This window comes from Megalobrama amblycephala, linkage group LG14 (genome assembly GCF_018812025.1).
Source record: "Megalobrama amblycephala isolate DHTTF-2021 linkage group LG14, ASM1881202v1, whole genome shotgun sequence".
NCBI lineage: Eukaryota > Metazoa > Chordata > Actinopteri > Cypriniformes > Xenocyprididae > Megalobrama > Megalobrama amblycephala.
This window is the reverse complement of record NC_063057.1, coordinates 15,332,987-15,621,344: the sequence shown is the minus strand read 5'-3', so window position 1 is coordinate 15,621,344 and position 288,358 is coordinate 15,332,987. Positions and strand designations below refer to the sequence as shown.

The window sequence follows — 288,358 nt, the reverse complement described above, 5'->3', positions numbered from 1 at the left end:
ATAAAATTCTATACTGTTTTGCCTAAAAAAATAAAATAAAGAAAGATAAATAAAACACTAGAAAGTCAATCATTTTAAATGCTACAAGTGAATTTCGGCATCACAACATTATAATTTATAGTATGAAAAATGAATATTCATTTAAAATTTGCTAAACATTTACATTTGCCAGTGTTATTAAATTACTAGTGTTTTAAAGATTAACTTTAAGTGAATGTTCGATAATGCAAACTATGTCTTAATAAAAAAAATAGTGGAAATGAACATGTACTATTAAATGTCTATTATCAGTTCATAATTTATGGTTGATCATTTGTGCAGTTAAGAGTTTTACATAAAAGCAATAATTATCATATCGACCAAAAACCAATACGGTACAGATATTTTATGCTTTACGCATTTTAATTCAGATTAAATTAACCTGTATGTATGTATGTACTGTATATCCTGTGAACACATTTTGAATGTTGAAAGCCATAATTGTCGTGTCCGTGTTTGTGTACTAGCATTAAGGAGTAGGACAGATGTTGGATTAAGGCCATTTCAGGCTGCCCCAACAAACGGCAACTTCAACGCTTGTTGGGTTTCATTGGATCAACGTGTTAATCCTGTTGGTGTTTGCTGAATCAGTGTGAACATGACAGTCATGTTTCCCAACAGCCAACTCTGAAATATTGTCAACCAAACTTAAGATGATGAGAACAAATGAGACCAGGATGAATGTATCGCAATCTTACTGCAGTGTGCTGTGGCTGAGCGCTGGAACTCGCATTAAACAATGAAGCTTCGGAGAGAGGGAGAGAGAGAGAGAAAGAGAGAGGGAGGGGAAACAGATATGGGAGAGTGAGGCGGAGAAAGCGGAGAGTGAGTTAAGGACGTTCAGTCTCCCGTCTCACACTGCTTCACGAGCCGAGGAAACGGTCACCTGCGCTGCACTCCCGTTACGGCACGCGAACGCAGCGGCTCCTCGCTGGATGGGAGCAGGGTATCCATAGTAACAGGCGGAGAGCGTGAATGAGGAGCAAGAGAAGGCAGGAGGAGAAAGGGGTGACGTGTTCAGAAAGAGATCGTTGTTGCTGGAGTACAAACCTCTGCGGTTTGATAGCGTGAGAAGACTGGAGAAGAAAGAGTGATAAATCTGCCGCCACACAAATATGCATGTTCGTATGTGCTCTGAGGTGATGCATCACAGCGCTTTATAAGAGAGCCAGAGAGTTGATACAGCTTGTCAAGGCAGGTCAGGACACTCGCAAGGGCTCTTGGATGTTTGGGGACGGAGGACTTGACTGTGCGAATGAGCGCCGAAACTCTGGGTAAGTCACTGGAGCAAGAGTGAAGCAGAAGGTGGATTATAAGGGATTGCGCTGCCTCTAGTTGTTTTTTAGATTAATGCACTGTTAAAGCTTTTGTTCTACACTCGCTGCAGCACCAGCCAATGTTTCCTGCATTTTCACCTGCTTTTATTGCTAAAACATTCGCTTTTTCTTTCATATGTCAGTGAGTGACCTGTCATCCCAAGCTACTTTGCACCGTACTGTAGTTTCTTTATTACTTTGGTGATTTTACCCATCACACTCGATTATACGCTGCTCAGTTTACAGTGTATGATGTTCCTGTGTTCACATGCAGTGGTGAATGCCTAGTTTGAGTCTGTGTATGTGACATTTAAAATAGTTTTTGATGGAGTATTGCATGTCATACCGCAGGACGTCAGTTTCCCAGGATATTTTTTTTAATAATTATCATGCATGCAGCTTTATGATCTCATATTAATTAAGCTACATTAAATATTTGTACGCTCAAAACTTTAATTGTCACACCAAAGAAAATTTTAAATTAGTCAAGAAGAAAAATTATTTAAAAGATAGTGATGCGCAATATATCGGTACCTTATTGGTTATCGGCCAAAATTAGATTTTTTTTTTTTTGGTCATTTCCCCTATTTTTACATTTAGATTACTTTTGCTGTCATCTAACATTCAATTAAAGTTCATCTTTAGACTAATAATTTAAAAAGACTATTAAATAATCTTTAGTAAATCTCAAAATGAATATCCATTTTATATCTATCTATCTATCTATCTATCTATTTATCTATATGTGTGTGTGTGTGTGTGTGTGTGTGTGTGTATATATATATATATATATATAATATTTTATTTATATTTTAAAACATTTAATTGTAACAACAAAGAAAATTTTAAAATAGTCAAGAAAAAAAATGTTAAAAAATAGAGATCTGCAATATATCGGTACCATATCGGTTATATTCATTTTTCATATTGTAAATTTTAGTTTTCAATGTTTTTATTTATATATATATATATATATATATAATTATTATATATTATTTTAGTGATTTTATTAATATATTTTATTTTAGAAATAATATTATATATATATATATATATATATATATATATATATATATATATATATATATATATATATAATATTATTTTAGTGATTTTACTAATATATTTTATTTTAGAAATAATATTTTATATATATATATATATATATATATATATATATATATATATATATATATATATAATTATTATATATTATTTTAGTGATTTTATTAATATATTTTATTTTAGAAATAATATTTTTTATTTTATATTTGTTATTTATTTGAAACATTTTATATATTTATATTTATATAGTTCTATATACATAATATCGTGCATTCATAAAAAATGATGAAAAACAGAAATGCTTACCTTACGGGGCTTAAAATATACACTTTCTGTCATACATTTATATAATTTTGCCCTAAAGTCAGACAGAATGCCTCAACTACCCATGTAAATTCCTTCATTGTTGTGTGCGTGTATACACTTGCCTCCTGGACTTTCTGAAGCCGAAGCGTTAACCTCATGGCCCACGTAATCTGTAGATGGCACAGCAGCAAGGATGACTGTGCCTTGGGATGAAAGGGCAGGCAGACGTCTCCTTTAGGTTGCATTAATGCAGTTCTGCAGTTAGCACTGAAAGAGTCACGAAGGATCAGAACAGAACAGCAGTGAGGCGGTGTTGCATAATGAAAGTAGGACCTGCTGTGCTATGGATCAGCCCTGGTGTATTAAACGTAATCTCACAGCTACGCCATCCACATGTGGATGGGGCTTGAGGTGTAAGCTTCCTCATAACACAAATAAAGCTGCCAGTAAGCTTTGAGGGTGCTCCAAAATGTTCTCACAGAGCTTTTCTTTCCTTTTAACTTTGCTGGAGGCTAGATTTTTGGAATTTTTTTTGGGTGGTTTATTTACCGGGGTGGGGCTTTTATGTAGTTCACTACAGTTCCAGATGGTTTTCCCATCAGAGGAATGAAAGAGGAAGTTGTTCGCAGATGCTCTATTTTCACACACCTTAACATTAACGAGTCTGAAGGTACAGCACTGCAGTGTGGACTGAAAATGCACACTTATGGATTCAGGTAAACTGTAGACTACTTTAACTGGATAATTTTACACTAGCTACAACTGATGATTGAATATAAACCAAGTTACTCACAATAGCAATTGCTCGACTGGCGTATTTGACTTGAAATTTGCCATCTTTGCTCATTTTTGATGGATTTTCAAGCCAATCACCTGAGCTGCACATTATGACATCATGATTTGAGCTGATTGGCTGAATCCCCCACAAGAACATACACTGTCCCAAGACTTTTACTTTTACTACTGTCCTGTGTTTTGACGTCAAAGCCAAAATATGGAAAGAAAACAGTTAATTTTAATGCTTTTTGTACATACTGATTAGCAGTTTCACTTCAAGTGTAAAGTTCAGAGCTTATATTCTTTGCTAAACGTCAATTTTTGCCTGTTTGTGAGTGTGTGTGTGTTTGTATACTCAAAGCAGCCTATATAGCATTTATCTTTTGATCAATTATTCAGCATGGCTTCAGTCTTATCCAGCCACATAGCAAGTTGTTTCACTGTCTTAAAGCATTCCATTGATTTTTGTTGAATCTGAAGGATCAAATCTGGAGTTTAGAAGGAAGAGCACACAGTTCTTCCTTAAATTAATAGATCAAACACCAAGCTACTTCCCAGAATCTTCTTCTCTGGACAGTCCAAGTTGTCCAAGTTTTTTGTGCAGTGGATTAAATCTAATATTACTTTATTTGGAATTCATTTTTAATTGATAAGAGAATTTGAAGTCAACTTGAAATCACTCCGAAACGTCCCATGCGGCTTTGAAGGAATGTTTTACACATGCTGTAGTTGACTGCAGCGTCTGCACAGATCAGAGCCATCATCACTACAGTCATATCAGACCTGACATCAGTCAGCTGAGCGTAAATCTCCTCCTGCCTTCTCAGCTAGTGATTTTACAGCACGTTAACAGGATACAATAGTCACGTCTGACATGCAGTATTCTTTTCCTTGTCACAGACATTGGCATTTTGAGCCACTCAAGAATGAGAACTTGTGCAAAAAGGGTTTCCTCTTACATAAAAGCGATATCTATCGTTCCGTGTAGGGTGCAGGCGTCATGCGAGGACACTTCCGGGCCCTCTGCTGGTTTATCCTGTGGTGTTTTGAAGCTTGGATCCAATCAGCGGCCTGGTGCTGTGCAGGATGTGACAGGGCTGCCGGTCTAATGCTGTTGATCTGCCTGCTGTTGGTCCTTATGTCGCTGTCGACAGCGGCGAGCGTAGACTAAAACTAGATTCTTAACACCACAAGCAAGCCTGTTTCAGATGATCACTTTATGAGATTAATTTGGAACGGATTTGATGTACTGTGTGTTGCGTGATTGCTTTACTGATTTGATTTATATTGGATTAGGGCGTTGCATTTCTTATTCATTTATGTGGAAATGGCCTATTGGCCTATTTAGTACAGATAGGTCATGATGGTTGTCCAAAAATATATATTAAATGTATTTACAGTACCGTTCAAATGTTTGGGGTCAGGTTTTTGGGAAAGAAATTAACACTTTCATTCAGCAAGGATGCATTGAATTGATCAAAAGAGGCATTTATAATATTGCTAAAGATTAAATTTTTTTAAAACATGCTACACTTTTGAGTTTTCTGTTCATCAAAGAATCAAATAAATGTTTCTTGCGCACCAAATCAGCATATTAGAATGATTTCTGAGGGATCATGTGACACTGAAGACTGGAGTAAAGATGCTGAAAATTCATCACAGGAATAAATTATATTTTAAAATACATCAAAATAAATATGGTTATTTTAATTATAATAATATTTCACAATATTACTGTTTTTATTGTCACTTTGATCAAATAAATGGTGCCTTGGTGAGCATTTATTTGATCAAAAACACAGTAACCACACATTTTTGAATGGTAGTGCATTATACATACATACATGTATATATAAGTCTTTTGAATGTCATGCTAAGCTAGAAGTCTTCCAGAAAAGTCTTTTTTAAAGAATCGACACTAAAACCATTTGCTTTTAACACAAGAATGTGTCTTATGTAAGAAATGTATCTGATCGGGTCAACCTATTTGTTTCCTGATTAGCTGACTAGTTACTCAAGCCACCCACCAACTAGTCATTTTTGACAACATGTATTTTTGCACGGCTTTACTATTAAGTAAAATCACATTGTTCTCACAAATGTTCCGTACTGCTTGTTTTTTCTGCATGTTCCTCAGTTTTATTCTTGGTCTGGCATGTCTGAGGGTTCGTGTGCAAGAATGAGTAGGAGTGTGTGAGAGAGAGTGAGAATGCGTGTAGAAAGTGAGAGAGAAACGAGAGAAACTGTCATGACGTCTTTTTTTTCTTCTCGTCTTTGTGTTGGAGGCTGACTTTTTCTCTTGATTCCTTTTGATCCCTGCATAGAGCAGGATTCACACCACTGCATTTCCTTATTATCATTGGTAAAGGCAGAAATGTGACACGTCACCTCATTGGCTCATCACGTCCTCACTCACAATCAAACCTCACAGCATTGGTCCGGCGCACTGCTGTATATCCTTTACGTTGCCTCAGAGGCCTGCTGGATTTTTACGCATAGCACCAGCACTCGCTCCATAGTTGCTAGGTAACTGGCAGGCTCTGGTTCCTTTCCAGTTGTCCCCTGGTTGGGAGGCGCTGGTTATAAATGGATCTGAGACGGATAACGGTGAGTTGCCGTGACGATGGTGGCCTCGGGCTCGTTTGAATCATACCTGCAGTGGTTGGTACTGGATTTGGCTCCTGAGGAGGCTAGTTACGACTGGACACCAAGCGGCATCAGCGACTTCCACTGGACCAACGTCCTTCAGTGGTCTGAAAACTGTCAATGCTAGTGATGAAAAACGAACAAATTAGCGCTGTTCCAAGCAAATCCGTGTAGACCGCTAAAGTAGCCCCAGAACGCTGGAGATCAGGAAGATTTGTGGACACATTGTACACACACGTACACTAGACCTCATTACGTTCACTGTGTGGGTTGTGCTGGCTAGTAATCCTGGCAATAAAAACCTGTTATGTCTGCTGTGATTGGCTCTCTACATTCAGTCTGCTGTAGCAAGGCAGACACGCCACATGGTATTTCGCATTTCAAGGGAAAGATTTTATGCCATGTGAAAAAATATTGAGGTACTGAGAGAGATTGAGATGGAAGGGTGACATCAAGCAGAAGAAACCAAAGTGCTCACGGCTGGTTCTCGTGGGCTTAAAGGTCGTTCGACCAATCATGTGAGCTTTACAGCTCATTAGCCAATCAATGTGCTTCGCATGTTGCCCATCAGTGAGAGAAAGACAATGGAAGAAATAGAGATGGTAGCGATGTGAAAAACAACTTATTTTGATAATTGACTAGTAGTGGGTTGTTTGAATGATTAGTCGACCAGTCGTTCTTAAAAGGTTAGAAAAGCAATGTAATTACCACATTCAAGGTTCAGAAAAAGTAAAAACATTGTAAAATTGTCAACGTGACTGCAGTGGTTCAACCTTAATGTTATAAAGTGATGAGAATACTTTTTGTGTGCAAAAACAAAACAAAAATAACGACTTTGTTCAACAAGACCTGTCATTCTCCTACGCTGTTTACGTTCGGCGCTTCCAAATTCTACGTCAGAACGTCGACTCAGTATTGGCTGACGCTGTACACATGAGCAGCACGACTCATGCATGTGCTGCTGACGCAGGAGCCGGCCAATAATGAGCCGACGTTCTGATGTAGAACCTGGAAGCGCTGAATGTAAACGGTGTAGGAACGACATGAGGGTGAGTAATGACAGAAATTTCATTTTTGGGTGAACTAAACCTTTAAGGAAGTAAGGAACAGAATGAAACCGAATGTAGCAGTTACGTTTTAAAAAGTAAACATTGGTTTATCCTGCAACCTAGTCTCACATAGACTGACGGCAGAAGGTCAGGACTCTATCGCAGCTTTCATTGGCCAAGGACTGCCCAAGACAATGTCTGACTGACATGTAAAGCAACCAATCAATCGCGTCATGTTTAGGGGCTTGACCAGCGTGCATCTAAGAAATTATTAATTCAACAATATTGTGCAAGTTTACCGCAACAGTGGCACCGCAAATTTTATATACTTTTCGAAATCCTGCATTTAGTTGATCCTGATATGCGCTCATTGTCACAGTTGTTAACATGACACTTTTCCTCTTCCATGAGGATGTTTGGCGTCATGATGGCTTTGTTTCCAGGTGGACCGTTAAAGAACGTGACACGCATATCTCCAGGAAATCCTGTAGAATTCAACCAATCAGATGATGACTTTGAAACTCCTGAAGTGTTTCCCATTTACTGTGCCATATCAAAGAATATACACTAACAAGAAGCGACAGTCAATAGAACGTTCCATTGCAACACTGGCGCCCAGTGCATTTACTTGCGCCCAGTGCATTTCCTTGCATTCCAGTGCATTTCCTTGCATTTCCGCCATTTTGGGGTGAAAGCGAGTCGTCAGTCCACTAGTTTCTATGGCAATATCAGCTGCTTTGTTAAAAAAAAAAAAAAAAAAACATACATTAAAGCTGAAATCCAACCTGAATGATGACAACACAGAATAAAATACAATCACTAGTGATCATCAAATCCTTTTTACAGTTTATTTTACACACTTTGTGTCTTCCACTTTTTTCACAAAACCTTTGCTTTCTAGAAACCCAGTCAGTTTGGGTTAAAATTATTTAAAAGGCTTATAAACACTGAATTAATACCAACATATGAAATTAAATTAAGGACATGCATCAGAAAAATTGGGAATGTTGGACAATAAATATATGAATATAACAGCTTGATTTTGCAGTGTTGTCTAATGTCTAATGTATGCGATACCGGACACAGCAATGCATCATGTATTATAAGACTGTTATGTTTGTAGCGTGATCCGTTAAAACATACAATGTAGCCTATTTCAATTCAGACCTAGATATTATTACTATTACTCCACTAGGTCTGAAATGTGTTGTTCGCTTTAAACATGATGATCTTAAATTTATTAATTATTAATTTACTATTAATACATTTATGTGTAAAGTTGCATAAAATGGAAATATTCAATAAAGTAGGCTAACTACCTCAAATGGTTGAATGGTTGGATTCCACAACTGGTAAAATAAAACATATATAAGACAATACAACATTTACTGTGGGAGCCATGCAATTTAATGGTGACTTAATTTAAAAAACTGTTCTATTGCGCTTCTGATTTGGCTGTGAAATTCGCAGATTTTGGCTGCGTAAGATGTGAAGGATTCAATGCTCCAGTTAGTATTTTCATGACGTCTGAGGCTGCGACTACCTGCACCCTAACCTTAACCAATGATATTGGCTGCAGGGTGGGATTTGCACTGAACTGGTTTGGAGGGACAAATCATGCAGTTCACACAGTCTTAGAAATACTCATGTTAGCAGTTAGCATGTTAAATCCCTCTGAGAGAAATTGTCTTCCTCCTTATAGCAGTGATGCTTAAAATATTAAAACTAAAACAAACAAACAAACAAAAAAAGGGAAAAATAAACTAGTCGACATCACTGGTTGTGTTTGGTATTGGTTGTGAATACACTGTAGCATGTCAGCATGCTAAAACCTTCTCAGAGAAGTTGCGTCTCTTAATTTATCCTCATTAAAGCAGTGCCTATAAAAGCATTACAACTAAAAAACAAAAAAATTGTGAAAAAAAATAAATCGACTAGTTAGTTGGTGATCTTGATTGTGAATACACGTTAGCATGTTAGCCATTAGCATGATAAAACCTTCAAGTTGCATCTCTTAATTCATCCTTTTTAAAGCAGTGATGCTAAAAATATTAAAACTAAAACAAACAATAGGGAAAAAAGAAACTAATCAACTAGTCAGATGGTGATCTTGGTTACTGGCAAGATTGTTGGGAAGTGGAGTGTTGGATTGTGGGATGGAGGTGGAAAACTGAGTGAGGGACAAATAAAAGAGGGACTTTGTGTTTCCCAGTTCATTAAAATCCAATGCACGAATGCTGCTGTAAGCACAAACAGTACTGTATTCACATCCTCCCCATCAGACAGGCCTCTGCGCCTCAGCTCCCTCAATTAGGAGGAACTGCTCATCCATACCACAACTCATTCTGAGCTCTATTACTTATGTCTGCTGGAGCCTCAAGCATGAGATCATAGAGAGTTATGTGGCTGTGGAGTATTGCTTTGGCCTGACCTGACCTTTAAAGAAGAGCTTGATCTTTATAGAGACATTTTACGTATGGAGTTTTAACCTTTCGCTTTGCAGTCTTCAAACGGCATTTGCAGCTAATAGTACCCATATGAAGTACCCAATGGTCAACAAGACCATTGTAAGGCGATTATAAGGCAGGACTTGATTGGATCCATCAAGAATTGATTGGATTGTGATAAGTGGACATTATTTTTGAAAATGTCCCCACTTTTTTGAAGAAGCTCAGAAGTTTATCTTTGAGAGCATCTTGACATACAGAATCCCAATTGTAGTGGTTAAACAAAGTAATTATTTGCTGTTATTGCATTTACATTCATGTCATTAAATTACTTTGTTAACAATTTTAGAAAGGCTTTTGGTAGTATAAAACTATGCAACACCTATTTTGATATTTACTTTCTTTACCCTGCTGGAAACCACACTCTAAAAAATGCTGGGTTAAAAACAACCCAAGTTGGGTTGAAAATGGACAAACCCAGCGATTGGGTCGTTTTAACCCAGCGGTTGGGTTAAATGTTTGCCCAACCTGCTGGGTAGTTTTATTTAAACCAACTATTGTTTAAAAATTGCTATATGGCTAACTTAAAATGAACCCAAAATAGTTGGGAAATTAAAAACCAGATGCAATTAGAGGCAACAATAATAGACAAAAGGTGAATGTTTATTAATAAGCTTTAATATTTTATTAATATAAATGTAATAGTTTAATAGTTTATTAATATAAATTTATTAATAAGCAATTTAATAAATGTTTATTGTTTCATAATTATTCATTGAACATTAATAAATGTTCATTTCCAACATACTTTGGGTTAATTTTAATTAAGCAGTAATTTTTAAACAATAGTTGAGTTAAATAAAACTACCCAGCACGTTGGGCAAACATTTAACCCTACCGCTGGGTTAAAACAACCCGATTGCTGGGTTTGTCCATTTTCAACCCAACTTGGGTTGTTTTTAACCCAGCATTTTTTAGAGTGCATTCTTAGCTGATTTGTAGGTCTTACCTTGTTTAAGCTGGGTTTAGTTAGTTTAAGATGGTCTTCCAGCCTGGCCAGCTGGTCTTCTGTTCTGATCTACTGAAAAATGTCCAAAACCAGCTCTCAAACCAGCCTGACTTTAGGTGAGCAAAACAGCTTAGGCCAGTTTAAGATGTGTTTTTCGTTAGGGTGGTCTCTGACCGAGTCAACGTCAGTCAAAAAGGAAAATCATTTGGAGGTGAAATAATTTTTTAATGATTTTATTTTAACACTGCAGTGTTATCTCCAATCCCCTCTTTCCCATTGGTTGCTGTTAAGCTAGTTGTGGAAATGAGAAATGTTTGGGGAAAATCAGCTGCTGAATGTCGTACATACTGTATACTATAGTTGTCGCTGCATATTAAACTGGTATAGAAGAAACTGTGTGTGTGTATCAGCCCCTTTAACATGTTTCAGACTCACAAGTTTGTGTGCGTCTGGCGTGGAGATTACACTCCTGTCACTGGACCGCAGAGGTTAATCCCTCTTCAGCCTTGCTTCCTGCTCACTTTCTCTAATCTAATGGGATTAACTGTCATTTTACATCCAACACTGCAGCAATTACTCCCACAGAAAGGAAGAGACCACACAAGACTCCATTATGCATGAAACAGATGAATGTTTTAACAGTACTTCAGTTATTGTGTAAAAATGTCAATGGTCTCTCTGGTGTGTGTTGCTCTCTTTTTACAGAGCGGCCAAATCTTTCACACACTCCCTGATTTTCTTTGTCCAGTGAATGCACAAAGAGGATCTGCCTGATTAGGTGTTAAACAGGCCTAACTGGCTGACAGATAAACACTCTAATTTGGCTGCATTCATTTGTCGCAAATTAAGATTTTGGATTTGAAAGGTCGGCAGTGTGCTGTGGGACAACGGCAGTTGCACTCCTGCAGTCCTGGAAAGCAATCGGGTGATTCTCAGTCAGAGTTTACACACTAACAAGTTCCATTCTTTCTGCTTTAGTGTCTCTATCACAGCAGAATCACATGGTGGGTCTGGAATTGAATAGCCTGCTGCCTGAGTAGGACCTACATTTTTGCGACTGTTAAAAAGTATGTTCTGTATAGTAGGAATATGGATAGTATGAATGAAATTCGGACGTACTACATCCGCCGTGTTTAAACTGTCATGTGACCTACCAGCATCAGTTGGCCTCATGGGAATGTAAAGTGTCCATCTATTGCGAAATCCAGAATCTTTGCTGAAGTAGTAGGTCATCCAGGTACTTTTCGCCTACTGTTTTTCAAATACTGTGTTTTCTGTTGGTGTACTGCTTTTCGCGTAAGGAAGTATTCGATTTCTGACACAGTGACAGTTTTTACTCAGAGTAATTTATTCGTAGAGTACATTATAGACCATAGACTTGTAAATATAGTGCTTCAACTTTTAAGTTAAATTTAGTTAACTTAAAGGTGCCCTAGAACTTCTTTTTATATTAAGATGTAATATAAGTCTAAGGTGTCCCCTGAATGTGTCTGTGAAGTTTCAGCTCAAAATACCCCATAGATTTTTTTTAATTCATTTTTTTAACTGCCCGTTTTAGCGCATCATTAACTATGCACCGATATATAGGTTGCGGCCCCTTTAATTCTCGTGCTCCCCCTCCCCCGGAGCTCGCGCTTGCCTTGAACAGCATAAACACAGTTTACACAGCTAATATAACCCTCAAAATAGATCTTTACAAGATGTTCGTCATGCATGCTGCTTGCATACATCGGATCATGTAAGTATAGTATTTATTTGGATGTATTACATTTGATTCTGAATGAGTTTGATGGTGCTGCGTGGCTAAAGCTAACATTACACACTGTTGGAGAGATTTATAAAGAATGAAGTTGTGTTTATGAATTATACAGAGTGCAAGTGTTTAAAAATGAAAATAGCGACGGCTCTCTTGTCTCTGTGAATACAGTAATAAACGATGGTAACTTTAACCACATTTAACAGTACATTAGCAACATGCTAACGAAACATTTAGAAAGACAATTTACAAATATCACTAAAAATATCATGTTATCATGGATCATATCAGTTATTATTGCTCCATCTGCCATTTTTCACTATTGTTCTTGCTTGCTTACCTAGTCTGTTGATTCTGCTGTGCACAGATCCAGACGTTAATACTGGCTGCCCTTGTGTAATGCCTTGAACATGAGCTGGCATATGCAAATATTGGGGGCGTACATATTAATGATCCCGACTGTTACGTAACAGTCGGTGTTATGTTGAGATTTGCCTGTTCTTCGGAGGTCTTTTAAATAAATGAGATTTATATAAGAAGGAGGAAACGATGGAGTTTGAAACTCAGTGTATGTCTTTTCCATGTACTGAACTCTTGTTATTCAACTATGCCAAGATAAATTCAATATTTTATTCTAGGGCACCTTTAAAGTATAAAAAAAGCAAAATATTTAGATTTTATTTCTTTTTAGCTTTATTTCAGTTTCTAAAAACTATTTAACAGGTTGGCGCCGATAGCCTAGTGGTTAGTGCGCCGACATATGGCGCAAATGCGTTCACAGCGACCCGAGTTCGATTCTCGTCTTGAGGTCCTTTGCTGATCGTGCCCCCCTCTCTCTGCCCCGTTCTTTCCTGTCTGCTCTCTACTGTCCTCTCCAAATAAAGGCACAAAAAGCCCATAAATATAACTTAAAAAATGTTTTAAAAAATTAACAGACCTCTTTGTCGTCTATCGTTTGTGTTTGTATAGGGTAAACGTCAAGCTAAAGGATTACCTTTGAATTCAATCACTGTTTAAACAAATTTGTTTTGCTCATGTTTATTGAAGGCACCTCATTATTACTTTGAGGTTCATACACTTAAAAACTGCTACTGGAAAAGTCGAAAGAGAACCGTCACAATGTCCTTTTCCATAGTAAAAGGGCCAATATTATCCCAGAAATTATTCACAGATACATGAAAATCTACCAAAAATGCCATCAAGGCACTTTTAGCATACTATTTTCAGTGCACTACGAATCCTGATCTTATATATAGTACAGTTAGTATGTAAATTAGGTTGCAGCTCTCAGTAGCTTTAAGATACAGGACTGCAGTCAGCATACTGTACCCGGCGGTGCGGTTATGTTCACGAGCAGTCGCAGTGATTAAAACACATGGCTGCTTCTCTTTATCACCCCTGCTGCATGTGTAATGCGAAGCTTATGCATATCATCTGAGCGCCTCTCGTGTGATAGAGCCGTTTGCGCTGTCGTCCAGTTTGTACAGTATTCCTCTATGCCACGTTGCATCTCCACTGCAGCCTGCTCTACACATTTGCATTTAAATTAAATTCAATCTCCTCTGCTTTTTACTGTCATGCAGTAAGGCAGCATTGAACCTTACACACTCTGCATACTCTCTTTGTTCATTTCCTCCTGTTTTCTCTCCTTTTGTTTGTCCGTTTCCTGCTGCAATGGCATGCGTGCGAGAATATAAATAGCTTATATTAACTTCTGCGTATCTGTGGTCTGTGCCTCGGATTCAGAGATCTACTGATGCATATACTGGCTACAAAAATGGCATGAACATTCTTAAGATTGCAAGCTTTGATCTGATTGGCTGACTTTACTGCAGAAGATTACAAGGGCTGCTAAATATTGCTTGCAAGGAACTTTTAAAGGTCCTGTTTTTCAGGGTTTTTTGAAGCTTTGATTGTGTTTATAGTGTGCAATATAACATGTGTTCATGTTTCGCGTGTAAAAAAACACAGTATTTTTCACATAATTTACTTATCTGTATACCGCTGTTTCCACTGTCATAAACACGGGCTGATGACTTCCTTGTTCTATGAAGTCCCTCCTTCAGAAATACGTAACGAGTTCTGATAGTGCCAGCGGTTCCTGTGTTGTGATTCGACAGCAGCTTAGCGCTCCTTGCCCGGAAAGGTCACGCCTCTTACCATAACGTGGAGATGCACGCGCTCAGTGTTATCGTAAACATGTCTTTAATTTTACCCTATCAATTTGAGCCGGAATCAGACCCGGTGATTGGACTGCGGGATGAAAATAACAGCGTTTCGACGACATGGCGACAAACACACTCTACAAACGCAACTCTTGTGTATTCCTGTGGGCGGAGGTTAGTCAAAAAACTGTTTTAGTGACGTCATTAAAGAAGGAAGTAGAGGGATGTAGTCCAAACTGGCCGTTCGATGTAGGCGACTTCTGTTAAATAAAATATCTCGCTTGGCATTGAACTTTGAGCTTTAAAATTTTACAGATTTTATTTTTACTCTTACAACAACATTACACACTAACTAAAGTTTGAAACATGGGATCACGAAGAACGGGACCTTTAAAGTCAAAATGCTGGCAAGGTTCATGCGATCAAAGGTCTATACAAACTTTTGTAGACACTACTATGTCATCATTTGAATAATTTTAAAATAAATAATTATTTGTTATGGTCGATATTAAAATTCTGTACCATTTTGTTTAAATACATAAATTAATAAATGCATATAGCCTATAAATACTAAAATTAAATGCTAGAAGTCATTTTAGGCAGAACATAATATTATGAAATAACCGATATGGTACTGCTTATATTGTGCATTTGTAGGTTTAAGGTATTTCGAATTAAATACATGTGTTTATTAAATGGTTTTGAAATATGTATGTAATAAAAGGTATGTATTATGTATGTACTTTTATATCTCTATATTGCCCAGCACTATTCAACAAGAACTGAGCAGGAATATTTCTTGGCCAGAATAACATGCAAAGTGGACCAGACTTTGTGTCAGTAGTCAAAAACACAAGTCTGAAAACTTCAGACAGGCAAAGCTGTGTTCTTTTGTGTTTGTGCACTTTATTTCTCATGTGAATGCTCCAGGCACGTTGAAATCACATTTTGTGTGGTTTAAACTCCCAAAATGGCAAATTATCTCAGACAGACTGTCTAATTTCAGAGAGCACATTTCCTGTTGTAGTCCTGAAGGGTTTTCTGTCCAGTTCCAGTCTCTGTTGCCCTAACCACCTGTAATCTGGCCAGCGTGGGCCTGAGGGAGACTGGCTGCTGGCTGCCTCAGATTGGCTTGTTTGTGCCATCTCCAGAGGGTTTAAACAGGGTTAATGAGCCTCTGGTGCCCACAGTCCTAAACCTCCTTACACAAATGGATTTTAGACATGAGAGGCTTTGAAGAGAAACACAGAATCCTTAACACAGAGTGTAAAAAAAAAACATTTGTGTGTGTATATATATATATATATATATATATATATAAATGATATATTACTCATGTGGAATGTAACTTTCTCAAAAGATGTCTGAATTTTGAGTAATTTTTTTTTTTTTTTTTTTTTTTTTTTTGTGAATCATTCAAAAACACAAGTCGGCATGAATTCATTCAATTGATTCATTTTGCAAATAAGTATGGAAAACTAGTGTCAGGATTATTTTCTCATTGGTGAACACATGTAGGAGCCCTGCTCCTTCATAATACAGGTCATCTCACTGACGATTCCGGACACTGTGTTGTAATTGAAAACCGTGATTTGTGCTGAAAGGAAATATTCTCCCATTAATTCAATTTTCTAGGGTAAAATAGTGGCAATCATTATAAATGAAGCTAGAGAAGAGTGTTGCTATAGGGACAGAAATGAGGCAGCCAATGAGAAGCCACCATGTGTGTTGCGACTAAAGCGGGTTCTTTACATGGATTTGATGCTTCTGTGTAACCTGGTTTACACTAATAGCTCAAATGAGTGACAGAATAGGCTTTATGTATGCTCATTAATTGGGTGGAGTAATTCCCTGTTCGTCGAGGTTGTCGTATTTATGTGTGTGTGTTTGTGTTGAGAGAGAAAGAAATAGGGCAGTTTGCAAAACAAAGAGTCTTAGAGACATTATTGATCTGTTTGTGTGTGTGTGTGTGTGTTCTTTAAGTTTCATCAGAATGACCAGGGTTTTTAAGTGACCATCTTTTACTATTATTACACCCCTGATGCACCCCAGACAATAATACAAAAGCTCTTGTGTACAAACACATAAAATAGTTCTAGTTGCATAAAATAGGCAGGAAGAGAACATTAAAAGCCAGCATAATTTATTTGCACATGCTGTCTGTGTAATTTTACACCCAATTCACTGAAGAAATCAAGGCACTGTTTGTATTGAACAAAATATAATTACTTTATTGAAATATGGCACAGGGCTGTTTTAGAGGATTTAGCATATGGGTAAAGTCAGCAAGAATTGCCATTCACGATTTATGAGTTAACATTATACAATACTCTGCGTGGTCTAATTGACATCAACCGGAAATTAAATTTTCTGGGCAAGTTACATTTTTATTAAAGTTTATGAAAACATTGTTTATTCATTAATTAACTTATTTATGAATGAATGAAAACCATGGACGGATGAAATAAACCAGGAAGTTTTATTAACAAGCAAGTCCATTTTGATTTCACGTTGGCTTGAAACTTGATTGCGGCAGTAATAGTGACACAGCTGTAGTGAATTTGTGAAAGTGCAGAGGACTAAATGCACAGAACTCATTTTTCTTTCTTTCTCTCTCTCTATTTTAGGTTCTTAAGATTAATTTGATCGGTCACAGGAAAAGAATACTCGCATCACTTGGAGATCGACTGCACGAAGACCCTCCGCAGAAACCACCACGGGCCATCTCTCTAAGGGTAAGTAGATAAATTAAACGTTCATCCTAAATGTCACCCATAAAAAACGTATGTTGTATTTGATGTGTGCGTGTATATGTGTATGCGTTATTTTTTTTATCCTGTTCCTCAAAACGTTTATAGAGAGAGATGTTTTTAAGACAACAGAAAATGTCATTTTCTGTTCGATTTGCTCTTATTCAGAGAGCGATGGCATTCTTATGGCCTGAGCCGCTCCAGGGATTTAACTTGATCTTCCAGGCTGGATCAGACAGCTGCTCTCAAACACAGCTAGGCGTCCTCAGCCTCTTTTCCAGGACCCAAATCAATACAAAAGCCAGTTCAGAGCAATAGAAATCAGAGTTCCTTTCGGCCACAGCTTATATTTTTTCTTAATCTAAGGACGAGGGTTGTCTGATGCAGAAACAGTGGGTCATATGACTAAAAAATGAATTCAAAAACAGGCGCACAGCCAGACCTCAATTGAGAAAATCCCTAGAGAAAGCTATCTGTTAGCATTCCCATTCATCTCATTGCAGTTTCTGCACTAACCACCCTACTAACCACCAAAAAACATTTTTCTGTCGCCCTCCCGCAGGAGCCCACCGGGAACCACACTCCCCCTCAGCTGTCCCCGTCTCTGAGTCAGGCCTACCCCAACGCCGGCTCTCTGGACGTCCAGCATCTCATCATGCAGGCCGACGCCCGACGCAGACGCAACGACAACTACTTCGAGGACGTGCCGCGCTCCAAACTAGAAAGACAGATGGCACAAGTCAGTATGGTGAGTTAGTGCACTTGCGTCAAGTGCACTACTCCCCTCTGCGTGTGTTGGTGTGATCAATTGTGCTTTGTGCACCTTTATGTCTGGATAGAATCTCAATAAATCAGTGCCAAGCGTGTGTGTGTTTGCGAATGTGAACGTGTTGTGGCTGAGATCTCTCATTGTGAGCTTATCTGTGATGTGTGTGCCTGTGTGTTTTGCAGTGATTGTGAATAGAATGAGTTATTGCAGCGAACGTAATGACAAAAGGTTACGAAAAGCCCTTCCTCTTTTAGCCTTTATCAGTTTTTTCCTGCCCTGTGGCTCCATATATCTTCACAGAGGGAGAGAGAGAGAAAAAGAAAAAGATCGAAAGAGCGATAAAAAGGCTTTAGACCAAATGATTAGCAAGTATTCAGCCAGAAATCTATGACTATCTAAGATGTGCTCGGTTAAAGGATTAGTTCATTTTCAAATAAAATTTTCCTGATAATTTACTCACCCCCATGTCATCCAAGATGTTCATGTCTTTCTTTCTTCAGTTGAAAAGAAATGAAGGTTTTTGATGGAAACATTCCAGGATTATTCTCCTTATAGTGGACTTCAATGGCCTTCAGATGGTTGAAGGTCAAAATTGCAGTTTCAGTGCAGCTTCAAGGGCTTTAAACGATACCAGACGAGGAATAAGGGTCTCATCTAGCGAAATTATCAGTCATTTTCGGAAAAAAATGTAAATGTACGTGCTTTATATAAACAAATGATCGCCTTCCAAGTGGTTCCGCCAAAACCGGAACTTACAGGCGCTGCATTCGTTCTGTAAATTGAATAGGGAAGGCGTAGGACATACAGCGTAAGCTTTGGAAGGCGATCATTTGTTTATATAAAGCATATACATTTAATTTTTTTTTTTTTTTTTTGAAAAGCTAGATAAGACCCTTATTCCTCATCTGGTATCATTTAAAGCCGTTTGAAGCTCCACTGAAACTGTAATTTTGACCTTCAACCTTTTCAACCTATAAGGAGAATAATCCTGGAATGTTTTCATCAAAAACCTTCATTTTTTTTTTGTCTGAAGAAAGAAAGACATGAACATCTTGAATGACATGGAGGTGAGTAAATTATCAGGAAAATTTTTTTTGAAAGTGAACTAATCCTTTAAGTGAGATATATATATATATATATATATATATATATATATATATATATATATATATATATATATATATATATATATATATATATATATATATATATATATATATCACTTAAAGGATAAGGATTTCACTATTTTTCACACATTCACACACATATATATATATATATATATATATATATATATATATATATATATATATATATATATATGTGTGTGAATGTGTGATGGTAACCTAAATGCTGGACCTTGATATAATTATATTTTTTCAACTTCCTATTTTTCAGCAAGGGGAATGGTGCGAGCCAATCACGTTACGGCCTCCGAACGAGGCGACATCATCTACGCCGGTGCAGTACTGGCAGCACCATCCTGAGAAGCTTATATTCCAGTCATGTGACTACGAAGCATATGTAAGTGTGGGTGTTAAAAGTGATAAATGATGAATGTTTCTCAGATTTTCTTGCAAAAACCCTACAAAAACCAAAAAAACACTTGAAATGTGAGTGTACGAAGAATTTAGATTGGACGCGGCCTTGGCGGGCTGCTGTAAACCATCAGAAAACGCAAGAGAAAAGCGAACGTGAAAGCTATCTACGAGTCCTTTAGTTATTCAGTGGTGAATAATGGTGTTTTAACCTTCAATCAATACAGCTTTTTTCAGCTCTCTCTGAGCCCGAGCATCTCTAGTATTAGCTTACATAAACCCACTCTGTTTCCTAGCAACAGCCATCTAAATTTGATTGGCTTATTCTCCAGTGCCAAAAAATACTGATGGAGTTTATGAACAGAATCCATGCGTGTAAGTGTGACTGAACCACAGAGGCCAAAGGTCATGAGTTTATTCCCAGTGTTGAACTGTGAAGGAATCTTTGGATCAATGCTTATCCGACTAGTAGTAAAATATTTAAAAAAAACACAAAAACAAAAAAAAAAACCAGAACTACATCTAAACTGATATTAGACTTAAACAATGGTGGTCCTGACTCGCATGGTGCCTAAAATTAAGTCCGTAATGAGATGCTTCCCTAACAAACATGAAACATGAAAAACTGCATAATTATTATTCTGTACTTAATATTGATGTTATATTACTGTATATATTTCTACCTGGCAAATAAAATAAAAAATATATTAAAATAAAAGTAATTCAAATAAAATATTTCAATACAATTAAATATTAAAATAAAATGAAATAATGATTTAAAGGTGCCCTAGATTCAAAAATTGAATTTACCTTGGCATAGTTAAATATCAAGAGTTCAGTACATGGAAAAGACATACAGTGAGTCACAAACTCCATTGTTTCCTCCTTCTTACATAAATCTCATTTGTTTTAAAGACCTCCGAAGAACAGGCGAATCTCAACATAACACCGACTTTTACATAACAGTCGAGATCATTAATATGTACGCCCCCAATATTTGCATATGCCAGCCCATGATCGAGGCCTTAGACAAGGGCAGCCAGTATTAACGTCTGGATCTGTGCACAGCTGAATCAACAGACAAGGTAAGCAAGCAAGGAAAGTAGCAAAAAATGGCAGATGGAGCAATAATAACTGACATTATCCATGATAACATGATATTTTTAGTGATATTTGTGAATTGTCTTTCTAAATGTTTCATTAGCATGTTGCTAATGTACTGTTAAATGTGGTTAAAGTTACCATCGTTTCTTACTGTATTCACGGAGACAAGAGCCATCGCTATTTTCATTTTTAAACACTTGCAGTCTGTATAATTCATAAACACAACTTCATTCTTTATAAATCTCTCCAACAGTGTAGCATTACCCGTTAGCCACAGAGCACAGCCTCAAATTCATTCAGAATCAATGTAAACATCAAAATAAACACTGTACTTACGCGATTAGACATGCTGCATGACGAACACTTTGTAAAGATCAATTTTGAGGGTTATATTAGGTGTTTGAACTTTTTTTATGTTGTTTAAGGCAAGCGCGAGCTCCGTGGGCGTAGAGCACGAGATTTAAAGGGCCACACACCCTGAATAGGCTCATTTCTAATTATGCCCCAAAATAGGCAGTTAAAAAAATGAATTCAAAAAAATCTATGGGGTATTTTGAGCTGAAACTTCACAGACACATTCAGGGGACACCTTAGACTTATATTACATCTTTTAAAAAAAAAGTTCTAGGGCACCTTTAAAAGTATATAAAATATTACAACAAAATATTAAAATAAAATGTAATAATGAAGAATTACAAATACAGAGGAATATAAAATTATAAATTAAACTATGAATACAAAAAGTGATTGATTAATATCATATAGCTGTGATTAATGTGAATGTAAAGTAATGATCTAGAGTGGATTTGTAAATAAGGTGCATTTTATTTTTTGATTGAAAATGAGTAGTACAGGCAAGTAGAGGCTCTGACAGTAGCATCCGCCTGTCTTGCCTGTCAACATTACCGTCTTATTTAGTCTTAAGATGACTGGGTTTTACATTAACTGAATGCTTTACAAAACGCTGTCACACATCCTGATGGTAGATGCCAGATTGCTTTCATGTGAAACACAGCCCGCTGGCTCTCAAGGTTGTCCTTGTCTGATACCCAGCAGTGCAGCGTAACACTTCACCAGATCACAGCACAACTAAGCTCTCTTCCTACACACTTCATTGTACACGGCTACATTTCCTTTCAGTTATTGATTTATTTGACAGTTGTACTCACGGTGTCATACCATCTGTGCATATCTACTGTTAGGAAAGAAAACCTTGGGAATATGGTAAAAAAAAAATTAAAGAATAATCTGAATACTCAGGTGGTCTTATCAAGACCTGTTTCTTTTTAAATATTTAAAATATATTAAATATTCAAGTGTTCTATTAGTATACTTCCTTTAAACTAAAAATAAGAAAGTATACTTTCAGTCTACTTTTTATGTATTTCTCAGAAATATACTTAAAATTGCACTTAAAGCTGCAGTCCGTGATTTTTCCTCTTTGTCGCCATCTCTGTTTGAAACCTGCAATTGCAGTCATATGTGGAATAGATATCTGTACGTGAATTTCCAGTGGAAATCCACCATGTCGCTCTTATTATAAAACATTATTACAAGCTTACCTTTGTGAATCGAGACAAGATAATTAGATGGTTTTGAACACTGGCTGGTTATGTACTTGCTCAAAAATTGATCTTGGATCATTTTTAACCAAAAAAAGTTACGGACTGCAGCTTTAAGTATGCTTGACTTGTACTTACATAAAAGTCTAAGTATATTTGGCCTATACTTGTACTCAATCTTTTGATCGAGATATACTTAAAAGTATAATTAAATATTCAAAGTATACTTGGCTTGTAGTTGTGTTTAATCTTTTGATTGCATAGCCAATACATTTTTTTTACATAGTTTTACATACAGTCTTATAAACTTACATTGTTTGAAAAGATTGATTTATAAAGAATTTGAATCTGAATTTTCTACTGGTAGTGTACAAGTAAATCTACTTGACTCTTTCCCCTCCATTGACTGAATATTTCTAGCTATCCATGTTTTCACTGTTATACGGAATTACACATCTTCTTGTACAAAATTTCTGGATCAAAACACAGGAGAAGAAGCAGCTGAAACACGTGATAGACGATTGCTCACGCAAATGTAAAATAACACGATCATCAAACATTAAACAGCATATAAATCGCAGCTGCCTAATGATACTGGATGAAATGAGGAACCCAGGAAGAGGAAACGACTGTGAAGCTCTGAGGGTGTTGATGGACTCGATCTACTCCATCTGTGTTCTGAATCTGATCCAGATGTAGTCTTTGACAAAAAGTTTTTGTTTAAAATGTTGCCTTTCTTTATGAAACTTAGCCACATTCAAGTGTTGATAAAAAAAAAGAAATGATGCATGAAGCTATAATAAAATGTTTTTTAAATTAAAGTACAGTTAAAGGTAAATTTCAAGTATAAAAAATAATACCTAAATTGTAACATAGTAGTGTACTAAAAGTGCAAAAATAATATATAAATAATAAACTATAAGTATGATGTTCTCTTAAAGGTGCCCTAGAACTTTTTTTTAAAAGATGTAATATAAGTCTAAGGTGTCCCCTGAATGTGTCTGTGAAGTTTCAGCTCAAAATACCCCATAGATTTTTTTTTAATTCATTTTTTTAACTGCCTATTTTGAGGCATAATTAGAAATGCGCCAATTCAGGGTGTGTGGCCCTTTAAATCTCGTGCTCCACGCCCCAAGAGCTCGCGCTTGCCTTAAACAACATAAAAAAAGTTCACACAGCTAATATAACCCTCAAAATGGATCTTTACAAAGTGTTCGTCATGCAGCATGTCTAATCGCGCAAGTACAGTGTTTATTTTGATGTTTACATTGATTCTGAATGAGTTTGAGGCTGTGCTCTGTGGCTAACGGCTAATGCTACACTGTTGGAGAGATTTATAAAGAATGAAGTTGTGTTTATGCATTATACAGACTGCAAGTGTTTAATAATGAAAATAACGACAGTCTTGTCTCCGTGAATACAGTAAGAAACGATGGTAACTAACCTCATTTAACAGTACATTAGCAACATGCTAACGAAACATTTAGAAAGACAATTCACAAATATCACTAAAAATATCATGTTATCATGAATCATGTCAGTTATTATCGCTCCATCTGCCATTTTTCGCTGTTGTTCTTGCTTGCTTACCTAGTCTGATGATTCAGCTGTGCAGATCCAGACGTGTAATCCCTTTCATAATGTTGGGAACATGGGCTGGCATATGCAAATATTGCGTACATATTAATGATCCCGACTGTTACGTAACAGTCGGTGTTATGTTGAGATTCGCCTGTTCTTCAGAGGTCTTTTAAACAAATGAGATTTATATAAGAAGGAGGAAACAATGGAGTATGAGACTCACTGTATGTCATTTCCATGTACTGAACTCTTGTTATTCAACTATGCCAAGGTAAATTCAAATTTTGAATCTAGGGCACCTTTAAAGAAAACTTACAAGTGTACTTGCAGTATAAAACTACTAAACTAGTAGTTTACTGAGATTACACTTCAATGTACTTTCATAAACTAAAAATATACTACTAGTATTAAAATAGTAAACTATTAGTATACTTGTAAGTTCACTTGTATGCAGTACAAATGAGAAACATAGATGTAGTTGTGCACCTACTATTACATTTATAGTACACTTAAATGTATACTCATATATACTAAAAGTGGGCCAATTTAGTCTCAAGCAGAATTGAAATAGTACACTTACCTCTTGGTGTAAATGACATTACAACATTTATTTCCATCAAGGGGTGCATCAAATTTTGGTCAAGATCTTGTTTAATTATTATTATGTATTATGTTAAACATATGTTTAATTATTTTTACTTTTGTATTTTTATCTACTTTTTTAAATTATAACATTCATAAAAATGAACGTGTTTCTCAATTTCTGCAGTATCTGGGGTCTATGTTGGTGAAGGAGTTGCGCGGCACAGAGTCTACGCATGATGCCTGTGCAAAAATGAGGGTAAGAGTTGTGTCACCATGGCAGCCACTAAACAATCTGTCCAGTCATGTTCTTGCTGCCCTCAGGTCACTATGACACACAGTCATTGAGAAAACATGTAATTCTCTGAGGACTACAAAAGCACACGGTGTACTTGGGATTTAAACACACCCAAGACTCTCATAACCATGCAGCTTTAATTCCCACAATGTACTGTATGAATGCATTAACATCACTTTAAAATAAAATACCTTCTCTTACCTCAACGGCCCCCGGGCCACCGGTCTCACGAGATTGTTTAACGCGGCAGGACAGTTCGCCCGCTCTGTTTTTGTATGCATGTAAAACACCATCTGTTCTCCACCTCTCTCCTTTCTGCACCCCGCTGCACATTTCGATGAGGCCGAGAGAGTTTGAGACCTGCCGCCCCTTGCTTCTTCACAAACACATTAATACATTCAGAAGGTGTAAATTTAGGCCCTCCGTCTCTCGCTCTTTGTTTTAAGCAGAATATTTTGACAGGTACAGAGCGGTAGAGAGCCGCTGATGCACAGGAAATCACTGACACTGAGAGCGAAAGAGGAAATGAGGTCCAGATTAATATATATTCCACTATGACAGCTGATATGACAGCGTAGGAATATATGAAAATGAATTCTGATTCTCTGCATTTCATCACCATCATCCTCAGCTGCATGTGGTTTATGCCCCTGCAGCCTGAGGTGGTGTCCCACAACCTGGTCTGGTTTGCTGGTTTTATAGAGGTTTTGGGGCACTTGAAAGCTTGCCTCCTGCTGGCTGACCAGCTTGACAGACTGGGAGACCAGTTAAACCAGCTAAAACCTTTTTTTTTTGTCAGCACTACATATCATCATCAACTTTCAAACCCAAGAAGGCCACGTTTTAAACAGTGCACAATGTTATTTTGGCCCTTTTTTATTTGTCTCTTGAGATGGCACACTATCTGGGTTATTGCAGGCGACTGAAGGGCATTATGTGTAAATAATTTAGCGCGTGTTTGAGTTTGTATTAAGCAGATCTCAGTCAGTGGGGTCTCATGAATGTTTATGTTGGAGACTGTAAGACTGTCTGCTGATCTCTCCTCCTCTCATCCTCTTCGTAAGAAGTCTACAGAACAGATGAAGAAGATTCCCACCATAGTACTGTCTGTCTCCTATAAGGGCGTCAAGTTTATCGATGCCACTAACAAGGTAATCATCCGTCGTTACCTGTATTATATCTCAATTTACACATAGATTATAATTGTAACTTTCATCTCCCTTGATGAGGGCTGTCATATAATTGAATAATCAGTCACAATAAATTGCATGTCATTAAAGAAATTAAGAACGTTACGTTATTCCGACAAAGCGTTGAATAGATATTACAAATAGTGCCATTCTAAGCCAATTTATTGGCTGTTTTTGAATCATGATCACACTAAATGAGCACATTAAATTGATAGTCCTGGTAGAAATGTAGAATAGAAAGATGTTGTTATTAAACAAAGATACATTTAAATCTAAATTCTTTTCCTCTTATTTCTCTCCCTTTTTCCGACGTGTAGAACATCATAGCTGAGCATGAGATCAGGAATATCTCGTGTGCCGCGCAGGACCCTGAAGATCTGTCCACATTTGCGTACATCACCAAGGACCTGAAATCCAGCCATCATTACTGCCACGTGTTTACAGCTTTCGATGTGGTTAGTAGCATATAATAAATAAAGCCATGTCTGATAAAGCATAATGTAAAAAAAAATTGTCCAAAATAAGAGGCAAAACAGAGAAAGTAATGTTGTCAAAAGTACTGACCGCGGTACTGAAATTTTAAAAATGTGACGCTTTGAGCACTGTTGAGCGGATTTGTAAAACCTCTGATTGGCTATTAATCGCGATTAATCGTTAGCAAAATAAAAGTCTGTTTACGTAATATATGTGCGTGGTCTGTGTATAATAATTATGTGTATATATAAATACACACACATACATGTATACATTTAAGAAATATATGCATGTTTAAATAAATATATATATTTATATATATTTTATAGTACATGTAAGTATAAATATTTTATATATAAATCTAACATTTTTCTTAAATATATACATGTATGTGTCTGTATTTATATATACATAACTATTATAAACAGAACACGCACATATATTACGTAAACAAAGACTTTTATTTTGCAAACGATTAATCACGATTAATCGTTGCACATCCCTATTTCAAACGCTCTTGTGCATTGATCATTGTAGCCAATCACAGACAAATCTGATGAGCGTTTGAACACAGAGGCCAATCAGGTGTTTACGAAGTCCGCTCAACAGTGCTCAAAGAGTCACTTTTTTTAAAAATGTAAGTACTGACTTCAAAATCAGTACTTTTGGCAACACTAATAGAAAGTTGCCTATAGTTCATTTGTAATGTTGATTATTTAAATGTATATTATTTTTTATATTTGACCTTTTTCAAAGAGTCAATGTCTAGTGTTATGTTTTGAACTATTTTCTAAAATGAGATTGGTCTAACAAGTTTTCAAGTCTTCATCAAAACTCAAATGTCACATTTTATAGCATTTGTGCAATCATTTTAAATACAAACTATACTTTTTTGTTAGATTTAATGGCTATGGTGGGGTTTTTTTTTAAAGAAATTTTAAGTTTAGTAAGCTGATGTCTTCTGTGTTACCGTCTGTCACAGCAACACCACAGAGCTGTTTGTGCGTCAGCTAGTCTCAACACATGAATAATTTATAACATGCTTAAAGCATGTTTTTAATCATTTAAAAATCACTAAGCTCTGAAATTATGGAAGTAAAGTGGTAAAATGCTGCCAAATGTAGTAGCACTAAATTGAACTCAAATCTTGGAGGATTTTTCCACATTTTCTCTGCTGATTTGTAACAGCGTAGATCCACACAAGTGTGATTTGCAAGTGGATTTTTGATTCTCTCATCATCATTGCACATCTGTATTTTTTTTAAAACAGAATCTGGCCTATGAGATTATCCTGACGTTGGGCCAGGCGTTTGAGGTGGCGTATCAGTTGGCCTTGCAGGCCAGAAAGAGCGGCCACGGTTCATCCACTCTGCCCGAGAGCTTCGACAGCAAACCCTCCAAACCTGTCCCTAAACCTCGCGTCAACATACGCAAGTCTGTGAGTGACTTTGCCCTTTCAGCACTAACACACACACACACACACACACACACTCACCTGCGCTTCTAACACAGCAGTCTGTCTCACCTCATCCATCTGTACATATGTACGCCTACACTTCTGCCTGCACATCTCAAGTTGAGTGATGCATCATGGGAAACATAGCTGCTAGAATGTTTTAATTTGCAGTATTATTTTAAAACTGACGTTGATCGGCTGTGTCAAAATCATTCAAATATGCTGATTTTGTGATCTAGAAACAGTTCTTATTGTTATTATCAATGTTGAAAACAGTTGTGCTGCTTAATATTTTTGTGGAAACTTATATATATTGTTTTAGGATTCTTTGATGAATAGAAAGTTCAAAACTGAACAGCATTTATTTCATATAGAAATATTTTGTAATTGACTGACCCCAAACTTTTGAACAGTAGTGTATATTTACATGATACCAAAACATTTGTGTTTATCATATATTCTTTTGTATTATCGCTATGATATATTCTTTACATTCAAATTTTAGCTACATCATGATCTGTAGCGATCAACAAGATCTACAAGATAATCTGTAGTAACTGTAATTTAAATTTCTGTTTTTTAAGCCTAACTTTGCATTTCTATTTTGTTTTGGAGGGCTTTTCAAAAGACCAAGCCAAGAGCAATGAACGGTTTTCGTGTCAATATTGTTATTTGATTAATATATCGTTGTTAACGATTTGATATTTATGCCATCTAAAGAGTAAAGCCCTCTGGTGAATGAAAATAGAAACATTTAGAATCCAGTCTGGCCCACAACATAAAATGAGATTGATAATTAAAAACAGAACAGACGAACATGAACTTATTAGCCATTTATTGATTTCGATTTTTGCACGATTGTCTGTTTAGGAGCATGTGTGAATTTCTAAAACCAGTATTGAGAAATGTGTGTTTGGCGGTATTGAAAAACATTTACTTCCTCTCAGTAAAAGTTTGTTTGTACGCACGCCAGCGCGTGTGTGTGTCGCAGCCTGTCCTGAGGGACGGAGAGGTGAGTGTTTGATCTGTAAACGGCACACTCCATCTCCTCTCCCTTCAGTGCGTTTAAGGATGAAAGAGATTGATGAGGGCTGTTTGCACAGAGCTCCAGCAAGTCGCTTCCTCCGGGGCAGCCTTCCTCTCCATCTGCCCTCGTCCCAGTGCCCCTAGAGCGGGCACGGTGCCTCTCTCTCCCCCCCTGCCACCAACAGGGATATTACCACTCTCTGGAAGAGGCCCAGAATAGGTGGGAGCTCGTCATAAAAATAAAACACACCCTGCCTGTTGGAGTTGGATTACTCGCAGGACAGAAACGATGGATGCCTGGTTGAAAATAAACAGTTGCATTTGGTGTCCAGCCTGCAGAAATAACCCTCTTTTAATGAGGAGCCTCACTTCTCAATATGTTTTATAGGCCAGATTACTGTCCACATGAAATGTGATATTACAGTATAAATACTGGGCCAAATTTACTACTTTAAATTGAGCTGTGGTGTAGCAGATACCAGGCATGCTCTGAGAGATATGGTGCTCAAATGGACTTTGTAGATTCGAATTCGGCTCGCAACATTTTATGATCCTGTTCTTCTCTCTTGCACCCTGTTCTTGTTCAAACAAGTTTTTGCTAACGAATATCTATGATAGCAGTAATTATTTTTTTTTGGCCTTTTTGAAAGATATTTTAAGATATCTTCCTTCTTAATTGCTTTGAGTTAAGACAGGTCAAGCATGCATTTTAGTCTGGGACTAAGCTTTTAAAAGCCTTGTCTTTGAAACCGGGCAAAAATATACAAAATGTATCACATTTTTGCACCCATCCAGATCACATGATCTTTTTTTCTTTTTTTTAATAACGTCCACATCTGGACAATATATACTCCAAGCTTAGTAACACAAACAAACTACAAAGATCCCAATTCTGTACATGAAATCACAGGCGTCCTGTGTTAATAGCTCAACTAATCCCATCTGAATAGTGCTTCTGTGATATTTTACATAAGAATGGGTTTATGAATGATTAGTACACATTTGTTCGGCTCGTTTTTCGTGAATAAGGCCCATTTTGTGTGTGTGTGTGTGTGTGTCTGTGTGTGTATGTTCGCGCTGTTACCCTGAACACTAACAGCATCCTCTGTGGCTGTGTGTGGTGTACTCGGATATTGATTTTCCCTTGTGTAGGAGAAATTGTTCATTATGTTGCGGTACCTCTTCTCCATATGGACACGATACGCTGTGTTGCTCCATTAGAACGGAATCCTTCTCTCTTCTGTTCATTCTGTTCTGTTCATCTCCATGTGTCCACTCCTTCGGTCGGTTGAATGTACGGCATATGGGTGATACTGCAATTAAGGGTATTTTTGACTGCTTGAAAAATGAAACCTCTTCAGACTTCAAAAAGTAGTTAGCTACACTACAAACTAACTACTAACTAAAAAGAGCTAAGATATTTTTAAATATACAGATATGCAATCAAATTGAAAAACCTAATTTGGTGGTGACAGCATTAAACTTGAACAGATAAATTTACACTAAATACAAAAAAAAAAAGTATAAAACTGAGTCATGTACAACTGAGTATAATTCAGAAAAGACAGTGAACAATAGCTGTATTTATTTATTTATTTATTTATTTATTCAAAACAGATGAACTGCTGGTTCTTAAGGTAGTCCAGTGTAAAGGTCTGGGTAAAGGACAAGCCCAAAATAGTCTGATACTTGAAAATGTTAAATTTCAACACACTTATAAATCTGGAAAAGTAAGTAAAGAGAAACGATAAATACATTCAAATTAAAGCTGCTCTGATCTGTCATTTAAATGTAGAATGATTGTTTTCTTTAAGTCATCTTAGAGGGAAGAAAAAGTTCCTCTAATTAAAGAATCAACCATATGTCCGTGTGTGTTTGTGTGCGTGCGCGCTTTAACCTTCCCAAGCTTTGACCTCTGTGACCTCTTTCTTCCGGCTCTAGGTCATATCCCCCCCTAGCCGCTGGTCCTTGGGGCATATTTTCACCCCGCACCGTCCTCCTCTTCATCCTTCTCCTCTTCCTCCTACCTCACGACTCCTCCATCATCCACACAAACTTCAATTTCAGGTCTTCTTACGTTTTCCTTTCCTTGATTTCTTTTTTTTCCCCTTTTTTCCTTTTTATTTGTAGGGCTGTCAATGACTTAATTTATTTGTGTTATTTAATTAATCACACTAAATTAATATTAAATTGATAGCCCTATTTTTTTATTTGTTTGTTTTGTCATTTTTATAAAAGGAAAATTCCAGGCAACCCTGTACATTGAGAGTAAATCAGTTTCATATGCGATTGAATTTCACAAGAGGCGACTAAAAGTCTTTTAAGCCAATGGCTAATAAATTGTATGATTTCAGTCATCTGTAATTAAGTTAGAGGCAAAAAAATAAGTTTAGCGCAGATCTTATTTCATTGCTTGCTGAGTTTATGCACCATCGCCCTCTGTCGCTGTCTCTCACAAATGTGCACTCAACGACACATGAGCCCATGCAGGGCTCCCGTTCGGACCAGTGCTGTGTCGTCACGAATGTTTATCATTTGCATGCGTTTTCAGTTTTGCCAATTTAAACATTCAAGCGCAGGAAGACGCAATAGATAATTAGCGTGCCAAGAAAGCCGCGTCTGACAGCACACAAATACTGAATTGAGTATTGTGTGTTCCACTTGAACGGACAATTTCACACAAAATTATGTCAAAATGGTGAGTATCCTAGTAAACATATTTGTTTATGTCTTAATTGAATGCAAACAGTTGAGAAATTAAATGCATATGTAACAGTATATTGGATCTGAGCATTAATCTTAAAGTGACAGCAGCCTAATATTCCTATTGCTGCCTTTGTTTGATAAAATATAAGCCAATATTTTATTCACAATAGAACATAGATAACATAACAAATGTTTAAACTTTACAATTTTATGCACAAAATGAGCTCATTTCAAATTTGATGCCTGCTACAGGTCTCAAAATAGTTGGGATGGGGGCATGTAGCATCTTCTCTTCTTTTCAAAACAGTCTGAAGACGTCTGGGCATCGAGGTTATGAGTTTCTGGAGTTTTGGTGTTGGAATTTGGTCCCATTCTTGCCTGATATAGGTTTCCAGCTGCTGAAGTGATCATGGTCATCTTTGACGTATTTTTCGTTTAATGATGCGCCAAATGTTCTCTATAGGTGAAAGATCTGGACTGCATGCAGTCCAATTCAGCACCCGGGCTCTTCTACGACGAAGCCATGCTGTTGTAATAGCTGCAGGATGTGGTTTTACATTGTCCTGCTGAAATAGATGTCGTCTGGGCATATGTTGCTCTAAAACCTTTATATACCTTTCAGCATTCACACGACGGACCATGTTCACAAACGGCTTCCTTTTTGCATGATAGAGCTTTAGTTGGCATCTGCAGATGGCACAGTGGATTGCGTTTACCGACAGTGGTTTCTGGAAGTATTCCTGGGCCCATTTAGTAATGTCATTGACACAGTCATGCCAATGAGTGATGCAGTGTCATCTGAAGGCCCGAAGACCAATAAAGGTCTTCGGCCTTGTCCCTTACGCAAAGAGATTTCTCCAGTTTCTCTGAATCTTTTGACGATGTTATGCACTTTAAGTGATTTGCAAAGCCTTTGCAGTTTGACGTTGAGGAACATTGTTTTTAAAGCATTCCACAATCTTTTTACGCACTCTTTCACAGATCGCCCATCTTTACTTCTGAGAGACTCTGCCTCTGTAAGACATCCCTTTTATAGCTAATCATGTTACAGACCTGATATCAATTAACTTAATTAGTTGCTAGATGTTCTCCCAGCTGAATCTTTTCAAAATTTCTTGCTTTTTTTAGCCATTTGTTGCCCCCGTGCCAACTTTTTTGAGACCTGTAGCAGGCATCAAATTTGAAATGGGCTCATTTAGTGGATAAAGTTGTAAAATTTCTCAGTTTAAACATTTGTTACGTTATCTATGTTCTATTGTGAATAAAATATTGGCTCACGTGATTTGAAAGTCTTTTCGTTTTCATTTTATTCAAATTTAAAAAACGTCCCAACTTTTCCGGAATTTGGGTTGTATTTGTGCTATTGCATGAAGTTTGATTATTTGACCATATTTTATTACAGACTTTTTACTTGACATTAAATATTTATATTTATAGTATATTTATAGCTTAGTTATAGTTATGTCGATTTTTTTTTTTCATTTGCATTGTTCTTGCAATCAATGCAAAAAGTCTGGCGAGTAAAGTAAAAAGTTTGCTAGCCAATGGCGACTTGAGCTTCATTGTGTCTGTAGAGGGTTGCCAGGTTAAAGAAAGTTGCAGAAAATAATTTTAACATCCTTAAAACAACAATGAAAAAATTTTTGATCATTATTACACTTAAAATGGAAGTCTATGGGGCAACAGCTATAGTATAAACTTGCCCCACAGTAAATGCATAATTTTTTGTTTGTGTGTTTCTTTTGTTTTAACCAACTGCAATGAGAGAAATTATTTTCTGTGGTAATTGACACCATGTCACAGATTCTGGTTATCTCTCTAACCCAGGAATATTCCTTTAACTGATTTCATTTTATTATTTAACTTTGTTTTGTTCATTCAGTTTGCTCTGTTTGTTTGATTCATCTCTTCTTCATCCGAATCCTCCTTTCCTGAGTCCTCTGTCTGTCCATCCAGAACATCAGCTGACTAAACAAGGATAGAAATATTTCAGCATCTCTTATCCAAGACACCAACTCACCGTTCTCTGAGAGTGTTATCAAACCATTAAGCTCCTTTTCAGGTCGATGCCTCATACTAGAGGTTTATTGCGTAAGATTAGTGACTGTTTCTTTTTTTAAAGCATTTAAGTGTGAAGAAGAATGAAGTTGCCGTGGGTGTGTGCGTGTGCGTTCGTGTGTGTTTGAGAGCAGTCAGAGGTAGCCAGAAAAAGCGAGGATTATGTTATTTAATATTCATGCGGCCGCATATGGAACAACCCGATAAAGAACTCAAGACAAGCCAACAGCAGACGTAAACGACTCCGCGTTTGTGCGCGTTCGTTCCTGTAGAGATTCACGTTTCTGAGCCATGTATAGCTCAGCTTTATGTGGAGCAAGGCTGAGCTGCCGTGGCAACAAGGAACAGTGTTTTGATTGGTTGATAAAGATGTACTAGTTGTAGGGTAGTTTTGACCACAGCAGATCTGCAAGATGGATTTTATGTCACTGATATTTAATATAACAGATGAATTGGTTTGATGTTACAGGTTTAAAAATAAGAATTATGTAATGTGGAGTTAATTCACTGTTTTTGTGTTGGTGTGACAGTCAGATTGTCATGTGGTTAACCACATCACCTCTCTTTCTCTCTGTCTCTCTCTCTGTGGTTTAAGAGGCGGTCACACTAGACTTAAGCATGCAAATTACTTCATATTCTATATATGAGAAACAGAATATGATTTCATACACCTGGTTTTCATAAATAAATAATAAAATTAGCAATAATAAAAATAATTGTTACTATTATTATTATTACTACTACTACTAATATAATGATAATAATAAAATTATTATAAAATAACAAAATATATAAAAAAAGTATAATATTGTTAATACATCATCATCGTCTTTATTGTTATTGTAAATATATAATTATTATGAATAATATAAGTAACACTTTTAACTCAACATTAGTTTGTGTTAGCATTCATTAACTAGCGACACTACGTTTTAAACATTTTTAATGTATGTAATTTCTATGTTTTTGTATAAATTTAATATAGTTGATATATTATGAATGAAGATGAATGAAAAAATAGTATTTATATTTACCCTTAAACGGGGACATCTTTCACCACCCTTTATGTTTTAAAAGTTAGACATCAACCTACTTGGTATTCCTCAATCTATTCATTGTAAACAATATAACAATAAAAAAATATATAAAAGAATGTCTGTTTTTTAATTTTTTGTAAAAAAGTATATGGGTAAGTTTACCTTTATTCCCGTCTGATGACGTGAAGTTTCACTCATAATTGCCGCAGGCATAAAACAAAAAATATCACAAGGATCATCAGCAAAACTTGAAATGTCTCAGTGATTTACTGAGTGTCACAGTCACTTGACGGTCGATCTAGTGGAGAAGCTGTCAGCGACCAAAATATTGATTTTGAAGACACTGAAAACAATAGTCTTGAGAATATGTTTGAGATCACGACTAGAGCCAGATGCTGGGGAAAATGATGGTAAAAAAAGCATCTGCTTAAATGCCATAATGTAAAAAAAAATGCTTTAATTTGCTCCTTATTGTTATTGTTATTAAAATGTCGGGAGAGTTAAATATTATCGCAGCAGGTAGAGATCCATCCATGTTAGATATAGATCCGGGTCGCTAAAGACCCGAAAATGTAATAATGGTTGGCGAGACATTTATGCATATAAGGGGTAATAAACATTAACCTACGTTAATTAATGATTGTTGTTAGTTTAACTGATGTTAAGCCATTGAACATTGTTGTAACATGTTACAACACTATTATTCTTTTAAATTCTTTGCGATAATTGACCAAATGAGAGTTTCGTCCATGTTTGATTTTTAGTCAAGATGGTCAATTTGTGACATTTATATCCTGTTTTAACGTTTTCTATCCTGTTTTGAGTGAAAAGAAGCAAAACCTCCTTTCCCTTAGGTCTTCAAAACTGTAGTAGGCAAAGAAAGACAAATCGATACGCGAGATCTAGCGTGACCGCCCTTAGCCCCGAAATTACTGGCACCTACTGACCTGCTGTCTCTTTCTCCTGTGTGCATCTCAGATGGAACAGCCCTCAATGGATCAAAAGGGCCACGCCAACGTCCCTTGGATAGTCGAGCCAGGACAGGAAGCCAAAAGAGGAGCCAACACCAAGTATGAGACCACTATTTTCTAATATACACCCAAAATACTGTCCACTCCTGTGTGTGTGCCTTACAGAGAGCGCCCTCTAGAGGCCCCCCACGGAGCCACGGGCCCAGTGACCTGTGACAAGCCCGCGTCTCTCCGCCCGGCCAAGCCCGCCCGTTTACCGTGGCTTCTGCATGATGACGCTGCCGCTGTCTATTCTCTCCTTCGATCTATTGCCCCGCTCTTTCTCTCTCTCTCTTATCTCTTGATCTCTCTCGCCCCCCCTCACCTCTCTGGCCGCAGCACGATAAGGGAAGGTCCCGCTCAGGCCTCAGGGCCGCCACGCTGCCGATCCTCCTCCAAAACACACAAAAAAGTGTTGCAAGCGGTTGTTTTTCATTCAATTTTTCCCCATCTCCTCTCTTTTGATTTGTCCTTCCCTCCGTTCCTCGCTATTCTTTCCTCGGCTTCTCCGGGAAGCGCCTCTTCAGCCTTTCCCCACTCCCCCCTCGACTGCTTGAATGACAACTTAAAACCGTAATGCTGCTACAAGCCTTATAAACACAAATGTTGTTTTTAGAGTCGGAATTTGCTTTCTTTCTTTCTTTCTTTCCTTCCTTCCTTCCTTCTTACTAGACAGCATAGGGTTAGCGAGGCGAACGCTCACGGGAGGGAAACCGAGAGTTTTTTGTGAGGTGAGGCATCCGAAACGGCTGGCATAGAAGCGGAGATTGGACTTCACCCAAAGGACATTTTGCTTGTGTTGTTTGTTTCGTCTCGTAGCGAAGTTTTCATTTTTAGTACCAGCGCTTATCGGAGAGAAAAAAAAAAGTAATTTAAATTCCCTTATTTAGGGGAGATTTTTTTGTTTTTTTTCTTAAACAGCACAAGAGTTAAGAGCTTGTTTTAGTCAGTCAAAACGTAAAGCTAATTTGTGGATGCAGAAATTTGTCAGATAGCATTTAAAGGCTTATTTTACGACGAGACGCGCAAAAAAAATGTCTCTCAAATCGCGTGTTTTCCTTCCTTTCCAAATTTTTTTCCCCGTTGTGTTTTCTTTCTTTCTTTCTTTCCCTTTTTTGGTGTTGCCTATGAATGAAAACCTGAGAAAACCGAGCCAGTCCTGAGACATGCAGTGTAGTTGATGGAAAGCATGCAGTCCATGTGAACTGGAGAAGGGGGGGCTTTTTTTGATGGACACTTTGGATAAGTGATGTGATTTCATTCACAGGGCAATGGCGGACGCCCATGTCTATTACAGTGGAATTCAGAGAATGTAGCCTGCCCCTAACATGGACCCTCAGTCTCACATGCATTGCAAATAAGGACCGCAAATACGGAACCTAAAAGCGTCACCGGAGCCTCTCGTAACGCATGTGTAAGGATTCGCACGAGGACTTTTTCGACTGGGACTTGCCGTACGCGTACAAGAACTGCCGACGTGGACCCGTGGCCTTTTAACGAAACACTCGCATGCACGCGCACACACACACACACTGCATAAAAAAAAACAACAACAATAGGAGGAGACTGTGGAATTTGAATGTACACTTTTCAAGAGGCAGCGATTTGAGTTGCGTTCCAACGGACGGTGGCCGTCACGGAACTTTGTCGCGGGAAGGCGAGTCACCGCGGAGACGGTCTCGCTAAGGCGACTCGGTCACACTACATTGACTTTTCACTAAATATCTAGTCCAAAATACCATGGCATGTCTGGACTGGGATAAAAACGGACTTTTACATGAATTGCTGTATTTTTCTTTTCTGTTTTCTTTATTTCTTTCTTTCTCTCTTTATTTTGTTTGTTTGTGGTTAATGATTTAAAAATATGAATATGCACAATGTGAATGGACTCATTGCACTGGACAACCATGAAATGGATGCGTCTCGTGCCAAAATCACTACAGAATGGTTGTTAACTTCATTGGCGGCGCCATGCAGATTATTATTGATATATACTGTTTAATAGAGAACTATATTACCATTACTGTAATATTTACAATTATTATAATTATTCTTATTGTGCAATTCTTGTCTGATGTTGTCTTAACGTTACATTATTTTTATATGACGCGTCAAGCTTGAATACGCAGCCATCTGAAAAAAAAAAAAAAAAATATTGTAGTACTACAGAGAAACCGAATGTGTGGATGGCTCCACTTGCATTTCAGATGAAAATATAAAAACAGATCTTATTTTCACTCATTGTCAATGTAGAATTTTGCCACAGTTCTGTAAATAAATATTTTGTTGACTCATTGTTCATATATGTTATTAAAAAACAACAAAAAATGTATAAAGAATGACAGAATAAAAAAAAAATAAAAAATCCAATAAATGACATTGGTAAACAAGGTACACAATTTTGCAGACAGGTCAAAGTGCAACACATAATTTAAGGTATGAGCAACCGGTGGATTTGTGACATCATTGCGGACTAACATGTGTAGATAGGCTTGGGCTTCCAGCACACAGATTTTGTAAGATTGGTCTTTATTTATATTCTTGCAAAGCACACGGAATAAATCCAGATTGTAGAACCATTGTCCTTTCTGTGGCCTCTGTTCTTTTCTTTCTTTTCTTTCTTTCTTTTTCGTGTTTTCATCTATAGGGTGGTGCACGGACCTGGTCGACTAATTGGCCACTGGTTCCCTCGAGAGTTCTCAATGGGGTATTATAATGTGATTTTCAGATTTATGAATGAAATAAAGCTTGTGGCAATCATAACTTATGATATTTTTATGTTTTATTCTACAATGTAAACTGCACACACTCACCCCAAACTGCCTTATCTAGTTACTTATTAGACACATACATTTTCAAAAATAAACTGCTTCAAAATTCACGCTTTCAGTACGGTTGTGTGTACAGTAATTTACATTGTAAAACAAAACGGCAAAGTATCATCAAGTTATATTTACCACAGACAGGCTTTATTTTACTCATAAATTCAAAAACCAACTTGGAAATTCTCCAGTGGTGTTTTAGTCTTCTGGGTTTTGACAACATCCACACTCTTTTGTCTGTTCTTGTTGAATTTTTGTTGAATTAATGAATTATCTCTTGCATCAATGTACCACCTACTCATCAATATTCTGTACCCATCTATCATTCTACCTGTTTTGTCTGTCTGTCTGTCGCTTTATCTATATGTAATTATTGTTTGTATTAGGCCTATTTATTTGTGTGTACTTATCAGTGGCCTCTGGGAAACCGCCACCAATTACAATTCAGTAAAGACAGGGAGCGTGTTAAAAGATGTGTTTCGATAAGGACTTGAGTGTGAATTTCAGGACAATATCTCCCTCAGGCTGGGTGGCATACGGTTCACTTCTTGTGCACTCTGTTTCCATGGAGCTCGTATCTTTCTCCACATAGCACGTAACACTACTTGGTTACGCTGCAGTAACAGATGTGGAGAAACCACACAGCCAATTGACTCGGAAGAACCGACACAACAACGGACAGTTGTACTACTCAAATCATAGAGACCGAAAAGCCGATTGTTACCTTGATAGATTCCTTAGTTGTCTGAACTTTATAGTTTGTATAAACTTTAAATAAACAATTGAGAAGTTCATACAGCTTTTCTGTGAGAAGTAGGCCTACATCTAACAGACATTTATAGGCTCGATTTCACCTGCAGTGGGTTTTATTCCCCAATCTGTAAAGCGTTTACTGCATCTTTCTGTCAGAGCCTTATAAATCAGATGCCATTTCAAGAGCCGTTTACATCAGAGAGATATACGTTCGTCAAGCGAGACGAGCCGACCGACGTAACATTTTATCAAATATCCTTCACTTTCCATTTCATCACGTAATTCTCACAACAAAGATAGAACGAGAGAGATAATGGGATAACTGTAGTCTCGCGTCCCAGATGGTGCGTATCCCGAAGCCTTTGACTAAATTAAGCGTCAGGGGATAACCATTTATGTAATTATCTTACAGATCAATTAATTAACACTTACAGAATGTGCCAAATAGATTTCTGCAGCGATATCAAAATAAAGTAGGCTTTATGATCGTTCAACTAGTTCAGTCACGTCGATATAAAAAGAACAAAGAGAGATGCGAGAGCCCAGAGTATGTGAGAACTGGGCCAGAGCCTTAGGAACACACAAAATCAAACTGTAGGGAGCAAAAACAGCCCTCACCTAGCATTTATCAGCTCTGACGAAAAGAACAAACTGTGCTTACCTAACACTGTGAGCAAATATTGAAGATTAAGATTCCAAAGTAAAGCTAGCCTATATCGACAACCGAATATGTGTCTATAATAGGTATTTCTTAAAATAGGCTTGTGTGCTTACGACCATTTCATTGAGCATTTTATCATTTTGCCTAAAGCGTATCAATAACATTCTTTATTTATGTCCTGTGTCGAAGAAGCACACGAAGCAACATTTGCAGGCCATTTTACTTTAGTAATGTTGAAGTAGATAATCAGAGATGATGATGATGTGGGTTCCCTCTGGGATTTCTGCTGGGCTTTTAGTAATGTTATGTGTTGTGTTTCCATGTAAAATCAGGTCTGTGGTTAATATTAGTTTTGTTAATCAAAACGATTAGACAAAAGGTGCATTCACGCCATGTCGCAATTGCCTTTACAAGTCTGAACAGTAAAAAGCCTTCATGTTGTTGTAGAATTTGCAATTGCAGTGTGTAAACTCATAATTTTCCGAGAGCTACGACTTGTACCACGTGGCCGCCGTGCCACTTGACCACTGCCGATTTAAGGTGCGGTCGACATGAAGCGGCGCCGCGCAGACCGATCGGTGTACGACATCAAAGTAGGGCCGAAAGTAACGATTACTTTTTCCAATCAATCTACCGATTATTTTTCTATTAATCTAATGATTATCCCCCCTGTATAACTGTAACTTATCTATGTATTAACTTTTACGTCAGGATGTTATTTACCGTAAAAGATAATGCAATGTAGGCACAATTAGTTTCAATGGCATCCACCATCCGCTGTATAAAGCTGTATATAAAAGCTCCTAGATCACTTATTTTCCACAGCTCATGTCTGGTGTTTTTTGTCTGCTGAAATTTGTCTGAAGGGTATTTTGCAGTGTTTCGTCAGGAGAACAATCCCAAAACACATATAGAATGTCTTTCCCTAACAGCCAGCGTTTGTACGATAATTTAGACCTCTGTACGATCAATAATGAAAAAAATCCCATTATGTACGATAATTTCAGAATTTTGTGACACTTCAAATGATGGTCGTAATAATCGGCTTATACTTTTTTACTTTTGATCTAGCTGTGGATTCTCTACATCATGATTGTAAGGAGAATGTGAAAGTCTTTAGGCACGTCTTCTCGACCAATCATCGTGAAGAACGACTCTCACGAACACAGGTTAAAGTTCCTGCTGCAGCGCTTTTAGGTCAGTTGTAAGGTACACTGTAAAAAAAATCAAAAGTTGAGAAAACGTAAAAGTTTAAGGCAACAAACTTCAGCAGATTTTTGAGTTTTCTCAACTTTTTGTTGTATAAACTGAATACAACAAGAAAATCTGCTGAAGTTTGTCAGAACGCTGTATGAACGCAGCCGTATTAAGGCCAGTAAATCCGACTAACAACAGCGGTATTCTAGTGCTGAGTATAACTTAGCTGTAGTGGAGCCTTGAGATGTTTTCTCTCTTTTCAGACGCTCCTGCACTGAAGTTGTGCTGCTATGGTAGGTCTGTGTCATTTTGGTTTTACAGAGCGATTTTCAGTATGGCCGGCAGCGGCCATCATTTGGAAATTAAATAACGCAATGAATCGACGCATTTTTCTCAAATCGACCAATTTACTTACTCGACGTAATCATGCAGCCCTACATCAAAGTACCGCGAGAGAGATTAGAAAGCACACGGAGCTTTATGGTAATTACAACATGGTGTGAATGCCTCAAAAAATCAAACATGAATTTTTAAAAGTATCTGTCTTTTTTAATGTAAGTTTCTAGTTAGACAATTACATTGTGTAGTCAGCGGCTTGAAAATATGCCCGTGTGTGCATTTTATTTTTTCCCCTGCAGAATCGGCAACAAATCACTCAAAATACTACCAGGAATGTGTATTAAAAAAGGGAAATTTGATTTCATTATATTATTAAATTTGATTTGTTTGATTTCACGTTGACTTTATCACACAGGTAGGCTTCTGCGCAAAGAAGGTAGGTCTATGTAAAAAAAAAACATGATAAAGATGCAAGAGTGAAATTTGAAGATAAGGAAAGAAGTAGTCATCCCATAAAAGGCTACGACGAAGTCATGTCGATCAGTCTTGAGTTTTGTATCATTTGAATGTATTTTCTGTCTGTTATGCTGCAACTCTGTTAAACATGCCCGAAGAAGCTATAATGAAGGATGTGGGCTACCCCAGAAATCTTGGGTGTGTTTCCACTTAGCTTTTAGGGGGCTTTGACACCGGGCACCGAATCTGGGTGCGATTGTTTCCTGCGCCCCCCTGCATCGTTGGTCTGGTTTCACGCTCAGGCCCCAAATGGTACCTTAAACCCTCGCAATCTTCCCCGAGTGCACACTTTCTTGACGTATAGCCCCTCGCATCGATGGGCGCACTCGGGACATGAAGTGTGTCATTGGGGACAGAGCCTCACTTGATTTAACTGAACCCCGGCACACTTGCGTACACAAACTAATGTGATCACAAATGTGCTGTTTTAGACACTTGTTGTTGTATATTTTGAACCCGATCCCACACTGACGTGCGCTGTAAGTTCAGATGCGTCGATAACTGTTATTTTTGTGGGGTCGAACTCATCAGGTACCCCTGCCCGCCGGCGTCGGAGGTGAGACGAAAGGGCATTTTTGGGAGGACGCCCAGCATCCTAAAGCCAGCTGCCATGGCAACGCTGGCCACGAGCCCATTAAGGGCTTCACCTCCTCTGCGGTCCACGACAGGAGAGGCGAGAGAGAAATTACACCTGCCGAAGAGCCACATTCATCCGTCAACGAGGCCAGTTGCGATTTGAGAGAGAGAGCAGACCTAAAAGGGAAGAAGGAAACGTTCCTAAACGGCACGCAAATTGTTCGAATCAGCATAAGAACGACACATATTTCGGCCAAGTCCTGAAACGTATCCGCCAGACCGCATCGCATCGACCACGCGGTTTAAGACGAATGCGGTCATCCAGCGTCAAAAAAAAGAGTTGAAAAAAAGTTGGCGGTGTGTATGGAAAATCATTCAGAAATGTGGACAGCAAGGTTTCCATTGAATACATTTTAATTGTGTTGTGTTATTAAAGAAAGACTTTGAATATAGTGCCAGAATTGCATGGGGAGCATTTTTATCTTCTCAGTAAACCAGGTCTGGGCAACTCTGGGCCTTGAAATTCACTTTCCTGCAGAGCTAATCAAGGTCATCAGGATTACAGGCTTTTGAGTTTGATTTAGTCGGCCAGGCCCGCCGTAAAGCTTTCTCCATGACAAGGTGAGTAATCCATGACAAGTTTTGGGTGAAGGATTCCTTTAACAACAAAGGCAACGTGTATTTCTTCCACAAATTACGTTTGCTCGCACAGCTTCAGGGGCAGGATCGTGTCCAATGCTCCGCAGGCATGGCTTTGGCATCCGCCGTCTTGTTCTTTCAGGGGTTTTTTTTCATACGCACACAGTTGGCCCCGTTCCACCTGACCTGACAAGAGCGAGCAATAAAGTAGCCTCCGACACCGAGAGCAGCTGACAGGAACTCGGGCCAAGGTTCAGGTAGCCGAGGCAGGGGGACGCACACATGAGTCAGAGATGAGCAAAGCCTCATAGAAACGGTGCTGTAGAGCAGGGGTGTCCGATCCTGCTCCCGGGGGGCCAATGCCCTGCAGAGTTTAGGTCAAAGTTGCCTCAACACACCCGGCTGGAAGTTTGCGGTATGCCTAGATAGGCCCTGTCCCAAACGGCACACTTCATGTCCACTTTTGGTCTTGTGGACTTACAATGGCTGCAGCGTGCGTGTGTCTGTTAAGTCCACAAGACTGTAGGGTGTCCCATTTGTCGTTTAAGCTTAAAGAAGGGTGCTCGTGAGCGCCCCCTTTTTGGTTGTTTTGCGCCCTCAACGTGCACTTCTGCTGAGCCCGCAAGACCGCGAGCGACGCAGAGGACTTTACCCGACAGTCAAAGCGGCACAATGTCATGAAAGTGCGGACTCAGAGGAAGACCGTGAGGGTTTAGGGTGCCGTTTGGGACAGGGCCATACTAAAGTCTAAACCTTAATTACTTGGTTCAGGTGTGTTTGGTTGGGGTTGGAGCTAAACTCTGCAGGACAGTTGCCCACCAAAAGCAGGATTGAATTCAAGTGTAGATTTTGTGCAGGCGTGCATATGTTGTGGTGACCAGGTTGTCAGGCCAAAAAAGAACGGTCCCACTTCATATTAAGTGGCCTTAACTACTATGGACTTACATCCAAAAATAAGTCCAATGTATTGTGTTTGTATTCAATTGCAAAACACTATTGCTGCAAAATATAAGTACAATGGGAAAATATGTATGTACACAATAAGTGCATTGTATGAATTGATTAATTTAAATGTTAACTACTATGTACTAAGGCCACTTGATATAAAGTGTGACCAAAAGAACAGTGAAGTGAGTCAAATAAAAAAAGAACTGATTAACATGATTTAAAATGGTTTGAAGTGTGAGTAGTTGAGAAACACAAGAGAAGTGATGTGTACACGAATGACCAATATACTGTATCATGGGAATGGAAGAGATCACCTGCCCTTTTCCAAACATCAGTTTTTGTGTGAAGGACAAAAAAGCAAAGGAAAAGGTAGACTTGCAGGATGTTGTGATGGGTTATATAATGGTTTGCAAAGTGTTTTCACTTGACCTCCAGCTGCATTTCACCAGAACATAAGAGCTGAGAATGTAATAAGAGGAAAATGTAGTTCATGCTGCAGAAGATGTGGTTTGGGTGATATAATGTGTGATCAATTTGAAAACCTGTCAGAGGCCCATGGGAAATTAAGTGCAGGGAGATGTACCTTCCTGCACAGTTAACTTAATGATCAACTTTTTCTTATGAGTTGTTTGAGGGTTGGCTCCAAGGTAGATGTCCAGGAACATGATTGAGCACCCGTTTTCACGCAATGAAGGATAGCGTCCGATTGAGAACGTAGCTGTCCGAGTACAGCAGACCATCACTCAGCGATCAAGGGCCTGCCTGACCTTCACATCACAAAAGGCTCCATGAGCAAATAAGTGTACAGTGGGGGCGAGTGGAGTAATGCTTTTAAAAGATTGGAACTTTTTCCAATTTTTCATAGGGCAACACATTAAGTACTAGACCACACCTCAATGGCGAAACGCAAGTCGCGGCACAGTAAGAGATGCGTGGAAGATCAAGGATAAAAGCAGCAGCATGAGCGCAACTGGATGGAAGATGCATGACTGGGCAACTGACCAGATGGAAGCTAGAAGCAGGAGTAGTGTGGCTTTGATGTAATAAGGTATGGTGAGTAAATGAAAAGCAGTGTGTAGAGCATTGTTTGGATTGTTTTCATGGTCGTTTGGGGGGGAAGAAAAAAATAAAAAATAAAAAATAAAAATAATCAAAAAGGATTTACTAAGTATTTATACTTAGGGCAACCCCTTCCTTCCTTCCTTCCTTCCTCCTTTTTAACAAATATAATATATAAGTATTAAAGGGCTAGTTGTCCCAAAAGGGCCAAATGTAGGATCGGCTGAGCCTTAAGTTTGAAATGTGCCATTTTGTTTGTTGAACACAAAAGGAAGATATTTTCAACAATCTTCAACTGCTTTTAGGGCACAATTGAACATTCTTCAAAATATCTTCCTTTTGTGTTCAACAAACAAAATGCCACATTTCAAACTTAAGGCTCAGCCAATCCTACATTTGGCACTTTTGGGACAACCAGCCCTTTAACTGGCCTTAAACCTCTTACCACTCTTCCAAACCTTGCCCAATATATCCTACCCACTACACATTTTGGACATCTCCAGGCACACCTCATTCAGGTCAGCAGCTCACCCGTACAAGCTGCAACACATAAATTGGGTGTCCAAAGACAGGTACTCAAAATGTATAGTGCTTGGGATACAGGGAGCAACAATTGGAAGCACTGTACCACTTACCCCTTGTGCTGTGTTCCAGGTCAAAAATGCCCAACCTTTTCAATTGCGCCAAACTCTTAACAAATATTGGATTACACATTTTCAATTTGCACAGCTTTCAAAATGATTGCTCATAGGCCTCCTTGATCTGACCTTACACATGTTTTGTTTAGCATAATGCTCATGTGCATAAGCTCAGGTCAATGCCACCTACGATCAGTCACTTCCAAAAGCTGTCCTAATTGAAAAAATCTCCACGTTTCTTCCAATATTTCCCACAATATAGCACAAAACATTTAAGAAATTCTCTAAACTGCCCATTCTTGACCAGGAACACACATATCAGGCTCATTCCAGATGCATCAGCGCTGCGGACCGATCAGAGTATGACAAAGTACCGCAAGACCGTTTGGAGAGCATACAACTCGTGCTTTTCAATCGCTCTCACGGTACATTGGTGTCCTACGCCAATCGGTCTGCGCGGCCCCAATGCACCTGGCACAAGCCTAAACTCACCTGGCTTCGCTTTCTCACACGCCACAACACAATCTGTTTGAGCTGGAGCAGGAATTGGACTCACACCAAATACAATCCTGGACCAAATCACTTCTTCAACAGCCTCCTCTCACCTCAAAACACTAACATCCTTCTAACTCTCAAACTATTGCTTCGGCTCAGACTGTACAAATGCGCCACGCGGCTCTGCTTGACAATGACATTTGGACATGACACTGTGCTGTCTGTTCTCATCAGCCAGCTGCCAACAGGAAGTGTCAGAAACAGACGGAGCGTGACCGCTGCTGTGTCAGCACTGCCATGCATTAGTGTCCTCTTCCCTCTCGCTCTCAAAAGCATGCATTCAAGAACCATCAACCTTTTTCTCTTCAACACGTCACCCTCAACTCCAGGTACATCTACTTTTATGCACAGGGGGGGAACAAAAACAAAAAACAAAAACACACCACAATACATATTTCACATCAATCATATCAGGATCAATAACAGACAAGACTGCCTTGGTGTTCATTCAATTTATATTCACATTAAGATATAAGCACCAAAATCAAAATTACACATTCACCCTTTGGTAATCCAGTGGTGCATTAATTAACCTGCATTCAGTTACAGCACCTCATTTTGGATCATTACACATTTTCACTTGTAAGCACCATAAGCAATTACATTTTTTAACATTGTCCAGGAAAAAAAAAAAAAAAAAAAAATGTGATTCCTCATTGCATTTCAAGATTTACTGAAAAACCTACACAAACTTTGCTACATCACACACAAGTGAGCCCCTCCAGATACATTGAATATAAAGTCTGTACTCATTAGCTTACCTCAAATGCCTCATTTCATTGGTGAGCCACTTTATAGCCCTTACATGTAACGCCGCTGCCGCAAGTCAAACCTGAGCCTTCCAAACTAGCAAAAAATACTTAATGCAGACAAAAATGTGCTTTTCACATTTTTACACACATTAAGGCATCGGTTCAAAGACATGGGCACAGGAAATCCCACACTGGGCTGCACACACTATTAAAGTCAAAAATAAAGGCTTGTTATAGTTCACAGTACTTGGGCTTCAATGCAGATTGTCATAGTAAAGGACAGATTGTCTTCCAAAAAACATTATAAAACACCAGCAAAATCTTCAAATGTTACAACTCACTTTGATCAAGTCTTACCCTTACCTACAATTGTACAGAAAAAATTGTAAAAAAAAAAAAAAAAAAATTAAAAAAAATTTTTTTTTTTTTAAAACATCTATATTCCTCCTCCCTCCACTTTCTTTAAAACATAAAGGATTCCAATGCTGTCCACAGTCAAAAAGGTGGTGAAATCAGGCGACACGTGAATCTTCTTCAGATTGGCTCCCATCGTGTAGAATGTCTGCAGGGCCTCTCCTGTCTCAACGCTCCACCACTGCAACAAAAATACAAATAAGCAAAATCCCCTGGGGTGAAAGTCTGTCATAAGAAAGTTACAGCTTTTTACCAACAGCACAACATTGAACACAGAGAACCCCCGTTCCCTACAGCTATGCTCAAACACACTGTTCTGGTCAAAAAGCAGCAAAGGACTAGTTATATGAATGTTAACAACTGCTAAATGACTGAATACCGTAAGGTTACGGTGCCTAAACGGCACCATTGTCACTTGGGCGCGCTGACAAAATGAGGCCACCGTGCAGCTACTGGCCAAACCGTCAGCGACAATGACAACAGATGCCTCCAACCGCAGTGCTTGTTTTACACTCTCTCTTTGTGCAGATGTGCAAACGCAACACCCTCGACAGACTCGTTAATCGTGCCGCCCTTGTGAATTAATGGCTCTCGTTTGCATTTAACAGGCTCGTTCTACACAACTTACGGCTTTGTGTTCAAATCTCACCACCAAGATAGTTTTCTGCCCAGTGTACCAGACCTGAAGTGGCCAGAGAGGGACGTGATTGCCACGTGCAGGTACGGGATATTGCTCAAGTCGCATTTCTTTTTCCCTCCCCCCAATATAGACTGTGCCCCATCTCTTATTATTTAGTTTGAGACCATAAAGGTTCAGACAAAAGGGTGAGACACACACACACACACACACACACACACACACTTTTAAAACCCCAGTCATTCGTTTGTGCACACAGATGGTACTGGACACAATTGAATTATTTGCTATGAGATCACGGTTTGCCGCACAGGAGGCTTCTAGACACGGCCCGTTCATTACTTCAAACCTGATGTTTGGAACACACATTTCTAGTCCTCATTGGGTGGATTTTTTCCTCATCAGCCAACAAAAGCCTACAAATTCAGGATTATGAGCTCTTTCACAGACAACATGCTAAGAATTGCCATTACACAACCCACAGGAAAAACAAAAAAACAAAAACAACACACACACACACCACCAGTAAAGGAACCTGCTTCAATTATTCACCAGGCCAAGGCCAAGTCTTGTACTATTTCCTGCCTCTTTTTTGCATTTTTCATTCAGAGAGCTGCATTATTTCTCACACGGTATATAGCGTACTACAGTCTACAGACACAGACCTGACCTTGTTCCGCTCCATCTACTCTACTCATCTCCAAATGCATGATTGTGCACCTTAAATGCAAGCCAGATGGAACAAAAAAAAAAAAAAAAAAAAAAAAAAAAATTCTAACAAAAGCCACAGTGTCCCCTAGTTGATGTGCAGCATAATTATTTACATGTAGCACACTGGGCAGATTCAACAACTTTCTTTCAAAAGATCTGCAAAGGAGGGGATGTCCCATCCATGTGGTGCTAGCTTGACTTGTGGTTGGTTCAAGGAGAGTGTATTGCATGAAGAAAAAAAAAAGAAAAAAAAAAAGACTTATGATTGAAATAAGTCGTGAACTGCAAATCTCCTCCTGAGAAATGACATTTCCACACATACAAGCTGACAGAGACAGCTGAGGTCTGAAGATCAGGGGTCGGGAGTCATCCTCTGACCCCAGAGGTGCTGTGAAGTTGAGTGACGTGCCCAAGGGCATAGAAAAAGTGGCTACAGCAGCCATCTTACTACTTGGTCTACAACCCAGAACACGCAAGGGAGGAGACTGGGCTATCAAGACCATCTGCGTTGGCCGGACGACAGCTGCATTTCAGTCATCCCAAAAAAAAAAAAAAAAAAACAAAAAAACAAAAAAAAAAACACCAAAGACATTTATTTTACCATAAAGTTAAACATTTCCAGGATTTTCAGACCCAGGGAACAGATTGGACCGTGAATTACTTATTTCTATACTGCACTTCTGCTTGGATTCTCATTTGCAAGTAACTAATAAAATAAAAACTTACAATATTGCCATAATCATTCCTTCTACCAAACACCATATGGGAATCTGCATCCCTTTTTTACTGCAAAAATCAAGAAGAAAATCATCCAATATTTGTTTATCATGCTTCTCTAGCTTCCAGTAAAAGAGATTAGAAAACAATTACACCATATACAGTATCTTTAAGGGGCCAGTTCACCCAAAAATGACATTTCTGTCATTACTCACTCACCCTTATGTCATTCCTCACCCATAAGTCCTTTGTTCATCTTTGTTCAAATTAAGATATTTAAAGAGGCTCCAAAAGGTTTTTTATCCTCAATTAAAAGCAACAAAATTACATCATTCAAGGTCCACAATCAAAGTGAAAACGCAGTGTCACAAAGTGACGAGAATACATTTTGTGGGAAAAAAAATTTAAATAAATAACTTTATTCAACAAATTCATATACTAAGCCAAACCCAATACTGAGCCAGCATTTGGACGTACAACCTGGAAGCATTGCAGTGGAAATAGCCTATGAGAATGACAGGGGAGAGACAAACATTCAAGTCATATTGTTTTGTTTTTGCACACAAAAAGTATTCATAATATTAAAGGTGCCCCAGATTGTTTTTTTTACAAGATGTAATATAAGTCTAAGGTGTCCCCTGAATGGGGTATTTTGAGCTGAAACTTCACAGACACATAGATTTAAAAAAAAAAAAAAAAAAAAAAAATTTAGCTGCCTATTTTGGGGCATCTAACTATGCACTGATTTTTTCAGCACGGCCCCTTTAAGAGATGCGCTCTATCTGCCACATGAGCGCTCGACTATATTACAGTGTATTTACAAAGTTCACACAGCTAATATAACCCTCAAATGGATCTTTACAAGATGTTCGTCATGCATGCTGTATGCATGCTTTGAATTATGTGAGTAAAATATTAATTTAGATGGTTACGTTTGATTATGTGTGAGTTTGAGGCTATGCTCTGTGGCTAAAGCTAACATTACACACTGTTGGAGAGATTTATAAAGAATGAAGTTGTGTTTATGCATTATACAGACTGCACGTGTTTAAAAATGAAAATAGCGACGACTCTTGTCTCCGTGAATACAGTAATAAACGATGGTAACTTTAACCACATTTAACAGTATATTAGCAACATGCTAATGAAACATTTAGAAAGACAATTTACAAATATCACTAAAAATATCATGATATCATGGATCATGTCAGTTATTATTGCTCCATCTGCCATTTTTCACTGTTGTTCTTGCTTGCTTACCTTGTCTGTGCACAGATCCAGCCATTAATACTGCCTTTCCTTGTCTAATGCGTCGAATGGGCTGGCATTATGCAAATATAGGAGTCATACATATTAATGATCCCGACTGTTACGTAACAGTCGGTGTTATGTTCAGATCCGAGTGTTTTCCGGAAGTCTTTTAAACAAATGAGATTTACATAAGGAGGAAACAATGGGGTTTGAAACTCAATGTATCCCTGTGTCTCAATCAGCTCCCTAGTTCAGTAGTCAGGGCACTGACCAGGGAGTCGGCCATTTTAAGGGCTGTCTCAATCGCAGAATCCTTCCAGGGCACTGAAACGTTCGCTCCCTGAAAAGTCCCACAATGCACCGTGAAAACCAGGGAGCATGGATGCTCACTATGCTCCCTTAACGGAAGTTCTGAAGCGCGAAACTTGAATCACGTGAGCCAACTCACTACACATAACGATACGCGATAGATGTTTTTAAAAATACAAACCGTTATTTTATTATATTTCAGCATAAACATACATCGCTAGACAGGTAATGAACAATCTAGTTAACATTTATAATTTATTCACGGCTGAAATGTTGCACGTATATGTAACAAGCACATAATTAATCATAATGTACTTTAAATAACATTACAAGTAATGTCAGAAAATATCAGCTTTGTTGTTCATAAATACCAGTAGTGATGTTGTACAATGAGGACCTTGTCACGTCACCGGAAATAGAGTCATAAGTGTCCCAATGTGTAGTGAACCAGCATCTTTTACTGTCCTTATCAGTGCCCGAATTCGTGTACACGATATACTGATTCACGAGCTCGGGAGCTAGGGAACTGATTGAGACACACACTATGTCTTTTCCATGTACTGAACTCTTGTTATTCAACTATGCCGAGGTAAATTCAAATTCTGATTCTAGGGTACCTTTAAGGTTGAACCACTGTAGTCACGCCAACTATTTTAACCATGTTTTTACTACTTTTCTGGACCTTGAATGATGGTGAAATGTCACCGACATGGTGAAATTACATTTTTTGGTGAATTAACCCTTTAACTATACTTACACATCAGAAGCAGGAAACAACCAACCAACAAGAGGGGAGCCCGCCTCAGTTCAAAGCCAAATTATTCATTCAAGACCTCAAACGCTAAAATATTGATGCAGACGCAATGCCTTTTTTTTCTTTCCTACTATCTCATTCTCTGTTACTCTGTGTCTTTTTAGTCCCCTCTCATTTTATTGTGTGCGGGGAGGAATCCTCGACTGGTGTCCGCACACCGCAGCGTGACAAAAATGGGGTGTACGCTGTGCTGTCGGCCCTCCGTAGCATCTTCCCTGCGTCAACTTGCTTTGACAGATCGTCTGCCAGGAGTCAGGAAAAAATCTGAGTCACGGCACTAGCGCGCGTCCGCCTGCCCGAAGCTAAACGTTCAGATCGCTTTCAACCAGATAAAGTCAAAGTCCTTATGACCAATGAAAAACATAACTTGTGTCATTTCAAATATAAAGATGTCTGTAAAGATGACAGAGAAACCACTCAGTGAAAAAACATTTTTGCTCAACTTTTAAACCGTTAATGGAGGTGCTGTGACGGAACAAATTTGTAAAAGGTACATTTGCTCTCAAGGTTGTCGTCTCAATGGCCAATGTCTGACAAAAAGCCATCTCTCTCAAAGTCAGACGTCTCCCCCTCTGGACAAAACTGAAATGCAGGACATCACTCAAGTACACTAGGACATGGGTGTGTGACGACATTTTAATAGCGAGTTAACGTCTAGGTAAGTAGATTACATTTTTGGTTGAACAGTCCGTTTAAGCATATCACTTAAAATTAAAATTTTGCTCTGTTCCTGACACAAACCTATCTCATGGTTTCAAAGGGTTTGGAATATAGTTTACAAATCGCAATTATACAGAATAGATGCATAACTGAACTGTTCAAATAAACTGGTATGTTTTATGAAATAGTTGGGCAAAGCAGCTATTTCCGTCATCACACCAAACGCACAAAAGAGAAGTGTAGAAAGCAGAGCAATAGCAGGTGTTGCAATCTGTGTCAAGCTCTCCTACACTACAAGTGCTTGTTCTGCCACTGGCAAACACTGAAGCAAATAGATCGAGTAAATTCTCTCGGAAACTATTACATAAGCATTTGCTTGAAGCTGGGGCTGAGGTTGTGGTCTCATTTTAACAATAAAAAAACAAAACAAAAAAGGAGTAACTTTATTTTGGATTTAAGAGGCCAAACAGATGATTTCATAAATTTCTCATTGCAAAGTGCAAATGCTAATACTAATACTAAAATTAAAAAAATAAAAAATAAAATAAATAGAGTTCACCCAAAAGAAAAAAAAAAAAAAAAAAAAAAGGAAAATTCTCTCAGTTACTCACCCTCATGTCGTTCCATACCCGTAACATCCTCAGAACACAAATTAAGATATTTGGATGAAATCCAAGAGGTATCTGACTTCTCCACAGACAGTAATTTAACCACCACTTTCAAAGTCCAGAAAAGTACTAAAGACTTTCACTTAACTTTCAAATTGAAATTTCCTGATAATTTACTCACCCCCATGTCATCCAAGATGTCCATGTCCTTCTTTCTTCAGCTGAAAAGAAATTAAGGTTTTTGATGAAAACATTACAGGATTTCTCTCCATATACTGAACTTCAGTGGACTCCAAACGGTTGAAGGTCAAAATTACAGTTTCAGTGCAGCTTCAAAGGGCTTTAAACGATACCAGACAAGGAATAATGGTCTTATCTAGCGAAACCACTCATTTTCTTAAAAAAAATAAATAAATAAATAAATAAATAAAATGTTTTAACCATAAATGCTCATCTTGAACTAGCTCTCTTCTCTATTTGAATTCCAGCAGTGTAGACGCTGCTAAGTGTATTACTGCCCTCAACAGGTTAAAGTTTGAACTAAATTGTCATTTAATATGCTAGTGCAAGTATATAACAATTAGTTCAAACTTTGACCTGTGGAGGGCAGTAATACACTTAGCAGCGTCTACACTGTCGGAATTCTAATAGAGAAGAAGAGAGCTAGTTCAAGATGAGCATTTGTGGTTAAAACATGTCTTTTTTTTTTTTTTTTTTTTTTTTAGAAAATGTGATGGTTTCTCTAGACAAGACCCTTATTCCTTGTCTGGCATCATGTGGAGCTCTTTGAAGCTGCATTGAAACTGTAATTTTGACCTTCAAAAAAAATCCTGGAATGTTTATCAAAAACCTTCTTTTTTCAGTCGAAAAGAAATTAAAAAAGACATTAAAGGGATAGTTCACCCAAAAATGAAAATTTGATGTTTATCTGCTTACCCCCAGCGCATCCAAGGTGTAGGTGACTTTGTTTCCTCAGAATACAAATGATGATTTTTAACTCCAACCGTTGCCATCTGTCAGTCAAATAATGCTAGTGGATGGGAACTTCTAATATAAGAGTAAATAAAACTTGCATAGACAAATCCAAATTAAACCCTGCGGCTTGTGATGACACATTGATGTCCTAAGACACGAAACGATCGGTTTGTGCTATAAACCGAACAGTATTTATATAATTTTTTAAACTCTAATACACCACTATGTCCAACTGCATTCATCACTCGATTCGTTTGGTCTGATCGCGCTCTGACAGTGGCAGTGATGTCTCGCGCATATACTTCAATGAGAGCGAGACATCACTGCCGCTGTCAGAGCGCGATCAGACCTTACTAGCGAGTGCTGCACGCGGTTGGACATAGTGGTGTATTAGAGTTAAAAAAAATGATATAAATACTGTTCGGTTTATCGCACAAACCGATCGTTTCGTGTCTTAGGACATCAATGTGTCGTCACAAGCCGCAGGGTTTAATTTGGATTTGTCTATGCAAGTTTTATTTACTCTTATAGTAGAAGTTCCCATCCACTAGCATTATTTGACTGACAGACGGCAACGGTTGGAATTAAAAATCATCATTTGTGTTCTACTGAAGAAACAAAGTCACCTACACCTTGGATGCGCTGGGGGTAAGCAGATAAACATCAAATTTTAATTTTTGGGTGAACTATCCCTTTAACATCTTGGATGACATGGGGGCGTGTAAATAAGGAAATTTTAATTTGAAAGTGAACTAATCCTTTAAAATAGTCCATATCACTGATGTGGTTCAACCTTAATTTTAATGACGCGACAAGAATACTTTGTGCGCAAAATCAGAAGTAACCTGTCTTCCGTGTCATTCTCTTATGCTTCCAGCTTTTAAAAGGAGATGATATTGTTGAATAAAGTTATTTTTGCACATAAAAGTATTCTCGTCGCTTCATAACATTAAGGTTGAACCACTGCAGTCACGATTATTTTAACCATGTCTTTAGTACCTTTCTGGACCTTGAAAGTGGTGAATAAATAGCTGTCTATGAAGGATTTAAAAAAAAAAAAAACGTGTTCCGAAGATGAAGGAAGGACTTACAGGTTTGGAGCGACATGGGGGTGAGTAATTAAAGGTGCTCTAAGCGATGTCACGCGTTTTTAGGCCAAAACATCATCACATACAGCAAACATCTCACTATCCGCTAGCTGCCTCTGTAGTCGCCACAAGCTCCAAAAACGGCAACAAAAACAAACTGGTGCAGCCTGGACCACGAATCATAATAAAAACACTCCAGCCAATAACCAACAAGAATGATTTTAAATGCGCGTTCATGACGGTTTCAGGAAGCACAGAGGGGAGGGGGAGGAGGAGGAGGAGGAGGGAGGGTCTAGCTAGCCTCTGTTTTGTTTGACAACACTTCGAACGTCAATAGGAAGTTACTCCGCTCAGGATCGCTTAGAGAACCTTTAATGACATTATTTTCAATTTTGGGTGAACTAACCTTTTAATGATAATTAACAAACACCCGGCAACTCTTTGCATCAGTGCCAAATCCATTTTCCCTCAGTTTCTTCTTTCAGTCACCGTCTAATGACGGGTGTGAACAACAGTCCTGACAGCAAGACGAGAACAAGTCCATCTCCCTGTCTCTGTGGCACATCCAGACCCAACGGCCCCAAGTGTTGCTACTGCTGAAAAACAAATAGCTTTTCTCACCTTTGTTCAACAGTAGAAACAGACGAAGGAAATAAAGTCTCTTATTTGCAGGTGAATGCTGTTGTGGGACTCGAAGCAATAAACTGCTGTGATATAAGCGTTCTGTCTGGTAGAGGTGAAGGTCTGGATGCCCTAGAGCTGATGTGTGTGAATTACTAGGAGTCTCCAAACAGCAGCCAAATCCTCCAGAGAACAAACACTATATATGTGTGTGTGAGAAAGAGAGAGGGGGAGTGTGATTTAATGCGTTTGAGCCTCTTCCTTAGTAAAGGTGTAATATCCTGGCTGACCTCCTCATCCGTTTGTCCCATCCTCCAGGAAATATTTGTCTCATGCAAAGGAACACTGTCACTCACACACCCGCAGCTACAATAACCATTCGTCCTTTATGAGTGAAAGCTAAATGAAAAGAGGCCTTTATAAATCACTCAAACACACAAACATTACCTCTCAGAGTGAAGGGCAAAATGAGTTATCCAGACTCATACATGCATAAAGAATGATGCTACGAGTCATCCGACAATCTGTCGGCTAGATTTTTAAAAAGGTGACATACAGATAAAGATAGACTGATGCACTACAGATATATCTTGATGAATGAGACCGAAAACAAGACAAGTAGAAAAAGACAGACGCCCTGCTGGTTTGTCCTTTGTGGATAAGTGGGTTGGACTGGAGACAGGACATGTCCTGTCTCAATGAGGACAGACAAGGGACAGATTACATGTTTAACAATTCATGATGCGTTTGGTTTCAGTTAGGGGCGTAACAATATACTGTTACTGATAACGGTGATATTTAAATGAAACTAATATTGTTTTAATACTACCCATGCAATAATGTATTGTTTATTTTTATTATTCTTTTAAATGCTAATACTGTGCATCTTTCACTTTGGCTGGATGCAACCAATGAGATTTATGGCTTGTGGTCAGAGAGGAGTTGAAAATGGACACGTGGAGTCGGACTCCTTCCTGTAGTGACGCTTGTGGTGTTTGCATACTTTATTGGAGATGAAGCACAATAGATGCAATATTTGTCAAAAACACAGCAGAAACCCCTTTTCATTAACTACATTATTCTTGTACATACAGGCGCTGTATTAAGCAGTATAACATTTCAACCTACCATTTAAAAACCAATAAAACAGGGTCTTTAAAAAAAAAGAAAAAAAAAAAAAATGTATTTTGAAATTCTGATATTGTGACAGCCCAAGTTTCAATCACTTTCAATACTTTGTTGAATAAAGTTATTTTTGCGCACAATTTATATCAACTGCATAGGAGTCTGACAGGGAAGAGGAAAAAATTGTTGAATAAAGTCATTTGTTTTTGCGCACAAAAAGTATTCTCGTCGCTTCATAACATTAAGGTTAAACCGCTGTAGTTAGGGCTGGGCGATATATCGCATGCGATTGTCACACGCATTTCGTCAGTAAAGCCGGTTCCCCGATTGCCGCTAAATCGCCATCACCTGCTTTCAAATGGAGCGGCATTTAATAGCCAGAGCCGTAGATCACCTACAAGCGACGCAATATCGCGTTCATTATCGCAGATGAATCGCCTTCGATAATGAACGTGATATTGCTGGCAGTTTTGCTGGACTGCATCAGTGAAAATACACTATCATTTGACATGAAAAACCAACATTTGACACCTCACTCACTTATTGTCCATCTCTAAATGAACCACCATAACCATACTTAACCCTCTATGCATTTTACCCACTGCAAAAAGAAATAACTGCCTGCTTCCATCCAAAACAAAGTCAGTTGTTCATGTACTCGGATGGTCTGAACTGAAAAACATGTCAAAAGAACAAGCGTCGCTGACGGCCCGATACGAATACAAACATGTCACAGACAAACTACCGAAGGCAACCACCAAAAGACAGATGAGGCTGAGAGGCAGATCACCTCAAAGCAAATGCAGAGAGCTGCCATGCTGAACAAGCTCGGGCATGGCCATGTCTACAAGACTCTTCCTGCTGTCTGAATGGCCAGCTAATCTTGGAGTTTAACAGAGCAAACAAGGCTTGGCTTGATGTCACCACATATCTTATTTCTGTCAGAGTAAATTCAAATCCAGCCTGCAATGTCATTCTCACTACTATTGTTTGAAATATTTTATTTATTTATTTATTTATTTATTTTTAGGGCTTTCGGGCACATTTTATTTACACAATTGGTGAACTTGCACCACTGCGTGAGCACCACAACTCAACGTGATAACTGCTAGGCCGTGGCACAGATCTTAATTTTGCCATATCTGAAATAAACCCAGGGATCTGTTACAGTAAACAAGTAGGCTAAAACTACCATAAGCGAACCATTCCAATGAAAAACTGACTTCACACAACATCTGCTCTGATATTACCAGATCCTGCAGGCGACGTAAATTCTGGAATCAGAACTAGTGCATTTCCAGCAGGAAGCGCAGCGTGACGCGTCACGCCACATCTCGCACACCTCCTTCCTTTGTGTGGTCGTAACAGATTTACAGCAGGTTTGGTTCGGTCTGAAGACGACGTTTGGCTGGGGATGTGGAACCGACGCATGCGATGATTAATTTATCATTTGATATTACAGACGGCGGGATCCTGAGCGAGAGGACAGCCGGTGATCAATCAGAGCTTATTATCGGGTCTCCGACGGACCCGCTCACGCGCTCAAGCGGAGGGTCAGGAGCGCGGGGGCAGCCTGATGCAGACGCATTTGATAAACTGACAGATTGATGTGTGATGAAGCGTCATTACGCCAGTGACACTTACACAATGTACAGACGGCTCTGAGTATATTAATAAAGTCGCAGTGTGTGATGGATAATGGGTGACATCGTTGATGGAAGTTAGTCTCGCTCGGTTCCTGACGTGATAATGTGCCTCTGTGACATGAGCGATTGGACGAGTGTCTGCCTGATAATACAGATGAAATGGTGATGTCACAAAAACAAGCAGCAGGGCAGTCGAGTATTACTTTTGCTCTAATAATAATGTCTGAAATAAAGGGTTAGTTCACACAAAAATGTTATTTCTATCATTAATTTCATGCTGTTCCAGACCTTTGTTCATCTTCGGAACACAAATTGTTGAATAAAGATATTTTTGCACACAAAAATATTCCTGTCGCTTCATAACATCAAGGTTGAACCACTGTAGTCACATGGACTATTTTAACAATGTTTTTACTAACTTTCTGTGCTTTGAAATTGGTTATGACATTGCTGCGTATAGGGAGGTCGGAAAACTCAGATTTCATCAAAAATATCATAATTTGTGTTCCGAAGATGAACAAAGGTTTTACGGGTTTGGAACGACATGAGGGTGAGTACTTAATGACAGAAATTTCATTTTTGGTTGAAATAACCCTTTAAGGCCGATTCCAAGATTTAATTCAACATGGCAGATTCAAATGTTCACCTCAAATTCACAAGAGGCATTTCTTTTAGGAAGCAGGCAACACTGGTTATGTGGTTTCACTGAACAATCAATTATGAACCACTTCTTTTCATATGAGAAACTATATCTTAACCCCACTAATCAATAAAAGTTCTGAACCCTGAATTGTTTGCTTGTAAATGGCGATTTCATCTACATAACGCGTGTACCTTGATGTATCCGCCAATAGAGACGAGTACTCTGTTATCTGGGGAGAAGTGCAGGTCGGTCACCCATCCGCCGTGGAAAGAGTCCATTGAGTCCTTAGTGTCCCGGGAACAGATCTTCAGGAGGGCTCCATCCAGCATGCTCCACAGCTTAAAGAGACACAAAACAATAAAACATTGATGTTACACAAAAGAAAAGAATGATCAAGCATGATATTACACTGCACAATATAAAGTAGACCCACAAAGGGTTTATTTATAATGCATCCTTGTTTCTTGTATGAATTGGATTAGAAAAATCACATGAGAAACTAAAACATGCCAAATGCAAATACATCCATTCTAAAGCCTGATTTACAGATATTACACTATGATGTGCACGTTTTGCACTTGGTGTTTCTCAGTGGCAGTAAACACTATTAAATAATAGAGACGTGAGCTTTGAAAAACAGCACCACGGGCCATGAATTATAACATCACAGCATTTCTCGCTCTCCCCGTTTTTGGTTTTCTCTCACTTTCCCCATTTTCCTCGCTCTCTGCGAGCAGCATCTTTAATTGATGAGGTAGAACTTTCCTTTACACTTCTGAGCACTGGGGCCCGTCTCCCAGCAAGAGAAATTCAAAAGAGACAGACAGTTTGGCAGACATGACAAGCAGGGGATGCTGAGTTTTGAGAATTGTGCCAATCAAAAAGTATTTGTCCGTATGTCGTTTATCTTAATATCTGTATTAATTCAAACATCTCCATTTGCTCTCAACGTAGCCATAATGTCCACAATTTTAGTTTCAAAATTCACCATAATTGATAATCTTTGCCATAAAAGTTTCTTTACAACCATATTTGGGTGATTCTTCAATTAGAGAAACACTTCTGTCCCTTATGAACGCACCTGTGTTATTACCTTCTCACCAAGCATGTTTATTTTTATGATAAAAATGAGAAGTGACGGGGAGCACAGCTATCAGGAACACAGACTGATACGGTACTTTGAAGATCAGAGATACTGCATCTTTAATTTGAAGACTTTTTACAAAAAGATCCGAGTTGCTTTACTAGGCATCTATTGCTTTTTAGAAATTCTTGAAAACTTTAACTCCATGATCAGATCTTTATTCCCTTTTTAACCCTTAAATGCATGACTGTTTCGCCAATCATTATTACATATTCGGGTCTTTATCGACCCGGATCAATATCTAACATGGAAGGATCTCTACCTGTCGTGATAATATAAAACTCCTCTGATATTAGAGTAACAATTACAGAAGAATAAAATAAAGCATATTTTGTTAACTTTTGGAGCTTGAAAGGGCTCCATTTGAGCAGATGTTTATTGCCATCACTGTCCTCGTCAGAGCTCATTTCCCAGTAAATTCAGCAAATAATGGGCTAGTTTTATGTTTGAGGTCACAAATATGAGCCCATTCGCGATCTCAAACGTATTCTCAAAACTATATAATTTTCAACATCTTCAAAGTCAATATTTTGATTGCTAACAGCTTCACCAGATCCATCCAGTAACAGTTACAGTCATATGATTGCGTTCAGTACTTGCTCTGCAGTAAATCGCTGAGCCATTTCATGTTTTTCTTATTATTTCGTTTTCTGTCTGAATGAGTCGTCACTTCAGCATTGTGTATCAGACATTGCCACCTTGTGGAATAAAGGTGAACTGCACTTATTCCGTCATCTAAGATTCAATTATTGTTGTGCAGGAAAAAAAAAAAAAAAAAAAAAAAAAAATTATATATATATATATATATATATATATATATATATATATATATATATATATATATATATATATATATATATATATATATATATATACACACATACACACCTCGGGTAGTTTGCGACCCTATACATTTTTTACGAAAAATGAATACAAAAATAGGCTTTCTTTTATAATTTTATGATTTTTCTCTTGTTATATTCTTTATAATGAATTAATTGAGGAATACCAAGAAGGTTGATGTCTAACTTTAAAAAATGAACGAGGAGGAGGGTAGTGAATGGCGTCCCGGGTCACTAAAGACCCGAGGTATGCATTTAAGGGTTAACATAGATGGATCACAGTTTGAAGAAGTTTAACATGTTATTCACCCTTATTTCTCCGTTGTCATCGCCAGTTGCAAGTCGCTTGTTGTCCCAAGAAAACCGGCAGCTACGGACGCAGTCCTTGTGTCCCTTCAGCAAAAACGTCATCTCCCATGAGACGCTGCTCCACACCTTAGGTAACAAAAATCAGCAGGTATAAGCCATTTTACTGCATAAACTGAACAGGAGCAAAACTGAACACCATCTGCTACAGAGCCATTTTGAAGAGATCCAAATCTCATTGAGTGATCTCTTTGTGAAAAGGTTAACAAATCTAATAATATATGCAATGGGAATGCGACAAGGGTGAGCAAATATCAATTTTCATTTTTGGCTAAACTGCTGCTTGAAATATTTGTTTTCCCAGCTCTAATTTTAGTCAGAGTTAGTCATTGAGGCAGGTCCATTTGGCATGACTGATTTCTGATCAGCACTCCATATTCACAATGCCATCCTCTCTGATCGTTGTGAAGTTCTGGCAGACAGACGTGAACATGGCGTCGCATTAGAAAGCTCTTCTGGTAGAGGCGTGTCACACAGATTGAGAGAACTTGATCTCATCACGCTCTCAGGCGAGCAGGCTGAACTCTGATCTCCGATACCACAAACAGAGGACGCTATGAGTATCGGTGAGCCTTTGTACCTCACTCACGCAGAGTTAATTAGCCAGTATTTGGCCGTAAATGGCATCATTAATGCAAGCACCCTGGGCTCAGTAGAGATATTCCAGATAGCACACTCCTTACACCGTACCAAAACAGACTCGCACCTAGAGTAAACAAACTAGCGGTGTAACAGGAGCAGGTGTTCGCACAGTCAGAGTCCAGGAACTAGACACAGAGGCAGACTAAGCTCTGTGACTTTAATGTAAAAAATATCTTGTCCTGTGATATTGATCTGATGTATGAATTTGTGCCCCGTTTCGCTGACCTTAGCAGTCCTATTGGCCGAGGCTGTGGCAAAGAGCCGTCCGTCAGAAGACACGTCACATGACAGGACAGCACCCTTATGACACACAAGGTCTTGCAGCATCTGCCCTCTGTCCAAATCCCAGACCTGCAACAGAAAGAAACAAACTACTTTTGCTGAAAATGCCAAGAGATACTGTCCATGAATGTGATACACTTTGGTGACCCATGATTTTATTTAAACCATTAAAACGAACTATAAAGGAACAGAAATTTGAAAAGCTCATAATTTATTTTGACCTCCTAACATTAGCAATCAAGGTTTAGCATCTTTTCATGGAACAGTTGCTGAAAAAAAGGCATCATCATTTAAAAGTCTCCATGAAATCAATTGACAATTCTTATTTTTCATGGAATACCATTTATTATAAAAGGATTAATCAGTGTACATTATATTTTTAAAATTCTAATTCTATATTTTTAAAACTGAAGAGAAAAGATGATCACAACTTCCGTTTAAATGCATGCTTTAAGCGTCTCAGATCCAATTTTGTACCCCATTTGAGAAAAGTGGCAGGAAGTTGTGGACCATGTAAACAATCTTTACCACAGAAGCCCTGACTACAACTGGGGTGAACTGTAAAAGCATTTAACCACATGCATCACCTAATTATGGTTGACTGCTTTCAGTCCACAATTTGGGCTTGATAACCATGGTTTGTACTAAAAGCGACAGACAATAGAAAAGAGCTAAATGTGGTCTTCACGTCATCCTTCACACTCTGCATGTGCTTAAGATGCTTTCATTGGCAATTTAGAAGAAGAGAGAACAGACTGCAGAACAGAAGTTAGAGGTTGTGATTACCTTAACGGTGCCATCAAACGACCACGAGAATAGATGAGGTGGGGAAGAGGAGTTCAAAAGGTGAAACTTCCTGATTGGCTCAGTATGACCCTCCAGCACCAGACACTCGCCTGTCCTCCACTTCCACACCTGAAGACAGGCAAACGTTCATCCTCTCAAATGTTAAGCATTGCAATTGAATGGTCTTTTGAAAGGGTTTGCAAAGAATCTAGTATTTGTTAAACTCATCCTACTACAAAATGTCCTAATGGTCTTAAAGGTCCCGTTTTTCGTGTTTTTTTTGAAGCTTTGATTGTGTTTATAGTGTGCAATATAACATGTGTTCATGTTTCGCGTGTAAAAAATATTTTATATTTTTCACATAATTTACTTCTGTATACCGCTGTTTCCACTGTCATAAAAACGGGCTGATGACTTCCTTGTTCTATGAAGTCCCTCCTTCAGAAATACGTAACGAGTTCTGATTGTGCCAGCGGTTCCTGTGTTGTGATTCGACAGCAGCTTAGCGAACCTTGCCCGGAAAGGTCACGGCTCTTACCATAACGTGGAGATGCACGCGCTCAGTGTTATTGTAAACATGTCTTTAATTTTACCCTATCAATTTGAGCCGGAATCAGACCCGGTGATTGGACTGCGGGATGAAAATAACAGCGTTTCGACGACATGGCGACAAACAAACTCTACAAACGCAACTCTTGTGTATTCCTGTGGGCGGAGGTTAGTCAAAAAACTGTTTTAGTGACGTCATTAAAGGAGGAAGTAGTGGGATGTAGTCCAAACTGGCCGTTCGATGTAGGCGACTTCTGTTAAATAAAATATCTCGCTTGGCATTGAACTTTGAGCTTTAAAATTTTACAGATTTTATTTATACTCGAACAACAACATTACACACTAACTAAAGTTTGAAACATGGGATCACGAAGAACGGGACCTTTAATGGTTGTCACTATCCGTTCCTACAGAATTTTAATGGGCGTGCAGCTGTTCACAACCATCAATTACTAAAAAGTCTTCCTCACACTTCCTCTGCTTGTCATCAACGCAATGAATCAGTGAGCCCTGTAATGACCCATCGCATAAAACTTCTCAAACTAACAGAACAGCTGCAGCAGAAGTTCGTGAGCATGTGGCGTAATTACTAAATTGCACCTGCGAATCAGACTTGTCATTCAACTGTCCTCACAGCCAAAAAAATAAGGGTTATACAAAAAAAAAAAAAAAAAAAAAAAAAAAAAAAAAAAAAACTTCACTCAAGTGTTTGAAATAATATAAAGTATATATATATTTATTTTTAATTTATTTTTTCCCCCTCTGATCTCAATTATACAAAACAGCTGCAAGTGAATTACCCGAACAGTAGCATCTTCTGAGGATGTGATGAGGGTTTCGCTGTCATCAGTGAACTGACAGTGGTGAACAGTCCTAGTGTGACCTGAGAGCTTCACCGTTTTTCCAGATGCAACCTCAAACACCTTCAGAGAATGTAAAAAAAAATGCAAAACAAATTAAATTAGTGCAGAATAAACTAAGTTGCAATAGTTTCTGATAACTTGTTTGTGTACAATTATGAATTCAGTTGTTTAATAACTACATCTAATACACCTGAAATTGAGAAAACGTAAAAAAGGTGATAGAAATGTTCAGAAAAATGAAGATATACACTTGGGGAGCGAACTTATGACAACATTACACAAAGAGCTAAATGGGACAGGAAAAAAAAAAAAAAATCCTTAAAAAGGACTTTTTTTTTTGTTAATGGAATGTTAAGGAACACATTATGTAAACGACTACAGAGTTGCACTCTGCATTGACCTCAAGATAACATTTAAACATTAAACACTAATGACAAATACAGTTATAATATTAAACTTTGGCAGTTAATACATCAATATTCCTCCATGTAAATGTGATTAAAGCAGTTTATAAGAGCACACTTGAAGGTGGGTCAGTTCACCCTTCTCTGTCAGGCATTCAAGAAGACTGACTATCGGCCCTCTCTGCTGCATCTAAAACTTCAAAACGCAAACTTAAAGCTGCCTGAGGCTATGGGAATGTGTGCTGTGTTTTTGGAAAGAAAATAAGAGGTATTTGTGCTTTCAGGCTGGTGTTCTGGTCTTGTCACAAAAAAAAAAAAAATAATCTAACCCTTTAAGAGCAGCTTAATATTTTTGTTAGAAACTTCAATATTCAGGATTTTTCTCATTGTCAATGAACAGTCCATAATACATTCACATACACTTCCACTCACCATACCTGCACTGTACCTGTCTCTAGCCCTAGTGCCAGCACAAAATCACGCTGTAAGTTCAGCAGCTGCAAGGTTCTCCATCCAACGTTCTTCAGAAACTGTCTAACTTTGACTCTTCCTGTCTGCGCACATACACAAACACAGTCCTCATCTCTCTAGTACAACTCAATTTTTCTGTGATTTCATTGATGCCACACTCTCCTTGGGGGGGAAAAAAAACCATGCATGAAATGCACCATTACAGACTAACTGCATTCACAACACTACAACTGCTTTAGTTCTGCACATCCATCTGGCGCCCTCTGGTGTTTCAAAATGGTACCAGCATTACTGCAGGTGAAGCAAAGCCTTGCATTTAGAAGCTGCAATTCAAACTTCATAAAATGTTAATCAATTTTTCTAAACATTTCAGTTCAAAAATTAGATCAAAAATCTAGATCAAAATTAGAATGACCACAAAAATAACCTCAGTTTAAATATATACAAATAAATTGGATGAGTTTAAATAAAATAAATAATAAAAAAAAAAGAAGCTTTTGTAATTTGCATGTGGTAAACATTATGTCACAGCTGCTGTCAACAGATTCATTTGTATTGAACCTTGAACACTAAAGGTTTCTCCACCGTCCCAAACATATCAGTAACATCCACTGTACAAAACAGGAGGACAACGCTCGCCTCCAGCATGACAACATTCAGTAGAGAAAGAAGGGAAGGGTTTGGGAAAGGAAGGGCGAGAGATTAGAGGGCTGAGTGCAGTTCTCAGTAAATCTCATTGCCGGAGGTGAGTCAAAACACCCACAAGCATCCTGAAGGCTATTTTTACCCAGAGTGCTTTGCATGCCCAAAGACTTGTATTCAAAATGATTATAACATTAGGATGAGACGGCTCAAGATGACAATACCCCACAGGTGAGCTGCAGTACCTGTACAGTTCCATCCTCAGTTCCCAGGGAGACAAAAGCAGCATTTCTGCTGATACAAGTACAGCGAATTCTGGACGGCAACTCTTCACTCTCATATAGAGTAGCGCCTTTGGATCCAGTCTGTACCTGGAGATTCACAATGAAACATGACATGTCTTATAAAAAGCTCATTTAAAAAAAAAAAAAAAAAAAAAATCACAATCTAGGTGGACAGTACCTGTAATCGGTTTCTGCTGTCGGGCGCCACTATTGTAACATCACTATGGGAGAAGATAACATCAGTGTCCCTCTTCAGAGCCACAGCAGAGGAGGTGTGAACCTGATCCGTCTCCCACAGCTAGACAAACGTTAACACTTGTTGTGATAACAGGTCAATACTGTTCAAAGAATGACTGCAAAAATTGTGACTGAGAGGGACCAAAGCTAGCTTACTCTGATAGTCTGATCATCAGAAGAGGACAGCAGCAGTGAGCCGTCAGGTGAAAACTGGACACAATGAACCCAGCTCAGGTGACCGTTGCATTCGGCTTTCTTTTTACTGGTCTCAAGATTCCATAGCTTTAAAAAAAAAAGAAGAAAAAAAAAAAAAAAAAAAAAAAAAAAAAACCCTATTAAGCTGAACTGTTGTCATCGTTGATAAACGTTTGTCTGAGAAAGGTCTAATGAAATGTATTGGCTGCTGAAAATTAAGTTTTGCATCACAGGATTAAGTTATATTATAGATTACTTAGATTAAGTATATTATATTATATTATATTATATTATATATACACACACGTGTGTGTGTGTGTGTGTGTGTGTGTGTGTGTGTGTGTGTGTGTGTGTGTGTGTGTGTGTGTGTGTGTGTGTGTGTGTGTGTGTGTGTGTGTGTGTGTGTGTGTGTGTGTGTGTGTGTGTGTGTGTGTGTGTGTGTGTGTGTGTGTGTGTGTGTGTGTGTGTGTGTGTGTGTGTGTGTGTGTGTGTGTGTGTGTGTGTGTGTGTGTGTGTGTGTGTGTGTGTGTGTGTGTGTGTGTGTGTGTGTGTGTGTGTGTGTGTGTGTGTGTGTGTGTGTGTGTGTGTATATATATATATATATATATATATATATATATATATATATATATATATATATATATATATATATATATATATATATATATATATATATATATATATATATATATATATATATATATATATATATATATAAAAATTGGGGGGGGCGGGGTGGAGTTACAATTTAAAATAACATTTCACAATATTACCGTTTTTACTGCATTTTTGATTTGACCATAAGAGACCCAAATGTTTGAACCATGTACTATAAAGAAAAACAGTAACATTTTACAATAAGGTTCATTAGTTGTATTATTACATTATCTGTATTATTGACTAAAGATGATAATTGCAAACTTGGTGACCATAAGAGACCCAAACGTTTGAACCATGTACTATAAAGAAAACGGTAACATTTTACAATAAGGTTCATTAGTTAAACATTAATGTATTAACTAACATGAACTAACCATGAGCAATACATTTGTTACTGTATTTAACTAATGTTAATGAAGATTAGTAATGAAACCACAGTTGTTCATTGTTCATAGTACATTAATGCTAACAAGATTTTAATAATGTATTAGTAAATGTTAAAGTTAACATTAAGATTAATAAGCGCTGTATAAGTGCAGTTCATTATTAGTTCATGTTAACTAATGAACCTTATTGTAAAGTGTTACCAACAATACATTTAAATTGCTTCCCTCAGACACAGAAGCTAAAACACAGCATGACATTTAGGAGTAACAGCATATTTAAGTGATTATATAAGTGATTTACAAGCAAACAAACATTTTGATCTGTTGGTCACACAAACCTTACGAGTTATAAGGCAATATGCTTTGAAAGGACATGTATTGTGAAAAGCGCTATACAAATGTAAAATATGTTTGGAAGTGCTGGGTATACACTAATAAAGGAATGATCTGCACATTTTAACGCTGTGGTGTGGCGTACCTCTACAGCGTAATGAGAGAGCGCGACAGCCAGCAGGCTGCTGTTGGGACACGCGTGGCAATACTGAACTGTGCTCAGACGACTCGTCTTCATTTCCAGCAGCATGTCTGATGTCTGTACGTCAAACACCTACATGCATACAATACAAACAACATACAGTTAAAACAAAAACCATGAGCACAGAAGCAGAAACAATCACCCACAGTATGTTAATCTAATCTGTTCATGCTTTACCTTTAATTTGTGCATTAAAGTACATTATCATAGGATTTTTCCTATGACCATTTTTATTCGTTTGTGGGATTGGTCTGAATCAGACTTCAAAATAAATAAATAAAATGAAAATAAAGCTGTTACAGGCAGCAAATCAAAAATATTGAGTGGCAGTGCCAACTCATTTCACAACACCACTCGCAAAATCACTTACAAACACAGCGTTCCTGGCAGCACAAATGATCCGTGAGCTGTCAGCTGACCAAGTGCTGCATTTCACAATGGCTTTTATTTCATCGTCACTCTCTGGGAAAAAACTATTGACATCAATTGATTTCCACTCGTTCGCGGATGACACCTCAAACAGCTGCCAGATACAAAAGACAAAGTGCATAAGAGGTCATCTGTATTATTGACTAAAGATGATCCACCAGTTTGAGCCTAATAAAAGGTGAATTTAAATATATACAAGAAAAAAAACATCTAGTCTTGTTTTTATTTCCAGTAAAGTACATTTTTAATATAAAAGTTGTTAAAAAAAAATATATATACATATGTAAAAGGTTAAAAAAAATTAAATGCACAATTAAAATATACATTATGATACGCACATGCACATACTACAACAAGTAAATAAGCAAATAAACAATCAAGTAATCAAATAACAGCAATAAAAACAACTAGGCATCAGGCAAAACAGTTTTGAAATGGCCTTACCTTCAAGGTGCCGTCACTGGATGAAGTGGCGAGGTAGACGTCGTCAGGGGAGAAGCAGCAGTGATTGACGGGTTCCATGTGTCCAAACATAGTGTTTTGAGATGTCTGCTTGTTGGGGTTCCATAGCTGCAGCAAAGATGGACACGGAAAGAGTAAGAGGCAGGACACATGGATTCAGGAAGAAAGGGATAATGTATGCTTTGTGTAGGTGTCTTGATCACTCTGCCAGGGTTTATTGAACAGGACAGCCAATATAAGAGAACATATTTAGTCTTGTTTAACACATCTTCTGTTACATTCTCTAAATCTCATTTCAGGGTGTTTCTTTCACTCTTCAAGCAGAGATATTCCACGAAATGCCCCTTTTGTGTTCACGCCTCCACTGGGGGGGTGCTCTCATTACGTTTTTGACACCTGTGCGCTCACTGTTTTCACACCCTCAAATGAATACAGCTAAACTGCAGACTCCTGCTGTCACACTCCTACAGATTTCCCACAATTCTCTGAAAATTTCACAAGCTGTAAAGATTACACGGCTGCCCCGTTCCCCTCCTCTGCTGTTCCGAGTGAGCATCCTACCAGCTGTCATTCTCATTACTCATGTTCACCAAATCTGCCTCTAAATGTGGAAAGAGGAAATGGAGGGTGCGAAAAAAAGATTTAATAATCAAACGCTTTGGAGCACCACTACCACACACCTGTTTCGCCTGCTACGCACCAGTGACTTTTTGAGTACCTCAAAAAGACTCATGAACTCATGAGTAATCAGTCAGAATCATTGCTGAAGTGGAGTCATTGGAGTGGTTACTGAATTAACTCTGAACCAATCATGTCAGAAAGATTAGTGTTAGAAGTGCTTATGGTTTATTAGGATAATTACTGACTGAATATTCATACAATGAACCTCAAGAGGTTCACGTTCACAAATTTAGTAATAAATGAGAAAGTTAATTTAAAATACTAGTAAAAGAAATTCTAAAAATCAAAAAAAAAAAAATTATGTAAACAAAGTAAATTAATCTACATAATTTTTTAATTGAATTATTATTGTAGTCAACTTCTAAACTACTAAAAATTCAAAAAACTAAATTAAAAACAGAAGTCAAAAACTCTTAAAAACATCTGACCTTGGTGTTGGTGAATTTGTCATTTGAGCAGGTGGCCAGCAGGACACGTCGGCCTGTGTTGGTGAACTGGCAGTGGTTTATCTGTTCCTCGTGTTCCTCCGCAAACACTTTCATAAGAATACCTCGCTCAACATTCCACAACTACAACACACAAAACACTTCTCATTTTCCTGACTCATTTTTGAACAATGTTCACCCAGCATTTTGTATTATAAACAGCATGCAGGTTTGGAACAACATGAAGTTGAATATTAAAAGAATTATATTCCAGAGCAGAGCAAACTGTTGCCCTACAAAAAGATATTGACCTATAAATAAAATTGGCACAAAGACAGACACACAGACCTTAACCTTCCTGTCACTAGAGCAGGTTGCTATGTAACGGTCATCGGGGGAGAAGGCGCAGCACAGAATATCTTCGTCATGAGCCTGAAGCTCCAGAAGTTTCTCTCCAGAGGTTGTTTTAAACACCTAACGAAGACAAATATAGTAGGCAAATATTTTCCAGACACATAAACCTGCAGTGTCAGGACACAAATGGATATTTACCCGCAACATCTTGCTGGCCCCGCAAGAGGCAATTTTACTCCCATCTTTGGAAAAGCAGGCATAGTAGACAGACCCCTGGTGAGGATGCATGACCAGCCGGGACAAACTGTCCTGACTATTTTTGTTCCTTAAGAGTCAAATCACTTTCAATCAAAATCTCATTTACTACACGAAAGTCACTGTATGAGGCAGTGAAATATAGGGATACATACACCCAATCCAGATAGAGCTGCCCTCTGCTGGCCCTTTTCTGCGCTTGCATCAAGGCCTGCCTGTAAACCTCGGAGCACGCGGGCTGAGAGAGAGCCAACTGTATGACATCAGGAAACGGTCTCTGCTCCAGCTGATGTCCATTCAGAGAGAGGAACTCCTGAAACTGCAGTCTCACCTCACTATTCTGTGGGGAAACATTACATGTATCATTTATCAAACCGACCAGGAGGAAGCACGTTATTGTGGATAAGATAATGAAAGTAATTTTATGCGATTGAAATGTTCTATTGCTTTCATACAGTTTTGCCAGTTTAAACAAAACTAAGAGCATAAAGAGCTTTTTTTTCCCCCCCACACAGGCCTTTTTAATCAGTCCCTCCAGAAAAACGCGATTATGCGATCGCCTGATTTAATGCATAATCAGCCAAAGTCCGCATATTTATGCGGGGGTCGCATTTTTTCAAATACGCCGCACTTTCGCCGCATAAATTGCCGATTTCAGCAAGCAAAATATATGCGGGGCTAGCATGATTTCATAATCCCTGTATTTTCGTTGCAAAAAAGTCACATATATCTTAGCAGAAAGTTGAAAAATGTTGCGTTTACATCACACAAGTAAAGCGCCATTATTTTTCCCCCTATTGCCATGGGAACCTTATGAAGTGACGTAATTACGCGACGTAAACATCATCTGCAAACCCCGCGGTGAAACCATGATGAAGCAGACAAATTCTCATTTGCAAACAAAAATAAGTGCAAAAGACCGCGCGAACTTGTTTGACTCAATGTTTTGTAAGTTTGAGCCATGTGTTAATTAAAGGGATAGTTCACCCAAAAATGAAAATTTGATGTTTATCTGCTTACCCCCAGCGCATCCAAGATGTAGGTGTCTTTGTTTCTTCAGTAGAACACAAATGATGATTTTTAACTCCAACCGTTGCCGTCTGTCAGTCAAATAATGCTAGTGGATGGGAACTTCTACAATAAGAGTAAATAAAACTTGCTTAGACAAATCCAAATTAAACCCTGCAGCTTGTGACGACACATTGATGTCCTAAGACAAGAAACGATCGGTTTGTGTGAGAAACCGAACAGTATTTGTATCATTTTTTACCTCTAATACACCACTATGTCCAACGGCATTCATCACTCGATTCGTTTGGTCTGATCGCGCTCTGACAACGGCAGTGATGTCTCGCTCTCATTGAAGCATATGCGCGAGACATCACATGGACATAGTGGTGTATTAGAGGTAAAAAATGATATAAATACTGTTCGGTTTCGTGTCTTAGGACATCAATGTGTCATCACGAGCCGCAGGGTTTAATTTGGATTTGTCTGTTGTGTTTTATTTACTCTTATAGTCCAAGTTCCCGCTGACTTGCATTATGACTTGCATTATACCACTGACAGACGGCAGCGGTTGCAGTTAAAAATCATAATTTGTGTTCTACTGAAGAAACAGACACCTACATCTTGGATGCGCTGGGGGTAAGCAGATAAACATCAAATTTTCATTTTTGGGTGAACTATCCCTTTAAGGTCTGAAATAAAGCAGAATGAGAACTTAAATATTCTGTGATTTAGTATGCTTATTATAGGAAGTAATAAGAAATGACTCTTTACATTAAGGTAGTAGCCTAGTGAGAACAATGAGTTGGGGGAAATCACCTTTTTTTCTCTTTTTTAATCAAGCCGCAGTTTTTGCAAGTTCCCGCAATTTCATCGCATAAAATTGCAAAAATATCCCGCATATTCCATCGCATTTGTTAAGAAAACGTGCCGCAAAGTCAAGGATTTTTGCCCGCAACAATCACAAAAAAAATCCGCGTTTTTCTGGAAGGACTGTTTTAAACATAAATCATTGTTTTCTGTGGCAATTTTTCCAATTAAATGCAAACCATTTCTGAACGGGATGTACAATTGAGGAACATCAATACAAATCTAACTAAAACTGTATAAATACCTCTGTATCTAGTATTTCACCATATTCTACATAGTCGTTGATAAGATGGGCAGATCCCATAATCTGAGCTTTTTCTTTGACCCAGTCCAAGGAAAACATCAGTGAATAAAGCTCCTAAAAAAGAAAGGAGAATTTCATGTTCATAACGAAAGAGTAATCATAAGAAGATCCTACATAAATTCCAGAGGAGTGTAACTGTTAGTGTAGGTCATACTGTAGCATTACCTTAGACAGTCCCGCTTTAGCCATGTGGTATGGGAGGAAGTGGTACCAATACAAACATTCTTTATCTCCAGAGCTGGGTGGGCTTTTATTGTAGAACTGCTGGTATTGACGGACCATCTTTTTATGTAGTTCCTACAGAAAAAATTACTTCAGACGGTTCTTTGGTGGTCTCTCTTTTAAAAAAATAAATAAAATGTAACGTAACTCACAGCCATTTGATCACGATTCAGTTCAGTGAGAAAGTCCAGCTGCAGATCGTGAAGGTAATAGAGATACGGTCGCTGGTTACAGTCCCGAAACAGCAGGGATTTATTCACAAATTCCTGTAGGACATCCTCCACCTCCTCCAACTCAAGACCCCACAGCACCGAGAGAACCTGCATTACAGCAAAATAAACTTTGAAATAATTTATTCTAATGCGGTCATATTTTTTTGTATGATAACCATAAATTATGAATCAAAATAAATGACACCGAGACATGAGATTGTGTGTCAGACCTTAGCAGGCACTTTGATGTCTTTCTGCATGATGCTCAGGTCTCTGTATAGATCTCTGTGTTCAGGCTCCAGAACTTGCAGGCTGGCATCCATGGCCTGGTCCAGAGCTTCATAGTCGTAGGACGATGACTTACGGATCCGCTTGAATTGCTTCTTCTGCAGCTGCCGAAGGTAGTAGCTCCAGCGTTCAGGGAACTCCCTCAACAGAGCTCCAATTAGAGAAACCACCAAAGGAGAACCTAACGGAAGGAGAAACATTTACAACGGTCAGGTGTTATTAAAAGGAGATGATTTACAAAGTCATTAAATTTGTAACCTTAATCTAGACAAAAATGATTTCAGAACAAGATCTCGTGATGTGAACATGACATAGTGTTCATAAGGTTAGGTAGAGGACAACGAACAGGTGAGAAATGCTGTTCTTGGGAACTGTCACCTTTCATAACGTTTCAGTTTTGCATAAAAAGGGCGAGTCGTACCTTTACATTCGCTCACAATGCTGCGGGCCTGTTCTGGAAGTGCATGTGGCTTCCCATTTACATACAAAGCAAGAATTTCCAAGGCTTTCTCCTCCTCTAGGCCGCTTTCAACAGGCACTTCTAACCTTGTACCTTCACAAATACAAAGCACATAGAAACCGGATGAACCCTTACTTTTTTAAATGAAATTAGAACGTTAAATGAATTGCGCAAGATAACAGCAACAATAGAGACAAAAGAACATATCTCTCATAACCTCAGCTGAAAATAGCTTATCTCCAAGACCAGCTGCTCTCCATTATCAGAGTCTTACGTAACTTCATTTAGTGCAGGATTTGCCTTGAATTTAATTCGAAACTCAGTCGCAAGCAGGCACGAGATCCAACTAGTCACTAACTAAACTAGACTTTTTAGAAATAACTACTCACTGTGCTAATGCAATGCAAACTGGACACACTAAAATTAACTACTCACCGCTTACGGAGTCAGCCAGACCTCGGTTGCGCGTGGTCAGAAGAACTCGGCACTGAATATCAAAGGACCTGAGTGCATAGCTGTCCCAGACATCGTCCAGAATCAGCAGGGACCTGATGGATGTACATAAGAGGAAGCAGCTGATAACAAGGGAAATGCAGCAGTTTTTAAATATCACAATTGTTTTTTTGTTTTGGAGGGTTATAATAAAAAATACATTAGGGCCGACCACAAATAAAGATTCTGGTCTACTAGCAGTCGTTCATTTTAAGCAATTAGTCGACTAATTTATTAATAAACCATATAAATCATAAAGAGCCTTTAATGCCTACACAGTCTAATCAGCGTTCAAGCGCACACACAAAGCTTGCAACGGTCCACTGGCAGAAGTAATGATTATGAATGTGTCAGGGAAAAACAGCAGGGAGACTGCTTTAACATTTTAATAATTGATTGATAAAGTAGTGTTTTCTGTATTTTCAGCTGCAGTGATGAAGTTGACAATGCCGACTCGTCATCTCCGCACTATATTTTTCATGTCTGTGCAAACCTGACATTTCAAAAGTTTTCATTGAGTTTTCGTTCTTTTTTCAGCATGCTTAAGTTCAAAGAGAGACGGCAGAAAGTGCACCCGGTTTGCTTTCATTATTTTACAAAAGTACAACATTTTGTTATTGTGAGTGCACACATAAAAGTAGACCCTTCACAGATTCAAGGTCTGTATAATCAAAAATGTGTATAATCACTTCCTGTGGAATTTTTTCCCCTCCAACTAAGAGACTGATAAAATTTTGGTCGACTAAGCCTCTTCTTGTGGGCAGCACTAGACCACATCCTTCCAGAACTCACCTGGGGAACCTGCGGAGTATTAGGAACCGCAGGCGCTCTTTGGCCTCCTCCACAGAGCAGGGTGGCCGCTGGCTGGCTTCTGAACTTTGACCCTGCTCCAAACGGAAACATAGAGACTGCATCCTTACCAGCAGGTCTGACCGCTCACATTGGCCAACAGAAAGCCAGTGAACACCACCTGGAAAACACTCTGAAGAAGAGAGAGAAAAAAAATACATACAGTAATATGGGCATGTTTAGCCTAGTGGGCTTTTAGAAAATAAACTTAATACATACTTTAACTCTGAATAGTGTGTCCCTATAGTCACTTATTTTCAAACAAACACTGCTTTTTTACTTGATCATTTGACAACACTAAAACACTAACCCTTAATGAGGGCATGGTCCCGAACAGCCTCAGCAGCCATCACAGACTTCCCTGAACCCGCCATGCCAAACACTATAACCCACCCCGGTGTATTCTGCAGCTTGTACAGCATCTGCCGGATCAGGTTCAGCAGAGCGGGTCGGCTCACGAACACCACGGGTCTCTGAGGCACCCCACCTTCGCTCAGAATTGCCTGGACTAGAATAAAAGCAAACAAAAACTATAGTATCTCATACTTGCCTACTTCAAAAGACAAGTTCATACACGTCCAAGTGGTTACCAGAAGGAGACACTCCATCAGCAAAGCTCCTCTCTCCCTCAGGGCTGAGCAGAGGCAGGTCACTATGAAGGAGGTTGGCTAGATCTCCGTAACTCTCTCTGATCAGTGCGTTGTAGAAGGAGATGTATGCCCTGTTGTCTTTCCTCAACAGCACCTCGAGCAGGGCTGCGGCCTGCTCTCTTCTAGTGGCCTGGAGAAGCAGAAATAGGGAAACTTGACTTGAATTCTTTTTTTATAGAAGTAAAACAGAGCATTTTGAACAACAGACCTTGCTGAGCACCATCGCTTCTTCATCATTGCTCAAGACGCCATCGCTGATCATGTGGTCCATCAAGTAGGAGGCTTTGATGTCCTGCTCCAGAGTGCCTTTGGAGCGCAGCAGACAGCTGCGAGCACGTTCCTCCATCTCCACATAAGCTGCGGTGCTCTTCTGAGGAACACTGCAGTTCAACAGGGCAGGATGTGTCAAACTAAGTGGGAGAGAGCATACAAATTAGGCATTTTATTTACTCAAAAGAGGCCATATTACAGACAATCAGAACATGATCTTTTATCCGTTTAGTAACCATGGCGATTTCTGTTAGAATCTTTAAGTTATCGTATTTCAGATCCTAATTTAAGAAGGCCTTTTCACACCAAGGATGAAAACTCGAACTACAAAATAGGGAAGTCAACACCACAATTACATTCACCGGCCACTTTATTAGGTACACCTTGCTAGTACCGGGTTGGACCCACTTTTGTCTTCAGAAGTACATTAACTCATCATGGCATAGATTCAACAAGGTGCTGGAAACATTCCACAGAGATTTTGGTCCATATTGACATGAGAGCATCACATAGTTGCTGCAGATCTGTCAGCTGCACATCCATGATGCAAATCTCTCGTTTCCCTACATCCAATAAGTGCTCTATTGTATTGAGATTTGGTGACTGTGGAGGGCATTTGAGTATAGTGAACTCATTGCCATGTTCAAGAAACCAGTTTGAGATTATTTGAGCTTGGCACATTATCTTGCTGGAAGTAGCCATCAGAAGATTGGGACGCTGTGGTCATAAGGAATGGATATGGTCAGCAACTATACTCAATACGGTGCCATTTAAACAATGCTCAATTGCTACTAAGGGGCCCAAAGTGTGCCAAGAAAATCTCCCCCACACCATTACACCAACACCAGCCTGAACCATGGATACAAGGCAAAATGGAGCCATGCTTTCATGTTGTTTGTGCCAAAATCTTCTATTGTGCAATTTTGGTGAGCCCGTGCGAAATGCAGCCTCAGTTCCCTGTTCTTAGCTGACAAGAGTGAGTGGCATACCATGTGGTCCTCGGCTGCTGTAGCCCATCTGCTTCACGGTACAACGTGTGCATTACTGCATTTAGAGATGCTCTTCCAAACACCTCAGTTGTAATGAGTTATTTGAGTGACTGTTGCCTTTCTATCAACTCGAACCAGGCATCAACCTCATGGACCTCTGGCATCAACAAGGCATTGTCACCCACAGATTTGCCCCTCACTGGATATTTTCTTTTTTCTGGTCATTTTCTGTAAACCCTAGAGAAGGTTGTGCGTGAAAATCCCAGCAGATCAGCGGTTTCTAAAACACTGAATCCAGCCTGTTTGGCACCAACAACCATGCCACGCTCACTTAAATCACCTTTCTTCCCGAATCTGATGCTCAGTTTGAAATTCAGCAGATTGTCTTGACCATGTCTACATTGAGTTGATGCCATGCGATTGGCCGATTGGATATTTGCATTAACAGGCTGTTAAACAGGTTTACCTAATTAATTGGCCAGTGAGTATATAACCATAATACACAATATCAAGGAACAATACTTTCAGAAGAAAGTGGCAGAATACAAACAAGGCATTGAGGCATTTAGGCATTGATGTGGAATATTAAATTTATCAATATAGTTATCTTTATAGTTATATAGTTCCTAGTGTGAACAGGCCTTTAGAATGGGAGGTAGAAAGTCATATATCCACTCAGGTCCATTTGGAAATGGACATTTAGGGAAAAAAACTGCTGCTCCCAATAGATTTTTAAACTCTAAGGCAAATAGTTCCAATCCTGGCACATCAAATTACATAAAATCCACTAATAAATAATAACAGCTGAATTATATCACTGCACAGCACTGTTCAAATAAGCCAGGAACTGTTTCCTATCAAAGGATGCCAAAGGATGAACTTTCTTAATGTATTAATAATAATAATAATAATAATAATAATAATAACAACAACAACATATTAAGTGGCTGTTATCATTTAAGTGTATTAAATCGTAACAGCTGAAACTGGTAAGTCGCCACTTCTGGTCAATTAAGCCAAGCACTATTTCTGCTAGCGGAAGAATGGCACAAGGATAAGTTTGCTTAATAATAATAACCTTAATAAATAGCTGTTAATATACTTAAATAGTAACAGCAAGTAAAACTAACGTTTATTAACAAATTAACCTTAATATTTTTTATTGCTTTATATAAAACATGGGACTTATGATCATGCTGTATGGTAATGGCAACAAATGCTACGCTTCAAAGTGTCTAACAACCGCCTTTAAACCATAAACTCAGTCAAGTGGGCAAACCTTTTTTACCTGGTCGTGCATGACAGGCCTTATCAAACTTATGAATCAGACAACAGTTCAAAATATAACCAACAACATGAGCAGCATATGTTAAACAAGTACACTAAACCAAAACTAAGACTTCGTTAACATAACGAGACAAAATAAAAATAAACACTGTTAGGTAGCACTTACTGTCATGTCACTGAATAAAAAGCAAAAACTGTCAGTCTCACACTATACAAATAATAAATGTTGTGAATAATTCATGCCAACAAAGGCACGCGAGAAAACATTAGTTCAGAACCTGTATTGAGAACCTACTAGGACGCTCAGTACGAATTAAATGTGTTCGACATGTTTAATTTATAGACTCAGGTGTGGCTCATCAGCCCCTAGTAGTGACTATTAACTGACTTCCGATCAGTTAGTTAAGACAGGGAGAGAAAATCTAAATTAATTTTAAAAGACATGCATATACTTACATATATTGTGCCTCGCGAAGAATTATGGTGACATGAGGGAATATTTCCTGCTAGACTGGGACCAGTGACGTTCAGTGAGACATTCCAAAGAAAACCAGTTTAAAAAACATTCCAATTTTCCTCCCCTAAAAATGTGCGCTTCCTGCTTTTTGACACAAACAACTTCCCCGGTGCGCCTTGACCAATAGCGAAACGATATGAAGTCACGTGTCCCACTGAGGTAATGCAGAGCTTGATATGACTGTAACTAGGCAGACAAACACAAGGCAGTCACTTGAGAATTAACATTGAACATTGTTTTTTTTTTTTTTTTTTTTTTCAGAAAAAAAGGAGTTTATTTTTGCTTGGGATTTCATAGTTTAGTCTTTCAAATCGACTATAAGAATGTTTTTATTTTTAATATCCATTTATTAATTTTTATCATTCCTTGTACATTAGAATGTCCTTAAATTGCATCGTTTTTTTAATTGGTAATTGTTAATATTGATTATTCTTTTGTTTTTATTTATTCAAATTTTATTCAAGTTCTTGATAGACTAAATCGATCCATTGTTTTAAGATACTACACATGCATGTGATGTCTGAAAATTTTGAAATTCTAAACATATTTTGTCTGCATTACAAAACACAATATTACTTTCTTATTTTATACAGAATTGGCTATATGAGTTTTGCTGGTGGTGGTCAACCAAAATAATAGGTGGCAATCCCATGTGGGGTTCTCAAGGACATCAAGTTTTCAACAAGTGTAAAATGTATTTCCATAATATCCACAGGAGAAGGATCAGAGCTAAAAGACTTACAGATGTTGAACTTTGTGCAGCAGCCCATATCATTAATCATTATTAGCAATGAAATATGCAAGTCTACTCCAATACAGTGTCAATAAAAAAAATAATCTAGAAATAAAGTAGTCATATAGCAGCTTATTAGCCAAGCCTCTTTAGTCAAAGTGCTCCTCAAATATCAAAGTCAGTTCATTGCCTTGTCAGTGTTTTGAATTTACTGAAACAACATAAAAACACTGAAGGCAGTGCTGAATGATGATCAAAAGACTGACTTTACTTCAGTGACCTCAAAATGTTCTGCTTAATGAAGTGAAACACTCAAGAATTTGTTAGAAAATGTAGTTTCAATATGTTAAATGAGGTTTTGGTTATGTGGGAATCTCTCTCTCTCTCATTATGTATACTTTTAATATTGGTCTATTTGTGATTTTATGTATTATTTTATGTTACAATATACACAGTTATGTAATATACACTCAATTAAACAGTCAGTTTATGTATTTGAATTGCATATAAAATTTAGATTACACAGTTTTAACATGCACAAACTAATGCACTTAATGTGATGCATATTTGTCAGTCATACACAAATGAAACATGTATATCAAACAGGTAAAATTTGTGCACTCAACAAATCATGGCATAGTTTATTATTAAATATATTTACATTTATTTAATAATCATATTTTCAAAATGCGTTAGAATCAGCATATATCTGTTCATTGTAAAAAAAAAAAAAAAATTATATATATATATTATTCAATTAAAAAGCATGAATATGGCAATACACAATTAGTAAAATGTATGTGACTGACACTCTTTGTATTTATTGATGAAAAATTACTGTGCATTTAAAACACATTCGGTTTTAGTATTACAGAAATATTACCTGGTTCATGTATGCATAACTGACAAATATACATCACATTAAGTTTATTTGTTTATGTAAAACTGTGTAATCCAAATGGATGAAAATTTATATGCAATTCAAATACATAAATCTTTCATTTAGGCCTAAATATTGTTTGAGTATGAATGTATAAGTTTACATATTGCAGATGATGAGGCTGTTTTTTTTCTTTCGTTTTTTTTGCACTTCTTTCCCGTAAATGTAAAAAAAAAAAAAAAAAAAAAAAAAAAAAAAATTAAAAGTACAAATAGTCTCTCGCTAATCTACATGTATAATAGGCTAATATACAGAATTTAGAAAATTATGTTTAAAGTCATTTGATCTATGACTTTAAACACACCTCATTCACTTTTCATGTCAAATACCTTTTTTTTTTTTTTTCCTTATGGGCATTATGGGAAGAATACAGTCATCACTGACCTCAAGAGCACAATTGCAGAAAAAAAAATGTGGCAAGTGTTTGTTCATCGCGTAATTTAATGTATGACTGAATGCTTGACGTGCGTGAACAGGTAGTCGCGTTGGAGTCTTGACCAATTTGTGCCATAGCGCACCGCGCCGTGTGCGTCAGCGCTGCACATTTGCAGGAGTCAAACGCCCTAAACATAACAAATTAAATAGTCAGGTACTAAAGTAGGATGAAATTAACAATGGCTGATAACCTTAATTGCAGCAGCGGTAACTGCTCCAGTGCGCACGAGGCGTTCGGTTTATCCGATGGACACTTTGCGCTCGTGAAGGCTGCAGTTCTGGGGTCCATTTTCGTGCTGGCAACATTTAGCAATTTATTCCTCCTCCATGCCCTCTGGAAAAGACGGAAAAGACACACTCGAACTCAGCTGTTTCTTCTCCACCTGTGCCTGGCTGACCTGGTTGTCGCTTTCTTCCAAGTCCTGCCTCAGTTATCCATGGAGATTACGCACCGGTTCAAAGGCTCCGATCTGGTGTGCAGATCAGTTAAGTATCTTCAAGTGGTCGGGATGTTTGCGTCCACGTATATGATCGTGGCCATGACCATAGACCGCTATCACGCGGTCTGCAAACCCATGGTGTCGTTCCTCAGGGGGTCTTTCCGCAGGTATGTTGCCATAAGCGCCGCCTGGCTCATCTCACTGGCGTTCAGCGCTCCGCAGATGTTCATCTTCTCTCTCCAAGAAGTTGAGAAGAACGTTTTCGACTGCTGGGCGACATTTATTGAGCCCTGGGGAGGCAAAATATACATAACGTGGATCACTTTATCAGTGTTTGTTCTGCCAGCCTTAATCTTGATGTATTGTCAGATAAAGATATGCGCAGGGATCTATTTCAACATGAAGAGGAAAGCCTTGCAGGGCAGCACAGGTGATGGGCGCTCTAGCACTAAAGGGATATCAAACGCAATGCTGAAGACTGTCAAAATGACTTTTATTATCATCCTGGTGTACACCCTCTGCTGGAGCCCATTCTTCGTGGTCCAGCTCTGGTCAGCTTGGAGTCCAAGCAGTGCACCCACGCAAGGTAAGTCAAAGCTGTCCAAAAGTCTGAGACTCTTCTATTTTGCATTTTCATGACCTAATACAACATTTTCGATACAAATGTTATTATTCGCAAAACAATGAGTGTAAAGTTGTCAATGGAAGAACATCTGACCGTCTGTAGAGTTCATATGATTAATGAATTATGTGACCTGATGCACTCTAAAAAACAACCCAAGTTGGGTTGAAAATGGAAAAAAACCCATCAACTGAGTTGTTTTAAACCAGCGGTTGGGTTAAATGTTGCTCAACTCGTATATGACCATCTTCTTTAAGACGAACATAATCGGAGATATATTTAAAAATATCCTTAGTCCTCCAAGGATTATAATGGTTATGCTGCCCAGATTTTTAAGGCAAAAAATGCATCCATCCATAAAAAAATGACTCCATACGACTCCAGGGGGTTAATAAAGGCCTTCTGAAGCGAATCGATGCGTTTGTGTAAGACAACTATCCTTATTTAAAACTTATTTAAGTAAAATAACACGCTTCCAGCGCGACAGCCATATGCATTTGTCGTGCGTCCAAAAACCGTTAAAGGGTTAGTTCACCCAAAAATGAAAATTATGTCATTTATTACTCACCCTCATGTTGTTCTAAGGTACTAAAGACACATTTAAAACAGTTCATGTAAGTACAGTGGTTCAACCTTAATATTATAAAGTGACGAGAATATTTTTTGTGCGCCAAAAAAAACTAAATAATGACTTTTCCACAATACCTAATGACGGCCGATTTCAAAACACTGCTTAGAAGCTTTACAAATCTTTTGTTTCAAACCAGTGGTTCGGATCGTGTAAACGAAGCCTCGTTTACTGAAATCACATGACTTTGGCGCTCCGAACCACTGATTCAAAACAAAAGATTCGTAAAGCTTCGGAAGCAGTGTTTTGAAATTGCCCATCACTAGATATTGTTGAAAAGTCATTATTTTGTTTTGTTTTTTGGCGCACAAAAAATATTCTCATCGCTTTATAATATTAAGGTAGAGCCACTGAACTCACATGAACTGTTTTAAAAACGTCTTTAGTAGCTTTCTGAATCTTGAGTGGTTCGGTGATATTACTGGCAATAGAGGCCTCATTGAGCCATCGGATTTCATCAAAAATATCTTAATTTGTGTTCCGAAAATGAACGAAGGTCTTACTGGTGTGGAATGACATGAGTAATAAATGACATTATTTTCATTTTTGGATGAACTAACTAACTAACTAACTAACTTCCGCGACAGAGTACACAAGGATATATACAAAATGTATTTCACAATATACTGGAATGTAACCACATGGTTACCATGATGTGACTAAAGGACCATGAACCATCATATATGTGCATATGATTACTCACAACCATTTTCTGTTATGGTAAATATCTATTTCCCCACAGCTGCAGACCTATAAGATTGGCATTAGTAAAATCATTCATTAGCTCACAAAGAAAGGACCTGATCAGATTAAACCGCACTATGTTTTGGTTGCCTGGTAGACACCAGATGGTGCACACAAGCAATATTTTTCCACAGAAAAAGTTCCAAGTTGGAACACTTCCTATATTGGTGCAATTTGTTATTTTTGTGCTTGATTCTTTATTAACAGTCTCATGTCTGTTCTACAGGGCCAGTGTTTGTCACTATCATGCTCCTCGCCAGTCTTAACAGCTGCACAAACCCATGGATCTACCTGTACTACAGCTAGAACCTCACAGGCAACAACTTCTTGCTGCTGAAGAGTGCATGAATATGGTCATGGCATAATTCGGCATGGTCATTCGTTTCAATTTAAATATATATATACTTGTACTGCTATAGAGAATGAAGGAGATCTGTTCTCTTTTTATTGTTGCATGTACTAAGCTGTAAAATATAAGTAATATATTCATAGAATGAGGTTTATGACAGATGATATGAGTAATGGCACCTCGTCTTTGTGCTGTAATAATATGCCCTGTGATTTACAGGTAATGTACCATTCTGCACTAAGTGACTAACATCATCAAGAGACAATGACTCATATATAAAGATAATTAAGGTATAACTAGTGTATAATTATTTCCCAGTATGTATTGAAAGATATTTAGCACATGCCTTCATTTGTGTGATTATGCGGACAAATGAGCTGCATATATGATTGTCATATCTTTGATTGTATAGAGCTGGTCACGTTTTTCACATCTTTTGTTTCATTTTTGAAACACTATGTATGATCTTAAATGACTCATGTAAATTAGATTGGCCTTTGGTCAATACAATTCATTTACAGTCATTAAAGTAATGTTATTTTCCTTTCCTCATTTAAACAAAAATGCAAATGAGCTTGTGTATAAAAAATTCTATAGGATTACAATTATGTGTGACGGTTTCCATAGTCACTGTGTGATGATCTCATATTTTCACGCACACAAATTTCTTTGTATCGCAAAGCCTGTTTTCTGTGAAAGTCACTTCACACATTTTAAGATCCGTCTGAATCCTTAAATAAAGCAAAATGAAGTGGGAATGTTCCTTCACCGAGAAACCCAGATTCATACAAACAGTCAAAGATTTTAGGGATCAGTTTCATAATCATATTTCCCTCCAGGAATTTATTGCTTCTATTCCCCTCTGTTCACATTAATAATAGAGCAATATGAAATATTTAATACACCTAATTTAGTTCCTCACATATTTGGAGTTTAAAAGCAGACCATCTTTTGGATAAGGAATCTGTTATTAGTTTAAATATTCTAAAAATATTTATTTGTAGATATTTTAATTTATTTTAATCAGAGTCAGGCCATAATTGTGCACTTAGAGCATTTAAAAAAAAAACATTTATGCACCAAAACTTCACCTTTCATATGAAAAAAATGAGGTGAATTAACTAATTAAAGGGTCTTAATGGTCATGCACTTAAGTTATGATTGTAAAAGCATGCTAAAAAGCATTTAAGCTTTATGGAACTGCCGAATGACAACAAAATCGGTTAGCCTTTTCACTGCACAAACACTCTTTGGATTTAAAGGCAAAATGAAAGCCTAAGGCACCTGTATCCAAGGTAGCTCTTGGTTAATGGGATTAGAGCATACTTAGAGGCTGATAAAAAAATGGTGGAGACCATTGTAACAGAACGCTGGAAGGGGAGGCAGAAGTGGCAATAAGACAGCACTTTATGCCCTCATCAAATACAGTGCGGTGTAAATTATTGACATTTAGGAAATGCCTTCTGAAAAATATGAGTAATAACATAATTAGATCAGATAGAAAAACAGCATTATTTTCAAATTGAATAGACCAGCAACATAGTACACAAAGACCAGTGGCTATGATACTGTAAGGGTTATGTTTAATTCTGTTAGTTGATTTGTGTTTTAGCTTGGTTTTGTTTTGTTCCTGTTTGCCTGTGTTCCCAGTGATTGTTAGTTTCCATAGTTACTCATTTGTTTCAAACTTGTTCTTAATTCCGATGATTACTCTGTGTGTATTTAAGCCCTTAGTTTCCTCAGTTCATTGTTCGGTTTCGTCTTTCGACCTAGTGATCTCCTGAGTGTTACCTTGCTGGATTTATTAAAGACTGTTTTTGCTATCTACTCCTTCGTCGTGCACTTCATTACAACCACACCTGACAGACACAGTCTTTTAAAGGGTTATTTCACCCAAAAATGAAATTTCTGTCATTAATTACTCACCCTTATGTCGTTCCTAACCTGTAAGACCTTTGTTCAACTTCGGAACACAAATTAAGATATTTTTGATGAAATCCAAAAGGTTTTTTATCCTTAATAGAAAGCAATGAAATTACCACATTCAAGGTCCAGAAAAGTATAATAAAAACACTATTAAAATAGTGCGCAAAAACAAAACAAAAATAATGACTTTATTCAACAAATTCAAATTCGTCTCTCCCCTGTCATTCTCCTACGCTATTTTCATTGCAGTGCTTCCAGGTTCTACTGTACGTCAGAACGGCGACTCAGTATTGGCCGACGCTGTTCACGTGAACATCAAGACGCATGCGTGTGATGCTGACGCAGGAGTCGGCGTTCAGACATAAACATGATAAACAGGGGAGAGATGAATTTGTTGAATAAAGTTTTTTTAAAGCATTCTCGTCGCTTCATAACATTAAGGTTGAACCACTGTAGTCATGCTGACTATTTTAACTATGTTTTTACTACTTTTCTGGACCTTGAATGTGGTAATTTCTATTGAGGAAGCAATAGAATTCTCTTGTATTTCATCAAAAATATCTTTGTGCTCCAAAGATGAATGAAGGTCGTACGGGTTTGGAACGACATGAAGGTAAGTAATTAATGACAGAGATTTTATTAAAATTTAAAGGGTGAACTAACACTTTAAATTACACAACGTCCTGATATGTTTGAAGAATGCTGCACTTGTTCTGTTGATACTAAATTCATCAATGCTTATTTTACGTGGCTCAAGAGTTACATTGATCAATAAAATTTTAGAGTTTAAAAATGTTTCAAAAAGTGTATTTTGTATGTAATAATTGTAGCAAATTAGCCCAAAGGGGAATAATTAATAATTAAAGGGCATATTGCAGGTTAGAGCTTTAGTGATTCAATGTATAGAAAAATAATGTATGAAATAGTTTTCTTGAAAAAAAAAAACACGCATAAATATGCTACATAGGCTTCTGGAGTCGTTTTTTGTGAGAAAATTTTACTTCCGCATCTGAAAAATGCCAAATCGGACGTGACGTCACTGAAGGGAGGGTATGCATCGACGTCACTTTCCCGCAAAAAACGCGCTCCCTCAGCTGGACTGAGTGGCAAAAGAACCTGCTGCGTAACTGGATTAATAGGAGAAACGGCGAAAACGCGAGTAAAACTAACTAATTACCCTAAAGGTTGGACTCGAAAGTGTTTCTTACAACTTGTCAAATAAACCTAATCCATGGATATTGACATGCAGCCAGGAGTCGTGTTTCTTGACATTTATATGTGCCTGATTTGACGACGGGGAAATACATAAAGCAAACTACAATATAGGTAGGTTTAAATCTGCTTAATCACTTATATCCATGTTATATCGTCATATTGTCCAGCCCTAAAACATATATCGTTTTATAGTATAGTTTTTGACAGTGTTGTTTATTTAAAAACACCCAATTATGCATAATATAAGATGGAAAATACTTAATTGATGAGTCGTCACAATATATAAGGTATGATTTTACCTCAAAATCCGACACAAAATGACAACTGCAAATCCATGTTTCTTTGCCTGGAGTCCAGCTGTTTCTGTGACTTGCAGTGATCCATTTGCTTCTTTTTCTGTTGCTTTCTCTAGTTTTTAAATATATACCTCAGGGTTTTGTTTTGTGTGTTTTTCGCGACATTCACGCTGAAAACCAATGCTGCTGCCTTATGGCGTTATTTTACTGTCAATTGTCGAGAGCACATTATTGTGACGCGAGAGCATATCAATGTAATGCGCGAGCGCAAATCTGTCCGCTCGCGCGCGGATTTCCTCTGCTCTCGCGCAAATCTGTCCGCTCGCACGCGGATTTCCTTTGCTCTCGCGCAAATCTGGACGCGCGCGTAAAATGTTACCTATTTTTTTTTTTTTAATTTCAACACAAAACGTATGACCACAATAACTTTAAGAAACATTTTTTGTTTGTTTGTTTAGATAAATAGGGGTTTGACCTGTAATGTGATGCAGTTAGACTAGGTTACATTTGATAAATATTATTAAATTGTAAAGAAATAAAATATATATTTTTGTCGAAAGAATTCCAGGCGCAGTTCACTCTCAGCCAATAAGATTCCACGTAGCATTTTCATGGATCAGTCGTCTCTTCTGATTGGTTTATAACTTTTGACAGTATTTAATCCAAAAGCAAATTAATTTCTGCAAGAGCACGGAGAGATTCGTGAGCGCACATGTGCAGTTTGAGCGCGCAGGACACGTTTGAGCACGCAGGAAACAGTTTGAGCGTGCACACGCAATATCTGAGCGAGAGGAGAGGCAGTTCATAAGAGAGCACTGTATATTTGAGCGCACGCGTCCAGATTTGCGCGAGAGCAAAGGAAATCCGCGCGCGAGCGGACAGATTTGCGCGAGAGCAGAGGAAATCCGCGCGCGAGCGGACAGATTTGCGCTCGCGCATTACATTGATATGCTCTCGCGTCACAATAATGTGCTCTCGACAATTGACAGTAAAATAACGCCATAGCTGCTCAGTCTTTTGCCACTCAGCGTGCGTAACCGCAGTCCTAACGGTCGACGGTGACGTCACGTGCATACCCTCTATAGGAAAACAATGGATCGCAATGACAGTTCAGATGCTGAGGAAATTGTAAATGCCTATGTATACTCGTATAACTAATCACAGCCATACAATTAGCCTGCTATGTGGTCAAGAGAGCAGGGACAGGCCAGAATTAGACAGAATAACAGTCAAAAGAGACAAATTGAGCTGTTGTGTGAGGAGAAGCAGTGGAGAACAGGACAGAGACCGGTGTTAGCTTATAGATATAACGTTAGGTAACAACATGTGCTCAGATCACAATATTGTACAGATTATTATCATGAATCAAGCAATAGCAAAGCTATGGTCATCTAGGAGTAACTGATTACTAATAACAGAAACGAATAAACTTTGATCAAGCGTATGTCACACGCGTTAATATCATAATATCCGTCCACACTAACGTTACGTGATATAGCCGTTTCTCATCACGACTGATTTGGTAGTTGGCAAATGTAATAATCACCGAGCTGCATCTCTGACGGATCCGTGATCATGTCTCCCGCCGGCGGCCAAACATATTGTTACTGTATGTGTTTCATGTTATCCTTTATTCATTAATTCTGTGTTATGAGTTTATTCCGTGCCCATTCACTGATAGTGTGAGGATGTATATGACGCCGTGATTATGTAGTTGTGTGAACTTGAATGTATATAAGTTTACATACATGGCATGCATGAAATTGGAGTATTTACATTACCAGCACATCATTCAAAACTGTTTTGTGTAAGTGTAAGACTGTATGTGTAGTGGTATGAACTCAAGTAGTTATGTATGTATTGCTTATCATTAATATTATTAGTTGTCATTTGTAAAATATGGTTCTTGTGTTAAATGTATATCAAAATATATTTGTATATAGTATTGTGCAATGATGCCAACTTGAACATCACGTAGACCTGTAGACGCTGGCGGGTGACGCTAGAGGGCGATCGTGAGCCGCAGGACATAGAGCTTAATTTATATATGAAGAAGCCACTCTGGCAGTCACTGATAAACAGTTGAAAACAACTAATTCCTATCTCTGTTTATGTGTTTTTACAGGTAAGATGAGTGATGTGGCATCACAGTTTGTGTTCATAAAATGTTATACGTTAGTTATATGTGTTAGTTTGATGAATTTGTATATTAATTCGATAAATTTAACGGTTGAGATGCGGCCGGCGGCGCCCGCGCGATGGATTGCGCAATCGCGGCTGGGAGGCGGCCGACTCCGCTGGGCTGGTGGAGGCCGCGCGAGATATTACAGCAACATAATCATATTGCTTAATGTTGTTAGTATTACAATATAATTGTAATAATTGGTTATGGAAGAGTTTATATTTGTTTATTGTTACGTTTGTGTTCTGTAAACCTGTCATGGGTTAGGAATAAATAAATTGCTGATACAGATCGTTTATAACAGAGCACACAGAGAGACATAGCATACTAAAAAGGAAACTAAGTGCTGTTTATTGAGTATTGAGTATTATTGTCTGTCTGATGTAATGGAAATGTTAATGTGTTACAGACAGTATACAGCAATATATTCTTATTTTCTTTTGATGTAGTGTCATAAGATTGTGCAAAGTGAGTTTAAGGACATAGAGCTTAATTTATATATGAAGAAGCCACTCTGGCAGTCACTGATAAACAGTTGAAAACAACTAATTCCTATCTCTGTTTATGTGTTTTTACAGCAATAAAACAATATATGTGCCACCAGAAGTCTCCGCCTCTTCTGTGTGTGCAACATCATGGCGAGCCAGCCAGGAGAGGACTGCTGATTGGATGTGAGAGAGACAGTTCCTCCCTGAGACGAACCTAGAAATAACAGAAGATTCATCAATAGAGAATAAAGTACATTATAGAGACTTAATTCAAACAAACAAACAAAAAAAAAATGGAACAACTTCAAGACTGCGTTAGTTCCAAGTTTCTAATGCTAGAGAAGCATGATCTGATAAAAGTCTGCCTCCATCTGAAGTGCAGCGAGCCATCGGGTGAAGGTTTCCCAGGCCAAACGAGGCGAGCGCTGATAAGGCTGGCAGAGGGAACATTGGATGAAATTGAGGAAAGTTTAGAAGAGGAACAATATGCAGAGAGCCTTAATGAACTTCTGTGCTTCATCGAGTCCCTTAAGGAACCAGCCGAGCTCAAAGTGTCACCAGTAACCCAGTCTGAGATAGAGAAGCTAAGAAAAGAGTATGCAGAACTACAGCAGACTCATGCAAATGCTCGTCGTGCATTAGAGGAACAGATTGGGCTACTTGAAGAAAAACAACAGAGAGGAAAAGATAAAATGAGTGTGAAAGAGCAAGCCACCAGACACGAACCGATTCCTGAAGTTACTCTGAGGAGGGAATTCCGAGTCTTCGGACAGATTGGAGAGGCTGGTCAAAAGGAAAAATTATCATACACTAGCCTCAACAACCAGATTGAATCAGGAGTGAGAAAGGGGTACGCAGAGGCGGAAATCATTGAAGCAGTTATCAGAGCAGTGAGTCCTGGCCTTCCCCTCAGAGAACTCCTTGAAATCAAGCGAGACCTCACACTTTCTACATTAAAGACCATCCTCAGAGGACATTATAAAATAGACTCTTCATCAGATCTACTGCACAGGCTCATGAACATCTCTCAGGAACCCAAGGAGTCTGCTCAAAGTTTTCTGTTCCGAGCCATTGAACTGAGGGAGAAACTACTGTGGACATCTGGAGATGAGCATGATGGAGAACAGTTTAGCCCTGAGCTCATCCAACGAAAGTTCCTTCGCTCTGTGGAGACAGGCCTTCTAAACGATGCGGTTAAGTTCCAAGTCAAACCATACCTCAGTGATCCTAAAGTAGCAGATGAAGTGTTGATTGAGAAAATCGGTGAAGCTGCTAATCTGGAATTGGAGAGACAAACAAAGTTAAAGAAAGCAGTGACTCCAAAGCCTCTTAGACTAAGTGAAGTTCGAGCAGTAGAACACATCTGCAACACTGAGCAACATTCGAGCAGCGAGATGGAGACTCAAGGACAGAGGAAAGAGACATTAATGAAAGACATTATCACTGGCAAAGACAAGAAGAAACAGATACAAAGCAAAGAGACTAACAATGACACTGCTAAAGCAATTGAAGACCTCAGAGCAAACGTTATGGAAATGACCAAAATGTTCAGAGAGACAATGGAAGCGACCAGATCACAGTTTCACCCTCCCATGACCCCACTTCGAACTGAGAGGAGACCCAAAGGCTGCCGTTCATGTCAGGAGGCCCAAAGAGGTGAAGAGTGCAGGCACTGTTATCGCTGCGGACAAGATGGACATCTGTCACGGGGCTGTCGACAACGGAGGCCCGCATCGGGAAACGGGAGGGGACTGCTGAGCTGGACCCCCCAGTAGTCCATTCCGCCATTGGGTCCCAGACGAGTTCAGAAATGCAACAGACATCCAGACCTGTACAAAGCAAGCAAAATAGTAAAGAAAATAATATTCAACCTGTTACTCATTCAGATGCGATCACTTCTGCTGATAAGTCACTGTCCCTCGCCACGCCTGGACTTTTGAACATCATTGGAAAAAGGTGCTTGGTTCACTGCCAGCTCAATGATGTCTCAGTTGAAGCCTTATGGGACACAGGAGCCCAAGCCAGTATTATCAACGCAGACTGGAGGGAACGACACTTACCACATACCACCGTCAGACCGATTGAGGAGCTCCTGGGGCCAGGAACGCTTACTGGACTGGCTGCCAATCACACAGAGATCCCTTTTGATGGCTGGGTGGAAGTGAGCTTCCGTCTAAGTGATGATCCAGGTACAGAAGGGACCCTGCAAGTACCCATACTCGTGGCAAGTGATATTAGCGTGGCTGAAAACCCTATCATCGGTTACAATATCATCGAAGAGATAATTACCAGGTGGGAGAAACAGAGACCATGGTCCAGTACTGTCTGTAGGGTAAGCAAAGCTTTCTCTATTTCAATGAATAAGGCCAGATCTATGCTTAAACTGTTGAAGACTGTAAATTCAAATGTGACAGTTGGAACGGTGCGAGTGGGTAAACAAAAGGTCCAGCTCAACGCAGGGCAAATAACCACTGTCTATGCACAAGCACACATTGGGGGGCAATTTCAAGAACAAAGCCTGTTATTCACTCCAAGTGAACCATCACCACTACCAGAGTGTTTAATAATGCAGGAAGGCGTAGTCAAAGTTGGTAATGGGAAGACAGCAAAAGTGCCAATTGCCATCGCTAATACAGCCAGTCACCCAGTCATACTTGCGCCACGACTCATCCTTGGCCACCTGGAAGTGGTAAAGACAACTTACCCAATAAAAACAGACTCTTTCCAGAGAAATGAGACTCAGATGGAGCAGGTGATAGAACAGCCAACATCCACGGTGCAGACATGTGGGGTGGGTGTTACACCACATCAATCAAAGAGACCCAGTCAGTGGGATCCACCAATAAAACTTGAACACTTAACAGAGTCACAGCAGCAGATTGTACGACAACTGTTAAAGGAAGAGTGCAACGCTTTTGCTTTTGATGATGATGATGTTGGTTGCATCCCCTCACTCAACATGCATATTACACTCCATGACAAATCACCTGTGCAAAAGACTTATATTTCTGTGCCCAAGCCACTTTTACAGGAGGTGAAGGAGTACCTTCAAGATCTGCTGAACCGAGGGTGGATAAGCAAATCAAGATCTCATTATTCCTCGCCAGTCGTCTGTGTGAGGAAAAAGGACGGGAGCTTGAGACTTTGCTGCGACTATCGTGAATTAAATCGCAAGTCTGTACCTGACAGGCACCCCATTCCCAGGATCCAGGATATGCTGGACTCCCTGAGCGGCAGGTCTTGGTTTTCGGTCTTGGACCAAGGGAAGGCCTATCACCAAGGATTCCTTGATGCCGAGAGCCGACCCCTAACAGCCTTTATAACACCCTGGGGACTATTTCAGTGGAACAGGATTCCATTTGGCCTTAGCTCAGCTCCAGCCGAGTTCCAGAGAAACATGGAAGCTTGTCTAGAGGATCTGAGAGATGTTATCTGTCAGCCTTACCTGGATGATAACCTTGTTCATAGTACCTCTTTCAATGATCATGTTGCTCATGTTCGCACAGTTCTCCAAAGATACCAGAAACATGGAGTCAAACTCACCCCACACAAATGTGAACTGTTCCGAAGGAAAGTGCGGTTCTTGGGCCGTATTGTTTCTGAGGATGGATATTCCATGGATCCAGCTGAAATAGCCCCGGTGCAGGCCCTGAAGCTCCGAAAACCAGCTACAGTGGGAGATTTGAGAAAAATTATGGGATTCCTTTCCTATTATAGAACTTACATACCCAATTTCTCTCGCCTGGCAAGACCTCTCTATCAGCTGATAGCGGTGCCACCTCAAAACACATTACCTGCTGAGCCTAAGGGAAAGAAAAGAACTAAAGTCAGTACTAAGTTAAAAGGGCAGGCATCCCCCAACACACCCATAACTTGGACACAGACTCATCAAGATGCGTTGAACACACTGATTGACTGCTTAATAGAGCCACCAATTCTTGCTTATCCTGACCTGACTCTACCGTTTGTCCTCCATTGTGATGCGTCACAGGATGGATTGGGGGCAGTCCTGTATCAAAAACAAAAAGGAAAGATGTCAGTGATTGCATATGGGTCAAGGACACTCACACCACCGGAGAAAAACTACCACATGCATTCAGGAAAACTAGAATTCCTCGCTCTTAAGTGGGCCATTTGTGAACGCTTTAGGGATTATTTGTTCCATGCTCCACATTTTGAAGTGTACACAGACAATAATCCCTTAACGTACATTTTGACGACAGCCAAACTCAATGCAACAGGGCACCGTTGGGTCGCAGAGCTGGCCGATTTTAATTTCACCATCAAATATCGGCCAGGGAGATGCAATGCAGATGCAGATGGCTTGTCGAGGATGCCGCTGGACATTGACCAGTACATGAAGCTGTGCACAGAGGAGATAAACCAAGATGTGATAAGTGCTGCAGTGCAGGGTGTGGTTTTAACTTTCAAGGATGCTTCTCTGTGGACAAGTGGAATTCACTTACAAGCTGTACATCTGGTGGAAGACAACATCTCACTGCCCACTAATATGTGTCTGTCACAGGAGCAGATCAAACAATCCCAAGAGAAAGACCCAGTTATCAGCCGTGTCCTGGAGTACAAAAAAAATAACAGTCGTCCATTTGGCCGCACCCTCAAAGAAGAATCTCAGGATGCCAGATTCCTGTTGAAACAGTGGACACGACTACACTTGAGCGATGACGGAGTCCTGTACAGAAAAGCAGGAAAGAGAAACCAGCTGATTCTACCGAAAGAACATCATCAAGCAGTTTACAGAGAGTTGCATCAGGAAATGGGGCATCTGGGAACAGAGAGGACTCTAAGTCTAATTCGTGAAAGATTCTATTGGCCCCATATGCAAAAAGAGACAGAGCACTTTGTGACGCGTGTATGTGAGTGCCTGAAAAGGAAAAAACCTCATAAGCCTACAAAAGCCCCATTGGTTACAATTCAAACCACCTACCCATTCCAGCTTGTGTCCATTGACTTTCTTCACCTTGAGAAGTGCAAAAATGGTTATGAGTACATACTTGTAGTGATGGACCATTTCACACGTTTTGCCCAGGCTTACGCCACAAGAAATAAGTCGGCAAAAACTGTGGTACAGCATGTCTTTGGTGATTTTGCCCTCAAGTTTGGCTTCCCTGAAAAAATCCACCACGATATGGGAAGAGAATTTGAGAATCACCTGATGGATCAGTTGCAAGAGGTTTGCGGTGTGCGTGGGTCACACACAACCCCGTATCACCCAATGGGCAACGGGCAAGTTGAAAGGTTCAACAGGACGCTCTTGTCCATGCTCAGGACGCTGAGTGATACAAAGAAGGCTGACTGGAAGAACTCGCTGTCCAAAGTGGTCCATGCATACAACTGCACCCGCTCTGAAGCAACTGGCTTCTCTCCATATTACCTGCTATTCGGACGTTCACCCCGGCTCCCCATCGATCTCATGTTTAACCTGCAGGCAAATGAGAAACAGCAGAGTTATGCAGAGTATGTTGCAAACTGGCAAACACAGATACAGGAAGCCTATGATATCGCATCAAAGACTGCAAGTAAAGAGGCCTTGAGAGGGAAAAAATATTATGACAAGAAAATCCATGGCATTGAGCTTTTGCCTGGCAACAGAGTCCTACTCAGAAACCTAAGCGAAAGAGGAGGACCAGGTAAACTGCGCTCACACTGGGAAGATTGTGTGTATACAGTGATAAGTCGGAAAAGCCCTGATGATCCAGTGTACGAGATCAGACCAGAGAAAGGAGGACAGAGTCGGGTGGTACACAGAAACCTCCTGCTGCCCTGTGACAGTTTACCTGTAGAAAAGCCAGACATAAAGGACGGCCAAACACAAAAAAGAAAGCACAGTGTTAAGAGCAGGAAAGTGCCAGAACAACAACACGACCTAGACTCAGGCAGTGATGATGACGAAAGATATGAACTCTGCTGTAAATTTCCACCCCGTTCCGAACACAGTGCAAATCTCACCACACTGAATCCTGAAGCTGAACCATTTGAACCGGCTATGATGGATGAGTACTTACCCGAATACCAACCTGATGCTGGAGAAGGAGAGAATGCAGAAGTCACAGAAACGGAGGAGGAGAATGTTCCACAGGAGGACAACGATTCTGTAGAGGGGGATCAGGATTCTGTGAGTGAACTGGAGGTGCCACAGTCATGCACTTACCCACAAAGACTGAGACATCAGCCAAAGATGTTGACTTATAATGAACTGGGAGCACCGACAGTGGTACGGAGAAATGTAGTTCTGAAGGATATCAACTTCCAGCCTGCTTGTGGTCAGAATCTGTGGAGGCCATGGACTTTAATAAACAACAGAATGGTAAACTAAAGACAATCAAATATCACAGAAGAAAAAAAAAAAAGAGGAAAGAAAGAGGAAATAGAAAGAATACATACCTGTGAGTTGAGACCCGTGACCTGTGACCTGTAAAGTAAACAGAAAAAAAGAGGTAACAAGATAAAGTGAATAAGTGGCCGAATATTATGGAGTCTGATTACATGGTAAGACTCATCTAATTAAGATGTAACTGTTTACATATATGCTAATATTGCTGGTAGGAATAGTCAGATAAGTGGTAAAGTGCAATAGTTAAGAAAATATAGCACAATAGTGACTGAACCCTTTTTTTTTTTTCTAGAAAATAAGCCGGCAAGGAGGGAATAACTGATTTCATGCACAGAGTTTAAACAAACTGAGAACCTACCTTTTGTCTCACAGCAATGTACAGGTCATCCTGAAAACAACTGTTCTAAAGTTGTGGTAAAATGTCGGAAGAACATTTTTAAAAGTGGGGGAGGGTGTAGTGGTATGAACTCAAGTAGTTATGTATGTATTGCTTATCATTAATATTATTAGTTGTCATTTGTAAAATATGGTTCTTGTGTTAAATGTATATCAAAATATATTTGTATATAGTATTGTGCAATGATGCCAACTTGAACATCACGTAGACCTGTAGACGCTGGCGGGTGACGCTAGAGGGCGATCGTGAGCCGCAGGACATAGAGCTTAATTTATATATGAAGAAGCCACTCTGGCAGTCACTGATAAACAGTTGAAAACAACTAATTCCTATCTCTGTTTATGTGTTTTTACAGCAATAAAACAATATATGTGCCACCAGAAGTCTCCGCCTCTTCTGTGTGTGCAACATATGCATGTGTACATAATTTGTATTCATCAGTGTTGAAATTGATTCAAGTAAAACGGTGAAGAAGCATAGCGTGTGTAAGTTTATTCATTTAATATAATAATTTACAGAAGTATTACAATGTTGAACTCCATCATATCGCCAGGATGATAGTCCTCCGGTCTAAAATGAACGCTTTTTTCGACGCAGATGCAGAAGTGAAGTCCCGTCTCTTCACCTGCACAAAACAAACCCCGGCACAGAAGATAGCAGCGTAGTTTTTCTTGTTAGTAAACCTCTGTACTCGATGTCCTGACAAGCTGAAGTTTGTGCAACCTCCACAAACACAATAATTTACCATTACAATGATAAATAGAATACAAAAACTACCGAAAACACACTGATTCACGGCCGCTGTTGCTAAATACCAATATATTCTGCACTGAATCAACACAGAGCTCTGCGAATATCTCCCTGTAGTGACATAAAATGACGCGACGCTGAAAAAAAAGCGGTTTTTACAGAGACCGTCACTTTATCTACTAAATTAATGCCCTTAGCCTATGTTTCGCAAAACATTTTTAAACCCTGCAGTACCTTTTTATATGGTATTTTTGTACAAGGTTATATATTCATCTCGAAAAAAAATGTTAAACCTGCAATATGCACTTTAATCAACTGGTATTAATATTTGTATCAGTTAATTGGATTAACTTGATGTAGCTAAATTAATATTACAATGAATCAATTAATCAGTTCATCCAGCGAACCCTCAGTATTAATTATTTATTAATTCTAAGAAAATTGTATTTTTCATGGCCACAGAAAAATAGTTCTTTCTTAGTACAGTGCTTTAGAGCGTGTAGCATGACCAGGAATCATTTAAGTGACATTAATCTGCAGGCAGAATCAGAACCAGGGAGCTCATATGTATTGTGCAGTTTTATTAACTAAATCACAAACACATAACTAGTCTAAACAAACACATACACACAAATCACGCATACATGGGATACTTGTGTAAACGTACCCTAAGTGAAACGGCTTCTCGTACAAGAAAAAATGTATGGCGGGAATTGATTTTGCTGCAGTGGTGACATATTTTTGTAGGACAACCCGGAAGTTAGCATCACACTAGTCTCGCGTAGCCAGACTTCCAGACTGACGGCAGAAGGTCTGGACTCTATCGCAGCTTTCATTGGCCAAGGACCGCTTAAGATGATGTTTGACTCACGTTTAACGCAACCAGTCAGTTTGTTTTGTTCGGAGTCATGTTTAGGGACGTAAAAATGTAAAGTCAATGTCCCAACAATAAGCATACATCTAATAAATTATTCATTCAAGAACATTGTGCAAGTTTACTGCAACAATGGAGCCACGAACTTCACATGCTTTTGAAAATCTAGCATTGAGTTGATCCTGATAAGCGATAAGCTCATTGTCACAGTTGTAAACACAACGGCGTTCTTCGTCTACGAGGGGATTTGGCGTCGACATTTGTTTTCAGCCAGACCATTAACGGACGCGACACACACGTCTCCAGGACATCCTGTAGAATTCAACCAAGTGTGCCATATGCATCAGACATATGTCAGGGTTGCCAGGTTTTCACAACAAAACCCTTCGCCGGGAGTTTGATTGACAAGCGATCTAACCAAACATAACGCAGAATCCGCCATTTTGTCCGACAAAGCAGTCAGGAGTTAGAAGATTAACCTCGGTGGACTTGAACTTGAAAAATGCAGTGCCCAAGGAAGTCGACCGGAAGTTGAAGTCGGCCGCGTGCCGCCATCTTGTAGCAGAACTTCACTTGCGTTAGCATCCCATTGACTCCCATTCATTTTGGTGTCACTTTGACAGCGAATAACTTTACATCTGAGGCGTTTAAAGACTCCATTTGTCCATTTTGTATTTCTAAAGATACACAACAATGTATAAAGGGCTCCATTACCTTCTATGTTACATTATGGCCCCGTAGAAACAGTTTTTGTAAAAATAGGCTAACGATTGCGTCATAACCACTCGACTCTCTGTCGCACAGTAGAGAAATTACCGTACAGACAGGAGGAGAAGCTCGCAGGCAATAGTATGCATTAACTTAATATGGCGTACTGGTGTTACATTTTAAAATACTATACAAAATAATTAATCAGAATACTTACTCCTGCTCACTCACGCCAAAGAACTCCTCGCTCAAGCTCGCCGTCTCTGCAAGATTAACGATGGCAGTTTGCACGCACAGCTACTAGAAGATTTACATCTGTCAGACAGGTTGCTGACGTCATCAAGCTTAGTTTGAGTCTGTGCGTCAGAAACGGAAGTGCTAAAAATCGCTAAAAATGGGCTTCACTTGTCTCAATTGAGTTCCAATGGGGTCGCTGTGTCCATTTCTTTTACTGTCTATGGTTATTCTATAGTCTTTGGCCATATGCATCAGACATTCTGTCAGGGTTGCCAGGTTTTCACAACAAAACCCTTCGCCGGGTGTTTGATTGACAAGCGATCTAACCAATCATAACGCAGAATCCGCCATTTTGTCCGACAAAGCAGTCAGGAGTTAGAAGATTAACCTCGGTGGACTTGAACTTGAAAAATGGTGTGTACTGACATCTTTCCGTGCTTGAAACAACATTCCTTCTCATGTTCATTCATGTTTATTTGATGTTATAAATTAACTATTAGGAAGAGATGATCGGTTCACAAGCCGCTTGAGCTGAGGCACTACAGAAATCTGTCACGACACATTAAAGAGCCACAAAACGGTATTTATTGTTCGAATTTCTTAAAAAATTACACAATTTGAAAGCTGGGACTTTAATATCAAGTAACCTGCTCTGTCTTGTCTGTCGACGTGTTTTCGGTGTCCTCCTTGCTCCGCGATGTATTTTTCACTCTGTGTGGCGTGACAGTGCCATGACTTGTCGGACAAAGCAACAGTAACTAAGGGGGGCGGGTCTTTGCGAAGGGTAAATTGCTACTCAAAACCTAAAACTAAAAATTGCGTTCCAGGGAGTAAAATCTGCTTTTTGGCGGAGTTCTCCTGGTAAAATTCACATTCCAGGTGATAAATATCATGTTATTTGGAATCACTTCAACCCGCGACAACAGTGTTAAAGTAGCCCAATTCCGCGGGAAAACCGAGGACTTGGCAACACTGCGCTCAGCCAACGGGCTTGTGGGGGTGACGCTTCACACTGGTTCCTTCAACAAAAATTGAATTATCGCAAAAAATAAGTTCTGTGATCAACAAAAGTTTATGATACTTACACAATTTGTCCATCAAGATAATTTTCACAAAATTTGTGAAAAAAATTTTAGCATTAAATTTCATTTAATGAAAACAACTTTTATGAATTTTGAAGCCTAAATATAATCGTCATAAATAAAAAACTACCCGGGTTATAAAAGAACTACACCAAGGTCGCTCCATCTCAGCGTCGCCGCCACCACCAAGATTCCGACAACTCTTTCAGTTAAACTAAAGAGTTAATGTCCCCAACAACGTCTGTAGTGTTATTTAGTCTTGTTAGTAATTTTGATGTCATGGTGACTTCGAGTAAACAGAGCTTTTTTAATGCACCTAATGACATGAGCTCCAACCTTTTGCTCCATTAACAATTCTCCCTCAAGACTCACCCTGCCTTTTACCATTCAAAACCCTGTTATTTTCTGTGTATGTCATAGCCATGCTGAATGAATAACTATTTTTAAGCTCCCTCTGACAGTGTGTGAATGAACATCACTTTTATAATAATGACATGACCTCTGCCACACTGACACCATGTGGCCACGCGTGCATGAAAACCAAGACAGGTCTTATTAATTCCATTTCATATCCTCACATTTCTATGAAGCCACAAAACAATATAAAGTCCTACTAAGGCACTAAAGTACAATGGTTTAACCTTTATTTATGCATGGAGGGCAAAATGTTTTCAGAAATAATTCTGCCATGCAAATACCAAATCTCATTTAGGTAACTTGCTGGGGCTTGGGTTGCTGCTGATAGGACACGGATGCTTTTTTATAAGATTTTTGAATATATTTATAACATAAAACATATTAGTATGTTTTAATAAACTACATTTACATTCATGCATTTGGCAGTTGTTTTATCCAAAGCGACTTGCATTGCATTCACGGTATACATTTTATTAGCTCATGCATATACAGAAATATTTCCAGAACCCAGTCTATTGTAATAGTGGGCAGAAACTCTTGAGAAATGATAGGAAGCATCTCTTATGTCATTATATTCATCATTTGTAAGGAGCTTTGGATAAAAGCTCTGCTAAATCAATTAACGTATATGTAATCCAACTGTAAACGTAACCACTCTATTACTTTGATTTCCTGCCTACATGGTCATGAGATTATTCACTTTTAAATAAATAATCCTTAATTTATAAATTCATTTGATTTTGATTTAAACAAATCAAATAATATTAATTAATTGACTTTTCCTTAAACTCCTGCTCTACATAATTTTGGTCACAGTGCATTCAGATTGTCTTTTTTATGCCATTATATTAGTATTATAAAGCATGTCCCACACTGTAAACGATTTCTGTTGTTTTCACAGTATTATTGCTGTATTATCAGAGAAAGCTTACTGTAGAAACAGTTTACAGTAAGTTGCTGTCAATTTTATAGCTTTTGCAGTATTATTGCTGTATTTCCAGCTTTGTCTTACTGTAGAAACTATTTACAGGACAGTTGCTGTCAATTTATGCTATTCTTTGAAAAAAACAATAGAGTGGGAAAATAATTACAGTAATCCTTATATTACTGTTAAATTGATGACAGTAATAATCCAACAGACAATGAATTTTATTTATTAATTATATATTTATTTATAAGGAATTTAATAATACATCGTTTCATAAGGTAACCCATATATTAAGGCATTTAGCATATAGTTAAAAAAAGTTTAATGTTTTATGTGGGTGTTTTTTAATTGTGTATCTTTATGGTTGCCAGATTTTGACACAAAACCAACTAATCTCATAGGTTATAGCCAACAATTTTGTGGGTGGGAGGTAGTTGTAGAGATGTAGATGTCAATAATATAGGCTAGGTAAATAGATAAAATCAATTCCCATGATATTTTTTTATTATTATTATTTTGCTTTCTATTAAACACACTAATTACATAAAGAGCGGAATCGCACGGGATATACCTGCATCTAAGTGCTCAACCTCCATAACAGAAGCATCTGGGATGCTTTTAATTTCTAATATCGTATATTAGTCATAGCAAATAAAGTTCAGCACGAGATGGGGCAACAAGACAAGTGAAACTGTGACATCTTGTGCCTGTTTTGAGGCCTCATTCAGCTTTAAAGGGTCCCACCTGTTTTTTGTTTGTTTGTTTTTTCCTGGATGGAGATGGCCTGATGAGCTAGCTGCTGCTGTCACGTGATCGCTCTGCAGGTTTAAGATCTTAAGCTCACAAAACAGAAAACATTTAGGGTGAAGTCAGCTAAAATGGGCTATCAGGTAAAATGGGCCAAATAAGGTTGTAGCGTCATATCTCTTTAAATTTTTACAGCCAATCACAATAACTGATCTTGTATTGTTGCTTCAACACTTGTTGACATGTAGCAATAGTTTTGACTGGTCTGAGTTTTTTTAAGGGGGGCAGGGCAGAGTGTTTCATAAAGCTTGTCAGAGAAATTGTGAGGAAAGTGAGCCTGACATAGTAAATTTCATTCGTCACTAATAAGGGTACTAAAGCAATTATAAGTAAGCTTACCAACAAAGCAAAGGTTTAGGAACAATGTTGCTCTTTCAAGTAAAAAAAGTTTAATTTAAAAAAGAAACTTTGATTTTTGTGAAAAAGGTCATTTTATGTTGGGCCACATTTTTCAGCTAAAATGGGCTGCATACACACACTTTTACACATGCAGAAATTGAAGGTGAAAATAGGTTTATAGGCCTAGATATATCCATACAAAATCTTAACAGTCTTTTAAAAAAAAATGCATTGCAGACAGTACGGCAGGAGTGCAAGAAGAGAGAAGAGAAAGGGGAAGAAAGGAAGATGTCAGTACAGTACAATGTTAAGACCTGTAGCTACAGGAAATATTAAAGTGATTTGTTTTTGTTTTGTTTGTTTTTTAGTCAAAGATGTTCTAATCTTTAACAAAACGTTTGACAGATATTTGACAAGCATACACACATACATGCACACAAAAGACACCAATGCACAGAAATACACACCTATACAACACAATCAGTTCATTTTTAATTGCATTTTTTTAATGAAATATTCATTCAACTTTCTATTTAATGAAATACATTTATGGTGTTGCTATGGCACACTAAAGACAACAGTATCAATTACTGTTAAAAATAAAATGATTTCAGACGAAATTACCTGTGTTGTTCTCTTTTTATATTGGCCCATTTTACCTGAATGTTGTGCCATGGCTCAAAAAAGGGACCTGCTGATACTCTAACTGTCATAATTTTAAAAAAATTATACTTTTTCACATTTAATATATATATATATATATATATATATATATATATATATATATATATATATACACTATATATATACATATATATATATACTACCATTCAAAAGTTTGGAAACATTACTATTTTTAATGTTTTCGAAAGATGTCTCTTATGCTCATTAAGGCTGCATTTATTTGATCAAAGATACAGAAAAAAACAGTAATATTGTAAAATATTATTACAATTTAAAATAATGGTTTTCTATTTTAATATACTTTAAAATATAATTTATTTCTGTGATCAAAGCTGAATTTTCAGCATCATTACTCCAGTCTTCAGTGTCACATGATCCTTCAGAAATCATTGTAATATGAGGATTTACTACAAATGTTGTGCTGCTTAATATTATTTTATAACAATACTTTTTTGCAGGATTCTTTGATGAATAAAAAGTAAAAAAAAGAGCAGCATTTATTTAAATTAAATATTTTGTAACAATATACACTACCATTCAAAAATGTGGGGTCAATATATTTTTTTTCTTTCTTTTTTTGGGGGGGAAGAAATTAATACTTTTATTCAGCAAGGATGTGTTAAATTGATAAAAGTGACAGTAAAGATTTATATTGTTAGAAAATATTTCTATTTTGAATAAATGCTGTTCATTTTGACTATTTATTCATCAATGAATCCTGAAAAAAGTGTCACAGTTTCCGAAAAATATTGAGCAACAGACTGTTTCCAACTTTGATAATAACTGAGTATCAAATCATCATATTAGAATGATTTCTGAAGGATCATGTGACACTGAAGACTAGAGTAATGATGCTGAAAATTCAGCTTTGATTACAGGAATAAATTATATTTTAAAGTATATTAAAATAACAGATATCTGGACTTAGAACATACAGTATGTGATATATCAGATATCATGTTCCCCATCGATGATCAAACAAGTCCTCTGTAAAATGCTCACTGCACAAGAACTTAAGCTGGCTTCACTCTATTTTTTAAACTAATAAGACAATTAATTAACCTAAATGAACATACAAACACCTTATCTTACAAGTTTGAAACTCTTATACTCTTATATAAACGTATCATGTCAGGAGCATAAAATTAATTTACAAATAAACTTTTAAAAACAGGTGTAATGAGGCCTTACGCACAAAAAACTCTTGCATTGTCTTTTGAAGGCGGCCCACCTCTATCCTTTCAGTTGGACAGCGCAGTAGAAACAGGAAGTGACGCTCTGACAAGCTACGCTCCCCGATGTGGACCAATCAAAACGCTTGTAGTCATTCGTCCCTGGAATCAGCCAATCGCATCGCGAATCGTGGTGCAGTAACTTCAGCGCTGTCACAGCGCTCAGAAAAACGATCAGCTGTTCTGTGCTTGATGTAACTTTGGGACAGAGAGCATCGGGTAAGTTAAAACCAGCAGATTTTTCACATGTTTAATATACTTAATTTATATATATTATACTTAAAACTGTTTAGATATGTTTAGAGAATAATTCTGTCCTATTGCAAGTATCTCGCTAAGAATAATGTAGCCTACTTGTAACCCAGTTTCAACCTGTCAAGAACATGTACAGATCATAAATCAAAAGAAAGAAATAGGAAATTATATTTTGCTTGAAGCCCTTTTTAGGAAAATGTATATGTATCATGATTTAAAAACAGCACTATCTATCTATCTATCTTATACATACATACATAGAGCCTACATACATCCATTCTCTTTACCGTGTATATATATATATATACACACACACTACCAGTCAAAAGTTTGGAAACATTACTATTTTTAATGTTTTTGAACAATGTCTCTTATGCTCATTAAGGCTGCATTTATTTCATAATAAATTGAAATAAAAAATAAATAAAGTAAATAAAAAAAATAAGTATTATTACAATTTAATTTAATTTAGGGTTTTCTATTTTAATATACTTTAAAATTTAATAAATTATTCCTGTGAATAAATTATCAAAGCTGAATTTTCAGCATCATTACTCTAGTCTTCAGTGTCACATGATCCTTCAGAAATCATTCTAATATGCAGATTTGATACTCAGTTATTATCAATGTTGAAAACAGTTGTGTTGCTTAATATTTTTTTGGAACCTGTGACACTTTTTTCAGGATTCATTGATGAATAAAAGGTTGAAAAGAACAGCATTTATTCAAAATATAAATCTTGTCTAACAATATAAATCTTTACCATCAGTTTTTATCAATTTAACACATCCGTGCTAAATAAAAGTATTAATTTATTAAAAAAAAGAAAGAAAAAAAATTACTGACCCCAAACTTTTGAACGGTAGTGTATATTGTTACAAAAGATTTCTATTTTAAATAAATGCTGTTTTTTTTTTGTTTTTTTTACTTTTTATTCATCAAAGAATCCTGAAAAAGTATCACAGGTTATAAAATAATATTAAGCAGCACAACTGTTTCCAACATTGATAATAAATCAGCATATTAAATTGATTTCTGAAGGATCATGTGACACTGAAGACTGGAGTAATGATGCTGAAAATTCAGCTTTGCATTACAGAAATAAATTATATTTGAAAGTATATTAAAATAGAAAACCATAATTTTAAATTGTAATAATATTTCACAATATTATTGTTTTTTTTTCTGTATTTATTATGAAATAAATGCAGCCTTATTGAGCATAAGAGACTTTGTCCAAACTTTTGACTGGTAGTGTGTGTGTGTGTATATATATATATATATATATTTTATGATATTGCATATCATAAAAATAATGTCATAATACAAAAAAAAACCCTGTCTTTTAATAAATATAATATATATACATAGACAATATTACATAGACACTGATGTACTATTGTGAATTGTCTCATGACAAAAAACAAAAACGAATGAACTGTGATCTCGCCTCTTGTTTCCTGTTAACAGTTCTGTTAACCGCAGGCATGGCAACAGCTCAGTCAGTGTTCACCATGGCCGTGAGCATTCTGCTCATCGCAGAGCTCATTCTGGCCGAGAAAGATTACTACGAGATCCTGGGTGTACCCAAAGATGCATCTGATCGACAGATCAAAAAAGCCTTCCATAAATTAGCCATGCGGTATCATCCCGATAAAAACAAAAGCCCTGACGCAGAGGCAAAGTTCAGAGAGATTGCTGAGGGTGAGTCAACATGCCCATTCAAACTGACTCCAGACACACCTTTCTGAACATTATAAGTGTTCAGAATCAGTTGTTAAAGCTTCATATTTTTCCATTCCCAGCATATGAAACATTATCAGATGACAACCGGAGGAAGGAGTACGATCAGATGAGGAGCAGCCCGTTCTCCAGAGAGGGCCCGAGAGGAGGTGGTGACCGCTTCGGTCAACATTTTAGCTTCAACTTCGACGATATATTCAGAGACTCTGACACGTTCGGACACAATCCTCACATGCATAATAAAAGACATTTCGGGAGCCACTTTCAGGCCCACAACGAAGCACACAGCAGGCACAGGAGGCACTTCCAGAACTCTTTCGGTGGTGGCATGTTTGATGATATGTTTGAGGATATGGAAAGGATGTTCTCTTTTAATGGACAACAGACTCGGACTCAAAGCACGTTTCACAGTTCCAGCAGGCAGCACTGTAGGACTGTCACACAGCGAAGGGGCAACATGGTTACAACATTCACCGAATGCTCCTGAGTTAATGCACACACGGAAATGTCTTCCAGCTGTCTTGATTGAAACTTAAATGAATGTCGTTTCGCTTTTTTGTGTTTCGGATCAGTACTTATGACCTCTTTAAAGTCTTCTGCAAGAATTACACATTACTGGACGAAACATCCTCAGTTCAGGGATCCTAAATCTGACTTTAGACAAAATTCACCATTCACAACATAATAATGTTATCAACAGTTTTTTGACTGTGAACATGATGACCTGCCCCCCTTCTATATTTTGGCATTTATAAACTAACTTTCTTGTCTTTTGTCAAGATTTAGGGTCCTTAAAGCATATTTAGGGACTTTCACATTTACTTCTGAGGCCTTTAAAACACAACATAAAGTGCCGCTGCGTGGATTATTTGTTATTTTCAGCCTGTTTTAGCTTATTTTGAAAGATCCTAGAACCTTGAACCTATTTGAGACATGTACATGATCACTAGAAAACATTCATAGTGGTTTCAAAGTTAAGAGCGGCTGGAAGTGTGTAAATGTTTTGTTTGCTTGATGTTGCACAATGTCGAAAAAGACAAACTCACTTCAATTTCTTTTTTTGTTTACCGTCATGTCCATTGCAAGCATGTTACACAATTTGTATATCTTCCATCGTATCATCTCGGCTAACATGACACCAGAGCAAGTGGCTCTTTTGAAGGGGAAGTCCCTTACATGTGCAATAATTATTCAAATCTTGCTGGTGGGGGATCCTGTTAGCTGTAGGGCTTTCCTGAAAAAAAGAAAGAAAAAAGCAGCTATATAGAATGACATGAAATGCCGTGCTAAAAAACGGTTACTGTTTCTGTTTGGTATCATGTTAAATTTCCATGTGAATGGGAAGGTTTTAATCAATTACCTGGGGCACTTGTACAAAAAGCCATGTACAATCATTCATTTTCATAAAAATAACTATTGAACGACAACAAAATTTTATTGTACACTCCCTATAGCTCCGTAAATTTGGCCGTCCAAACATCTTAGCTATAGTATAACACTTCTGTCAATTAATCTGAATACTTTTATTTCTGTGCCAATAAACAATTACCTCATCAAGCTTTGTGGACAATCAGAATGACAAGCAATATTAACAACCACAATCCCTCCCTCTTATATTTTTCTTAATTTGAAATTTTATGGAAAGTGTGTGTTTGACTTGTGTGTTGTTTACTGCCATGCTCAGGTTCTCTACTGTTTTACTGCGTTAAAAATGGGTTTTAGTTTGAATGTAAAATTCATGTTAGCACACGCTTAGATACAGCATGAAGTGGAACTGTTGATTCCATTATAGAGTGCAACTGTGCCCGCCCCCTTTTTCAGTGGCGCTGGTTCTGTAAGTATTTTTGGTAACACTTTTTTTCAGTGGTCCACTTTAAACATTCTACTAACTATAAGTAACTTTGCAGCTACATGTCAACTAGTATTAGTAGACTGTCTTCTTAATACTTGCTAACACTTTATCGTGATGGTTCCCCAACAGACATTCTTTCATAATTCTACTAACCCAAACTCTAACACCTAACCCTAAGTTAACAGTCTACTATCAGTCTACTTATACTTTAATGAGAGTTATTTGACATGTAGTTGCAAAGTTACTTATAGTTAGTAGAATGTCTCAAGTGTTTTTTGATGGTCATCAAAATACAGTGTAACTGTATTTTTTCCATTCATTTTCCCAATGGGGATTTAACAAAAAACTCGTTGTTAAAGGGGCTCTATGTAAGATTTTTACTTTAATACAGTACAGACCAAAAGTTTGGAACCACTAAGATTTTTAATGTTTTTAAAAGAAGTTTCATCTGCTCACCAAGGCTACATTTATTTAATTAAAAATACAGTAAAAACAGTAATATTGTGAAATATTATTGCAAATTAAAATAACTGTTTTCTATTTGAATATATTTCACAAAGTAATTTATTCCTGTGATGGCAAAGCTGAATTTTCAGCATCATTACTCCAGTCTTCAGTGTCACATGATCCTTCAGAAATCATTCTAATATGCTGATCTGCTGCTCAAGAAACATTTAATGTGTACAATTGTACAAAATATTTGTGTACAATATTTTTTTTTCAGGATTATTTGATGAATAGAAAGTTCAAAAGAACAGTTTTTATCTGAAATCTAATCTTTTGTAACATTATAAATGTCTTTACTGCCACTTTTGATTGATTTAATGCATCCTTGCTGAATAAAAGTATTAATTTCTTTAATTTCTTTTCAAAAAAATAAAAATAAAAATTCTTCCTGACCCCAAACTTTTGAACGGTAGTGTATAATGCTAGAGAAGCTTTGTATTTCAGATAAATGCTGTTCTTTTGAACTTTCTATTCATCAAGGAATCCTGAAAAAAAAAGTACACAACTGTTTTCAACATTGAAAATAATCATAAATGTTTATTGAGCAGCAAATCAGCATATTAGAATGATTAATGAAGGACCATGTGACACTGAAGACTGGATTAACGATGCTGAAAATTCAGCTTTGCATCACAGGAATAAATTACTTTGTCAAATATATTCAAATAGAAAACAGTTATTTTAAATTGTAATAATATTTCACAATATTACTGTTTTTTACTGTATTTTTAATTAAATAAATGTAGCCTTGATGAGCAGACGAAACTTCTTTTAAAAACATTAAAAATCTTAGTGGTTCCAAATTTTTGGACTGTACTGTACATTATAAAAATACCCCAATATGTTTGCAGATATTTAGGAAACATGCTAAGTTCACCTACATGTTCCTCAGAAAAACAAATGCTACAGCCAGATATTCTACTTTGAAAATGTGTGTTCCGTGTCGGAATGTCTTTGTTTTGGTCTGTGCGAAACCAGTTTATCCAATAGTATTTCGACATCACAGGTTGCCAGTTTTTGCCGTATTGCAGCCATGGAAACCAGCAAACAAACTGGGTCAGAGAATCGCAGATTCTGACCCAACCTAAAAACCCTCTGCATCGATCTAAAAATCTCTATGAACAACAGCATATTAAAATACAAATAAATCAACTCATCAGCTTACATGTCTAAGTCTCCTCAGCTTTCATTGTCAATTGCGCTCTCTCTTGTTGCGTGTCCTTGGCCACCCGCGTCTTTGAACAAGGGGGCGGGGCAAACAATATTTTGAATTTGGACTGCACTACCTATTTCGACCACTGGGTGTCATTCCTACATAGAGCCCCTTTAAAGGGTTAGTTCACCCAAAAATGAAAATAATGTAATTTATTACTCACCCGTAAGACCTTCGTTAATCTTCGGAACACAAATTAAGATATTTTGATTAAATCTGATGACTCCTGCATAGACAGCAATGTCATTGAAAATCTCAAGATCCATAAAGGTACTAAAAACATATTTAAAACAGTTCATGTGAGTCACTGATTCGATTTGTAAAGCTCCGAAGCAGTGTTATGAAATCGGCCCACCACTATATTGTTGAAAAGTCATTATTTTGTTTTTCTGGCGCACAAAAAGTATTCTCGTCGCTTTATAATATTAAGGTAGAACTACTGTACTCACATGAACTGTTTTAAATATGTTTTTAGTACCTTTATGGATCTTGAGAGAGGAAGTACTATTGCTGTCTATGCAGGCCTCACTGAGCCATTGGATTTCATCAAAAATATCTTGTGTTCCGAAGATGAACGAATGTCTTACTGGTGTAGAACGACATGAGGGTAAGTAATAAATGACATTATTTTTATTTTTGGGTGAACTAACCCTTTAAAGAGTTAAAAGCCACAAACAAAGCCAATCAGCTGCGAGGTGAATCACAACACTGTAAACATTGATTTGAAGACAAATGTTTTTGAAAATCAGACAAAAAAATAAAGAGTGTGTACTTAACAGCTTTAGTGAGGAAAATAACAATCTCATGAAGCGAACAGCATAATCAAAAATAATGGGAATATATAAAAGTATAAAAAAAAAAAAATGCACCAATTTATAAATGTAAAAATATTATTGGATGTAGATTTGATCAATAAGAAAAATAGAAAAAAGAAATCCGCACACCAAACAAATGCAAAGTTCAAAGTCCGTTTGGTTTTTGTTTTTTCTTTTGTGTGTGTGTGAGCACTGTAACATTTTTGTTAGTGCACTTTGATATTTTGTCACTTTTTATGTAAATCTTGTTCAGTGGACCTTGAACTTTGCATTTGTTTGGTGTGCAAAATATAAAAGTACTCCTGTACAAATGCTGATTATATATAAACAATATGTTTTAAGTTTATTGCAAAATATGCACATGAGCTGAAATAATGCGGACTGGCGAAGCAAATACAATGGATTAACAACCTCATATCTCAAAGTAGGTTTATTACAATTTATTGTGAAAAATCAGTTTCCCTATTGAGAAAATTAATGGAGTTTTTACTTCCAGAACCCAACTGTTGCACTCTATAAACTAATGATGGCAGAGGGTTTTCACCGCAATGCCATTGAATAACCATTTTTGGTTCCCCAATGAACCTTCCAGTGAACAGTTCTTGAACCATTTTTTTTCTTATTATGAAGAACATTTTGATGATCTAAAGAACATTTTTTCCTCTATAAAAAACTTTTGTCCATTGGAAAGGTTTCATATGGATGTTAAAAACCATAGATGCCAATGAAGAACCATTATTTTTTAAGAGTGAATATGCATATGCAGGACAGTGTTCCAAATGCTAATACAACACAGTCCAGAAATCTAGTTAAAATGCTTATATTTGTCTCAGTATTTGGTTTGTCCATCTTTTTCCTTAATGACAGCAGCATGAGCTCCACAAGTTTGTGTAAAATCCTGATATGATCATGATGTCCAACATGATTTGAAATGAGGCTTCATTGGAAGAACATCTGACTGTCACAATCAGTGTTACAAATGTGCTTATTTCATTAGTGACCTAGAATTAGTTCAGAATCTGAAAAATGTATCCTTCATTTTACAAAATGTATATAGAAAATGTACCTTCAAAAGATGCAGACACTGTAGTGAATTCAACAGCAGTCAGTGTCTCACTGAAGTATGATGGGATATCAGGAAGTACCTTAAACAAGACAAGACTCCCAAAGATGCCATTGACAAAAGAACAGATGAGGTATTTATTCACTAATTTGGAAAACAAGAAACAGATATCAGCAAACAGCAGAGGAACAGGACATTATCAACACTATACACAAGACAAGATTATTTTAGAACGAAAGCATGAACAAATACACAAGATATAAATCACTCACATCAGTCCTTGAAGCGCAGCTCCAGATGCACAACAACATAACTAATAACACTAACAGATTTTATTATAACACAGATTATTGTAGCCTTGTACAATCCTGCACTTGGGACCCCTCAACACTTCACAATTAACCCTCAGGGGTCTGAGGATTTTTGGGGCCCTGGAGAAGTTTTGACATGCCCTGACATTTGTGCTTTTTTCAGTTGTTCATAAACATATTAATAGAAAAAGTGTCATTACACTGTATTCAGCACAAACTAGGCTACAATAATATGTGAGGAACATGTATGTACATGTTTGTGTTTTTGAAGGAATAACGTTTATGCGTGGTTATTGAAAAAACAAAAAACTTAAGTCACTGAAATAAAGCCAAAAAATATATATTAAATCTTTGTTCACAAGACTTCTGGGTATTGGAGGTTGTAGACTAGAGTTTTTGCTTCAAAATGAGGTAAAAATTATGCTGTCTGCTTGTTCATATAAAACAATAGAGAGATTTAAATTTTCTAAAACATCTTTGGTCAAGAAACACAGTATGCGTGGAGGCGTGAATAATCATGAATAATGGGTGATTCTCACCTAAGAAGACAAAAGAATCACATAATAATGACCTGAAATGACTTGCATAATAATGAGCTCTTTCAGTCAGGTAGGCTGTGAAAAAACCTGTGAGACATTGATCATGCCTCAAGCTCATGGTGTATATCAAACATACAGAAAAAACAGCAGCAACACTGTGAAATATTATTACAATTTAAAATAATGGTATTCTATTATATACTTTAAAATATCATGTATTTCTGTGATGCAAAGTGTCTGAACAATTATGCTACCTCTATGGCATTTCATATAGGCTTTTAGCTTAAAAGCATGCACATTTGGAGAAATATTGATGGATTCTCATATGTTTGTCAATTTTCTATACAGAGGAGTAATATTCAGGATTTATTGTCATTACTATGAGTGCTGGATACTGTGTTTTCAATTCATACTTGCAGCCGGAGGGCGCTCTGTACACCTTTAGTCCACAAATGCCTGAGCACTAAAGAAGAATAGGCAATCCAGGAACTAACCGAACTAACAGAGGACAGAGATCGCTAACTATGGCTATTCAAAACACTTTTCAAGACAATAAATACACGATTGAGACGATGTATGCATGTATTGACTGAATTTGCGTCTGAATAGCGCTGGCTCCGTGGGCGTGGCCGCATTAGCGGATAATGAGCTGAATCATGGACTTCTGACATGGCTCTCTTTTCATACAGATTACATAAACACAGAATATTTGTTTTCGATTTGACTTACACGATTTAAAACCTGACATTTCAATGTTTTTTTTAGACATAAGTCTAATTTTTTTGTGATTAGTATTCACTAAGTTACAGTTCATTTTCTGAGAACTATCAGATTGGACTTCGTTCAGAGGGAGACGAGAGATCACGCATCATGTTTGTTTTCTTTATTTTACAAAAAGCATAACATTTTGTGTACACAAATAAAAGAAAATATTCCACAGATTAAAATGGTGTATAACTCTTAATTGTATGTGCAACATTGACAGAGTATTTTGAGTCTCTTTCACACTGGTTAGAAAAAAAACGCGGTGATCACGCCGGCGTGACCGCCGACCCCAGAGTGTTAATGATGTGTCCAAAATCTGAAAAAGACAGTGGGCCTTATCATACACTCGGCGCGACGCAAGTGTTTTTTGCTAGTTTCAGCCCGACGCAGTTATCATTTTCACGTCCTGAGCCATGTTGTTTAAATAGCAAATGCATTTGCGCCCATGGGCATGCTGGTCTGAAAACGAGGTGTGTTCAGGCGCTTTGTTGGCACGTTAATATTTTGAGGCAACTGAAATAGACTGCGCCATTGACCAACTGAAACCTGGTCTACGTCAATGCCGCAATATTTAATTTGTTATTTAAAGATTGTGTTAGTAATTTGCGGGTTCACAACGCACATACACTCTGCTTATTACACATGCAGGAAAGCGCAGCAGTACATATACATGGCAAATACTAAAAATAAAAGGATTACAATGTAAAAAATTATTATTGTGTGCATAAAGATAAAATGCTTTGGTGGAATCCGGCTCTTCCCATAGATGGTCTGCTCGCACGCTTTAACCTCGAGCACGAGCAGATCCGTTTCCTCGCTATAGACGCGTTCAGTTTTTCCATTTGCAAATTCCGCCATGTAAATAGCGAATCTGCCATAGCACGAGTGCAACTGGCTTTTAAAGAGAATGGGAAATGAGACTCTGATTCATTTGTTGACGTTATGCCAAAAACACACCCATTACTCATTAAGAGAATAGGGATAACCATTTTAGACCATGCGCCGGGCGTGCCAACCATTTTTCCCGTCCTTAAACTAGCAAAAGTGGATTCGGACACACCCTAAGTGCACCTGCGCCATGCGCTTAGATCGTTAAAATAAGGCCAAGTATATGATGGCATCAAACTCAATGTTTGCTTACAAGATGCATATTTATCAAATGGTTTTTATAGGCAACATAGATGTACCCTTAGCTGACTATGACATCCCACAATGCTGTTCAGTTTAAGGGACACAGGAGGACAGGCTATATGAAATTAAATACCCAGATTATTGTCATGACAACCCAAGAGGTAAACAATATTGTCAGATAAATGGGTGTGTTCCATTTATGGAATTATGTGGCAGTTGATGGAAAAAGCTTATCAGAATATCATGTTAACTAACATTTTAAAGTGCAGTATATTCAATTTGTTTAACAATATGGTGAAATAAATAAATAAATTAATTAATTAATAAATAAATTAATAAATAAATAAGCAAGCTTATTTGCTTTTGTGAAACAAACAAAAATAAATTAAAAATGTTTTAGCTGTTCTTAAGGTTGAAAAGAAGACATCTTTGATTTTGCAAAACAATCTAATAAAAAAACAGAAAATAAGCAAATAAAAATAAACAAACAAATGTTTTATCCATTCTTAATGTTAAAAGGAATACAACTAATTTGTTTTTGTAATAAAACCAAGCAAAGAAAATAAAAGCATGACTAAGGTTTGGGCCTACTTTTATACTATATATTGGAAAAGAAGAGTACAAAAGTCTGCCATTATATATACAAAGCAAACAGGCCAGGCTTAATAAGAACAATTACAGCAGTATTGTTTTCTTACCCAGAATCGGTAAGCCACGTTATGGGTTAACTTCATCAGACAGCCTGAGTGATCTGTTTACCTGTGCAGACACTTTGGGAACTTATTTTGATTGAGTGCCAGTAAATAAAGAAGTTGAATAGGAGCTATGTTGTGGTTATACTGCCCTTCCCTCATTGGGTTTGGTATTAATGGTCCTTTTGAATAGGGTTTGAAGAGAAGGGGAAGGAAAGCAGCTCTTTGTTTGAAAAGATAAAGCCCTCGCTACTGCTTTGCCAGAAAATGTAAATACTTTGGCAGGCGTGAGACGCATACATAAATTCATAAACCAATGGAAAAATTCACACAAACATTTAGAGAGAGAGAGAGAGAGCAAGAGAAGAATCCAAAACATGGTTTAATTAAAGGGCTGTAGATTATAACCACATTAATTCATTGATCATTTACATTTTACTTTTTTTTTAATGTTAAGTGCTCAATTATTGCATTACAAATAATGTAATTTCAAATGACAAACAGGGAAGTCACACATTGACACTATGGTAACACTATGCGAAAAATGCTGGAGATTAAATTGCAAATTTAATTACCTTGTGAGCCACAGTGGAGGAAAGGTTTTCATACCCTTCAAGCACAGTCTCCTACATTTTATCATCCACAGCAGACAGGAAACAATTCCACACTTTACCACAGATGTTCCAGAACAGTTAAACCCTGTCAACAGAAGAAAAAAAAAAAATAGGTGCACAAATGTAACTTTCTGTAGAATATTTCCCAGCAATGAAACTGCACATTTTATTAAATTGTGTGTATATATATATATATATATATATATATATATATATATATATATATATATATATATATATATATATATATATATATAAAGTATACAGACTAGGGGTGTAAACAATATATCGTGTCGCAATACAAAAATGCAACAATATCTTATCATGGATAGTGACATATTGTGCATAGTTCACCCAAAATGAAAATTACTGTGTGAGAAAAAATTCAAGTTTACAGAGTTTTAGTGTCAGTACTACATTAAACTACTATATATATCGTTGAATATAATGTATAATAATGCAATGGGGGAATATTTGTGGGTCCTGATAATGTCAAAAGTCTTATGTTACCAGTAAAAAGTGGCCTACATTATTTTAAATATATCTAGTCAGTGACAGAGTGCAAACATATTCATCTAAAATAAATCTGTGTTTGGGTTACCAGCACCAAGTCCAAGCCTATTCATTTCCACCCCCAAAGTAATATCACATTTAGCATTTTAATCAACATTACATACATACATTTTTTGTTATCCTTTTACCATATGTCTACGAGTATCGCAATAATAATATCGTATCGTGAGTTCAGTATCATGATATGTATTGAATTGCAAGATGAGGGTATCGTTATACCCCTAATACACACACACACACACACGCACACTTGTATATGTGGTTTACGGGGACTCTCCATAGCCGTAATGGTTTTTATACTGTACAAACTGTACATTCTATCCCCATACACATAATATTAAATATTTATTAAGCAGCAAATCAGCATATTACAATGATTTCTGACGGATCATGTGACAGTGAAGACTGAAGTAATTCAGCTTTACTATCAGAGGAATAAATTTTAAAATATAAAACAGTATAAAACTGTAATTATATTTTACAATATTACTATTTTACTGTATTTTTGATCAAATAAATGTAGCCTTAGTGAGCATAAGAGACTTCTTTCAAAAATCTTACAGAACCCAAACTTTTTAACGATATTATACAGTATTTTTGGATTTACTGACAATTAATTTATTACGTTATTTTTATCTTTGCATATTAGTAAAACTTCAGATGGTAAAAGTTGTTAGAAGACGTGCAAGTTGTGATAGATGTTTTGGATGATGTGTATATCTTTGATTTGAATCGCTCACCTAATCTACATTAATGAAAGTCTGACTAATTCATACTATTCGTCTTTATTGATGTAGTTCCTAATAAAGTTATATGCCAAAGCCCATTTTTACTCATGGTTGGTGCGTTACAAGTGTTAATTTTGGATGTACACATGCATGCAATGCACTGACTAACTGCTTTTAGAGGGGTTTGTCAGCTGGACAGGCCAGCTAAACCAACTAAAAAAAAAACAACAGCAAACAACTTTAGGCTGGTTTCAGTATTTTTCTTTTTCAGCATACTTCACATACTACAATGCACTTACAAAATAGTGCACTGAAGTATTCATTATGTATTCAAATGTTTGACTTTATCCTGCCAGTTTCAAGTGTACAGACACAACAAACATAAATGCCTATGTAAATGACAGCAGAAATCATTTGCCAGGTGATTTACAGTATAACAGATTAACTATTGTCAGTGAGTTGTTTACACAGTTTGAGGCTATAAATTTCCACTCAACAGCACACTTTTCTAGCGTATTGATTATGCACCAGCGGTATAATCTCAGTCGACTGAAGCGCTGATGTCTCATAAACTTTACCTGGTTCTTTTATCAGTGAGCCTCTTTACTTTCATTCTCTGCACACCTGAAAGGGGAACTTCAGGAGCCAGTCAGTTGATATTTAAAACTTGTGTCATGAGAATGTGCAGTGAATTAACTGTTGTTTTATGAGCTTAGAACAATACACAGTAAAAAGAATGAAATACATTTAAATGGGATTGGATTTTAAGTGTTTGTCCTGCAGTTTGTGACAAAGATAAAACAAAGTAGTGTGTACTCATCTTTCAAGTCTTTCGTGGCCTGTTTATTTGACAATCGCACTAATATGAATTTGAATTGAATGGAAGAAGGAAATGATTATCTTTAACATGATGTGTGATTGCTTTGTAAGAAAGGAAAGTTTTTGCAAATACTTATTCACACTAAACAGAATCTGGCTAAAATAAATAAAACAGCATTGAATTGCTGCCAATATTTTTTAAGAAATGCATGAAAGGGACATAAAAATCCATATTCCATATTTTCTTGAAGTGTCCCACCTCAGGTGCAATTTCCCAGCATTCCCCAGCTTTTCTCTTGCTGTGATTATCAGAGCAGTTATTGTTTGGTGTCTCTCAATACTTTTTTTTTTACACACCAATAAACTACAGTGCCGTTGATAGCTTCTAACCTGAAATGCAAATGTTTTCACAAAGGAGAAGGAATCCTGGATAAACTAGTGGTTAGTCCCTCTTTTTTTCTCTCTCTCTCTCTCTCTTGCTCTCTATCTTTTTTTCATGGATGGAGATATGGAGATTACAGAATAGAGAGACTATGAGTCCTATGTGGTCTTCATTTCCAAAAAGAGAAGTAGAGTATCATTGACTGCACCATGTTATGTTGACGTGGCACATTTAAATGGACCCATGTATATAACAGGCCACATTGCTTAGTTGGACAGTCAAAGAGTAGTCATTCTACAATATATCTGTCCACTTACAATCGCTGAGACATAGAGGGCATTTGCAGTTGAATACAGTCGAGCTCTACATAGATGCAGTGTTAGGTTTTCCAAGGCCAGAATGGTGAGTTCTTTGACTCAAGTGTGTATCAGTGTAATTATAAATTGTTTTAGGTTATGTAGTATTTATATGATTAACCATTTAAAACATGTTGATCCATATATATATATATATATATATATATATATATATATATATATATATATATATATATATATATATATATATAATTATTTATTATATGTTTAATTTACATATTTGATGAGAAGACAACCCTAATACAAACATTATTTCATATGTGTGAAATTCTTTTTTTCTTACAGGGGTCTCTTGAAAATGACATCAATCAAGATTTTCAGGATGCCATTGATGTAATTCAGCGTCACTCTCAGATACGGCACTATGACACGGGTATAATATAATTTAATATAATATAACAATTACATATATGATATAATATTATCAAGTATAAACTATTATGCTGATTATTCGTTCTCTGCTCATTGGCTCTTTCAGAAAACAAATACTATGAGAATTTGGAAAGTCAACAGTCTTCTGTGAGACATGCCATCTCATACTATCAGTTCACACCTCATTTTGAGCCTCCAGGATCAATGTATGACTGGAATGAATCCTCAGTAGGTTTACAACTCATTGAATTTTTCACTTTCATTGTTTCAGCTGATGGGTTGTGATACTTTTACCCATGTTTTGTGCTTCTCTCTGTGTCTGCAGTCATGGTCTCACACTGTGCCAGATGTGTCTCTGGGGCCGTTGTGTTCTGCCGAGCCTTCGGTATTTTACTCAAATTTACCACAGCGCCACGGAAAAGGTACAAAATTACAGCAAGTTTGTAAATGTGATAATTCAGTATGTGAGAAAGTATGTGCTGATGCTAAAAGGCCATTTTTGATTTCTCTCTCTACCTGCATAAGTAAAATCACGTAAAAGCTGAAAGTTTTCAGGAATAATAATCTAATTAATAAAAGTAAACCTAAACATACTTGTGTATATCCTAAAACTGACTGTACTGCATTTTAATGGTTCACAATTTTTAACAAAGCTGAGTTCTTCATATTACAGAAGTGCTGAATGCATTGTGCATTTCTCTTCCTCATTAGGTCGTAAGAAGTTACGGTTATATGAATATCTGCACGAGGCTCTTCACGACGACAACATGGGCGACTCCATCCAGTGGACGGACCGAGGTAGCGGCATCTTCCATTTCATCTCGAAAAATAAAGAGAAACTGGCCGAGTGCTGGGGTCAAAGAAAGGGAAACCGCAAGACCATGACCTACCAGAAAATGGCACGCGCTCTCCGCAACTACAGCCGCACGGGCGAGATTGTGAAGGTGCGTCGCAAGCTCACCTATCAGTTTAATCCAGCTATACTGCAGCGACTGAGCTCACTGTCAGGCTACAGCTCAGGCCCTTCGTCCAGAGACATGACCCTTCACCAGCAAGGCTCTTCTGAGCACGTGTACTACAGCTCTCCTCTCCAAGACTGTCATTACTGGTACGGCCAATACTCTTACCAGGGCGAGTATGATCTTGCTACTGTACTGACAGTGCATGAGGATCCCAAAATAGGCGTTTGATTCTCAAAAGAGCCAATCCCTAACATTCCATAAATTGTACTCTCTCTCTCTGTCTTTTACAAGATTGGAGATGCTTTGAAATAAACCTTGACATGGTAAAATGTATAGAAGAATAAAGCTGTTTTTCCTACAGTGCATTAGAAATGAGTAAATGCTTGTAAATGTAGGATGTTAACATACCGTTCAAAAGTTTAGAGTCAGTAAGGATTTATATCTATGCTTTTATCCAGCAAGGATGCATTAAATTGATTAACAGTGAAAGTAAAGACAATTGTAATGTTACAAAAAGTTTCTATTTCAAATAAATGCTGCTCCTTTGAACTTTTTATTCACCAGAATCCTGAAAAAAAGGTATCACTGTTTCCACAAAAATATCAAGCAGCAATAATAAGATAATAGTAAGAAAATGAGCACCAAATCAGCATATTAGACAGATTTCTTAAAGGATCATGTGACACCGCAGACTTGCTGCTGAAAATACAGCGTTGAATTATATTTTAAAAAATATTCAAATAGAAAACAGTTATTTTAAATGATAATATGTCAGAATATTACTGTTTTTACTCCATTTTACTCTGGTGACTATATGAGATTTCTTTCAAAAATATTAAAAAAATCTTACTGACCCCAAACTTTTGAACAATAGTGTATATGTAGAGTGGCCCTAACAAGTATTTGTACACTTAAGCGACACTCAAAATGTCTTTGCATTATGTAAAAAATATCAAACCAGATAACATTTATTTTAAAGAAAAAGAGCGACAGCTCAAGCACACATTTCAAGGAAAACATTTCACAAAAAAGTTTCAAATTCTTAGAGTAAATAGAGGGAAAAATGTGCATAATTACTCTGTGTGAACTTGAGGACAACTGATTTCATAGCTTAGGACCAGTTGGTTAAAAGTAACTGCAAAGATGGTTCAGAAAGATATTTTGATATTTTGTATACAATGAAATAACGTTAAGTGTCTAAAAGTGTCCACATACTTTTGGGAACCACTGTTTATCTACTGTTCTATATCTTCATATTTATATCTGCTTTTTTCAACTTGTTTACATAAGATCATTTGTTTATGTGCTCAAATAAAGTTTCCTGTCTTGAAAATCCCAATGAATTTGTTTGTTGTAAAAGATGTACACTTGAAGCCCGCTGTATAAACGTCTGCGCTGATTTCTTTGCAAATGCGTTGGGCCAAGCTTATCTAATTTCACAGAGAGAAGATTGTTTTGTGCCTGCTTTGTGTGTCATATTACAAACCGATCTTAAATCACCTTCCTCTTTGTAAGATAACAATCAAACACTAATGTAGTGCTGCTGTATAATTTTCATAAAGGACAATAAACACTTGTCTCATAACAATTGCGCCCTTTCAGACTTTATGATTGAAGTTTCAACCATTGCATTTCTCTCATCTTTCATATTTTGTTCATGATTTCAAAGTTCTCGATCATTTCAGCACAATTGAATGTGTTTTTTATGTGGAGCCTGCATGTCATTGTTAGGTGGTTGTGGTTGTTATCTCTAAGAGTGAAGAGGATGTGGTTACTGGTTCCATAAAGGTGGATGCTAGAGATGTGTGTTAGACCGAGATCAGGGTGTGTGTGTGTGTGTTCGTGTGTGAGTATGTGTGTGTTTGGGCCGAAAGAAACTGTGGTTTTGGGTCAAAAGATGGCTGGTTATTTATGTACGGTCGTAGATCATTCCAGAAAGGCTTGTTCACTCCCCCCAGCCCCTTGTTACTGATAAAAACACCATCTGCACCATTTCAACAAGAGAGTTTTGTTTGTAAAGCACACTAATAGTAACAAATCTGTCTTTTTTTAACTTATTGGTTATTCATTAATGCAACAAAACCTGTAACAGCAATACACTCAATAAGGATCACATCCGTCACACTAGCATGGTAAGAACTAATACATTTTACAGTTTTGTTGTATAGTTTTTATTCTACAGTGGAACCAAAACATATTTGGACAATTTTAAATGTCATTATATGTATTATATCTAACCAAAAATACTATTTTCGGGGGCCCACTGTAGTGTATGAGATAAAAATCTATATTTCTTACCAGAACAGTGCGCAGGAATATCAAACTGATTTGGAGGTGATTCTGGAATTTCTTGAGGAGCACTACAGACAGGAATCTCGAAGAAAAGCCCTATGGAACAGTAAGAAAGAAGCTTAAAAGTAGAGTTCATGCAAAAAATGAAAAATCTGTCATTATTTACTCACCTTCATGACTTTCCTTCTTCTGCGGAACAAATGAAGTTTTAATTTTTTTTCGTCCATGCATGCAATGAAAATCAACCATTGTTAAAAAGCACTTAATTGTTTTGAATGTGCACTTAGTGTAGTGTAAGTGTCAAATTTAAAAAGTATATTTAAAAAAAAAACTGTACACTTGCAGATAATGCAATTTTAATTAAATAAATAGCCACATAAATGTACTTAACACACTATTTTTCTTAACACACTAAAAAATGCACTTTCTAATGATCAAGGTTATTATCATTAACTAAAACTAAAACTGTTAAAAATAATAAAATAAAATATAAATATTAGTTGAAAAACTTAAACTCAACAAAAATTTTAAATGTTGCCTTGGCAATAAACTGAAATTAAGCACTAAAACTAACTAAATCTAAAACTAATTCTGAAATAAAAATAAATTAAACCTAAATAAAAATATTTAAAAAACAGTAATAAAATGACAAAAGCACATAACGAAAATACTAAAACATTAACACAAATATTAGCAAAATTAACAAAAAGCTAATTCAAAATATTAATACAACTATTATAAAATTAAAACATAACATAACTGCTAATAGTCAAAGTTTTACTTTAAAGTACATTTTAAATCATTTTGTCTTGCTTACAAGTACATTTATTCTGATGTGTTGACCAACATATTAAAGCACAAGTACTTGATATCTTTTAACTTTTAACTTACCATAAATGTTTGTCATTCTGTAGTATACTTTTAAGAAACCACATTTTAATAGAAGTAATATAAAGATGTACTTAAGTCCTTCATAATTGGGTCAAAGCACTGTAAGCACTATTAGCTAACTGCATTTAATATAAATTAAAACTATAATATATTTTCATTTAATTGCAGTTAACAAGTGTCTGAAAACATTACATTCAGATGGGACTTAAGTATTTCCTTAATGATATATGTTTATTCTTAAATACATTCTTATTAATAAGTACTCTTTTTCATAAGGTAATGGTGTCCAATAAAACATTGGACCCCTCTGACTTGAATGGACAAAAAAAAAAAGTGTTTGTTTACCACCACTAACGTTTTTTGCAATGCAATGGCAGTGAGGGATCTCTGTGCCATGTCAACTGGTGAAGCTGTGAACACTTCTGGAGAGAAGCTAGCAAATGAGGAGCATTTCAGCAATGTGTTAGAGCAAGAAAAGTCCCAGATGCAGTTTTCTGATCAGGTGAAGTATTCAGTTCAAAACTTAATGTCATTCTTGCACCCATTCTTTTCTGTTTTAAAACCAAGACCTTCTGTCAAATGAATAGGTCATGGGATCTCTGGCCAAAGCAAAGGGATCTGACTCATATACGGACTGCAGGATGAATTGCAACGGCACCACTGCAGTCGATCAGTCTTCGGTCCTTAACAACTCACCTGAAGGGCGAGTGTTAAACGCCCTAAACGGACCAGAGAGACCTTTAACTCCAAATACAACACCTGAAAAGTGTGCCGAATCATTGCCCAGCATTACACCTGCAGAGAAAGGTCAGTTCTGCTTTTGTGGTTTGTTTAGATGCTATCTCTAAGGTGAGGAATAACCTAGGGGAACTGCAGCTCGGGAGCGGCTCGTCCTACCCATAACTGCCAAATAGAATCTCAGTTCACCCTCATTTTCTCTGGTCTTTTGTACGCCACTGATGCTTTAGAGATGATTATCTTAATTACGCCTATCATAACACAAGTGTGTTTTATGGGAAATAGTTTCCATAGGCCTTTGCCCACCCCTTCGTGCACACACATGAATGCTGTTTGACCGCAATCATCTCTATGATTGCAGGGAAAAAGCTACGCCTTTTCCACTTCCTGTTCGAGATGCTGGAGGACCCAGGCATGGCCCACTGCGTGTCCTGGGTGCCGGCTTCAGTCGGCGTCTTCCGCTTTTCTGCCAGGCACAAGGAGCGTGTGGCAGAGCTATGGGGCCAGAGGAAGGGCAACAGAATGCCCATGACCTACCAGAAAATGTCCCGTGCCCTACGAAATTACGCCCGCTCGGGGGAAATCATTAAAGTGAAAAAGAAACTGACTTACAAATTCAGTGTCGCTACCCTCTCTACTTTACGGAGTCAACATGGTATAAAGAAAGCACTATGTCAATCAAAATGAGAGCTGAATGATTGTCTCCATGTGTTATGGTTATTATGTGTTACTCTCATGATATCTTAATTGCCTTGGTAACAGGAGGAGGGTAAAATTAGTTTCTATTTTTTCTTGCTCAGTTAGGTTTCATAAGAAGGTGATTAACTATGGTGTTTTTATGGTATTACAGACTCTTAACCAAATGACTTAGGCTACTTTTTGCTGTTCTTTGTGTATCTTGATGCATTTAAAAAGTATGTCTTTAATAAACATGTCTTTTTTATTATAATTTTCTTTTGATATTTATCCAATTTTTTTAATCAGCTACTAAGATGGCAGTTAAAAAGAACTAAAACAAAAAAATAAAAACAGATCTTCCCGCACTGCTCATTTGTTCCCAGTAGGTGGCAAAGCTGCTACACTGCTTTTATTTTGATTGTCACTTACTGACTCACTACAGTTGTGCTTTTTCAATTCTGTTTTAGGATTTCATTATTAACAACTTAATGGCAAAATAAACAAGAAAAAAGAAAAAGTCATTTTATATATTTTTTGTTCACTTCAGTGCTATTTTAGTGCTATTTTGTTATTTTTTTGTATACTACTACTAGGAAAAATTCAGTTTTTTTACATGGGTCATGGGTAAAAAAATGTATGAAGGTTATGTTATAGCATGATATGCAATCTCAAAACAAGTGACAAATTATACTTTTCTCAGAACTAACTTTTTTGTATACTACTACTATGAAAAATTCAGTTTTTTACATGGGTCATGGGTAAAAAAATGTATGAAGGTTATGTTATAGCATGATATGCAATCTCAAAACAAGTGACAAATTATACTTTTCTCAGAACTAACTTCATTTTTACAACTAGGTAATTTTTAGTGAATTTATGAAGCCAAACAATCACTTTTTGTCAACATTTTGACTAAATATGCACATGCTGTCTTTCTTTACAATAAATGGCATTAGGTTTGAAATTTTGTTGCATACTGCAATAAAATTCATTCATTTTTAAGCATGGCTTAAGTGTTGAAATGCTTTTTGGAGGCACTTTAAGCAGCTGTTTTTTCGTCATTGGCATCAGAAGTTGGACCCAGAGGTGTTGACAGCACCCTACTAAAAGACAGATTCTTGGTTTAGTCTCTCTGACTGACTGACCGGCCACAGGGTGCTCCTCACACATGGTAATTTGCCATTCAGAGATGGTGCTTCTCTCCCTTTATAGTCCCACAGTGTTTTGTTCACAGGGAGGAGTGGAATCTATTTCTGCAGCAAGTATTCATGCTTTACTTGCTCAGTATGTATATCTAAAGCATTTCCTACTCCATGGGGAGAAGCTCCATTCTATATTGAACAAACTGAATCTTATTGAGATGCTGAAATTCTGAGGCGATATCTCTTCATCTTTGTTTAGGTTCCTGTGTGTGTGTTTCTGTGTGTGTGCATTTGTGCAGGCAGGTGCCACTGCAACTCTCTCGCCTGAGCTTTTTATGGTAAGCTAAATCCCCATGGGCGACATGAACCTTTAACCACCAGTCTGGTCCAAATGGTTTTGTGTGAACTTTATGGCAGACCCACATGATACTTCCCCAGGACCCTGTCTAACACACAGGGTTATAAATGGGCCCCTCGTTGGAGGCTCTGCTACCAATAAAGGCCAAAAAACAAAATCTTTTGCTTTTGTTTAAAATCCACTCAGTCAGGATGGTTTGAGAGTATGGCACACCATTCATAACTTCCTTATATCACAAACAGCCAGTTCAGAAAGAGATTGCAGGTTAATTTTGTCAATGCGACCACATACTTTTGGCATGATATGCTTTTGTGAAAAATTTCCATTCTAAACAAGGATTTCTTTAATGGCAAGTGTAGCTACGGATAGAATGACTGCTGACTAGAAGTCTTTCAGAACATGGATAGCCTGAAATTACTAAAGAAGACTCCTGGCTTAATATGTAATATGCTACTGGCTCTGCAGAGACATCTTATATTACTTGCTGGCATTCATGTGACCATCTGAGAAGATGACATTTTGTTATTTTATTTTTGTTTTTTTGCCATATTCATGTCAGCTCAACTAGAAGTTCACAAACAATATGCCAAGTTCTTAGAAATGTTTGTGTTCATATAGGTTTAACATGGTTTTGAAAACGTTTTTATAATGAATAAATATCAATTATGAAAAGAAGCACCATGAAGCACTTTGTCATGTCATAAAAAGGTCAAATTATTTGATATTTTAAGAGACTTACTTGGCACATAGATTGTGCCAAACTAACCATAAATAAGGAATAAGGTTTTCTTTTCAATAATTTAATTCTTTTAATGTTTCTTCATTTGCATCACTTTGACATTTTTTACATTATGCATACCAAAAGTATGAATTTTGATTTTCTGATTATGAAATTTAATGTATTTTCTTAATAGATTCAAACTAGCGTTATGTCATTGACCTCTATATTAGTTTCAAGCAGGTGGATTTCAAGTCTTTCTTTCTTATTTAAGATACATTTAAAGTTTCTGGAAATAATAAACCAATCATAATTGCTCGCTAAAACTATTAAAGCTTTAGTGACTCCCTGCGTAAACTGCAGTCACGTCTGCAAGAAGCAGGGCCTGATTTATAGTGAAAATTAAAGTGTTAACAGGATAATTAGGGTCTTGACAATGGTAACAATCTCATCATCTTTCCATGCTAGATATGTCAAAAGTCAGAGTTCACAGTGACATTCTAATAATAGCCTTTAAAAGCATTGCTCAGGCATCTTAACAGAATTTATAGTCCTGGTTGTTCAGATCACCCTCATCCACATTACATCCACATCATCTCTGGCACTTGGCTGAAAAGTGAAGTGAATGTTTCCTATTTTTCTCACTAAGCCCTAAATATCACCCAGATGCCTTCTAGAGAAAGGGTGGAGCTTAGACACTGGGAACCCCTGGATGACAGCATTGTCTAATAATAACTATTTCATTATTCCTATAGTCAATGCCCTTGACATCGGCCTTGCCGAGGTTCATAGTAAATCGGTTACATTGTCATATCAACTTCCCATTGGCAGGGTCGTCTCTTCATTACAAACACATCGTTGATAATATTAAAGACCAAGCATTAAAGGGTTAGTTCACCCAAAAATGAAAATTCTGTCATTTATTACTCACCCTCGTGTCGTTCCACATGCGTAAGACCTTCATTCATCTTCAGAACACAAATGAAGATATTTTTGATGAAGTCTGAGAGGTTTCTATCTGTCCATAGAGATCCAATGCAACTACCACTCCAAGGTCCAGAAAGGAAAGAAAAAGACATCATTAAAGTACTCCATGCGACTCCAGTGGCTTAAACTCAATTTTATGAAGCAACGTGAGTGCTTTGTTTGCGCAAAAAAAACCATAATTTACCACTTTATTTACAAAAATATTGATCTGCAACGCACGTTCTCGAGAGCTTCAAGACGCATGCATGTTGTGTTCAGACTCACGCATCAACTCAACACACATGCGAGTGTTCACAAGAGCATCACGATGCATGAGTTTTGTGTTCACGCGAGAGCTGGCATTGTTGTGTGAACACACTTTGGATAATATTATTTTGTAAATAAAGTGGTGTGTGTATGTGTGTGTGTATATATACAGTACGGTCCAAAAGTTTGGAACCACTAAGATTTTTAATGTTTTTAAAAGAAGTTTCGTCTGCTCACCAAGGCTATATTTATTTAATTAAAAATACAGTAAAAAACAGTAATATTGTGAAATATTATTACAATTTAAAATAACTGTGTACTATTTAAATATATTTGACAAAGTAATTTATTCCTGTGATGCAAAGCTGAATTTTCAGCATTGTTACTCCAGTCTTCAGTGTCACATGATCCTTCAGAAATCATTCTAATATGCTGATTTGCTGCTCAATAAACATTTATGATTATTTTCAATGTTGAAAACAGTTGTGTACTTTTTTTTTCAGGATTCCTTGATGAATAGAAAGTTCAAAAGAACAGCATTTATCTGAAATACAAAGCTTCTATAGCATTATACACTACCGTTCAAAAGTTTGGGGTCAGGAAGAATTTTTATTTTTATTTTTTTGAAAAGAAATTAAAGAAATGAATACTTTTATTCAGCAAGGATGCATTAAATCAATCAAAAGTGGCAGTAAAGACATTTATAATGTTACAAAAGATTAGATTTCAGATAAACACTGTTCTTTTGAACTTTCTATTCATTAAATAATCCTGAAAAAAAATATTGTACACAAATATTTTGTACAATTGTACACATTAAATGTTTCTTGAGCAGCAGATCAGCATATTAGAATGATTTCTGAAGGATCATGTGACACTGAAGACTGGAGTAATGATGCTGAAAATTCAGCTTTGCCATCACAGGAATAAATTACTTTGTGAAATATATTCAAATAGAAAACAGTTATTTTAAATTGTAATAATATTTCACAATATTTCAGTTTTTTACTGTATTTTTAATTAAATAAATGTAGCCTTGGTGAGCAGATGAAACTTCTTATAAAAACATTAAAAATCTTAGTGGTTCCAAACTTTTGGACTGTACATATTAGGGGTGTAACTATACATGTATTCGTCTCGAACCGTCACAGTACAGACGTCACGGTTCGGTTCATGCAGTTAGACGAGGAATACAGTCAGTCACAGGCGATCCACACTCCAATCCAAAAGAGCGAGTGCACAGTAATGCTTTTTAGTCTAACCTATTTTAACCAGCATTAACCACCAATCATCGCAATAAGCTCAATGTTTTGTATTACTTTCGATAAGAAACAAAGTGTCATCTTTCAAATTCTGTCCATTTTATCAGGAAATTAAAACAATAAATTCCGTTTTGATGCTTTTTGATGTGGCGTGACAGATCGCTGTAGGCGCCTCAGTTCAAACGGCAGAGGGGAGCACGAGTGAATGTGATTATCCATTCCTCTTCACTACTACAGAATGAACATGAATGAACATGAAGGTATGTTGAAAGATATAGTACAACTTACTGAAACGTATCATATCTCGTTTAATTGCTTAATCAGTGTTTCAACCGCGGAAAGATGTCAGTAAAACAATTTGTAAACAATATGTCACGTAGTATTACATTTACCTCAGAAAAGCCATTCACTGTCAACAGCTTGTTAGTTCGCTAGAGAAATGAACTTTTTTCTTAACAAAACTTCTTTGTTTTGCTAAATATATGCACTATATAAGCCTATATTTTAATTATATTTTACTTAACCTGTTAGTTAATGTAAGGCCTAAGTAAATCTGTCATGAAAACAAGTTATGACAGCCACTGTGTAAATGATTATATTTCAACAACGAATTGGAGAAGCAGAAGTTAATGCAAAAACTGCCTTGTGTCATTTACATGTTTACAATACATACATTTTTTATTATTATGTGAGTGTTGATGATTATATCTAAAAATAGCAACTTAATTTAATCATTTGGGCTCTGTTGTTAATTGTAACCTTTATTATATTAATGTGCAAGTAAGGGTTCCATAATAGTTTACAGCATTAGCAGAGATAGATTTTTTTATCCTTAAGGAAATTTTAATTATAATTTAATAAATTTAAAGACAGATACATAGTTGGTTCAGTAAAGCAATGTTTGTTAAAAATAAAAAGAGAAAGAAAAAATTGCTTTGTTTTCTCACCCTGCTGTAACGAATCTGTACCGAACCGTGACTTCAAAACCAAGGTATGTACCAAACCGTCATGTTTGTGTACCGTTACACCCCTAATACATATATACATATATACAAACCCGATTCCAAAAAAGTTGGGACACTGTACAAATTGTGAATAAAAAAGGAATGCAATAATTTACAAATCTCATAAACTTATATTTTATTCACATATCAAATGTTGAAAGTGAGACATTTTGAAATGTCATGCCAAATATTGGCTCATTTTGGATTTCATGAGAGCTACACATTCCAAAAAAGTTAAATGTACATATAAGGAACAGCTGGAGGACCAATTTACAACTTATTAGGTCAATTGGCAACATGATTGGGTATAAAAAGAGTCTCTCAGAGTGGCAGTGTCTCTCAGAAGTCAAGATGGGCAGAGGATCACCAATTCCCCCAATGCTGCGGCGAAAAATAGTGCAGCAATATCAGAAAGGAGTTTCTCAGAGAAAAATTGCAAAGAGTTTGAAGTTATCATCATCTGTGGTGCATAATATCATCCAAAGATTCAGAGAATCTGGAACAATCTCTGTGCGTAAGGGTCAAGGCTGGAAAACCATACTGGATGGCCATGATCTTTAGGCCCTTAGACGGCACTGCATCACATACAGGAATGCTACTGTAATGGAAATCACAACATGGGCTCAGGAATACTTCCAGAAAACATTGTCGGTGAACACAATCCAACGTGCCATTCGCCGTTGCTGGCTAAAACTCTATAGGTCAAAAAAGAAGCCATATCTAAACACACTGTAAAAAATGACCGTGATTTTAACAGTAAAAGACTGTAAAAATGCTGCGGTGAAAAACTGTTGATTGGTTTACAGAAAGTTTACGTACTATATACGGTGAATAACTGTAATAGATCTAACGGTACATTTAATGTAATTTTACGGTAAAATACCGTTAAATTCACAGTTTTTGGAAGTGAAAAATAACAATTCATTGTAAAATTTACAGTGAAAAACCGTAAATTGACATTCCCACAATTCCCTGCGTGATACTTCACATTTGATATATTTTCGTTGAAATAACTCTGTTTCTTCTTAGTTTTTCTCATTTCTTTCTAATCAGTTATGTACATTAGGGTTTTATGTTACATCTAATGTTGTTAAATTAATGTTAATTGCATTTTTAAAATTTCATGCATGTTACCATGATGGTGTTTAGTGTGTGTGTGAATGACACTGTGTGCACCTTCTATATATTAGTATTGTGCTTCTCAGCTTGTGGAAAAGCTGCTTGTGATGAACTTTGATTCATCATGTGACTCTCATCACCACTGTGTTAGGTGACTGTCAGTGTATTATAAAGGTACAAAACAGATATTAGTACTTCATTAGGTTGGTAAATTAACATTATATCAGTTAATGAAATACGTTATTTTACCGTAAATTTAACAGATTTAAAATGTAAAATTCACATGTAACTCCGTAAGTATGTTTACGGTTTGATGTCATTTTTACAGTATTGTTCTGGTAACCACAGCTGCCGGTATTTTTCCGTAGAAACAACAGGATTTTTTTTACAGTGCATGATCCAGAAGCGCAGGCATTTTCTCTGGGCCAAGGCTCATTTAAAATGGACTGTGGCAAAGTGGAAAACTGTTCTGTGGTCAGACGAATCAAAATTTGAAGTTCTTTTTGGAAAACTGGGACGCCATGTCATCCGGACTAAAGAGGACAAGAACAACCCAAGTTGTTATCAGCGCTCAGTTCAGAAGCCTGCATCTCTGATGGTATGGGGTTGCATGAGTGCGTGTGGCATGGGCTGCTTACCCATCTGGAAAGGCACCATCAATGCTGAAAGGTATAAGTTCTACAACAACATATGCTCCCATCCAGACGTCGTCACTTTGAGGGAAGACCTTGCATTTTCCAACATGACAATGCCAGACCACATACTGCATCAATTACAACATCATGGCTGCGTAGAAAAAGGATCCAGGTACTGAAATGGCCAGCCTGCAGTCCAGATCTTTCACCCATAGAAAACATTTGGCGCATCATAAAGAGGAAGATGCGACAAAGAAGACCTAAGATGGTTGAGCAACTAGAAGCCTGTATTAGACAAGAATGGGACAACATTCCTATTCCTAAACTTGAGCAACTTCTCCTCAGTCCCCAGACGTTTTCAGACTGTTATAAAAATAAGAGGGGATGCCACACAGTGGTAAACATGGCCTTGTCCCAACTTTTTTGAGATGTGTTGATGCCATGAAATTTAAAATCAACTTATTTTTCCCTTAAAATGATACATTTTCTCAGTTTAAACATTTGATATGTCATCTATGTTGTATTCTGAAAAAATATTGAAATTTGAAACTTCCACATCATTGCATTCTGTTTTTATTCACAATTTGTAAAGTGTCCCAACTTTTTTGGAATCGGGTTTGTAGATAGATATATATATATAGATATAGACAGATAGTATTACTTCAGATGTTTTTATAAAAAATAAAATTGAAAAAGTATAAAAATATAATACACATATAATATATTTTACTATTATTATTATTGTATATTTTATTATTATATTATATTTTCATAAATTATAAAAATATATAAATTTTACAAATGTATATATTTTATACAGTTTACATTTTATCACATTTTATTCTGTTATTTATTATATATTATATGATTATATTATATTTTTATAAATTATTAAAATATATAAATTTACAAATGTATATATTTTATACAGTTTACATTTGATCACATTTTATTCTGTTATTTATTATATATTATACAATTATATTATATTTTTATAAATTATAAAAATATATAAATTTTACAAATGTATATATTTTATACAGTTTATATTTATCACATTTTATTTTATGTTATTTATTATATATTATACATTATATTTTTATAAATTATATAAAATAAACAAATGGAAATTTTTACACATTTTATTTTATACATTTTATTATTGTATTATATTATATATTATATTATATTGCAAATTGTACACATTTTATTTTATATATTTTATTAAATTTTACTAAATATAATTTATTATATTTTTTATTATATTTTTATAAATTACAGAAGATTTTATAATTCTATACATTACAATTATCCATTAGAATTGTGCAAATTATGTAACTATTCATTTACATTATTCATTAGATTATAAATTACAAATTTTGTAATTTTTTATACATTATCATTTTAATTTCAGGTCTCTTTGTGACATATTCAAAGCAATGCCACCTTGTCAACAGAAATACCTTCCTTTTTTCTGCAATGCAATGTTATCCAAAAGCCCCTCTCACTGTCTGACTCCAGCTGGTGAGGAGACAGGGCACAGCGAGCCACATCTAATCCCCAGGACTTTAGGAGAGAAGGGGAGGGAGGTGTTAGGGATCTTTTTGGGCTCCATTATCAAAGAGAGAGGAGTGGCTAGGATGAGCGCTATATAAACCCCATTTATTCATCACCCCCAGATCTGTTACTTTCTCCTTCACGTTCCTGCATTGCCCTCATCCTCATTGGCGTCCACAGTCTCTGGTGCAGCTTTCCTCACCTCTGTTTCTCCATCCTAAAACTCAGTGGCTAAAGGACACCCCCGGCCACACACACTGGGCAGCCCAGACTCACCCCTGAACCCCTCCAACTGGTGCCCGGTCCACCGGAGAACGGCTCAACATGCCTGAGCCCACAAAGAAAGGTGAGAATGAACCACAGAACTCGTAGTCTGATGGAAAAACTGGAGCAAAAGGTAGAGAAATGTTTTAGGATTACAAAACATTGTTTTTCTTTTTAACCAAATCGAGACATACAACAACATTTATTAGTGATATCACCTCAACATTACTAACAAACATGCTAATAGCAAATTAGCAGCACTGTGTTGTTGATTTGCTTCACCTGTTTTCATTCTAATCTAAAGTTTATGAGCCAAATAGGCTTCAGTTTGCCCAAATGCATTTAACACACATACATCATATACAATGTTGCATTATAGAGAGAAAGCATTATGTGTATTATGAGTTGCGCGAGATGAAATAAGTGTACAGCGTGTAGTGTACTACAAAATATAGCATATAACGGTTAGAAGTAGGTGAGCTTTGCTGCATCCCTACAGTCATGAGAATGACCCAGGCAGACATAAAAAGCTCAGGGACGATCAGGAATTCTGGTGGTGACTCTGGTATTCACATTGTGCTGGATGATGAGGTGATCCAAAGAACTTTCTACAAAGCAACTATTGTCATGACTGCTGCTATGATGGATGGCACATAGTCAAGGCGATTAGGTGAGCACAGTCAGCTGAGCTATACAGGATTCTGGGTATGGAATGGTGCTGACTTACCCAGCGCTGGGTTTCAAGTCCTAGAGCCCAGCTTTACTGCAGTGCCAGTGGCATCTCTGATGGATGATGCAATGGCGATGGCCCGGTGGGGATGCTACGCCTCCAGATGGACAAATATTTCAGGGGTGATGATATAGAGATCAGCTTCCACCGCCTAATGGATGGATGGAGAAATATGAGGATTGTGTGTGCTCTTGTACTTTGAGTTTCATTGTGTTATTATTATTAATATTGTGAAAAGGATTGACTTTCATTTATTGGATAGCATAAGAAAGCAGATTTGGACATTTGGAGCTGCGTCCCCATGTGCACAACTGCTCTTATGTAATGAGATTTCATCATTCGTGATGCACCTTTGACATTTAAATTTTTTTTTTCGGTCAGGCTTTAACTTTTGTCTGAGAATGACTCATATTTTAATATCTGCCTCTAAACATATGCACACTGGATAGGATCCGTCCACCAATGGACAATGGGGATTATGAAGCAGAATGAGGGGGATCTGGGAGACTGATATTATGGCTGCTATTTTGATGATGCTCATAAACATGGTCATAAACAGGGAGGTGGAGTGATTCACTTCTGTAAATGGTTTGCAGACGTGCCTGCCGCCCTTTGCAAATGCCATCGGGTAGATTGTGCAGATTTTTAAGGTCTTAAATGAAAAGATTTTGGATAGGATGCACATGGTGATTAAAACCATCTGTCCATCACTAAGGCATACTTTAATTGTTTTGGAATGATATGAGGGTGATTATATGATGACAGAATTTTCATTTTGGGATGAATTATCCATTTAAAACAAGATAAATAAACAAAATTGGATACTATTTGTTTTCAGAGAATATATATTAAATATACATAAAATATATATATATATTTTTTAACTTGACTTAAGCATTAACATAATAAAATCCACCAAAATTAATGTTTAAAACAAGAAATAATCCAAAATAATTTGTCCAATGCGGTGAGAAAAATACATTTGTTAAAAAAATGTATTCTCTGAAAACTGTTACCATTTTGCTTCTCTAGTAAATTGATCTTGTTTTAAGGATGTTTCAATATTTTTATTGGAATACAAGACAAAAAATATTTAATTAAATGCTTTTTGCAGTGCAAGTAGGTCCTTTCTCAAGTAACAAACAATGAGACTTAGAATTTGTTATTGTTAAAGATGAAAACAAAGTAGTTTATGTGCCAACTGTAATATTTAAGTATGATGGATTTTTTAATATACAGTAGATACCTTCCATAAATAACTTAGAGAGAGAGAGTATTAGACTTTGTGACCATATCTGTTTGAAAAAAAAAAAAAAGAAATTGTTCTCATAAATTTGAGGGAACAGCTGATGGGGGGGGTGGTTGGGGTTGCCGTGGAGCGTTGGCTCCAGGCTTTAAAAGGCTGGATGAGGGATGAACAGGGCTGGACCCCCGGGGAACTGGATTCCAGAACCCTGGAATAGTTCAGAATGAGCAGACTTTTAATCCCCATTGCTCTCTCTCTTCTCTCTGTTAGTCCTATCTTTCATCCAATGACTTTACGTCTCTCTCATGCTGAGAATCCTGAGCTCTTGTTTGTTTGAACTTTGATCTCTGTGATAAATAATATCAAAGGATGGAGGTTCTGACCTATTTCCACATATGACAGCATCACAAATACCATCCCACAGGAAAATAACAATGGAAGGAAACACAACAAACTTGAGTAGCCTGTTTCAAGTCAGTGAAAGTTTATCTCCGGAGCCGTACCAGGGTTATTAGCTGCCCTTTGACTAATGACTTAAAGAGATACGGTCAAAGGTGAAAGAATCCCCATGTCAAACCCACCCTACATTAGAGGAGTGGCGTATATCCAGGGTCCAAAATTAACTTTTTTACCAGCTAATGGTGGGTGAATGGAGCAAATTTAAGGAAAACAGATCAGGTTATTGTGTCACCCGCAACGTCATATATGACCTGGTCATATGTTTTTTTTTTTAGTGTTTCTATGTGAGAAATATTCCACTTTTGTGTCGCCGTGAAGTCCTAGAGAAAATAACATTTTAGGTATCCTACAAAAACATGTTTTATTTGTAGATGGTCTGTGTGTCATTAGTTTGAATTATGCACGTCAATTACTTTAACTATTGTGTATTATGTTACGGTTCCTTATAAATTTACCAGCCAATTGGCAACTTTTACTTGAGCGAGTGTTAATTTTGGACCCTGCATGTCTCACTTTCACTTTTTTCTCAGTCAAAGAAGTCAAAGTGTCATTCTTTAATGTCAGATCCTCTCATAAATCAACACCAGGAGAAACAACACATTCAAGCTGTCATCTGCTCTCTGATGCCTGCCATTCTCTGCGCCAGCAATGTTAGCACGACTTCCACGTACAATGATAATTTGTTTCTGTAGAACAATTACGATTAAAAAGACTGATTCTCAAACTAAAAGCTGCATCTCTGCCCTCTTAACTTATTGATTATGGAGGTTTTCAGTCTGTGTTGGTTGTGACCAAAAACAGTCAGCCACAGTGCATTCGCTTATCAATCAAAAAGCATGTAACTGAAAATGTTCTTTAATAAATGAGGTCTGAATTCTATCTATATAAATCTGGAGGACTAGTAACAAGCGTTCATGTGTGTGTGGGGGGGGGGGTCAACATGAGCCTGTCTGTCCTCACGGCAGCAGTAGGGACAGCTGAACATACCTGCATACTGTTGTGCTTCACTGCGAGGGTAAAACAATACCTTTCAGAATTGTCGTTATTGCTGGATGAGCCAGTGAGGATCTCGAAACGGGCAGAATGCCACACCAGCTAGCTTAACGGTGACATAAATGGCTCTTTAATGGGTGGAAGGACCCACGTCATTGCCAAATCTGAGCTAAGGTGTCCAAAAGACATGACCTGTAGGATGGCAACAAAAGAGAGACACATAAAATAAGATTAGATATCTCAAAAGACTAACTCACATGCAAAAACCTCTTGATTTAATACTGTTATTATTACATTTATATAGAATGAGACAAAAAAGAGAGAGATAAAATAATTTTAGGGCATGGTTTCACAGACAGGGCTTAGATTAAGCCAGGATTAGGACTTAGTTCAATTAGCTTTAATAAATGTGCCTTAGAAAAAAACATTACTGGTGTGCATCTTGAGACAAAACAATGGCCCTGCAGTGATTTAAGAAATGTCAGTGCAAGTTGCTTTCAGTTAAAACAGCTCAAACATGCATTTAAGTCTAGGACTAACTTAAGCCTTGTCTGTGAAACCAGGCATAGAAGACATGCATCTCAATTCAAGAATTATTATTAGTTTTATGTATATAATGTTTTTCTCACAACATGCACAAGACAAAAAAGAGAAAATAATTACGTGAAAGAATTATATTAAAACAATTATAATACAATTTATAATGATAAGAATAACTGAAGAAAATGCCCAGTGAAGGAGAGATGGACTGACAGAGCCAGCAAACAAAACAAGGGAGCTGAAAGCTGAGAGATGTCAAAACTATCAAGAGGCGAAACGCACACGTGTTCACATTGGCTCCTGACAGCAGGGGGCAGGAATGGAACAGTCGTTCTCGGAGTGCTTCACAGGGATCCTTTTGTGCCATGATCAGTCTAGGATGGCATCCTCACAGAATTCACAGCAGCCCATGCCAAAAGAACAGGGGCGGGTCGCTGAGACAAAGCTCCTGACATTTACATCACATAATAACCCAGAGGAAGGTTTTGTTGTTTGGAGGAGGTCAGGAGACCTAATGGAGTTCACGATGGCCCAAGTTCAACTTGGTCTCAGATGATCTTCCTAAAAATCAGAGTGAGATCTTTGACTTGATTTCCGAACACAATTTGAGACATGGTTCAGATCACTGGGGTGTTTTTTTCAGGACATATACTACCATTCAAAAGGGGATGGTTATGGTTTTGACTCCCTTAACTCCCTCAATTGGATCAAAATACAGTAAAAACAGTAATACTGTGAAATATTACCATTTAAAATTACTGTTTTATATTTTAATATAATTGAAAATATAATTTATTCCTGTGATGGCAAAGCTGAATTTTTAGCATCATTATTCCAGTCTTCAGTGTCACATGATCCTTCAGAAATAATTCTAATATGCTGATTTGCTGCTCAAGAAACATTTATTATTGTTATTAATGTTGAAAACAGTTGTGCTGCTTAATATTTTTGTACAAACCGTATACAATCAAGATTTTTTGATTAATAGAAAGTTCCAAAGAGAAGCATTTATTTAATAAAACCTTTGTAAAATTATAAATGTTTTTACTGTCACTTTTGATCAATTTAACGTGTCCTTGCTTAAAGGTGCTAAAGAGGATCTTTTCGGCGATTGAGAAACCAAAGACTGTTACTGAGTTTTTGAAATGAGCGCATGCGTAAGAACAACCCCCCACTTCACAGCTCGAGAAAGAGAAAGCCTCCTAAAACTCGTGCACGTATTTTTTTACAGTCTGTGATTGGAACACGAGTGTTTACCACTGGCATTCGCTGTGTCGTGTTAGTGGATTCATTATGTCGGACTCACCACAGGTAACTCATAATCTGCAGTTGTTATTCCTGTCTCCTGACAAAAACATTGCATGCAGCGCCTGTAGAGTGTGGAAAGTTACTGGAGTGCGCAGCCGCGCTCGTCTCTGACAAGGAACGTCATGGCAGTGATTGACAAGCCAGAGGGCCAATCGTTTACGCGATTGGCTGATGTTTTTAAGGCCCTACCTCGTGCACAGATGATGTATATTAATATTATTCCTTTCAGTGCACCTAATAAATAGTCTTTTATCAGTTAGTAAAGACAGTTTCAAGTAATATTGCAATAATGTATAAAACAAAACATCCTCTTTAGCACCTTTAATAAAAGTATTTCTTAATTTCTTAGTATTTCCTAATTAAAACATTTTTTTTTTATCACGTATTGATTCCAAACCTTTGAGTTTGTAGAGTAAATCTGAGAAGCAGGAGTTTCCAAAAGTCTCCATTTGTTCTCCATAAGAGATCCCATTTGTGAATTTGCATTCCTATAGTACTTTATATTCAGGTTTCTATCCAGATTTCTATTGAATGACCTTATGTTTGTCTTTTTATATGCTTAAATTTAGCATCACAGCTTTCTAAGTAAATTCAAAGATGAGATCAGATGCTTTAAAAAGAGTCAGGTGCCCATCACGTGTCCATGCTAATCTATGAATAAAACATGGTTTATTTTAGAACTATTATACTAAGGGATGTATGCACTTGTTAGGCTTTTATTTAACTCCTCTAATCACATTAGGGTCTGTAAGAACACTTTCATCATGCTCTGCTGGGTTTTACTGTAATGCTGTGTCAACATGCGCCTCTTTAAACTGTTTGCTATGTCTAGACATATGCACTGTAACTAACACAATACTGCACACTAACACCCAGTTTAAACCTTGGCCCAAGAACTATACAGACAGTAAAATGTCATTATATTAGATAACAAAATATTGAACCAAGTGGCTTTAATTTCTGAATCATTTAAAGAAACAGGGAAACATTTAAAGCTTCATTAGCCTACCTAAAATAAATTAACTTCATTGAGCTGTTTTTCTTTTTTTCCTGACAGATGATGGCCAACCTGAAGGTGAGTGGTGAATTTCTTCAGAAACCTTGTTTGCCTCATCCTGGAAAGGTTTTGAAAGAGTGAATGGATCAATGGTTGGGAGGGGAACAAACTTAGTTTAAACACAATCTGACAAGAAATGATAGGCTACTATAATTAAAAACAAAACAAAAAAACACTAACATTTTTTTTCTAGACTAGCTATTTCTAATACATAGAGTAACAGTTCTCTTTCATGTATTTTTTTGCTTTAAATGGAAGGTGCTGGACTTCTAGTCGACTATCAAACCAATTATTCTTATCATATAATCAATAATTTAGTAGTTGAATTTTTCATTTCTAGTCTGGTTGTTTTGAGTCAAAAGATGGCGCCAATTTGCTACGAGATACAAGTGAAAAGCAGCGGTATGTTAAATACAGGGAAATACAAACTAAGTTTAGCGGCCAAAACATTTAAGGTGCAGTAACATTAGAAGCAAGAGCTCAAACAAAACTTACTTACAAATCAGTCAGATTTCCGTTTTTCACCGCGTCGAATCAGCGTAAATAACTCCGTTGAGAAATTCCCGACCGTGACTGGATTTTGCCAGCGAAAATTTAGAGAAATACGGTAAACGTGACCGAACCTTTAGTCTTACCACATAATTAATAATTAAATAATAACAGTTTTACTATTCAGTTTAGTAGTTTGAGTCGCAAAATGGTGCCAATTATAGCTATTCTGACATGCGTATTGGAAAAGAGTGACTCTCCAAGACTGCAGAGATAGGCTACAAGAGACATGAAAAATATGTTGTCATGATCAGTAGTGAAAATACAAAACCATTTTACAAAAAATATACATATATTTGACAGCTTAAAGGGTTAGTTCACCCAAAAATGAAAATTCTGTCATTTATTACTTACCCTCATGCCATTCCACACCCGTAAGACCTTCATTAATCTTCAGAACACAAATTAAGATATTTTAGTTGAAATCCGATGGCTCAGTGAGGCCTGCATAGGGAGTAATGACATTTCCTCTCTCAAGATTAATGTACTAAAAACATATTTAAATCAGTTCATGTGAGTACAGTGGTTCAATATTAATATTATAAAGCGACGAGAATATTTTTGGTGCGCCAAAAAAAACTTATAAAGTGATGGCCGATTTCAAAACACTGCTTCAGGAAGCATCGGAGCATAAATGAATCAGTGTATCGAAACTGCTGTTCGGAGCGCCAAAGTCACATGATTTCAGCCGTTGGCAGTTTGACACGCGATCTGAATCATGATTCGATACACTGATTCATAATGCTCCGAAGCTTCCTGAAGCAGTGTTTTGAAATCGGCCATCACTAAATAAGTCATTATTTTGTTTTTTTGGCGCTCCAAAAATATTCTCGTCGCTTTATAATAATAACATTGAGCCACTGTACTCACATGAACCGATTTAAATATGTTTTTAGTACCTTTATGGATCTTGAGAGAGGAAGTGTCATTGCTGTCTATGCATGCCTCACTGAGCCATCAGATTAAATAAAAAAAATCTTAATTTGTGTTTCGAAGATGAACAAATGTCTTAGGGGTGTAGAATAACATGAGGGTGAGTAATAAATTACATTATTTTCATTTTTGGGTGAACTAACCCTTTAAGCAGCAAAGTACACAGTTAATAAGGCCATAAGTGCACAGGACTGGTATAGCCTAAATGTACACACATGGTGGCCAAATCAGCGCAAATGTGAAGCACTCAACAGATGAGTAGTCACTGCTAGTCGCTGCACAGGTATTCTGAATCCTTGTATTCTGTCCAGCAGATCATGGGATTGTTAAATTATGTCCATTTCATGCTTCAGAGATCATTTCATTTTCTTTTACTCTCCAAAACAGGAATGTTTTGGGGAATTCTCTATTTTCCTCTTTCCTGACAGTGGACTTCCTAAATGAAAGACAAGCAGAAGTTTCTTTTGCTTGTATTTTATAATTGAGGTCCACTGTGTGTGTGTGTGTGTGTGTGTGTGTGTGTGTGTGTGTGTGTGTGTGTGTGTGTGTGTGTGTTTGTGTATAATGTCATTCATATCTGTTTAGGCTCTGTATATAAGTGTCTGTGAGTGAGTATGTTGTATCGTCTCCTGTCCTTCAAGCATATGTATGTGTCTGTTTGCGTTGCTGACGCTTCATGCTTTGAAAGAGGCACTTGCATTCCTCCGCTATGTCTGTCACATACTCAGAGAATGTTGCCCCAGTCTCTGGTGACGGCCCATCTGAGAACTCGGTTGAGATCACCCCAAAAGGTAGGTGTTCAACCACATCCCCCCCTTCTTTTATTCCTCTCCCTTTGGTTTCTTTCGCTTCTCAGTTTCACCCACGGCACTCTTACCTCACGTGTGTGAGAGTGTTTGTGTTTGCTCCACTGTGATTTCCAACAAATTATCACTTTGTGACCACAACTGTTCAGGTAAATCATCTCACATACAGTACAATCTACGGTAAACACACACACCTCATGGCCCAAAAGGTTCACACTCAAACTCAAACGAACACTACGGTGGTCCACACCTTAACCCACACCTGTGTCAGTACTAATGCCTGTTTTGGTTTATGGATGACAGGATTTTCTTGAGTAAATGCGCATCTGTATGGAGAAGTTTGATGTGAAGGTATAGTATATGAAAAGAAGCAAAGGACACCCATTTGTGTCGGCATCAACTGTTTATTGTGCTTTCAAAATAAAGCTGACTGCATTAGAAATGCTAAATTCACACGTCATGGCTGTAGTTGGCATGTACAAATATATGGATATTTAAACATGTCAATATATAATTTTTATATTCATATTTATATTACTAAATTATATAGTTTAAATATATACTATACTTGAAACATCTGCAAACCTTTTGTATGCGAGACTAATTAATAGAATTTTGAATTATTTTTAATCTTGCACAAGTTTACAGATGCTCGCAGAGCTGGGTGTACTTTGCTACTTTTACAGTTTCAGTTTCATAGATGTACAGTGACTAGATCTGTTTTGGTCACCTGACCAAATTCAATGGACCTGAAAATGCCTTAAACGATATATTAAATCTTTATTTATATTAAAACACACCAGTTTAGTTACTCTACATCTATGTGAGAGTGTGCATGCAATCACTCAGCTGGGTTGAAGTTGGCTTCCTGAAGTCTAGCTGCTCTAGCCTGGCTGTGTTTACTGTACAGAGGCTAAAGTGGCAACCAAAGACACAGAGGTCATAGTGACTGTCACAGAACCAGAGGCAGCTGTACCCATACCCGCTGCTGAGGCCCCACACCCACAACCCATAGTAATTGTGGTGACTGAACTAGAGCCAGTAGAGGGTGAGGTCACAGACACAAGGCCAATAGTGACAGAGCCTGTAGAGAATGGGCACAATGAGCCAGAGCCAACACGGGCTGAGAAGCGTGTCGAGGTGACTGAGGTAAAAGAAGAGGAGCCCAGCACCTCAAAAGTTCCTGGTGAGTATTACTAAGAGTAAAACTCCAATAACAAGTTGTCAGTGTTGGGGAAGCTATCTTGAGACTGTAGTTTGCAAAGCTACAAGGTACTCAAAAACAATGCGGATTGCGTTTGGCCAAAAAAACATTAAAGCTGCTGTCCGTAACTTTTTGGGAGGTTAAAAATGATCCAAAATCAATTTCATATCAATTTTCAATCAAGTACATAACCAGCCAATAAATCTCCTTACCTTAGCCCGATTCGCAATGGTAAGCTTGTAATAATTTTTTCTAATTCGGGTGGTACCGGTGGGTTTCCGTGGGAAATTCGAGCATGCCACCATTTGTCTTTGTGTCATTATGTCACATCTGTTTAAGAAGTCCCAGCTATTAGGCTATATCATGTGAGAATGCTGCAGGTGGCGGATCATTTATAGCCTTTTCTCACTGCATCATTTTGATGGCGGATTGTATGGTATGACAAATTAACGTTAGAGATTAGACTCTACAGAAATTGAAGCTAACGCTAATACACACTAAATACACATAGTCACACAATGCTGATGTTGTTAACATCAACAATTTGAGAACAAAGTATAGCAATAATAATAATTTAGCAAAGTTTGATGTGATATGAGCTAAGCGATCGTTAGATTTAATCACCATGCTTCATGCAGCATACTTCCAAGACTACAATCTGTGATTCGGAAGTGCATCGGAGCTGTGCTGATGCACAACCCACGTAAAGACGATAATTCTGCAAATAACTGCAATTGCAGGTTTCGAACAGAGATGGCGACAAAGAGGCAAAACTTATGGACTGCAGCTTTAAACTTAAAAATCCTAAAAAAATAAAATATAACTTAAAAAACATTGATTGAAAACATAGCGTTATTTTAATATTTTTGATTTATACTGACCTTTACTGCCGTGAATGCTCTTTGCATCTCAGCCATGACTGAATGGTGTTCGTCTGGTCATGTGATCACGCATTATTTTTCTTGCACTACATCAATTCTTGCTAAAAAAAAAAAAAATAGCTGAGCTACTGTTACAATGCTAAAAGTTTGTAGTAAGTAAGATTACTTAGTTACTTTCTCCTCAACACTGCAAGTTTAATACAGTCTAGGTCAAGTACCTGTGGGCCACTTTCATAATCACTGATAGCAATGCAAGCATTAAACTCTGTGTATTCGTTAACATTTTCCATTATATTTTGTTTTGTTGAACTCTTTAGGGATATTTAACTTGTCCAAATAAGCCTAAGGGCAAAGGGACAGCCAATAAAAATGAACCTTTGGGCTAACTTGGGTACATTTTCATCTATCTGGATGTTGATTAATAATGTAATCATAATGTTATAACGGCACCACAAGTTTTGACCTAGTTGTATCTTTATACTTACCAGATCTCTCACTAGCATGCAAAGTCTCAAAGGTTTCTCTCACTTTACCTGTAAAGCCCTTCACATCAAATTCTTATCAAAGATCCTCTATTTTTACAACTTAAGGATGCAAATGTTACATAATTGCACTTTCTGTAATCTTTTAAGTTCTGTACTGACAGTGCCTGTAAGATATGTGTCCCTTAGCTTGCATGTGTGTGATGTAAATCCCAGAGCAAGTTCAAAAGAGTAAGAAAAGTCCAGACTAAGACGTTGAAATCTAGTTTATAATATGTATTTGTGTGTCCTCTAACATTTGAATTTATACTGATCAGCACCTTCAATGAAGAAGTCTGCTAAGACAATAGTTACCCCATTAAAAGGTATGCCAATGGAAGACACAGAGAAGTATATCAGTCTATATGCGTTTTGTGTGGAGATGTGTGTATATGTGCTTTTGAGCATCACTGTGTTTTTGGAAGCTTTAATGATGTGGCTTTTTCAAGTATTTAAGTGCAGACAAGTTGCTGAAGATTAAATCTGTTCCTGTAGCAACAAAATGAATCTTCTGCAATAGTTTCTTTGTGTATTGCAAAATAATGCTCATGGGTTTCACCGAAGCCAAAATATAACCTCACACTTCCTTCCATCCACATGTGTGTTGCTTCATGGCCTGGTGGGCCATCAGATAAGCATGTGGTTGTATACGTATCGCTTCTGTCTGCAAAAAAACACTCTTATCGCACTTCATCCTCACACACGTATACACACCTGCAACATTCTATTCATCTCATGCTTGTAAAAACACGTGCAAACATTCCCAGCATTCCATCTTTTATTTATAAGCGGGTTCATGGTGAATTTAAAGTTCATGTTTGACTGTGAAAATGCATGCTGTGTTTGGTCTATGGCTGGAAATGGAGTTCAGTGATAGGTGGGTGTATGTGTCAATCACACCTTTATTTCAGATAAAGATGATGATGTCACCGCCAGCACCCCATCACCTCCACCTCCAGCAGGTTGGTAGCCATGATGACCCATCCTCATCAAATCACTGTTGTTTTTTACTAATGTTTTTGAACATGTCATTGTATTTCAGTTACAAAACAAGCTAAAGGTTGCACTAAAAATTGATATTTACGACTCTATAGTTGAAACTGGCTAAGGAACGCATGTATGCAAAAACATATGCGCTTAATGTTTGTGATTTTTGCCTGACTCCTACAAGCATTTAGACTCTTTATATAATATATAATCATATCTATATAAAGGAAGAGTTGCAGAAGACATCTGATCATGTCTATGCTTGTAGAAACATGCATAAAGTTTTTGCATATAATACAATATTTTAATGATGGTTGTATAATAAACACAAATTATAAAAAGCTTAATCTGTCAAGTTTGCTACATTTTATTAAATTGAACATTAAACTGTTTTAGGCCGATAAACAACCTTTACCTTGGCAAAAAAGATACTCATAATGAATCAAATTTTGTTTTCTTTCACAGAGAATGGCAGCACACCCAAGAAACTTTCTATTGACCTTCCTAGTAAGAGTCTTTTATTAATGAATGCCCTCATTACTCTCGATCCAGAGGTTTATTTTTAGATTATATGTGAATCTGTTAATTTGAGCAAATAGGTTCAGGATTAATGAGGTTATTTATAGCAGACAGAGATCATTGCCCTGTGAATTTACATTGACTTCCAGTGCACCATTGCAACATAAATTGATATTCCTCTGAGGATGCTGGAAATTCTCTATTTTTTGTGTCACCATAAAACACAAAATAAAGGATTACTAAAATATATTTTTCATAAAATTAGCATATTTTATAATAAAATTAAAGACTGACAGTCTTAATAACTGTAATTGCAGCTTAAAAACCAATAGTTGTATGTAAATATACAAATACTTTTAAACGCAATCGAGCACAATGATTCCTGAAAAGACATGTACGGAATGGCGCATGACATTAACAATCTGTTCCTGCTTTCAGTTCATGTTTTATATGTGGAATTGTGTGTTACAGTGTGTTGGCCGCAATGGACTTTACAGTACTATTTCTTATAATATGCTGTAAATTTCTCTCTGTCTCTGTTTAGATGATAGCGACCCTGAGTCAACCAGGGGGAGAAAAGACTCAGGTAATTCTATAACTACAGTAGACGCTTTAACTGATCCCTATAAACTAGAAACAAAGGCCGGAATAGGTCTAGTCAAAGTATCTTAAGATGCTTTCAGTGCCTCATTTTCCCTCAATGGACAGCCAAATGGAACCGGTCAATGTATACATTTGGCAAGAGCAGTGTAATAATAATCCTAAACCCCATTTTGAAAGAAACTGGAGGGGTTTTGGAGATCATCTGCTTTTTCATACTCCATGGGAAAATAAATGGCACAGTTTATATTTTTATTTTTACAAGATTTAATCTCATCGTTGATCATTGACTAAAACGTGTGAAATCTCATTGAGCAATCAGAATATTTTTTCGAAATGATATTGCAACACAGTGTATATTCACATATGTTAACTGATTCTCTCTTTTCCCTCTTAAAGGTCATTGTTCAGTGTCTTTATGCTTTCCATGTTGCTTTGTGGCAGCAATGTGTGATGACGATGTGTCACTGTGTGTTTGTTGAGTACTTATGTGTGTCGGTTCAGGCAATTGGTTGATTGCAAGATACATCACTTTATAATAACTTTCATTAAGTCATTTAAAAATATTTATATATAGATGGGCATTAATATTAAAATTTCAAAGTGCACTAATTATCTAATAAGTATCACATATAATATGTTCATGAAAATGAAAGTTATTATAAAGTTACCAAAAATGTATGAGTGGGATAAATGTATTCTTTCTCCTAAATGATCAGTGTGGTCTCTGGGGGATGGACAGCCTCTTGAGGAAATTGACAAACAGATTGAACCTCCGCCGCTCTCGACTCTGTTGATTGAAAAGCCCCAGAGTGGCTCCATCACTGTAGGTCAGTAAATGCAGCTTTATTCCGGCTCCTGTTCATTCTTAAAGAGCCACTATTATGCTTTTTCGAATAGTACCTTTCATGTAATGCGTTGTATTGCTGTTTGGGAATGTAAAAGGTCTGCAAAGTTTCAAAGATCAACATGCATGATAAATAAAAAAGTTCTGTCATGAAACTCTAGATGGCACAGACTGATAGGTCCTTTAACTCAATATGCTTGCAATCAGATCATTCTCTATAGGGCACAGCTAATTGGTTCTTGCTGTATCAGTAGCCAATGAGCTCACTGCTCAACCTTCAAATACTTGGTCAGCATTTGCGTAGTAGTTTGTAGCATGCTTTCAGAAACCCTCCGCCTTCCCCAGCTCCACCTGTATAGATCTGCTACTAGTAATTCATGTATGCTATACTGTACAGCAGCAGCATGTCTTACTTGCTCACAGCAGTGTGTCGTGTATTGGCAGTAGCAAGTCCATACTTGCTCTGAAGCAGCAGCAATAACCTACAGCAGCAGTGTAGCAGATCTATTCCGCCAAGACCAAGTTATTTTCTCCTAAAAAGAAAGAAGCAATTCTGAACTGCCTGAAATGAGTCGTCAGTAATTCCAGTCTAACTTCCTGCACATACCTACGTAGATTTGTAACAAATTTACATAATGCCTGCTATGGCCTTCATTGGCTGTCAGTAAACAACATCTACTTTGATCCGCCCTCAAACACAAGGTGTAGCTGAGGCCTGGAAGAGTTTGTTTCGTGTTGTAAACATGTCGAGAAGACGCTGTTTTCTGCGCTGCGAAAGCTAATCCACTTTGCATGCACTTCCAAAGGATGAGTACTCAGGCTCAAATTGATACAGCAAAACCAACACCATTGTTACTGTTTGTTTCACTGTGCATACAAGTGCTGTGGAAGCCTCCTGAGATGAAATTTAGATGTGGTATTAGACATTTCGTTTCTGAAACACTCTGTAAGCGGTAGACCAGTCACAACAGGCCAATCAGAGCTAGTTGGCTCGTGGAAAGGAGGGGTTTAGAGACACTGAATCTTTCGAACTAATCGTTTTCAGACTCTTTGAGGAATGAAGTGATGTGCAATGCATGTTATGAGAAAATTTTGTCCTCGGATGCATGTAAACCTATTGTAGGAGACCTGCAGAACAAAATAAGTAACCTTTAAAATAGCATAATAGAGGCACTTTAAGCTCTTATGCACATCTTTAGGATCTCACAATGTTTGTTCAACAAACACAACTGCAATATGTTTTATTTTGTTGTTTGAAAAGGTGGAGACATCACGTTCGTTGCTAAGGTGGAGGCCAAAGACTTGCTTCGTAAACCAACCATTAAGTGGTTCAAGGGCAAGTGGATGGATCTGGCTAGCAAGACTGGGAAGCACCTGCAGCTTAAAGAATCTTTTGATCGCTTTTCCAAGGTGATCCCTCTCAACCAATGTATTGTAAAGAAGCATTTGCATAACTTTCCTATTCTTTAAGCAATAGTTGGCATTGTTTCCCCTCTGCTGTAGATTCATACCTTTGAGATGCACATCATTAAGGCGAAGGAGAACTATGCAGGGAATTACAGATGTGAGGTCACCTACAAAGACAAATTTGATAGCTGCTCTTTTGACCTGGAGGTCAAAGGTTTGTTTTCTGATTGAACACAACAAACACTTACAAAGACATGTACACTACCAGGTTTGGGTCCTTGAGATTTTTTCTTTTCTGAAAGGAAAACTTTTATCCAGCAAGGACACATCAAAATTGTCCAAAAGTGACATTTACAGTGTTACAAAATATTTCTATTTCAAATAAATGATGTTCTTTGTAACTTTCTATTCATCAAAGAATCCTGAAAACAATATATCAAGGATTTCAGAAAAAATAATAAACATATTGATAAACATAAATGTTTCTTGAGCAGCAATTCAGTAATATTTATAATATAATTTTTATAATAATTATGTTAAATTGTAATAATATTTCACAATATTATTGTTTTTATTTTTAATCAAATAAATGCAGCCTTGGTTAGCATTCGAGAATTCTTTCAAAAACATAAAAAAAAAAAAAAAAAAATCTTACAGACCTCAAACTTTTAGTGTACATTTTATCCCTTTATCGTAGTTCATCCATTTTTTTTTCTACCTTTCGTTTTTTCTTCTCAGAAGTCCCAGAGGGTTCTCAGAGCATTGATATTCGCTCAGCTTTCAAAAGAAGGTAAAGGGGGACCATCCTCCCCCAAAATAATGTTTTATTAAGAGAAATGTATAGAAATATTTAGCAAAATGACTGAAAAAAAATGATTAAAAAAGTGCTGTTTAGTAAGAATTATAATTAATAATTATAATATATTTCTAAATTCTTAATAGGTAGTTTATTTTCTTTGCAGCACATAAAGGTGAAATTATATATATATATATATATATATATATATATATATATATATATACATATATTCAGAATGAAAAGTACAACTAAAGAAAAACCTACTTGACTTTTAAAAACATAAAATATTCTTTTCCAACATAAATGATGCATTACAGTGCCAGAAGTGTAAGATCTTCTCTGTGAATGTTTAATCAATTAAAACACGGACTTCTGTTCCAGTAAGCCTCAACAAACCTATGTATAAACATGGTTTGATGAAGGGCTGGATTACCAGAAAGTTCTCAGTTAACCATTTTGTCAAATATATTTACCACCAAATCAACCCGTCGACCAAACCAACCAAACCAATGTGTTGAACTTTTTTAAAGGCCAACGCTTGCACTGGGAACTTCCACCCCAACAATGTGTCAGAAAGCAACGCAAACTATCCAAGCTCATACTGTTCTCCCAAAGTAACATTGGGAGGATCAGTCATGAGACCACTAGGACCACCCTTGGTAGTTTGTGCACAAATCAGTTCGCCCAACGCCAGTGCTTAGGTACTCGGCCGCAAAGCGAAAGGTTCTTGTGTACACCTCAATCCTGCATTCGTTTGAATGCAGAGATTGCAGGCTCTTGCGTTGTTCTTTTAGCATTGTTTGTTTCTGATGTTTGTGACTTTTCTGATTCAATTTCATTAATCTCTTGTGAACAACAGCAGTGAAGGCCAGGACGATGCAGGCGAGCTTGACTTTAGTGGGCTTCTCAAACATAGGTGAGAACTCCAGTCTGGCCCCCACATGGGACCAATTCTTTCTTGTTTTTGTTTTTTTCGGATCTTTTTTTTCCCTTAAGCCCTGACAGGGGTGTCTTTTTCTTCAATCCTTCTTTTACACTGTTGTTAAAATCCAACCATATCTTTAATATATAAATTATTTCTTCATGTCATTCACTGCGACCAAGCAACTACTCTGCCCTTAAAATCCTGTTAACCATCCTGTAATGTGGAAAACAATATTTATGTGCCATTATTGTTATTATTAATACACATTTTGGCATATGATTAAGTGCAAGTGTATTTGTTGCCAACATAAAGGAAAAACTGGACGCAAACAAAATATCATCATTCACACAAACTTATTTTTGGAGTTTTGCCTCTTTTTTTGTGAGGTTTGGCTTTAGTATTTTGTTGTTATACCTATTAAGCAGAAGTTAAACTCCTGCATAATGGAGAAAAAAGTAAGAAAATTATCTTGGCTTGTCTCTTTTTCTTCCCCACACATTCAGACACGGCAGGTTAGTATCGTAGGTTATTAAACGATTAGACGTTATCACTGGTAAGTATTATAATCCTTTAGCTTCCCAAGCATGACCTGAACAGGAACTGTATAAGCAAGAGTGTTGGCCTACTGTAGTCTGGTAACACTTTATTTAAAGACAGCATTCATTAAAGATTCAGCAACGCTCAGGAATGATGGAAACAACCCTTTAGTATTCAGAACCTGATGAAAAGGGCACATTTTCCACTCATTTACGAGTTGTTGGTGGAGCACTTCTACATGAAGCTGTGAAATAGTGTTATCGCTACTTTTGTTAATGTAATCTTGATTTATACTCGAGAAACAAGACACACAACTGCAACTGCAAACCTTCGGTGTTCTTAATACTTGCCTGAGCAACTACAGACTTGTTGAAACACACATTAAAACATGAAAATAATAATGTTACTTCCGGACATTCAGGGAAATGTCTGTGTAAGAAGAGGGCTGAATGACAAAAGCTGATGACTACTAATTTAACTCTCACACCCTGATCATGTTTAACGACTGTGATCATGTATAACAACAATATTCACTCCTAATAAACCCTGACTTCTAACCCTAATATAAAAGAAAACAACTACATTGACAGATGTGTTCAGATAGGACTCCTACAAAGAGATGGGTACAGTATAAACTGCAAGACAGAGTCAAAAGTTTACTATTAATGAATTAAGGATTATAATTAGGGCTGCTGATTGAAATCAATCAATCAATCAATCAATCAATCTGTCTATCTATCTATCTATGTTCTTTCTGCATATTTTTAATGTTGGTTTATTTACTTCTATATCAATCAAATAGACCAACAATAAAAAAAAGTACTTACATCAGTAGCTATTTATGAAATTATGTTCATAATTTTTTTTGTTGGTCTTTTTACTTTGCTGGTGTTTATTCCAAATCGTGTTAAAACTTGTAATAATACATTCTGAGACCTGCACTAAATTCATTTTACATTGACGGCTCTAATTATAAATCTTCCTAATATAATTTACATTATAATATATTGAATCAAATGTTACATTTTTAGAAAATTAGCACATCCATCATGAGCACGATCATGTGTTAACCACATGATAACCCAATGTTCTCCCCTTTTCACTGACTTTTTCACTTATCCTTTCCAATCATAGAGAAATCGAATAGTAGTAGCTCCTCACTAAATTCGTTTCCCCAATCATAAACACAGTACCATCCCTTCCTTGATCATGTGATCCACCGTGTAGCTAAACACTAGTGAGACATCTCCCCCTGTAACAGGTCACCAATGACATAGCAGGGATTTTCCAGCCCATCTCTTTGTGTGACATGTCTTGAGGAGCTAGAAACAAGGAGGATAGTAGTGGAAAATCGAATTAAAACATATGAATATCCCTAGTACATAGCAATCTGGCTCCTCAACACATGTTGAGAAAGCCCTAGCCATTACCTCTGACCTCATTCTGTCTTACTGCTCTGTGATGTCAGGGAGCACAAGCAAGAGGAAACTCCTGAGGTGGACGTGTGGGAGATTTTGAAAAATGCCCGACCTGATGAATACGAGAAGATTGCTTTTACGTATGGCATTACCGATCTCAGAGGCCTGCTGAAAAGACTGAAGAAAACCAAAAAGGAAGAGAAAAAGAGCGAAGGTGCTAATTTAACTTTTGTTAGATTGATAATGTGCAGTATTTAGTTCAGATATATTGTTAAAGAATTAGTTCACCCAAAACTGAAAATTCTGTCATTTAATCACCCTCATGTCGTTCCAAACTTGTAAGACTTTCGTTCATCTTTGGAACACAAATGAAGATATTTTTAATTAAATCTGAGAGCTTTCTGTCCCTCCATTTACAGCCTACGCAACTACCACTTTGATGCTTCAAAAAGTTCAGAAAGAGATCTAACTAATCCATATGAATTTAGCGGTTTAAATTGTCTGAAGAGACTCGATTGCTTTATATGATGAACAGATTGAATTTAGGTTTTATTCACATATAAACATTCATCAACTCATACATCTGGGGCATATTCTTTGTACGTCGCTAACTCACTTAGCTGAATTTGACTGATGGCGATTTGGCATGATCTTGGATTGTTCGGTTCTTCTTCGACGCTCATCCTGTACTTGCTGTCATAGCAACAGGTCCGTAAGCTCAAACCTGCTCGGGAGCAGGTTTATTTCATGTAAACAGAATTAGATTGCATCTTTTTAAGCGGAGGTGATGCTTAAAGTCTGTCCCAGCCACTGCTACTTTCCCACAAGAGTACCCTAATGTAAACCAGGGACAATAATAATGATTTAAAAATAAATTTGCAAATAATACTATAATGCCGAGTAGTGTCATAATATAGACACCGACAGTTTTACTCTTTGAGAGATTCATTCGTGAGGGAATAATTACGCAATAATTTTTATTGGAGTCTTACACACATTATGTACAGATGTCTATGCCGTACATGCATTTGTGCATTTGAACCGCGACAGATATTATGGGAGCGGCTTGATGAAGAGCAGGAGATGCAGATAACTTGATCTTGACCCTTAAGAAACTTTAATTAATGCTGTCAAATATGCTTCAAAGGTAAATTAGTTGCTAATTACAACATTGAAGTAAAAAAAATCCTGTACAAATACTAGAAATTGTGAATATAGCCTAAATAATTGGGTAATCATGTAAAAAAAAAAAAAAAAATAGTGCACATTTCATTTATTTATTATAACATTTATGTTGTTCTTTTGTCATTTATTCGCTTGGCTGTTTCCTTAGAAATGTCTAGAAATTCGTCAAGTTTTTCGTCAGGTGTCTTTTCTCATTCTATGATGTCATTACGTTGCCGTCTTGACTCCAGCCAATCGCTGCATTGCTGATCGTGGTTTCGTGTATTGATACATCTGCCCTTTTCATGGAACACGAGAACACGCAGTAATCTTAGACAACTTAATCCAGATATTTTAATCCAATCTGCAAATTCGTTTGAAGAACCAAATTAGCCAGAGTTCAGTTATCACGATTAGAAGATCTGGCATCTGTCAAATCATCTCAGATGTATTAAGCGAGGTACGGAGAATATGCCCCAGTTGTGGTAAACAGAAGCTCAAGCATGTTTGCTTGACGCTTGAGAGAACCAATGAGGTTCATTCTTGTGTGTTACGCAGCATGTTTGAGCTTCTGCAAGAACCAATGAGGTTCGTTCTTGCGCATCAAGCAGGTTCGGTTGAGCTTCTGTTTATGTTCGCTGATCACTGTTTATATGTGAATAAATTCAATATGTTCATTATATAAAGTGATTGAGTCTCTTTAGAAAATTTGGGCTAAAGTGCTTGATTTATATGGATTAGTTTTGCAATCTCTTTATGAACTTTAAAAGCGTCAAAGTGGTAGTTGCGTAGGCTGTCAATGGAGGGACAGAAATCGCTCAGATTTCATTAAAAATATCTTCATTTGTGTTCCGAAGATGAACGAAAGTCTTATGGGTGTGGAATGACATGAGGGTGATTAATAAATGACAGAATTTCCATTTTTGGGTGAACTATCCCTTTAAATGATATCCAATTTCTTCTCTTGAAACACTGTTATTCACCTGCATTCATTTTCCACTGCAGCATTTGCCAAGAGGCTGGAACCTGCATATCAGGTGGACAAAGGCGGAAAGATCCGGTTAGTTGTGGACCTTGCTGACCCGACTGTGGAGTTAAAATGGTACAAGAACGGACAAGAGATCCGCCCTACTCCAAAGTATGTCACCTCCTATTCTTACATGCTCTTTTTTACAACTACATTCAGAAACACGCTCACATGAAACCAACGCCAACCTGTTTAAAAGCCCTTCATTTATTGTGTTCTTTGGCTTGCTGGTCACAGGGGATGCAGAAACACACCCTCCGCACATGCTACACACACACACGCAAGTGAACCATCAGCATTTCATACCCGGCAAACACACAACGTTCTTAAAACATTAATCTGTGCCTTATGATAACTTCCAGAAATGTTTAAAGGACGTTATGTGAGTGAAGGCCAATGTGAAGCTCTTGAGCTACATTTGAAGTTTTAAATGTAGTGTACAATGAGTAATTAACAACAGGAAACTGTACAGGAAAAAGGCACCACCACCCTCACAGGACTTTAATAGAGTTGCAAAAGCTACCTGAATTTTGTACATTAAATGCATATATTTATCTCTTATGATATGCAGAAATGTTTTATGGTAATATTGTACAAATATATTTTATTTATATATTTTTAAAAATATTTTTTATTTAGTACTGCACCGATTTGGCATAATACATTTTTGTATATATTCCACAATAAAATATTAGTTTGTAATAATGTGTTAAAGAAAAGATTTTATCTCTATTATTTAAAAAAAAATGCTAAACATCTTACAAATTCTGGAAGAAGTACATAAACACAAGTGTATAGTTTATATATGTAAAGGTATTTCTGTTGTTTAATTTGTTAATAAGCTATAAAAGTATGTGTATTTCTTTGTTGAAATCTTCTTTTCAAAACATCAACAATTTATTTGAAAATTAAGGCAGCATATATTTCAACCCACTTTTTGTAAAAGCAATTAAATTAAAGCCATTTGGGTGGTCCGTGCAGTTTTCTGGTTGCTTATCTTCAATGATGTTCATCCTAGGATTCCCTGCTTTTTAGGGAACTCTCTCTTTTTCTTCTTCCACTCTCTATTCCCTCTCTCTATATGTAACTGTAACACTAATAGCTCTTCCAGCCCTGTTTGATCTAGGCATGATGTCTATCTATCCTTTCTGTCTGTTATGCAATGGTGATCCCACCTGTCTGCTATAACCTCCACTTCCACCTACTCCATCCTGTACTCCGGCTCTTCTGGTTCCTCTGTTCACCATAAAGTAATAGGAAGTAAGTCAGCCAGTCCTCAGGACTGTCTTGTATATCTGAACCAAAGGAGTGTCCTCATTTCTGCTGTATGGATCTGTTCTGATGGTTTAAGTGTCATGTTGCGTGTGATAGATAGATAGATAGATAGATAGACAGATAGATACATAGATAGATAGATACATAGATAGCTGCTTCATTGTTAAAAGCTTTTGACACAACACCTATTTTTCTTGACAATCCTCCTGCCAATATGTAATGTTAATGATGTCAAGTAAAATTAGCCTTTGAAATGTTAACTTTCAGTAACTAATGAATTGACTGTGCAGGTACATCTTTGAGCACAAAGGCACTCAACGGATAATGGTTATTAACAACTGTCAGATAAACGATGATGCTGCCTACTCAGTCACTGCAGGAGACGAGAAGTGCACCACTGAACTGTTTGTGAAAGGTACGTCCACCTTACCAGATGATTTTATACTTGAATGTGATGGAATTGATCAGTAATGACTGGTTTATAACAACTTTCCCAAACACTGTCTGCCAATGATTGATGATATAATCCTGGTCTCTTTGGGTCCTTCTATAGAACTGCCTGTGAACATAGTGAAAGAGCTGGAGCCCGTAAAAACCACAGTGAATGAGAGAATTGAACTGGAGTGTGAGGTGTCTGAGGAAGGAGCAAAAGTTAAATGGTATGTGTGATGGAGATTTAAGGTGATTTACCTGATTTTTGGGTTCGACACACAAAGCAAAATGAGTAAAAAAGCTTGACCTATTTTGCTGACTGTCTGGTAAAGGATGAAGAATGGAGTGGAGGTTCCCACAGGAGTGCGATCACGGTACCGTGTGAAAAGCGAGGGGACTCGACACTGGCTGATCATTGACGACGCCTCAAAGGACGATACTGGCACTTACTCCCTGATGGCCACCGGGGGCACCTCTCAGGCTCACGTTCAAGTTGACCGTATGATAATTTTGCTTTTTGAGAGCATCAAAAGCAACTTTGTTTCATCTCTTTCTCTCCTGTTCATTTAAATCTTTTTCCTTTGTTTTCCTTCCTGTTACATGCCATTGGATGATTCAGTGAAGCCTCTGAAGATTTTAATGGATCTACAGAGTGTGACAGTGTTGTTGGGTCAGCCTCTTAAATTGAACTGTGAGATCTACCCCGGAAATGTCCCGGGCCGCTGGTACAAGAATGGCCAGCTGGTCCAGCCTAATGACCGTATCAACATTTTGCACAAACTCAAGTATGCCAACTTATTTGTGCAATATTAAATCTCAATCACACCAGCTTATCAGCTCATAAACCACACAGAAATATTTTATAAATATGTGAATAAAATATTCCCACCATTTCTAAAATTAGAACTCTATCAACTGGAGCCCCCTGTGGAAAAATTAAGCTTAAAGGTGCCCTAGAACTTTTTTTTAAAAGATGTAATATAAGTCTAAGGTGTCCCCTGAATGTGTCTGTGAAGTTTCAGCTCAAAATACCCCATAGAATTTTTTTAATTCATTTTTTTAACTGCCTATTTTGGGGCATAATTAGAAATGAGCCTATTCAGGGTGTGTGGCCCTTTAAATCTGGTGCGCCACGCCCCAAGAGCCCGCGCTTGCCTTAAACAACATAAAAAAAGTTCACACAGCTAATATAACCCTCAAAATGGATCTTTACAAAGTGTTTGTCATGCAGCATGTCTAATCGCGTAAGTACAGTGTTTATTTTGATGTTTACATTAATTCTGAATGAGTTTGAGGCTGTGCTCCATGGCTAAAGGCTAATGCTACACTGTTGGAGAGATTTATAAAGAAAGAAGTTGTGTTTATGAATTATACAGACTGCAAGTGTTTAAAAAATTAAATGTCTCCGTGAATACAGTAATAAATGATGGTAACTTTAACCTCATTTAACAGTACATTAGCAACATGCCAACGAAACATTTAGAAAGACAATTTACAAATATCACTAAAAATATCATGTTATCATGGATCATGTCAGTTATTATTGCTCCATCTGCCATTTTTTGCTATTGTTCTTGCTTGCTTACCTAGTCTGTTGATTCAGCTGTGCAGATCCAGACGTTAATACTGGCTGCCCTTGTCTAATGCCTTTCATAATGTTGTGATCATAGGCTGGCATATGCAAATATTGGGGGCGTACATATTAATGATCCCGACTGTTACGTAACGGAGGTCTGTTACGGAGGTCTTTTAAACAAATGAGATTTATATAAGGAGGAAACAGTGGAGTTTGAAACTCACTGTATGTCTTTTCCATGTACTGAACTCTTGTTGTTCAACTATGCCAAGGTAAATTCAATTTTTGAATCTAGGGCACCTTTAAGCTAGTAGCTGTGGAACATGGTAGCTGGTTTCTAACTGGTCTAAGCTGGTCAGTAGCTGGTCGACCAGCCACCATGGTCCAAAAACCATCCTGACCACCTTAAATTGGTATGGCCAGGTGGTAACTGTTGTTGCAGATCCAAGATGGTCTATAAGAGTGGCTCTCAACCAGGGAGTGAAGGATGACTTAAAATTCTTTATATATTCAACATACAGGAATCACAACCTAGACATTGAAAGCTCCACCATTCACGATGCGGGCGATTATACCTTTGTTCCTGAGGGATACACACAGACGCTGTCTGCCAAAGTGCACATCATAGGTACCAGCAACAATCCAGAAGTTCTCTGATTCTTGTATTTATGCTAATAAACTCTCTGAAAGAATCCCATTTGGACCAACTCTGCAGATCCCCCCAAGGTGCATTTAGAGGCACTGAATGTCCAGGACAACACGGTGACCATCGTGGCTGGAAACAAACTCCGCCTGGAGATCCCTATCAGTGGAGAACCAGCACCCAGAGTGGTGTGGATGAAGGGAGAACGGGTGAGCGATGACCAACCTTTTCTGCAGAAAGTATAAAAATATACCAGAAACACCTGGATTAAACTAGGCTAATGGGTTTTTCAGGTCATCCTTGAAACAGGAAGTCGAGTTCGTGCAGAGACATTTGCAGACCACACCTGTCTGACTATTGATATCACAGAAAGAGAAGATACTGGAAACTACAAGATTGTCCTCCAGAACGAAGCTGGAGAAGACACGGCCAGTGTTAAGGTCAAAGTTGTGGGTAAGACACTCTCCCCTGAGAAAACAATGTTTGTTTGGGTGATGACATTAATACGATGTAAATCTTATCCTATTTTTTTCTATCTAGATATCCCAGATCCCCCTGAGGCTCCTCTGGTTACTGATGTGGGTGGAGACTGGTGCACTATGACATGGGATCCTCCACGCTATGACGGAGGTTCCCCCATTCTTGGTAAATCAACTTTGCATATTTATATTTTAGAAGCCTGTTAAGCTAAGTTGAGTTATTTCAAATGATGGAATATAACTGTAATCTCATTACACTACCTATATTTTAATGTCACCAAGGCTTTATTTGATCAAAAATACAGTAAAAACAGTAATATTGTGAAACATTATTAAAATTTAAAATAACTGTTTCCTATTTTAATATAATACGCAAAACATATGTAAACCAATTGTTAAATTAAATGTAAATCATTTCCTCCATAACTACTTGCATTTTAAAAAACTGCTTTACATAATTGGTCATCATGAGGAATTAATTGTCCCTAATGGACAGAAATAAAACATTCTGTAACTTTCAGAACTTCACTAGCATTATAAGTAGACCTCTGGGGAAAAAAATGAAATGATTTTTAAAAATTATGATATGACCCCTTTAAATATGCAGTTGTGCATTTGAGGCTCTTATTAGCATAACGTATGCATATGCATAAGTTAAAGAGGCCATATTATGCCCCTTTTCAAATTTTTGATTTTAATTTTGGGGTCTACTATTAATGTTTTCATGCTTGAATGTTCAAAAAACATTATTTTTCATGTATTTTACATTGTTGCAGCACCTCTCTTCCCAGTCTGTCAGTAACACTCGGTTTAGTTCCTGACTCTATGAAGCCCCTCCTTCCAAAAAGCTCAATGTGCTCTGATTGGTTGGCTGGATCAGTGTATTGTGATTGATCAACTGCTTTGAGCGTGTTTCGTAAATGTCATGCCCCTTTACCATAACTGCGAGTTTAAACACTCGTCCCTTTTATTTGCTTATGCCTTGAGTGGGAATTGGGAATTATTTAAAATTTGCAGCTATTATTGTAATATTGAGACGTACGTCCCGGAAGAAAACTCAAGACTACAACTGAAGCATTTCAGGGAGATCAGAAACAGTGCTTACTGATATAGAGAATAACTTCTTTTGGAGTGGACATTGTGCTTTTTAACTTTGCATACTTTACAGACTAAAGAAAGTTGGAAATGTAAAAAATAATGTAATGATTATATTTGATATATCATAGGATACTTCATTGAGCGAAAGAAGAAACAGAGCTCTCGATGGATGAGGCTGAACTTTGACCTTTGCAAGGAGACCACCTTCGAGCCCAAAAAAATGATTGAAGGTGTGCCGTACGAGGTGCGCATCTTTGCAGTTAACGCTATCGGTGCCTCCAAACCCAGTGAACCCTCCAAGCCTTTCATTCCTCTGGGTGAGTACACAAGTGGCTCATCTGTATTATTAATGGGATTTTGTGTCTCTTCGAATCAGTTATGTCATGAGCGCCATCTCTATTATGCAACATAATACGCAGTATGATCATTTAAGCAAATGCCATTAAGCGAGACAAAAAGCACCGCAGAGACGCCAGAGCTTGTCTGTTCCCTTTTGGGCTCCTGTGCGACAGGTGTTGCTGTGCTCACACCAGTATCCAAAACATTCAGTCTGTGACCTCCACAGGAGAGGCCTGAGATTTAGAAGATACTGAGTATGACTTTATAATGGCTGCCAAATCATCTGCGGATTATTATGTTATGAGATCAGATACTGTCTCTACTTCAGTCATAACTTAAACACGAGTTGTGCGAGAATAGAAGAGTCCAGACAAATGAGAACCCTTGTGAAATTCATGACATACCAGGGTGATCCTCTCTCACATGTGTTTGTGTGTGGAAGTACACATGTGTGGCCATCATTTTATGGAATAAAGGAATAGTTATCCAAATTAATCAAAAAATATTTTTTGTGTTCCCTAAAAATAAGATTTGCCTGCCTGATTTGCGAGTTAGTTTCAATGGTTCTTAATTAGTTAATACCTGTTCTGTTTCAGTTAATCGTCCCCTGTGTATTTAAAGGGTTAGTTCACAAATTATCCAAAAATATTGGCTGAAAATGTTCAGCAACACTAATTACTACCTTGATTAACTCCCACTAGCTGTGACCAGTGAACCCACAATGCTGGTGGTGGATGACGTCACAGATACCACAGTGACCATGAAGTGGAGACCACCAGACACGATCGGTGCCGCAGGACTTGATGGGTACCAAGTTGAATACTGCATTGAAGGAAGTAAGACTAAAAACATATATGTTTTGAAGAAGTGGTTCACAACTGGTGGGTGTTGTTCATGCGGTTTTGTTCTTTTTTTACAGCTGACGAATGGATAATTGCTAATAAAGAGCTGACAGAAAAAACGAGGTACACTATAACTGGTCTGCCAGTCGAGGGCAAGATCTTAGTGCGTGTCAAGGCCATAAATGCTGCTGGAGCCAGTGCACCACGCACCACCCAACACTCCATACTGGTGAAAGAGGTCATCGGTGAGGGCCTACCGCCACTTTCATTTTGCTATCTGAAATGCATTAGTTCATGTAAACTAATAACACATATCTCACAGAGCCTCCTAAGATTCGCATACCTCGACACTTGAAGCAGACGTACATTCGAAAGGTCGGCGAAGTCGTTAACCTCGTCGTGCCATTTGTGGTGAGCCAACAGATCATGATGATAAACCCCAAGCTTATCAAATTTTTCCCTGAAAATGTCAAAACCTTTTTTTATCTTTTAGGGTAAACCAAGACCAAAAGTCACCTGGTTGAAAGAGGGTCAGCCGATTGAACAAACCATCAGCATTCGTAATTCAGAATGTGACAGCATCATGTTCATCCGCAAAGCTGAGCGCAAACATTCTGGGAAATATGAACTGAGCGTACAAGTGGAGAATCATATTGACACGGCCATGTTGGACATCCAGATAGTCGGTTAGTTAAGAAATATATATATATCTTTGGATTTCAGTGGCATTGCATGGGTTGTAATTTTTACATTAAAGCTGCAAAAGTTCTATGATTTAACCTCGTTTCATTTTTTACATCACAACCAGCAGGGGTGTGTAGACTTTTTATATCCACTGTATGAAGTTCTCCACTGAAGTGCTGTTGAACATTTTCTTCAGATCTTCCAGGCCCACCACAGGCTGTAAAGATCGATGAGGTCTGGGGGACTAATGTAGCACTGGACTGGAACCCACCCAAGGACAACGGCAATGCACCCATAATAGGCTACACCATCCAGAAAGCTGATAAAAAGACAATGGTCTGAAGAAAACTTTGGTTGTACTTCTATGATACTAATATTTCACACAGATTTCACAGATTTTTTATAATTCCTGGGATAAGTAAAATGTTTTTTTCTTTATTATATGATTTATATACAAATATATAGTACATACACATTTTGTTTTGTTTAAAAAAATATCTGTAATATTTTAAGTGTAGAGTCCAAAAAGTCTGATCGGCATGTATGTGTGTGGCACAGGAGTGGTACACATGTGTGGAGCACTACCATCGTACCTGCATCACAATCTCAGATCTGGTGGTGGGTAACGAGTATTTCTTCAGAATCTACTCTGAGAACATGGTGGGCTTAAGTGAAAATGCCACTGCCACTAAAGACAGTGCTCTGATCGTGAAGGAAGGTAAGGCTCTGCTCCGTTCTTCTCATTTGTAAATTAACTGCTTGTGTAAATACTTTTTAAAGCTGCAGTAAGTGATTTTTTTCAATCTGAATACCACTTATAAAAAGAATTAAAGAGGACCCATTATGCTTTTTTAGAATTTTCAACATTCTTTAATGTGTAATGCTGCTGTTTGGGCATGAAAAAGATCTGCAAAGTTACAAAGCACAAAGTCCACTCCAAAGGGAGTTATTCTCTATAACAGTAAGCACTGTTTCTGAACTCCCTGAAATGCCTTGATTGAGTTTTCTTCTGGAAACGTGACGTTATTCCAATAATATCCACGATATTTAAAGGTGCCCTAGATTCAAAAATTGAATTTACCTCAGCATAGTTAAATAACAAGAGTTCAGTACATGGAAATGACATACAGTGAGTCTCAAACTCCATTGTTTCCTCCTTCTTATATAAATCTCATTTGTTTAAAAGACCTCAGAAGAACAGGCGAATCTCAACATAACACAGACTGTTACGTAACAGTCGGGGTGTACGCCCCCAATATTTGCATATGCCAGCCCATGTTCCCAACATTATGAAAGGCATTAGACAAGGGCAGAACGTCTGGATCTGCACAGGTGAATCAACAGACTAGGTAAGCAAGCAAGGACAATAGCAAAAAATGGCAGATGGAGCAATAATAACTGACATGATTCATGATAACATGATATTTTTAGTGATATTTGTAAATTGTCTTTCTAAATGTTTCGTTAGCATGTTGCTAATGTACTGTTAAATGTGGTTAAAGTTACCATCGTTTCTTACTGTATTCACGGAGACAAGAGCCGTCGCTATTTTCATTTTTAAACACTTGCAGTCTGTATAATTCATAAACACAACTTCATTCTTTATAAATCTCTCCAACAGTGTAGCATTAGCCGTTAGCCACGGAGCACAGCCTCAAACTCATTCAGAATCAATGTAAACATCAAATTAAACACTGTACTTCCGCAATTAGACATGCTGCATGACGAACACTTTGTAAAGATCCATTTTGAGGGTTATATTAGCTGTGTGAACTTTTTTTATGTTGTTTAAGGCAAGCGCGAGCTCTTGGGGCGTGGAGCACGAGATTTAAAGGGCCACACACCCTGAATCGGCTCATTTCTAATTATGCCCCAAAATGAATATGAAAAATGAATTTAAAAAAAATCTATGGGGTATTTTGAGCTGAAACTTCACAGACACATTCAGGGGACACCTTAGACTTATATTACATCTTTTAAAAAAAAGTTCTAGGGCACCTTTAAGTAACTCCCACCCAAGGCATATTCAAAAAATGGAGCGAGGCCTGGTTGAGTTGTGTTAGGAGTGTTTAAACTCGTGGTTATGGTAAGGGGGCATGACTTTTCCAAAACACGCTCAAAGTGGTTGATCAATAGCACACTTGTCCAGCCGACCAATCAGAACACACTGTGCTTTTCAGAAGGAGGGGCCTCATAGAGACCGGAACTAAACAGTGTTACTGACAGACTGGGACCCGAGATGCTGCAACACTGTAAAATACGGGAAATAAAAATAATGTATTTTTTGAACATTCAAGCATAAAAACCTATTCTAGTAGACCCGAAAAACAAAATCAAGACGGGGCAAAATATGACCTTTTTAAGCTATGACAACCCCATAAACAGCAAAACAGTATCTGTGCATTTTTAGCCAATCAAAAAACTTCCAACCTCAACCAATGGTGGGAATTTGGGGTGGGACTACTAGTGGAAGTGTTTAAGTAACTGTTTGAGTATTCCTGTAGCTGATAAAGCATGGTGTTCACAATGTCAAGGTCATGTGTTTGAGTAACAGGGAACACATGTCATGTCATGTCAAATAAGCTAAAATAAACAAAACAAACAATAAAATAAAATAAAACTGTTTGGTGTCGTTAAATCGCTTGCAGCAGTTTTAATCAAAATTCTTAAGCCTAACAAATTTTCTTTATAGTAGTAATTTAGGCCTGGCTGATGTGGACTTGCGTGATGTTTTTTAATAATCTAAGAAATCACAGGGGAATTTACAGCCTTGGTACCTGAGGGCTGATGTCCTAATTAACACTAATTTACTAATCAACATCCTACTTGGTCTGCCTTTATATATTTAGTCAGGATTTTAATTGAAATGCACGTCCCTGAACATGGTGTAAAGGAGGGTCGTTCAGTCTTGCTCTTGGAGATGAAGTCTGTGTCCCAATTTGGGAAAGTACATAATTTGAGTATTTACAGTGTGCTAGTATGAGAACATATCTTGATATTACAAGGCTAAAATTAAAAAGGAAACTGAAAATATAAAGATAAAAGCTAATGCAAAATATTAATAACTATAATAGCATATAAATAACACTCATATAAGGACACACTAATTCTAATCTTATGTTGTGTTAGAATGGATAATATGCAAATTGGGACACTTGCCTGCAGAGTTTAGCACATGAACCTGAACCTGTTAATCAAGGTTTGGTGTTTGAGCAGGATTGCACTTCCCTGCTGTAAAGTCTGAGTTTTGACACAAAGGAACTTTAAAGGCTTTCCTGGAATGTTAAAGGTATGTTCTGCACTTTATAGTAGCTTCACAATTTGATGATTCTCCCTGATACATCTCCATATACACTCGCTATATACTACAAACACAAAGATTTGTTTATTAGCCACAAATTACTGTGACGACAGTAACCATGTGTGTTCCCAAGTGCAGATTTCATCTTTAACAGACTGTGTGCGTCACGCTTTGCCAATGCTGATGATAAATGTTGTCTCTTCCTCATCACATAAGGGAAATTCCCCCATGATACAGCTCTCGGCTTGTATCATGCAAAGTCCCATTCTCCCTTCCCCTCTCACTCCTCCTCCTCCTCCTCTTCCTCTCGCTCTCCCTCTCACTCTCACTCTCAATCAGGCCTGCAACTGAAGAACCCAGAGTATAACGACCGCGACTTCACCGAACCGCCCACTTTCACTCAGCCGCTTATCAACACCTTCGCCATAGCTGGGTACAACGCCACCCTGAACTGCAGTGTGCGTGCCAACCCTAGGGTAGGTGACTGGCAGGACACAATACTAGAAAGGTAGGGTAAATTCAGATAAATTGGGACACTTTTTGCCATTGAGATGACTGGGAAAAAATATCACCTTAAAGGGATAGTTCACCCAAAAATGAAAATTCTGTCATCATTTACTCACCCTCAAGTGGTCCTCAACATGTATGAGTTTCTTTGTTCTGCTGAACACAAAGGAAGATAATTGGAAGGATGTCAGTAACCACACAGATCTCACCCCCCATTGAATACCATAGTATTTATTTTTCCTACTATGATAGTAAATGGGGTGCGAGATCTGTTTGGTTACTGACATTCTTGAGAAGAAAGAAATTAATACAGGTTTGGAGCAACTTGAGGTTGACAGATGACAAAATGATGTCAGAATGATTTTTGGGTGAACTATTCTTTTAAAAAGTGTTATTTTGCCATATTATTTTTTTTCTGTCACCTGAGACAGGTAAGTCCATTTTTCAAGCACACTTCAATTTAGATCACAAGTCACTGTTTACACCTGAAATCTCTTACTATGTATCACTGCATTTAATAAAGCACCAAAAAAAATTGTTTTGTGGAATATTATTATAAATAACTTTCACTGACACATCAGGATTTATAGTATCATCATTTATACAACAAATGCAACGTGGTCACATGAGTTTCTAACAGCCTCTGAATATAATTTGAGTAATCTGATCACCACACATTTGTTTAAATCTATATTTAGTGCTGTCAACTTAAACTGATGCTAATACCAGGTGTAAACAGAAAAGAAATTCAATCCTTGCTAAATGACCTGAAGTAAAGAAAATAGGATGCATTGAAGAAGTAATACATGAATTCCAATGATCCTATGAAAACTTATTGGCCCTTCACCCACACAAGGTTGTGGGTGATTTTGCTGGGCACCAACCATGTGCTCATGGCTTTACACCTGTAGTTAGTTCTTTGTGGCCTGACCTGTGAGCGTCCCAATGGGCTTAACAGCACCTGCTAGTTATAATCTTTGAGCACAGACTCACTGGATCATATTGTCTTACTGTCAATAACTCAATACTCTACTGTAACTAACACATGTGAGAAGACAGTTAAGCAGTTTTCACTCCATTGACAATCCATGTGTTTGATGGATTGATGCTGATTTGGTTCCTCTTCACCAGTGATGTTATCTGTTGTTTACTGTGTATTCATACTATACTCCATTACTGCTCTCAGCCTAAGGTGATCTGGATGAAAAACAAGATTACCATCATAGACGACCCACGTTACCGCATGTTCAGCAACCAGGGCGTGTGTACGCTTGAGATCCGCAAGCCCAGCCCGTTTGATGGAGGTGTTTACACCTGCAAGGCTGTCAATGACCTTGGAGAGGCTCAGGTGGACTGCAAACTAGAGGTCAAAGGTTAGTCTGTGCATTAATATGATAATCCATTACCTCAGATATGGATAAGGCATCTTAAGAACACTCCTTTAAGGGATATACAGTCATGAAGTGACTCAATATGGAATATTACACCTGAATTTTATTGAAGAGGAATGTTAAGGCCCCAATATACTTCAAGCGATATCAAAGAACGAACTGGTCATTTTGAGCAAAATCAGAACAAAATGAACTTTTTTTGGAGTTTGTTTCAGGCGTTTGCCAAAGCAAACTTTCTGGAAAAGTTCACTCTGGTTGGTAAACACCTTCAAACTACCACTGGTCCGTGGCGATTACGTAATACGTAGGTAGATGTCGCTCTGGGGCTCCGCCTTCTTTGACATCTTTGAAATCTTCTCTGGTTCATTTTTTCTGTTCAGTCCATCGAGGTCAGATGTCCGCGAGTAAAAACACGAACACACCAGAGAGCTGCTTTAAGCCCAGAACACACCAAGCTGATGCTGAGGAACTAGTGAAAAGCAGACTGTGGGGTTGGCTCACGTCGGCAGCATCTGGGTCCAAAGTTGCCCTGACACAACAAACCGACGCTCGACGGCTAAAAGCTGATTTATACTTCTGCGTTGAGTGTACGCCGTAGAAACGGCATAGGCTGTGCGTAGCATGCATAGCCTACGACGTAGCCTGACGCGCACCTCTTCAAAAATGTAACAACGCGTCAATTCTACGCGGACCGCAATCGCTGTGATTGGTCTGCTAGAACCACTCCCTCGGGTCAAAAAACTGGCGCGGAGCACTCGGAGAAGAGCGAGCACTTTCAAGTTCCATATGAATGAAAAAACACTCTGTTTCAGAGGACATATGAAGCCAAACTGCAACAAAAGTCATTTGCCGCTTCTCTGCCGTTTCTGTTTGTTAGCTTCTCTGACAACGTACATGACGAGCTGCTTCTTCTTCGGCTTTTGTTTTGATACTAAACATGACCATGGACACTGCCTCCTAGTGGTCTGCATGCACGTTGACGCGGACAACGACGCAGAAGTATAAATGAAAACAGACGCATAGCCTACGGCGCAGAGGCTCCGCCGTAGGTCCGACGCACAAGTATAAATCAGCCTTAAGTAGCATGTCAGTTCTGCGCATGTATAAGAAGAAATGCCTTTCCGTACCAGCAGGTGGCAGTAGCTGAACAGCCAATCAGAATGATCAGATGGCCCGACTGACTGACGAGCTCCGACATGTTTGAATCGGCCCAAAAAAAAGCTGACGAGGACCAACGTCAGCAAACTGAGAAAACTTAGTCGGCCGACGAACAAAAACTGCCCGACGGCCGACTGTCGGCTTGGTGTGTTCCGGGCTTTAGAGAAGAAATTGAAATTGTACGTCTAATTGAAAGCAATACACTGTTTTTCAAGTTTAATACTATAAAAAGCTGCTTGCTTAGTTTAAAGCAGTATTAAGTGTTATATAAATAAACTTGAAGATTAGAGTGCCGAATTGCAGAGCTCTATGATCAGATGCTTTCTTAACTACTGTTTTCTTCCGCTTTCATTTTTTGTTGTGTGTTTATTTTGTTATTGCGAGGAAAGTACGCAGCACATTTATATACTCATCTAAATGCCACTTCCATACCTTGTGCCGTCAAAATGTTCACTAATTGAATCGCTGCAAAGGTATTTCAAACTTCTTTTTAGCCCTAAGCGAAGAACGAAAAAAGAGTATATCAGGGCCTTAACTGTTGCATAGAACCCTGTTTGATTCCACTATCCTGTATGTGCTTTCAAAACTCAGTCATTTTCATTGAGGTAACCAGCAGAGCTTAAACAAAAGACTAAATGAGGAGCCTGACAAGGGTTCATTTGCCTTCAAGAGCACCTCAATATAACTTCATTTCCTTACCAACCCACACACTATTTTTACACCTAACCAACCCACAAGATTACAACACTTTGGTCCACCATTGTTACAATTCTGTTTTTGTCTTTTAAACTGGTAATATGAACAATGTCTCAATGTCTTCTGTGGATTTCAAGGGTAAGTACAGAGTAGAAGCCATATGCTCTCTTCACCATTCCATTCATTTATATTTATTCTATTTGTTTGTATTCTACGCTTGTTTACAATAGTAGCCTTTATTATGCTAAGGCACTTTTTTTTGTAATATCCAAGAACAACAATAGAGCATTTATACAGTATTAAAACCTGAATTAATTTATAAAATTAACAAATATTATTAGTACAGCTTGCAATCAATTAAAATATTTAATCACAATTAAGCACAGGTGTTATATGCGCTTAGCACATTAATGCATTTAGTTATTTTCGAGCTTTAAAGAGAATAAAATGTTTCCATACAAAAGCTGAATATGACTTGATGTTGTTAAACATCCCATCAGGGTTTGATTTAATAAATAAATTACCTCTCAAAAAATTTATCTATAAAAAACTCTCTCAATCAGTTATGTCAAATAAAATGTGTTAATGCCATTTTTAAAATAATTCATTACATACATAAATAATGGTGTTAAACAACGTAATTATTACTTTACCAGCATTAGTACATTCACATTTGAAGCTATTTTGAGCTGAATCAACTTTTAATATTTAGATCCTTTAATTATATTATTATAAAAATCAAATATCCATACATATACAATATATAACATATATTGTATATAGTATAATATAACAAAAATATATGTTTTCATACTCTGTCATACCTTGCCATATTGCTGTGTTTCCCTCTTGGTAGACTGTGTTATGTCCTTTAACTCCTTCATGTTAAATCTGTAATGACTAAGTCAGTGATGTACCCTGAGGCACATAATAACTCCCTCATGTAAACTTTGGGTTTAATCCGTATTTTCTTTTCTCCCCCAGTCATCACTCAGGAATAGTTACTGTGTTGTTCTCATTCAAGGTAAGCTTTCATATGGTTTCGGGCATATGAAGCTTATTTTTCATTCATTCTGCATCCCTTGGTTGCCAATAATCCTGCTTTTGCTCTTTGCTGGTGTGTAATGCTCTAGAATTTGAGAATTATATTCCTGAATCAAGAATGTTTTACAGGATTCTACAAGAACTCCAAGAACCAGTTTAAGGTTTTATAGGAAAACTGGGTGAATGTGATTTCACCAAGTACAACCTGTCCCTGGATCAACATCTTCGTTCATCCTGGGACAACATTCCAATCAGATTTGAGGGACAAGTTTACAGTTTATGTCAAGTTTAGTCTTACAACCAGGGTTAGCTGTTTTTACATCGATCATTTCCCTCTGATTTTAGGGATACGTTTTTGGTAGGGTTAGGTTTAGGGGTAGGGATAGGATTAGAACTACATTTTCGGACAGGAATGTTGTTCCAGGATCAACAAATTATGTTATTTATGAGTCTTACTTAAAATCATGGTGACCAGGAAAACTTCTACAGAATTTATACTGTGCATGCTTTCGACAGAGTCAGTCAGTGTTGGGGAATGTTACTTTTAAAACGTAGAATTTTGTGCTAATCATTATATAAAAAAAAAGTAACTAATTATGAAAACATGTTAAATTACTTTTTCTCAACAGCATCTAACTGAGACTCTTTCTCCTGCAGAATGGAAGGGCAATGCTTGGCTTGCAGCCACTGGAAATGCTACTTTATGATGTTCTACTTTAAGTGTTTGTCCCCCCCCCCCAACATAGTTTGCATGCAATGACATATAGGTTATACCACAAAACGACTTTTTTAAAGTGGCATAATTTCATTTACCAGCACTATTTTGAAGTATAAAACTTAAATCTGCATGTCAGTGAAGCATGACACACTCCTTAGACCAATATCCATCATGCTTACACAACACTTACCATACATGTGCACCTTTTATCCCTATTTCTCCCAACGTGGCTAAGAGAATGGATTTCAACAGTACATGTATGAATAAAAAAGTAATGTGAATTAATTACTTGACAAAATAAATGTAACAAGTAACATTTACTTTACTCATTACATCAAACCATAGTGTAAACTTAGCATAGTGTAAAATCCTAGCAATTTTTAGACACTAGAATTGCCACAAAATGGGATGTTTCCCATTTCTTTTTCTCTCAGATTCAAAACAAAGTCAATACTAGCATCCCTGCCCAAAGTAAAACTTGATTCTTTGTAAGTTTATAACGGTGGTCATACTGCATAATGCAGCTTCATTTAGAGCGCATTCAACCAACCATGCAGCTCAACATGCTACAGCAAGCAAAGATAAGCAATCATGAAATGTGTTATGACTGAGCGCCTGAATAGCTGCAAAAGCTTGCAGAGATATGATTGTACTCACTGCCTCAACATTTGTGTTGCACCTGCCGAACACTGACAAATTCCTGTCCTGATTTTACTGCTTTTCCTTCTCTTTTTGTCCGTCTCTTCTTCTTCTCTCTGTACACAGTGGCCCCAAAAGGTTTTTGGACACTTAAGTCACACTTAAAAATTGCTGAATGTCATTGCATTACCAAATATCAAAACCGACCCTTACGGAAAAAAAGCATGCACTTACACAGTGCTGTGCAAAAGTCTTAGACATGTAAAAAAAAAAAAAAAAAAAAAAAAAAAGGTTTAAAACTAGTTATTTATATCTTTTGCTGTAGTGTGTCGGTGGGAAATATCAGTTCGCATTTCCAAACATTCATTTTGCCATTATTTGTAATAATCCAGTGAGATTTTTGCATTCAAAAGGAGTCTGACAACAGCCTAATCTTATGTCTTCTTTAAAGAAGTATACTTATTTTGATATGACTACTAAAGCACATGTATTGGTTATAATTTTAACTGTAGTGTGTTATTTGATATTACATTCAAAAGTTAATGTTTTAAATGTAATGAATTGCAATTTTATTGTTACAAATGTGTAATTACAAATATATTTAGACAAAAGACATATATAAGACATATAAAGTATATTTAAGTTTAGTATAAATGCTTGTCAGTATATTCTGAAGAACACTTTAACCACAAAGACAATAAAAGTATAAAACTACATATAAAGATGTACTTATGTATTTAAGTGGCTCAAAAAACACTCTAAAGTGCATTTTCATTTAATTGCAACTAACATGCAGTTTCAGAAAACATTACATTGAAGTATATTCTTTTAAAGTGTATTGTTTCCAAGTACTTTTAAAAAGTGTGCCTGCAAACAATTATGTTCAGGCTTTTCTGAGCATTTTTTGTGTCAAGATGATTTCTGGTAGAAATCAAATTCACACGGGTGTCTTGGCGAACAAGTGTCCACATTTTGAACAATTCATCTCTAATTTGAAACCTTACAAACGTATTTTTTATGAAACATTAAGAAGTGTGTTTGGGCTGTCTTTTTTTTATTTTTATTTTTTATTAAATAAATGGCGCTAGGTTTGATATTTTATATAATACAAAGACTTTCAGACATTTTAAAGCATGGCTTATGTGTCCAAATACTTTTGTGGCCGCTGCGAAGAACAAATATGTATCTCGTAGTTTCATTGTTTTCAATGTCATTTCTCTGACTCTGTCTATCCTTCCCCTCTTTCAGGAGGTTTTACGTTCTTTGAGCTGATGAAGCGCGGCGTTCCCTTACACCTCATTGATAAGTACATGAACGAATCTGAGAAGTCAGAATCAGAGAAGAAAGGAACCAACTGAAGGCTGATTCACCCAATGATTACCCAGATATCCCTGTCACTACTACAAATAATGGCAGATGTGTCTTTGGCATGGTATGCTTTGTTCAGACATGGATCTATAGTTAGAAACGTCTGTGTCTGTCACTGTGCAATCGTGTAAAGCTGTGTTTTAAGAAGTGCCACTGAAACACAGATGCATGCCTTTAGTGAACTGGATTGTAGCTTCAAAATATATCACAGATACACATTTTATTGCGAAAGACAGAGCAATCAGTTATACAGTATGGTGATGCGGTTCATTTATGTTTTTCTGGGTCTGGGTTTTGCAGTTTCTGTCTTTCTTTTCCTTTCTTTTTTCTGCCTGTTTGATTTTACCCCTGAGTTTTCCAGCCCCTTTCCATCATTCTCTAATGAATCTACTGAAATACACTTAGATTAGCAATATCAGTACTATGCAACTGGCAGATCAGACAGGGTGAGAGAGACATGTTTGTTTCTTGATAGTACATGCCAATGTTCATTTTAGCATGACAGTTGAATAAATGTCTCTATATGAAAAACGTGTTTATTTCTTGTTTTAGAAAGTATTTTATTTTTTCTGCAGATTGCAATATAGCCCCTTTTTTTGGGGGGGGGGGGGGGGGTGGCTTGTTTGTTTCTCTTGCTAGAGGTTCTTTGGATGTTTTATTTATCAATCTATATTGCTTCTCCGTCTCTATCTATATAGGGGTTTAAATCATTTCTAAATAATAATAAAAAAAAATATCCCATTTCTTTTGTAACCTTTAGGAAACCATTTGGAAATTCAAGTCTAGTTGTTTACAAATATTTGACGCTAAATTGTAATGGCCAACATTCCACATTTCATTTTTTCGGTTAATTAAATGCATCATTTGGGTATTTAAAGTACAACTTTATTCTTTTGGAATTTTCAGAGCAAAGACACATCTACAAAAAGGCATAAAATAGTGCATAATAAACATAACATCATAAACATCTATAACACAGTCACAAATAAGGACAGTATTTATGATTTGCCAACATTCTGTTCGATAAGTGCTCAAGCAATGTATTGTTACTATGGTTACCAAAACAATTTTTACATGTTCATGAACATCTATTTGTAAAAATACGCACAATGACTGTAATCAAAATTTTGTGGTTACCCCCTTGAAACCCATATAATTAAATTACTACAAAAAATCCTCTTCAACTTTTCTGTTTTGACTTATTTTGGCAGGGCTCAGGCCTTAATTTGGGTCAGATCGCCTCCATGATTTTCACCATTCTAGAAATATGAGGGCGGGTATGACAGGTTTCAGTCAATACCTGCTCACCTCCAAAAATCAATGTTATTTCAGTAATATTTAGTTATTAATATTTTAAATTAGCTTTTATTTTTATATTTTCAGTTTTAATTTTAGTGATTTCTACTGTCATTTTTATTAGTTTTTTTTTTAATTACAGCTAAATAGAAAACAAATATCTTTAAAGTATTTGTAAGAGTGTAGGAGGAGGCGGGACTTCAGATTCTAGGGAGCATTTGATTGGACCGAAGATTAGATGTGAAGCTGAAGTGCGATGTGATGTCATGAAAATCCGCGATCCGTTTTAGCGGAATGTAAGATTTGAATGCTTATATCTCCTAAATGCGAATTTTGTCATTGTTTTGGAACGCACCAGCTTATTCATAACATTAAGGTTAACATTTTCATAATAAAAAAAAAAATAAAAAAAAATTGATTTCAGGGGGAAACCAACTTAAACCAAAATCAGAAATGTTGCCTTTGCATCTAATTTAAATAAGTTGAAATTTTTAATCTAATATTTACCCTTTATTTTACTTCAGCTGCATTTCAATAAGAGAAAACTATTTTAATCAATTTAAACCAGATTAAATGTAAACCAGAACATCAACATCTGCGCCCCTGGTGGTCAGACGCAGTACCGCAGCCGTTCAAATTTCCCGGCTGTGTCCTCTTCCGGACGGCAGTTTCCTGCGCCTCTACGTTTATCTGTTGTCAACTATTAGGAACGGAGGAGGCTGTCGGTTCCGCTCATCAAAATGACTCTTCACACGTAACCACCGCAAGCTAATGTCGTCTTCTAAGTGGACACCTGGGGATTAGGACCAAAACATTGCACTGACCCTGCCAAAAGAGCGATCATAATGCCTCAGTGCGCGTGTCCGGGGCCGCTGTCCGCGGTCCAGCTCAAGCGCCTGGAGGAACACAAGTACAGCGCGGCCGGTCGCTCTCTCTTCGAGCCGCCCTGCCAGATATACTGGAACTGGCTGGTCCAGCAGATCCCGACGTGGGTTGCGCCGAACACGCTGACCATCACTGGACTCATCATTAACATATTAACGACGGTCATTCTCGTGTACTACAGTCCCACGGCCACGGAGGAGGTGAGTTCGGACGCGAGCGAAACTTTGAGTGACAGCGTTACGTGTTTCATTCTATTTAAATGCCCTGCCACGTCAGTTTTAAAAATAAACACTCAAATTTAGGACTGCATTGCTTTCGGTGGTGCTGAACAAAGACTATAAATACACAAGTGACATTTTGTGGCTTCATGGTTGTGCAGTTTTGGTCACTGTCTGTTGAAGCATACTGGTTTATCGATTCACGTTTAGTTACACTTTATTTTAAGTTGACGTTGTTACAGTGTAATTACACAAATAAGGACTGAGTACATGTACTTACTATAGAGTAAAGGTTAGGGTTGGGTTTGGGGTTAGTTACTTGTAAGTATGCGTCATTTACTGTTACTATAGTAAGTAGTGCATGCAACATGTTACTACCTCACCTTAAATTAAAGTGTTTCCTGACGTTGTAGCTTTGCAAGGCATTGTAAGCAGCTGCTTTATCAGATTTATTGACCATACAGATCACTGTTTGCTATTTTAGCTGTTGACCCTGTCTATCTGATTCTGGGCTGCACTGTTGTTGACCACATGTCACAGTACCCTGTGTCATATTTCCAGAATCACAGACTATAGTCCACTGGCAAAGTCCAGATTCCTCTGTTTATTGCTATGCAGCTCTGGAGATTGCTGCTGAATGCACAACTTTAACCCACCTGTTGCCAAGATAGAACACAGATAAAGGGAGTTTAGAGTGAACTTTGACCCAGAGACAAACTAATTGGTCAAGTCGTCCAAAATAATAATATAATTAATATCATAATCATATAATAATATTTATAAAACGGTTAGTTCCTGTCCTTGATTCTGATTGGTCAATAGCTGTGTTTTATTCACGATAAAACACGGCTATGACCGCTTCACCCAACGGTTCTGTGTATCACTACAGAACACACTTAGCAACTCTTTATTTATTTATAAAAATTATGAGAAAGAGATCGATTGAACGAGTTTATTACCTGCATTCAGATTGAGCATTTTCCTTCAGGTCAGTCCTATTTTCATAATAAAAAATCTGTTTAAATGTCCGCTGCAATATCTTGTCCTTTTAACAGTTAAGGGGTTTTCCCATGACTGACAGCTCTAGTCAAAGCATTTGTCAGTTGTGTCTTGTTCCGTGTTCACAACAATTCAGTCTTTTCAATGTAAAAGTCTTCGCTACTGACTGACACACTCATAAAGACAGTCTTTGCCGCCATCTAATGGCGTAATAATGTAACTTCTGTTGCTGTTCACAGTCAGGGATTATTTTTTTCCAGCGGAAGGAAGGCTTTTAGTGAAAGTTTACTTCATGAAAGTTGCATTGATACATATTTTTGGCTTTAATATTTGTATTGTGTGGTAACCGTTTTATAAAAGCAGTAAGGTACTCGAGGCTAGTGCTGTATCGTGAATAAGTCACGGCTGAAGGGGTTGCAGGCCTAACAACGCCCTTCAGCCGTGGCTTATTCACGATACAGCACAGCCTCTCGTACCTTATTGCTTACATTGAAAATATATAATTAAGCAATACTGCATGAGCAAGAGCTGCTGTACTGAATATTAGCACAAGGCCACATGTAATATCAACTGTGCTGATATTGACTACGACAGCACAATTATGAGTGTGTTTTTAATCACACAAATTTTTTTTTTTAAATTATGAATCAAATTAGAAGACTGGAACTAATTTTTTTTCTAAGCCTAATAATTAACGTTATAATTTTTGTAAACATGGCATTCAAACGTTAACTTATAAGTAAACATTCATAATTAATTCAAAATATTTGTATTTTAAATAAATGTTGTTCTTTTGAACTCTATTTGTCAAAGAATCCTGAAAATAATGTATCATGGTTTCCATAAAATTAAGCAACACAACCATTTTTAACATGGATGATATTAAAAAAAATTCTCATGAGCACCAAATCAGAATATTAGAATGATTTCTGAAGGATCACGACTCACGAGACACTGAAGATGCTGAAAATTCAGCACATTTTAAAATATACTCAGACAAGTGTTTCACAATATTACTGTTTTTACTCTTTTTTTTTAAATTGCAGTCTTGGTCAGCATAAGAGACTTCTTTCAAAAACATTTAAAAAATAAAAAAATCATCCCAACCCCAAACTTTCGAACAGTAGTGTAAGCGTTACGTAATTTAAAACAAAAGGCATTAAGATGTCAGATAATACACACATCAATATTTTTATCAACATATTTAGGCCCACATTTCATCTGACAACTACTTACAGTGCATCATCTCCAGTTACTTTAGTATGATGTAAATTAATAGTATCTGTGTTTAGTATCAGAATCGATATAATATAAATTAATATATGTCATTAATCATGTAACTGCATAGGCCTGATATTGAGTTGCGTGTCCTGTTCTCCTAACAACCACCTGATAGATTTAGGAATCACATCCACAGTAACAGACCTAACAGAGAGAATTATTTAATACATTAGAGGCCTTCAAGAGTTTTTTTTTTTTTTTTTTTAATGAAAAGTACTTAAGTGATGGATCTGAAACATGCAGGGGGTTTATTTTGTTTTGTGAATGCGCAGTGAAACCAGATGGCCTACATCTACTCTCTGGGAAATCGACCCAGTAGGCTACATGGACTTTTGCCCATACTGGACTATTACACACACACACTTGCATCTGTCTTTGTGAGGACATTCATTGACACATTGCAATCTCTAGCTCCTGACCCTTTCCATCACAACTAAGTGCCTAACCCGAACCCTTTCCCTAAACCTACCCTTAACCTAATTATAACCTTATCCCTAAAACCAAGTCTTCACCCTCAAACAGGCCTTTAATAAACCAAGTCTTTATATAACAATACAGTACGAGAGGCTGTGCTGTATCGTGAATAAGTCACAGCTGAAGGGCTTATTCACGATACAGCACTAGCCTCGAGTACCTTATTGCTTTTATAAAACGGTTACCACACGATTCAAATATTAAAGCAAAAAATATGTATCAATGCAACTTTCATGAAGTAAACTGATACTAAAGCCTTCCTTCCGCTGGAAAAAACAGTCCCTGACCTGAACAGCAACAGAAGTTACATCATTACGCCATTAGATGGCAGCAAAGACTGTCTTTATGAGTGTGTCAGTCAGTAGCGAAGACTTTTACATTGAAAAGACTGAATTGTTGTGAACACGGAACAAGACGCAACTGACAAATGCTTTGACTAGAGCTGTCAGTCACGGGAAAACCCCTTAACTGTTAAAAGGACAAGATATTGCAGCGGACATTAAAACAGATTTTTTATTATGAACATAGGACTGACCTGAAGGAAAATGCAGGTAATAAACTCGCTCAGTCAATCTTTTTCTCACAATACTCTTCTACATAATACAGTAAGCTTCAATGAACAATATCAATTGAGAACAAACAGTTTACGTTGCTAAGAGTGGTTGCTAAGGGTGTTGTGTAGTGATACACTGAACCGTTGGGTGAAGCGGTCATAGCCATGCTTTATCGTCAATAAAACACAGCTATTGACCAATCAGAATCAAGGACAGGAAATAACTGTTTTATAACTCTCATTATTACACCTGTTACTATATTACACCTATATTAATATGCTAAATCTTATATTTCCAATCTAATCTTAATGTTTTAGAGGCCTGGATAAGCAAGAAACTGAGCATTAAATCAAAGGAGGCAATAATCCAGGGAAGACAATTACGCCAGTCTCGTCTAAGGATTTAAGTCATTTCACATTTGTAGCTACATTTTCTTTCTTTCACATTATTTGATTATTCTCACTCTGCTTGGTTACCTTTGAATAATGCATATGGCTGAAATGCTTCTTTCCAAAATCACCTCTCAGCAAATGAAATTATGGCAAAATAGTGGAGATAACTGTATCTATTAAAGGAAATAAGATAAAAAAAGCTCCTTTGTGTCCATGTTTGCTAACCTTGATAAGTTTTGTTTTCAGTCTCGCACAAAATAATATAAACCATCCGTATCTACAGTTAGAGGTCAAAGTTTAGTTTTAGGTTTTGTTTTCTCTCTTGGCACAAGAGATCTGAAAGCTTGAGTGGTTGAATGTAAGAAACTGCAAATAAATAAATCTCCTTGAAAGAGCATTTAATATAATTTGGAAAAATGATTATGCCTCATTGGCTTTGAGCCCAGTCAAACAAGAAGAACTGGGTCTTCAATATGCTTATTTGTTCAGTTAATGTTGGCTCAGCCTTTAATTTTTCCTTCCTATCTACTCTTTTTAGGCTCCAGGTTGGGCCTTTATTCTCAGCGCGTTAGGTCTCTTCATCTACCAATCACTGGATGCCATTGATGGAAAGCAGGCCAGACGGACCAATAGCAGCTCAGCTCTTGGGGAGCTCTTTGACCATGGCTGTGACGCTGTTTCAACAGGTATAACCAGCCAGACAACCTTTCGTCTTTTAATAATAAATAATATTTAGTAGTGCTTTCTCAGGAAACCAGCAGTATTACTATTCACTCTCAGAAAAAAAGGTACAAAAGCTGTCACTGGGGCAGTACCTTTTCGAAAGGTACACTTTTCTACCTAAATTGTTCATATTAGTACCTTAAAAGTACATATTAGTACCTAAAAGGAACAAAAGGGTACCTTTAAAAAAGGTACCGCCCCAGTGACAGCTTTAGTGTCGTTTATACTTACAGTTAGTGATTTGAACAAACTGATTTTAAATTGACCTAGTAAGCAAACACCTAGCAACATCCTAAAAACATTGAAAAAGTCTATTTTTTATGTATTATTGTTTACAGTAATAATAGTGGATAGATTAGAGCCCGACCGATATGGATTTTTGGGGGCCGATGCCGATATTAACTCAAAAAGAGCCGATTTATAAGCCGATATTTTGATTTTGAAAATAAACTGGATATTAGACCCATTTCCTATAAACTACACTTACACAACATTCAATAGCAAAATATCTGCCTGTTCTATGTATGTGGGCTGTATACCATTTTCCAGAAGGGATTATGTTAAAAAAAAGCCTTAGATTACAGTCTCAATGACTAAACAATTGCACATCAAAAGTATATATTTTTTAATGATCAAAAAACAGTCTGGTTTTAAACATTTAACAGTTTTACTTACTTCCAGTTGAAGCTGGTTTTAACAGTCTGTGTGTGTACTGTAAATAAATTATAATACTAAAGTTAAAGTAAAAGAGCTATACCAAACAAATTCAATATTCCACAAAACCATGTCAATGAATTGAAAATAAAATTAAAATAAGTTAAATGGGAAACACTGCAGATATATTTAGAATAAGTTAAACGCTAACGTTATAGTTTGACCTCTTATTAACGTTCGCGCTCTTCCACTGATAAACATGGTATTAGCTTTGTGGGTAATCTAATATAGCAATGCATTAGCGGCTGTAAGTGATGTTACAGAATATTTATAAGTGATAATGATAGGACCGTTAGCTAGAATTATCACACTGTTTTTATATACAGTGTATGAACTAAATCTACAATCATTTCACATGACGAACGACAGACTCACCGTCAAAAGAGTACAACAATACTTTCTTCTGTAGTGGATTTCTGGCGCTGTTGTCAACTGGGGAGTTGCAGAGCTCCCTCTGGTGGGCAAACTATGCAACACTCATAACATGAGTGAAGCATGAGACTCTGTTTCTCATGTTTCATCGGCCGTTATAAACGCCGATGCCGATTTAAATGCAATTAGCTCATATCGGCCGATAATATCGGCCGGGCTCTAGGATAGATATTGGATAATACTTTCATTGATTAGCAGTAGATTTATGATGTTTGTTGTGTATTTATTTACATCTATACATATTAACAGCATTCTAATTGGATTGCTCTCTTAGTGTTTGTTGCTGTGGGAACGTGTATATCCTGTGGGATCGGCGCTTACCCTAACTGGATGTTTTTTTGTGGCTTTGTGGGCATGTTCATGTTTTTCTGCGCACACTGGCAGACGTACGTGTCTGGAACACTCCGCTTCGGATTGTGAGTGCATCTGTTCACGGCTTATTCCACTGAATTCATTGAACCTGTCTGTCTGTGTGATTTTTTTTCAAACTGTATTTTATCAAACGGTTTCTGCAGGGTTGACGTGACAGAGGTCCAGATTGCTATTGTAATCATGTATATCATGACAGCATTCGGAGGAGTGAGTCTTTGGGAAACTAGGGTACGTCATTCACATTCTTTAACAGACTTTTTGCATCACACTGAGCCTCTGAAGTTTCTTTCTCATAATGTTCATAAATTCACTCCCAAACCATCTACACTGGAAAAGTCCATTGTGGCCAGTCACAGCGTGGTTTCAAATGGAAAACAGACACTCCATGTCTATTTTTGACTTGTTGCCGAGTTACATATTAGTCTGAAACAATATAATTTTACTTACAAGTATCATTTTGTGTGAATTGACTGCTATTATATTTGATATATTTAAGTAACTTCTGACTGTAACATCAAAGTGAGCTTATAATGTTTCTGGCCTACTAATTAAAGCCAAATCAATTACTTAATTTTTTTTGCATCAAACCATATGTGTACAATAATCGATTTATATATCAATATATATTGCAAATCTTTTTCCTCATGCGTGATTTCACATCTTTTTATGAATAATTTTTAATTATTTACAATATTATTCACAATAAACAAAAAACAAAATAATAATAATAAAATACTAATATATTAAATGTATAATATATAATATAAATAAAATACAGCTATGGAAAAAATTAAGAGACCACTCCAAGTTCAGAAATCAATGTTAAGTGGTCTCTTAATTTTTTCCATAGCTGTATATAATATAAATATCTATTATATTATTATTATTATTTTGTGCATAAACAAAAACATGTAAATAAATAACTTGTATTATATTTATATTATTATATTTATATAGATAGATTTATAATATATTTACCTAAATTGATATAAATATAAATATTAGTTATTATTAATTTACGTTTATTTATATGTTTATGCACAATACTAACATAATAATAATATCAATTTAGGTAAATATAATATAAATCACATTTTTATTTATTTTTTGTTTATTTGCAAGTTTACTTACAATACTAATATTATAATAAAAATAATACATTTAGGCAAATATAATATTAATCTTTTTATTAGTGGTTTTTATTCATTTACATGTTTATTCACACTAATATCATAATAAATATTTAGGTTAATATAGTAAAATGTAATAAATCATGATTATGAATAGTTTTTATTTATTTATTCACAATACTAATATAATAATAAATATATGTACATTTAATTTATTATTATTTAAAATAATAACCTCAGTGCTTGTAGTTAACACATGGTTTCAGATCATTCTTTTAAAAGGGTTCAACAGACTATAATATATTAAATATTGTAGACAATTTACTGGGGGAAAAAAAAATAAAAAATTCAGATCCTCCAAAACTGTGAATCATGACAGAGTCCCCCTTTCTGAGTGTGTTCTTTTGTTTTCTGCCTCCTGTCGAAGGACAAAAAGACTGTGAAAAGGTAAATATAGGTAAAACTGCTACCATGGCTACCAGTCACCCATAGACATGATCTTGCCAAAAAAGCAGAAAACAGCAGATGAAGTCAACACGCACATCAGTCTTTTCTAACCTCCCTATGTAAAGCATGCTCAGAGCTTTAGCTTTGCCTCTTCCCAGCACCCCTGCTCACATGAGACACAAACTAACAGCTATTCTCATATTATATATTCTCATATCTTTCAACCAGTTGCCTGTTCTTGGTGTGAATTTGCAAACCTTTCCAATTCTCGGCATCATCGGCGGGTTCCTGTATTCAACCTATAACTACTTCTACGTCATCCTGAATGGTGGTGTGGGCAAGAACGGCTCAACTGTCGCAGTAAGTGCACTTCAGCAGTGCATGGGTCATTGAGGTCTTCATTGTTTCTGTTCTTTAACAGCACTGAATCCTATTGCAGTCATGTTTTTTTTAGCTTAATGCTTCATATTATAACTCATTTGCAAGGTTTAACATAATGCAAAGCAAAAAAGTGAAGAATTGTGGTCTTAGTACTTTAACAATGCGTGTCTTCCTTAGGACACCAGCGTGTTGTCTCCTGGTCTACACATTGGCCTCATCCTCACTCTGGCCTTCATCATCTTTAAAAAGTCCTCAAGTCAGCTTTTTGAGCACCATCCTTGCCTTTATGTCCTTACATTTGGCATGGTGATTGCCAAGATCTCAAATAAGTTGGTGGTGAGTATTTCTCATGTAGCTGGTGCCTACATGAGAAAATTCTAGTCAAAATGAGCTTCATCATTTCCTATCCAAAATGCATCAGGTGTTTTTAGATATGCTTTGCTTTTGCAGGTGGCCCATATGACCAAGAGTGAGCTTCATCTTCCTGACTCAGCTTTCATTGGTCCTGGACTCCTCTTCCTAAATCAGTATTTCAACAGCTTCATTGATGAACACATCGTGCTTTGGATCGCCATGGTGAGCCAGAAACATTAGCGGGTCAAACCTCCAGTGTGGCAATTCGATTCAACTGCTTCAGTGTTTTTTCCACTTTATTTTTGAAGATTTTTCGAACATACTATAAAGCTAAATGGTTTATGACCAATTCATTTTATGAACAAATTATGGAAGCTTGTTTCTCCCACAGAATAAAAGAAATGATGGTAACTGCAACTTTTTGTCTCACAATTCTGGCTTTTTTTTCCTTCAACATTTTGAGATATAAACTCAAAATCGTGAGAAAATGTCAGTGTTGTGAGCTTTTTTCCAGAATGCAAACTTTATAACATGCAATTGCAAGATTATGTCTCACAATTCTGAGAAAGTCAGAATTGCGAGATGTAAACTCGCAATTGTGATAAAGCAAAGTCCCTTTAAAGGATTAGTTCACTTTCAAATAAAATTTTCCTGATAATTTACTCACCCCCATGTCATCCAAATATCGTTTAAAGCCCTTTGAAGCTGCACTGAAACTGTAATTTTGACCTTCAACCTTTTGGTGCCCATTGAAGTGCACTATAAGGAGAATAATCCTGGAATGTTTTCATCAAATACCTTAATTTCTTTTCTACTGAAGAAAGAAAGACATGAACATCTTGGATGACAAGGGGTGAGTAAATTATCCAAAAAATTTTATTTGAAAGTGGACTAATCCTTTAAGACGAGTCATTTCACTCGGCGGACATCTTTGAAACGCCTCTCAGGCATGCAAGTGCATCTCTTATCTCTTTGAATGGGGAAACATCAAATTCTCCAAATCTGTCCGCCAAGATTGATTAAATTTCAAATTTGAAATCACCAATGAAATCTGACAACTGTCTCATAAAGAGCTCGAAACGTCACAGACAGCATTTTTCAGGCTGGATCAAGCTAATGTGCATGCGCAGTCCTAAGTGTGCGTCTCTATAGGAAGTGTTCGTCTGACTGTTTCTGTATAACCAGAGCTTCTAACGGCAGCTGCAGTGACACAGTGACTCTACCAATCGGCGATTGGCTTTCATTTAGAAGGGGGGATTTATTCCACCATATTGCATGTTGCACTTTCTCCAATTCAAAATAAGAGTGCACCGTCTTTCTATATATATATATATATATATATATATATATATATATATATATATAAAGTCTTTGAATAAAGTCAGAATTGTGAGATAATTTTTTTTTTTATATTCCATGGCAGAAACAAGCTTCCATAGCAAAAAGCATTTGAGTCAAAACTAAACAAGCCTGTCTTATCAATCACTGCTGTTTAGGTGCTGTCCCTGGTGGATCTGGTGCGTTACTGCACGAGTCTGTGCCTGCAAATCGCCTCGCACCTACGAATCCGAGTTTTCAGCATCACCCCACAGGGCCACTCCCACAGAGACTGACAATTTGCCCGGCGGGAGGAGGAAGCGGGATCGAAGAATGAAGATGTCGTCCCGCTTCTCAAAGTAGAGCAGGAGAACCCCACCAACCAAAACCGCAACGGCCTTGACAGTGTGACCACCACAGACTAACAGAACTGTACGTTTTTCCAGGTTTGACCAGACCATCTTGAGTAAGACCAGCTCATATTGTTTTTTTTTTTTAACTACACTAATGTACACTAGAATAACTCACTGGATGAAAAGAAAAAGTTTAGACACAACGAAATGTACAAAACACGGCCTCAGGGCCAGAGGGTCACTTAGCCATGTTCAAGTTTTCTGTTGCCTTGAAATGGTTCATTCTGTGCTGGAATTAACTATAGATTATTATTATCATTATAATTTTAAAGAATACATTGGAAATTGTTGATAAAATCAAATAATCATTAACTAAATTTGAATTGGCCAAAAAGTTTGCATAGAAAAAATTCCTAAATATTTCTCATTCAAAGCATTTGATCAAAGATAAAGATGAGAGGAAAGAATCCAAAAATAGTTCATGGGAGGACACATTTTTGTCTCACTGTAGTATTCATCAGAATAGATTTGCACTTTGTTTTTTGGGTTTGATCATGTTTGTCAATTTTAAACAAAAAAGGGAAGCTACAACTGCAGTTTGGGCAATCAATTAATAATCTTCTGCTGTTTTTTTTTTTAATTAAGCCCATTTTTTACATTATATGTCCATCATTTTATTTAGACTTCTTTTTATACCTCTGATCTTGGTAAAGTACAAAAGAAAAAAGTATTACATATTTCGTTATTGTTTTTAAGACCTCATATAGTCGACAAACTGCCAATGGTTTACAACACAGAACCATTTAGGATTTTTACTGTCATTAAAAAAGCAGCTATTTGTAGATCTTGCAAGACTTTATATAAAAAATAAGAATAGAAATAAACTTTGCCCAAACAGCCATTGTAGCTTTAAGAAGTAATAGGAAACTTTTTGTGATTGTCCAGTGATTACAGTGTATGTATTTATTTTAATAATCTGACTGAATTTAGTGTGAAATTAAGTCAAGCCTGTTTAAAACAAAAATAATAATTGAAAGAACGTAATTGTCAAGGATTGTGGCTGTGCACAAAAACAGGGACGAGTTTTTTGGAGGGGGTTTAGAGGGATTTTGGGGGGTGTTGGGGGGTGTTGATCCTCTGTGCCTGTTTTATGATGCACTATCTCTGCCTGCTTAGAATCATCTCCTCCCAAAGGGCTAATAAAAACAATAAATTTTGTGTGATTTGAATAGAACCCCGTCTAAAGTCTAGTTTCTGTGTGTTTTTCGGGTTTTGGTACTGATGAAATTTAAAAACAACAAGGCATATTCAAAGCAGTCATGACTTTGAAAGACTTTTAATTGACAGATTTGGTTGTTACATTACATTGTCATTCAGATTGTTCATCAAACTTTAAAAAAAAAAAAAAAAAAAAAAAAAAAAAGAGGCACAGTTCCTGGTTAAATTTACAATCGACACAAAAAGTAGTAAATTGTCAGTATAATTTAAAGACTTAAAATAAATGAATTTAGATTAAACAACATACATTTCCAAAATAAAACAATGATATGCTTGTATAGTACGATTATGCCCTTCATAACCTAATAAATAAAAGTCAACAGGGAAATACATCCCAGAACAGCATTATCATTCAACATGATTCATAAACTCAAGCCTGTTTTGTCAGGCACGTACGCCCTGCAGAGGTTTGGGTTCAGTAGTTTTAACGTATGAGCAAGCAAAAAACAATAATTGAAGGTGAAGGTGAAGACTGAATTAATACACATGAGGGCCGCAGGCAGTGGCATCTGAATTTCAGACAGAGTCAGTATTTAATGTCCCACTAAGAGACAAGCACGTGAATGACTTCAAGCAAAAACGACATGCATTTAAAAAGAGAAAGAGAAGGAAATGGCTCCTTTTTGATGATCCTTGCTCAAATTACAAAGTATCAGGATTGCCGTTCGGTTTTAAATATGCTCCCGGAGATTTTGTGCCACTTTGGAATTAGCAAGACAGATTAAGACAAATGCAAACAAATGCAAAAAGCCAAAAACAAGGCAGTGAGTTCCAGCCGTGCATCAGAGTCCACCGCTTTCATTCATGTGATAAAGAAAGGCACTATAAGGATGAGGAAGGAAAGACAAGACAAAGAACTAGAGAAAGGACAACAACCCCTTGCGGTTAGTACTTTACCCTTGATGTTCCCATATCAATTAAAAATCCTATTTCAAATTATTACATTTCAAACACGCAAGGACATATGGCAACTCGCACTCAATATGGGCCATTGAGTTCAGTTCACATTCAGTACGCCACCTGGAGTGTGATCGCAGGACAAGACAAAGTCGCTTGCCTCGTGGGCCGCAGTGTGTCTCACTAATGCCCCTATGTGGAGGAGGCCTGTACCTTGAAGTTTGTCCAACTTCATTCAGTCACCTACAAATGGGCTAGTTTATCTGACGGCATTAACAGAAGTACTTCTCTGGTACTTCATATTCTCACAACACACCCTCTGAGAGAGGAATAACCTCACACCCGCTCCGGATTCACATCTTTGCTGACCCTGCGTCTGGGGAAAAGCCGTCGTTTCAACATGATCAGCTGAGGGATAGAAAGAAAAGGAAGAGGAAGGAGTGTCAACCAAACCTGTTATGAATCCTGTGGGTCAACTCGTGACTAACACATGATACACAGAAACAAGATCGGCACATGATACAGTTTAGATTCAGAGTCACCATGCAATTCAAATTAATAAATAATAAATAATTAATAATCATTAAAAATTCAGAATTTTGTTTTTGCAAATAGTTTCAGAATTGTTTGACAAAGAAACATGCAGTGTATAGATTACCCACCCTTATGAAAAAAATCTAAATGCCAAATAAAAATAAAGAAATTATATTTTTATTCATTTAACCCTCTACCGCATAGTGTTGCCATATGGCAACATACACTTTGTGTTCGTTTCCTTGCCACCGTCTCTTTAAGAGAACATTCTAGTTTTTTTTGTTGGTAAGAGAAGACCTTAGTTTAGCCAATGATGTGCTTTGGTTAAGTCACATGACATGCAATTTTTTTTCTGTGACGCGATATCTGACAGACTGCCGTCTCTTGTATGTAGTTGCTGAAAGCAAATTAAAACGTCAGTAACAAACAAGGACCCGCCCATGTCACATTCACAAAAAAAATGTTAACATCATCTCAGGTAAGGTATGATGACATATTCACCACTCAAAAAAGTTATGAAATTAGTTTTTGGTAAATCGAGAAAATGTCTGTGTTGCCATATGGTAACACTGCGCAATAATGGAATGACATAATTATAATAGATTAGATAGCTAGCAAAAGTTAGCTGCAGTCTGTTAAGCTATAACAATAAAAACATTAATGCTAGTGATATAATGTTGATTAGTCGTATGTTAAGGACTGCCATGACATTTGTATTATGGATTAAATCAACATCAGAGATCTGCCATCACAGCCATGTATACTGGCCCAGACCTACCACTTTCCTATCATGGTGTCTCAAAAAGGCAGGTGTAAGTGGGATGTAAGTGTATTGTTAGGGTAAAGAGCACCAAATGTGATGTCTACATGTGTCTCACCTCTGGAAAAAAATGCTTTTTGAAGTTTCATACAGAAAAAAGGTGAAATTTCAAGGATTATGGGGGTTCATTTTCATAACCTTCCTCTCATAAGATTGCGTAATGTTGAATTTTCATGAACTGCAATGTTTTTGGTTTTATGTCAATGTTTTATGATACATGATGAACAGTATTAGATGTGTTTTTAACTGTCTACATTTGCAATTTAAATTATATTCATGAAAAATGTATTGAAATATAAAGAATATAAAGCATTATTCAGCAAAAGAGAATGGAAAAACACAAGATGTTGGAAAATAAGTATAAGGTATTGTTTATAATTACTGCTAAAGCTTATAATAGCACCAACTGATTCAATACAAACAACATTTTTGAGGAAAAATATGAACTATATACACTTACACTTATTCTAAGTTATTTCCACTATTGCGCGTTGTTGCCATATGGCAACATATCATAAAGTACCTTAAAATAATATTTTTTTCCAAAATTTTTTTTACAGCACTTTAAGTTAAGCCATTCTAAGAAAAGAAAAAGAGTCAAATATTTTTTTTTTTATAGATTTATCATAATGCGTGCGGTAGAGGGTTAAAAAGTTTTTCAAATTATCACACTGATATGAATCCATATTTAAAATGATTAATGAATATCTAAAAATATATAAAGTCAAAAGTATCAATCAACTAAACAGACATATTTAAAATGATTTAATCTTTAAAATTGTAGTTAATGCAACAATAAAATAACACATTAATAAATCATTTTTATATTGAAGAAAAAAAATGTTTTTATATTTTTTAATATTTATAATTACATTTACTGTTTTTAAATATGAATTAAACAGTTTTGTATGTCTATTTATTTGTCCATTTGATGTGACTGATTAGTGATTATAAATGCATAAATGAATATAACTGTTTTCATAATAATTAATAATTGTTTTCATAAATAATTAATAATTAAACATACATAATTAATTGTTTTCATTGTATTTTTAATTGTCACTCCAAGCCCTCCCAACTAATACATTAAAATAAAACAATGATGAAAATATTAAGTGCTATATATAAGCGGAAATTACATCAAGAGAAACAGGAAGTTAACACGGGTGGCTGTAAATCTGTTCTGAAGATTGTAATTAGGCCTGTTAATGTGCCAGTCTGTCAGAGATGATGATGCAGCTAGTCATGACATGCCTCTACATGCATGTACAGCAGCAGGAAAAGCATGCACTGATAATGCATCATCTCCGTTTTTGCACTTCTGGTGAGTGTTCACATTACTGTTCTGTCACTAAGGACAGATGAAGACACACTGGTCTTTTAAAAAGGTCACCGTGTCCATTAACCTCTCCAAAAGACAGAAACACGACCCTGCAATTAATAGTGTGACTATTTGCTACAAGCTGTCTGGTTGATCAATCATCAGGATGATATTTTTGCCTTTACCATTTCCTTAAAAGAACACAGGGTTGCTGGGTAAAATTTGATATATTGCTTACTAATGATATTGAGACTAACCAGACTCAGCTGACTGGACTCAATGTGTGTGTGAAGTGAAATAAAGAATGACAGATAGTGGACAATGAACATGTAAGCCGAACCGTACTGACCTGTTCAGCAAAGAAAGACATGACAGTGAAGACGACTAATGTCACCAGCACACAGTGGGTCCAGAACTTCAGCTTGTCTCTGTATATTCGCCTGTGAAACAAGGGTTCAAGACTGGTTAGCGTGGTTGATGCCATAACTACACAATTTGGATTCAACAAGCATCATTATTCATTTAAAACCATTCAAAAGTTGCCATATATTCTGACAAAGTAAATATTTTAGCACCATAAGCCAACCAATGTTATCATGACAACATTGTACTGCTGCTCCAGAATGAACAGAAATGTTAACGAAAACAATTCCCAGATTAGAAAACTTTTAATTTAATTCGTTAAATTACGAATTTGTTCTCATAATTTAACGACTTTTTTCTCGTAATTTAATGACTTTATTCTCAACATTTTATCTCGACTTTTTTCTCGAAATGTAACGAATTTGTTCTCATAATCTAACAACCTTTTTCTCAAAATTTAACGACTTTTTTTCTCATAGTTTAACGAATTTGTTCTCGTAATTTAACAACTTTTTTCTCGTAATTTAATGACTTTATTCTCAACATTTTGTCTCGACTTTTTTATTGAAATTTAACGAGTTTATTCTCAACATTTTATCTCGACTTTTTTCTCGAAATTTAATGAGTTTTTTCTCGTAATTTAACGAGTTTATTCTCAACATTTTATCTCGACTTTTTTCTTGAAATTTAACAAGTTTATTCTCAACATTTTATCTCGACTTTTTTTCTCATAATTTAACGAGTTTGTTCTCATAATCTAACAACCTTTTTCTCGAAATTTAACGACTTTTTTTCTCATAATTTAACGAATTTGTTCTCGTAATTTAACAACTTTTTTCTCGTAATTTAACGACTTTTTTTCTCATAATTTAATGAATTTGTTCTCATAATCTAACGACTTTTTTCTCGTAATTTAATGACTTTATTCTCAACATTTTATCTTGACTTTTTTCTCGAAATGTAACGAATTTGTTCTCAATCTAACAACCTTTTTCTCGAAATTTAACGACTTTTTTTCCTCATAATTTGACGAATTTGTTCTCGTAATTTAACAACTTTTTTCTCGTAATTTAATGACTTTATTCTCAACATTTTATCTCGACTTTTTTTCTCGAAATTTAACGGGTTTTTTCTCGTAATTTAACGAGTTTATTCTCAACATTTTATCTCGACTTTTTTCTCGAAATTTAACGAGTTTATTCTCAACATTTTATCTCGACTTTTTTCTCGAAATTTAACGAGTTTATTCTCAACATTTTATCTCGACTTTTTTCTTGAAATTTAATGAGTTTTTTCTTGTAATTTAACGAGTTTATTCTCAACATTTTATTTCGATTTTTTCTGGAAATTTAACAACATTTTTTCTTGAAATTTAACAACATTAATCTCAAGATGGTTTTATTTTTTTTATTATTGCTTGGCCCTAATCCTCTTCCATAGAAACCCCAAAAGGGAAGAAAACATTTTTTTTAAAGGGCTTTAAAGGGCAAGGGTCAATGTTGAATATATATATTATCATATAATTAACATTTTTTATTTTTATTTTTAACTAATAATAAAAGATTATTAAAAATATGCCATTGACCCATAAAACCACAACTGGCCCATACAGTGATGGTGAGCTCATATTCACTGTTGTCAGCACACAGGGGGCGGGATCAGCAATGCCGTCTTAACTCTTGCCAGATTCAAAACGGTATATTTATCAAGACTGTGACTGACAATTCACAGTGACTCAAGTTCTGATGTCACCCAGCAGGCTGTCGGAGGTGAGAGAGTGACAAGGTGACAAGGTTACATCATCCTCATCTGTGAGGAACACAGTCCGTTACCCCTTTGTCACCAGCGTGTTCGCATCTGACAGCCAATCTGCAGAGGCCAAGCTTTTAAAAAGAGCCAATGATGCTGGGCGAGCCTGGCAGGACCAAAAATATCACCCTGCCTCATGGCCCAGGCAGGTCACACGGCTCTGATGGGGCTTTATGGGGCATCTGGATGTAACAGAGAGCCACTCTGGCTGAGTGAGCACGAATGGCGAATGCACTAGTCATAATTTCCAGCCTGTAACCCTCCACAGGAGCAACAGACACACAAACCTTTCTTCGACCACCTCCCCATTCCCAGAATTCCAAACTGCGATGACAGCTATCACCCAACTTCACACAGTGATGACAGGAGAAAATGTTTACCGGTATTCACAGGAGTAAAGCAACAGAAACAGGCTATAAATCAAACACTACTAAATGTAAACAGACTTGTGAAATGCGTTTCAACAAAACTCCAACAATAAACCATTATATTCAGGAGCAAATGAAAAGTGGTGTAGACATTTTAATCTCATCAGTTTTAAAATGCCGTAGATATACTAATATCTTGAAAACTTAAAGTTCACTCAAAAGGGTTGATGAATCAATTAGTGATTCACTGAATCAATTTACTTACCACACCTGTATTTGTGAAGCACAAAAGGAGATATTTTGAACAATGTGCCAACTGCTTTTTTTCATGAACTTATAAGTGAGAATCATATGGACTACTTTTAAAGGATTAGTCCACTTTTAAATAAAATTTTCCTGATAATTTACTCACACTCATCCAAGATGTTCATGTCTTTCTTTCTTCAGTCGAAAAGAAATGAAGGTTTTTGATGAAAACATTCAAGGATTATTCTCCTTATAGTGGACTTCAATGGCCTCCAGATGGTTGAAGGTCAAAATTACAGTTTCAGTGCAGCTTCAAAGGGCTTTAAATGATACCAGACGAGGAATAAGAGTCTTATCAAGTGAAACAATCGGGCATTTTGGAAAAAAATACAACTGTATATGCTTTATAAACACAAATAATCGCCTTGCACGTGCTTCCGCTTATCGTATTCCTCAAACGATTACGCTTTATGTCCTACGCCTTCCCTGTTCTACTTACGAAAAAAAAAAAAAAACTGGTGCCGCGTTCGTTCCATAAGTAGAATAGGGAAGGTGTAGGACATACAGTGTAAGCGTTTTGGAGAATACGGAAAGCGGAAGCACGTGCAAGGTAATGGCCAATCGTTCCGCTAGATAAGACCCTTATTCCTCGTCTGGTATCGTTTAAAGCCCTTTGAAGCTCCACTGAAACTGTAATTTTGACCTTCAACCATCTGGAGGCCATTGAAGTCCACTATAAGGAGAATAATCCTTGAATGTTTTCATCAAAAACCTTAATTTCTTTTCGACTGAAGAACGAAAGACATGAACATCTTGGATGACATGGGGGTGAGTGAATTATCAGGAAAATTTTATTTAAAAGTGTACTAATCCTGCTTTTGTGCTTTTGCACAATCCTTTTGGCTTTAAAGTTTAATGTGTACATTCTGAATATCTTATGTGTGCAATTAAATTATTTTAATTTAATAATTAAATTTTGAGGCTTCAAAGCAGCAGTACACATTCATTGTATGGTCAGATTCTTCAAAACGGTTAGGGTTAGGTTTTAATATTATATATTAACTATTATAATATTAATTCATATTTTTAATTATTTGTCATTTTTAATTTTCATTCAAGTATTATTAATTTTGTTATGTTTTTTGTCATTTTTGGTTTTAGTTTTAGTAATTTTAATAGCTGAACTTATTGAACTTATTTAATTTAAATTTAGTTGCACAGGTGACAATTTTTTAGATTTATTTTATTTCAGTTTTATTTAAATTAATAATTTAATAATTCTATTTTTTGTTAATGATAACTCTACTTTGTTCCACTGTAAGTCATGAGATTTTAGAACAACATGAGGGTGATTTAATGACTTTTGGGCTATGGTTCAATATTTTATGTGGACAGATTTTCTTCACACTACCATTAAGTATAATAAACCTCTTTATTTAGTTACCTTTATTCCAACACTTTTGTTTTTCTTGTCAATTACACCCATTACAGTTTCATGTCAAAGCTCTCTCTGTTGAGGGTTTCACTAAACTACTCCTATCAGACTCCTATCAGGCCTGACCTGATCTGTTCTGTACTTTACATACTTTACATTCAATAATGAAACCTGTGGAATGTACACAAACCTGTTTGTCTTTGTTAAATGCCAATTTACTTTTCCGTCTTTACGCACACATCTATGTGAACTGTGCAGCTTCAACAGTGCCTGTGTGTCTGTTTGTGACTGAATTCTTACCACTCCTGCAGCTCTGTCATGTGAAGGAAACGGTTTCTGTATTCTCTGGGCAGCTCAAACTGAGAGGGCAGTGGGAACATGGACTCATAGAAGTCCCTCAGAACAGCTTTGACCGTACTGGCGTCCTTATGGCTGTGGTCAATGTTATCATTCAGGCAGATAAACTTCCTGTAGTAAAAAAAAAAGAAAAAAAAGTGGGTTAAAGTGAACGAGGCTTCCCATTGTGCACAACAAAATAGGAAGGAAGCCCCTGCACGTACCTAGGGTTCTTCCTGATGTCATCAAGCTGCCCCACTACATGAGACACATTGGTGCGTATCATCTTAAAGGCAATCTCCTCTTCGCCCATAATTTCGAACCTGAAAAGAACAACAGCCTGCATAACTAACGCAGTCTCATAAGAGATGCTGAAGTGTTTGTGGGAAGGTAATGAAAGGCCTACTTGTATTTATTCTGGTCCCTGAAGGCTTTGTGGATCCTCTCTGTGATTGGTTTGCAGTGGATTACTAAACCTTTTGTGACGGGTGGCTGCAGGCACACCAAAACACAGACTTTGTTAACAGTACTAACAAATACACGGATAGAAGATCTTATAACACAAGACTTTTGCCTACCACAACAATTCTACAGTGTAGAGCTAAACGCTATGCATGAAACAATGTGTTGATCACTTAAAGGGATAGTTCACCCAAAAATGAAAATGTTCCAAACCTGTATGAGTTTCTTTCTTCTTATGAACACAAAAGAAGATATTTTAAAGAATGTTGTTGACGGAAGCTATTGAATTCCACAGTATTTTTTTCTGCGATGGAAGTCAATGGCTACCGTCAACAGCATTCTTTGAAATATCTTATTTTGTTTCCAGAAGAAAGAAATTCATACAGGTCTGGAACAACATAAGGTTGAGTAAATAATGACAGAACTTTCATTTTTGGGTGAAATATCCACCTAATATCCAATATGAAATGTACTGTGAGATTTTATCTCCTTATGTTAGAGTTTTTTTTCTTGTGTTGAAAGACTGAACAGTGGCTCTCACCATGCTGGGGTCATAATAGGCCTCCTGGGTGGGGCTGACAATATGGAGCTGCGTGAGGTTGGACGGAAGAGTCTTAGAGCAGTTTATGAGCATCTGTTCCAGACTGGTCAAATCCTGTTTACAGTCAAATAAACAAACATACATTTCCTCAACATGTGTAAGACAGATACTCATGTGGTGACAACAAACAAGGTAACAAATCAAAAACTGACCTACTTGATTGTTAATTGAATAAAGTATTAAAAATGTAATTTCAATAATTTATTTACAATTTTATTTTATTTTAAAATGTAATAAAATTACATTTTATTTTACAATTTTATGAAACAAATTTGAATAAATTACATTTTAAAATCAAATAAATTAAACTAGATCTCTTTTTTTTTCCAATTAATGTTTTTTTAAATGATCATTTTAAATGTATTTAAATGACTTTAAATATGTATTTAAATGTATTTAAATGGACTATTTTTTAAAAAATATATTTAACTTAAAGGGTTAGTTCACCCCCAAATTAAATTTCTTTCATTAAGTACTCACCCTCATGTCATTCCAAACCTGTAAGACCTTCGTTCATCTTCAGAACACAAATTAAAATAGTCAACATGACTACAACCTTAATGTTATGAAGCGACAAGAATACTTTATGTGCGCAAAAAAAAAAAAAAAAAAATCAACTTTATTCAACAATTTCTTCTCATCCCTGCCAATTTTCTGCACTGTTGACATAATAAACACAGTGCAGCACTTCCGGGTTCTACGTCAAAACGCCCGCTCAGTATTGGCCGACACTGTTTACATGAGCAGCACGACACATTTGCGTGATGCTGATGCAGAAGCTGGCCAATAATGAGTCGCGTTCTGACGTAGAACAAGGAAGCGCTGCACTGTGTTTACTACGTCAACAGGACCACTGTAGTCACGAGGACTATTTTAACAAAGTCTTTACTACCTTTCTGGGCCTTGAAAGGTGCAATGGCATTGCTGCCTTTGTGTGGTTCAGAAACCTCTCCGATTTGTGTTCCGAAGATGAACGAAGGTCTTACGGGTGTGGAACGACATGAGGCTGAGTACTTAATCATCAAGACATCAAGATATATTATATATATCTTCCAAGGGTTTTTTTCCCTCCTAGGACTTTTTTCCCAGTGTTAGCACGCTGGGTTTTTCTCCTAGGGGGTTTTTTCCACCCCTGGGAGTCAGCCGACATTGGCTTAATGTAGCACCATCTTGTATATGTTACATATTACCACGCTTGCTTGTACAGCTTATTTTTAACCACTTCTCTTTTTTCTGTGCTTCTAATATGTAAAGCTGCTTTGAAACAATTACCAATTGTAAAAAGCGCTATATAAATAAATTTGACTTGACTTGACTTAATGACAGAATTTTCATTTTGGGGTGAACATTTGTATGTTTGTAAATGTAAAATAAATAATAAAAAAAAAAAAAATACATTATAAATTTATTTTTTCTTCTTCTTCTATTTTAAATTTAAATGATATTTTAAAATTAATATGAACAAATTAAACTACAATAAAATTAAATTTCTCTCACCACTGAAAAGGTGGGGTAGTGCGTACCTGAAGGCTTAAAGGGAGTTCATGGATACGTGTGGCCAACGTGCGGATCTCACGGTCGGACAGCACTCCGGAGTGGTCTGTGTCGATTTCATCAAACACTTCAGATATATTGAGCTGCTGTAATGCGCTCATCAAGAAATAGAAATAAGAGAAGGCAAACTGCATGTCCTCAGAGTGACGCACACGGTGGGATGAGGTCTTATCAAACTCTTGAGGGAAGCTGAGGAAGCAAGACATCAAGATAAAAGTCATGCCTTTGTAAAATTCGGTGGCCAAAATTTTGGTCCATTACTTCTCTATAATAATTAAAGGTGCCCTAGAATGTTCTTTCACAAGATGTAATATAAGTCTAAGGTGTCCCCTGAATGTGTCTGTGAAGTTTCAGCTCAAAATACCCCATAGATTTTTTTTAATTAATTTTTTTAACTGCCTATTTTGGGGCATCATTAACTATGCACCGATTCAGGCTGCGGCCCCTTTAAATCGAGCTCCCTGCCCCCCGAGCTCTCGACTATAATACAGTGCATTTACAAAGTTCACACAGCTAATATAACCCTCAAATGAATCTTTACAAGATGTTCGTCATGCATGCTGCATGCACGCGTCGGATCATGTGAGTATAGTATTTATTTGGATGTTTACATTTGATTCTGAATGAGTTTGATGGTGCTTTGTGTTGGATAGATTTATAAAAAATGAAGTTGTGTTTATGAATTATACAGAATGCAAGTGTTTAAAAATGAAAATAGCGATGGCTCTTGTCTCCATGAATACAGTAAGAAACAATGGTAACTTTAACCACATTTAACAGTACATTAGCAACATGCTAACGAAACATTTAGAAAGACAATTTACAAATATCACTAAAAATATCATGATATCATGGATCATGTCAGTTATTATTGCTCCATCTGCCATTTTTCACTATTGTTCTTGCTTGCTTACCTAGTCTGATGATTCAGCTGTGCACACATCCAGACATTAATACTGGCTGCCCTTGTCTAATGCCTTGAACATGGGCTGGTACACGCAAATATTGGGGACGTACATATTAATGATCCCGACTGTTACGTAACAGTCGGTGTTATGTTGAGATTCGCCTGTTTTTCGGAGGTCTTTTAAACAAATGAGATTTACATAAGAAGGAGGAAACAATGGAGTTTGAAACTCAATGTATGTCTCTATGCCAAGGTAAATTCATTTTTTTATTCTAGGGCACCTTTAAGTCAATTCAACATTAACATTATTTGTTTAGGTGTGTGTGTTGTGACTCTTACATGTCCTGTAGTTCCTGCATGATGAGTCTGTCGATCATGTGAGGCATATGGGCAGGCACTTTGCGGGAAGTGAAGCCGAACTGAGCGTTCAAGAGTCGGTTGACATAGCGGAGTGAATCAGCAAAAGTGTCCCGCAACCTGCGTCCAGTGGCGGTCCTGTCAGCTGCATATTGCAGTTCTCTTTGTAGATGCTCCTCTTCCTGTGAAGCAAAAAAAAGACAAAAAAGATCATTGAATGAATGGGAGAACCTGCAATACTAAATGTAGCAGCAAGAATTCCTGCCTTTCAGTTATAAGGCAGTCAATCGGCTGTTGTGTCTCACCTCCAGCAGATCCTGAAAGAACTTCCTCTTCTCCCATGGAAGGAAACCCCGGTCCAAGCTGGAGGTGTAATACTGGAGTTTACGACCCACTGGCCCCCCACGGGCATGGGCTTCGTTTTCAGAATCTCTCTCCTTAGACATGTTCCCCATCAGGTTGCTGAGAAGCTTAGACCCGTGAGGTTTATTCATGCCTAACAATCGTGGTTGAGCTTTAGGTGTAACACCATCAATCTGGACTGGGATAAGAGATGGACGGACACCTGGTTCCAATTTAGAATCTTCGTTTGCTCTTTTCACCCTTGCTGCTCTCTCGGCCTGATGTTGACTGTTTAAAAGAGATTTCTGCTCTTCGTTCCAGAGTTTTGCTTGTTTGTTCTCGTTTAGTGAAAGCTGAGCTTTGCCTTTGTACGGCTCCAACAGCACTGCTTTGGTCAAATTATAGCCTTTAATAGTGATGTCACCCAATATTAGCTTCTCGTTCAGCTTCTGTAACTCCAGTTTCACTTCCTCCGGCAGAAGAGATTCATTTAACGCAGGTACCTGCACAGTTTCTAGATCGCCATGGGATTTTTCTCTAACTCTAGGACCTTGTTTTTCTTTGGGAATGTTTTCAAACAGGACCTCTGGTTCTGGGGTCACCACGGTCGGTTTGGGTTCCTCGTGTTTCTCGCGCACTGGATCTGATATGTTTGATTTGGGGAGCTCTCGAGTATCCACAGCGACTGAGAAAGTCATGACGAAGTCGTGGTTGTCGGCGCCCTGAAAGGTGAGGTTGTAGTTGATCTGGGTGGCATTGTGTCCAGGCAACAGCAGCAGATGGATGGTCTTCCATTTGTTTGCGACAGAAGTGTGACGAACTGCTGGGCTATCAGCGACCTGTGCCTCGGACACGCGGTTAGCCAGACCTGAGAAGCTAAAATACGGTCTGAGCTCTCCCTGAGGCAGGGTGTAAAGTGTCTGGTTCCTCCGGAGGACAATACGGTGCAGTTGGTTGAAATTATCTAATGGATTCACAAACAAACACAAACTAAGTTAATTCCAATTAAATACTACTAGGCCAAAAAAAAAAAAAAAAAAATGGTAAAAGCAGTTCTCAACCAGGAGGCTGGGGTCCTCAGCAAACCTCAAATAATATATTAATTATTAATGTATTATTCTGCATGCCCATATTGTACATCTCTTAATCTGACCTAATACCTAAACTTAACAACTACCTTAATAACTATTAATAAGCAGTAATTAGGAGTTTATTGAGGCAAAAGTCATAGTTAATAGTGAGAACTGGACCCTAACTAAACTGCGACCATAACACACTGCAGAGTTCAACTTAACCTTAATTTAATGCACCTGATCCAGCTAATCAAGTCCTTCAGGCTTATTTGAAAACTACAGGTATGCGTGGCGGAGCAGGTTTGGATATAAACTCTGCAGGACTGTGGCCCTCAGGAGCTGAGTTTGATACCCCTGTATATATATATTGACAGAGGGAAGACCCTTAAAATAAAAAAGGTTGAGAATCTCTGGTCAAGACTCACCTTGTCCGCAGTCGCCCACATCGAACCCACAAGCCAGAACGTTGCATGCCTGGTCACAGAATTTATCAGCCAACCAAGAGTTAGCGCAGCCCTGGTTACAGAATGACACGCCCCCCAGTCCTCCGAGACCACCTGCGAACTGCCAAGGCTGTCCACCTCCGATCACAGAACCACCTGCTCCACCAAAACGACTGGTGCCTGCAGTGCCTGCCAGGAAAAAAAAAAAAAAAAATGAAAATAAGAAAAATCAAGAAACGATTAAACAGACATGAGGCTGCGATCAAAAACATAACTGTGATTAATGAAATTAAAAATTAGTGAGTTTAATTTTTGGGTGAAATAACATTGTCAAAGTACCCTGACAGTCTCCTCCATCCCAATCACAGGCAGAGTTGTTGCAGGCCTTGTCGCAGTAGCCGTCTTTGATCCAGGAGCCCGGGCAGCCCTCAGCACAGTTTGGAACAGGCCAGGTGAGATACACCTGTAAACACAGAGGTGATTGAGGTGAAGCACAAATGAGCGGTTATGAAAAGATTATTCATTTTAGAATAATCTACACTGAGAGTCTTTCTGACCTTTTGACCTTTGGAGTGGCTGTAGAAGTCATCAGGCCACACGTCTTTGCCGAACATGACATCATCATTGAGGTAGATGAACTTTTGTGAAAGGCCTGGGATCCGGTGGATATGGGTCTCTATGGCAGGAGAACTGAACGTAGGAAGGTGAGACTGGTTGTGAAAAATGTCCTGAGAGACAAACACAAACGACAACAAAAGACTTTGTCAATTATGTCTTACAAAAATACTCAATATTTGTATTAGAATGCATACAAGTGCTCGTACAGTACGAACGTCATGGATCGGTTCATGCAGTTAGACAATGAATACAGTCACAGGAGATTAACAATTTAATCCAGAAGGGGGCGCACGCAGTAATGTGTTTGGCAAGATTTTGAAGTGCGCATACGATGAACACTTTACTATCCCATGAGGCCACGGGAGAGGATTTATGAATGGAGGTGAAGCTACACAACTAATGCTGGCAGGTCACATGATAATGACAAGATGGCAGATGTAGTATGTCTGGTTTACATTCATACTACACACATTCATACTTTATAGAACATACTTCTTTAACGGTCGCAAAGCAAGTTCAAATTCAAATGTAGTACCTACTCAGACAGTACGCGATTTCGGATGCAGCACCAGTGTTTTAAACGCGGAAAGACATCAATAAAACAGCTTGAAAACAATATCTCACATAGCATTACATTTACCTCAGGCAAGTCATTTAGTTTCCACAGCATGAAATTAACTCTAGAGGGGAGCATTTCACTAAATATATGCACTATAGTAGCTTATATATTCATTATATTTACCTGTTAGTAATGTCTTAATTATTTAATATGTTTAAATAAATTTGTCATGAAAACAATATGACAATAACTGTAAATGATCATATTTAAAAAAAATGAATGAGTATATTTAATTTTATAATTATATTTATATAGTTAATGCAAAACCTGCCTTATGTGCAATTTACATGTTTTTTTATATTTGAGTGTTGATTATTATATCTAAAAATAAATAGCAACTGAATTTAATTGGGGCTTGTTGTTAATTGTAACCTTTAATACAGTAAAGTGCAAGAAAACGTTTCCTGTATATAGTTTACAGCATTAGCTGAGACAGATTTTTTTTATCCTTAAGAAAATGTTCATTACAATTAAATTTATTTAAAGAGACGCAATTTGTTCAATAAACCACTGTTTAATAAAAGAAGACGCAATTTTGTTTAGTTTTCTCCCCCCTGCTGTACCGAACCCGTACCAAACCGTGACTTCAAAATCAAGGAACGTTCTGAACGGTCATGCTGTTACAAGCATGCATTACAGTACATGTTACTGTTACCAGGCTGTACTTGAGCTCACCTGGTGAGTAACCACTGAAACACGTGGGTTATCCAGATTAAGCCAAGACGGTATTTGTCCGTTGGTTACGATAAAGATGTGGCGCACCCAGGGCGCATGTTTCTCGATGGAACGTAGCGAATAACGCAGCTCCTCATTGTCTTCAAAGCGACTGGCAGAGACATCCTCATCCTGCTTTGACTGAAAGAGAGGAAGACTGTTTATTATAAAGTCGTTTATTAGTATTTTTTAGTAAATCGCTCTGGGGTGATGTGTATACCTGTGAGATGGCGGTCAGGTCCCAGAACAGGTACGCAGGGCTGACTGTGAGCTCTTTGCCGTCCAGTGTCAAGTTCTTCTTGGCCTGCTGGGTGAGGTCGGTGAAATCCTGAGCTGTGTTCAGGTGGAGCAGAGCGATGCTGGCCTCTGAGTACAGCTGCAACTGAAATATATATACACATACAAACATCACTCAGAAGCATATAGTACTTCTTACAATATCAGACAATATCTAATTGGATAAATATGTAATTGGATAAATCATTTAGCCAATTAAAACTAGAGGGAAAAAAAACATTAAGCCATACATGCGTACATTGTTGTTCAAAACTTTGGGGTCAGTACATTTTTTTAAATAAATTAATACTTTTCTTTTTAGCAAGGGTGCATTAAAACTGTTTTCAACATGGATAATAATAATAATAATAAATGTTTCTTAATAATAAATGCACCAAATCAGAATGATTTCTGAAGGATCCTGGAGTAATGATGCTGATTCAGCTTTACCATTACATGAATAAATTACATTTTAAAATATATTAAAATAGAAAAAAATTATTTTAAATCTAACCATTTTTACTGTATTCATCGCTGATTAAATAAATGCTTCTTTCAAAAAAAAAAAAAAAAAAAAAAAAAAAAAAAAAAACATTAAAAAATGTCCAAACCCAAAATTCTGACCAGTAATGTAGATGAAACTACAGCATCAGAACTCCCACAGGGTTTCCTGCATGACCTTATGAGTGAGGGGAAATAATTTTCATACCCGGCACTGGAGGTGTGAGTGTGTGCGTTTATGTAAAATTATGTACTAGTGCCCTGAAAGCAAATTATACATATATATACACATACACGACTTTTATTCTTTTGGATGATGTAATTTCCCCATCATTTCTAACTTCCTCTATCATAAGGTTCTAGAGATATACCACAGCCATGTGACAGTCAGAGTGCAGCCAATCTCCTGTGATGAGTTTGCCCATGTGATCAGGTTTCCCCCAAAACAAGTTTTATCACTTGTCACAATGCTGCTTACAAGCACATTGTTTCCGTTCCCGTACCTCTGGTTAATGCCAAATGAAGACTGCAGAGAGTCAAAGTAGTATATCAATAGCATATACACAGAAAACGTGTTTCCAGGAATGCCAGTGCCACCGTAAGCTTCTGAAAAAAGCCTTTTCACTAAGACAGTGAATCTGGGTGCCTTCATCACATTAAGAAAAACAACCCGCGGGACACAAATAACTAACGGCAAAATAGGAGAACTTTTCTGTTTATTGTGCATGTCTGTACAATTCAGACTAAATCAAAATCAAGACTAATTTGACTTTATTAAGCTTAATTATTTAATAAATACTCCAATCTATCCTGAACCCAAACCCTAAAAGAAAAACATCTGCGTATTTATAACTGAAACATTATTTATGAACTGATTTTCCAATTGAGGATGTTCCCAAAGGGACAATTCACCAGATTTAGCTTACTTCTGGTGACAAATTTGTCCCCAACCTATAAGTAAGTAGACCTCCCACACACACACACACACACACGCAGGCTGTATTTCTAGTATAACAGTGTGTGCGTTGGACGGAGGTCAAGGGAGAGCTTTCATCAACATTTCAGACAGGCTAACACGCACTATAAATACTAGCCATCTCTCAACACTCAACTTCTCTCTCTCTTTATCTGTTCCTCAGCTTCACCCTTTGCTATATTACCTTATGTGACCCACATTTAGATTATATACACATACAATACTAGAGAAAAAAAACCCTAGAGGACTCTTCTTGCCTCCTTCTGGAATACAATAATGAGCAGATCATGAAATGACAAGAAAATGAGTTTTGCAGTACAGAAAACACAAAGGAGAAAGAAACTAAGTGAATGAGAAAAATCATGGCAAAAATTTGGTTTTAAATGCAGAATCTTCAGCATTAAGATCTGATGAGCAATACTGCTGTGGAGATTTTCTATCGGATAGAGGGAACGAGACAGAAAAGTTAAAGATAAGAGTTACAGAGGGTATGCAAGTGAAAGAAAGTGAGAAAAAGCAAGTGTCCAAAAACAGAGCAAACAAAAGTAAGCAAGAACGAATGAAAGCAAGAATGGACAAGAATGAAATCGAGCAAAAAAAAGTACAGCATTATGCACGCAAGAATAAATGAAAGCAAGCAAGGATGAACGCAGGAACAAATATAATCAAAAGAAGAACAAACAAAAACAAGAACAAACAAAAGTGAATGAAATCAAGCAAATGCAAAAATTAGGTAAGAATGAAGACAAGCGAAAACGAACAAAAGAAACAAACAAAAACAAGAACAACCTCATGAAAGCAAGCAAAAATGAAAACAAAAACAAACAATAGCACAAACAAACAACATCAAAGAACAACAAAAAATAGCAAAGACAAACAAAAGCAATCCAGAAGGTAAGAGCGAATGAAATCAAACGCACAAACAAAAGCAAAAACAAGAACAAACAAAAGCAAGCACAAAGCGAAAGAAAAAAGAAAGTAACAAGCAAACAAATAAAGCACTGTGATATATACAGAGCTCTGTGGGGAGACAGAGGAGAGGTAGAGATAGAAGGTCACCTAAACCCTGATGCCTTTTCCAAGCGCAGGCTGGCGCCGGGCCATTTCAAACAGTTGTTGTACTGTTAACCCCCCTGTCACTCCGCTCGAGTGTCACTGTAATACCCTGAGCTTTTATCACATGACCGCAGACAGCAGGACGGAGCCCATGCATTGCCCTAACAAACGGGATAAACACTGAGATCCACAACACACAAAACACTTATTTTATAGATCAATAGATGCCCAGCAGTTATGCAGTTTGATAGCCAGTAATAGCTCAATATGACAAATACGGTAACATCATTGGGGTTGCTGATGGATAAAGGCCTTATAAAAGTCCTCTGGGATTTCACAGACAGCCATGACTTTCTGATGAATTTTACAATCTTGTGCGCCACCTTGTGGCCATTTTGAACATTGCATTATACTGATTATCTTAAGAAGTTTTACCTGTTTGATTTTACTAGTGACCACAGCTGGTAGTTTGACCCTGAGCTGCTCGGTTTCTTTTAGTGACCCTGGGAAGCCGCTCAAGTAGGCCATAGTGTGCATGCGGACCAGCCCCGGAGCCTCTTTATCAGTCGTCTGCCACAGAAACACATGTTTAGACTCCAGGAGTTTCACAACGATTTATTTTAAAACAAAAAAAACTTTCCAATTCACACAGAGATGATGTAATGGACTGTGCATGTCAGATAAGAGCCACAGACAAAATGTGCAGTGATGTGGGTTCCCAGGAGCAGTATTTGGAACATTCATAAAATATTCATAAAAAAAAACAAACAAAAAAAAACAGGATGTTGTAAGATAGTTCCTCTTGTTGGTTAAACTGTAGACATCATACAGCAGAAATCACGATAAACACAGTTCCCTTTTCTGTAAATGGCTTTGCCTATTATCCGTCAAAGAAGCATGAGTTTTTGGTTTTATACTGTTTCACTCTGATTTGGTTGTGGGATATTCCTTCCTGCTGCTCAGAAGGTGATGTACAAACACAGCAAAATTCCAATGCTAGCATTTGATTTGTAGGGGTACACTGAACAAAATCTCTGATATTTTAGCATATATATACACATTTTATATTATATTATTATTAACGGTTTTAATTTTTTTTAAATATTTTCAATCTTCATTTTTATTTCAGTTTAAGTGTTGGTAATTGTATGTGCTTTTATCATTTTTATTAGTTTTTGCTTTTAAAAAATTAAAAAAGTTTTAGTCATTTTAGCACTTTTGCCAGTGTAACATTCCTAATTCTTAATTTTTTGTAAATTCAAGTTTTAAGTTTAGGGACCTTTGCAAAAATCACATGCGTACATGAAATTATCTTGTGCTCACAAGAAAGCTTTTGTTTAAGAGTGAATGTTTATCATGCACTGACTGTACATCTCCCTGGTGCTCCTTGTTTGGGTTACATCATATACCCACATCCTGGTAAAAGCTGGAATTGAAAACGTCCAAATGTCCAAGCTGAGGTGGCGTTCTGTTACACTTTTTTTAAATAGCAGGAAATTCCACCGTTCCAAGAAAGCAGAATTATGTGATAAGTGTTACTACAGCAGTTAGTTTTCTCACCAGGTAACCTCTGCTGATGGAGTGTGTCAGGATGTCCTTCAAAGCATCTGTATGAGCCTTTTCAGCTGCAACAAGAAACATAAGACTAATTTTAGACCAACATTTATAGCCCTTTCATAAGTATTGGGACAGTAAAGACAAAATTGCTCTGTTAGCAGTTGTGTCAAGTCTAAAGCTGTGGTGGAGACTAAAGTCAGAAACTCCCCAAAACAAGTAACCATTGAAAACGGCTGCATTAAAGGCCTGGAAAAGCATTTCAAAGTGTGAAAGCAAGAGTCTGGTGATGTCTATGGGTCACAGACTCACTCCTGTGATTGCTTGCAAGGGATTTACAACTAAATATTAGCTTTTACACTTTCACATTTACTTTAAGTTAAACCGGCAGAGGGATGAAACTCTAAAAGTGCTGTATTTCTTAGTTGGCAAAACATTTTGTGTTGAAACAGTCAGTAATAAAATGTGACATTCTGTACTTCTGCCTCATATTAATCTTTTAATCATATTTATAGATGTCTTGACACCACAGCTAACAGAGCAATTTTGTCTTTACTGTCCCAATACTTATGGAGAGCACTGTGTGTATATATATATATATATATATATAGAGAGAGAGAGAGAGAGAGAGATTCAAAGTATAAGGAGTATTGCTGAATCTCTTCATACTTTATAAATGTCAGAGTGCTGTGAGAAGTAGGTTATAATTGTACCTTCACTGTGGGAGTGGAAGAGAAGAACAGACACGCTTGTGGAGGGGTGGAGGGGTTTGGCCACCTGTAAGAGTTGTTTTGTAGAGGAGAACGCTGCAGAAAATGTTGGCAGCTCCTTCAATGTCATGTTGGCAGGAAGGGCTGGATCCAGCACCAGCACAGGGCCCATGATGCAGTGGGACAGCAGACATTCTGGCCTATCAGTGCATACAGACTGAATTAAAGTTTTGATCTAGATCTAATGACAGATACAGCCATCCACACAATCATTCTGTAGAGTAGTATGAGCTTTTGACACAGGAAAGCGCTGGTGGCATTGAAAAAACAATGTGGCTATGACAAAGGCCCCTCTCGCTGTGAAACAGGAAATATATAAACCACACAATATTCAGTCTGCTTAACGCCCTGCAGACACATGAATTGGATGAGAATAAAACCATTTTGACCAATTTCTACTTAGTTAAAACACTCACCTTCCCTTAGGAGCTTCAGTTATTTCAGATGCATTTTTTCCCAGACGCTCCCTAAAAAAAGAAAAGCATTTAAAATACTTTTGAACATGTTTAAGCCACTCTTATAATTAGCACTATTGTCAGCACAACCAATGTCTCCTATCTAGGATATGAAATTGTGTACATACTAAAATACAGTCTAATATATAAATCCAAGAGTTTTTTTTTTTTTTTTTTTTATCCCCCATAGAAAGCAATGTAATAACCACATTCAAGGTCCAGAAAAGTAGTAAAGACATTGTTAAAATAGTCAACGTGACTGCAGTGGTTCAACCTTAAAGGTGCCCTAGATTATGTTTTTAAAAGATATAATATAAGTCTAAGGTGTCCCCTGAATGTGTCTGTGAAGTTGCCGATTTTATGCTGCGGCCCCTTTAAATCCCGTGCTCTCCGCCCACAGAGCTTGCGCTTGCCTTAAACAGTGCCTTAACATAGTTTACACAGCTAATATAACCCTCAAAATGGATCTTTACAAAGTGTTTGTCATGCATGCGTCGGATTATGTGAGTATTGTATACTGTTATATTGTTTACTTCTGATTTTGAATGAGTTTGATAGTGCTCTGTGGCTAACGGGTAATGAGATTTATATAAGGAGGAGGAAACAATGGAGTTTGAGACTCACTGTATGTCATTTCCATGTACTGAACTCTTGTTATTTAACTATGCCAAGATAAATTCAATTTTTCATTCGAGGGCACCTTTAATGTTATGAAGTGACGAGAATACTTTTTGTGTGCAAAAACAAAACAAAAATAACTAAAATTATTCAACAATATCTTCTCTCCCATCATTCTCCTACGCTGTTTACATTCAGCACTTCTAGTTTCTACATCAGAACGCCAGCTCAGTATGGGCCGACGCTGTTCACGTGAGCAGTAGGACACATGCGTGTGATGCTGACACAGGAGCTGAGCAAACGTTCTGACGTAGAACCTGGAAGCGCTGAACGAAAACAGCGTAGGATTCTATGGGGGATAAAAAAAAATATCTTAATTTGTGCTCTGAAGATGAACGAAGGTCTTACAGGTGTGGAGCGACATGAGGGTGAGTAATTAATGACAGAAATTTCATTTTTGGGTGAACTAACCCTTTAAGCCAGTTATTTATATCTTTTGCTGTAGTGTAGGAAATACCAGTTTACATTCCTTTTGCCATTAATTGTAATAATCCAGTGAGATTTTTGTATGCACAAGGAGTGTGACAACAGCCGGTGCTCCACACAGTGATCTGATCTCACCATCATCGCATCTGTCTGGGATTACATGAAGAAACAGAAAAAACTGAGACAGACTAAATCCAGAAGAACTGTGGCAATGTCTCCAAGACCCTTGAAGAAACCTTCCTGCAAAGCTACCTGAAAAACTATGTGCAAGTGGACTCGATGATGGTTTGGAAAAAATGTAAACTGATATTCAGATCAGATCTCCTTGTGGAGCACCAGCTGCTGTCAGAAATCTCTCAAAAATATGTGTGTGTGTGTGTATTTATATATTATATATAGGCTAATGAAAGCAGTGAAATGGAATATTTATAATGTTTTATTGCAGTGGACAGGTGTGTAATCCAAAATTCAATGTTCTGAATAAAATAAATGAATACTACTAGACGTAAACAAACAAAATAAAATGAGTATTAATATTAGAATTAATATTAATAGTAATAATAATAATAATAATAATCATCATGTTCTAAAGTAAAAGAAAGACATTATAAATTATTTTTTCTTTATGATTCAATATTCCATTCATCAAACGGTTAAATAAACAGTCAAATTCAAATCATGCAGAATGTTTCCATCCACGTGGAAATAAACAAATACTACACTATGTGTGTGTGTGTTTTTTGGGTGGGGTACCTCAGGGCCTTCTGTTCTTCCTCCAACTGCTGTCTCACAGCACGAAGATCCTTCAGCAGGCCCGTGTCTGTGCCGTTTACCCAGGTGTAAACCACATCGATGGGCATCGGTAGGCAAAGCCTGAAATAATAGAAACATATGAAGCAGGGAAGGTACATGAATCCAGGGGCATATGTATGAAAATTTATAAAAAATAAAAATAATAAAAACATTCATTTTCAGACTATAAGTGTCCCTTAAAGAGTGTTCAGATAACAGGGCTTTAATACTGTGTGTGATTGGAACAGTGATGCTGATTTCATTGATCTGTTCCTCACCTGGTCTGAAAGGACTTTCCTGCAACATTATCTCTGTAGGAATCAAACAAAACATGGTACTGATCTCGACTCCACTCAACTACAACCTGCAAACAAAAACGAAACAAAAGCAGCCAGTTAATACATAACACCAAACCTTTACAACTAGTGCGTAAGTTTAATTTCCAGCCACTATGTAACAGGTCAGAGTCACATTGCTCAATCAGCTTTGATCAGTAATCAGTGATTGACACAGAATGCACAGATAAGAGGATACATGCATGGCCTAAATGCGAATCTAATGAAGCTAGTATACTTCTCTCGGATGAATTTCACCCTAGTTAGTGTACATACCTCTCCAAACTGAAAGGCAGACACTATCATGAGGACCAGTCCTCCGAAACACAGGTAGAGTCCATAGCGATGAGACAGGCAGGTGTATGTCTGCCGCTGCAGCAGTTTCAGCACCGAATTAATTATCAACATGACTCTCCCCGGCCATCAACATCTCTTCCTCCATAAACACTTAAAGTGGGCATATGTTTTCCGCGGTGAAATAAAAATAGCTTCATTACACTAAATCATACTGTCACATGATCGCATGCTCAACACTCAAACGCTGTAGTTCCTCATTGGTAGTGATCAGGTGATGATACGCCGCTTCATTCATGTATATCGATGCATATGACAGACTCGCTTCTGCCCTCTAGTGAATAGGAGGACGAGCACTTTAGGTAGTTCATGCCTTGTAAGATAAACACATTTATATTTAGTCACACACACAAAAAAAAAAACTATTTTAAACATTTAAATAACAATGGTTTAATTCAAACCATTACATTATCAGCATAACAATCTGTTGTGTATGGAAGCCAGTTTCTGCCACAGTTGAGTAAAAAATATAATTTTATAAGTCATAATAATGTGAAACTTTCTCAGTATAATGAGATACTATGTCATAATAATGAAAAAATTATGAATTATATTCCCAATATGATAATTATATATTATTCGTAATTATGACTTAGTATACACATAATAACACATAATAACAAGAAACTTTCTCGTAATAACGAGAAACTTTCTGGTAATTATGACTTAGTATCTCAAAATAATGAGAAAATTTCTCGTAATAATGACTTAGTTTCACATAATAACGAGAAACTTTCTCGTAATGATGACTTATCTCATAATAACGAGAAACTTTCTGGTAATTATGACTTAGTTTCTCATAATAATGAAACTTTCTGGTAATTATGACTTAGTATCTCATAATAATGAGAAACTTTCCGGTAATTATGACTTAGTATCTCATAATAATGATAAACTTTCTCATAATAATGACTTCGTTTCACATAATAACGAGAAACTTTCTCGTAATAATGACTTAGTATCTCATAATAACGAGAAACTTTCTGGTAATTATGACTTAGTATCTCATAATAACGAGAAACTTAACGAGAAACTTTCTGGTAATTATGAGAAACTCCTACGCATGCGCAAAGCAGCGGAGCAGAAGGGCGTGGCACGCTAGCGACATCTGCTGGTCAAAGCCATGTAAATGCGAGAACACAGCAAACATGGCACGTTTTGCAAAACAGTTGTTTTCGTTAAAGTCAGTGTAATCTACAAATTGCAGTCTATAGTATCATTAAATAGCATAAATTATAAATTATAAATATTCAATACTTTTCAATGAGCACGAGAAGGTGGAACGCAAAGTGGTTTCCCTGGTAACGAACTACGCCTGCTTGTGCTCACCGGTGGAAACTGTTGCATGAACGCGACGCTTAAAAGACTAGGCTATATTCAATCTCATACACTGATAATTGATCATTAATGTTATTTTATGATATTATAGATTACATTTTTGCAGAACGTGCCATGTTTGCTGTGCATTTACACGGCTTTGACCAGCAGATGTCGCTAGCGTGCCACGCCCTTCTGCTCCACTGCTCTGCGCATGCGCAGAAGTTTCTCATTATTATCAGAAAGTTTCTCGTTATTATGAAATGTTAAGTCATTATTATTAGAATATTTCTCATTATTACGATATAGTTTCTCATTACGAGAAACTATGTCATTATTATGAGAAAGCTTCTCATTATTAAGAGATTTTTCCCCAATATTAACTCATTATTACGATAAAGTTTCTCATTATTATGAGATTCTAAGTCGTTATTATGAAAAACTTCCTCAATATAATGAGATACTAAGTCATAATTATGAGAAAGTTTCTCATTATTATGACTTAAAGAATTATAATTTTACTCAACTGTGGCGGAAACGGGCTTTCATAAATTAACAGATGCAAATTTTGATTCATAATTTAGTAAATGTTGAAATTAAAATTAACTAAGATTAATAAATGCTTTAGAAATATTTTTCATTGTTAGTTCATGCTGTTAGTTAGCCTAACTAATGTTAACAAATGGAATTGTAAAGTGTCACGGATCTAAAATGTAGCCTAATTAGAAAGAAAGAAAGAAAGAAAGAAAGAAAGAAAGAAAGAAAGAAAGAAAGAAAGAAAGAAAGAAAGAAAGAAGACCTCAGTGTGTTGTTCACATGCTGGTGGTAACATCTATAAAACAATGAGGAAGAGAAACATAGATTCCCAGTGAGCACGTGACACTATACAGTTATAAACGTCGAGTTATTGAGCATACAGAATGTGTTCAGTCAAGTGTCCGTGTCGTTATAGTTGATATGTGCCGATTACTTGGCTTTTGTCTTCGTGAATGGTGATGCACCGATTAAACTCAGCCCTCAGGCGAGATGGTTTGGTTTATGGAAGGAATGTGCTTCTTGCCTACTTTTCTGGTAATCTGGTCATCGAGCACATTCATAATATCTTATATCATCGCATTGCTTCGACGAGATGTTGATGTTGTCCTTCCTTATATCAGGTATGTGATTTGTCTTTTTACATTGTGCTTGATTTTATTTTGGATATACATCTGGATTAGACGAATTCACAACTCTTAACATAACAACAGACCAGAAATAGTATATAATATTAGTAACAAGACCATGTTTAAGCGGCTATTTATATATAACGTAAGTTATATGCTGTTAGTTGTAAGAAAATGGAAAGTAAAAAGTTTTTGGAGACTGCTCGTTTAGTTTCGTTTTCTACTGAGAGAAGTAATGTTGGCTTGAGTTCAAAACTAGGTTAGTATTTAGTAAAGGGAGCAGGACTGAAAGAATATAATATAATATAATATAATATAATATAATATAATATAATATATTATCCTGTAATAAACACCCTGAACATTTTTAATTTGTTGTTTAGTATTTTATAATAATTTAAATATAATACCGATTTTTCAAAATATTAAAATATAGCCTATATAATATAATAATGTGTGTATATTAAGGTTATATATTACAAATATATAATATATCTTGTAATAAACACAATAATATGTGTAATATTTTTTTGTAATAAACAAAGTAAGCTGGGGCCAGTTGCATAAACTTAGTCACTATATTAAGACTGTGTCTTAAGAACTAGTTTGACCAACTTGCAGTTACCCAAGGGGTATTCGGTCTTATTTTTCCAATTCAAACTACACCAGTCTACCTTTTTATTTAACGGACTTTAAAAAATTAGGCCACTCTTCAAGAAAAACATTAGTGTCTCAACTTTTAATCTAGTCTAAGTAGTTTATGCAACCAGCTGGTTCTGTGACTTACTAACCCGACTAACTCTACTAACACTAACCTGTCTCAGACCAGCACTGCTTCTCATCCAAACATCAAAATAAACCAAATTATCAAACAATCTAAAAATACATATCTGGAACATTGGGATCAGGAAACTAAAACACAAAGTAAATTACAATTCTATCGAACACTAAAATCAAATTATGAATTAGAAAAATATCTCCAAAGTGTCAAAGACACAAAGCAGAGACGGATCCTGACCAAGTACAGGCTCAGTGAGCACAGTCTAGCCATCGAGACCGGCAGATACAGAAAGAGCTGGTTACCCAGAGAGCAAAGGGTGTGTGTTCACTGCAGGACAGGAGAGATCGAGACAGAGATGCACTTCCTCCTTCACTGTCAAAAATACATACATATAAGAGATCTCTAGTTAAATAAATTCAGTAACGTAATAAAGAACTGTACAGCCATGAGTGAAGTAGAACAAATAAAGTTAATATTAGGAGAGGGACAGAAAGCAGCACTGGCTGCGAGATACGTGTGGACGTGCCACAGCCTGAGAGACAGCAGGTGAATGTGTGTAATGTGTGTGTCCACCACAGTGACCCTCAGTATGTGTCAAATGTTCAGTCATGTTCTAATTTGTTACACTGTTAACTTCAGTTTATGATATAATATTTGATAGTGTTATAATATTTTCTTCTGTTATACAGATGTTTTTATTTTTGTTTTATGTATATACAGTACAGTCCAAAAGTTTGGAACCACTAAGATTTTTAATGTTTTTAAAAGAAGTTTCGTCTGCTCACCAAGGTTACATTTATTTAATTAAAAATACAGTAAAAAACAGTAATATTGTGAAATATTATTACAATTTAAAATAACTGTGTACTATTTAAATATATTTGACAAAGTAATTTATTCCTGTGATGCAAAGCTGAATTTTCAGCATCGTTACTCCAGTCTTCAGTGTCACATGATCCTTCAGAAATCATTCTAATATGCTGATTTGCTGCTCAATAAACATTTATGATTATTTTCAATGTTGAAAACAGTTGTGTACTTTTTTTTTCAGGATTCCTTGATTAATAGAAAGTTCAAAAGAACAGCATTTATCTGAAATACAAAGCTTCTGTAGCATTATACACTACCGTTCAAAAGTTTGGGGTCAGGAAGAATTTTTATTTTTATTTTTTTGAAAAGAAATTAAAGAAATGAATACTTTTATTCAGCAAGGATGCATTAAATCAATCAAAAGTGGCAGTAAAGACATTTATAATGTTACAAAAGATTAGATTTCAGATAAACACTGTTCTTTTGAACTTTCTATTCATCAAATAATCCTGAAAAAAAATATTGTACACAAATATTTTGTACAATTGTACACATTAAATTTTTCTTGAGCAGCAGATCAGCATATTAGAATGATTTCTGAAGGATCATGTGACACTGAAGACTGGAGTAACGATGCTGAAAATTCAGCTTTGCCATCACAGGAATAAATTACTTTGTGAAATATATTCAAATAGAAAACAGTTATTTTAAATTGTAATAATATTTCACAATATTACTGTTTTTACTGTATTTTTAATTAAATAAATGTAGCCTTGGTGAGCAGACGAAACTTCTTTTAAAAACATTAAAAATCTTAGTGGTTCCAAACTTTTGGACTGTACTGTATGCGTTGGCAATATTGTATTATTTACAGTCATGCCAATAAAGCAATTTTGAATTTGAATTTAATAAACACCCTTATTTATTTAAGTTGAATATTTAATAATAATAACAAATTTGCATTTAAAATGCTGATTTTAAAATAATATTTTAAAAAGAAGAAGTAATACATAATTTCAAGGTCACATGTTAATGTATTGTAATGGTGAGGCCATGGTTGCATGGTTTATTAAATGTCATACAGTAAACTGGGAATTTTGTGTGCTAAGTATTGCACATATATAAAGTTTCTGAATTGCTTTGCAAATATGAATGTTCTTATTATTATTTGTATAAATGTCTCTGAAAATCAGTCCTTTACTTTTTATCAGTGATACAGGGGCGACTCCACCTGAAAGCTGTGTGTTTGGATTCATGTCGACAATCACTGCGTTTGCAGGTACGAATAATAATCAGCCAGTTTCTGATTTCAGTTCGATTTCATTTCCAGCTCATATTTCAGAAAACCCGTAAAGCCCCCAGCAGCTGCTTCAGGAAACTCCTTACTGCTATCTGTGTGTCACAACCTTTTGGAAATTGTGCAACTTGAAGTCAGCCGCAAACTGCTTGGTTTTGACATGTGAGAGGATAGCAGTGGGAATATCTCAGAGTTTCTTTAGTAACAATGGAATCTCTCTCATTCTGGTCTCACTTCTCTTTCTGCTGAAAACGAAAACAGAATATTTTTCCCATCCGTGACACACAGCTGGAGTTCAGTGATTTACAATACTGCAGACAAAACCTCAAAAACAACAACTGCAGAAATGAAACCTAAAATCACAGAGCAGAAACCATCATGGCAACTCAAATGGATTTTTAACCAATATAAATACTATTTTCATTGCATTATCCTGCATAAAGTATCCAGAGAATTTATTCTGTTTTATTGCATGAGTGAATATTTTTGACTGCAGTTTGCATTACGTGTTTAAACTGATGAAACTCAGTGCATGGAATTTGTTTTCCAGCCTTTGCTACTATGTATGCTGAATATAAATTTGTGGAAAGAGTCCATGAGAGAACCGGTGCCGTGTCCCCTTGTCTGAACAAGGCTTCTTTTGGTATTGGCATCATCTCTTGTGTCGGCATGTGTTTGGTTGCTACATTTCAGGTATGTCTAGTTCAACAACAAAGAAAAATTCTGTCAGAATTTTCTCGCTTTCATGTCATTCCAAACCTGTATGACTTTCTGTCTTTGGTGGAACACAAAAAAAATAATTTGAAAAGTGTTTTTTTCCCCCTTATAATGAAAGTCAATGGGGTTCAATATTGGACCCCATTGACTTTCACTGTATGAACAAAAACAGTGCTTCAAAAAGTCTTGTGTTTGGAATGACACGAGGCTGAGTAAATGATGCACTCATGTATGTTGTTGTGTTCTAGGAAACGACGGTGACACCAGTCCATGATTTGGGTGCTTTACTATTCTTCCTTTTTGGGGTTATATACACTGCCATTCAGAGCGTGATCTCATACCGCGCTCAACCTTACGGATCTTCTAAGTGCATGTGTCATGTCCGTGCGATCTTCGCTGCAGTAGCCTGTCTAGCTGTTCTTCCCAGTATCCTTTCTCAGTCTCACCAACATGTGCTGCTGTTTGATTTATAGCCATATAGATATGCATCTGCTTACATGGCTATTCATCCAAATTCAGCGTTGTAATCCCAGCATGCCGGTTTTCCTTGTGAAGACATGCACAGTTTACATTTCAGATCAAAGTGATAGTCTTTAACGCCTCCTTTCAGCAATTTTCTGTGCAATTCCTGTTGGAACAAGCAAACTTCATTGGGACACCAATGATAAGGTACAATTCATGTCACGAACCAGACATTTCAGACTGTAGTTCTGTGTTATTGACTGTTTAAAGTTGCTCATCTTGTTTTCCTGCTTCTGAAGGACTACACACTTCATCTCGTGAGTGTTGTGTGTGAATGGATCACTACTTTCAGTTTTGTCTTCTTCTTTTTAACATACATCCAAGAGTTCCAGGTGAGTGCATAAAACATGATGAGACTTACACTACAGCTCAAACGTTTGGGGTCAAAATTTATTTTTATTTTTTTTAAAGAAATGAATGTTTATTCAGAAAGGATACATTAAAGGTGCCCTCGAATGAAAAATTTAATTTATCTTGGCATAGTTGAATAACAAGAGTTCAGTACATGGAAATGACATACAGTGAGTCTCAAACTCCATTGTTTCCTCCTCCTTATATAAATCTCATTTGTTTAAAAGACCTCAGAAGAACAGGCGAATCTCAACATAACACTGACTGTTACGTAACAGGCGGGGTGTACGCCCCAATATTTGCATATGCCAGCCCATGTTCCCAACATTATAAAAGGCATTAGACAAGGGCAGCCAGTATTAACGTCTGGATGTGCACAACCAAATCATCAGACTAGGTAAGCAAGCAAAAACAATAGCGAAAAATGGCAGATGGAGCGATAATAACTGACATGATCCATGATAACATGATATTTGTAGTGATATTTGTAAACTGTCTTTCTAAATGTTTCGTTAGCATGTTGCTAATGTACTGTTAAATGTGGTTAAAGTTACCATCGGTTATTACTGTATTCACGGAGACAAGAGATCCGTCACTATTTTCATTATTAAACACTTGCAGTCTGTATAATTCATAAACACAACTTCATTCTTTATAAATCTCTCCAACAGAGTAGCATTAGCCGTTAGCCATGGAGCATAGCCTCAAACTCATTCAAAATCAGAAGTAAACAATATAACAGTATACAATACTCACATAATCCGACGCATGCATGCCGCATGCATGACGAACACTTTGTAAAGATCCATTTTGAGGGTTATATTAGCTGTGTGAACTTTGTTAAGGCACTGTTTAAGGCAAGCGCGAGCTCTGTGGGCAGAGAGCACGGGATTTAAAGGGGCCGCAGCATAAAATCAGCGCGTTTATAATGATGTCCCAAAATAGGCAGTTAAAAAAATTAATAAAAAAAAATTTTTGAGCTGAAACTTCACAGACACATTCAGGGGACACCTTAGACTTATATTACATCTTTTAAAAACATAATCTAGGGTACCTTTAAGTTGATCAAAAGGCATAGTAAAGACATCTATAATGTTCTATTTCAAATAAATGCAGTTCTTTTGAACTTTCTATTCATCAAAAAAATCCGGAAATTCAACATGTAAGGAATGTTAAAGGGTTAGTTCACTCCAAAATGTACATTTCTGTCATTAATTACTCACCCTCATGTCGTTCCAAACCCGCAAGACCTTCGTTCATCTTAGGAACTTTTAACGAAATCCGAGAGCTTTTTGGACCTTGAAAGTGGTAATTGTGTTGCAGTCTTTCGGAGGCCAGAAAGCCCTTGGATTTCATTAAAAATATCTTAATTTAAGTTCTGAAGATGAACAAAGGTTTTACGGGTTTGGAACGACACGAAGGTGAGTAATTAATGACAGAAATTTCATTTCTGGGTGAAATAACCCTTTAATAATGATTGTTTCTTGATGATTTCTGGAGAATCATGTGACACTGAAGACTGGAGTAATGGCTGCTGAAAATTCAGCTTTGCTGCCACAGAAATAAATTACCTTTTAAAATAGATTCAAATGTAACAGTTATTTTAAATTGCAATAATATTTCACAATATATATGTATACTGTATTTTTGATCAAATAAATGCAGCCTTGGTGAGCAGAAGACTTTCTAAAACATTTTAAAAAATCTTACCGACCCCAAACGTTTGAACAGTATTTCACATTATTTCAAATCACTTACATTCATTTGTAGTTCCTCTAAGATTTTAACTTTTCTTTTCTTTCTTTTTACAGCAATTCACCCTGAAACTGACTGTTAATTTAATAGAATATTAATGACCATGACATCATACTGTTACTGGACGAGTTATGTTTTTAGTGCATTTTTATTAATATAATTGTATTTTTTATACAACTTATTACCTTTTTCACGTTGAAAGATCTGTGTAATCGTGTATATTTTTGTAGCTTGTACTTCGGTCTTAGGGAAAAAAAAAAAGGCATAAAACGTACTTGAAATGTAATACACTCTAACCACTTGAGGCCAAACGATTTATACAGCTTTGTCATAGTGATTCTCGTTTTATAATTAACCAAGACGATAGTTCATATTTGTATTCAATTTTGTTAATCACTCTTTACTTCGGTTATAAAGTCTTGCTTTGCTGTTTTTCTCCTTGATCATTCCAAATCTTCAGTGCAGCTGAAAGTAAGCCACAGGTGTTTTTTACTCTTGCTCTTTAAGCAGTGTAATGTGAATGTATGTCCGTTGATTGCACAATGTGTTATTTGCGAAATAAAAACACATGACAATGATGATGATGTGCATGGATAAAGAGAAGTGATTGCTTTAATGTTTCTAACTACCACTTAAAAGTTTAGGGTCAGTATGCTGATCGAAAGTGACAGTAAAGGCATTTTTGTTACATAAGCCAAAAAACAAACAAATAAAATCCTGTTCTTTTAATCTTTCTATGGAAGCTTGTTTCCACCACAGAATAAAAAATAAAAAAATGTTAATTGTGACTTTTTTTCTCAGAATTGTGAGTTAATATTTCACAGTTCTGTCTTTATAACACGCAATTGTGAGTTATAAAGTCAGAATTGTGAGTTATGAACCATTTTTTCCTCAGAATTGCACTTGCGAGTTTATATCTCACAATTATGAGAAAAGAAGTCAAATTGTTAGTTTTTAGTTTATAACTCGTATTTTTTCTCACAATTGTGAGTTTATAGCTCGCAATTCTTTATTTCTCGCAATTGAGAGTTTACTTTTCGCAATTCTGACATTATAACTCACAACAATTGTGAGTTTATATCTCACAGTTGTGAGAAAAAGTCAGAATTGTGAGATAAAAAGTCACAATTACCATTTTTATTTTTTTATTTAGTGGTGGAAACAAAGCTTCCATAACTTTCTATTCATCAAAGAATCATGAAAAAAATGAATCATGGTTTCCACAAAGAAATAAATCAGCACAACGGTTTTCAACATTGATAATAATATGAAATGTTTCTTGAGCAGCAAATCAGAATATTAGAATGATTTCTGAAGGATCACATGACACTGAAGACTGGAGAAATGATGCTGAAAATTCAGCTTTAAAACCACAGGAATGAATTACATTCAAAATGTATTAAAACAGAAAACAACTATTTTAAATTGTAATAATATTTCACAATATTACTGTTTTTACTGGATTTCTAATCAAATAAATGCAAACTTGTTGAGCACAACGTATTTTTTACAAACATTTTAAAAATCTTTTGAATGGTTTCAAGTTTAAAAAACTTCTTTGCACTGAATTTGAATATAACAAATGTTACATTTGGAAAAGACAATGTAAGAAAATATTTAATCGCTATGTAACATGATTAGCATTATTAGAAACTTAACAAATCTAACTAAATTAATTAGGGCATCACCCCCTATGTTAATTTTGTTGTTGATATTGTCAAAGTCAATTCAAGATTGTTAAAAACAAAGATTAATTTACACAACAACAACAAAAAAAAGCTACATTTTTAAAAATGTCAATTTTAATACAAGACTGCTTGTGTCTAATTTCATAAAAACACTGGGTTTTTTATTGTTATTAAATGCACATATAAGGCATTTAACATGTACATGGCAAGAAATGAGACACTCAAGGCAATTCACATGAGAGTAGCATTTAAACAGTCTTGGATCAATTATAATCATAATCATCTGCGATCTCACCTAGTGAGCAACTGCCCTCAGAAACCACCAGTACAGATGTCAAGTATGCCGTCTCCAAGATGTAGGACAACCATTTTAGTGCCATCGCTAAACGTCTGTCCTTCGTAAGGACATTTAAGTGCATTTACCCTGCTTTGAGATGAGCAGGATTCATGAAAGCCTACACAGGCCAGTCCAACACAAAGCTCATTAGCTGTGGGGGGCGGAGCCAATCAATCGCTGAAGGATGATTCGCTGCCTGAGCTGTCATCATCTTGATCTTCCAACCCTTTTTTGGCACCATCAGGAACAGGTGCGTCAGGGGTACTAATGGATACAAAAAAAAAAAAAGAAATCTGTTAGCCACAACATAAACAGCTCATAATCATACAAATAGTGACAGAATCAACTTTAAAAAATGCATCATATTTTTACTGTCATCAACACTTACTCAAGCAAACTGGGGTCCAAACCCTCCATTACCATCTTATTTTTAATGGCCATGACTGGAACACCCTGTGAACAAGAGGAGCAAAATATGGGGATTTGCATTCACATTTTTCATAATTTTAGCCATAACTTGGGAATAGGTTTATTAATGATGATTTATGATTTCATTTACCACTTGCACCATTTTCAGGTATCTGGCATATCGTGGGTCCTTGGCTACAGTCATGATATTTTCCGCTGGGGCCTCTGCTTTCGGCTCTTGAGGGGCCACTTGTGTTTGCTGAGATGCCTGAATGGAAAAGGATTTTATATTAAAACAAAAAATTGACTGAAGGACTTCCTATGAGTGTCATTATGGTTATAACAACGTCAGAACGCAGTGGGATTAATGGGTTAAGAGACATTAATATCAAAGAATAACCGTTACCTCAACAGGAGGAACCGTGGCACGACTGCCATCCACAGCAGGGCCGTTTGTCTCTGCAGATGTTTGTCTCACTCCATCCACTGTCACTTCTTCCAAACCAGGAATAGAGGCTAACTGCAAATTTATAAACCATAGTTTCATGAAATCAACTTAGATAAGCTTAAAATGGAGGGTATTCATGAAGTCATGCATGTTCCTTGAGTCATGAATCTTTTAGATGAAACTGACCCCCAAATATGAACATTCTAGTGTGAGAGACCCCTTTCCTGACATTTAAAAGGCATCTATATAGTTTCTAGTATAAAGACTCAATTTATACTGTGAAAAATTATTATAAATGGATCTAAAATATTTGTAATTTTATTTTAGTATTTACTTATTTACTACTTTTATTATTATTTATTTGCTCAGTTGTTCTAAACTAATATTTATTTACTTTAATAAAAAATGTATTGTTTATCGTAATCTTATTTTTGTATTATTTTTCAGTTATTTACAGAAGAGGATTAGGGCCAAGCAATAATAAAAAAATAAAACCATCTCGAGACTTATAGTTGTTAAATTTCGAGAAAAAGTCGAAATAAAATGTTGAGAATAAAGTCATTAAATTACGAAGAAAAAAAAACTCGTTAAATTTCAAGAAAAAAGTCGAGATAAAATGTTGAGAATAAAGTCATTAAATAACGAGAAAAAAGTCGTTAGATTATGAGAAAAAAAGTCGTTAAATTTCGAGAAAAAAGTCGAGATAAAATGTTGAGAATAAACTCATTAAATTACGAAAAAAATCGTTACATTTCAAGAAAAAAGTCGAGATAAAATGTTGAGAATAAAGTCATTAAATTACGAGAAAAAAAGTCGTTAGATTATGAGAACAAATTCGTTAAATTATGAGAAAAAAAGTCGTTAAATTTCGAGAAAAAAGTCGAGATAAAATGTTGAGAATAAACTCATTAAATTATGAGGAAACAATACGTTAAATTACGAGGAAAAAGTCGTTAAATTATGAGAACAAATTCGTAATTTAACGAATTTGTTCTCGTAATTTAACGATTTTTCTCTCATAATTTAATGAGTTTATTCTCAACATTTTATCTCGACTTTTTTCTCGAAATTTAACGAGTTTTTTTCTCGAAATTTAACAACTTTAATCTCGAGATGGTTTTATTTTTTATTATTGCCTGGCCCTAATCCTCCCCAGTATTCATTAATTTAAAATCTAATTTTTATTTATTTTTAATCTAAAGTTTGTGTATTTATTTATTTTAATTGATATTTTATTATTTATTTCAATCTTATTCGTTGATTTACCTTTGCTTCCAAAATGCTTAGTGTGGTTTCAATCTGCTGGATTCGTAGTGATACTGTTGCTAGTTTCTGTAAAAAAAAAAAATAATAATAATAATAAATCCATAAGGTCATTGACATTTTCAGTAAGTGTATAAGTTGTGTTATAGAGGGGGTGATGTGCTGACAGGTGAACACCTCCTCACAAACTGTAGAAAACCGGTTCAGGAACCTGACGGTGTGGACTATGAACTGGTTGAGGAAAGCTACGATTTTTCTCTGTTGAATGGCCGGAACCTTAAAAAAATTAAAAATAAGTATAAACGGTTACGGATCAGATGCTTTGTGCAGAGACATATATGTGAATAAGAATGCATAGGTGACAGACGATCATGTGAGCAGCAGCTGATGTAAAACAAAACTCACCTTTGTAAGATCTATTCCTGATCCCACAATGGGTAATCCGTCGTCATCCATTTCAACACCTCTGTTGCGTTTTAACTGTCACACAGGCACAGATTTTCACGCTTTATTTTTCTAAAACGAGTTGGCACTGCGCAACAAATGCATCGTTGTGAAAATAACTCTTCACGTGACTTCAGTGCTAACTGCAGCACTTCCGCGTTCTGGACATAATAAAAGCTCTCAAATCCTTTAAACATAATACAATAACAACGAAATATTGCTGTGTTACAAATAAACTAGAGTAATTCATTTTAAATGTTGTATATTTTGAATACAATTCTTCCCCCTCCATATATTTATATTTAGTTTATTTGCTTGTAACTCAATAAAAGTCCTGAACACTTCCACGTTATCATAATAAAAGTCCGCTCACAAAAAAAAAACAAAGTCGCTTTTAAGATATTTAACATGAGAAGATGTTGACAGTTTTATTTAATTAATTATTGTGATTATTTGTAAATAATAGGTGAGCGGGTAGGTTACATATAATGGATTAATTTACTATTTATAATTAATTACTAAGATTTAAACATTGTCAATAATTTTTACACAAACACACGTGTATTTAAGTGATTTTTAGCACGCTATAAGATGACATGGGTTCAGATAGCAGAGCTGTTTGTGTACCAAGTACAAACAACTGCAATCTCATGGGTTTGATTGTTGCTACATAGTAGATCCTCTATAGACCAAGAAAAGGACAACATCACCAGAAGAGGACGTACACCACACTGTTACTACAAGAGGAAAAAAAATGCAGGTTTTACAAATTTGAAAAATTACTTTAATTATGAGTGACAACACATTTCAACACTTATTGGCATCCAACAGACTGATACATCACCAAAAACAAAGACATCTTTTGTTGCCAAATGAAAGGAAGAAGAAAGCACCTATAGTTAAAGTTTAAAAAGATAAAATAAGCAGTTGTGGACACATTTAGGGATTGAAGGTGTTAAAGATGTATCTGAAGTATTCCTCAGTCATCAAGTGCGAAGTCAAAGGGCTCAAAGTCAGAGCGCACTTGTTTGGCCTGATCCTCCTCCTCTTCCTTTGTACATTTACACTCTTTCCAGTCAGCACGCATGGGGATGTTCAACAGCACCTCGCTCGCTAACACCTCCCTGCGACAGCACACACACAAAAAAGGATGTACAAATGGTTATGCTGAAGCATGTTTTTACAATCAGGTCATACGCTTACTAATGTTTATAACTAGTGTACCACTGCCCCCTGTTGACGAACTGTGCCAGTGTAACAATTACCTGCCAAACTGCAAAGGGAAATTTTTCTTGATGCGATAAAACAGCTTCTCGCCCGTATCCAGCTCCACATAGAAGTAAGGTGTTCCTGGAGGAGCAATCTGCAATGCGGGATATTATTGTTAGTCACAGTTTATTATTACACAAAACATATAATCATGGTGTCATTATGACTTGCTCACTCACTCCCTATATAGATAATGTTGTAGAATTCACTATACAATGAAGAGAGAGTGAAAATTAGTGTATTTGGACACTCTGGATTTAAAGTGCATGGACAAGACGCTTCCCGAATGACATATGATACATTTAATTAAATAAATAAATAAATAAATAAATAATGTTCTCGAAATCCAATCCAACCATTCAAAGATAAAATTAATATTACACACACATATTATATTATATTATATTATATATATATAAATTTATTTATTTATTAATTCAGTAATTTATGTATGAACACTAGATTTATTTTTGCTTGTTAGACTACAAGAAAAGACTAAAGTGAGTGGAGTTGGATATCCCGATAAGTAAATAAATAAAATTCATGTAATATAATCATTAATAATAACAACAACAACAACAACAACATCATCATTAATAATAAAACATATTAACAATATATACAATTTAAAATAAATAAAATAATTACATAAATTTAATAAGAGTAAACATAATTTAAATATTTTTGTAATAATAAAATAATAATAAATTATATTAAAAGTAAATGCAATTTAAAAATATACATAAAATGTAATGTAATAAAAGATTATATTAACAGTGTGTGTATATATATTTTTTAAATTTAATATTACACATAATAACAGTAAGTATACAATTTACATGATTAAATTAACAGTATATTATAATATAAACAAACAAATAATTTATATAATGTAATGATGATGATAAAGCAGCAAGTTATTAAATTAATAGTATATATAATTTATAAATAAAATAATTACATACATTTAATAAGAGTAAATATAATTTAAATATTTTTGTAATAATAAAATAATAATAAATTATATTAAAAGTAAATGCAATTTAAAAATATACATAAAATGTAATGTAATAAAAGATTATATTAACAGTGTGTGTGTGTATGTATGTATATATATATATATATATATATATATATATATATATATATATATATATATATATATATATATATATATATATATATATATATTTTTTTTTTTATTTAATATTACATATAATAACAGTAAGTATACAATTTACATGATTAAATTAACAGTATATTATAATATAAACAAACAAATAATTTATATAATGTAATGATGATGATAAAGCAGTAAGTTATTAAATGAATAGTATATATAATTTATAAATAAAATAATTACATAAAATTAATAAGAGTAAATATAATTTAAATATTTTTGTAATAATAAAATAATAATAAATTATATTAAAAGTAAATGCAATTTAAAAATATACATAAAATGTAATGTAATAAGAATATATTAACAGTGTGTGTGTATATATATATTTTTTTTAAATTTAATATTACATATAATAACAGTAAGTATACAATTTACATGATTAAATTAACAGTATAATATAAAAAAACAAATTATATAATGTAATGATGATAAAGCAGTAAGTTATTAAATTAATAGTATATATAATTTATAAATAATTATATAATGTAATAATAAAGTAATAAATAAGTATATTGAATGTATAATCAATAAATACATATACATACATGAACAGGAAGTCCCAGCAAAATTACACACAAAACCACAGCTTGACTAACTTTGAAGTGTTCAGTCTGAGGGAGACACAGATGGTTTGTACCTGTTTGAGGTCTGTATGAGCTGGAATCTCCATCAGTTCCATCTGCTGCTCTTCAGCTTGTGTCATGAACGCCTCCTTGATGTCTTCTGTACTGCACTTCTCCATGGGCACCGGCACAACCTGAGGATGATGAAGAAGAGAAAAGTTTCCATCTGTTAAATCCATTATGCGCCGCTTTCTCATAAGCAGGACTTTGGGAAATCATGTATTTGGTCATCATTGGGAAAACGTCCCTCAGAAATGATTACTCGTCAATGCAGACAGATTGTCTATCCACTCAGACTTAAACTGATGAAATGATGTTGGAGTCTGTGATTGGTGGAAGGTGGGGAATCTCTCACTCTCCACGCTACTATGAGTTTATCTATCAGACTTTCTTTTTTATCTATGTGGTGCTGTTTAGACCGACCTGGGTTCTGTACAAGTCAGTCTGTTCAGGCAGACACCACAATCTCATAATGAATGACACAATATTTGTATGGACCTGCAGTTGAAGGTGCTGGCTGCGGTAGTTCCTCTCAAACAAGACGCACCGTTGTCCTCTGCTTTTACAGAACTTCTTGACGGCGATCTTGTATTTCTCCATCTCTTCAACCACCTCCGATGCCAAATCCACCACTGACTGGTAATGTCCGATGGGCAGCAGGAGAACATGGTCAGGAGTAAGACCACCCTTAGCGAGAGCCATGTAACACTGGAAACACAATACTGACATGAGATCAACATGAAAAAGCAACAGGAGAAAACTTTGTAATTTATCAGTTGATACATTTAGGTTTAAAGCTTTCTAAAGTTGCTGAATACATATTTTGTGGACTAACATGCGTTCCGATGCTTATGACCAAGTGCTTCTCGACTTCTGGACTCGCAAGGCAGAACCAACAGGGTCCAGTGGGCTGTGCTGTTCAGAGAATAGAAATCAAGGTCTGTGAGCAGCATGCAAAATTAAATTCAAATACTCCGACATCGTGAAGTAAGTTCTGCTGAGTAAATGAGGTAATAAAAATTGTCCAGTTTGATCCATTAGACCACCTATGAGGAGTGGAAAGAGTGCTGGTGAATGGACTCACGGGGTCTTCTGGGCTGTTTGGGCTGATTGGGTCTGTCCCCGTCCGACTGTCTCTTCCTTCCATGTTGACGTTGCTGGTAATGTGGTTTCTTCTCCCCCAGATCAAAAAAGAACTGGGATGCTGGTTCCTCCTGATCAAAAGGGAGAATTACAAATGATCTTTTCGTCAAGATAATGCAAACTACAGTAGATCACTGAAAAGCTACGCAATATCGCGTTCATTATCGAAGGCGATTCATCTGCGATATGAATGCGATATTGCGTGGCTTTTCAGTGATCTACGGTTCTGTCTATTAAATGCCGCTACATTTGAAAGCAGGTGATGGCGATTTAGCGGTAATCAGGGAACCGGCTTTACTGACGAAATGCGCGTGACAATCTCATGCGATATATCGTGCAGCCCTAAATTTTATCCAGCAAGGATTCATTAAATTAATCGAAAGTGACAGTAAAGACATTTAATAATTATATAATTTACATTTTAAAATATATTAAAACTGAAACTTATTTTAAATAGTAATATTTCACAATATTACTGGATTTTTTATACCGAAGCATAAGGCTCCATTAAAAAAATCTTACTGACCCCAAACTTGATAATAAGTCTGTACCAATTGAATTTGTATTTTATTAAGGTAAAACTGTACACACACCTCCGCGTCGGGTAGCGGTCTTTCTCTCTTCCCATCTTTCGTAAGTTTCCTGTAGGGATTTTCTGTAACATCCTGAGGTTGTTTGACTAACTCTGTGGGGTCCATGGTTTTCATCGGGACAATGTTGAATGCATACAAGTACTGAGAGAAAAGATAAAATGTACAGTTAAAGGGACAGTAACCCAAAAATGAAAAATCTTTCATCATTCACTCACCCTCAAATTGTTCCAAACCTGTATGAATTTCTTTCTTCTGCTGATCACAAAAGAAGTCCATCAACTGTTTGGTTACTGACATTCTTCAAAATACCTTCTTTTGTGTTCAGCAGAAGAAAGAAATTCATACAGGTTTGGAACAAACTTTAAACTAAGAATCTCCATTTGCCACAGGTCTTTATTAAAAATGAAGTATCTTGTAGGGATGCAGGGATATTAAAATTGTTTTCATGTTAAGGCTAGCTGTAAAATTGAATACTACTTTGTCTAAAATAATAATAAAAATAATATTTAAAAAATAATTAAATGATACAAATGAATTCAGGCACAATAACAATATTGTTATTGTTAATCAAACCTAATAAAATCATTTTCATTGATTGAAACAAAGGCTGAAGTAAAATAAAATATACATACAGTATTAGATGAAAACCTTTGAAAATTAGAAATGTTGCCTTGGTTATTAACTGAAATACAGTAAGCTAAAGTACTAAAAAAAAAAAAAAAAGTAATATTAAATAGAAATATATACAGTCCAGTCCAAAAGTTTGGAACCACTAAGATTTTTAATGTTTTTAAAAGAAGTTTCGTCTGCTCATCAAGGCTACATTTATTTAATTAAAAATACAGTAAAAAAACAGTAATATTGTGAAATATTATTACGATTTAAAATAACTGTGTACTATTTAAATATATTTGACAAAGTAATTTATTCCTGTGATGCAAAGCTGAATTTTCAGCATCGTTACTCCAGTCTTCAGTGTCACATGATCCTTCAGAAATCATTCTAATATGCTGATTTGCTGCTCAATAAACATTTATGATTATTTTCAATGTTGAAAACAGTTGTGTACTTTTTTTTCAGGATTCCTTGATGAATAGAAAGTTCAAAAGAACAGCATTTATCTGAAATACAAAGCTTCTGTAGCATTATACACTACCGTTCAAAAGTTTGGGGTCAGTAAGAATTTTTATTTTTATTTTTTTGAAAAGAAATTAAAGAAATGAATACTTTTATTCAGCAAGGATGCATTAAATCAATCAAAAGTGGCAGTAAAGACATTTATAATGTTACAAAAGATTAGATTTCAGATAAACACTGTTCTTTTGAACTTTCTATTCATCAAATAATCCTGAAAAAAAATATTGTACACAAATATTTTGTACAATTGTACACATTAAATGTTTCTTGAGCAGCAGATCAGCATATTAGAATGATTTCTGAAGGATCATGTGACACTGAAGACTGGAGTAATGATGCTGAAAATTCAGCTTTGCCATCACAGGAATAAATTACTTTGTGAAATATATTTAAATAGAAAACAGTTATTTTAAATTGTAATAATATTTCACAATATTACTGTTTTTACTGTATTTTTAATTAAATAAATGTAGCCTTGGTGAGCAGACGAAACTTCTTTTAAAAACATTAAAAATCTTAGTGGTTCCAAACTTTTGGACTGTACTGTATGTATAACTAATAAAAATGCCAAAGCACAACAAAATACTTTAAACTTAAAATAAAGTTCAGTTCAAGATAATAGTTCAAAATATTAATAAATACTACAATTGTATATAATTATTACTGATAAAATGATACTGACTTTAAATCAGTGTTAGATGATGGCAAAAGGTAATTAAATATAATAATATATTAATGTGTCATATTATCAGTTATAAAAATGTTTTATACAAACAAAACAAATACAAAAAAACCTCACTTTCTTCTTGGCAGGATTGTTGACTGTTGCCAGAGCGATGAATCTACTGACATGCTGAGCATTCTCTTGAAGGACCACATGATTCCTGCAAAATTTATACACATTTTGTAAGACAAACAGCATCTGAAAAGAGCAAAACTTATCCTGATGCAGTAATATAGCACACCTATAAGGCAGCCTCTCATAATGCACCCCTTCCAGTCCTGCAAAATGGTAGCGTGGCTTCAGCTTGTCAGCGAGATTTGCGATGGTCGAAACCCCACAAAACTTTGTATCAATTTCCTGCAAAAGGGCAAGAAAGTAAAAAATTCATAAGCACACGTTCAGGGAAATACCTGAGACGTGTATTAATTGAGCACAGCAAAGCACTGACGGGACTGTTTCCGTACTGCCACACGCCTCGAGGCCACTGCGAGGACAGGAGAATGTCCACTCCTCGAAATTTGGAGTTGGACAGCAGCGGAGCCACCAGGGCACTGATGTCTTTAGGGGTGAAGCAGTGTGAGGGAGCAGGTTCTTGTTGAGCTTCTCTGCCACTAACATAGGCGATCTGAAGCCCTGATGCACCCGTGAAAATGCCTCTTCGACCTGGGAAAAAAAGTGTAATTGACAACCCTGAGCCTAACAATACATATACAGTGGTACAATTGTGTACACTATAACCTAACTGAAAACTGCAAAGACATATGTCTTTTAAAGATGAGGAACTGTAGATCAATCTCACCCAAACATGTGATGTTTTCTGCCAACTCGCAGCCATCAGAGTTTGGGAAATACTTCACAGTCTCTTGGCTGGCTGCGCCGAGAATATATGTGTGAATGGGTGCTGGAGGTGTAGAAAGAGTAGAGTTTAATTTAGCACAACTGTTTGGTGTTATTAAAACAATACATTCTAAAGATATATAAGGAAATCTTACCCTTTTTTGCACCAGATTTGTATGATTCCCACTCTGATTCAGCCTCAGGAGAGGTTCCAAAAAAATCCCCAACACACAGCAGCAACTGAAAAACAAACCCGTCTAGTTCAACCCACAACTCTCTCTTATGTTTATCACTTTAAAATAAGAAAGATACACGTGCAGACTCACATCAAATTGCCCGCTCTTTTTCTGAATAGCGTTCACCCGGTTGAACAAAGCATTTATTCTTCCTTCAACGTCACCACATGCGAGACTGAGAGGGAATGAAACATTAAAACAGCGTCAAAACAAAACACGTGAGTTTATTGCATATACACCTCCGATTGTGCTGTTAATTACGACTGTAAATTAGTTATTGAGAGCCAGCTAACATTCACATACGACGCTTTTTAACCTCAAAATCAAAACTTACACTCGTAAAGGCTTGTCTTCCATACCGAAAAATATATAAATGTTTCTTAAAAATAATGACGCTTGTGTCTGAGCTTTGGCGTTATATTGTGTGTGTCGACAAAATAAACCCTGTCGTAACCGGGAGTAAATGATCTTGACCGCTCATTCACGAAACATACATCTTAATGTAAATCTTTGTGATTTTTGGTGCTATAAATTATCACACACATTAGAGAAAATACCATATATAAAGTATAGAATTTATAAACACGAGAATATATATTGCAAACCTAAACGCACATCAAGTTTCTCCCCGGAAGAAATGTAAGCGTAACACAGTAAAAGCGTATTAAACGCGTCAACTACGCGTACATTATTCGCAATGTTGCTCCAGCGATTATTACTTTATAGTTTCGTTATATCGGTTAATTTAAACATTTATAATGTATATATTCAAACAACCTTAAATATTTTTGCTTATGCGTTAATATAACATAATATAGATAAAAAACAACAACATGCCACTGCGCAAAACTGGGGCGAGCATGACACAACGTGACGCAACATAAACCACAAGACCAAAACAGGAACTGATTTACATTTGAAATCCTGAAGTGTAGAATGTAATAAAAGAAAATAAACTGCCATATTATTTATACCACAACAAAAATTTCCGCCTAGAATAATATATCGACTGAATAATAATGAATAATAGAACGACAATATATCGATAACTAATGCACATTAGCTGAAATTAAACATATTTAAACAATCAGATGAATTTATAAAGCATTATTCCCTTAGTGTATGCAAACCATCTGTTTGTTTGCATATGCAATGCAGACCTTGTTTGCAAAAGACGCTATTGTTTATGGGATGATATATGCACATGCACATGAGCAGACTCGGAATCTATGCGCCGAATATTTCCATATATAGGCTTCGGCGCCGAAGGATGAAAAAGCGCCTCTGAATAACAACCGCTGATCCCAGAACAGCAGCCATGACTTCCCCAGAGCAGATTATAGAAATAGTGATGGATGACAAAACGTACAATGTGAGTAAAAGCAAACTGATCGAGAAGAGCGATTACTTCCGCGCGCTGTACAGCTCAGGGATGCGCGAGTCCGCGGAGGATTCGGTGCAGCTGCAGGGACTGAGCACGCCGGGGCTCGAGCTGGTGCTGGAGTTCATCAACACCTCCAAAGTTCAGGTGGCCAACGAGACTCTGGAGGACCTGATCGAAACCGCATCCTTTCTGCAAGTCACTTCCATCTTAAAACTGCTCCTGGCGGAAATCAGGCAGGAGAACTGCGTCGAGCTCTTCAAGCTCTCTGAAATCTACGGGATGCATGATCTTAGAAATGCTTGTTTGAAATTCATGAGCTGCTATTATCATCCCATGCTGCGCAGGCCGGAGTTCAGGACGTTGCCAGCTGCTGTGCGGGATCAGATCCGAGATATGCGCATGAAAGGCACGGCCACTTTAGTAGCAATAGGGGATTTCACTGACACCTGTCTGGATCTGGCAAATCAGGACGAGCCCTGGTCCATGTTGAGGTATGATGAGCTAGAACAACGCTGGAAACCTCTAGCCAACAACCTTCCTCCAGACATGATTAACGTCCGAGGTTACGGATCTGCTGTGCTGGACAACTACTTGTTTATTGTTGGTGGATACAGATTGACAAGTCAGGAGATCTCAGTGGCCCACTGCTACAACCCCTGCAAGAATGAGTGGAACCATGTGGCACCTTTGAACCAGAAGAGGTACAGTTCACCCAATTATTTGTGGTTTGTCCAGTGCAAGGGATCAGTAAGTGTTTTTTTTGTGTCCAGATCAAACTTCAAGCTCCTGGCCGTGAGTGGGAAGCTGTACGCGGTTGGAGGTCATTGTCTGGGGACGGTGGAGTGCTACAGTCCCGAGCAGGACTGGTGGACGTGTGTGGCGTCTCTGCCTGATCCTCTCGCTGAGTTCTCTGCCTGTGAGTGTCAGGGCATGATCTACGTCATGGGCGGTTATACCTCTAGAGGTGTGTTTTACTGTCTGAGAGATGGGTTCATTCACACTCACACACACTAACGGGCATTAGACTTCATTTACTTTCTTTTAAGTGACTGGAAGTATTGTGAACGATTCATTTGTGTATGTTAGTTTCCAAAGAAAATGCTTGTCTTATTTCGCTTGCGATTTTTTTCCTGTTTTGGCTGATGTCACCAAGACCTTATTTTTTAACTAGATTTTTATATATTTTTAAAAAAGTATGGGTCAGTATTAAAACTCTATTGCAATCCATTTTAACATTTAAATGACCTTTTCCATCATTTGACACTCACTTAAAGGGTTAGTTCATCCAAAAATGAAAATTCTGTCATTAATTACTCACCCTCATGTCATTTGTTCATCTTCAGAACACAAATGAAGATATTTTGGATGAAATCTGACAGCTTTCTGTCCCTCCATAGACAGAAACTGAAACTTTGATGCTTCAAAAAGTTCATAAAGAGATTGTAAAACTAATTCATATGACTTGAGTGGTTTAGTCCAAATTTTCTGAAGAGACTCGATTGCTTTATATGATGAACAGATTGAATTTAGGCTTTTATTCACATAAACATTCATCAACTCACACATCAGTTGTGGTAAACGAAAGCTCAAGCATGTTTGCTTGACGCTTGAGAGAACCAATGAGGTTCATAATGAGGTTCATTCTTGTGTTCGCAGCAAGTTTGAGCTTCCGCAAGAGGTTTGTTCTCACGCGTCAAGCAGGTTCGGTTGAGCTTCTGTTTATGTTCGCTGATCAATATTTATATGTGGATAAAAGCCTAAATTAAATCTGTTAATCATATAAAGCGATCGACCAAACCACTCAATTCATATGGATTAGTTTTACAAACTCTTTATGAACTTTTTGAAGCGTCAAAGTGGTTGTCACATTGCTGTCTATGGAGGGACAGAAAGCTCTCAGATTTCATCAAAAATATCTTAATTTGTGTTCTGAAGATGAACGAAAGTCTTACAGGTGTGGAACAACATGAGGGTGAGTAATTAATGACAGAATTTTCATTTTTGGGTGAACTAAACTTTTAAGTTAATCTTTAAAAACTCCCAAAATGAATATAAATTTTTCATACTGTATATTATGTAATGATGGCTAAATTCACTTGTAGCATTAAATAAAATTGATGTTATTGAATTCATTTAGATAAAATATTATAGAATTTTATTACCAGTTATTAATCGGTTATTACATGAAAATTGTAATTGGCCATAATTTTAGTATTGGTAGAAGGTGCAGTGTGTAAATATTAGTGACCTTTAAAGCAAAATAGAGAAGCTACAGTGGCCGTCTGGCCGACACAAGACAAAGATGTCGTCGTCTGAGACAGCAGAGAGTACATCAGCCAGTCAAGCAATGATTACTTCTAACAAAGAACGGTCTCTGCTTCTAATAAACCAGACAACTACTACTACTTCTACTTCATGCATATTCAACATAGTGACGATGCAAGCTGCCTCTAAAAACACGAATGATTTAGAAGAACAACAACATTAAAGGTGCTCTAAGTGATCCTGGGTGGAGTAACTTCCTGTTGACGTTCGAAGTGTTGTCAAACAAAACAGAGGCTAGCTAGACCCTCCCTCCTCCTCCTCCTCCTCCCCTCCGTGCATTTAAAATCATTCTTGTCGGTTATTGGCTGGAGCATGTTTATTATGTTTCGTGGTCCAGGCTGCACCAGTTTGTTTTTGTTGCCGTTTTTGGAGCTTGTGGCGACTACAGAGACAGCGTTTTTTTTACAGTGTGTTCAGGGGACAGGCAGCTAGCGGATAGTGAGGAGATGTTTGCTGTATGTGACAAAAAATGTTTTAGCCTAAAAACGTGTGACATCACTTAGAGCACCTTTAATAAAAAAAACATAACGGTTCATTATTTAAGGTATTTATACAAAATTGAAAACGTGGTTATGTACATTATATTGCATTTCTGTCAATAGATCCTCCCAAATTTTACACATTGCACCTTTAAATGAGTGTTAGATTATCACAAAGGTAATCTAAAAACAAAAATATGGGAAACCAGAATAAAATATATTAAATTCAATATATATAATTAAATTTAAATTTCCCCTATTTTAACCTTTAGATTTTTTTTTTGCCATCATCTAACAGTCAAAGATAATAAAATTCTGGCAGTGTTGATACTATAATTATTTTCATGTTATGGCTGATAACTGTTAAATGGCTGGCCAATTTGGTACTGATAAATTGTGTCTAACAATTACAACATTGGAAAAATTACACAAAAAAAACTTAGTCACCATGAAATCAAAATTGACAGTTCTTATATTTTATGGAATATTATATTACGTTTATGCACATCATTAATTTTTTTAATTCATTTGTACTTTTTAATTTTTTATTTAAATACATAAACACCATTTTGCTCATATATACACATCACAGTAGGGAAGAAAAGACTATTGCAGTTTCCGTTTCATGCTGACTTTAAATTACCATTAAAATGATCTTGAAAAATGTCCCGAGATTCCATCTTCTCAGAGACGTCTTCCTGATATCTGACAGATAGGAACACCAGCGTGCTGCGCTACTGCCCCGGCTCGGACACGTGGTCCGTGTTCCATTCCTGTTCGGCTCATGTGCGCAAGCAGCAGATGCTCTCAGTGGAGGACACCATCTACCTAGTGGGTGGCTACACGCATGAGCTAGAACCTGCAGAAACGGGACGGCGGAGGCTAAACCAAACAGAGGACATGCTGACAGTACAGTCTTACAATGTTCAGACTGGAGAATTGTTGCAACTTAAGGAGAACACCTCAAAGTCGGGCTTGAACCTCACCTGCACGCTGCACAACGACGGCATCTACATCATGAGCAGAGACGTCAGCCTGCCCACCAGCCTGGAGCACCGCGTCTTCCTCAAATACAACATTTTCTCAGATGCCTGGGAGGCGTTCAGACGTTTTCCTGCTCTGGGACAGAATATGCTGCTTTGCTCACTCTACCTGCCCAATGTCCTCTGAGCCGCATCGCTCGCGCTCTGGGGATCTGGAGAAGACTGCAGACTGCTGGGAAACACAGATTCTATTGTAGCGAGCCCAGCCACTTCAGAAATGACAAGGATCACCACAATGGTTTACTAGATCAGAATGATCAGCCAGCACTAAGAACCTGCAGGAGACATTAAAGCGATGGTTTAGCCAAAAATGAACATTTTGGTCACCGTTTACTCACCCTCATGTTCTTCCAAAAAACGATTGGCTTGAACATTATTCATCATCCTCATGTTGTTTCACTGAAGAAAAAAAAAAAAATTTGGAATGACATGAGGGTGAGGAAATGATGTCAGAATTTTTTTTTCTTTTTTATTTACCCAAAATAGTCCCACTTCTAAATAAAGGTCAACAGTTTGACTTTGATCAATAAAAAAGTAAAGTAAAAAAGGCTAAATATTTAATATCTCCATCAGAAGTTCTGTTAAGGTGCCTTTGTATTCAAAAGCAGTTTTAATATATTCAATAAATATATAATTTTATTTATCTTGGCAAAGAGAGAGAACACTACAAGAGTTGCACCGAACATTTACAACCTGCACAGAATCTATTATTTCATATGCATGTACAGGATCCTAATCATATAAAACATGACATATATAACTACTTATATACAGATGCACAAGTGAAGGCTTCAGATTTATAGAGCCTGCAGATTCAATTAAAGCACTAAACTTGCATATGCTAATTAAACAATTAAACATGAAGGGTAATTAAGGCCCCGAATGAGACATTAAAGAGGTAGTTCACCCAAAAATGAAAATCTCATTATCATTTACTCACCCTTACTTCATCAAAACCTGAATGAATGTCTTTTCCTCCACTCCATAAAATGAATGTCAATGGGGTCCAATTTTGTTATGGATCCCACTGACTTTCATTATATGGACAAAAACGGTACCAAAAAAAAATAAAAATACACATTTTTTGTGTGTTTTGCAGAAGTTAGGGTGAGTAAATGATTTTTGGGTGAACTGTGCCTTTAAGATCCAATGTGCCAGACTAAATGGTGATTGTTAAAAGTGTCATAGACTGTCTGTGCCTGAAAAGTTTTTGATTTTTTTTTTACTAGTCTTAATTATTTAATTCCAAATACTGTATATCTGGAGAAGTGTCTTAAAATGTGCTGCACAAATGAAGCACAAATACATAAGCGCCTGACCTAAATCGCTGTGATGTATTTTTGCATTGAGTTGAGTGAGATGACTTGCTGAGATATTAACTTGAAAGAAAAGGAGATTTTTTTTCCTTGTTTTTTTCTTTTTTCTTTTTTAAAAAAAACCCACTCCATTTACTTTTGGTTTTCTAACGTTTTGATTACTTTTCATAGGTCGAGCCAAAATGAATGATGGTATTGTTGAACATTCCCAAGTTGCCTTGAAAATGTAAAGGTTGTAAGTTAAAAATAAAATGTTCAGGGAAGCAAATAAACGGGTTTATATTGCTTGTTTCTATTTGTGTGTGTCTGTTTGCATTTGGCAGATGTCATACGGTCACTCGTCCTTCTTAGTGAGGTCACCTTCTGTCGGTCTGTCCTCGGAGGAAGTCTGTGTGTAATCGGCTGTCCATCAGACGCACTGCAGCGTCCTATCAGATCAGCTGTGTCTTCATTACAGCAAATGGTTGAGATGCGTCGGATTAATTCATTGCCTTTGAATCTGATCGTTGTCCACTTCTTGTCCTTCATTCATTGTCTTGGCATCTGCTCTGTGGAATGTATCCTGTGCGTATGACTCTGGTCACTGGGTCTTAATTTTGAGCAGATGTCCCAGCAAAGACAAGCCACCTGTAAGAGAGGATGGTGGGGCAGCAGAGGGCCAGTGATCCGTTGGTTAAGCTCAGGGATACTAAGAGCCAAATACTCTGCTGCACACAGACAGGCTTCTGTCTTTTGTGTTTAACACAGTCACAATATTTCAAATGAGATATCCTCTTCCAAATCATCTGGATAACAGGTTAAAAAATAAATAAATAAATAAATAAATATATATATATATATATATATATATATATATATATATATATATATATATATATATATGTATGTGTATATATATATACATGTATATATATGTATATATATGTATATATATATACATATATATATGTATATATATGTATATATATATATGTATATATGTGTATATGTATATATATATATATATATACACATATGTGTATATATATATATATATATATATATATATTGATTTAACTTTATTAATCCCAACGGGAAATTAAATTGTCATGGCAGCTTAAAACAGTCAGTAACACTTTAACACATTTCTTTCCTAGACAGTTGAGTTAAATACTTTAATAGCACTAGGCAGGAATGATTTCCTGTATCGTTCTTTCAAGCAATGAGGCTGAATAAGCCTGTTGCTAAAACTACTCCTTAATTTGTCCAGGGTTTTATAAAGAGGATGAACATCATTGTCCATAATTGCCAGCAACTTTGCCAGCATTCTTATATATGTATGTATATATATGTATGTATATATGTATAAATATATGTATGTATATATATGTATATATATATGTATATATATGTGTATGTATGTATATGTGTATATATATATATATATATATATATATATATATATATATATATATATATATAACGTATTACCTCAGAACATTTAGCTAAGCTAAGTTAGTAGAGCTTTTTTGTGGCAAGTGGGGTGGGGCCGAGAGCCATGGAAGCGGAGCAAGGCCAGTGTGGTGCAGTCTCCCATTAACAATCACGTGATCGGCATCCCTTTACTCCCACAGTTCTCAGCCTCTCCTCATTTATTTACATAAACATCACATTCAGATCTTGGTTAAATGTTAGATAGCAAATAACACGCTATTATAACTATCAAAGAGACTGTCATTATATACTTGCATGTATATAATCAAACAACATACAGTATATGTGGTCTTAAAAGTTTTGCAGCCCATCCTCAACCTAACCACAGGCTCTACTCTTCACCACAATGGCAACCCTTAAAAGATTAACATAACAAAACCCCCTGTCATGTTTATAAACACAACATTAAATACGAACGTATGTCTCCCTATCTTAATCTCGTGTAAAAACAAACAAAGTAACACTTCATTTCAATATTTATTTTCCCTATACAGTCTGATGCAAACCATGCTGGGAATTAGAAATCTGCTGCAACTCAATTATATTAAAGGGTTAGTTCACCCAAAAATGAAATTTCTGTCATTAATTAATCACTTTCATGTCGCTTCACACCTGTAAGACCTTCGTTCATCTTCGGAACACAAGTTAAGATATTTTTGATGAAATCCGAGAGGTTTTTTTTATCCTCCATAGAAAGCAACAAAATTACCAAATTCATGGTCCAGAAAAGTAGTAAAGACATCATTAAAATAGTTAAAAGCAATTCAACCTTAATGTTATGAAGCGACGAGAATACTTTTTGTGTGCAAAAACAAAACAAAAATAACGACTTAATTCAACAATTTCTTCTCAACCCTGTCAGTCTTCTACGCAGTTGATGCAGTGAACACAGTGCAGAGCTTCCATTTACGACCAAACACCAACTCAGTATTTTTGTTTTGTTTTTGCGCACAAAAAGTATTCTTGACTCTTCATAACATTAAGGTTGAACCACTGTAGTCACATGGACTAATTTAACGTTGTTTTTAATAGCTTGAATGATGGTAATTACATTGCTTTCTATGGGGGGGATAAAAAAACCAACAACTTTGAATTTCATCAAAAATATCTTAATCTGTGTTTCGAAGATGAACAAAGGTCTTGCATGTGTGGAACGACATGAGGGTGAGTAATTATTGACAGAAATTTCATTTTTGGGTGAACCTTTAAGTTCAGCTTACTACAATCAAATTTTGAGTTCATGCAAGTTTTTTTTAATAAGTACAATGAACTTTCATTATTATTTGAGTGAAACAAACTAATTTCATTTACTTAATTTCACTGTTTGGTTTTACAGTGATGTGTGTGTGTGTGTGTGTGTGTGTGTGTGTATATATATATATATATATAAATAAATGATGACACGACTATAAATACCATATATAAAATTTTTAATAAAACTGAAATTAAATTAAGAGATCCTTACCTGATTTATTAGAACATTTCATCCATGTTTTACAGGCATACAACAAAGAATTTGAGTTGAACATATACAAACTTGTATATATAATTATGTAGCATATTTTTAGGACCATTAAGATTATTATATTATATTATATTATATTATATTATATTATATTATATTATATTATATTATATTATATTATATTATATTAATTTGCCATTACAGAAATAAGAATTGGGGTGACTTAATTTTCTATAAGCATTTTCTTCCCACTTTATTTTAGGGGAAAATAAGAGTCCCTGACAACTATTTACTGTGCGTATATGTATTACTGGGAGGCAAAATATCAAAATAATCTGTTCTACTGAGATGTCCTTGGTCCTAGTTGTCCTTATGTCCTTGTTGGAATAACATAGCCACATGGTGGCGCTACAACTTAATTCATTAGATAATATAAATTTTCACCACACTTGCAAACACACACACAACACACGCACACACACACTGTTCTGTTATTTATTACAAATGCACATAATAAAAATGCAGATGAATGGAGTATTTAAGTATTAAAACAACTAAGATCATAAATACCAATAAAAACACGTTAAAAACATGAAAAACACATCAACCACCCAAATGAAGAACAGGCAGCAAAGAGCAGTGATTCTTCTGTATTACAGTGACCTCTTTTCAAATAGCCAGCAGCGTGATTTGTACTGGTTGGGAATTGGGGGTTGAGTGAGGGGAGTGTGTCTTTTACTGATTTTCTCTGGAACACCATGTGGCAAAATGATAACATCTCTAGCAAATCAGAGCTGAAGAAAGAAATGAAGCCTTGCATGGCCATTTAATGTGTCACTGACTCTCTCTGATGGATCACGGGTCTCAAGCTGAAATACATTCAGCAGAAACAGCTTGTTCTACCTCAGTGACTGATTTATCAAGTCACATCTTCTCTGTTGTATAACGCTGGACTCTCACAGTTCTCAATGTAGTTTCATATCTGTTTTGAATAGAACCAACTAATCACTTCATGAATCACTTCATTTAAACACTGAATCACAGTAGTGACGACAGAAAACATTTTTTTTGAACACAACAGTATATTTGATCAAATAAATGCAGCCTTGGTATGTAGCCTACATGTCTACTACAGTATTTATAAATCTTTTGTTGCAGGTTTAGAAGATTTTCAACTACACAAGAAAGTCTATTACAGTTTTGCCATGCATGTGTGCATGAGAATGAGAAGACCAAATATGAAGGCCAAGCACAGTATTTCAAAGAAGCCTTTATAATTCCAAGCTAATTAAAGTTACATACTGAAAGAAGTGACTTTGACAAGACAATATGGGGAGAACGAGATGAAGAGACACACATGAAACAGACCAAGAGAGAAGTGAGAGTGTGAAAGAGAGGTAGGTGGAGAAAGAAAGGGGAGGTGGAGAGAGAGAGAGAGAGAGAGAGAGGAGGGGAGGAGAGATAGAGAACGAGAGGGAAAGAGGGGAGGACAGTTCGCCTCTGCAGCGCTGCAAGGACAGTGTGAACATCATAAGGACACAGACGGACCCAAGCTCTCAACAATCACATACTCTTCACAATGACAACCATGCAAATTACTGCACTGGACTGACAGCTGTCAATCGACAAGAGAAGATTATCAGGATCACCTGCCACAAGAGAGATTACAAGCTACTATAGGGGACTTAAGCGGAGTAATTCCAACTTATGTTTGGTTAGAAGTTGTTACCCAGGGGAAAATTGGCCATTTTTGATCCCTCAACTGATTTACTCTTGCATGCGCTCACATGTGCATGCTTTAGGGGGAGTGCGTACGAGGTTGTCTCGCTTTGTATCAGGGTCACGGTCTTACCCGTGAGAGCAGTGCCACAATAAGCTTCAGCCTGTGTTAGTGGGTAGCTCTGTTTATTTAGCCTTCGTCCACTAAAACCATGAGTGCGGGCAAGAAGGAGTTAGAGATGAGGGACAAAGCCATCATGCACCAGCAGAGGAGACTGAAACAGGCCACTCAGTTCACGCACAAGGACTCCGCGGATCTTCTGCCCCTGGATGGGCTGAAGAGGTTAGGCACCTCCAAAGACCTGGTGAGTGGCTCTTTTGTTGATCCATAAAATGGTTGTGACGGTTATCAGTTTACTTATGTAAATGCAGTGCGTGAATATGCAAAAGGATTCATACACGCAGCATTATATATTTATATATGTAAATCAGTAAGCAGTTTCAGATTTTTTGCATCCCATCACACAATGCTGACATGATGCATTATTTAGCGCTCCAGGCATGGCAGTGAATGTTTCTGACACATCGGTAGATCCGGTATTCAGCTTCCCCTCCATGCTGGTAGATAAGAGTCACACACTTTCACACACATACACACATGTCATGGATTATATCATGGTGAGGACCTCCCATTGACTTCTTTTGTACTTGAATCAAGCTAATTATAATTCCTACACATCACTCTACCTCTTTGAAAAACACATTAAATTAAGTGATTCATTTGTTGATTTGTGAGGATGTTATGAGATTAGGGACAAATATTTGGTTTTTTCTAAGCGCAACCTATTTCTATTAGGTGGACATTTTGGTTACCTGAGAAACATGTACATGTTTACTTTAAAATAATGAAAAAATATAGTATAAAATATGTAATTAGTATTGTCACACAAAGCAAGGGTGCCGACATGAATGTGATTCAGCAGTAGGCCCAAGGCTGCAGGGAATCACAAATGTGCTGATATTTAGACCAACAATACAACTGTCAGTATGGTATTGCTTTTATACAGCAGTTCAATAAGCAAGATGTCAATATTGAGTTACTTAAACTTGCATAATATGGCCACTTTCTGTATTTTTGCTATGCCAACAAAAATATTTCCAAACAAAGCCAACGGTCATGCATATCCGAGTAACACACAGTTACATATTGTTTCTGAATTAATCAGTGTTCCAAATGCAAACAAATTGAATGGTTTGGTGAATAATTCAATGACTCACTCATAAGGACATTACTTATTTCTTAAATGAATCAGCGTTTTTGAACGAATCAGTTCAAAAGTTCAGTATTCGAAATTGCATACGGTCTGAGTAGTAACTACATTTGATGAACCTATTTCGCGACCTTCTAATAATCTATGAATGAAAACCAGACGTACTAGCCATTCACAACTCCTCTTCCATGGCCTCATGGGATAGTAAAGTGCTTATAGGGTTCGCACTTCAGAATCTCGCCGAAAATAGTATGTCATCCGATACTTTTTGCCTACTGTTTTATTAGTACCATAGACTCTATAAAACAATGGACGTAGTGTGCGTGACATCACCTGTAGAAGAGCCCAAAGTGGGCATAGCCGGCCATCGCCATCTTGGCAGCGTGTCATCACGCGTCACTCCTGGATAAACGAAAATGGGCAAAGAGGTGGGATGTGGACAATTGACAAACAGCTAGTAGTGACAGCAGCGGACCTAATTATGCAGAAACTTAAGACTTAATATAATTTAAACGGATGAGTTATAAAAAAATTCACCCCCCTCACAGTTGTCATGAAAGGCAAAATTAGCTATATAGACCAAAACGACTTTTTGTACCAGGCTGTAAACATATTTTGTTTCTGCTGTAAAGTTGGGCATTTTAACATCGGGGTCTATGGGATTGACCCCCATTTCACTAGCAGCCAGTCAATGAATTCCAGTTTAAGTCACTTCCGTGTTGGATTCAAGAAAGAGACCGAAAGTTTGCCGCTTGATTACTAAGCATTTGGACAAACTATTTTCACGTACTATTTTTCGCATACTATATAATAGGGAAGTATGCATATTAGGACACAGGGAATGAATAAAGATGGTCACTTGTCACCATCTAATGGCATAAAGATGTAACCTGCAGAAATACCTACAGCTAATGCACATACTGATCGAGATTGATGACTGCTATATTTAATAATAAATAATATTATCTAGATACTTATTACTGATTTTTGCACTGTTTTCTCAACCAAAAAAAAAAAAAAAATGTGTTTTGTCAAAGTTACATAAGCAAGACAGAAAAATAATATATGGCCTCTATTGGCTTCTGTGTCGCTACGGAGTTGAAATCTCCGTAACGGTGCGCAAATTAATCCTCTCATGAATTAATCAGAGCTGCGTATTTCCACACAAGATTTCTCAGAGCTTAAGCTCTCTAGCTTTTTCCCCACATATTTTTAGTCATCAACATCAGAAGCTAGAAATATTGGTGGACACACACATAATGGTTTATCTCATGGCAAGATAATTATAACATCTTATCCCTAATCCTAAGGCTTACAGACACCATTTTCCATGTTAGTCCTTTTACGAAGTCTCGGTGGCACCACAAGTTCCCCAGTATGTAGGTTTATCACTACCTGAAACACACAACAATAGGCCAACAATAAACCAAGAGGTAATGTCCTGTTCATTTAGTGATATTCTCTTCCTCCATGTCATTAAATTGTACTGGTTCTGTTTATCTGTCATAATAACTGTCCTGCTGTCATCTCTAGCCACTACACTGATTAGATGGCACATACCCAAATTCCCAGTGCGCACTCCAAGAAATCTTCAGAAAACGAGCGTGCGAGAGTGCGCAGACACGCATGCGTGTTTGTATGTGTGTGCCTATGATTAGAGAGTGCACATACACAGCAGGGAAGAGCTGAAGCTTGTGTGCACAGCTTACGATGTCAGAGCCTCAAATGTGGGAGCTAAAGATAACTGGCTGTCACAGGCAGTGGAGTTTTTTGTCTTAACACATCAGTTTAAATGCTCGATGTGTCTCATGTAATATCATATTCTGTTTGTGTGTGTGTGTGTGTTAGCCTACTGTTCATGCAGCTGTTTTGAAAATCACCATCTGGCTTTTGTTGTCAAAAACAAAAAACAAAAAAACAAAAAAAAAATATATAATTCTCTGCCTCTTTCTTGTTTCATGAAGGCTGTCATAAGCAATTATTCACCAGATTCAATCTTGACGCTCATGGATGGCACAGATGTGTCACGCTTGCTTGTCCTGCCGTGCCGAGTCAGAGAGAGCAGACAGATACCTACTGACAGTTAGACAGATGGTACTGTCGTTGCACTCTACAGTGTACCTCTTAAGGGCAAGAGGAAGATTGTGTCCTATGTGTTTAGATGGATGAAGTGCAGGGTGCGAAATACAGAGAATTTTGGAGAGGCTGAAGGCCCCAAACAAAATCCAATAAAATTTCTAGTTATAATTTTATCTATTGCATTTTAAAATGTTTCCACAGCATTTCAACGACATTTCCATAACCATAATAATCGAGGAGGTCTATGTACCTGGAGAAAACTAACAGTTTTAGCATTCTCATTCATTTCAATGTTAGTTAAATGTCCGATGTATTATCTTGTCCTTTTAACAGTTAAGGGGTTTTCCCGTGACTGACAGCGCTAGTCAAAGCACTTGTCAGTTGCGTCTTGTTCAGTGTTCACAACAATTCAGTCTTTTCAATGTAAAAGTTTTCGCTACTGACTGACGCACTCATAAAGAAAGTCTTTGCCGCCATCTAATGGCGTAATAATGTAACTTTTGTTGCTATTCACGGTCAGGGACTATTTTTTTGGCAGAAGGAAGGCTTTTAGTTTGTCTGGCTATCACCAGACCAAGCTCAATTTAAAACTGAACATTGGTCTGGGGAGTCTGCTATGTATTTTCTACTGCACAAGAGGCGTGATCAACGAGCATTATTCACGCAATTGGATAGTCCTTCAACCAATCAGATCAACGATCCGGGTGACGTACTTTGCAGAACGACGCGAAAACTCCAGACAGGTTTAGTTTGTATTGGTTTGTAGCATTGATCAGCGGTTTGCAGAAGCAGCAATGGCATCGAGCGATTTTTGCAGGTTGTGCAAAAAAAACATGAAAGTGAGGGGTATTTACACCCACTTGAGTGATTTGTTTGCTAAACTAAAGAAGTCATTCAGCTTTGTCGAGAGGTTAAAAGGAATTGAATTGATGGTCGTGCTTGCCGTCGCTTCTCTATCGTCATCGTGTTATACCAATAGCCAGCAAGGTGGATAAGCCAGTCTGTTATTGGTTCCCGCAAAAGTGTAACAGAAGCAGTAGAAATTAATGTACGGGTTTCCAGACTGAGTTGCCGGGCGAAATCAAATCGCCGACAGATCAGGCTGGGTTTACTTCATGAAAGTTGCATTGATACATATTTTTGGCTTTAATATTTATATTGTGTGGTAACCGTTTTATAAAAGCAATAAGGTACTCGAGGCTATATTGTGAATAGGTCACCTCTTTGCCTTGCCACAATTCTGTCTCTGAGCTCTTCAGGCAGTTCCTTTTACCTCATGATTCTCATTTGCTCTGACATGCACTGTGAGCTGTAAGGTCTTATATAGACAGGTGTGTGGCTTTCCTAATCAAGTCCAATCAGTATAATCAAACACAACTGGACTCAAATGAAGGTGTAGAACCATCTCAAGGATGATCAGAAGAAATGGACAGCACCTGAGTTAAATATATGAGTGTCACAGCAAAGGGTCTGAATACTTAGGACCATGTGATATTTCAGTTTGTCTTTTTTAATAAATCTGCAAAAATGTCAACAATTCTGTGTTTTTCTGTCAATATGGGGTGCTGTGTGTACATTACTGAGGAAAAAAATGAACTTAAATAATTTTAGCAAATGGTTGCAATATAACAAAGAGTGAAAAATTTAAGGGGGTCTGAACACTTTCCGTACCCACTGTATATATAGTAATGATCATTAACTCTAAGATTAATAGTAAGATTAATAAATCACTAGTAAGATTAATAAATGCTGTAAAGACTGTTCTGTGGCGGAAAAAGACTTCGGTACTCTGCTTGTCATGTGTATGGATGTAATGAAGCACATGAGTAACCAGTCTTTAAAGGAACAGTTCACCCAAAAATGAAAATTTGCAGTTAATTTACTCACCCTCAGGTCATTCAAGATGACTTGTAGGTGACTTTTTTCTTCAACTGAACAGTAAAGAAGTTTTTTAGCTGAAACTGTGGTTCTTGGTGATTCGTATAATGCAAGTCAATGGAAATACATATACAGGCAAAACAAAATGAATACCAGTGGCTACTGATGATACACTGAGTTCCTATGAAGCGAAACGATCGGTCTATGCAAGAAACTGAACATTATTTACAACATTATTACCTGTAATCCACAGCCTCGGCAAACGGTGCTGAGCACATTCATGGCAGTCTGCAGCGTGAGCTTCCTGTCGCATAATGACGTATGTGTGGGAGCAAACTTACACGTCAGCTGACGCAGGGCTTAAATATATGGGGAGTGTAGTCAAAGATAAAACAGAACAGGTGTGGGAAATGATTTACAACTGGGGAAACTAAATAGAGAACTAAGCCAGGCAAAACAGGAACAGAACACAGTGAAATCAAAACTGAACATAATCGTTACTCTGCAAGACTGTCAAATATTTCTTGTATAATAAACACTAAACTGTATAATTAATACATTTAACTCCTCTAAATGTCACTGTATAGGCTGATTCACACTCGGATGAAGTGTGTGTATATGTGAAGGCAATGATAGTAGAAGTGTTCTCAATGCACCCTGGTTTGCTGCTCTAATTAACCTACAAGTGTCACGTGAAATTGTTCTCGTTATGTAACCGTAGGTTTGTTTTTTAGCTCTTTGGCCTTTAGGCCCTCTGCAATCCCTTCTTCTCTCTCATACTGCCATGTTCTCTCTTGACGTGAACTAGAACACAGAGAGCAAAGCAGTGAGCATGAAAAGGGCACACTCAGATCGGCACTGCGCAGGAGATGTGGATGAGTGAAAGAGAGAAAAACACACGACTCCTCCCTTACAATCCTTCTTAATGCACTGAAGAACTGTGTGCTGTTTATGCTGCCGCTTTTTGATGAATTAGTCCAAGGCCGCACATTTCTCACCATTCAAAGAATTCAAAGATGTGGGCAGACAGTGACTGAATGTGTGTGCAATAGAGTTGTATCACGTGACTGACAGTCTGCTTGCCAGTAATTTCAGCAGAATTTTATTTTAATATATATATATATATATATATATATATATATATATATATATATATATATATATATTCTGTTTTTGATTTCAGCAGAATTTTATTTTAATATATATATATATATATATATATATATATATATATTCTGTTTTTGATTTACTAGAAAGAAAACAGTGAATAATTCAATCATTTGATTTGTTGCAATGTATGTATTTGTGCACTGCCCATGAGAACACCTCAATGGAAAGACATTTCTCTGCATTATTTTTGCTGTGGAGCTGAGAATTCAGCAGCGGGTAGATCAACGGTCCCAAGCCATTATGAAGGTGCAATGTCTAGTGCACTGGCTAATCAAATAAATTCACTTCTGTTATTACACCACCCTCGAGAATTCTGATTGGTTAGCCGCAAGATTCTGTGGTCAAGCATTCTTGTATGAAGTCCTTTTAGCTCAAATCACTATTTTATGTCCAATATGCAGAAAAATGTACAGTCAGCTATGATCAATTTCACTAAATAAACCCTGATAAATCAGAGCCACGTTGTAAAGCAATATCCCTTACACTTAAAGGTGCCCTAGAATTAAAAATTGAATTTATCTTGGCATAGTTGAATAACAAGAGTTCAGTACATGGAAATGACATACAGTGAGTCTCAAACACCATTGTTTCCTCCTTCTTATATAAATATAATTTGTTTAAAAGACCTCAGAAGAACAGGCGAATCTCAACATAACACTGACTGTTACGTAACAGTCAGGATCATTAATATGTACGCCCCCAATATTTGCATATGCCAGCCCATGTTCAAGGCATTACACAAGGGCAGCCAGTATTAATGTCTGGATCTGTGCACAGCTGAATCATCAGACTAGGTAAGCAAGCAAGAACAATAGTGAAAATTGGCAGATGGAGCAATAATAACTGACATGATCCATGATAACATGATATTTTTAGTGATATTTGTAAATTGTCTTTATAAATGTTTTGTTAGCATGTTGCTAATGTACTGTTAAATGTGGTTAAAGTTACCATCGTTTCTTACTGTATTCACGGAGACAAGCCGTCGCTATTTTCATTTTTTAAACACTTGTAGTCTGTATAAAGGGGCCGCTGCCGCATATTTAATGATGCCCCAAAATAGGCAGTTAAAAAAATGAATTTAAAAAAATCTATGGGGTATTTTGAGCTAAAACTTCACAGACACATTCAGGGGACACCTTAGACTTATATTACATCTTTTAAAAAGACGTTCTATGGCACCTTTAAAAATAATGGATCTCTACTGGCATCTACGGTTTAATGAAGAACATCCATCTTTCCATTGCACGAAAAGGATCTTTATAGAGTAAACATGTTCTTCAGATTATTACTCTAAGAAAAAGAACTGTTCAGTTAATGGTTCTTTGGGGAACCCCAAATGGATCTTCTATGGCATCGCTGCAAAAATCTCTTTTTGGGACTATTATTTTTAAGAGTGTACTATTGACACAAAAACAAAATAGTGTAAAGTGAGTAATGGGAGCTTTGTGTCCTGACTAGAACTCCTCAGTGGCCTCATTGATCCTGTTTTACCAATGAGAAACATTACCGCTAATTATTAGGGTTACTTGATGAATGGCTGAACCTTTTTTCCTCACCCCAATCCCTCGTCTCTATCTCTGAGGAATTGTCAAGAGCTGAGATACAAAATGTTCCTTCAGGAGAGATGCTAAAAATACTACCTGTGTCAGGGGGGAAAATAAACAGCTGTACGGCAGCTTCATAGAAGGTAAGGAAAATGGTTAAGATGAATAGGTAGAGAGAGAGAGAGAGAGAGAGCAGCTGGCTGTCTGGTGCTGGGGTGGGGGATCAGCCATTAAGCAGGTCACATGACCCTCTGAATGAGAGAGAGGAGCCTGTTGCTGTCTGATAATTAGCCATTAGCCGATAATCACACAAAGAGAGCAAAAGAGAGCAATCTCTTATGGGGTAAAAGCCCAAATCATGTAGGTACTCTTAAAAATAAAAGTTCTTTAATGGCATCTATGATTCCATAACAGCGTTTTAAAATGAAAATGATCCTCATCTACACTGGCGTTTCCACAACGTTTCAGAAACAACCTTCGTCTATGGCCCCGTTTACACTAGTGCGTTTTCATTTTAAAACGCATAAGTTTTGCTATGGTTACCCCTGTCTTTTACACTACGCTAGTGTTTTCTAACCTCAAAAATGCTGCAGACCCCGTTTCAGTTTGAAAACGATGGGGTTGCGTTTCAGTATAAACAAAAACGATTTGAAAACGATGGCGTGGCTGCTCATGTTCGCTCTGCGTATCCTTGACGACCGTGTAAACAATAACATGGAGACTGAACTACAATCTTTGCTGGCATTGTTGTCATTTTTAGCAGCCATTGTGCTGTTAAACTCTGCATTTTTTTAATACTGCAGCTGCCTACATGCGCAAGAGGCAACTGTTTACACTTGTACGCGCATGCTCAGTGTGCATGAATGGTCATGTGACGTGTGTTTTTGGTTGTGTGGTGTAGACGGAGATCGTTTCTGAAAAGCATGTGGAAACGCCAGTGTAGACGAGGATCGTTTTCATTTTAAAGGTGCCGAAGAACGTGTTTTCAAAAGATGTAATATAAGTCTAAGGTGTCCATTGAATGTGTCTGTGAAGTTTCAGCTCAAAATACCCCATAGTTTTTTTTTAATTAATTTTTTTAAATGCCTATTTTGGGGCATCATTATAAATGCGCCGATTCAGGCTGCAGCCCCTTTAATTGCTCGTGCTCCACGCCCCCGGAGCTCGCTCTTACCCTAAACAGCATAAACAAAGTTCACACAGCTAATATAACCCTCAAAATGGATCTTTACAAAGTGTTCGTCATGCAACATGTCTAATCGCGTAAGTATGGTATTTATTTGGATGTTTACATTGATTCTGAATGAGTTTGAGGCTGTGCTCCATGGTTAAAGCTATAACATTACACACTGTTGGAGAGATTTATAGAGAATGAAGTTGTGTTTATGAATTATTCAGACTGCAAGTGTTTAAAAAATGAAATAACGACAGTCTTGTCTCCGTGAATACAGTAAGAAACGATGGTAACTTTAACCACATTTAACAGTACATTAGCAACATGCTAACAAAACATTTAGAAAGACAATTCGCAAATATCACTAAAAATATCATGTTATCATGGATCATGTCAGTTATTATTGCTCCATCTGCCATTTTTCGCTATTGTTCTTGCTTGCTTACCTAGTCTGATGATTCAGCTGTGCACAGATCCAGACGTTAATACTGGCTGCCCTTGTGTAATGCCTTGAACATGGGCTGGCATATGCAAATATTGGGGGCGTACATATTAATGATCCCGACTGTTACGTAACAGTCGGTATTATGTTGAGATTCGCCTGTTCTTCGGAGGTCTTTTAAACAAATGAGATTTATATAAGAAGGAGGAAACAATGGTGTTTGAGACTCACTGTATGTCATTTCCATGTACTGAACTTTTGTTATTCAACTATGCCAAGGTAAATTCAATTTTTGATTCTAGGGCACCTTTAAAACGCCGTTTTAAAACAAAAACGGGGCCTAAACTACACGGCCAAAAACGCATGTCACATGACCGTTCATGCACACTGGGCATGCACGTACAAGTGTAAACAGTTGCCTCTTGTGCATGTAGGCAGCTGCAATATTAAAAATGCAGAGTTTAAGTCCACAATGGCTGCTAAAAATTACAACAAAGCCAGCAAAGATTGCAATTCAGTCTCCATGTTATTGTTTACACGGTCGTCAAGGATACACAGAGCGAACGCGGGCAGCCATGCCATCGTTTTCAGAAGTCTCCATTTTGGTTCGTTTATATTGAAATGCAACCCCGGCGTTTTCAAACTAAAACGGTGTCTACAGCGTTTTCGAAAGTCTCTATTTTTGAGGTTTGAAAACACTGGCATAGTGTAAACAACAGGTGTAACCGCAGCATAAGTTATGCGTTTTAAAACGAAAAGGCACTAGTGTAAACAGGGCCTAAGAATAAAATGGTTCTTTAAATGTTCACTATAAAGTTCTTTGATTAACTAAAAAATGGTAAAAAAAAAAAAAAAAAAAAAAATTTTGGAACCTCTATTTTCAATAGAGTTCAGGTTACATTTTAACCCACGCAGGTCACTACTCAATTAATGGCAACAATGTCTTAAAGTTATGAAACAAAATCCTGTGATAGGGACACAATGCAGTGCCCCATGCCATGACCCATGCTGCAAACCTCAGTAAGTTCACAATTAATAGACACTGACCTCTATTTACCCACAATTCAACAGCACAGTGGTTTTGGACATGCTGTTCTAGGCCAAACATAATTTTCTGATAATACAATGATCAGCTCTGTCAGGTTAGGACAGATATTTTTCTCATTAAAACCAGGGATGGCAATTGTCCCCAAACTACCAATAATAGCACACATCTAATTCACAGACCTACGCAAATGAATCATGAATCATTCATGCAGGCCCTTGCAGTGTCCACAATTCAAAATGGATTTTTAAATAATTCTTCTGGTGGGACTGCACAAATTTAGAGGGGAGATTTGCATTTGATCATAATCTGTCAGTTGTATTTCTGAATTTAAAATGACAATTAAGAAGTCTTTATATAAGATTGAAAAAATACACACAAAAACTTCTCTTTTAAGATGTTTCGTAACTGCAATATGTGCCTCTTACGTGACTGTTTTACCTTGATTGTATATGATAAGATTCTCATCTTATTATGAAAGGAGGCCATTTCTATGTCCTGACTAGAGATTTTTTTATTATGTCTGGTGTGTCAATGACTTTATATAATCTGATGCACAAGGTTACGGAGTCTTTTCAAATCACCATCAGAACCACACAAGAGCATCACTCTATCAAGGTAACTGCGGCTGTAGTGACAGCCAGCTCTCAAAGGAAAGAGGGCAAGAGAGAGAGAAACATAATGCTGTGATCAATCCTGTCAAAATCAATCCAGCCTGCTCTATGAGCAAACCCAGACAGAGAGAAACATGGGTAATTGCATTTTGTTTTTGTCTTTAAAAGCAGAAGGAAAAACTATTTTATCTGAATTCACCTTACATGTTCCCTGAATAAAATGAACAATGTTCAGTCAGAAATTGCTAGTACATTTCACAAATAATTACAAAGCAACACTGAATTAAATGTGACATTTTGAAGTAGAAAGACTGTAAAATATAATCGTTCGTTTTCCAGTAAAATATCTAAGAATACTTACATTATAAGATTTAAAGGGTTAGTTCACCCAAAAATGAAAATTCTGTCATTAATTACTCACCCTCATGTCGTTCCACACCCGTAAGACCTTCACTCATTAGTACACTCTCCATAACTCCATTCTTTCCTCCTTCTTATGTAAATCTCATTTGTTTAAAAGACCTCTGAAAAACAGGCGAATCTCAAAATAACACAGACTATTACGTAACTGTCGGGATCATTAATATGTATGCCCCCAATATTTGCATATGCCAGCTCATGTTCAAGGCATTAAACAAGGGCAGCCAGTATTAACGTCTGGATCTGTGCACAGCTGAATCATCAGACTAGGTAAGCAAGCAAGAACAATAGCAAAAAATGGCAGATGGAGTGATAATAACTGACATGATCCATGATAACATGATATTTTTAGTGATATTTGTAAATTGTCTTTCTAAATGTTTCGTTAGCATGTTGCTAATGTACTGTTAAATGTGGTTAAAGTTACCATCGTTTCTTACTGTATTCACGGAGACAAGACTGTCGTTATTTTCATTTTTAAACACTTGTAGTCTGTATAATGCATAAACACAACTTCATTCTTTATAAATCTCTCCAACAGTGTATAATGTTAGCTTTAGCCACGGAGCACTATCAAACTCATTCGGAATCAAATGTAAACATCCAAATAAATACCATACTTACGCGATTAGACATGCTGCATGACGAACACTTTGTAAAGATCCATTTTGAGGGTTATATTAGCTGTGTGAACTTTGTTTATGCTGTTTAAGGCAGTCGCGAGCTCGAGGGGCAGGGAGTACGAGGAATTAAAGGGGCCGCAGCCTGAATCGGCGCATTTATAATGATGCCCCAAAATAGGCAGTTAAAAAAAATAATTAAAAAAAAAATCTATGGGGTATTTTGAGCTGAAACTTCACAGACACATTCAGGGGACACCTTATATTACATCTTGTGAAAACACGTTCTAGGGCACCTTTAAGGCAGTTCTGAAGGCAAAAGGGTCCAACCCAGTACCTAATGAAGTATGTATATACACGTTCCCAGATGTAAAGGTGAATCAGAGGATTCCCACAGAAAATGAATTACCCTGACCATGTATTTACACACGTACACATGCATGGTCACACACCTCATTAAAACGAAGAGTGCTGTAATGACATTCATCACAGCCCAGTTAACTTGATGTGTTAACTCACATTATTAATCTTTTCAATAAAATAAAATAATGGCCAATTATGGTGTTCAACCGTTTTCTCCATTCACATGTAACTTAAAGGCTCTCAGAGATTCATTTTACTGATGTTGTCATCATTCAGAAAGTGATGCAAGGCAGATTTTTTTTTAAGGCTAAAGCAACATCCAGTGTTGGGGAAAGTTACTTTTAGAAGTAATGCATGTACTACTCCCTAAAAAAGTAACTAATTGCGTTACTGAGTTACTTTTTATGGATAGTAATGTGTTACATTACTTTTGCGTTACTTTTTCTCACCTGGGCTGGGCTTGCTTGTTTTTTAATAACAATTTTTTAATAACAACATTTTTTTATAACAATTCAATTCAATAAAACATTAATTTCAAGCTGTCAGACACAAGAGCAATGCTTTTGCTTTCAGGCAATGTAATCAATCAAATCAATTATAACAATCTAATTGACCTGCCTTTGGATGCACAGCAGCAATAAAGAGCATCTGAAGCATCGTCAACAGCCAAGTCACAGCTGGATGGTTTTTCTTATTTTGTAAGAGGGTGTCAACGGGAACATAAGGGCTCTTGTGGAGGTCATCTCATTATGCCGGGATAAAATGAGCTTTGCAATACTATCTCAAGCCTTTGACTTCCTGTCAGGATATGTAGCTTGTGTCTGATAACATGGTATTGGACTTTGTAAAGATCAATTAATAAGAAAACAGATTGCTGCAACCTCTGTGACTTTTTATCTGATGAAAGAAGATGAAAATCTATAAATTTGTAAGTCTTGAATGCATGTCCATTGAAAAATCAAACTCTTATTGTGACTGGAGATTCTGCTGTCAGCCATGTGAACAGTGCACTGTTTTTCGATCAATATACAAAAGTCTATTATAAAAATGCTATTACATGCCATCTAACCCACAGCTGCGGATCAATAGTGTTGTTGCGTAGCTGGAGGAAATACCTAGTGATAATGTTTTGATGAGCTGTCACATTTATAGCACGATGGTAGAAAAATGTTGACACAAGCACAGGATGAATAAATTTAAAGTCTTTCTGATTCAGTGCTCATGTACTTGGGATATAACATTTCATTCCTTTTCAAAGACCTAATATTTTTCTCCGCCCACCTATATCAATAAAAAAAGACTAAACAACTAAAAAATTCATATGCATATGTAACATTTTTTACATTATGATTTCCAATGTTCTTCAGAAAAATCCTCCAGGTCCAGCAAATTCTTCAGTTTTCCAGCATCTTTTGCAAATTTTAACCTGCAGTGACTGTATGATTTTGAGATCCGTCTTTTCACACTGAGGACAACTGAGAGACTCAAACACAGCTATTAAAAAGGTTCAAACATTCACTGATGCTTCAGAAGGAAACATGATGCATTAAGAAAATTTTTGAACAGGATGAAGAAGTCCAAATTGTTCTTATTTTGTTTAAATATCTTTTTTTTTCTCATTTAGTACTGCCCTTCAAAAGCAACAGAAGATACTTGCATGTTTCCGAAAGACAAATTAAGTACAATTTACCTTGATTTTCAAATTCAAAAAGTTCTCACCCCGGCTCTCAATGCATCGTGTATCCTTCTGGAGCATCAGTGAATGTTTGAACCTTTTTTAATAGTTGTGTTTGAGTCCCTCAATTGTCCTCAGTGTGAAAAGACGGATCTGAGAATCATACAGTCACTGCTGTAAAGGGTTCAAATATGCAGAAGATGCTGGAAAACCAAAGAATCTGCAGGACCTGGAGAGTTTTTCTGAAGAACAGAGCTCAGTTTAACTGTTCAGAACAAACAAGAGACTCATGAAGAACCATCACAAAACAAACAAACAGTCATGGATCATCCAGGTAACCACACACAGTATTAAGAATCAGTGTTTCACATACTCATAAATGGGGTTATTTCAATAAATTCAGCTATTTTTTGTCTTGTGGACTATATGTAAACATCTTTTATGTGAAATATCTTATCCAGGACAGTACTAAATAAAAAATAACATGCATTTTGTATGATCTCTCTTATTTTGTTAAAATTACTCACATTTTCACAGATTCTGCAAGGGGTTCACATACTTTTTCTTGCAACTGTATATTATACTACTTTCCAAATTGCAGCTATCATCTTAAGCTGAATTTTCGAATAGGATGAGTATATGCTTTGAGTTACAAAAGAACAGCACTACATGTAGCAGATGAAAGAGATGGGATAGGAAAGGAAGGGAAGATCTAGGTTTCTCTGTGTATTTTCAGCTTCCCCCTTTGAGAATATCTGAGTGGCACTTTCAAGAGGTCCTGATAATTGTATTATTAGAGAGGCAGAGAAATTTTTAAAAGCAGATCAAATTGCAGTCTGGTCTCTTTGGGTCGCCCTGTTGTGGAAATGGAAGCTGTTCTCTAACTAAGTTATAGGAAGAAGCAATCTCATAGACAGTAACAGCACCTGCACATGTACAGTGCACAGATTGCCTTCTTTATCTAATATTCACTTATCTGTCATAAACAACAATCTGCAGGATTTGTTTTTCTGAAATTGTGCTATCTAGCCGAAAGAAATATGATAGCATAATAGAATCGCATCAAACGGCCAATGAAACTGAAATATAGGCATCAGTGGTTTGCTTCTCTACATCAACTGCATCAGGAACCCAAGAAAACTATGAGAATTTTTATTTAAGAGGTTTATTTTTTAGTGTTATACTGTTATAAAATATACCTGTTGAATGAGAATTGAACTGCATCGGTTTGTTAAAACTGCACAATTGCACAAAGAAGGTTGATAGAGTGATACTCACAGCCTTAAAACATTTGCTTACAGTTTCGAGAGGGAAAAAAAAACTATTTACTTCTACTTAAGATTAAATAGCATGCTGCAAGTTAATGGTGTCTTTCGGGAACCATGGCCAAAGCAGACACACAGACTTCAGCAGTAATTAAAGTGATGGGAGTCGTTCTGGAGCCGACATGTTTGTTAATGGAGTTCACTTCAGCACTCAGTGACTCTGTTTACTTCACACCTGTTTACTGTCTGACTTTGCAATGATGAAAAACTGACTGATAAAACATCCATAAACTTGTTTATTTCCCACAGGCAATCGAACTTCAGCAATGTAAAAGGGAAAAACAATTTACATGTATTGTCAATATGCTCAGCAAAATAACATTCTACAAAATAGCTCCACGAGGAGCCTATTGCAAGAAATAAGTGTCACAATTTAGAAATTAGTTTTCCCCAGCAGTTTTACTGATCAATCATGGGCTATTGTACATTTGAAGTAGAATACTAGAGTACTGCATTCTGTAAATTTTACTATTTATAAGAAATAAAATGTAAAAATAGTATGCATTTTGCAATAATAAACATTTCAAATATTAGTACCTAAGGGTACGTTTACACGACAATGATATGCTAAAAACAGAAAAGTTTTTCGTGTACAGACGACGACATTGTCAAAACAATCCCCTTTTACACGGATCTGCGAAAACAATTAAAAATGCTGTATTATACTGCCAGGCCAGTAGTTGGCGATGTCACTTTGTAAAGAAACACTATGCGCCAATAGACAGCAGCGCCGTCTTTAATTTTTAACGGGAATGAAAGCGAGGCTGTGAGGGATAGACATCTCTTTAGTGGGTTGCACTGTTTTTTAATGTGTTTTTGGATTGTTCTGATGACGAAACACTGCAAAAATATCTTTCCAAGGAATTTCAGTAGACAAAACACTCCAGACAACATGAGCTGTGGAAAATTATAAGTGATCTGGAAACTTTATACAGCTTTTTACAGCAGATGCCATTGAAAACACAGCAAGTCTATCCCTCACTGCCTTGCTTTCATGGCGCTGCTCTGAATAAGGTCTGAGCATGTGATATGCATGTGCATGACGTCAACATTTTCACAACTTCGCGTTTTTGTAGTTTACACAGGGATAGAAATGGTATCGTTTTTAAAAACGTGCACTTTGAATCCCATTTTCAAAAGTTTGCATTTTCAGGCTCCAAAACGCCGTTGACGCATTAAAAAGTTTTCCATTTTTAGTTGAAAATGGTGTTGTGTAAATGGCCCAAACATTATAGTCACAAAGTCTAGATAATATGTTGAGAATAAAGTCATTAAATTTTGAGAAAAAGTCGTTAGATTATGAGAACAAATTTGTTAAATTATGAGAAAAATGTTGTTAAATTTCGAGAAAAAAGTCGAGATAAAATGTTGAGAATAAACTCGTTAAATTTTGAGAAAAAAGTCGAGATAAAATGTTGAGAATAAACTTGTTAAATTACGAGAAAAAAATCGTTAAATTTCAAGAAAAAAAGTCATTAGATTATGAGAACAAATTTGTTAAATTATGAGAAAAATGTCGTTAAATTTCGAGAAAAAAGTCGAGATAAAATGTTGAGAATAAAGTCATTAAATTTCGAGAAAAAAGTTGTTAGATTATGAGAACAAATTTGTTAAATTATGAGAAAAATGTCGTTAAATTTCGAGAAAAAAGTCGAGATAAAATGTTGAGAATAAAGTCATTAAATTTCGAGAAAAAAGTTGTTAGATTATGAGAACAAATTCGTTAAATTATGAGAAAAATGTCGTTAAATTTCGAGAAAAAAGTCGAGATAAAATGTTGAGAATAAACTCGTTAAATTTCAAGAAAAAAGTCGAGATAAAATGTTGAGAATAAACTCGTTAAATTACGAAAAAAAAATCGTTACTTTCGAGAAAAAAGTCATTAGATTATGAGAACAAATTCGTTAAATTATGAGAAAAATGTCGTTAAATTTCGAGAAAAAAGTCGAGATAAAATGTTGAGAATAAAGTCATTAAATTTCGAGAAAAAAGTCGTTAGATTATGAGAACAAATTCCTTAAATTATGAAAAAAATGTCGTTAAATTTCGAGAAAAAAGTCGAGATAAAATGTTGAGAATAAACTCGTTAAATTACGAGAAAAAAATCTTTAAATTTCGAGAAAAAAGTCGTTAGATTATGAGAACAAATTCGTTAAATTATGAGAAAAATGTAGTTAAATTTCGGGAAAAAAGTCGAGATAAAATGTTGAGAATAAAGTCATTAAATTACGAGAAAAAAGTCGTTAAATTATGAGAACAAATTCGTAATTTAACAAATTTGTTCTCGTAATTTAATGACTTTTTTCTCATAATTTAAAGAAGTCATAAAAAACATACTACTTATATAAACAGTATTAGGTAAATGTAGTTGAACATCTATAGATATTGTATCCTATAGGTTCTCCATGCATACAGAAAATTTGCCTCAATGACATCACTTCCTATTCATGTTTGCCCCATACAGCAACCCCACAGCATCGTGCAGCGACGCCTCCTGGAGGGCAACATTCCACGTTTGCGTGGAGAGGCCCGGGACATCCCATCTCATGTTCGCTCACCCCTGGCAGACAGCAAAGAGAGTGGAGAGCCGGAGGAGAGGAGCGAGAGCACAGTGGATGACTCCACGGAGGAGAGGGAGTCTCCGGAGGAGAGCGAGAAGAGCCTCAGGTCTGATGAAGATGGGGACGATGAAGATGAAGAGGACAGCAGCGATGCAGGCGGGAAGACAGAGTCCAAACAGAAAGATAAAATGGGAGAAGGAGAGAGGAAGAAAGGCCTAAAAGAGGGCGAGAGAGCATCCACCCTCTCAGCTCTAGTGGTCCAGTGTAAGGTAGGCATTCGCACAGATGAACTGAGCTGAGCCTCAGCCTTTTCAGCTGTCTCTGCCCATAATAGAAGCGATAACAGCTTGCTGTAATGACAAAACACCAGCTCTGGCTCCCTATGACTCATTGTTTTATTTTCCTCACAGTCGATTGTTCTCGACGGTCGGGTTTGAGAGGGTTTTAGAGGGCCAGTGTGCATCTAAAAATCCCAAATCAGTGTAACAACTCATGCCAAGTTTATAATAGAGATGACGTAACTGGGGCGCAAGTGACTCATTGTATGGTGACATAACATATATCTGACCCATCATTTTCAAAGCTTCAAAAACTCATACATTAGACACAAGGAACTAAATACTGAAATAAGATATACACTACCGTTCAAAATTTGGGGCGGTACTACTTTTAAAATGTTTATTAAAGTAGTTTCTTGATCACCAAGGCAACATTTATTTGATCAAAAAGAAAAAACAAAAATATTTGGGGACAAACAAAGGCAACTAGACACAGGTGAAACTCATTAGTAAACAAGGTGACTAACGTCTAGGCTACTATTGTTACGTCAATACTGACGCAATGGGGTCTCGCCTGGGAGCCCATTACGTGAGTATCGATGTAACGTCGAACATGTCTGAGTGAATGGGAACAATAGACTGTAAAAAAAAGATGGATGACGCATCTTCACTATCTTCCATTGTAGTAACTGAAGCCGCCAGTGTGCCAATATGGCGCTGACATCTTGAGTCTAGAGTCTGTGCATAGTGAACTTGGAGCCCGAGTCTGCACAATAGTGAGCGTGAAGTGGAGCCGCGATATCGAGGTCCCGCCCACACTCCTGCAAAATCGGTTAATAAAGCAGGCCAACTCATTATGTTGATGTGAAATAAACAGTTCTGGAAATGTAGAAATTAAAGTTAAATCTCTAATCTCCTCCCAAAGATCCAGAAAAAAAGTTAGTTGGTGCTTCAGTGACTACTTTGCTCAGAGAAGCTGTCAATCTCAGCTGTCAATCATGAGGTCAGAGCCCGCATCAATAACTAACTAAAAACAGACTTATTTAAAGAACGAACACTTTAAACAACATCAGCGTGACAAAAACTAAAATGACAGAAACCATCTTTAGATATTTTGACGTGTAATTTGACAGTTTGTCTCACGTTCCACTACAATACACGGAGAGGGCGGGGTTTATGACCTATACTGCATCCAGCCACATGGGGGCGATCGAGACACTTTGGCTTCACTTTTCAGGACTCGTGTGGCACGCTTGATGGGAACAAGGGAATTCACAAGACTAAACTCAAGAAATACAGGCAAATGAATGAAAACACAAGAACACTGAACAACATAACCCTGACAATAATTGCCTTTCCTGTCACTTTTGATTACATTTATGTCTTTGCTGAATAAAAACATTAAAATCTTAATGACCCAAATATATATAATCTCGAACATTTGGAGAAGTTCTGGAAATGAATTCAAATAAATAAATAAATAAATTATATATATATATATATATATATATATATATATATATATATATATATATATATATATATATATATATATATATATATTAGGGGTGTGACGAGATCTCGCGAGACTAAAATGTGATGGGATTTCTCGTGGAGGCGAAAAGTAGTCTCGTGACATTGCCATGACAGAGTGGTTAATTAGCTACATTTACATTACGCCTCCACTGTCGTTTAGCTTTGTATTTAAATAAAAAAACATTTAATTCAGTTGGATAACGGTAGCTTCCGCTCCATATTTACAGAGTTACGCCCAATTGCTGAAAGTGAAAGTTAACGCGAGCGCGCATTCAAACGCGATTTCAATACCCGCATTTTGAAAGCGGCTCCCTGATGAATACAGATATCTCTCAATATGAAAGCTATTTTAGGCTGGGCAGTGTAGTTGTAACCATCTCTCAGCTCTGTAGAAAAGAGAAAAATTTGGTCTTATTTGCACTTTGAATATTGAGAGAGTGCGATTATGGTTGCACTTATTGTAAAGCGTTACCATAAAAATGAATAACAGTTTTCTCTTAATCTTACTAAACACAAACAATAAGGTTTCATTTGTTAACATTAGTTAATGCACTGTGAACTATCATGAACTAACAATGAATGACTATTTTTATTAACTAACATAAACAAAGTTTAATAAATACTGTAGCACATATATTGCTCATTGTTAGTTGATGTTGGTTAATACATTAATGTTAATAAATTAGATCTTATTGTAAAGTGTTACCATTTTTATTTATACTGTTTTTATTTCTATGATCAGTTTGTGGAAAGTTGTAGAAGCTCATAAATCATGTAGAGTAAGGTCTGAAGAGACTGAAATCATATAGAAGAGAAGTCAGTCAGTTGAGTTTGTGGCAAAACCTTTTACAGTACTTGAGTATTGTTGTATTTCGTCATTGAGGATTTCTTAAAATTAGTGTGTAAAAGTCATGTCTCCTCTCGTGAACTCAATCTCGAGTCTCGTCTCGTCTCGTGAGATACCTGTCTCGTCACACCCCTAATATATATATATATATATATATATATATATATATGAATTCATTTCCAGAACTTCTCCAAATGTTCGAGATTACTGAACAAGAATCAATTTACATTTTTAAATGTATTATTATTTTTAAATGATTTCCTAAGATCTGGAAATAACTATTCTAATCCCTGATGTTTTCAAGGTTTTCCAGCACAATCCATTTCCATTAAACGGTTCTCCGTTTTACTATATAGCAGACTGAACATCATCAAAATCACCCATCTTGCAGGACCCCCTCTCCATCACCCTCCATTCATGCGGTGATTGAGCGTGGTAAAAATAGACCCTAAATTAAAGCAGATTAAACCACAGGGTTGGGTGTGAACCAAAGAGCAGCTGATTTCCTCTGCCTACACATGTCAGCTGACAATTCAAGAACAACAAGACCAATCAATCAATAAAATTAAACCCTATTGCATAGTTTATCTTTTTAGAGACATTAAAATAGTATAATTACGGCCATGACATGACTGACCAATAATAATGAAGTATTCCAAAGTTAAATGAATGAAAATTCTAATCTGAATGTTCCAGATCACATGTGCATTCCGAAAGAACTGAATGTTCTGGAAAACACATGCAGTCGTGTTGTCATAGGTGAACTGAAAGACGGAACGAAATCATCAACGTCTAATTAAAGCTTCGGTAATGAAGAGCCAGATAAGTGGGGCAGCATTTTACACAGCAAATCCACCGTACTGGTTCATGCCTCCAAGATAAGTTTCAGTTTGAGGCAACGAAGTCAAGCTTGATTTAGCTCCATGCAGATCTGCCATCATTATAAATGTATCGCACAAGCACCAATGCACACATAAACACACTTTTATAACAGCGGGAATCAAATCAAAGACATAACACAGCTCACAATGGAAGCATCCCACAGAGTTTGACCGTTTCTCCACTAGGAGTTTTGCTACATTTCACAGTTTGATTCTGCAATGCAAATGAAAAAAAACAAAAACAAGCATCTTTATTCAGTAATTCTTTATATCCTGACCACAGGGCACAGGAAAAAGACACTGAGAAATGAATGACGACTTGCACAGTAACAGCTAGAATGAACCTGACACATATCAGTCAGTCACAGTTTGCCTCATATGGTGTGTTGCCACTTCAATGTGTTTTATTTAGGCCATCTCGCACTGCCACAAAAACACTTTCAACGCAGCACTAGAAAGCTAGCAGAGGAAGAAACAACCGTGAAACAATGCAAGGAAACCTGCGTGTCTGTGCGGGTATATGTGGAACATACTAGTGGGGTAGGAACAACGTGCAAGAGGGGCTTGACGGCCCCCCCGTATAAGCGCAATGAGAGACTGACGCACTGATACGAGAGACGGTGCGTCCCACCCTTTATGTGGTAGGAAAGTTGCGGGGGTGACAGCTCACCTTGAGTGACAGGAAACTCAAAGAGGTTGCCACAAAGCTCTCATCCACTTATTTATCTTTAACGGTGGAACAGTGCTGACGCAGACCTCATCCCTCACTCATTAACTGTGTAGTTAACAAACAGGCGAAGAGCAAAACCAAAGCTTAACAACGCTTTAGCTGTGTGTAGGTGGAGCCATATTGTCTTTAAGTCCTCATGCATGCTGAGAGACCATATGTCACAAACAGGTTCCAAATCCATCGAAATATCTCAGCTGAGGCTTCCTCCACCCACGACTCTAATTCAATATATAATAATAACTGCTAACAATTATTATTAATATTAAAAAGTATTATTTAATAAATAATGGGTTACTTATTAAATATTATAGTTAGTTAACAGCTAAATGGTATTATTATTTTTACCACTACACAGCTCTCTGAAAAGCTCGAATCCATATCCAGGACAAAATTTTACACAATCATGATACTTGAAGAGTTCCTGAAAGGATAATAATGATATTATTTACAAATACTAACTATTAAATTACATTGTACATACTTTTTATAAGAGGGTGTTATGATGGTTACAGTAACGACACTTCAGGTGTTTTAAAAAAAAAAAAAAAAAAAAAAAAAAAAATTGTGGTGACGCATTAAAAATAAGGTTTCATTTGTTAACATTAATTAACTCCATTAGTTAGCATTTATTAATCTTAGTCAATTTGAGTTTTTTTTTTTTTACTAATACATTATTAAAATCAAAGGTTGTATCTGTTAATATCATTTAATGGACCTGAGCTAACTAACAATGAAAGTTGAATTGTTATTAGTTAATGTTAACAAAGATTAATAAATACTGTAACAAATGTATTGATCATTGTTATGGAGGACCAAACCTGCAGAAATTAAAAATGAATAAATAAATGAATTATTTTTATAAATAAATATAAAAATAAATGAATGCATAAAATACATAAATATAAAATAAGTGGAAAAATAAATAAAATAATAAATAAATAAAATTAGAAATATTTTAAAACATAAAAGCAGAAAATAATAAATTAAGGGGGAAACAATAAATTTAATTAAAAATGAATCATATTTATTTTATCAAGTTGTTTATTCATTTATTTATTTTCCTATTATTACATTTATTTACCTATTTATTCATTTATATATTTATTTATTCATTCATTTATTTATTAATTTTTAATTTCTGCAGGTTTGGTCCTCCATACATTGTTAGTTAATGTTAGATAATGCATTAACTAATGCTAACTAATGGTAACTTATTGTAAAGTTTAACCATAATATTTTCACTTCAACTTAAATATATAACGTATATAAAATATATTTGCCTTCTTCATTCTTCCTATGTGCAAATATGCACATTTTGTTTGAAAAAAAGACACAAGTTAGTATTTTCATATTTATACTTTCATATCTTTTTTTTTTTTTTTCAAACAAAATGTGCATATTTGCACATAGGAAGTATGAAGAAGACAAAAAGCCAGAAAAAAAAAAAACATTTAATTTTTTCCTCTGTTTTTGCTGATCTATTAAGAAAAATGCCAGAAATAACACATATGGAGTAAGCTAATGTATTCATTGCTCAAGTTACTGTTTACACAACTGTGGTATGACCCAAAACAGGATCTATCAGGAAACAATGGCTAATAAGTAAAATAAATAAATAAATGCAACAATCCACTATTTCTGCTAATACTGAAAAAATGATTAACACATAAATGTCAAGCAAGCAGCATGAACAGGCACTTAAACCTTCCAAAGAGCAAATGCTGCAAAAGCACAGGGTCATAGCTCATCTGATGAGCTCTGAATTCTGCAAGCACTGATGGAATTTCAGGTGAAAGGACGGACTGAGAATAAACTGACTCACTGAAGTGAAACGACGGGAGCTTCCACAAAGTACCTTTGACAGCGGCAGTCCATTATTAACCAGGACTATTATCCTCAGACGGCGCTAAACTATCCTGATACTGTCACACGATGCAAAAACAAAACCTGGCACTGTCTATTTAAAAGACCAAGAGCTAATATCTGTTCTTAACATGCTGTACTGTAGTGTCTCATCTTGGCTTCTGTGTGAAACTAGTTGGCAGACTGTGAATGTTGTGAAAATGGCATCACAAGGAAAAAAAATATTATCAGGGAATTCATCGGAGTGAAGAAAACTTGTTTATTTTGCAGTGCGGAGATGCAGAGGTGATGCTGTCCATAAACACAGGGTGCCAACACAACCACATCTCTAAAACATGCTGCAGACGACTGGGGTAAGTGTATTATACACACACACACGTTTGTTTTTGTGAATTGTGGGGACATTCCATAGGCGTAATGGTTTTTATACTGTACAAACTGTATTTTCTATCCCCCTACACTACCCCTACTCCTAAAACTACCCATCACAGGAAACTGTGCACATTTTTACTCTCTCAAAAAACTCATTCTGTATGATTCATAAGCGATTTGAAAAATGGGGACATGGGGTAATGTCCTCAAAGTCACCCTCTCCTTGTAATACCTATGTCATTTGTGTCCTGATGTCAAAAGAACACACACACACACACACACGTACATGTGGTTTATGGTGACTTTCCATAGACGTAATGGTTTTTACAGTATATTCTGTCCCCTTACACTAAACCTACCCTTGAACCTACCCATCACAGAAAACGTTCTGCATTTTTTTAATTTCAAAACAAACAAACAAACAAACAAAAAGTCAGTTTAGTATGTTTTTTAAGCCATCTGGTTTATGAGGACACAGGAAGTGTTGTAATACCCATGTAATTACGTTGTAATACCCATGTAATTATACACATTTGTCTTCAAACCATATATACAAGAACACACAGAGAGAGAGAGAGATAAACAGTTCCATCAGGATTTTGTAGGACCTTTTCCAGATTTTTGCGGCCCAAAATGACGGAATTCACTGTGCTTTTGTCAAATATTGTGATATTTGTGCCGTTTTTGCAGTGAAAACCAACCAATAATTATTATCCATTTATGTAATTTATATCAGTGAAATTAAGCATACAATCTGTAATTTTTTGTGCATTATTGAAATCAATTGTGGTCATAATCATAATTTTGCTTTGCAGTAAAAAAAAAAAAAATTGTGTTAGACATACACTACCGATCAAAAGGAATCATTCTGAATAATTCCAATTATTTAAAGCTTTTCTAAAAGTCTTATGTTGACCAAGTCTGCATTTATTTGATTAAAAATAAAATACAGTAAAACATATTTGAATGATTTCTGAAGGATCATGTGACACTGAAGACTGGAGTAGTGATGCTGAAAATTCAGCTTTGCATCACAGGAATAAATTACAGTACAGTCCAAAAGTTTGGAACCACTAAGATTTTTAATGTTTTTAAAAGAAGTTTCATCTGCTCACCAAGGCTACATTTATTTAATTAAAAATACAGTAAAAAACAGTAATATTGTGAAATATTATTACAATTTAAAATAACTGTGTACTATTTAAATATATTTGACAAAGTAATTTATTCCTGTGATGCAAAGCTGAATTTTCAGCATCGTTACTCCAGTCTTCAGTGTCACATGATCCTTCAGAAATCATTCTAATATGCTGATTTGCTGCTCAATAAACATTTATGATTATTTTCAATGTTGAAAACAGTTGTGTACTTTTTTTTTCAGGATTCCTTGATGAATAGAAAGTTCAAAAGAACAGCATTTATCTGAAATACAAAGCTTCTGTAGCATTATACACTACCGTTCAAAAGTTTGGGGTCAGTAAGAATTTTTATTTTTATTTTTTTGAAAAGAAATTAAAGAAATGAATACTTTTATTCAGCAAGGATGCATTAAATCAATCAAAAGTGGCAGTAAAGACATTTATAATGTTACAAAAGATTAGATTTCAGATAAACACTGTTCTTTTGAACTTTCTATTCATCAAATAATCCTGAAAAAAATATTGTACACAAATATTTTGTACAATTGTACACATTAAATGTTTCTTGAGCAGCAGATCAGCATATTAGAATGATTTCTGAAGGATCATGTGACACTGAAGACTGTAGTAATGATGCTGAAAATTCAGCCTTACCATCACAGGAATAAATTACTTTGTGAAATATATTTAAATAGTACACAGTTATTTTAAATTGTAATAATATTTCACAATATTACTGTTTTTACTGTATTTTTAATTAAATAAATGTAGCCTTGGTGAGCAGACGAAACTTCTTTTAAAAACATTAAAAATCTTAGTGGTTCCAAACTTTTGGACTGTACTGCACATATTAAAATATATTAAAATAGAAAACAGTTCTTTTAAATTGTAATATTATTTCACAATATTACGTTTTTCACTCTATTTTATCAAATAAAAGCAGCCTTGGTGAGCATAAACAGTAAACACTTAATAAAAGATTACATCATGTCCTAAATGCTTGTATTTATTGCAGACTGAAAACCAACCAAGAAGACAAACCTCGAGACAAGCTGCCACTCAGTGATTCGACAGTGGAGACAGTGAAGTCCCTGCACCTGCAGCTGGGCAGAGAAAGAGTGCAATGCACGGCCCAGGTCATAGGTCAGACTTCAAAGTTTCTCCAGTCACTTCTGAAAATGCACTGCCCATTACCTTAATAACAAAAAACATGACAGCATTCAGCTGTTTATACAATGTTCAATGGATTTGACTGAATACAGAATAGCTGAGAGACATCCAGGACATTCTCCTTAAGAGTCAGATACTCACCGAACTGGTTTCAACCAGTCGTATCTAAATATAAGTTTAATGCAAAGAGAAAAGTCTTGAGAGAGTGTGGAAAGGGATATTCATATAAATTTCTTCAGCCTGTATTTGCATTCAGCTTTCAGAGTAAGCCAATGACCTTTTCCAATTCAGACAGCAGTCTGGGAACGCTTGAACAAAGAAATGTGGGCAGCACAGAGGAATTACATAACAGAAGAGTACATGACTTGTGCACGGTGCCGGTCGTGTTTCATGCATGCATTGCATACAGATGTATAATAAAGCTATACCAATGATGCAGTTTTAACAAGCCACCTCATGTGCTCTTCTAATTAGAGAAACAATACAATTATGCCCACAGGGGATAAATATTCTGTTTTTGCCTACCACATTTTGAGTCTCACTTCTTGTCTGTTCACAGAGGATGCCACGTTTGAGGTGTGTCTGGGTCTACAGACTCTGCTGGAACTCAAAGTAAGCACTGCGTTTTATTAATACTACTATTAATTAATTAATAGTGAATCAAAATTAATTAAAAAAATATAATAGATTGATCTAGATTTTCAAATATTTAAATGAGACTTAATAATAGCAAATTACAAGCTTATAATCAGTTTGTCAATTTTGATTTTAGCTGATAAAAATCTGACATTTATATTATTTAGCAAAACAACTTATTTACATGAACAAAAGTTACTTACGTACATTGCATTCAAAGTATCCATTTTATCAGTAAGTAGTATGTGTGTTCTTGTGCAATGCTCTACCAGTTGATTTTTAACAATGAAACTGTGAAAAATAAGCATGCTGAAACCATCACAGACATGGCATGATGTAAGTCAAATTATGAAATACTTAATCCAAAATCAAGAAGCAAAGAAGTTTTGAGGCTATATTAGATGAGTTCTGGCACTAAGTGGCTTTGTACATGATAGGGGAGTTATTTTTTGAGCATATATCTAAATATTGAATCAGCTCTGAATACGGTTTGAGGTTTTTTCAAATGCCAGGGGGAAAAATTCCCCTTTGAGGTTTACATGAGTTATGAGGAGGAAGCTAAATGCTATTGAAAAAAAGAGAAATCCTTTTTAAAGTATGTCAGAGGGAAAAAGAAAAGGGGATGAGGGAGAGAGAAAGCTAGAGAATGAAAGTGTGGAGGATGTGGACAGTATCTGTATAAGTATATGCAAATTACTATTCTTGTCAAAAGAAAAAGATAATGTATGCAAGGAGAAGGATCCCTGAAACCAACGCAGACCTATGTGCTGACAATAAACAGCAGAATCAAACTTAGGTCTATTTTTCAGCCACTCAGTTCACCTGAAATATAACTGACATCAAATAAATTAAGTTTTTATATAAAAAGCCATTTTTCTCAGTTCCAGTGTTGATGCCGTTACTGCGTCTTGAAATGTCCTTGCTCATTTTCTAAAAGTAGAAAATTAACTTCAAGATAAACTCTGATGCTGGCTTGAAAACACCAGAAACTTTATAATATTTTTTAAAATGTGAAGGATTAGCTTGAAATTTATACAGGTCTGACAGACAGACAGACAGACAGACAGACAGAGAGATTCTGGGTGGTTGCTAGGCAGTGGCGTAGGTGTTCTGACTGGTGATTGGCAGTTACTTAGATGTTGGTTGATAGGTTATAAGCAGCTGCTAAGGTGTCATCATTGGTTGCAAGGGCAGACAGACAGATATAATGATAGACACTATTATTGAACGATAGACAGTATGATGGACAGAATAACAGACAAGACAGACTGAATGACAGACAGATGTCTGATAGAACGATAGAATAACAGACAAAAAGAATTCTAGATAGAATTGCAGATAGAACAATCGACAGACAAACAAATATATAGACAAAACAATGGATGGATGGATGTATGGATGGAATGATAGAACAATAGACAGACAGACAAACAGATATAGATATAGATATATAGACAGAACAATAGATAGATGGATGAAATTATAGACAGACAGAGATGCTGTAGATAGATAGACAACACGATGGATGGATGGATGGATGGATGGATGGATGGAATGATAGAACAGATAAACAGACAGATAGATAGATAGATAGATAGATAGATAGATAGATAGATAGATAGATAGATAGACAAAATGATGGATGGATGGATGGATGGATGGATGGATGGATGGATGGATGGATGGATGGATGGATGGATGGAATGATAGAACAATAGACAGACAGAGATGCTGTAGATAGATAGACAAAACGATGGATGGATGGATGGATGGAAGGAATGATAGAACAGATAAACAGACAGATATAAACACAGACAGACAGACAGACAGACAGATAGATAGATAGAGATAGATAGATAGATAGATAGATAGATAGATAGATAGATAGATAGATAGATAGATAGATAGATAGACAGACAAAATGATGGATGGATGGATGGATGGATGGATGGATGGATGGATGGATGGATGGATGGATGGAATGATAGAACAATAGACAGACAGAGATGCTGTAGATAGATAGACAGACAGACAGACAGACAGACAGACAGATAGATAGATAGATAGATAGATAGATAGATAGATAGATAGATAGATAGATAGATAGATAGACAAAACGATGGATGGATGGATGGATGGATGGATGGAATGATAGAACAGATAAACAGACAGATATATAGACAGACAGATAGATAGATAGATAGATAGATAGATAGATAGATAGATAGATAGATAGATAGATAGATAGATAGATAGACAGACAAAATGATGGATGGATGGATGGATGGATGGATGGATGGATGGATGGATGGATGGATGGATGGAAGGAATGATAGAACAGATAAACAGACAGATATAAACACAGACAGACAGACAGACAGACAGATAGATAGATAGATAGATAGATAGATAGATAGATAGATAGACAAAATGATGGATGGATGGATGGATGGATGGAATGATAGAACAATAGACAGACAGAGATGCTGTAGATAGATAGACAGACAGACAGACAGATAGATAGAGAGATTGATAGATAGATAGATAGACAAAACGATGGATGGATGGATGGATGGATGGATGGATGGATGGAACAGATAAACAGACAGATATATAGACAGACAGACAGATAGATAGATAGATAGATAGATAGTACAGATAAACAGACATAGATAGATAGATAGATAGATAGATAGATAGATAGATAGATAGATAGATAGATAGATAGATAGATAGATAGATAGATAGATAAAGTCTGATCAGCCAGACAAAGCAACAACTGTAACAATGAGCCATCAACATAATAAGCAGTTTTACACACGAGATGTGATGAAATGATCTGCTCTCTATTCCCAGTGCTGTGTGGACCTGAACTCCAGAGTGCTCCGTCTCCACAGCACAGGGCAGGAGCTTCCCTTCCTGGATCCACCTGCTTGCAGCCAGTGCCATCACCATGACAACAACAAAAACATGTGACCTCGGACCTATGTGCCCAACAACCACCATGACCGTACCCATATAATCAGAGAGGAAGTTGATGGAAGGACGCCTGCATCTGGACTGTAGTGTTCCCTTGTGCCAGATCAACATAGACAGGCCTCACCTCTCTCATCTTTCCTTCTTTATTCTTCGTTGTTTGTTTCTGTGCTATTTACAGAAATCTGCCAACTATGATTTTTTTTATATTATTATTTGCTGTGCTGCATTAGTTTTGATTAAATGTAATAAAGCTCAGGAGGAGGAAGGTTGTGTTCTGACATCTTAAAATTGCCTTTATCAAAATGACAAAATGGGTATGTAGTTAATCCGTAAGAAATTGAATTAATGTTTGAAGACTGATGAGTAATATTCTCTAACTGGTGATTTTAATTACAAAACAAGTAAATTATATTCTTGTACATTACAGCAACTGAGAGTTCACGAGATGCTGCACACTTTGGGATCTCCTAAACAATCCCCAAACCTGATTTTATACTTTTAAACGTGTCAAAATAACAAATCAGAAAGTTTCTTTCGCAAATTTAACCTCAAATTTAGCTAGAAATCTCTCACCCGAAACTGCCTTTAACTAAAGACTATGTTTTCAAACCTCATTTCCCTTTAGAAAGCCAAATCTGCCATCAGATGATAAGGACTTCTTCAGCCAGCCCAATCAAATGTTAATTGAGCCCTTGGGCTGCAATCTCACTCAATGACCCCCAAACCAAGCAAAACACTTCATCTGCATGATTTTATAGACTTTCCCCTTTGTATTTTTCAGTTTTTGGTACGTCGGAGTGTGTATGACTGAGTAAATGCTTTTCTGTTTGTCACCTGCATGTGTTTTCTTTTAGATTGGATGAATGCTCCTTATCTAGAGCCCAGTTTTCTAGAAACTCAGTTTGTCCTCATGACCGGAGGCATTTCTCCACCACCCATGCCTTGCTCATTGCTCTGCTTGTTCAACAGCCAAAATCTCCCACTAAAAGGCCAACCGATGACCCAAAGGGCATCGATGTCCCACACAAACTCACTCTAATCGGTGGGGCTAATTGAATTGTTGGCACACAATGCTCAACTACCCTGATCATCCAGCCTTTTAACACTATGGATGACCTTTCAGTGAAGGATGTCCATATATTTGACCATTTTATGTTCTTCTCTTTCTTTCTGTGTCGAGGACCAATTGTACGGGGGAAAATAGAGTTTATTTTTGGTGTTTTTTGGTTTCCTTTTCTCTGAACAGTATTTTCTCTGCCTAAACAAAATAAATATGTATTCTGGCTATGAAGGTCTCTGGTCTTCATCAATACACAGATCTCATAACAAGCATTTTTGAGAATCTCAAACCTAAGGAAACAACACCTGCACTACTGCTGGCAAAAACAGCGAAAACACTGTGCTGCTCCTCACAGAGGTTCACGTGGCCGTAATGTTGATTTGCCCAGGGCAGTCAACAGCCTATTTTAAGCTTCTTTCATCTGATGATGGAAGGAAAAGATGTTCCCACAACCATACAGAGCCACATGGGATGACATCATTGACCCTCCACTGAGGGCAGGCTGCTCCTGTTCCAACCAGCATGAAGACTGGAAACATAGCCAAGACAAGAATGGCTCTATTTGTCATTTATCACAGTCTAAAAACCATAAAATCCATTCTTTAAAAAAGCCAAGGAAATATATTCTAATTTATTAATATATAATAATTCTAAAATGACATATATAGTGTTCTAAACAGTTTTCAATGTACAGCACAATTTGTAAGTAGCATTTCCGTGGCACCGTGAAGCCCCGCCCACAGTTAAATCTCATTAATACACTCTCCATAACTCCATATTTAACATTAAATATGTTTTGATTGGCTTTTTTTGCGTCACACAATTGTTCAATGTGAACAGACACAGAACTTAACAGTTTTTGACCAAAATATAACAACGTTCCAGGCTCTGAAACAACTTTTCTTTTCTGCTATAACACAACAACCCTTTGAGAGGGGTAATATAATATTATCCATTACAGCCAATGATATCACAGCATCCATGTTTCACTTTTTACAATCCAATCAAATCCAGACCGGTAAAGCTTCCTACTACAGTTTCATTCAGATATGCGTTACATTATGCATTGTGAATGCCTTTTTTGTGGTCTTCAAGGGAGAAAAGAAATTAAATTCAACATAAAATCACGTTATAACCACATTTGCTACAGAACGATAAGAACGGCATGGTAAATGACCATGTCGCACGCTGTGGCCCCATGTCTTTCGGTCACATCCAATGATGACTTCAGAATAACACATTATCCTGTAAAGCCTCAGTGCTACACAGAAGAGTAGGAAAGGCTTTTTTTCAGCCAGTGCTCACATAGAGATGGGCTCTGCTACTGCTTCATAACCCACTGTGCAACGAGGGGCCTGTGGCGTTTTCTTCTGACTCAGTGCACATGCCACATCCTGTCACAGTTTTAAAAGACATATCTACCGGTGCAATATAAAAAAAAAACAATCACAGATTTACTGAACAGAAATGCAACCTTTGACACGTAGTTTTAAGGATTGACACGCTTGCTAATTTTGCAAGATGAATCTGCAAGATCTGCATTTGCAAGAACTTAATTTGCATCGGTCTTTGGAAACACCTGCAAAAATTTATATATATATATATATATATATATATATATATACAGTGCCGCTTGAAAGTTTGTGAACCCCTTGCAGAATCTGTGAAAATGTGAAATATTTTAACAAAATAAGAGAGATCATACAAAATGCATGTTATTTTTTATTTAGTACTGTCCTGAATAAGATATTTTACATAAAAGATGTTTACATACAGTATAATTAACAAGACAAAAAATAGCTTATTTAAGTTTATTTAAATGACCTGGTTCAAAAGTTTGTGAACCATTGATTCTCAATACTGTGTTACCTGGATGATCTATGACTGTTTTTTTGTTTTGTGATGGTTGTTCACGAGTCTCTTGTTTGTCCTGAACAGTTAAACTGCCCAATGTTCTTCAGAAAAATCCTCCAGGTCTTGCAGATTATTTGGTTTTATATATATATATATATATATATATATATATATATATATATATATATATATATATTCTCAAATATGTAATTCAAATATTATTATGTATATTAAAATTTTAATTTAAATAAATTCAAAAATATTGTTTGCATACAAGCAAAAAGTCTTGTGTTCCGGTCCCCAAATGCATCAAGTACTGCTCTAAAATGAATGAACTCTAGTAACATGCATATAATGGAATCACAACACAACTAAAATACATTTTTTTGAAATATAATAAATATTAACCCAATGTTTTGAAATATTTCAAAATTGCTACTTCATCGGAATGGTAGGAAACTCTGACTTTTGTGGGAATCGCTATGTGACCACAAATAAATAAATAAAAAATTGTGGACTTGATTCAATAGTTGCTGCAGATCTGTCAGCTGCACATCCATGATGTGAAACTCTTGTTCAACCACATCCCAAGAGTGCTCTATTGGATTGAGATCTGGTGACAGCGGAGGCCATTTGAGTATAGTCAATTCATTGTCATGTTCAACACTCAAAAAAATAACTCTTTGAATGAACATAAAAAATCATGGAAAGGATTTCCACATGATTAAGTTGCTTTATTTCAGCATCATGCAATTGTTTTATTCCAATTTAATGTACTTACGTTGGGTCAACTTAATTGATTAAGGTTGATTCAACTTATTTGCTATGGTTGGGCACAGCTTAATTTAATAGTGTCAGCCCAACTAATTTGCAGTGTTTTGGAAAATAAATAAAAAGCAATAAATAAATAATAAATAGTTTTCATATACATTGATTTTTTACAATTAATTCTTCTTGTTTAATTTTGTGATTTATATAACTTTTGTGATGTTCTGTGTTAGAAACCTAGATGTGATACTGGATTCATCCTAAATTGCCTTAACCAAAAACATTGGAAAGCCTAAATTGATCATAAGTCCATTAGTGGCAATGGTTTTACAATCAATATAGGCTTACAATGCGTTTGGGAAATGCAACCCAGAGCACTACCACAGTGATTACTTTCTTATTAAAGTGATTTAAAAGAATGTTAGCAGGTCCTCAACCCAAGCACAAGTGCAACAATTCACCACAATGGTAACCCTAAAACTATTAATTAACAGAAACTTTTAAATACCAACATAATAGAACAGTAAACATTAAAAAGTCTTTCCATTTTCTCATCTTCCTAAAAACTGCTTAAAATAACACTTTATTTCAACATTTACACTCCTAGTTCAGCCCCTTTGCAAAGGATGACGGGAAGTGAAAATCCTGTTTGAAATCTTTTTTGTTTTTTGAGTGAAGAAACCATTTTGAGATGATTTGAGCTTAGTGACATGGAGCGTTATCCTGCTGGAAGTAGCCATCAGAAGATTGGGACACTGTGGTCATAAGGAATGGACATGGTCAGCAACAATACTCAATACTGAGGCATTTAAACAATGCTCAAATGGTACTAAGGGGCCCAAAAAAATCTCCCCCACACCATTACACCACCAACACCAGCCTGAACCATTGATACAAGGCAGGATGGATCCATGTTTTCATGTTGCCAAATTCTGACCCTACCATCTGAATGTCGCAGCAGATATCGAGACTCATTACAATGTTTTTCCAACCTTCTATTGTCTGATTTTGATGAGTCAGTGCGAATTGTAGCCTCAGTTTCCTGTTCTTAGCTAACAAGAGAGACACCCGGTGTGGTCTTCTGCTGCTGTAGCAAATCTGATTCAAGGTTTGACATGTTGTGCATTTAGAGATGCTCTTTTGAATACCTCAAATAATTATTTGAGTAAATACTGCCTTTCTATCAGCTTGAACCAGTCTGGTCATTCTCCTCTGACATCAACAAGGCATTTTCACCCGCACAACTGCCGCTCACTGGATATTTTCTTTTTCTGGCAATTCTCTGTAAACCCTAGAGATGGTTGTGCGCGAAAATCCCAGTAGATCAGCAGTTTCTGAAATACTCCAGCCCGGCTGGCACCAACAACCATGCCACGTTCAAAGTCACATAAATCACCTTTCGTCCTCATTCTGATGCTCAGTTTGAACTTCAGCAGGTCATCTTGACCATGTCTACATGCATAAATGCATTGAGATGAATGTTTAATGGCTGATTAGATGTTTGAATTAAAGGTGCCCTCGAATGAAAAATTGAATTTATCTTGGCATAGTTGAATAACAAGAGTTCAGTACATGGAAATGACATACAGTGAGTCTCAAACTCCATTGTTTCCTCCTTCTTATATAAATCCCATTTGTTTAAAAGACCTCCGAAGAACAGGCGAATCTCAACATAACACAGACTGTTACGTAACAGTTGGGGTGTACGCCCCCAATATTTGCATATGCCAGCCCGTTTCCAACATTATAAATGGCATTAGACAAGGGAAGCCAGTATTAACGGCTGGATGTGCACAACCAAATCATCAGACTAGGTAAGCAAGCAAGAACAATAGCGAAAAATGGCAGATGGAGCGATAATAACTGACATGATCCATGATAACATGATATTTTTAGTGATATTTGTAAACTGTCTTTCTAAATGTTTAGTTAGCATGTTGCTAATGTACTGTTAAATGTGGTTAAAGTTACCATCGGTTATTACTGTATTCACGGAGACGAGCCATCGCTATTTTCATTTTTAAACACTTGAAGTCTGTATAATGCATAAACACAACTTCATTCTTTATAAATCTCTCAATATAACAAGTAAACAATATAACAGTATACAATACTCACATAATCCGACGCATGCATGACGAACACTTTGTAAAGATCCATTTTGAGGGTTATATTAGCTGTGTAAACTATGTTAAGGCACTGTTTAAGGCAAGCGCGAGCTCTGTGGGCGGAGAGCACGGGATTTAAAGGGGCCGCAGCATAAAATCAGCGCGTTTATAATGATGTCCCAAAATAGGCAGTTAAAAAAATTAATAAAAAAAAAATCTATGGGGTATTTTGAGCTGAAACTTCACAGACACATTCAGGGGACACCTTAGACTTATATTACATCTTTTAAAAACATAATCTAGGGCACCTTTAACAAGCAGTTGAACAGTTGCATACAAGCCAAAATTCATCTGTACCGCTCCTCAAATGAATGAAATTTTAGTGACACGCTTATTTATTTACTGAATCGACATTTTGTATGGCTGTTATCTGAAGTGTGAACATCCAATGGGAGCACAGCAGGAGCATGAGACTAACAGGAAGGGAATGAGCTCCCTCACAGCACACAGGTTGGCTTAGGGTTCAAGCTTTGATTGACACCTTGATAGAAAAGAACAAAAATAAACAAAAGCATGTGTGGGCAATCTGCCAGCCCCTTCTCGACCCCAATCCCTTCCACCACCAAAGGTGTTGTGATATTTCCGTCCCCTTGCTGAGCACACTCCACAGGGTTCAGGCAAAATCCACCTTGGGAGTGCAGGTGGAAAGAGAAGCATTGATTAGAGGAAAAGACTCAAACGCACGGAATAAAGAGGAAATGGGCATCTTCCTGTCCGTAATGAACATGACTATGAGCAGAACACAGCGGAGGGACCACAGCAGTGTTTAATATCAAGATCTAATGAGCTTTGCACCTCTATCGGCACAAGCTACTGAGGAAGCACCACAGAGGAACGCATTAAACGGAAACCCCGCTGCCAGCGGGATAAACATAGGGGCTTATTAAAACTGCCATTTGTGATTCCATCGACAGGAGCGCCTCTGAGGGGGCTGATGAGATGATGGAATGAGGGACTAGATGATTAGAATCAGCACTAGAGGAGTTAAGTGTCCATTACGAAAATGGCCGGAAACGGAGAACGAGGAAGCTGGCATGTGGAGCTTCTTCAAGATGACGCCTCGCTGTCAATCAACAGGCTGGAATCCTGACTCCACATGCGAATGTGCACGGATGCAAGGGAGGAAGACAGACGCGGGCATTAGTTACAGGGATTTGAAGAGGCATAATCTTTTATGATTCTCTCCCTTCTCACCATGGGCAAAAGTGGGTTATAAGAGGCCAGCAGTATTAATTAAGGGCTTCTCTATTGCGCATAAAGAGGAACTGGGTTCACTGAAGATAAATAAATTTAAAGTAATGTGAACAAAATAAGAATAGGGGGTTAAGGTAAGATGAGTTTCAGTCACTTAGCCGATGCTGCTGATATCATGCAAGACACACATTTGGGATTTTCACACAATTGTGAACCCTGGGTTAACGTAATCCTAGGTTGCCTGGTTCTAATTGGAATTTTTACATGAATTTTTTGAATTTTTTTCACATTTTAGTAACTGCTGTTGATATTCTAATAATTTTAACCTCTGCAGCTCTCAAATCAAATACAGCACAGGTTTGACAGCATTATGTTTAGTTATAAGAACCAATGATATATGTTTTATGTTGAAGGATGTTGAACCTGTGGCAATAAGCAACACATCTGATTTTGAGAGATACAGTCAATCTTTTTTTTTTTTTTTTTTCACTGAAATTTCAATTAAAGTTTGGTAAATATGCCACACTATCTGCTAATTCTACATTTGGCAATGCAAACTCATGAATGACTAAAGACCACATTTGCATTTCTCATTACATTTCAATAATCCATAATAAATGAGCGTGTATGGTGATGAGTCACAAGACCAAGCCGAATTGAAATTACTTACATAGCATGAGTCACATTCAAGCACTAGACAGGAAACGTTCATTGATGCAATTAACCATGATACATTACACATGCCATCCGCATTAACACAAACACAAGAAGACACATTTGCACATACACTGGCCTCTAGAGAGCTCGGCTCCAGGCTGTCAGTTGCCATAGTCTCCAACTCAGCTAAGTCTGAAGTACTCCCTCTAGCTTCAACCCAGTCTGTCGCACAGTTCTGGAGAGCATTGAGAAGACAGCACACCTTTTTTCTCTCTTTTCCTGGAGCTAGGTGCATTCATTTAATCTTCGCTAAGAAATCTTCTCTTTGACCCACTCAAAAGGTTTTGAAATAAAAACATTGTGCTGTGCCCCAAAAAATTTAAATGGTGCAATAGTCTCAATTCAGACTGTGTGATTATATTCACACAAAACACCTTCAAAAGAGCAGCATCTGGCAAAGCCTGAGTTTTGACCACAGACACACAATATGACAGTCACAATATCATACCAACTTAGTTGCCTACGCTGTGAATCAGCCAATCAACATGAGACTGAGAGATATGAGAAGACAGCAATATATGAACATGAATAATTTGTCCACTTGATTTAGTCTACATAGAGGACCCCAGGGTGTAGCCTTTTGTAATGCCTAATTAAACAAAAATAAGCCAACAGTCTAATTTGAACATTTGTGCAGAATACAGGCTAAGCTAACAGGCTAATGTAGACATTTGCCTAAGGTACAGCTAAGTTTACAGGTTAATTTAAAAAAAAAAAAAAAGATTGTGCAGGATATAGGCTAAGCTTTCAGGCTTATTTAGACATTTGTGTAAGGTACAAGCTAAGCTAACAGGCTAATTTGAAAATGTGTACACGATAAAGGCTAAGCTAACAGGCTAGCTAAGCTAATTTAGACATTTGTGTAAGGTACAGGCTAACTAACAGTCTTGAACTTTTGCTGAGGGCATAGCCGAAGCTAACATGCTAATCGTCTAACGGTGTGCTAAGTATGTATGCTGTGTGGTAAACCAGAAAAACATAAGCTAACTGTAATGACAAAAATGTTTGTCATATATTATTATACAATTTAAAAGACAATAATTGTCATAATAACACAGTTCAGACAATTTACATCAAACACATTTTTAGGATTTCTAGTGATGTACTTAATAGAGTACCCATTAAAAGTTCTTTCAATGAAATTGCTCGATTCAGTGACAACATTGTTCATGACACTTGTTCGTAAATACAGCGTGCAGCAGACGCTGCTCATTGGTTTTAATGGTGCATTGTGGCAAATTCTAGGGAATGTTTCAGCAAACTAGAAGATTTTGACAACGTAACAGGCCTAGGGATTGAGACACACCCATAGACGTAAAAGATAAAGGATTCTTGGTTACACTTTATTTTAAGGTGTCAGTATTACAGTGTAATTATACATTTAAGTACTGAGCAATGACAATTAACTACATGTACTTACTATAGGGTTAGGGTTAGGATGAGGGTTTTACTACAGTAAATACATGTAACATATGTAACAACGACACTGTAAAATAAAGTGTTACTGGATTCTCAGGGCAAATTACAGGACATTTTTGCTTTTACAATCACTAACACCTGAGCCTTTTAATACTCAGACACAGGCCTGCTGCTAAAGTCTGCAGCACAAACAAACAGAACTGAACCATCTTTCATATTTTGGCTGGAGAGATTCCCAAGGGTGGCCTGTTCCCAGGGTCAGCTATCTGCTGGCTTCACATCAGCTAGATTTTTGCCCAATGTTTTCTTACAGCTGGGCAACCGAGTTTAGTTCACACGGAATTAATCAAGTGCGCAGCCCATTTAGAAAAAAGGGTCAGAAAGTCAAAATGTGCCAGTAAGACACGTCATGATGAAAGTTTCCATACTAAAGACTAAAAACTATCAAAAATACGCCCACAGCCAAAGCCACCAGACTTGAAATGTCACACAACGCCACTAAATTCATAGTGTGACCCTGAGGAGTAGGTTTCTCTGATGGCTACTGTGCCCATTTACGGTCAAACAGGAAGTAGCTTTTACAAGACTGACGAGGGTGCTGACCATTCAGTGTCTTTGTTCTACTCTGCACTTTTAAGGGCAAATCATTTTGTGCATGGCTTTTTTGGGTGGCTGAGGGATCAAGCTAAATTCCAGTCACTGAACTGCTGTCATATTGCTCAGAACTAGACTTCACGCATAAGATCTTGCACACACCATAAGATGACGCACACAGTCATTTCTTCCTAACTAAAAAAAGTTTTACACAGAAAGAAATGAATAATAGTTTTGAAAAATATTGCATAAAACCATGTTTTATTTTACACACTCAGTGTAGGTTGCCTCATGGGGTGGCCATTTTGAAAACACAAGACAATTTTACTTTATAACTTCTTAAATATGGTTATTTTTCTTACACAAAGACATCACTTTGCTTCAGATGGCTTTTATTAGCCCTCAGAATCCGTGTGGAGTATGTTTGTAATGGATGGATGCATTTTTTTGAGCTTCATACTCGTTGGTCCCATTCACTGCCATTGGATGCGTCAGGATATTTATTAACCCATTTTAGCCCACCGGCAACTATAGTTGCCGCAGTGTATGGTTGTCATTTTTCTTTCGTAAGTATTTTTCTAGATGTTTTCCATGTTTTATGTCTCAATGACATGCAAGAAAACATCCAAATAAAGGATTTCAAGAACAAAAAATGTATTCACTTCCTTCCTGTGACATGAGGCTGTCAATTTCCATCCCCTACTTCCAGGAAGCATATTGAAGGCAAACCCTCTCAAAGAAAAGTAATTTTCATGTTAATATTAAGGATTTTTTGTTGACATATATATATCTACGTAATCATGAGGGTCTCTAGAATCATCCAAACAAAACAAATCTTACAAGAGATCTATAGTTTTTTGTATACTCAGTCAAAAGTACGAGCGGCAACTATAGTTGCCGGTGGGCAAATGACTTGTAAGTACATATATAATGGGGAAATGGGGTATACTGTGTTTAATGGGTCAATAAATCAAGGTTATTGGTCTTGTTTAGTGCTTTTTGCTTTCATAATATTTTATATTGTTATATATTTAGGGCCTGAGCACCGATGGTGTGAGGACCCTATTGTAATTGCTCAGCCAATTATTCTTCTTCTCCAAAATGAATTGCATTTTTGAGGGCCTAAACGTTCTCAAAAACTCATGAAACTTTGCACACACGTCAGAAGTGGTGAAAATTTACATCTGATATGGGTTTCAGAATTAGGTGTGGCAAAATGGCTCGATAGCGCCACCTACAAAATTTCAATTAAGCGCCCTTCGTGCTACGTTTCACGTACAGTTATGAAATTCGGTAGACAGATGTAACAGCCCAATACCTACAAAAAAGCCCCTGGGTGCAAAGTTTGTAAACCCAACAGGAAGTGAGATATTTTGAATTTTCTCTACAAAATTTTGGCAGTTTTTGCCATTTCCACATGTTGTACTTTAACGAACTCCTCCTAGAGCTTTAATCAGATCAATGTCATATTTGGTCAGTCTAATCTAAAGGCCTTTATGACGTTAAATTGCGAAGATCTAGAGATTTCACTGAAGGGTGTGGCCGTAGCGGCCTGCCAAAGTTTGATGTTTTGCCATGAAACAGGAAGTTGTTGTAATTCAGACAAACAATGTCCAATCTGCCCCAAACTTCACATATTTTATTAGAGACCTGCATGGCCTGAAGACATCTTCATAGCAATATTCAGTTACAGTCATAGCGCCACCTGCAGGCAACAGGAAATGTCATGTTTTACACTGTGATTAACTCCTCTGAGAGATTTAACCAGAACCATATCATATGTTGTCAGTCTAATCTTAAGACCTTAACGATGATAAATGTCAAAGATCTTGAGTTTTCGTTGAAGGGCATGTCCGTGGCAGCCTGACAAAGTCTGACGTTTCGCCATGAAAGAGGAAGCTGTTGTAACTCAGGCATAGAATGTCCGATCTGCCCCAAACTTCACATGTGTGATGAGAGTCCTGGCCTGAAGACGTCTATATGACAATATTCAGTTAGTCACAGCGCCACCTGCTGGAAACAGGAAATGGCTTGCTTTACACTGTAATTCACTCCCAGAAACACATTTCAATATGCCACGAAGTACCAAACATGCTAGAGACCCGTTAAATCATGCAACACTTGGCTAAGTGCTAATGTATGCAATAAATGCCACGAAACAGGAAGTTATTGTAATTCAGGCATACAATGTCCGATCTGCTCCAAACTTCACACATTTGATAATATGTCTGGCCTGAACACATCTATATCACAATATTCAGTTACGGACAAAGCGCCACCTGTTGGCAGCAGGAAGTGTGGCACTTTTAAATGACTTTGCCATAATTCTCCTGTATTTACTCGATTACATGCATGTTGCCCACTATTCGCTGTTTTCCTAAGGCCAACGGGTGGTGGTGAGCCTGGGTGCGAGGGCCCTTTCATCGCTGCTTGCAGCTTTAATATATATTTTTATTTGTTAATTCATTTATTTTTTAATTTATTTATTTTTAGTTTGTTTGTTATATGTGACCTGGACTACAAAACCAGTCATAAGGGTCGATTTTATTAAATTAAGATTTATACATCATCTGAAAGCTGAATATATATAAGCTTTCCATTGATGTATGGTTTGTTAGGATAGGACATTTGGCCGAGATACAACTATTTGAAAATCTGGAATCTGAAGGTACAAAAAAAATTTAAATATTGAGAAAATCACCTTAAATTTGGCCAAATGAAGTCCTTAACAATGTATATCCACTCACAAAAAGAATTTGTTATATATTTATGGTAGAAAATTTACAAAATATCCTCATGGAACATGATCTTTACTTAATATCCTAATGATTTTTGGCATTAAAGAAAAAAAAATCAATAATTTTGACCCAAACAATGTATTGTTGGCTATAGCTACAAATATACCCGTGTGAATTATGACTGGGTTTGTGGTCCAGGGTCACATATAGATGTAATTTTTTCTAATGAACAATGTAATTTAACATTTTGATTCACAATGCTCTGTTGGAGCAACAGCTGCACTTTGTTCTGCACTATGTTCCACCACTTTAAAACAAAAGGATTTGTTATTTGTTTTGTTTTCATATTCAAGGTATTAAAGCTAGATGCAACTTTTTTGTGTTCGCATCGAATGTTCTTCAACTTTGATTGATCCGTTGATCTGTTGAAAGCAGCTAATTTGAGTTAGATGCATAAATGTTATCCTCCTATTCAAATTTTACATTGAGAGGTGCATACAACATATTTGCCCACCGGCAACTATAGTTGCTGCACATTCAAACACATTTTGTAAGAAAAAAAACAAAAACCTGGGGAAAATAAATGCAGAATAACAGGACTATATGCATAAAACCATTCAGAAAAATTTGG

At 36.7% G+C, this 288,358-nt stretch overlaps 15 protein-coding genes and 2 long non-coding RNA genes across 45 annotated transcripts in view; 11 read left to right on the top strand and 6 right to left on the bottom strand.

Annotated features, from left to right (window-relative positions):
- The window catches only part of anks1b (ankyrin repeat and sterile alpha motif domain containing 1B), a 238,722-nt gene extending 200,425 nt beyond the window's left edge, over window positions 1–38,297 (top strand). For 3 of the 6 annotated variants that reach the window (XM_048154390.1, XM_048154394.1, XM_048154395.1), the window contains 9 exons: window positions 17,203–17,310; window positions 17,888–18,073; window positions 19,493–19,618; window positions 24,649–24,720; window positions 25,824–25,910; window positions 26,267–26,404; window positions 27,694–27,861; window positions 35,685–35,776; window positions 36,984–38,297. In XM_048154390.1, coding sequence (XP_048010347.1) covers window positions 17,203–17,310; window positions 17,888–18,073; window positions 19,493–19,618; window positions 24,649–24,720; window positions 25,824–25,910; window positions 26,267–26,404; window positions 27,694–27,861; window positions 35,685–35,776; window positions 36,984–37,032 — 1,026 coding nt within the window. In that variant the 3' untranslated portion in view covers window positions 37,033–38,297. Of the gene's footprint in view, window positions 1–17,202; window positions 17,311–17,887; window positions 18,074–19,492; window positions 19,619–24,648; window positions 24,721–25,823; window positions 25,911–26,266; window positions 26,405–27,693; window positions 27,862–35,684 lie in introns of all 6 variants that reach the window. The other 3 variants (XM_048154392.1, XM_048154391.1, XM_048154393.1) reach the window with 3 other exon arrangements.
- On the bottom strand, window positions 32,864–79,826 carry apaf1 (apoptotic peptidase activating factor 1). 5 transcript variants are annotated; one of them, XM_048154386.1, is made up of 28 exons: window positions 79,642–79,826; window positions 76,848–77,049; window positions 76,580–76,769; window positions 76,300–76,497; window positions 75,933–76,122; window positions 75,084–75,196; window positions 74,610–74,741; window positions 74,131–74,369; window positions 73,841–74,008; window positions 73,632–73,763; window positions 73,407–73,520; window positions 71,440–71,624; window positions 71,228–71,354; window positions 71,024–71,149; window positions 70,679–70,819; window positions 69,552–69,677; window positions 69,049–69,201; window positions 68,622–68,750; window positions 67,059–67,184; window positions 66,844–66,963; window positions 66,627–66,752; window positions 65,706–65,822; window positions 64,802–64,924; window positions 63,453–63,581; window positions 62,610–62,735; window positions 61,686–61,811; window positions 59,582–59,728; window positions 32,864–33,579 (listed from the first exon to the last, which is right to left on the bottom strand). In XM_048154386.1, the coding sequence occupies exons 2-28, from the start codon at window positions 76,983–76,985 to the stop codon at window positions 33,490–33,492; spliced, it is 3,831 nt and encodes a 1,276-aa protein (XP_048010343.1). In that variant the 5' UTR covers window positions 76,986–77,049; window positions 79,642–79,826; the 3' UTR covers window positions 32,864–33,489. The 5 variants fall into 5 exon arrangements, with proteins under 5 accessions (XP_048010343.1, XP_048010341.1, XP_048010342.1 ...); XM_048154384.1 differs by lacking the exon at window positions 32,864–33,579 and adding an exon at window positions 46,857–47,766 and having other exon boundaries at window positions 79,642–79,825; XM_048154385.1 differs by lacking the exons at window positions 32,864–33,579; window positions 79,642–79,826 and adding exons at window positions 46,857–47,766; window positions 79,352–79,507.
- A 1,402-nt stretch (window positions 79,827–81,228) lies between these two features.
- On the top strand, window positions 81,229–86,411 carry avpr2l (arginine vasopressin receptor 2, like). The gene is made up of 2 exons (XM_048155349.1): window positions 81,229–82,836; window positions 84,471–86,411. Exons 1-2 carry the CDS (start codon window positions 81,978–81,980, stop codon window positions 84,548–84,550), a joined length of 939 nt encoding a protein of 312 aa, XP_048011306.1. The 5' UTR covers window positions 81,229–81,977; the 3' UTR covers window positions 84,551–86,411.
- Window positions 86,412–87,793: 1,382 nt separating this feature from the next.
- LOC125244958 lies at window positions 87,794–92,475 on the top strand. 2 transcript variants are annotated; one of them, XM_048155348.1, is made up of 2 exons: window positions 87,794–87,845; window positions 90,791–92,475. In XM_048155348.1, the coding sequence occupies exon 2, from the start codon at window positions 90,994–90,996 to the stop codon at window positions 92,473–92,475; it is 1,482 nt and encodes a 493-aa protein (XP_048011305.1). In that variant the 5' UTR covers window positions 87,794–87,845; window positions 90,791–90,993. The 2 variants fall into 2 exon arrangements, with proteins under 2 accessions (XP_048011305.1, XP_048011304.1); XM_048155347.1 differs by lacking the exon at window positions 87,794–87,845 and adding an exon at window positions 89,837–90,155.
- Window positions 92,476–105,583: 13,108 nt separating this feature from the next.
- On the top strand, window positions 105,584–109,062 carry dnajb9b (DnaJ heat shock protein family (Hsp40) member B9b). The gene is made up of 3 exons (XM_048155350.1): window positions 105,584–105,726; window positions 107,233–107,466; window positions 107,568–109,062. The coding sequence occupies exons 2-3, from the start codon at window positions 107,250–107,252 to the stop codon at window positions 107,990–107,992; spliced, it is 642 nt and encodes a 213-aa protein (XP_048011307.1). The 5' UTR covers window positions 105,584–105,726; window positions 107,233–107,249; the 3' UTR covers window positions 107,993–109,062.
- Window positions 109,063–114,764: 5,702 nt separating this feature from the next.
- On the bottom strand, window positions 114,765–124,042 carry LOC125246153. The gene is made up of 3 exons (XR_007179754.1): window positions 123,683–124,042; window positions 123,519–123,608; window positions 114,765–117,092 (listed from the first exon to the last, which is right to left on the bottom strand). It is a non-coding gene; the product is annotated as an uncharacterized LOC125246153 (long non-coding RNA).
- spic (Spi-C transcription factor (Spi-1/PU.1 related)) lies at window positions 119,752–122,553 on the top strand. The gene is made up of 5 exons (XM_048157022.1): window positions 119,752–119,911; window positions 120,172–120,259; window positions 120,365–120,486; window positions 120,584–120,680; window positions 120,970–122,553. The coding sequence occupies exons 1-5, from the start codon at window positions 119,909–119,911 to the stop codon at window positions 121,446–121,448; spliced, it is 789 nt and encodes a 262-aa protein (XP_048012979.1). The 5' UTR covers window positions 119,752–119,908; the 3' UTR covers window positions 121,449–122,553.
- spi2 (Spi-2 proto-oncogene) lies at window positions 122,704–128,747 on the top strand. Its single transcript, XM_048157023.1, has 5 exons — window positions 122,704–123,352; window positions 123,522–123,618; window positions 124,781–124,905; window positions 124,991–125,210; window positions 125,503–128,747. The coding sequence occupies exons 1-5, from the start codon at window positions 123,350–123,352 to the stop codon at window positions 125,826–125,828; spliced, it is 771 nt and encodes a 256-aa protein (XP_048012980.1). The 5' UTR covers window positions 122,704–123,349; the 3' UTR covers window positions 125,829–128,747.
- Window positions 128,748–134,698: 5,951 nt separating this feature from the next.
- Window positions 134,699–175,289, top strand: mybpc1 (myosin binding protein C1). Of its 18 annotated transcripts, XM_048156122.1 has the most exons (36): window positions 134,701–135,193; window positions 141,445–141,462; window positions 143,655–143,717; window positions 144,643–144,918; window positions 146,617–146,664; window positions 147,250–147,300; window positions 147,791–147,832; window positions 148,389–148,430; window positions 149,164–149,274; window positions 150,553–150,701; window positions 150,795–150,912; window positions 151,437–151,488; window positions 152,357–152,413; window positions 152,926–152,934; window positions 154,428–154,591; window positions 156,547–156,679; window positions 157,820–157,828; window positions 158,134–158,258; window positions 158,397–158,502; window positions 158,608–158,774; window positions 158,895–159,060; window positions 160,373–160,479; window positions 160,567–160,703; window positions 160,788–160,947; window positions 161,035–161,139; window positions 162,200–162,388; window positions 163,112–163,246; window positions 163,330–163,497; window positions 163,575–163,663; window positions 163,746–163,938; window positions 164,133–164,272; window positions 164,495–164,654; window positions 167,577–167,713; window positions 168,931–169,117; window positions 171,974–172,013; window positions 174,639–175,289. In XM_048156122.1, exons 1-35 carry the CDS (start codon window positions 135,172–135,174, stop codon window positions 171,988–171,990), a joined length of 3,852 nt encoding a protein of 1,283 aa, XP_048012079.1. In that variant the 5' UTR covers window positions 134,701–135,171; the 3' UTR covers window positions 171,991–172,013; window positions 174,639–175,289. The 18 variants fall into 18 exon arrangements, with proteins under 18 accessions (XP_048012081.1, XP_048012069.1, XP_048012071.1 ...); XM_048156111.1 differs by lacking the exon at window positions 171,974–172,013; XM_048156124.1 differs by lacking the exons at window positions 171,974–172,013; window positions 174,639–175,289 and having other exon boundaries at window positions 134,699–135,193; window positions 167,577–167,745; window positions 168,931–169,073.
- LOC125245519 lies at window positions 135,097–142,078 on the bottom strand. The gene is made up of 6 exons (XR_007179561.1): window positions 141,944–142,078; window positions 141,397–141,502; window positions 139,362–139,640; window positions 138,574–138,731; window positions 135,839–135,992; window positions 135,097–135,232 (listed from the first exon to the last, which is right to left on the bottom strand). It is a non-coding gene; the product is annotated as an uncharacterized LOC125245519 (long non-coding RNA).
- Window positions 175,290–176,712: 1,423 nt separating the features above from the next.
- Window positions 176,713–188,314, top strand: chpt1 (choline phosphotransferase 1). Its single transcript, XM_048156132.1, has 8 exons — window positions 176,713–177,139; window positions 181,396–181,543; window positions 183,001–183,142; window positions 183,242–183,326; window positions 184,904–185,035; window positions 185,234–185,392; window positions 185,507–185,632; window positions 186,907–188,314. Exons 1-8 carry the CDS (start codon window positions 176,900–176,902, stop codon window positions 187,021–187,023), a joined length of 1,149 nt encoding a protein of 382 aa, XP_048012089.1. The 5' UTR covers window positions 176,713–176,899; the 3' UTR covers window positions 187,024–188,314.
- An 86-nt stretch (window positions 188,315–188,400) lies between these two features.
- On the bottom strand, window positions 188,401–212,584 carry gnptab (N-acetylglucosamine-1-phosphate transferase subunits alpha and beta). Its single transcript, XM_048156131.1, has 21 exons — window positions 212,273–212,584; window positions 211,940–212,025; window positions 211,623–211,742; window positions 209,727–209,777; window positions 209,254–209,450; window positions 208,547–208,611; window positions 207,422–207,556; window positions 204,398–204,559; window positions 204,139–204,318; window positions 202,784–202,954; window positions 202,566–202,689; window positions 202,209–202,415; window positions 200,674–201,674; window positions 200,351–200,550; window positions 199,074–199,293; window positions 197,491–197,604; window positions 196,894–196,979; window positions 196,712–196,810; window positions 196,452–196,619; window positions 192,280–192,370; window positions 188,401–189,663 (listed from the first exon to the last, which is right to left on the bottom strand). Exons 1-21 carry the CDS (start codon window positions 212,402–212,404, stop codon window positions 189,592–189,594), a joined length of 3,681 nt encoding a protein of 1,226 aa, XP_048012088.1. The 5' UTR covers window positions 212,405–212,584; the 3' UTR covers window positions 188,401–189,591.
- A 1,933-nt stretch (window positions 212,585–214,517) lies between these two features.
- Window positions 214,518–221,641, top strand: dram1 (DNA-damage regulated autophagy modulator 1). Its single transcript, XM_048156833.1, has 7 exons — window positions 214,518–214,824; window positions 217,633–217,700; window positions 218,269–218,411; window positions 218,684–218,861; window positions 219,046–219,104; window positions 219,197–219,289; window positions 221,120–221,641. Exons 1-7 carry the CDS (start codon window positions 214,694–214,696, stop codon window positions 221,159–221,161), a joined length of 714 nt encoding a protein of 237 aa, XP_048012790.1. The 5' UTR covers window positions 214,518–214,693; the 3' UTR covers window positions 221,162–221,641.
- Window positions 221,642–222,890: 1,249 nt separating this feature from the next.
- Window positions 222,891–225,810, bottom strand: washc3 (WASH complex subunit 3). The gene is made up of 7 exons (XM_048155087.1): window positions 225,613–225,810; window positions 225,385–225,483; window positions 225,211–225,276; window positions 223,903–224,016; window positions 223,648–223,764; window positions 223,477–223,541; window positions 222,891–223,352 (listed from the first exon to the last, which is right to left on the bottom strand). Exons 1-7 carry the CDS (start codon window positions 225,661–225,663, stop codon window positions 223,259–223,261), a joined length of 606 nt encoding a protein of 201 aa, XP_048011044.1. The 5' UTR covers window positions 225,664–225,810; the 3' UTR covers window positions 222,891–223,258.
- A 602-nt stretch (window positions 225,811–226,412) lies between these two features.
- cwf19l1 (CWF19 like cell cycle control factor 1) lies at window positions 226,413–235,046 on the bottom strand. 2 transcript variants are annotated; one of them, XM_048155084.1, is made up of 14 exons: window positions 234,805–235,046; window positions 233,487–233,571; window positions 233,316–233,400; window positions 233,123–233,224; window positions 232,772–232,986; window positions 232,565–232,680; window positions 232,399–232,483; window positions 230,463–230,603; window positions 229,811–229,940; window positions 229,562–229,641; window positions 229,225–229,434; window positions 228,741–228,860; window positions 226,917–227,014; window positions 226,413–226,775 (listed from the first exon to the last, which is right to left on the bottom strand). In XM_048155084.1, exons 1-14 carry the CDS (start codon window positions 234,903–234,905, stop codon window positions 226,631–226,633), a joined length of 1,713 nt encoding a protein of 570 aa, XP_048011041.1. In that variant the 5' UTR covers window positions 234,906–235,046; the 3' UTR covers window positions 226,413–226,630. The 2 variants fall into 2 exon arrangements, with proteins under 2 accessions (XP_048011041.1, XP_048011042.1); XM_048155085.1 differs by lacking the exon at window positions 234,805–235,046 and adding an exon at window positions 233,731–234,271.
- A 13-nt stretch (window positions 235,047–235,059) lies between these two features.
- Window positions 235,060–238,754, top strand: klhl42 (kelch-like family, member 42). The gene is made up of 3 exons (XM_048156310.1): window positions 235,060–235,481; window positions 235,551–235,744; window positions 238,297–238,754. Exons 1-3 carry the CDS (start codon window positions 235,060–235,062, stop codon window positions 238,752–238,754), a joined length of 1,074 nt encoding a protein of 357 aa, XP_048012267.1.
- Window positions 238,755–244,351: 5,597 nt separating this feature from the next.
- nrip2 (nuclear receptor interacting protein 2) lies at window positions 244,352–276,502 on the top strand. The gene is made up of 6 exons (XM_048155968.1): window positions 244,352–244,965; window positions 262,688–263,053; window positions 269,190–269,272; window positions 271,446–271,573; window positions 272,160–272,212; window positions 275,093–276,502. Exons 1-6 carry the CDS (start codon window positions 244,813–244,815, stop codon window positions 275,210–275,212), a joined length of 903 nt encoding a protein of 300 aa, XP_048011925.1. The 5' UTR covers window positions 244,352–244,812; the 3' UTR covers window positions 275,213–276,502.
- The last annotated feature ends 11,856 nt before the right edge of the window (window positions 276,503–288,358 follow it).

Coding starts and splice junctions, on each gene's coding strand:
- spi2 (XM_048157023.1), top strand. Junction 123,619..124,780: donor AAGAAAAGCCCTATGGAACA/GTAAGAAAGAAG, acceptor ATGCAATGGCAG/TGAGGGATCTCTGTGCCATG. Junction 125,211..125,502: donor CATTACACCTGCAGAGAAAG/GTCAGTTCTGCT, acceptor CTATGATTGCAG/GGAAAAAGCTACGCCTTTTC.
- avpr2l (XM_048155349.1), top strand. CDS start 81,978: ATGAAATTAACAATGGCTGATAACCTTAATTGCAGCAGCGGTAACTGC. Junction 82,837..84,470: donor AAGCAGTGCACCCACGCAAG/GTAAGTCAAAGC, acceptor TCTGTTCTACAG/GGCCAGTGTTTGTCACTATC.
- dnajb9b (XM_048155350.1), top strand. CDS start 107,250: ATGGCAACAGCTCAGTCAGTGTTCACCATGGCCGTGAGCATTCTGCTC. Junction 107,467..107,567: donor GTTCAGAGAGATTGCTGAGG/GTGAGTCAACAT, acceptor TTCCATTCCCAG/CATATGAAACATTATCAGAT.
- apaf1 (XM_048154384.1), bottom strand. CDS start 76,985: ATGGAGGAACGTGCTCGCAGCTGTCTGCTGCGCTCCAAAGGCACTCTG. Junction 73,521..73,631: donor CTAAAGCGGGACTGTCTAAG/GTAATGCTACAG, acceptor TTTCTTTTTTAG/GAGCTTTATTCACTGATGTT. Junction 68,751..69,048: donor CTGCCAGGAACGCTGTGTTT/GTAAGTGATTTT, acceptor GTATGCATGTAG/GTGTTTGACGTACAGACATC.
- chpt1 (XM_048156132.1), top strand. CDS start 176,900: ATGCCTCAGTGCGCGTGTCCGGGGCCGCTGTCCGCGGTCCAGCTCAAG. Junction 177,140..181,395: donor GTCCCACGGCCACGGAGGAG/GTGAGTTCGGAC, acceptor TACTCTTTTTAG/GCTCCAGGTTGGGCCTTTAT. Junction 183,143..183,241: donor GGAACACTCCGCTTCGGATT/GTGAGTGCATCT, acceptor CGGTTTCTGCAG/GGTTGACGTGACAGAGGTCC.
- nrip2 (XM_048155968.1), top strand. CDS start 244,813: ATGAGTGCGGGCAAGAAGGAGTTAGAGATGAGGGACAAAGCCATCATG. Junction 269,273..271,445: donor ACATGCTGCAGACGACTGGG/GTAAGTGTATTA, acceptor TATTTATTGCAG/ACTGAAAACCAACCAAGAAG. Junction 272,213..275,092: donor AGACTCTGCTGGAACTCAAA/GTAAGCACTGCG, acceptor CTCTATTCCCAG/TGCTGTGTGGACCTGAACTC.
- spic (XM_048157022.1), top strand. Junction 120,260..120,364: donor GATACGGCACTATGACACGG/GTATAATATAAT, acceptor TGGCTCTTTCAG/AAAACAAATACTATGAGAAT. Junction 120,487..120,583: donor ATGACTGGAATGAATCCTCA/GTAGGTTTACAA, acceptor CTGTGTCTGCAG/TCATGGTCTCACACTGTGCC.
- washc3 (XM_048155087.1), bottom strand. CDS start 225,663: ATGGATGACGACGGATTACCCATTGTGGGATCAGGAATAGATCTTACA. Junction 225,484..225,612: donor CAGGAATAGATCTTACAAAG/GTGAGTTTTGTT, acceptor AATTTTTTTAAG/GTTCCGGCCATTCAACAGAG. Junction 223,353..223,476: donor TTGGACCCCAGTTTGCTTGA/GTAAGTGTTGAT, acceptor TGTATCCATTAG/TACCCCTGACGCACCTGTTC.
- gnptab (XM_048156131.1), bottom strand. CDS start 212,404: ATGTTGATAATTAATTCGGTGCTGAAACTGCTGCAGCGGCAGACATAC. Junction 208,612..209,253: donor CTTCCACTCCCACAGTGAAG/GTACAATTATAA, acceptor TTCTTGTTGCAG/CTGAAAAGGCTCATACAGAT. Junction 200,551..200,673: donor TCTTTCAGGATCTGCTGGAG/GTGAGACACAAC, acceptor TTTGCTTCACAG/GAAGAGGAGCATCTACAAAG.
- klhl42 (XM_048156310.1), top strand. CDS start 235,060: ATGCATGATCTTAGAAATGCTTGTTTGAAATTCATGAGCTGCTATTAT. Junction 235,482..235,550: donor GCACCTTTGAACCAGAAGAG/GTACAGTTCACC, acceptor TTTTGTGTCCAG/ATCAAACTTCAAGCTCCTGG. Junction 235,745..238,296: donor GGGCGGTTATACCTCTAGAG/GTGTGTTTTACT, acceptor GATATCTGACAG/ATAGGAACACCAGCGTGCTG.
- mybpc1 (XM_048156111.1), top strand. CDS start 135,172: ATGCCTGAGCCCACAAAGAAAG. Junction 160,480..160,566: donor TGCCAAAGTGCACATCATAG/GTACCAGCAACA, acceptor CCAACTCTGCAG/ATCCCCCCAAGGTGCATTTA. Junction 167,714..168,930: donor GTGTGCGTGCCAACCCTAGG/GTAGGTGACTGG, acceptor TACTGCTCTCAG/CCTAAGGTGATCTGGATGAA.
- dram1 (XM_048156833.1), top strand. CDS start 214,694: ATGGTTTGGTTTATGGAAGGAATGTGCTTCTTGCCTACTTTTCTGGTA. Junction 217,701..218,268: donor GACAATCACTGCGTTTGCAG/GTACGAATAATA, acceptor TTTGTTTTCCAG/CCTTTGCTACTATGTATGCT. Junction 218,862..219,045: donor CTGTCTAGCTGTTCTTCCCA/GTATCCTTTCTC, acceptor GCCTCCTTTCAG/CAATTTTCTGTGCAATTCCT.
- LOC125244958 (XM_048155348.1), top strand. CDS start 90,994: ATGGAACAACTTCAAGACTGCGTTAGTTCCAAGTTTCTAATGCTAGAG.
- cwf19l1 (XM_048155084.1), bottom strand. CDS start 234,905: ATGAACTCCAGCACCAGCTCGAGCCCCGGCGTGCTCAGTCCCTGCAGC. Junction 232,681..232,771: donor GGCAGTACGGAAACAGTCCC/GTCAGTGCTTTG, acceptor GCCCTTTTGCAG/GAAATTGATACAAAGTTTTG. Junction 229,435..229,561: donor TCATAAGCATCGGAACGCAT/GTTAGTCCACAA, acceptor TTGTGTTTCCAG/TGTTACATGGCTCTCGCTAA.